This window comes from Cervus canadensis, chromosome 19 (genome assembly GCF_019320065.1).
Source record: "Cervus canadensis isolate Bull #8, Minnesota chromosome 19, ASM1932006v1, whole genome shotgun sequence".
In the NCBI taxonomy this organism is placed as follows: domain Eukaryota; kingdom Metazoa; phylum Chordata; class Mammalia; order Artiodactyla; family Cervidae; genus Cervus; species Cervus canadensis.
The window spans coordinates 22,458,948-22,734,302 of record NC_057404.1 but is presented as its reverse complement, the minus strand read 5'-3'; the positions used below and the strand labels follow the sequence as shown (position 1 = coordinate 22,734,302).

General features: G+C 40.0%; 1 protein-coding gene across 1 annotated transcript; it reads left to right on the top strand.

The window, feature by feature from the left end:
- Positions 1 to 49,477: 49,477 nt before the first annotated feature.
- On the top strand, positions 49,478 to 170,713 carry LOC122422197 (cytosolic beta-glucosidase). Its single transcript, XM_043438511.1, has 5 exons — positions 49,478 to 49,602; positions 95,441 to 95,668; positions 108,812 to 109,608; positions 110,556 to 110,679; positions 169,851 to 170,713. Exons 1-5 carry the CDS (start codon positions 49,509 to 49,511, stop codon positions 170,051 to 170,053), a joined length of 1,446 nt encoding a protein of 481 aa, XP_043294446.1. The 5' UTR covers positions 49,478 to 49,508; the 3' UTR covers positions 170,054 to 170,713.
- The last annotated feature ends 104,642 nt before the right edge of the window (positions 170,714 to 275,355 follow it).

Here is a 275,355-nt window from a genome sequence, read left to right as displayed (position 1 = left end):
GACATGTTTTCTCCATCCTTTTACTTTTAATCTAAATATATTTTAAATTACATGTGTCTTTATATTTGGGCTTCCACAGTGGTGCTAGTGGTAAAGAACCTGCCTGCCAATGCAGGAGACGTAAGGGACACAGGTTGGATCCCTGGATCAGGAAGATTCCCCTGGAGGAGGGCATGGCCACCCACTCCAGTATTCTTCCTGGCGAATCCCATGGACAGAAGAGCCTGGCAGGCTACAATCCACAGGGTGGCATAGAGCCAGACAAAACTGAAATGACTTAGCATGCATCCACACATCTTTACATTTAAGGTGGTCTTCTTGTAGAAAACAGAGTTGGGAAGTGTTTGTTACTTAGTTAAATTGTTACTTAGAATTTTTCCTACTCACTTTCTTAATTCCAACTGACTTTGAAGTTTAGACATAATTTCATTTTCTTTCCAAAATGTTTATTAAATCTGAGTTTTAACTAAATTGTTCATGGGCTTCTCTAGTTGTAGAGCACTGGCCCTAGTGTCAGAGCTCAGTAGTTGTAGGGTGCCCTGTTACATGTGGGGTCTTAGTTCCCTGACCAGGGATGGAACCCCCATCCCCTGCACTGGAAGGAGGATTCTTAACCACTGGACTACCAGGGAAGTCCCTTAATTGTTGATTGTTCAGGAGGCTTAGGGCAATCAATGCTTTTAATTTCTTCGAAACAAAATTGAGGAATCTGCAAAGAAAATTAAATCACATTACCTTATGTTCTCATGAATTCACAGTTTAGGAAAAATGCTACTGCTATTTGTAGATGTAGTAGTTTCTAGTAACATAAAACTACAAAGATCTTCCTTAAACAAAAACAGTTGTGCATATGATGAAAAATTATGTTTAAAGGAGAGGAACTTGGTTTCAAAACATGTTTAGTGAATAAATAAAAATCTGAACACATTATTTTGGAATGGAAAGAAAAGAGTGCTTCTTATGATTATAAATTTAAAAGCAAATGAATAGTAAAATTAAAAGGAATTATGGAAAAATGACAATAAATATTTTATTAAGGTAATGTATATTGTTAGCATTTTGCAGATGGGAGCAAGGTATAAGTTTTCAAGAGAAGGACATCTCTTGTGAGAGATGGTCAAAAAGTTATTTTTTAAAACCTGATTTTTAAATGGAATTATCATTTGCTAAGCACTCACTAAGTAACAAGCATTAGCTAAATATTTCATGTGAATTTTTTCACTGAGAACTGTCATCAATATGGAAAAAAGTATTTTCTTCATTTTATTTTTAACCTGAAACATGAGTTAAAGAAGGCACAGCACAGTAGAGAGAATTAGGATTTAACACAGTTAGTGACTGGGTCTCATCCATTTTGCAACAAAATGATCACAGTATTACCATATCACACTGTATTCTTCCTTTTGCATCAAAGAGTGAATCAGAATGCTATGTTTGATTCTTTTCAAGGAAGAATTTTCCTTGCCACTGACATAGTTCAAGACTTTTAATTCTTCATTTCTTAAAAAAGACATACTTTATCACTTAGAATTCCCTTCTTTATGTCATCAATAAAGAACAGGATAGATTAAAGCTTTTTTATCATGTGAAATTATAATAATTCAAATCATAATCAATCTCTCCATTCTATACTTAATGTAGCCTGGATAAATGAAGTTGAAAAGTATTTTGTGTATAAAATTGCTGTGAAGAATGCTGCCTTCTGGGAACACAAGTCCATACCTGGAGGGTGATATGGTCCAGGTGTAGTAGCTTCCATGATGGTAGTGGGCAGATGGGAAAGAGTCTGTATATTTTATTTTCTTCTTCTAATTCGTAAGTAAGGAAAAAAAAATTTAAAAAAGAAACTAACTCAAATACAAAAAGTAGCATTTCTTTTATGCAGTTGTGTTTAATATATTATCTCTCAATATCATTGTAATTTGAGGGGAAACCTTTCCCCCATAGAACCAGAAAAGTGTGTGTATACACACACACACACAGACATGAAAGTAAGTACACAAGAGAGCTAGAATATAATTATAGATGACCTTCACTTAAAACTCACATTTTATATTCACGTTGATGCAGGTGAGGTATAAAAACACAAAAAAGCCATTCAATTCAGAATTATGGTTTCCTCAGAAATTGCAGTATAATTCTAACTCACATTTATTCACATGTGGATAAAACATATGACCATTTCCAAAACCTCTGGGTACCATAACATATTTAAAAATACCAGCACAATTACCAGGCTGAAAAAAGACTACTAACCAGGCATTTTCCCCATAGAAAACTGTTTCGCACACCTACTCGGAATTATATATGTAGCCAAGGATTTAATATTGTAAATATGTAAAGGAATGAGTTATCCTTTCTTTGGGAGTCGTAACTTTGGGTTTTAGACTCCTATTTATTTATTATTTCCAACGTGGCATCTCATTTATGTAATGTTGGGGTGGGTACTGAACGTAAGTTTTGACCATAAACTGGCTCGCCTTCACCTCCTTGAAACCCACACAGAAGTGTGTACCTGTTTTAATGTGTGTTGTGTTTTCTGCATGCAAATGAAGCATTACTGAACAATTCCAACTTTGTTTTTAAAAAATCACCACAGTTCAATGTTTCTCTCATTCTCTGAGTCTGGAGAACATAAACAATCATTCTAATTCTCAGGTAGACACCGAGTTACATATTCTATCAAGACTAAGGAAATTCTATTTTTTAAAATTTGCATATTCCTTTTATATGAAGAACCTGAGCTATGAATTAACTCAAAATGGTATTTATAGTTTTGACTAAAATTAACTGTAGCACTTAAATCTTAATATTTTAAGGAAAAAGCTTTAGAGGCCATTTGAAAAAAGGGTTATATTGAAGAAGAGAAAAGCAGAGAGAAAGAAAAATAATTAATAGGATATTTGAGAGTTGAATAACTAAATGAAAATATACAGATCTGCCAGAACCCAATGCGGTCAGAATAATATTAATCAAATCTTACCGACTCTTAATTGGAATAATGAGAAAACATTCTTAGCCTGCTTGATCATGTTGGCATTTTAATTAAACTTTCTTGGATCCTAGAGAAAACAATAGTTTTTTTGTTGGAACTCTTTTAAACTGTTATCAAAAATACTTTTGAAGGCATTAACCAAGTAGTATAACTGGGGTCTTTATGTATAAAAACAAGGCAGAATGTGATGCCATTGATTCTTAACTTTTATTTTTTTTTAAGCTGTCTATAAATCTGTAGGGCTTCCCTGTGGCTCAGACAGTAAAGAATCTGCCTGTAATGCAGGAGATTTGGGTTTGATCCCTGGGTCAGAAAGATCCCCTGGAGAAGAAAACAGCAACCTACTCCAGTATTCTTGCCTGGAGAATTCCACAGACAGAGGAACCTGGTGGGCTACAGTCCATGGGGTCACAGAGTCGGACAAGACTGAATGACTAATACTTTCACTTTCCTCATAAATCTATAACTACAAGAAATCCAAACAATGAAATGTAGCCTTAATTAGAACAAACTTCTCCCATTTTCAGAGATAATGTTACGGTTATTCTTCTGTAGCTTGTACCTAATAGAACAGTCCTGGTCTAGTGGAATAAAGATTTTCAGTAAATAAATAGTTGACAATTTAATATACTTAGATAGCACACTTTGTGCCAAAGGTATCATTCTGAGTGCTTTGGAAATATTATCTCATTTAATCTTCATATCTACTTTATAATACAGGTACCATTTTTATTTCCATTTTAATGATGAGGACATGGAGATACAGAAAGGGAAAACATTTTGTCCTGAATTATACAGGTAAATAGCTGCAGAGCTAGGATTTAAATCAGGTAATCTGATTTCAGAGTCTGTGTGCTCACCCCCTACACCAAATCCCCAACACTTTTCTAGATGCCTTTTGTAGCCTTAGTCCCATGATTCAGTGTTACATGCATCTCATCTTATTTCATCCTCAGTGTAATTCTGCAAAGTATTATTAGCCTCATTTTACAGATGAGGAAAATGAGGCCCAAGGGTATTGAATAACTTGTTCGAGTTTAAATTGCTAAGAGGAAGGGTATAAACTCATTTCTATCTGAATCTGAAGTCTATGCTCCTCTGCAAAACTTTCTGATATACCGAAGAGGTATTTAGAGATTGAGGAATTTAATTCACCACCTTAACTTGAAGTTTTTTAATAAAATTGAGCACCAAACCTTTACTGAATTTTTATGAAGAACATATCTGAATTTTATGGGGTCAGAACCTTATATAATTTTGGATATCTTTTTCTTAAAATATAATTTTATTTATTTTTGGCTGTGCTGGGTCTTTATCACTGTGTGAGCTTTTCTCTAGCTGTCGCGAGTAGGGGCTACTCTCCAGTTGCAGTGTGAAGCCTTCTCATTGTAGTGGCTTCTCTTGTTGTGGATCACGAGCTCTAGGAAGCAAAGGCTTCAGTAGTTGTGACTTGTGGACTCAATAGTTGGAGCTCCTGGGCTCTAGAGCACAGGCTCAATAGTTGTAGTGCATGGGTTTTGTGGCTCCACATCATATGAGATCTTCCTGGACCAGGGATTGAACCCCTGTCTCCTGCATTGGCAGGCAAATTCTTTATCACTGAGCTATCCAGGATGCCCCGGGAGATCTTCTCAAGGATAAAGAATACAAAGAATACAAATTCATACATGTAAAATTAGGTATGTAAATAACTACTCATCATGAGTGAGAAAAAAACCATCACAAATGATAATAACATCATTCTTTCATGCAGTCTCTTACTCTGACCTTTGTATTGATGTGCTGGGTGAGTGTGCACAGGGAGTGAAAAGAGAATTTGTTCACTGGAAAGCTAGTAAGAGACTGATTGTAGATGGAGATGATTGCAAATCATGCAATTATATCCCACCAAATACAAACTAGAAGGAGCCCAAGTCAGATTTTCCCTAGCTAGATTTTTTTTTCTTTCTTTTTTTTTTTTAATTTTTATTTATTTATTTATTTGTCATACATTGATATGAATCTTTTTTTTTCTTTCTTAAAGCCCATAGTCATTTCAACATCACCCTGTGTTAACAAGAGTATGTGCAATGGGAGAAGTCAAATTGGAGGGGTGGGGCCTCCCTTTTGCAAATTTCAGAAAAGCACAGAACCATGAGAACATGTTGCTAGGGCTCCTTCCAGGGTTTCGTAGTGGATGTGTGCAAGTGAGGGCTTCTGAAGCAAGTTTCCTTAGCTTCACAGTAAATCCAACATCTTCTGGCACCCACTCAGTCATGCCTCTCAAGAGATGTTGAACTTGCCAGCTTAAAGTGTTACTATTAAGCCAGCAGCATAAATGTGTGGGCACAGTGGGGTAGGAATGTAGCTAACAAGAGAGAGAAAACTGTTCCTCATTCTTGGTCAGGTTATACAGTTGTAGAAATTCGGAGAAAATTCACAATGAGTTACACTTAAAATTGAGAAAATAAGTCTTTGTATTGTGCTTTTCCACCAGTTCATAAAGAACATTGGTAGGTAGAAAGCCTGCTCAAGAATTTGATCTACATTAAGATAGAAGATAACAATATTCCAAGCTTTTCTGAAAGCCTTCTAGAATTAAGAATGGTAAGTAAGGATAAAGCAGAAGTGACTGTAAAGGTCCCGATTTCTTATGAACAGGAAAAACCCCATGGAACTTTTCAGCAAAATCACTAATTACATTGTTGTAATCAAAGTTATACATAATTTATGTTCTCTTTAGACGGTGATGGTGATGGTTTAGACGGTGATGGTCTAAAGTAACTTTCTCTTACTAAACTAAATATTTAAGCCTTAAAAACTTTAATCATATAATGAACCAGCTACTTCTTTTGTTGGCTTCTGTGTGTACATGAAAAAATATTTTTCTGTTAATCTATCTTTTGTCTAATTTGCAGGCCTCATAGACAAAACATAAGATGGTAGAGGAAGAGTTTTTTCTCCTAGATATGTGTTTACTTTGTCAGTGCTGAGCACCAATTACTGAGTGGTAGACATACTCATCATCCTAAATGGAGTAAAATCTGGATTTTGATAATTTTTTCTTAGAGTTAATTTTTTTATATAAACTCATTCAATAATGCACAACTTGGTATAATAAAATGTAAGATTTAGGTATTAAGTTAGATGACTTTTGACAAATGTGTACTTTTATTTAACCACTATCTCACTCAAGATATTAAAAATTTCATCATCACAGGACACATTTTCTGTCTCTTTGTTTAGTTGATCCTTAGAAAACCAGAGGTAATCACCATTTCAATTTCTGTTTCTGTTGATTCATTTTATGTTTTAGTGCTTCATGTAAATGGTGTGTACTATTTCATGTCTTTTTTGTTGTTGTTGTTAGATGTAATAATGTTTTTGAGATTAAATCATTTTACTTTGTATAGTTTGTAGTTGTTTATATTGCTGAAAAACAATATATTAAAATATATTGATTGTAGTTATTTAACCTTTCTCTTCTTGCTGAATATTTGGTTGTTTCCAGTTTGGGGCTATTATGAATAAAGGTGCTGTAAGCATTCCCATGCAATTCATTGTATGGACATGTGTTTCCATTTTTCTATGGTAAATACCTAGGAGTGGAATTATTTGGTCATAGGGTTGGACCCATAGGTTTAACTTTATAAGAAACTTCCAAACAGTGTCCCAAAGTGATATTTTATATGAGAATCCAGTTGCTCCTCATCTTTGCCAACACTTGGAATTTCTATCTGCTTTATTTTGGCCATTCTTCTGGGTGTAAATTAGTATTATATTTTGGTTTTAATGTTCATTTCCTTGATGATAAATGACATTGAGCTCCTTATCATGTGCTAATTGGCACTATTTTCTTTTATGATGTGTTTTTTTCAGGTCTTTTTCCCACTTAAAAACAATTGAGCTAGTTATCTTTTATTCAATACTAATCTATAGAAATTCTTAAAATATTCTTGTATATAAGGCTTTGTCTGATATAAGTATTGTGCATATTTTCTCCCAGTCTCTGACTCGTCTTTTTGTTTTCATAACGACATCTTTTAATAAAGAGAACTTTTACATTCTGCTGACCTATGTGTTCTTTCAGACACTGTTGTGAGGATGAGTTTATGCTATAAGGGGCTCTTGAAAGTGGAGGGCCAGGTTAGCGATCTCTTTTGCCCACATCTAAGCCTGTCCTGGCTCCTTTATTTATTGACAGTTCTCAGAGGAGACTCATCATGCTGTTGGAGCATCTCTAAACTCTGTTCTTGCTGATAACATGCTTTTCATACTAATAAAAGGCTGTGTGTGTGTGTGTGTGTGTGTGTGTGTGTGTGTGTGTTAGTCACTCAATTGTGTCTGACTCTGTAGCCCTATGGACTGTAGCCTGCCAGGCTCCTCTGTCCATGGAATTCTCCAGACAAGAATACTGGAATGGGTAGCCATTCCTTCCTCCAGAGGATCTTCCCAACCCAGAGATTGAACCTGGGGCTCCTGCACTGCAGGCAGATTCTTTACCGTCTGAGTTACTAGGAAAGCCCAATAAAAAGCCACATATTAATGTTATTTGATTGGCCAGCATGAGACTGGGGAAGAAGGAAGAGTATTTCTTACTGTGATGGCTCCTTCTGGATATCCTGTGTATGGGGGCGGGGGAAGCAGTGGGCAGCCAAGGTATTTGAGCTCTTGTACCTGGAGTATCCTTTCTTTACAAAGACCTGCAGTATGTTTGGGGGCCCCATATCTGAATCCTTTTAGTAAACAATTTCTTAGTTTCCTCTGGAGCTGTTCTTCCAGAAGTCTCAGGCATGAGCAATTTGAGGGTGATCGGCTATCATTATTATCATTAATCTGGAGGCTAAGACCATTGGCAAAGAAGATAATGGTGACCTCCTTCAAAAGATCCCATGCATGTACTGCTACACTCAGCGCCCCCAGCCCTGCAGCAGGCCACCACCAACCCACGCCTCCGCTGGAGACTCCAGGACACTCACAGGTCTGGGTCAGTCTCTTGTGGGGTCACTGCTCCTTTCTCCTGGGTCCTGGTTCTGTTTGTGCCCTCCAAGAGTTTATTTCCCAGTGCTGGCAGCTCTATGGTGGGGTTAATGGCGACCTCCTCCAAGAGGGCTTATGCCATACCCAAGTCTGCTCACCCAGAGCCCCCGTCCCTTTGGCAGGCAACTGATGACCCATACCTCCACAGGAGACGCTCAAACACAGTTCTGTCTCAGTCTCTGTGGGGTCCATTCAGGTATGACCTAAATCAAATCCCTTACGATTATATAGTGGAAGTGAGAAATAGATTTAAGGGACTAGATCTGATAGAATGCCTGACGAACTATGGTTGGAGGTTTGTGACATTGTACAGGAGACAGGGACCAAGACCATCCCCAAGAAAAAGAAATGCAAAAAAGTGAAATGGCTGTCTAGAGGCCTTACAAATAGTCGTGAAAAGAAGATAAGCAAAAAGCAAAGGAGAAAAGGAAAGATATTCCCATTTGAATGCAGAGTTCCAAAGAATAGCAAGGAGACATAAGAAAGCCTTCCCCAGTGATCAGTGCAAAGAAATACAGGAAAACAATAGAAAGAAATAGAGGAAAACAATGGGAAAACTAGAGATCTCTTCAAGAAAATTAGAGATACCAAGGGAACATTTCATACAAAGATGGGCTCAATAAAGGACAGACATGGTATGGACCTAAGAGAAGCTGAAGATATTAAGAAGAGGTGGCAAGAATACACAGAAGAACTGTACAAAAAAGATCTTCATGACCCAGATAATCACGATGCTATGATCACTCTCCTAGAGCCAGACATCCTGGAATGTGAAGTCATGTGGGCCTTAGGAAGCATCACTGCGAACAAAGCTAGTGGAGGTGATGGAATTCCAGTTGAGCTGTTTCAAATCCTAAAAGATGATGCTGTGAAAGTGCTGTGCTCAATATGCCAGCAAATTTGGAAAACTCACCAATAGCCACAGGACTGGAAAAGATCAATTTTCATTCCAATCCCTAAGAAAAGCAATGCCAAAGAGTGCTCAAACTACCACACAATTGCACTCATCTCACATGCTAGTAAAGTATTGCTCAAAATTCTCCAAGTCAGGCTTCAACAATATGTGAATTGTGAACTTCCAGATGTTCAAGATAGTTTTAGAAAAGGCAGAGGAACCAGAGATCAAAATGCCAACATCCGTTGGATCATTGAAAAAGCAAGAGAGTTCCAGAAAAACATCTATTTCTGCTTTATTGACTATGCCAAAGCCTTTGACTGTGTGGATCACAATAAGCTGTGGAAAATTCTGAAAGAGACGGGAATACCAGACCACCTGACCCGCCTCTTGAGAAATCTGTATGCAGGTCAGGAGCAACAGTTAGAACTGGACATGGAACAACAGACTAGTTCCAAATAGGAAAAGGAGTACGTCAAGGCTGTATATTGTCACCATGCTTATTTCACTTATATGCAGAATACATCATGAGAAAGGCTGGGCTGGAGGAAGCACAAGCTGGAATCAAGATTGCCGGGAGAAATGTCAATAACCTCAGATGTGCAGATGACACAACCCTTATGGCAGAAAGTGAAGAAGAACTAAAGAACCGCTTGATGAAAGTGAAGGAGGACAGTGAAAAATTTGGCTTAAAGTTCAACATTCAGAAAACTAACATCATGGCATCTGGACCCATCACTTCATGGCAAATAGATGGGGAAACAGTGGCAACAGTGGCTGACTTTATTTTTGGGGGCTCCAAAATCACTGCAGATGGTGACTGCAGCCATGAAATTAAAAGATGCTTACTCCTTGGAAGGAAAGTTATGACCAACCTAGATAGCATATTAAAAAGCAGAGACATTACTTTGTCAACAAAGGTCCATCTAGTCAAGGTTATGGTTTTTCCAATAGTTATGTATGGATGTGAGAGTTGGACTATAAAGAAAGCTGAGTGCCGAAGAATTGATGCTTTTGAACTGTGGTGTTGGAGAAGACTTGAGAGTCCCTTGGACTGTAAGGATCCAACCAGTCCATCCTAAAGGAGATCAGTCCTGGGTTTTCATTGGAAGGCCTGATGTTGAAGCTGAAGCTCCAATACTTTGGTCACCTGATGCGAAGAGCTGACTCATTGGGAAAGCCCCTGGTGCTGGGAAAGATTGAGCGCAGGAGGAGAAGGGGATGACAGAGGATGAGATGCTTGGATGGCATCACTGACTCAATGGACATGAGTTTGGGTAAATCCCAAACGACAGGGAGGCCTGGCATGCTGCAGTCCATGGGGTTGCAAAGAGTTAGACACAACTGAGTGACTGAACTGAACTGAAGACCCTTGGAGGCATGAAATCTCTCGATTAGATGAGGGCAGGGCTGGAAAATGGAAGGATGAGTTGGCAAGGTAGGACTCTTTTGAATAACTTTCTATCCCAGAACACTGTCAGTGTGTGTGTGTGTGTGTGTGTGTGTGTGTGTGTTTTGGTGGGAGTTGAAGAGAGCAGCTGCACATGCCTCCCCTACCCTCCTTCTGACTTGGGTGCTGAGAAGTCCAGTGTATTAGACTGGGGCCTTGGAAACCTTGCTGAAATGCCTCCCTATTTTGCTAGGATACTGTGGTCTCTCCTGGGTGGACAAGAAGCAGTCTCCTTGCTTTTTGCTTCTCTTTACTGCATCTTAGCCCTGATCACAGACAGGGGTATACCTTCTTTGTATTCCCAACTTACAGTCATCAGAGCAGGAAAGGCAGTGTGGGCAGTGTGCAACACAAAGCAATATTACAAAACTTCGACAGGAGAAAAAAGGGGGAAAAATGTCTTGTATCACAAACCATAACAGGCAAAAGGAAAACTCACTGGGCAAAGCTAACGGCATGTCGTTGCTCATCTAAGCATCTCAGATATTTGGGAGAAATGAACACATGCATGCAAGCTCCAACGTGCATGAAAGGAGATTCCATTCCTCATTAGTGATGTTTTCTAGCTTTAATCTCTCATTTCACTTCAGATTCCTTTATTCTCATAGCTCCACTTTCCAGCAACCAACTAATATTTTTTTCCAATAAACGTTCCTTTTTAAGAGTAATTTGGTTTTGATGTTTAAGCTCAGCAGTCTTCTAACTTCTAAGAGAAAAGAAGCTGTGTAAGAGTAAGGAGCTGGGGAGAAAAATATGGCGTTTCCTGCCTGGATCCTGAAATGTCAGCACCAGCTAGTTGGATTTAAACTCTTCTAATTTTTTTTCTTTTATTTACGACAGTCCCTCACAAAGTTAGTCTGAATTTTAATGTACGCCCATATAGGGTAAAACAGAAAGGACATAATTTGGAATCCACGTTCATACGTGGTTTTGCCTAGAGAGTGAAGAATGTTTAGCTATGCTCACTGTTCTCCAGGAAAATTTAAATAGAAATATAAAAAGAGATGTGAGAGGACACAGAATAAATCTGTGTGTTGTGCTGATTAAAATTAGTGCATGTTGCAGGGCTATAATACATCTAGCATTTAAAATAACTTATGGTTTTGTTAATTTTTGGAGACAGAGCTTGGTCTCACCATACTTCAGCCTCGAATTCAGAAAAGAGTTGTGAAAATCATTCCCAAATGAATTGTGAGATTTTCTGTTCTTTTCTATTTAAAGGAGGATGCCACTGCTTTGTTTGATTTTCTCTGCAAAGCAGGCATTGTTAGCCACAGGACTAGCCTGTTTATTGAAGATGTTGGGTAAGATGAATAACTTTGTTCTGCTCTCATTATGAGAATTTTAGTGGGTTACATCATTAGAGATAATGGTAACTCTGCTTAATCCACTGTAGTACAGATTACAGACCAGGACTGCATTCATTATTTTGTTTAATGATATGCTGTAGGAGTTATATCACAACTACTTTGTAAAACCCTCTGCTCTTATCTGCTTTTTGTTAAAATGCTTCTAGAATTAATTTTGCAGTTTATATACAGTCTTGACTTAGAAAACTGTGGAGTTAGACACGTTTTCCAGGCTATGAGACAATCAGGATGTGTCCCAATGATCTTGATATAGATCTATTTAGATTTTCCAGGACACTTTATCATTTGCATCTCATCAGAGACTTCTGATATCTACTTTCAATTATTCTCAATGGACTCAAGAATAAAATCCTCCAATATTGGAGTACATAAGGTGAGTCCCCTCTATCATTTGGCCTCTGTGAGGTTCTTCACACATTTTAAAAATAAGATGCAAGTGTTTGTATATTTCAGAGCTAAGAAGGAAAAAAATTAGACCTTCTTATCTTCTCTTTCATTCCTTTGACTTTCTATTCTGTGGGCCCAAATTAAATTCTGTTTTTGTATCTTTAATGATACAAGCATTCAGGGCACAATGAAAAATAAAGGCCTTATTACTTCATAATATGTTTGGAATTCTGCATAATTACGTTTAGTTGATTAGTTGGTTACAGTAATTGCAGGACCATAGAGTGACTGAAATTAGAAATGAAAAAGACCCATTGGGTGTCATTATCCTTCTTCCTGTCAAGACAAGATTGTTTTCTGACATGCAGTATGTGTGTGTGTCTATGTGTGTGTGTGTATGTGTGCATGTGCATGCTTGAGAATTCTCTTGGCTACACAAATACACTATGTGATACACTTGTTTAGCAAAAATTTTTACAGGAACTGAGCACCAGACCAAATAAAATAGAATTGATAAAGTGCTGAGTTAAAGAATAGAAAATGACCATAATAGTTGTAGTAGTAGCAGGAAGGGGAGTAGTAAATATTTATATAACAACTATATACCATTGCTAATATAAATATCAATTATTCCAGTCAGATATTATCATTCCATTTTATACATAAAAAATGGCATACATAAGAATACATGATTTAAATCAGCACAGGGAATTCCTCGATGGCTGGGACTTAGCTCTCACTTTTGGGGCCTCAAGTTCCATCCCTGATTGGGGAACTAAAATCCTATAAGTTGTGAGGTGCAGCCAAAAAATTAAATAAAATAAACCAGGACAGATGATTTGCAAAAGATCCTAGAGCTGTTAGTAGCACAACCCATATTCAAACTCTGGTCAGCCAGCCTCCAAGCTCTGTGCTTCCCCCACCCCGCAATGGAAGTGAGGGGAAAGGAATGACTTTGGCACCAATAGCTCCTGGGTAGGTCCACTACCTAAGTCAGGACAGAGAGTGAGAAAGGAATCAGGTTGGATGACGTCACCAAGATGGCAGAGAAGGAGACCCCAGCCCCTGTCTCCGCACAAAGAACAACAATTAGGCAGCTACCCATGAATGAAAGTATCTCTGGGAGAAGTCTGGAGTCCACTTAAGAAACTTCAGTGTCACAATGGAGCAAAACACCCGGGAATAGCCACGCACATGGAGAAGGAAACGCCAACCCACTCCAGTATTCTCGCCTGGGGATTCCCATGGACAGAGGAGCCTGGTGGGGTACAGTCCATGGGGTTGCAAAGAGCTGGACATGACTGAGCGACCAAGCAACTACAACAACGGCCACACAAAAAAGGTAGAGAGAAAAGGTCCTCTTTGCCCGCACCATCCCATACCCAGACCGGCACGGTCCAGTGCCAAGAGGAAACTCCCTACACAGACAGGCGTCCCCTCACCAGGGTGAGCATTCAGCCTCCCCAGTTATTTGGGCACTGCCTTGGACCTGCTTTGGTTTTACCATCCTCAAAGACCGGCAGACCGAGACATCTAGAGATGGATAGGAACCAGGACGAAGGTCACCGTTCACCAGTGGGTGTGAGTGACTGCAGCTCGCGGGGGCCCGCTCTGCAGGGCACCCGGCAGCCTTCACCACGGAGCACTTCAGCAGCCCCTGTGGATGCTGAGGGCCCCTTGCAGATTTCACCCCTGAGGGCTCCATGGGTTTTTGCACTTGTAGACTTCAGCTGCCTGAGTCCCTTTCTGCCCTCACCTCCTGCTGGAGCCCCCTGTCAGCCAGTCCTGCCAGAGGGGCCCCTGGCTCTGGATCCTGGTATTCACTCTGCCGCAGCTAGCCAGCCACGCCTCGGCAGCAGTGTGTGTATGCACAGCGCGAGGCCAGGCTCCCTGCAGCCAACCCTCACCATAACACATGTGCCTGTGGCTAACCCCTACAGCCGCACAGGTGTACATCAAGAGCCAGGCCCCCAAGGCTGCTCATGAATCAGAAGCTGGCCCTGACTCCTGACGTAAGCCTTCCCTGCTGCGTGCCTGCAGCTAGCTCCTACAGCGAGAGACTTGCATGCTTTTGGCCCTGGCTACCATTTGATCCCATTTCTGGGTATACATCCAAAGGAAATAAAATCATGGAAAGATATCTGCCCTCCTATATTTATTGCCGCATTATTCATGGTACACAAGATATGGAAACAATGTTAGTGTCCACTGACAGATGAGTGCATAAATAATATATATGTTCAATTCAGTTTCTCAGTTGTGTCCGACTCTTTGCGACCCCATGAATTGCAGCACCCCAGGCCTCCCTGTCCATCACCAACTCCTGGAGTTTACCCAAACTCATGTCCATTGAGTTGGTGATGCCATCCAACCATCTCATCCTCTGTCATCCCCTTCTCCTCCTGCCTTCAATCTTTCCCAGCATCAGGGGCTTTCCCAATGAGTCAGCCCTTTGCATCAGGTGGCTAAAGTATTAGAGTTTCAGCTTCAACATCAGTCCTTCCAATGAACACCCAGGACTGATCTCCTTTAGGATGGACTGGTTGGATCTCCTTGCAGTCCAGGGGACTCTCAAGAGTCTTCTCCAACACCACAGTTCAAAAGCATCAATTCTTCGGCACTCAGCTTTCTTTATAGTCCTACTCTCACATCCATACATGACCACTGGAAAAACCATAGCCTTGACTAGATGGACTTTGTTGACAAAGTAATGTCTCTACTTTTTGTATGCTCTCTAGGTTGGTCATAACTTTCCTTCCAAGGAGTAAGCGTCTTTTAATTTCATGGCTGCAATCACCATCTGCAGTGATTTTGGAGCCCCAAAAAATAAAGTCAGCCACTGTTGCCACTGTTTCCCCATCTATTTGCCATGAAGTGATGGGACTGGATGCCATGATCTTAGTTTTCTGAATGTTGAACTTTAAGCCAACTTTTTCACTCTCCTCTTTCACTTTCATCAAGAGGCTCTTTAGTTCTTCTTCACTTTCTGCCATAAGGGTGGTGTCATCTGCATATCTGAGGTTATTGACATTTCTCCCTGTAGCTCAGATGGTAAAGAATCTGCCTGCAATCTGCAGGAGAACTGGGTTCAATCCCTGGGTCAGGAAGATCCAGTGGAGAAGGGAATGGCAATCTACTCCAATATTCTCGCCTTGAGAATCCCATGGATAGAGGAGCCTGATGGGCTACTGCTCGTGGGGTCGCAAAGAGTCAGACACGACTGAGTGACTAAGCCACCCACACATATATATGCAGTATTATTCAGTCTTTAAAACGTAGGAAATCTTGGCAATTGCATCAACGTGCATGAAACTGGAAGACATTATGTTAAATAAGAACAGAAAGACAAATGCTGCATGAATTTGCTTATATGTGGAATAAAAAAATGGTCAAACTCATAGTAACAGAGAGTAGACTGGGAGATGTTGATCAAAGGCTATAAACTTTCAGGTAGAAGTTAAATAAGTTCTGGAGACCTACAGTACGGTGACTATAGAGTTAGTAATAATACATTGTATCCTGAAATTTGCTAAGAGCAGGGATTTCCGATCTTCACCACACACACACAATAATAAGTATGGAATGATGGATATGTTGATTAGTTTGACTGTGGTAATCATTTCACAACATATACTAGTATCAAAATGTCACATCATGTGCCTTAAATATATATACTCTTCATCAAAATAAATACATAGAAATTAGAAGAAATAAAAAGGAGAGTGAGGAGTACTTAACGGAGACTCATTTTTAAACAAAGTTGAGTCAGGCCCTTTCAGTAATCCTGTTGACTTGGCTTTGTTCTGGGGATATGTCCTTATCCTGCTTAGTCTTGTTTTAGCAAGTTCTCCTAGGTTGGTTTAGCAAAAAATTCCCCACCTTTGATAACTGATCACATTTCTTATTCCCCACCCTCAATATCTTATTACCTTGGCTTACCTTCTCCAAGGGTCCTGTCAAGTTGGACTAGCCTTAATGTTTCCTCTCATAAGTATCCATCCACTGCCCTCCACTCCGCATGTTGGGCTGTCTCTGGCTGGTCCTAGGTTGGAAGCAGGGGAAACATTTGGGAAGACATCAGTTATTAATCAAGTCCTGGCCACTTGGGGCTGATTGTTACAGATGTTTTTGTTTAGCTTCTTGGATTGTCATTGGAGATAACCATTTGACTTTCTCCAAGTCTGACTTACAGCAGGCTGGCTTCCTGGGCTGTTTATTGTATTAATAGATAAGCGGATTGATCTCCTGGACTGATTGCTGAGGTGTGTGGGGTCAGAATTCTATTTTTATAGCTGGGCTAGCTGTTGTCCATTGGTATGTTCAGTCTCTCAGTAGTAGGTCTAAGGGGAAGGGAAGCAAGGGGTGGCTATTTGTGGGGGTGTAGATGGAGCTGGAATGTGTCGGCTATGGTGTCTACACACATTAGCATGAAATTTTCTTGGTCTGGGATGAAGCTAGAGGTGGAAAGAAAATGAGATCACATCACAGCTGGGAACTGGGGACCAGGGTTGGCAAACCTTACACCTTCACATACCAGAACAGAATTCTAAGATGTCTTAGACTCACCTTTCAGTTGTAATAAAGGAGTATTTTTTTTTTTCAAGGCTAGAGGGTAGAACATTTTTTATTTAAGAATTTGTTAACCTTTTCAACAACTTTTAATATTCAGCCATGTCATATATCGTCCTCCACTTCTCCTCTTGTCCTGTACTCTGCAAATATAGGGAGTGGAACTGTGCATAAGTCTCAGCCAGGGTCTTTGGTAAAAATCATGATATTGAGGCCCCTCCCATGTTGTCAGGAACTGATCTCTCTTGTCATACCTGAGCAACACTGTCCTAATCAGAATGGTACCTTCAGGTTAGGGCCAGGTCCATAATTTAGGGAGTCAAATGCAAAATGAAAATACAGTCTTTGTTGAAAAAGCTAGAAAAAATGTTAAAGGTGTTAAAATAGGAAGTTTTCCCCTCACTTCCAGAGACTTTCTCTTGAATCTTTATGATGCTTTTTATTTTCCATTTTATGTCATTTTAAGTAAGGGAAAATTGAAAATTTTAAAGTTCTTAGCATAGATTTTGCCATTCATATTGTGCAATACCATTTATATTGTACAATATCAATTTTAAAAGTAGCTATAAGAGCATTAATCTCATGTGTAGAACCACTAAAATGACATCACATTTTTATTGAAGTATAGTTGATTTCCAATATCGTGTTGGTTTCAGGTGTACAACAAAGTGATTCAGTTATACATGCATATATATATATTCAGATCCTTTCCCATTATAGGTTATCATAAGATATTGGATATAGTTCCCTGTGCTACACAGTAGACTCTTGTTATGTATCTATTTTATACACAGTAGTGTGTATCTGTTAATCCCATACTCCTAGTTTATCCCTCCTTCCCCGTTTACCCCTGTGGTAACAATAAGGTTGTTTTCTATGTCTGTGAGTCTATTTCTGTTTTGTAAATAAGTCCATCTGTATTATTTTTTTAGATTCCATATATAAGTGATATGGAAGCGGGCATGCTGCAGTCCATGGGGTCAGGAAGAGTTGGACATGACTGAGAGATTGGACAACAATGACAATAAGTGATATATATAATATTTGTCTTTCCTTCCTGACTGACTTCACTTAGTATGGTAATCTCTAGGCCCATCCATATTGCTGCAAATGGCTATATTTAATTCTTTTTATGGCTGAATAATATTCCATTTGTGTATATATATACCACATTTTCTTTATCCATTCATTTATTGACAGACTCAGGTTCATTCCATGTCTCATGATTTGCTTCATAGATCATACATGGATGTTAACAAAAGAAGCTAAACAACAAGAAGAACACTGTCTTCTCAATGATCCCATGAGATAATTCTGTTTGAGAGTTTAGTTTATGATGTCACTTGTATGGACTGTATGATGACAGACTTGTATGGACTTCTTGAATTAACTATGGAAGACTGCAGAAAGTAGGAAACCCCATAGGAAGTGATAGTTCCAAAATTAGAAACAGTGGGCCATCTCTTAGTATGATGTCCCTTTTACTCAATGGGATATGAAGACTAAGGAAATTTTGAATAAATATGAACAAAAAAGTCAGATAATAACCACTTCTTTATATTAATATTTCTTTCTAGATTCATTGCTAAAGATGTCATGCTAGACGTCACATTTCACTTTTGTTCACTTATTTAATATGCTTTTTGGTTTCTTTATGTTTTAACAGCCTTATTGAAGGATAATTTACATATCATAAAATTTACCCATTATAACTACAATTCATTGATTTTTTAATAAATTTATAGAGTTGGGCAACCATCACTACAATCTAGCTTTTGAACATTTTAATCACCCCAAATACTTCCCTTGTGTCCAATTGCACTGCTACAATCCAGTCCCAGGGAACCATTTATCTGCTTTCTGTCTCTATGAATTTGCTTCAAATATTATACAATATTTGAAGCCTTTTGTGTCTAGCATTTTTCACTAAGCACACTGTTCTTGCAGCTCATTCACATTGTAGTATGTAAAAATAATCCATTCTTTACCCACTCCAGTGTTCTTGCCTGGAGAATCCCAGGGATGGGGGAGCCTGGTGGGCTGCCATCTACGGGGTCGCACAGAGTCGGACACAACTGAAGCGACTTAGCAGCAGCAGTGTTTGATCATATGGATATACCACATCTTATTTGTCTATTTATAAGTGGATTTGTGTTTGAATTGTTTCCAGCTTTTTGGCTATTAAAAGTAATGCTGCTATGGTTATTTAAATCTTTGGGTGGATATAAGTTTTCACTTCTCTCAAGTAAATACCTAGGGATAGAAGCACATCACATTGGTTTCCAAAGTTTCCAGATTGTTTTTCCACCAACAAAGCATAGGAAATCCAGATTTTTTTTGTATCTTGGCTAATATTAAGTAGTATTTTTGATTATAGTCAATCTATTTGCTCTGTACTAGTAGCTCATGTATCAGTACATGATGATTACTAGTACATGATGATTTGCTTTTCCCTCATGATTACTGATGTTGAGCATCTTTTCATGTGCTTATCAATCATATATATATTTTTCTTTGTGTCCATTCAAATAGTTTGTCTAGTTTTTTGGTGGATTATTTGGCATCTTGTTGAGTTTCAAAAATCCTTTTCATAACCTGAATAAAAGTCCTTCATCATGTATGTGTTACAAATATTTTACCCCAGTCTGTGTGTTTCCTTTTCATTATTTGGCTGCATATTTTGAATACAAAAAGGTTTTAATTTTGGTGAAATTTATTTAAAAAAATACTCAATTTATCAGTTTTTTATTTTATAGATTCTACTTCTGGTGTCATATCTAACCCAAAGTCATAAAGATTACCTTCTATGCTTCCCTCTAGAGCCTTTGTAGTTTAAGTGCTAACATTTAGGTCTGTATTGCTTTCCTGGTGGCTCAGCAGTAAAGAATCTGCCTGTAAGGCAGGAGACACGAGCTTGATCCCTGGGTTGGGAAGATCCCCCAGTGTAGGAAACGACAATCCATTCCAGTATTCTTGCCTGGAAAATTCTGTGAACAGAGGATCCTAGCGGGCTATAGTCCATGGGATCACAGAGTCCAATATGACTGAGCATGCATACACATTTATGTCTGGGATCCATTCTGAGGTAGTTTTTATGTATGGTATGAATATGAATCAAAGCTTATATTTTTAGCATGTGACTATCCAATTGTCTTAATACTTTTCTTTCTCCATTGATTTGCCCTGATAGCTTTGCCAAAAAATTACTTGACCATAAATATGAGAGTCCAGCTCCTTCTATATTACATTTAGTCTCCTTTCTTCTGCATTAAGAATTCTAGTTCTCAAGGACACAGAAGATAGCTGAATATCCCACAGTACACTCATGCTTTATCCCATATTATACCAACAGTTTCATAATAACAATACTTTTAAATTGACGTATAGTTGATGTACAATAAATAAGGTACAGGTATACAATATAGTGATTCACAATTTTTAAAGGTTATACTTCACTTATAGTCATTATAAAACATTGGCTATATTCCCTGTGCTGCGCATATATCCTTTTAGCTATTTTATACCTAGTAATTCATACGTCTTACTCACCTGTCCCTATATCAACTCCTTTCCTTCCCTCTCCCCACTGGTAACCACTAGTTTGCTCTTTGTATCTTCAAGTCTATTTCCTTTTTGTTATATTCACTAGTTTGTTGTATTTTAGATTCCACATGTAAGTGATATTATACAGTATTTGTCTTTTTCTGTCTGACTTATTTCGCTTAGCATAGTACTTAGCACAAAAATAATAATAGTAATATTAATGTACCAACACCAATATGATTTTATGTTTATTTTTTAAAGTGATGCACTGAAATGCTGATGGGACAAGAGGGGAGCATCTTGATTATGGGCTTCACTTTGGTGTGATGTGGTTGCTGTGTTTCACTGAGAAACTCCCCAAATGCCCTGTCTAGTGATCTTTCTGCTTGAGTTTCAGTTGATTCATAAAGGATTCTCCCATCTCCAGCCAAGAGGAAAAAGGGGCTGTAGCATAAAAAACATGCCCACATAGCCCTCCTTTTGAGTGCTGGGCTTTCTTCCTATCTGAGCCTCAAGTCTCTGAGTCCTAGGTCTCTCTGGAATGTCTCCATAGAATAGCTGCCGAAAAAGAAGGCTAACACCTCTACTGCTTAATTGGTTGTTTTTTTCTTTTTTTTTTTTTGCTTAATTGGTTCTAACCAGAGGTGTGCTGGAGCCTGCTTGAATCATCTCTCTAGAGATGGTGGGTTCATCTCAACCAAGTCTGTGTTTGGTAACATTATAGTAGAAGCTTGAAATTACCTATGGTGGGAGTATTTATGACATGGGCTGGCTTCCATGTTCCTCTGTTTTGCGAAGTCTGTTACGACCTGTCCATTTGCTCTCCTCTTAAAATTCGTTGCTGCCATCACTTTCCCCATTCCTTTTGACATTGTGAGCTTATCCCCACATTGTCATTCCATAGGATATTGAAAAGAAGCATGCATTGAGCACAAAGTAAATAAGTATTCACTGCACCATATTTAAAGTCTCTTTTAATTTTAAAATGTACTGTTGGACTTTCTGCACACACGCAATTGCCTATGGGTACTGGGTCCTGTGTTTTTGCTCCCTTAGATCTACTCTGTAGTTATTAAAGGGAAGTTTAAAAAAAGTCATTTTATATTTTATGGAAGAACACTGTGGAGAAAGATGTGAGGAAAAGGGCCTCTTAGGTTTAAATGAACAAAACGTAACACGCTGAGGGATGGGCTGTATTTTGAGAGGTTAAATGTTAGCTACCTCCAGAAGTGGGATTGTTCTCTTCTTATTTCTATTTCTCTATTCTTTCTATTTCTCTATTCTTTCTAATATATCTACAATAATTCTTTTTTTTTCTAGAAATAAGAAAAAAGTAAAAGTTATTTTAAGTTAGATAGCATCACAGACTCAATGGACATGAATCTGAGCAAAATCCAGGAGACAGTGAAGGACAAGGAAGCCTGGCCTGCTGTAGTCCATGGGGTCACAAAGAGTCAGACACAACTGAGCGACTGAGCGACAGCAACAAAATTTTAAGTTCATAAACTCACACACACACATGGACACACACTCAGAAGAAACAGACAAATGTTAACTTAGAATTATTTGGGGGTTTATTGAGCTCAGAAAGGCAGATGTAACATTAGAACATAATGTGATTCTAGAAGGTTTAATTCCAAGGCATGTTCCTTATTTCTGGCCTGACCCTCATTCCTCACACATACATACTTCTGGGAGTTTCTAAAAGTAGAATATTATAACTCGGATTGTGGTGGTAAGTGACAAGTTACACACTGTTGTCGCTTTGAGTTTCACATCTCTCAGAGTAAATAGAAGACATTATTTCTCTTCCTTGCTGTTGTTTGGTTGCTAAGTTGTGTCCAGCTTTTTTGCAACCCTGTAGATTGTAGCTGGCCAGGCTCCTCTGTCCAAGGGGTTTCGCAGGCAAGAATATTGGAGTGAGTTGCCATTTCCTTCTCCAGGGGATCTTTCCAACCCAGGGGTCGAACCTGCATCTCCTGCATTGGCAGATGGTTTCTTTACCTGCTAAGCCACCTGAGATGCCCCATTTCTCTTCCTTATCAGGTTAAAATTCCATGAACATTGAACACACTTTTATACATAGCACAAAAACTTTCCATGTGTTATTATAAACCCTTAGGGTAGCAATATCATTATCTCTTTTTTTCTGTAGAAATGTGGGGTTTTGAAACTCAAGACTTCTTGTTCTGAGGAAAATTAGGAGGGAAAAAAAAGCTGAAAGGGACCATTTAGTTTTCTGCTAATTCCAACTTTCTAGTCCCCGTCCCTTCTAGGGATGCCTAGTGTTTTAATTGTAGTAGAATTTTCTAAGCATTTCCTATTGGTTATAGTCCTACTAATGACTAGGCTGACAGCTTTCTCCTTACTTGTTAGTGTTAAGAGCACTTTAAAGGACATTTGAACTGACCAAGAATGAGTAGCCAGAGTCTATTTTGAGTGACAGCTTTTAAATGCTGACAAAGATATAAAACAGACACAGAAGCATGTAGGATTTGTAGAAGTCAGGGAGCGTGGATCTATATGTCATTTGTCCCCAGAGGACCCATCCCTGACATCTCCCCGGAGGAACAGTCTTGGCATCCTTTCTAGACTATGCTCCTGAGACCAAAAGACAGACCATCAGCTCCTGGGCATCACTGGCCAGAAGCATATTGTGTTTAGAGGAATCTGGACAGTCAGCCAAGAATGCCACCAACTAGGAGCCTGACATAGAGTAGGTTAAGAATAATAATTCTCTTGTTTAAATGAAGTGGTTGGGGTGGCTACTTGTTCTTAGCAAATCTCCAAGGAGAGAAAAAATTAATTCACTGGGTTGAAGGAGTGGGACGAGGTGCTACTACTCCAAGTCCTGAGTGGGCCAACGAGAGGCAAGGTAAGCAGGGAGGCTGGGTGATTCCGCTGAGGACCTGCAGGCTCCTCAGAGGCTCCACGTTTATTAAAATCACAGCTAACATGGGCATGCTTGGCCTCGGGCAGGCTGACAACGCACACTGGTGTTGTGATTGCTATGATTAAAGGCATTGTCAGTATAAAGGTCTTGCGCTCTGTGCCAATGAGCAGCTGCTATCTGCTTTTCCAGTGTCTTTGGGTTCCCTTTAATGGCTCCCAATCTGAATCTTTTCTTTTTCCTCTGAGCTTTTAATTTTTCTTTAAAGTCAATCTTAATCTAACTTCTTAATCAGGCTAGCTTCTCTTCTTTGAAATTACTTCCCTTTGACAGTATCTTAATAGGAACTAAGGCATCCATGCAGAAAATTAGAAATTCATTGCCCACCCACTTCCCATATTCATCCCCCATGTAGTGGGTGGGCACTCTTGGCTGGAGCCTAAGGTTTTGAGAGAAGCATAGGGGATGCCTTCAAGAAAGAAGAAACTGTATCACAGTCACTGTATCACTTTTGGAGTCCATTTCCCCCTCTCCTCCCTCTGCTGTCTCCTGTTCATCTTCCTCTTCCTCTGCTCCTCCTCCTCCTTCTTCTTCTGAAGTTACTAAGCAGCTACTAGGCAAGGGCTTCTATGCTGGGTATTAGAAGGAGATACAGAAATCAGAACAATGTATTTGTTTCTGTTCTAAAGAAAGACTCAATCTGGTAAGAAAGCTGCTGACACATAGGAATGAAAGATTTATGATTTGGAGTCAGAGAAACCAAGTCCCGATCTTGCTCTTGTAGTTCCTGGCTATTGGTCCTTGGGAAAATTACATGCTGTAATAAACCTGTTTTTTCAGTTGTCAGATGGGGCACATTCTTATATGGTTGTTGTGTGAAGTTACATGATATAGAGTGGTGTCTTACACATATTAAGCACTTAAAAATGCTGGTTGTTTTTAGGGAGATAGGTTAAAGGTATAAATCATTTAAATAATATAAAATTAACATTATGTAAGTGAAAAATAATAACAATGAAAGAGTGATAATGTATCAGTTATTTAAGAAAAATTTCAGGAAGGCACACAGTAACATACATTTTTAAAAAACTGGTAATTTAGAGTTTAAAAATTCAAAACTAAATTAAGTGTCCTAAAAGCTCTCCTTGTAAGAGTCAATAATAATAATAATATGATTCTTCATTTTCTTTTTAACTCTAAAACTCACTGTTACTTTTAGTGTTGCCATATTTGAAGCACATGAACAGAGAAGTGTCCAAGACAATGTGGATGCAGGGAAAAAACATTAAAATCTACAAAAGTGAAATATGGCAGAAGGTGACACCCTCTGGTAGGCTCTGTCTTACTTATCTCATGTATGAGAAAGCCCATGGAAAACATCTTTCCTGTAAAACTTGGTGTTGAAATTGAATACTTGATATTGCAATACACAGTGTTCCAGAGAAGCGAAAGTTTCTGGTCATAATGAAAAACTGGCCCATAGTAAGTATATGAAATGTTTCCAGTCTTAAACTGAAAACCAGTGGACTAATTCTAATGAGCAACTCCTCTTTATTCCCTATTTAATTTAACAATATTAGCTCTGAGGATGTACTCTTTGAAGGAAGGGTACGGGCCTCATACTTCGTCATCTCTCCATGGAACCCAGTCAGGTGCTGGGCACCTTGAAATCCTAGAAGGACTCTTAGAGAAGAGTTGGTCAAAAGGTCTTGCTTTTCAAATGCCAGACTTGAGACTTTCAACAAATATCTTGGTTGATTGTAGCACTGAAAAGGGTACTTAGAAAAAAAAGAGTCTCCAGAAGAATATTAGATGCAACATTTTTTGTTCTGGCCCATAGGAAGATTGCTGATAGAAAATCTGATAGATTATCTCACTGCATATCAATACATTTTGACTATCGGTCCAGGTATATTTTCCAGCACATTTTGAAAAAAAGCTAGAATCTTTTTTATCTGCATCCTGGATCTTGTTCACAACGACTGGAGTAAATGATGGAATAAGACTTCCTACTCAAAGCTGAGAACGGGTTCTTTGAGCTGAAATAACCTCAGTAAATCAATAGAATAATTGTTAATATCTGCTTAGTACTTTATAGACTACTCATTTCTTCACTTTATTAAACTAAATGTTTATTTAGCATCTGCTATGTTCTATATTTTTTGTATATAGAAATTATATGTTCTGTATTTTTGAGTTTCCCTGGTAGCTCAGTAGGTAAAGAATCTGCCTGCAATGCAGGAGATTCGGGTTCGATCCCTGGGTCAGGAAGATCCCCTGGAGAAGGAAACAGCAACCCACTCCAGTATTCTTGCCTGGAGAATGCTATGGACTGAGGAGCCTGGTGGGCTACAGTCTATGGGGTCGCAAGAGTTGGACACGACTTAGTGACTGAACCACCATGTTCTATATTTGGGCTTCCTAGGTGGCTCAGTGGTAAAGAAACTGCCTGCTGATGCATTAGCCACAAGAGACTGGGGTTCAATTCCGGTTCAATTCCTGGTGAGGAAGATCCCCTGGAGAAAGAAATGGCAACTCACTCCAGTATTCTTGCTTGGAAAATCCCATGGACAGACGAGCCTGGCAGACTACAGTCCACGGGGTCTCAAAAGAGTCAGACATGACTTAGCGACTAAACAAGAACAACAATGTTCTATATTTAGCTACTATATACTATACTTATTTGTATCAGAGAAATAATAACTTCAGTGTGTTGAGAAGTCCCTATGTCCTATATTTTTTTCTGAGCGTCTTATTTCTACTCAGTGGATCCTTAAGACACCCCTCCCATATAGCTAATATTACCTGCATGTTATAGGTAGTAAAATTGAGGCATAATGAGATGAGGCATCTTGCTCAGTGACCACAGCTCATAAGTAATGGAGCTGATACTTAAACCCAGGTGTATATTTGTCAGGCTCTAAGACTCTTTTGCTCCATGATAGCTCCCTTCCAGGGGCTCATAATAGAGGGAAACATCAATCAAAAAAGCAATTCTGCTGTATTATGATAGGAGCTAACACAGAGTTATGTGAAAATATATATGATTTATTTATTCCTTAAATGTGCATGTGCTTTATTCACAATGCTGCAAATTCTCATGACTTTGTAAATTATTTTAGTAGTTGTTCCCCCAAATTAATATTCTCTTTTCAATCTCTTGCTATATTTTTTGGGGAGGGAAACAAGTTTAGAGCAGGTTTAATTGACAAAGTTATCAGAGTAATAAGTGAATGAGCTGGGATTCAAACACAGGGTTGTCAGTGTCAAAAACTATCTTCTACGGCTTTGTGAAGGGCTCAGGGTCTTAGGTGCTATGAGATGGTAGAAAGGGTTTACTCAGCCCTGTCTGGGGGAGTCCTGGCTGACAAAGTAGCTCTTGGATTAAGGTTCATAGGCTTAGAAACCCAGTTAGTGAATGAGCAGATGGAAGGAATCTCAGATTGTAGAGTCAGCATGCATAGACTCTCCCAGGAGAGAAAAGCAGAGTTGATTTGGGGAAAAGCATGTCATTTGCTACAGCTGTTGACATGCAGTGGCTTTGATTTCCCGCAACATCACACATAAAGAAACAGCATAGTTCAGAGAAGTAAGAAAGGAATGTTGACTCTAGGAGAATTATATAAGATCTCATAAGAGTGGCGTTTGAACTTGGAGGATGAGTAAGAATTGGACAGATGGAGATGGAGACGAAAAAGCGTGCCACATGTCAGGAATAACATTAGAGAGGAAATAAATAAATATTCGGTCTGTGAACTGAAATCCTGACTAACCACTCAATTTGACCAGACTTGGGGAAATAAGACTGAGAAGGATACTTTGCCAGGGAAAGCCTTGACTGTGGGAGCAGGAATTTTATTTACTTGTAGAAACCACTGGCAGAGAGACATGATCAAAACAGCTTTAAGATGTTGGAAGTTAAAAAAAAAAAGATGTTGGAAGTTGATATGTAATTAATTTATAACACCCTTTAATATAAAAACCATTGTCAGAATAATTTTGGTAAAAATTAACACTAAGACAAATAACAAAACTGTCTTTGTTTTCCGTTTTTTCCAGTTTCTGACCAGCTTCGACTAAGGATTCATTTGATCCGTAAGCAATTTTGGATGCAGGCAGATAGGGAATCTCGAAAAAAAAATTTAGGAGATGTTCCTAAGCTCACTGTGTTGTTACAGAGTGTATTTGGATCTTCTGACCCCAAGTTCACAATCTCCTGAGTATCGTCATGGTAGGGACTGGCATTTTACAATTCTTCACCTTCTTTAAATCATCTTGTTCTTCCCACAAAGAAATTGATACAAGTCAGCAACGTCTGTTTCAGCACAGATGATAAAAGCTAATATAGGCATTATTATGGCACAGTGAATTATGTTCTCTGTGAACGAGGTAAATTAATCTTAACAACTGCACAAAGTAGGTATTTTCCATTTTCAGATCAGTTTAGTTCAGTCGCTCAGTTGTGACTCTTTGCGACCCCATGAACTGCAGCACGCCAGGCCTCCCTGTCCATCACCAACTCCTGGAGTCTACCCAAACCCATGTCCATCGAATCGGTGATGCCATCCAGCCATCTCATCCTCTGTCTTCCCCTTCTCCTCCTGCCCCCAATTATTCCCAGCATTAGAGTCTTTTCCAATGAGTCAACTCTTCGCATGAGGTGGCCAAAGTATTGGAGTTTCAGCTTCAACATTAGTCCTTCCGATGAACACACAGGACTGATCTCTTTTAGGATGGACTGGATGGATCTTCTGGCAGTCCAAGGGACTCTCAAGAGTCTTCTCCAACACCACAGTTCAAAAGCATCAATTCTTCAGCACTCAGCTTTCTTTATAGTCCAACTCTCACATCCATACATGATCACTGGAAAAACCATAGCCTTGACTAGATGGACCTTTGTTGGCAAAGTAATGTCTCTGCTTTTAAATATGCTATCCAGGTTGGTCATAACTTTCCTTCCAAGGAGTAAGCGTCTTTTAATTTCATGGCTGCAATCACCATCTGCAGTGAATTTGGAGCCCCCAAAAATAAAGTCTGACACTGTTTCTGCTGTCTCCCCATCTATTTCCCATGAAGTGATGGGACCAGATGCCATGATCTTAGTTTTCCGAATGTTGAACTTTAAGTCAACTTTTTCACTGTCCTCCTTCAGTTTCATTAAGAGGCTTTTTAGTTCCTCTTCACTTTCTGCCATAAGGGTGGTGTCGTCTGCATATCTGACGTTATTGATATTTCTCCCAGCAATCTTGATTCCAGCTTGTGCTTCTTCCAGCCCAGCGTTTCTCATGATGTACTCTGCATATAAGCTAAATAAGCAGGGTGACAATATACAGCTTTGACGTACTCTTTTTCCTATTTGGAACCAGTCTGTTGTTCCATGTCCAGTTCTAACTGTTGCTTCCTGACCTGCATACAGATTTCTCAAGAGACAGGTCAGATGGTCTGGTATTCCCATCTTTTTAAGAATTTTCCACAGTTTATTGTGATCCATACAGTCAAAGGCTTTGGCATAGTCAATAAAGCAGAAATAGATATTTTTCTGGAACTCTCTTGCTTTTTTGATGATCCAGTGGATGTTTGGCAATTTGATCTCTGGTTCCTCTGCCTTTTCTAAAACTATCTTGAATATCTGGAAGTTCATGGTTCACTGCTGAAGCCTGGTTTGGAGAATTTTGAGCATTACTTTACTAGCATGTGAGATGAGTGCAATTGTACAGTAGTTTGAGTATTCTTTAGCATTGCCTTTCTTTGGGATTGGAATGAAAACTGAACTTTTCCAGTCCTGTGGCCACTGCAGTTTTCCAAATTTGCTGGCATATTGAGTGCAGCACTTTCACAGCATCATCTTTCAGGATTTGAAATAGCTCGACGGGAATTCCATTGGAGAAGGAAATGGCAACCCACTCCAGTATTCATCACCTCCACTAGCTTTGTTAGTAGTGATGCTTTCTAAGGCCCACTTCAGTTCACATTCCAGGATGTCTGGCTCTAGGTGAGTGATCACACCATTGTGATTATCTGGGTCATGAAGATCTTTTTTGTACAGTTCTTCTGTGTATTCTTGACACTTCTTCTTAATATCTTCTGCTTCTGTTAGGTCCATACCATTTCTGTCCTTTATCGAGCCCATTTTGCATGAAATGTTCCCTTGGTATCTCTGATTTTCTTGAAGAGATCTGTAGTCTTTCCCATTCTGTTGTTTTCCTCTATTTCTTTGCATTGATCGCTGAGGAAGGCTTTTTTATCTCTCTTTGCTATTCTTTGGAACTCTGCATTCAGATGGGAATATCTTTCCTTTTCTCCTTTGCTTTTCACTTCTCTTCTTTTCACAGTTATTTGTAAAGCTATTTTCCATTTTACAGACAGGGAAATTGAAGCACAGTTCCACGTACTTGCTGCTATTAAGTGTCAGAGCCTGGATTTGAACTCATGGTGCAGGGCTTGGGTGTGTAAATTTGTATCACCATGCCTATCTATTTTTCTAAGAGCAAGAGTTTTTTAGTGGGGGATGGTTAATATAAATGTAAGTGAAAAATAAACAACATTTTAAAGATAAGAGAATTATTTCTGGGCTTGACAGAACATATATAGCAATACTTTGCAATAACAATCATAATGTAAATCTACACAGTGATGTATTTGAAAGTAACAGTTTAGATTTACAGGTTTTCCATGGGCTGTTAAGATAATCTTTGTAGCATCCTGGTCCTTTTATGAGTACCTTCTAGCTAACCTTGAGTTGTTCATGGTAAGAGGAAATAGAAGGCAATGGTTATAGGATCTATTCCTACTGATCTTAGCAGTTGGTAGCAAGTGTCTTAAATGCCTTCTTTACAAAATAAGGAGAGCAGAAATAATTTCTATCTGATTGTAAATAAAAGCAAGCATAGTCTTTCTTTCTCTGATTTCTCTTTACATATTATATCAACAGGTACTCACTGCTATGATATTTGCCACAGGCATCAGATCCAGCTTGTGGGACTATTTTCCCAAAGTGACTGACATAATCATGAGCAGGTCACAAATCATGAGGTCTTAGGGTTTGGGCTTGTCCACTAACAGAAAATTTAATTTTGCTGATGGAGTACATTTGAGCCACATCTGAGTAATTGTCTGTCTAATTTACTGTTTTGGAAAGATAAAAGGAGGCATCAAGATGAGAAAGAGAACAACTAAGATGATTCATGGAAAATGAATTTGAAAACATGTGGCAGAGCTCAGAAAGCTGTGAAAAGCAGTAGCTTTTCTTTTCGCATTAGCCAAAGCTTGTCTCTTCCCTTCTAATCCTCTCTCCCCTCCTTGTCTACCTTTTTCAAGAGAATCATCAGAGTGTAAATTCGGGTTCTCTGTAGATGTCAAGATAGTTAATACAGGGCCCAAGTACTTAATGAGCTTAAAACCTACCTTTAGAAAGAGACTGCAAACCTCTGTTATTATATATAGGAAGGTAGAGCTTTTTTATAAAGGAAGGTGTTCATAGTCGAGGAAGTCAGAAGCTCCAAACAAAATGATCTCTGTAATAGCTTGTATCCAATAAAAAGGGAGGATGGAAAATGCCATTGGAATTCTGATAGGAATTACATTGAATCTGTAGATTGCTTTGGGTAGTATGGATATCTTAACAATATTAATTTCCCAATCCATGAGCAACAAATATCTTTTCATCTATCTATGTACTTCTTCAATTTCTTTTATCACCATTGGTGGGCATGTAAATTGTTGCAGTCACTATAGAAAACAGTATGGAGGTCCCTCAAAAAGTTAAAAATTAACCTACCATGTGATCCAGCAATTCCTCTTTGGGGTATCAATCTGAAGAAAATAAAAATACTAATTTGAAAAGATATTTGCACTCCTATGCTTATTGCAGCATTATTTACAGTAGTTAAAACATGGAAACAACAAATAAGTGCTCATTGATGGATGGGTGGATAAAGAAGATGTGGTATACATGAACAATAGAATACTACTCAGCCATTAAGAAACTGAAATTTTGCTATTTACAACATGGATGGAACTTGAAGGTATTAAGCTCAGTGAAATCAGTCAGACAGAGAAAAACAAATACCACATGATTTTACTTTAAATGTAGAATCTAAAAATCAAAACAAAAAAAATTAAAAAACCAGGATTCATAGATGCAGAAGACAGATCGGTGGTTGCCAGAGGGAAGGGAGGTGGGGGTGGGGTGAAATGGGTAAAGGGGGTAAGTACAAGCTTCCAGTTATAAAGGTAACGGGAATGTAAGTACAACATGAGGAATATAGTCAATAATGTTGTAATCACTTTGTGTGGTGACAGACAGTAAATAGACTTAATTCAGTGATCATTTCACAATGTCTACAAGTGTTGAGTCACTATGTTGTACATCTGAAACTAATAACACTATATGTTAATTTATAAAAGTATATGACATACTATATATATATAGGGCTTCCTAGTTGGTGCTAGTGGTAAAGATCCCACCTGCCAATGCAGGAGATATAGGAGACGTGCGTAAGATGTTTGATCCCTGGGTTTGGAAGATCCCCTGGAGTAGGAAATAGCAACCCACTCCAGTGTTCTTGCCTGGAAAACTCCATGGACAGAGGAGCCTGGTGGGCTACAGTCCATGGGGCTGCAAAGAGCTAGCCATGACTGAGTGTGCACACACACACACATTCACACACATACATATATACGGGAAAGTGACTTCCTTAGGTTTTTGGCTCAGTGATTCCTACAGTGGAAATCAGGTAGAGTCCCCCCACTGCACAGGGTTTTTTTTTCCCACCCATCAATGTGAATATACAATCCTACCCCAGGGGCTTAGCCTTCTCCTTCCCAGCCATCATTTGTTTAGAAGAGCCTGGATTTTTCCAAGACGAAAAATATTGATATTCTAAGAATTCAGATTCACAGAAAGAACAAGTATGGGCCCGAGGCTTGTCCTCCTGCCTAGGGGTGAAGAGTTAAAAATCACACACTCTTCACACATGGAAGATAAGCTTCAAGTGTCATGATTTGGGGCAAAGCCAACAGGTCTTGTTTTCAAAGAAATCCCTATGACACTCGTCTTCAACTTTGAATTGAGCAAGTTGCTAAACCTTGCTAGCCTTTAATTTCTAAGTCTTTAAAAAGGCAATAAGACTTGTTGGTCTTCAGGATTGTTGGGAAAAGGAACTAAGCCTCCTTGGCAAAGTGGGTAAGATGAAGCCTTGTCTACACTGGGTGGTTCTATTCACCTTTCCTCATAAATACCTCACTTCATCATGAAGAATGAGAAGAGCTTTAGAACAGAGTGAAGAGGTTAAAGTTGTTATAGGCCTGGTTGTTGTGAACCCATGTCCAATACACATTGCCAATGGTCATTGAAAGAATATCTCTATTTTTCCACACTCTTCTCCTTCCCCCAACTCTTCATGGTTTATGAACTTTTTGCACTTGTGTTAGGTGTTTGTGAAGAGAGAAAGAAAAAGGAAGCTAAATGGTCAATTCTTGATTTAGGAAACCTACTGTAGTCTTATCCAAAACTGACCTGGAGCTTCTAGAATCAGTCTGTGTTTTGGAACATGAGGTCCAAGTTGAAAGGGGAAACAAGTGCTAGAACCAATCTGATCTTACTCAGAGAACTACGACTCTTTCCTTTCTGTTGAAGCCCAGCTATCTGGCTATCTTCAAAAAGTATTATTCTAATCTACTTAAAGTGCTTCTCAGTCTCCCCCTAAACCCCTGTCCCATCCCATCCAGGCTGGCACATAACATTGAACAGAGTTCCATGTACTATACAGTAGGTTTTTGTTGGCTATACATCTTAAATATAGCTATATATATATATCACTGAGTCCCTTCACTGTTCACTTGAAACTATCACAACATTGTTAATTGGCTATACCCCAATACAAAATGTTTTTGGTGTTTAAAAAAAAAAAAGGTTTCCCAGGTGGCTTAGTGGTAAAGAACCCACATGCCCATGCAGGAGACTTGGGTTTGATCCCTGGATTGGGAAAATCTCCTGGAGGGGAAATGGCAACCCATTCCAGTATTCTTGCCTGGAAACTCCCATGGACAGAGGAGCCTGGTGGGCTACAGTCCATGGGGTTTGCAAAAAAGTTGGACATGACTGAGCGATTGAGCATGCACACACAATCTACTTAAATTTACCCAAGTATGGATTCCTTGTCTCTTTATAGAATCATTTAAATCATTGGAAATATTTTTTTTCATTTATTTATTTATTTATTTTTTCATTTATTTTTATTAGTTGGAGGCTAATTACTTTACAATATTGTAGTGGTTTTTGTCATACATTGACTTGAATTAGCCATGGATTTACATGTATTCCCCATCCCGATCCCCTCTCCCACCTCCCTCTCTACCCGCTCCCTCTGGGAAATATTTTAAGTGGTTTTTTTTTTAAGCATAGAGTTGATCCAACAAAATGGAGTGCCAGAACCATGGTTGTATATTGACCCTGGCAAGAGATATTTGCTCAAAATGTGCTGATGTTTGGAAATCTCCATTCTGGTTTGGAAACCCAGCTCCCCGTTTTTCAGTCAGGGTGCTACCAGTTCATTTCAAGTACGCTGCGATCTCAAGAGTTTCCTTTACTCCAGCGTGTGTAAACCAGTGCCAGACGTATATCAACACGTAAATTCAGATTTCTTTCTCTCTTTGCCATTTTTACTTTTGTACAATGGAGAGAGAGGGGAAAAGTAGGAGAGATGGTTTTAAAGAAAAGCCTTGAGGGGAAAGACTTTGGCCAGAAGTGGAATTTTCATGCTCCTTTGCATAAGCTTTAGGTATATGCCTATTGGAAAATCCAATGAAGATAAATGCCTGTAAAAGGCTTAAAAATTAGAGAAATTTTGGGAAAAGCTTTTCTATTACAGGGGCGCTGTGGTAGAAATGAGTTGTATCTTCTAGAGTAGTAATCAGCTGCATCTCCACATGGAATGGGAGTGCTGGAAAGGAACAGTACTTGGAGTGGAAACACCTGGACTGGAGTTCTGGCTTTGCTGACTTCTAGGGGTGCCTTTCCAGGCAAGTCTCTGGCTGCTTCTTTGTTTATAAATGATTGCATCTTCCTAAATGACCTTTAATATCATTTCTAGCTCAGAAGACTCTAGGACCCTAACTGAGGTTTTCTCCAAACTCCATGAATAGGGCCTTTTGAGTTCTCTGCTTTGTGATTCTGAATGGTCTCACTTCAGCTTGACCACTGTGTGGAAAGAGAAGAAAGCTCTGGAAAGGAACTCTGGGTAGTTAACTGTGATACCATCTGGCACAAAGAATAGTTGTACTACCAGCATTTCTGCTTCCTAAAAAAAATAAGACGTGTGGAAGTGGACAAAGGCAGAATAAGGGCGGGAGCCTCTGGAATGTTCACTTTATTTAGCTCCCCATGATTGGCAGCCAGCCCTGACATTAACACCCAGCGCATCTATGTTGCCATTCAAAACAGTTGTTGCAACTGCTCAACAGAGAACTGTGAGCCTGTGGAGCCCTGCCTTCTCTCTCTCCTAGCAGCTGGGGAGGATGTTCATACAACTTGCTTTGAGGAGTATTAGTGGTTAGAATCAAGGTCTGATGACAGTCGGTAGAATTTCTCTAACTCCTTATGTGGTCTCATTTTAAGAAAAATGCTTTCCTCCTTCTGATCTATATAGTCTCTACATGTTGCCCAACAGATCATAACCTCAACACCAAGATATGACCACATTTTGGAAATGGATCTTGTAAGAAACATACCACTAAGTAGCCAAAGAGGGGTGAGAGATAGGAAATACATACATCACATAGAGAAATAAACCTGGAGAAGCAAAGTAACCTTTGCGACTGGTCTAGATTGTTATGTTGCACTGCACCTCTTCTGGGGCTCAGCTAAATGTTTCAGAAGAGTGAAAGCATTGTTGACAATGAAAACCTACAGTAAGGAATCGGGATAAGGCAATTTTGTTCTCTAGTTCTCAGAGAAGAAAAGAATCCACTGCATACCAGGAAAATAATTTTGGAAACTCACTTAATTGTGAAGGTGATGCTGAGCCAGCTTGTGGCTAGAGACAAAGGAATTACTGTTCGCTTCCCATAAATGCTTTCCCATATGTATAGTCAGGCTGATCCTAGCAGGTGACTTCAGAGATGTGGAAATATTTAACCACCAATGAATAAATCTTGAAAATGCTTAAAAAAAATGCAAAGTGTAACCTTTAAAATAAAATTGTGGCTGTTACATTTTGAGACTGAAAGCTCAAAAAGTAGAGCTTGTTTATACCAACCACAAAGGCCAAGGACCTGTGGTTTTATTGGATTTCTCATCCCAAGAAAATATTTACACTTGGAGGAGATGATGTGTTTTTAACTATAAAAGCCATACATAGAATATTTGTGGAGAATGTTGCAAATAAAAATGTTTTTTTCCCCCTTAGCTTGGCAAAATTGACAGTTCTGCTTAAGGCATCAAAAAATGGGTAAAATAAAGAATCGTGCTCCTTTTAAATGGGTGAAGCTTTAAAATTCTTAGTGGGGACGTATGTGGGTGATTGCCCTGAAGGAAAAAAGATCTTTGGTGAGAGTCCTGCTTTTTACTACCACAAAATTCCAGTCACTAGAATTTTTGGAAGCTCAGATAACATGAGAGGGAGAGAAAAGAAAACAAGACAGAATAAGAAAAGAAGTGTAGGCATAGCTCAACAGACCACAGGCAAAATGGAATAAATGAACATCGTAGGGAAATTAAGGCAATTTTGGGGAATTTAACAATGTTTGCCATTCAATCATTGACAATCCAATTAAAAAGAAACTATTAAAACAATTATTAATTTAGGGATCAATTGGTTTGGGGAAAGAAAAATATCCCAGACTAAATGTTTGCCTTTTGCATTAGCAATTATGCCATAAAGTGAGGCATTTTAAACAGAAGCTTCCAGGCTTCTAAATAACAGAGGCAGACATAAAACAAAAGCTGTGAACTGGAGAAAGTGATCCAGAAATGATGTGGCAGCACATGCTGGTATTTTATCCTAACAAAAGTGATATCCAAACACATGAAAATAGAAGGGGCCTGGCCTCAGCCTTAATAGTCCCTGTTGCTTTTCTCACTTTTATAGTTTCTGAATGCCTCTCTAAAGAACATAAGGCCAACCCCATGAGAACTACATAAAGAACTTCTTAAACTGTATTATTGGATTGATATTTAATTGTAGAAAATGTAGCAAATATTGCTTGGAGCATAGGTGAGTGATCCAGAGAATTCAGTGGGTTTTTTTTTATTTTTTTGATTACCCTGATGTGAATTAAAAAAAATCACTGATTAAAAAACATCACTGATGTGATTGCACACACACACACCTGATCCAGTTCCTGGCACAGAGCTCCTAAAGCCCTTGTAATTTCCTGAGTTTCAAGAGCATCTTTTATTCTAAAGGAGTGACTCTTGGGGGGGCTTCTGGGTGGGGGTTGATCATAAGAAAGACCCAATCATGAGTAGCAGCTTGGAATTTTCAGCCCCACCTCCCACTCTCTGGAGAGGAAATGGCCTGAAAGTGGAGATAATAATTGATCATGCTGGTGAGATGAAGCTTCCATAGAATCCCAACAAGTTTGGGGGCTTCCCTGGTGGCTCAGAAAATAAAGAATCTGCCCGCAATGCGGGAGACCCAGGTTTAATCCCTGGGTTGGGAAGAGCCCCTGGAGAAGGGAATGGCAATCCACTCCAGTATTCTTGTTCGGAGAATTCTGTGGACAGAGATGCCTGGTGGGCTACGGTCCATGAGGTCACACAGAGTCAGACATGACTGAGCAACTAACAAGAAGTTTGGAGAGCTTCCAGGTTGGTGAGCACATCCAAGCTGGGGTGGCGACACGCCAAACTCCATGGGGACAAAAATTTCTGTACTCAGACCCTTCTGGACCTCACTCATCTGTTCATCTGGCTGCTCATCTCTACCCTTGATCAGACTCTTTATTATAGAGTACACTGACATAAAGAAAGTTTCTCTGAGTCTGTCACCTGCCCTAATAAACAATCAAGTGCAAGGAAGGGGGTGTGGGAACCCCAACTTAGGAGTATGGGTAACAACTTGGGGCTTGCAACTGGCCTCTGAAGTGGAGGTGGTCGGTGGGACTGAGCACTTGACTCATGGGGTCTGATGTTAACTGTAGGCAGATTGTCAGAACTGATTCATGTTGGCAGACACCCAGCTGGCATCAGAGAATTAGTCAATGAGGGAAAACCTCACTTCTGATGTCAGAAGTCTTGTAAGAATCAAGCAAAAGTGCATTTTTCCTAGACAAGTGAGACATTCATTTTCACAGTGTTTGCCGGACTACACAGGGAATTGATTGGAATAACAAGTGGCAAAGGCCACAAGTCCAGTGAGAGAGGGGCACTTAAGGTCCCATGCTAACTGGAGTTAGGAGAGGACATTTTTCCATATGCCCTCGTGACTTCTGTTCTGGCTCAATTCTTTGGTTGAATTTGTATAAACAAGAGCAGGTACTTGTAAAAGTGGGAGAATCTGTTTCAGAGAGGCCGTGACTAATGAGAGAAGCCATTCATTCACAAGTGTGAGCCGTGGAAACAAAATGCTCCTATGCATCTCATAATTGTGTATCTTCACACTTTCTTTAAGTCTGGAGGCTGGCCCCACCTCTCAGCCCCCTCCCACTGCCAAGTTAAATTGATAGAGGGAATTAGCTTCTTTAATATATTATATCTGAAAAAATCCCTGCCCAACCCAGCTTGTGGCTATCAGCTTGGCCTTCTGAATGTCAAACTGTTACCTTTTCTTTCTTTAACGTTTTATTTTGAAATAGTTGTTAAGATCCATAGGAAGTTGCTCAGAGATGGACAGGTCAGTCCTGTGCCCCCTTCACCAAGCATCCTCCAATGTTAATGTCTTACATCAGACATTATGGTACAATATTAAAACTAGGGAACTGACATTGTACAAATTCCATGTCACCAGGTAACAGACGTGCGCTTCCTGAGTATGCGTGTAACTCTGTGCAGTGAACACCACCGTAATTAGCTACTTTACCTTTACCCCAAGGATCCCATCTGCTATCCTGTTATAGCCAGCCTCCCATCCCTAATCCCAGGCAGCTCCTAGTCTGTACTGCATTTTATAATTGTTATTTCACAGATGTGAAATAAGAATGGAATCATATACTATTCAAATTGCTACCTTGAATACCTAGCAATGTGTTACCCATGATTGTTCTTGATGAAGCATCAGCTGTGGGCCTGGCAGTTTCCTTAGTGCTTCACATATGTTGTCTCACAAATGCTCTCCCCCCACAACAGGGTTAAACTAAGAACCATCACTAGTCTACAGATGAGGACAGTGTTATTCAGAGAGGTAAGTGCATCCAAGCCTACACACCTATGAAACAGCCACGCCATCCTCACATGGGTCCCTTTGGTTGACACCCAAACTCACATACCTCTGCTACTCACTGTTCTAGAAAAGAGGGGTCTGCTGTGGTTTGAAAATACTCAATAGTCCAATTTCCTTCCCAATAAAAACCACCAAAGGGAAAGCTAATAAGCATCTTCCTTATTGTCAGAGGTAAAATTATTGTTTGGGCCTGGGTTTAAAATGGATGAAAATAATGGCCTAAGACAGAGCTACACAAATTTCGGACCTTTGGATACCACTTTTAACACTATTTCATTGATTTGCTATAGCTTTGTGATTCTTGAGTTATCACTTAATTTATATGGACGCTTTTTTTTTTTTACTTAAAATTTTTATTAAGTTTAAAATTTATAAAGAAAACCTTATATCATGGTTGTATATAGAAAACTAGTGCCATGTGTTATAAGGAGCATCATGTAGAAGGCAGCTAGAAAAGTATGTATTGAAAACATGGTGATCTAAGTTTTAGCTCCCTCCTTTTTCAGATTTCCTCTCTTCCAGCCCCTCTTCTCCCTCAAGCTCTCTCCCATCAAGCTGCAAGGACAGAGAGGTTTTTTGCTTGTTTTCCGAGGAGGGTCCTCAGGGTAAACAACTTGAGGAATGAATAGCACTGTTTCACTTCTGTCTTTCACAGTTTGAATCCTCCCCAGTTCCCACCTGGAGAAGGAAATGGCAACCCACTCCAGTACTCTTGCCTGGAGAATCCCAGGGACGGCGGAGCCTGGTGGGCTGCCGTCTATGGGGTCACACAGAGTCGGACACGACTGAAGCGACTTAGCAGCAGTAGCAGCAGCAGCTTCCACCCACTTTTGCATCATCTTCAGTTTCCTTAAAAAGTTGTCTCTGGTATTGTGTTAAGACGTTGCAATTGGAATTTGCAAAAGGATAATTCTGACAAATGCTACTCTGGCATGATCAGAAGCTAGAATTTTTGTTTTATCACAATTAGAATTAGACTTTTGTGTTTTTGCTTGCTGGTTTGTGTGTATATTGTTTGTTTCTTCCATGAATCTCTAAGTACAGGAAATGAATGTTATAAAAAGGGGTCCCCAGAAAAAATTCTCATTTGTCACAAGCTCCTTCTCACTGACCTTAACTGTTTTGGCATGTTTTAACAGCCTCACCTTGATTTCAAGAGTATTATAAATATATTGCTCATAGTTTATGCATTTTGATTATATATGAAGGTTACAATGCAAGAAATCATTAGTCAGAATGAAACAACATAAAACACAGGAAATGAGAATAGAATAATAAGATTTTATAATAATTTAAAATGCACAGAGTACATTTTAGCCCTAAATGTTATAAACAGAAATGTAAGTTGAGGGCTGGTATTGCCCAAGGAAGGGGATCCCAAATAAAAGGAATGTGGATGCTGTATAATGTTGCCTTCTGGAAGGCAGTGAGGAGGGCTCCCTGACTTATTAGAGACTGAGATGCCCCATACTGTTAGTATACCACACTGGCTGGTGGATCTTTGTGCCAGCTACTCTAAGACCCTGAAGTTTCACAGACAACTTTTTGGATGGAGTTCTCTAAGGAGTAGCCTTACTGTCTGCTCCTTGAACCTAAATCCTAAACCCACTTCAGCCAATGGTACCAGAGGACCTCTTCCTTTCTCCCTTGGTGACCTCATAGGCAAACAAAGCAAAAGTGTCAGCTTATATTCTTTCCTCCTCCGTATCCATCTCCTTTCTCTATTCTGAATCTATAAGGCATGAGGGTGGGGTTTGGGGTGAGTGTGTGTGTGTAAGTCACTCAGTTGTGTCCGACTCTTTGTGATTTCATGAACTGTAGCCCGCCAGGCTCCTCTGTCCATGGGATTTTCCAGGCAAGAATACTGGAGCGGGTTGCCATTCCCTTCTCCAGAATAATACACCAAGGGAAACTACAAGTAACTCTCTACTTACTTTTTGATTCTTCTCTGAGTAACATGGGATCAAAATTGGATGCTGTTACAATAAAGTTGGGAGCTTTAATTACTAGATTGAAAGATGATTCAAACCCTGATGGCATATTTAGGAACTGATTTGGTTGGACTGGTTCACTGCTTTCCGCATAGGGTTTAGCATGGTTCATGGCTCACTGTAAATAATGACTCTACATTTGGTGAAGAGTCATTGAGTTTAGGGGAAAATTACACCAAATGAGCTTTGGTATATTAGCTTGTCTGGTTAAGGCAATTCCTGCTCTCAGAAAAGTTATAAATTGATGGAGAAGCCAGGCAGCTAAACACATTTTACAATGAAATAACCATGAGTGTTATGAGTAAGAGGTGCACAAAGTATAAGGAACACAGGGCAGGCAGACCTAGCTTGTTCTGGGGAATGTAAATTTCAACTTGCCAATTGAAGAGGAGCAAGAGGTGGTTTTCATATAAAGGGAGAAAAAGTTCCAGCAGAGAAAGCATTGTTTTCCAAGAATCACTGTGGAGAAAGAGCAAGAAGCATGGTAGATTTGGAAAGCTGAACAAAGTTAAAAGAGCTTATGTGTGGAACAGTGATGTAACTGAATGGGAAAGGGAGGTGGGGAGAGGTCATGTGGGCTTTGCATAGATCAACAAGTTTGTACTTCTGGGGCAGAGCACAATCTCTGAACAATTAATGTTTTAGAAAGATGGCTCAGGCCACAGTAGAATCTGTTGGTAGGGAGCCCATTTGGAGGTTTCCAGGCTAGAGAGGATTTCCACTGACTTTGCACAAAGAGACTGGAGGGATGAAGGGAATTTGACACATGTCAGACATGTCAAGGCATTAGAGTCAACAATGTTTGGATGTGAGCAGCATGTGACAGAAAGGAGGAGGACAAGAGGAAAGAATAGTGTCCAGGCTCTGCAGAGGTGCTTGGTTGAGGATCCAAGAGAGAGGTCTGGGCAGGTTCCTTTTGACCATCCTTCACATGCCACAGAGAAAGCTGTGCTTGCTCTCCAGCATAGCTTGTCTAAAATAACTTGATGATTACTGAAATTGTTGTTTCCACTCTGATTTTACATTTTATTTGGCTACATTCCACCCTTTGATGCCTCCTTTCCAGACTGTGGGCCTCCAATGCATCATTCTTTTCACTTTAGGAAGAAAATCCTTTTGAAGTTCCAAACCAATCCCTGAAGCAAGACAAACAATCAAAGATGCTCTCAAACGTGCAAACACTCATGGGATTTAGGTGGATTAGCTACAGTCTCATCCTGAGGCATACGGCACACCTGTGCATTGCCACAGACAGTTTAGAAATAAAGCCTGTTCGTGATCATGAGGCTTCCCAGGTGGCTCAGTGGTAAAGTTATCCATCTGCCAATGCAGGAAATGCAGGAGACACAGGTTCGCTTCCTTGGTCAGAAAGATCCTCTGGAGGAGGAAATGGTTACCCACTCCAGTATTCTTGCCTGGAGAATCCCATGGACAGAGGAGCCTGGTGGGTATAGTCCATGGGGTCAGAGTCGAACACGATTGAGCACACACTGCATGCACACACGCATGTGATCTTGAGCATGGCCTTACAACCCGAATGTTCTCTTTCTGGTACTTAACGCCAGGGCCAAGGCTGAGAGCGAGCACCTCCTTGAATTTTGCATCCTGGGCACTTCACTTGCTTCATGCTAATTTCAGCTTTAACACGTCTCCAAATAGTCCCTAAGAAGGTAAGTGGGGTTTAGATTATTTTGATGGAGGGGTGTTTTTAGGAAGATAATCTGACTGGCTAAATCCAAGCTGGTGGAATAACAATTCTGTTGAATTTAAATCATGTTGATGGAAAGACAGACTCCTTGGCAGCTGGGCTATGAATGATGTCCCGAGAAGCGCTGCTAATAGAATCTGACACCACAGCTGTGGGTGTGCGCTGGAAGGCTCCCAAAAGGCCTTCTAAGAGCTCTGCCTCTACTGACTGCCTTTTGTTCTTAGTGCTTCTAAGCTCAGTGGTTGAGCTCTGAGTGATATTGAGTGGTTCCTGTGATTACTTCTATGCCATTGCTAGCACCAGCCTGTCAACACCTTGACGGACAGACCATTTTTTTTTTATTTGTTTTGAAAATTACTCAATAGTAAATCCTTAATTATATAGCAGTATGGCTTTTTGAAATATTGAGTGATACACTGCTGTTGTTTTATATTGCTTTCATGCTAAAACTTATGGCGTGTATGGCCTTCAATAAATAAATGCAAATGATGTAACTGAATCCCATTTGAGCCTGCCATTAATTATCTCAGATCTCTTCACTGCAGCACTGGTGATACGGGCCAACATTAAAGACAGGTGGAAAAAAATATCCAGCAAAGTTCCTTTATTTGGAGGGGATTTATGATATATAAGAGGCACAAATGAATCATGTATATAATTAAGGACATTATATATATATCATGTCCCTGTATATAGGGACTTTCATGTCCCTATGTCTATATTAACTTATACACATCTATATAAATCCACATGTGTGGATAGACATAAACATGAAAATAAATATTATAGATATGGACACATATGCATATATAGATACAGATACATGTATACACAGTGCAAGTATATACACATACTGCACATGAATCTTTTGGTTGCAAGTAACAGGAAACTCAACCCAATAGCCTAAAGCATAAAGGGAATTTTTTAGTTCTCAAAGGTTCAGTTTCTTCCATCTTTCCTCCAGATCCCAAAGCTAGCCCTCTTTATGTTGTTGAAATGGTTGCCAAGGCCTTCCAAATTAGCAGGAAGAGCATGTCTTTTTAGATAGCTTCTATGAAAGAGTGAGAAGCGTCTTTCTCAGGAACCCTAACATACATTTTCTTATGTCTCAGTGTTTGATTGGATTTCAAGCCCAACTCAGATCTAATCCCTGTAACCAATGAGATGTGAAGATGGCCTTAAATTAATCCCTGGAAATGGTGGGTTGTTGGGTGGGGTGCAGCGTCAGTGTCTCCACAAGCAGATTGGCTGCATAGGGGAAAGGCAGATACCCACAGGAAAATCAGACTCAGTTACTGAGAGAACCCTGAGAACTGGCTGAGTTCTAGGTGGCCCAGATCAACAAACTGCCTCAACTGCAGGCACACACACACACACATCATAGTTGTCAGAATCTTCACAATTGAAGATTTCTTTTATAACTGATTTGCTTTCTGTACTTCATGTTTTGACAGATTCTATCTGTGAAGAAACTGAGAGCATTGTTATAACTAATTCATTTTTGCATTTTCATGCATGAGAAGCTGGTATTACCACAATGAGTTTATGCAATTCCAGCCTAAAGCAATAAAATGGATGTTTTAGATAGCCTGAGAGACTCGCTAGAAAGTAAATGTACAATTGCAATTAGACATACTGAAATATTAAAATAGCTTGCTGACTCTCAGGAGTCCAGGGCCCTGTTTAGGATGCACTTTTGTAAAATATGCACCCTTGGATCAAGATTTGAGGAGCTCTTTCTTGGCAAAGGCAGAAAATCAAGGCATAATCCACTGCACACACAACTGCACGTACGATTGCCCTGTGGTGTGTCTCATTCCACCCTGTCCCCCTTCACTTTCTGTCTCACCATCTTTTTCCTCCCTTGATAGGATATCACAACAGGATGCCCTGCTGGAAAAGAGTATTTTGAAGTCACCAAACTTTTTCCTTGGGCTTTTTTTGTTGTTGGTGTTGTTTAAAACATCGTCATTATTCAGTATTCAGAGATTGTATTTATCAGTTTGTGTCTGATCTCAGTGGTTTAGCAAACATTTATTTCTAATTCACACCATAGTGCAAAGTGGGTTGCTTGTGGGGTTGGTATTGGGACCTGCTTCACTTGGTGATACAGGGAACTAGGCGTCTTCTATCGAAGGAATACCTAGGACATTGAAGTTTTCCAGTGGAGCCTCTATATCCAGTGGCTGGATGAAGGATGATAATGACATATGGATAAACTTGGATGGTTGTTTGGGCAGATTTCTTCCACCTAGCTTGGAAGCGATGCATGTTCTTTCTGCCCACATTCCACTGGCCAGGACGTGGTCATATAGCCACGTTTAACTGCAACGGAGCTGACAAATGTGGTCTAATTGTGTGCCCAGATGAAAAAGGAACCAGGATTCAGCTAACCCATAGCAATCTCTGCTGCAGAGAGAAAAATGCTTATGTAGACCCTCACTTTTCTCCTGACAAAGCTATACAGGAACATGGTGAATGCCAGGGTTTTTGAATCTTGCTCTTTCAGTTTGGGAGGGTCAAAGTCTGACTGATGGTGCTGAATCTCTACTGAGTAACAGCTTGTCAGCAAAGAAGAGTTTCTGTTGAGATATACTTTTACCTCAGGGGGTACAGCATTTATAGTCTTTGAGCACTCCAGGATTTCTAGAAAGAGCCTGGCTGCAACTGTTTACAATAGCCCGGACATGGAAGCAACCTAGATGTAAAATGGCAGATGCATGGATAAGAAAGCTGTGGTATATATACACAATGGAATATTACTTAGCCATTAAAAAGAATACATTTGAGTCAGTTCTAATGAGGTGGATGAAACTGGAGCCTATTATACAGAGTGAAGTAAGTCAGAAAAAAAAACACCAATACAGTATACTAATGCATATATATGGAATTTAGAAAGATGGTAACAATGGCTCTATATGTGAGACAGCAAAAGAGATGATAGAATAGTCTTTTGGACTCTGTGGGAGAAGGCGAGGGTGGGATGATCTGAGAGAACAGCATTGAAACATGTATATTATCATATGTGAAACAGATCACCAGCCCAGGTTGGATGCATGAGACAGGGTGCTCAGGGCTGGTGCACTGGGATGACCCTGAGGGATGGGATGGAGAGGGAGGTGGGAGGGGGGGTTCAGGATGGGGAACACATGTACACCCATGGCTGATTCATGTCAATATATGACAAAATCACTACAATATTGTAAAGTAAGTAGCCTCCAATTAAAATAAATACATTAATTACAAAAAAAAAGAAAAGAAAAAGAAAGAACACGGCTGCAGCCAAACCCATAATGCAAGTCATATATTCAATTCCCTTCAGTTTTGAATGTGGACAGAGGTCAGTGGCCTGTCCTGAATGGCAGGATTTGGTGTGCTGTCCTGAAGCAGGACGCTGGGAAGGTGGTAGGATCTTAAAGGGATTATTGTGTGGTTTTGAAAGTGAGTTGAACCTGAGGGTTCAGATGTACACCCTTAAAGGGTTCCTATGTCTCAAAAGCTGAGAGTTAGTGGACTGCAGGGGGCAATGGCAGGTGTAGAGACTAGATAGTGGACGAATTAGCATGAACTAGTAGGGATTAAAATTGGGAAGTGGGAGGATGGGGACATCAAGCATTTAAAACATCGTCTTCAAAAGACCTGAATTTTCTTATTTGGCCCTAAAATGGAGTGGAGGGGACTCAATAACAAATTAAATTACCAGACAGTCTTGCTAGATGGGGCCATGAAATCAGAGTTCTTTTGTATAAAGAAAACTAAGAAATAACTTTTTTTCTTACTGAAGATGGGGGCTGCAAATTCACAGGTCTTCTAGCCAAGAGGGTTTTAGTGTGGGGAGTGTTAGTGGAATGAGCTCTCTCTAAGGCTAGAACAGAGAGACTGTGGGAAGCAAAGGGAGGTATTGGAGATGGTGCCGGTGGAGCAAAGGTACCCCTGGGGCCTGAAGACCCTTTGGGGGGCCCATACTTATCCTGAGACATGATTTGTCTTTTCCACTCTCATCTTTCTTTCCTCCATGAGTGTACAGAGGAGTTTTCCAGAGGCAACGGATCAAATGAAAGCAGATATAAACATCCAGCTGTCTTCTCTTAAGCCAGGAATAAAAGAGATTTGCAAAGATGCAAAACACTCTTCTCACTAAATATTCTTTGTTTATGATTATATGATTACTTTTCATAAAATATTTATGCTCACATGCTTTTTATTGCTATTTAGTTGAATTCATCAGTAAATATTTTAAAAATCTCAGTGTTAATTTCAAATAGAATAAATGTTGGTAAATACAAATCATATTTTAAAAAAGCTCTTTAGGGCTTCAGTTCTTTTTAAGGATGTAAAGAGGTCCTGACACCAAGATGCTTACGAATGCTAGATTGCAGAATGCCACCAGAGCTGAGAAAAATTAGATCCTGCCATTTGTGGTCTAATAATTTCAGAGAATGTGAAGCACTGAGAAGGTAGATTTTTCTTTCTGGAGAAAAATCATTGGAAGCTAGGGGTTATGGTGTAGATGTCCATTGGTGGGATAAGGAAATGTTAGTAACACTTCACACAGCAATTTGTAAACCTAAAAAATTACAATACTGCCATCTAGTGTTCCATAGTGAAAATATTTTAATATTTATTTATTTTTCATTCAGTTTATGATTGCTTCAGAACTGAAAGACTAGAGGGACTTTAATATCATGCCTTGTGTTTTTTATGTTATGTCACCAAACACATACCCTTTAAATGTCTTCCCTCATTTCCTTTGATAGTTAATCTCTTCTTTTTTCCTAGGATTAGGATTACTAGAGAGGGTAGGATTTCAACCTAGCTATACTTTGATCCAATCTTATGTTCCTGTCTTACACAGTGTAGGATGTATTATTGCTGTCTTAGAGGAACTGGGGGCTTCCCTGGTGATTCAGATGGTAAAGAATCTGCCTGCAATGCGGAGACCCAGGTTTGATCCCTGGTTTGGGAAGATCTGGAGAAGGGAATGGCTACCTACTCCAGTATTCTTGCCTGGAGAATCCCATGTATAGAGGAGCCTGGCGGCCTACAGTACTTGGGGTGGCAAAGAGTCAGACATAACTGTGCGACTAACACACTTGAACTGAAGAAATAACTTTCCTCATTTTGATTTTTCCTAACTCCTCTCTCCCCAGGCATTAAAAAAGTCAACTTAATTTTGGATCAGTTTTAGATGTATAGGAAAGGTGCATAGATAGTGGAGAATGTCCCTGTGTACCCTCCACCCGGCTTCCCCTATAGTCAGCATCCTCATGACTATGGTCCACACGCTGTGTCTGGCACAGTGGATGAGAAGGTCCACATGAGGCACGCGACTGAAATTTCAGAAAGAGAAGGTCGGGGAGCAATGAGAGTGAGCTGAGGCACGAAACGGGTGACATATGAAAGATGAGGCTTGGCTTGTCATCAGACTTCTCAATTGCCACACCAGAAGCTAGAAAGCCATAAACCAATGCTTTCAAAATTCTGAGTGAAAATTATCTGTGTCATAAAATTCCAGAGTAGCCAAACTACATATCAAGTGTGACATTAGAATAAAGATAATTGTAGAACTATGGGATTTCAAAAAATATGCCTCCTATGCCCTTTGTTGGAGAAGGAAATGGCAACCCACTCCAGTGTTCTTGCCTGGAGAATCCCAGGGACAGAGGAGCCTGGTGGGCTGCTGTCCATGGGGTCGCACAGAGTCGGACACAACTGAAGTGACTTAGCAGCAGCAGCATGCCCTTTGTATCAGAGAGTTATTCAAGGGCTTGCTTCTCTAAAAAGGGAAAAGAAACAAAGAGGGAGAAATCCTAGAGCTGATGCAGGAGGCTGCAGACCAGGTACATCTGTGGCTGCCTGAGAAATAAACAGTGCAGCGTGGAGCAGGAAAACAGAAATGTCTGAACATAGATTCATAGCCCAGGCAGACTGTGTGGGGATAAGTTAGTGACAAGCATACAGGAAATTAAATATTAAAACCAGACAGTTGATGAACCCTAGAGAAAATAAAAAGCTTCACATAAGTGTGGTATGCTACATGGTTTAGCTTTGAGCCATACTTGGTCAAATTCATGTAAATAGTGAATATTTATTTAAACAGAAATAGTAATCTAACCACATCGTGGGGAACGGAGGAAGGGGAGAGAAAGGGAGAACACACACATGCTGGGATCTTCCACCCTTCTATCCAGAAGTCAATAGTTACTATGGAAAATTGAAAAACAAATTAAGAAGCACCAGTATCAGCCTATTGCTTAGACATACATACCTATACCGAGCAGGCTTCAGTCGTGTCCAACTCTTTGGACCCTATGGGGTGTAGCCCTCCACGCTCTTCTGTCCATGGGATTCTCCAGGCTAGAATACTGGAGTGGGTTGCCATGCTTCCTTCAGGGGATCATTCACTCCCAGGGATCAGACCTGCCTTTTTTATGCCTCCTGCATTGGCAGGCAGCTTCTTTACCACTAGCGCCACCTGGGAAGCAACATGAAAATAAAAACCAGCAGAAACAGCTGAGGATAGTTACCTCTAGGGCATGGGGATAAGGAATTGGGAGGAATTGGTCAAGGGAAAGTTCTAGGAGGATTAAAGAAAGAAAGTGAAGTTACTCAGTCGTGTCCGACTCTTTGTGACCCCAAGGACTGTAGCCTACCAGGTTCCTCCGTCCATGGCATTCTCCAGGCAAGAGTACCAGAGTGGGTTGACATTTCCTTCTCCAGGGGATCTTCCAAACTCGGGGATCGAACCTGGGTCTCCTGCATTGCAGGCAGACGCTTTACTATCTGAGCCACCAGGGAAGCCCAAAGTGAAAGTGAAAGTCACTCAGTCCTGTCTGACTCTTTGTGACCCCATGGACTATACAGTCCATGGAATTCTCTAGGCCAGAATATTGGAGTGGGTAGCCTTTCCCTTCTCCAGGGGATCTTCCCAACCCAGGGATCAAACCCAGGTCTCTCACATTGCAGGCAGATTCTTTACCAGCTGAGCCACAAGGGTTTACGTGACTTTTAAAAGCAATGTCCATATATTTCATAAGATTAGAAGGACGGGTGCCCTGCAGGGACTAGGTCTGTGCCCAGGCTGGCCCAACTCTGTTAAGAATCAGGGTGTGTCCGGGGAAGAAACTATAGACACTCCCCCTGAACACAGTGACTTGGCTTCCTATCCAGGCTGTGGCCATTCAAGCAGAGTCGTTTAATCAGGCTCCCTTCTTATTTGCATATTCGCTCACGATCCGAGACTTCAGCCGGGGTGAGAGTTCACTTACTGTTTGCGCAACTGCGGGCCTCTGCCTGAAAGGTGCCGCTCCGATGCCCGAGTGTCCGGGTCCGCTGTCTCTGAAACACATGGCTTTCCCTGCAGGATTTGGATGGGGGGCAGCCACCTCAGCTTATCAAGTGGAAGGTAGGAGAAACTCCTTGCCCTCCTCTAGGGCTGGGCTGGATGCCTTGTCATGGATTCTGTATGTCTGCGGAAGAAGGTGGGGATGAGGAGGCAAAGGAAAAAAAAAAAAAACAAAGAAGGAAAAGCACTGTGCCTGCGTGCTAAGTCGCTCAGTCGTGTCCGACTCTGTGCGACCCCATGGACTGTAGCCCGCCAGCTCCTCTGTCCATGGGGATTCTCCAGGCCAGAATACTGGAGTGGGTTGCCATGCCCTCCTCCAGAGGATCTTCGACTCAGGGATCGAACCTGCCGTCTCATAGGCCTCGTGCATTGGCAGGTGGGTTCTTACCACTAGCGCCACCTGGGAAGTCCCAGAAAAGCACTGAAGAGCCCATAATTGTGTAAATGAAACTACCCCTTTTCTTATAGAAGAGGCTCGCTTCCCATGTCCCTTTCCTTAGACACAAGGGTGGTGGTGGTGACCGGCTGAAGACCCAGCAACAGCTGTTATTTTTGGTCGGTTTCAGCTTATCTGAGACATCAGTGTACATTGAGCAAGTTGCTTTCATCATTTGTTTCTTAAACACATTGGCCATGACCTCCCTAAAAATGAAAACAGTTGCTCCTGTTGGTTGGAAAATACTAAGTACCTTCAAAGATTTTAAGAGACATCATTAAGGGATGTTCTTCAGTTGGGAGAGGTGCCCTGTTCTATTTCTATTAAGCACCAGCGCCGCCCCCCCCCCCCCCAATTTCCTGGGTGGCTGAGAAGTAAAGGGGAGCAACTGAGAGAGGTCAGACGATCCAGATGAAGTTGGTCTCCGTTCACCTCCCTGGAACTGCCAGGTAGAAGCCATCTTCCACAGGGACTGCTGGCTCAGATGGTAAAGAATCAGCGTGCCTTGTGGGAGACCCGGCTTTGATCCCTGGGTGGGAAGATCCCCTGGAGGAGTGCATGGCAACTGACTCCACTGTTCTTGCCTGGAGAATCCCATGGACAGAGGAGCCTGGCGGGGCTGCAGTGCATGGGGTCGCAGAGTTGGACATGACTGAGCAGCCAATACTTTCATGCTCTGATACAAGGCATGCTCCAAAGGTCTGGGAATGTCCAGTTTAGCAAGATCCCACATCACTTTTCTCTCTCTCTGTAGTACCGTCTTCATCTTTCCCAGATAATCTCCACTTGGTCAGCGTGGGTGACTTGACAGAGATGACCCTCTAGGAGTAAAAATGAGAGATATTGCATTGGCTAGTTTCCTTCTCGGAAGAGAGTTCAGACAGAACTGAGAGGGGATTGCAGAGTGCTGGAATGGAGTGACCAGAATCAGGTTCTAGAAGGAACATAGCATGGAGACTAGGAAATTAGGCTGTGGAGTCAGACTCCCTGGACCTGGGGTCCGCCTCTACCTTTTCCTAGCTCTGTGTGACTTTGGGCAAGTTACTCGACTTCTCTGTGCCTTCTCATGTAAATGGGGATAATGATGGTATTATCAACCTTATATTGTTGCTGTGAGGTTTAAATAAGATGATATAAGTTAAACGCTGAAGGATTAGTAAGTGATTCCTGAATGGTACTTATGTTTAGATGGGGTCAGTCACAAAGGGTTTACTGAGAATGACTCACTTTAGAACTCTAGAGTAAACTTGGCTGAAATATGCAATCAGTTATCCAAGACAAGACAGTGGGTTTCAGTACCCAGCTCCAGATCCTGCTCACTCAGGTGCAGGGGGTAAGCATACGGCTCCCTTCTGGGCTTCTCTCTTCACAGGGCTTCCGCATGGCTAGCCCTTTTCTGTCTACACCCAGCTTGCTGCTGCCTTACTGTAAGCTCTTTATTTGTGATCCCTAGCCCACTATTGTGCTGTTCACTGTCTCATAACTGCTTTCAGAAGGGAAATTGATCTTCCTTTCTGTCAATGCACAGATGCCTTTTATATGTCCGCTTTCTTTTCTTTTCATACTGTTCATGGTGACCTGCCTCTTGAGAAACCTGTATGCAGATCAGGAAGCAACAGTTAGAACTGGACATGGAACAACAGACTGGTTCCAAATAGGAAAAGGAATATGTCAAGGCTGTATATTGTCACCCTGCTTATTTAACTTTTATGCAGAGTACATCATGAGAAACGCTGGGCTGGAAGAAGCACAAGCTGGAATCAAGATTGCCAGGAGAAATATCAATAACCTCAGATATAAAGATGACACCACCTTTATGGCAGAAAGTGAAGAAGAACTGAAGAGCCTCTTGATGAAAGTGAGAGAGGAGAGTGAAAAAGTTGGCTTAAAGCTCAACATTCAATATGGAATTTAGAAAGATGGTAACGATAACCCTATATGCAAAACAGAAAAAGAGACACAGATGTACAGAACAGACTTTTGGAATCTGTGGGAGAAGGCAAGGGTGGGATGTTTCGAGAGAACAGCATCGAAACATGTATATTATCTATAGTGAAACAGATCACCAGCCCAGGTTGGATGCATGAGACAAGTGCTCTGGCCTGGTGCACTGGAAAGACCCAGAGGGAGCGGGTAGAGAGGGAGGTAGGAGGGGGGATCGGGATGGGGAATACATGTAAATCCATGGCTGATTCATGTCAATGTATGACAAAAACCATTACAATATTGTAAAGTAATTAGCCTCCAACTAATAAAAATAAATGGAAAAAAAAAAAAGAAAGTTAAAAAAAAAAAAAGCTCAACATTCAGAAAACTTAGATCATGGCATCCGGTCCCATCACTTCATGGCAAATAGATGGGGAAACAGTGGCAACAGTGTCAGACTTTATTTTTTTGGGCTCTAAAATCACTGCAGATGGTGATTTCAGCCATGAAATTAAAAGACGCTTACTCCTTGGAAGGAAAGTTATGACCAGCCTAGACAGCATATTAAAAAGCAGAAACGTTACTTTGCCAACAAAGGTCCGTCTAGTCAAGGCTATGGTTTTTCCAGTGGTCATGTATGGATGTGAGAGTTGGACTATCAAGAAAGCTGAGCACTGAAGAGTTGATGCTTTTGAACTGTGGTGTTGGAGAAGACTCTTGAATGTCTCTTGGACAGCAAGGGGATCCAACCAGTCCATCCTAAAGGAAATCAGTCCTGAATATTCATTGGAAGGACTGATGTTGAAGCTGAAACTCCAATACTTTGGCCACCTGATGCAAAGAGCTGACTCATTTGAAAGACCCTGATGCTGGGAGGGATTGAGGGCAGGAGGAGAAGGGGATGACAGAGGATGAGATGATTGGATGGCATCACCGACTCAATGGACATGAGTTTGGGTGGACTCCAGGAGTTGGTGATGGACAGGGAGGCCTGGCGTGCTGTGGTTTAGGGGGTCACAAAGAGTTGGACATGACTGAGCGACTGAACCGACTGACTTTCTTTTCTTACCTATCCTTTTATGCTGGGTTTGAATCCTAGCTCGAGCACTTACTAGCTGAGTGACTTTGGACAAATAACTTGTTTAAGTCTCAGGTTCCTTATTTGTAAAATTAAGAAAATGGTCATACCCACACTGTAGCTTTGTTCTGAGAATTAAAGAGGTCTGCATATATAACTGAAGCACAAGAATGCTGGTGCATGTGAAAGTGAAGTTGCTCAGTCGTGTCCGACTCTTAGCGACCCCATGGACTGCAGCCTACCAGGCTCCTCCGTCCATGGGATTTTCCAGGCAGAGTACTGGAGTGGGTTGCCATTTCCTTCTCCAGGGGATCTTCCCGACTCAGGGATCGAAGCCAGGTCTCCCGCATTGTAGACAGACGCTTTACCGTCTGAGCCACCAATGCCTGGTGCATAGTATCCACTAAATAAAAATAACACTACTATACTACTAGTAATGATGATGAATGTTATTCTTTCTCCTGGTTTGATTCTGTCCCACTACGTCATCTGCTCCATTTACTGGGAATGGCCCTTTCTTCTTTGGACCCTAAATAAGAATATACTCTTCTTGCTCATTCTTGTCCAGTTACTCGGAGTTACTGTTTAACTACCCCTTCCACCATTGTAGGGATCACGCATGCAGGATGTCAACACATGGCTTTGTCAGATCAATGTGGCCTGGAATTTAAAAGCTGAAGTCACCTTGTCACTTTCTAATTTTGATAATTGAACTTTTGAGCTTCCCTGGCCTCTGAAAGTTCACAGAATCTTTATTTGGAAGTCATGGACACTTAGCAGAACTGAGGACTGAGCAGCAACTGTATTTATAAAAAAAAAAAAGATCTATCTTGGTCATTTATTCTAAAACATCATGATGTATCTTTTTATATTGATTTTCAAAACACATTGTCTGTGTAGGTATCTTTGTTTTCAGACACCCTCTCCTGAGTCTGGAGAGAGAGCTATCATACTCCATGGCCCCTGCCCTCCGCTACAGATCCATGCCCACCACCACCCAGAATCTGTGATATTTTGGCTCTGTTACTTGGAATGGAAGTCACTGTCAGGGTCTTTGCAAGCAGAGTGACCAGAAAGGGCAAAACAGGCCTTTCAGTCACTAGGCTTCCTAACGTACTATTTGCTTATGTATTTCACCAGACCTGTGGCTCTTTCTTCTTTCTGTCCTTGTCCATGTCTCATTCACCTTCATGCTGGCTACTTCCTTGGCTATGGTTTTTAAGAAGAGTTTAATGTTTATTATACCAGAGTTGGTTTCATGGTGCCTAGAGCTTTTCAGAGGAAAGCACCATATAAATCTAATAAATAAATAATAAGTGATATAAGCAGGAGGAAAATTATGTGTTTTAGGTGAGTTGTAAAGAACCCTGTAAAACCTGTAAAAATGTATTCGTTAGACAAAGAGGCAGGGAAGAAAATGAAGATAATCATCATTTGTACAGAAGTGAATCTCATGCAATATTTTAAAGCACGAAGAAAATCCCCATGATTTTTAACCCTTTATGAAACTCTTTGCCTGTGTCTCTGGCTGCAGGGAACATGAGGCACAAAACAGCAGATAGTTCAGGGCCATTGTTTACTTCCTTGGTAAGCCACGGCGGGCCTATGAAAATAACTTTTAGGACCTGATTGTACAACTCTTATGAGCTTGTAACTCCCAGTAATTTCAGGGAAGGCTCTAAAGGGGTGAATGTACTCTGCAAAAATCCTACGGGTCCTAAGTAAAGTCTAAAACTACTCCACTAAGGCCTCCTGGTAGAATCCAAGTTTGTGGTTTTTAAGGAGATAAAGCCCTCAGTTTTATGAATGTGATTACCAACCCTCCATGATGCACTGGATATCAGTGTAATGTTTGGAATATGATTTAACTTGGATTTTGACTTTATGTTGGCAGATATTGAGGCTGGCCTCAAAATTGGGCCTTCTATTTGCGTTGGTGTATCAAAGATGAACTCCTGTAGTTGAGAAACTTGGGGTTCTTTTGTGCTTACAAAAGTGGGAGAATGAACAAATTCTTTGCTTTTAGGTCCAATTTTAAGTGATTCGTGTTTTTTTTTTTTTTTAATTAATCAATTTTTGACTGCTCTGGGTCTTCATTGCTGCGAGCAGGCTTTCTCTAGTTACAGTGAGCTGAGCGGGGGCTGCTCTAGTTTGCAGTGCATGGGCTTTTCATTGCGGTGACTTCTCTTGTTGCAGAGCATGGCTCTGTGGTACAGGGGCTTCAGTAGTTGCAGCTCTCCGACTCTAGAGTGGGGGCTCAGTAGTTTCAATGCAACAGCTTAGTTGTTCCCAGGCCTGTGGGATCTTCCTGGAGCAGGAATCAAACCCATGTTTCCTGCAATGGCAGGTGGATTCTTAAACACTGGGCCACCAGGGAAGGCCTATAGTGATTCTATCCAGGTTGTTTCTTCTCTGTACCTTTTAAAAACTGAATTCAGTGATACAACCTGAGCTAGAGGCCCATTTTATCTACCTGCTGTAGGTGTCAGCACAGGCCCCATATTTCTTTAGACCGCTTCCTGTTTGCTTCCTCCACTCAACCAGTTTTGGCTGTGTATCTGGCTTCCTAATTTCTACTAAACTCCTTGGAGCAAACATTTCAGCTGGGGATTTATCTTTTGGCTATCCTTGGTAGTCTTCTGGTACAGTGTTCACCAAACTGATCTGCCCTTTGTATGAACCATCTAAGAAAGGAGTGGAAGCAGACTTAAAAGCATGGACATTTATAAAAAGGAGGAAGAGGGGTAAGAATTTATCCATGAAATTTCTCATACCTTGAAGTTGAGGTGAGAGAAACTACCCTTATTTCTTTCCCCCAGTTTCAAATTTGAGATCCACAAAAACTCAGTAGTTCCCCCCATTTTTGATTGTATGATGAAATTATGTAGGCATCATCAAACAAGTATGGGCTTTGGCCGGGATGGCATTCAGATATTCATCAGCTGATACACTGACCAATCAAATGTTAACTGTAAAAAAAATTGTCATAGACTGAACTCGCACCTACATTGACTAATGAGAGGAAATTCCAACCATCAGTCGCTGGTATGGGACAGACTACTGGCAGCATCTTCATTGACCATTAAGTGTAGAGGCCAGATGTCAACAACTGACTTGACTAGCCTGGCACTCACTTAACTAATCAGAGTGGGTACCAGCTGTAATCAACCACTGAGGCCACAATTTCATGTACGGATTGAATTTTTGCTTTAGGTTTATGAGTGGGACATATGAAGACTATATCAGACTGTTTGTGAACTAGTGGAGAGTTAAATCTCTTAATTTCTCCAAGCCTCAGATTTTTCACCTGCAAAATCCCTGATGCTCATCTCCCTTTTGCTCCTTTTTAATTAAATTTCATTGGGTAAGTATTGGAGAACTTTTTCTTACATTGTGTGCTTCTCTGGATCTGGGTTGATTTCCCCAACTTTTTCTTTCAGACTACTAATTTGGGCATTAGCTTTGTTCATTCTATCTTTCAACCTCTCTATGAAGTATTTAATTATGGCAATCATATTTTTAAGTTTTAGGAACACATTTTTATTCTTTGATTGTCTAATTTCCAGGAAGTCATGTTTTGTTTTTTGGATGTAGTCATTCTTTAAATCTTTTAAAAAATGCTAGTTTAAAAATTGTCTCCCCGCCCCCCCCCTTTTTTGTATCACTTTGAAATCTTTGGGTTATTTGTTTATTTGGGTCCTCATCTTTCATGCTATTTGTCTTTGTCAAGTGGTTAGTGATCCTGGAATACCCATTGATGATTTTGATTGAAAGAATACATTGATATGAGTAACTGAGTTAGGCTTCCCTTGAAGTTAAGTGGTTTTGTTCAACTGAAACAATCCTGATCCTGTAAGAAGCAGGGTTCTGTGTAATTGAGTGGGACCCATTGATGGTCAGTCTACTCATAAAGGACTATGTATGAAAGGGAAGGAAGCCAAGGTTTAGATCTCAATAATTGCCAGATAATGAGGACTTTAAAAAAGAATGTTTTTGTTTGCCTTTTAAAAGTGTTTTTATCAAGTCTTTCTTTTTTCATCAGTTTAACTGAGGTATAATTGTCATGTCTCACCCCCCATCTGTAGAGGATATGGATCTGATTATTTTTTCTCTATGAGTTGGTTTTTTTTCTGTTTCCTTAGATTCCACTGTGAGATCATACCATATTCATCTTTCTCTGTCTCATTGTTCACTTTTGACTTTTGTTTCCCATCTGTACTACCCTTCAAATTCATATTTAGTTCTAGAGTTTATTCTGCCTTTCTGGACTGTCTCAGTACCCTTGATAGCCATCTTTTCCTGTCACATATCTCACTTTTATTAAGCATATCTTGTAACTTCAAGGTAGGGGTGAAGGCAGCACCAACTGCTCTGTTTGAAGGGTGGGAGAGGAACCAGTCAGGCTGGCAGCGTGTTAAATAATCCTTTAGTTAATTACTCTGATGATCGCTCTGAGTCTGTTCTGCTCTCTGCAGTGGCTGACCCATAGATTCTCTAGGGCAACCCCTCTTAATCCTTACCAGCCATTGTGTGTGTGTGTGTGTGTGTGTGTGTGTCCGTGTGCATTGTAATCCTTTGCTTTAGTTTCTCAGACAATTCCATTCTAGTTACTTTCTGTTTGCCACAAATACTTTAGTCAATGTGGCATTCTTTAGGGGCTTTTTTGGTTTTCAGTTATGTCATGGATTTAAAAAAAAAAAAATTGATTGTCATTTCAGTGGGGTTGTGAGAGGGAGAGGAATTAAATATGTCCATTCCACTCCCCATCTTGAACTGGAAGTCCTTATTAACATGCATTTATAGAACAAAAGTGTCTTATAAACCATACAGTATTATTCAAAGTTTAGCAAATGAATTCCCCCATCTTCTTCTTACCCTTATCTTCCTTCTCTCTATCACTAACACATCCAAGCTCTGGGAATTTTCTAGTCTTACGCTTTTCAGAAAGAGGATGCGATAACATGGAATTGATGGCATTTCAGGCAATGAGAGAAAGTGAAATATTGAGAGAGTCTGAGAAAAGCCATGGTGGAGGATGGGTGCTATGATCAAGAAAAGTGCCTGCCTCTGGGGTCAGCTGCTCTAAGCCATTTGTACTTTTCATCCTTTCTTACATCCCTTTATTCTGGACACAGATTTGTCAGGAAGCATCTTACAGGAAGCTTCCTGTGTGCTGTTTTGGATCTGTCAGGAATCCTTTGGTCCTTATTAATTCCTGAATACTCAGGAATTAAGAGGAGAGGCACGCCTTTCCCTGGGCTGAGGAATCCAGGCATTTCCTTTGTTAGTTTCTCATTATGGTGATAAGTACCCTCTTCTCTCTTTAATAGGGATCGCCTTGTGTTTTGTAAGTCTGGAATTTTAATCTTTATCTTTGCTGAGAATAACTACCTTGTAAGACAGTATATATGCCCACACCATGTTGATTAAAACACCTTTGCTCCATCAGAGCTTTGGCCCCCATGTCTTTCTTTCTCTTCCTCTCTTTATCTTTCTATTTCTGGCTGATTCCCTGGAACGTGAAAGCTGGCTGCTTAACCCAGGGAATATTAGCCTCTTTCCTTCTTTCACTTTCTCATTGTTGACTCTGGACCACCAGGTTCCAGTCCAGTAAAGGACCAACACAGATTCTCCATGTACCAGGTTTCCTGATAACGAGTTGGCTTCCTGGGCAATGATGAAAGGTATCTGCTGCCATCACTGTTGGTACATGTTGGGTATTTGCCGATATCAGTCTGCCTGCTTACATATTCTTTGCTGTCAGCAAAGTTCTTGATACTGAATGAATGCTTATCACATATGTTTAGGAAAAAGCATTTTTACCTGTATGATGGAATTACTACAAAATAATTGTAGAGCATTTAAAATATACAAACAAGCAAACAAATAAAAAAATCAGCCAGAGAGGTGTCTTCAGATTTTGAGTCCATACTTCAGTCTCCTTGTATACATTCACAGATTTTCATGCACTCATCCACTTTTGTTTATACTAATAGGAATGTTCTATAGATGGTTTTGATTTCTGTAAGATACTTAAATATATCCTGATAGACTATAACACATTTGCCTCTTTTTCTCTCCTCTCTATCTTTCTATATACATGGATGTTGCATAGAAAGCAAATGTGATATGCATGTCTTTTTCAATTATGGTTTCCTCAGGGTATATGCCCAATAGTGGGATTGCTGGAACATATTGTAGTTTTATTCCTAATTTTTTCAGGAATCTCCATGTTGTTCTCCATAGTGGCTATATCAATTTGCATTCCTACCAACAGTGCAAGAGGGTTCCCTTTTCTCCACACCTTCCTCAGCATTTACTGTTTGTATACTTTTTGATGGTGGCCATTCTGACTGGTGTGAGACGATACCTCATTGTGGTTTTGATGTGCATTTCTCTAATAAGGAGCAATGGGGAGCATCTTTTCATGTGTTTATTACCCATCTGTATGTCTTATTTGGAGAAATGTCTGTTTAGGTCTTCTGCCCACTTTTTGATTGGGTTGTTTGTTTTTCTGCTGTTGAACTGCATGAGCTGCTTATATTGTAGAAACCATCACAATATTGTAATTATCCCCTAATTAAAAATAAAAAGAAGCAAAAAAGGAAAACAAAACAAATGTGAATCAATATGCATCTTTGAAGCTAAGAGAAAATTTGCTGCATCTCAGTAAATTTGCTACATCTCCTGTTTGGAGTAGAGTTCTATATCGTGTCCTACATATCTGTACATAAATTAATTTGTCACCACCAAATTCATCAGTTAAGCTGGGACATTTGTTTATTTGGATAAATGTGTGCCAGCATTGTACTGAAAAAAAGACTGTTCTTTCTTGGGCCTGCCCATCTGGCAGGGGTTGCTTTCCAGGTAAGTTCACTGGTGCAAAGCTTAAGTGATTCTTCAAGAATTATTGGGTCATCACATAGTGTCCCAGACAGAAATATGGGACTCATGCTAGACTGTTCCTCTTACCCTTCTTTATTTAATCAATTATTTTTTTGTTCTATCTCTTTTAAACCCCTTGGTTACACCCATCTTCCCCATTACTGCTTCCTTTTTTTTAGTTTCAAAACTCACCATCTTTTGTCTTAAATTCTCTTGCCTCCCCTCCACTTTCCTCTACTCTCTCTAACACCCTGCTTCTAGCTTGGTCTTTTAAAATTCTGACCACTTCATTCCATTTCTTTTTTTTAATGATTTTTTTTTTTTTTTTTTGTAAGAGAAGCTAAGTGGTCCTCAGTTTTTAGTTTTTACTTTTTGGCTGCCCCGTGCAGCATATAGGGTCTTAGTTCCCCAACCAGGGATCAAACCTGAGTCCTCTGCATCGGAAGTGTAGAGTCTTAACCACTGGACCTCCAGGGGAATCCTTCCATTTCTTGAGAGATAGCATGAGCTCTGAAATCAAACAGACCAAGTTTGAACTCTAACTTCACCTCTTACCAGTTGTGTGATCTTTGGAAACAACCAAGCTTTGTACCTCATTTCCTCATGTGTAAAATGGGAATAGTAGGGGTACCTGTCTTGGTTGTTATAAATATGTTTATGAACATCAGCTGTTTAGATTTGCACTGGGCAAACTACATGTGTTCAGTACAATTTAACAATTATTTAATTGTCTTCTTGCCTTCTACAGAACTATTTCTGAATCCGTGCATGGCATTAAAAAAAAAAAAACAAAAAACAACTCTTTGTAATTTTACCTCTGACTATATCCCCAGTTTCATCTCTTGTTTCCTTTTCATTTGTATCTTATTCTTTGACCAAAATGAAGCACAAGTAATTCTTTGAATGTGCCATGACCTTCATGTACTGTTGCACGCACTGTTCCCTCTGCTTGAATGCATACCTGACTTCTGGCATGCGCAGAGACGAACAGAGGACAAAGATCCAGGCTTCTTAACTTCCAGGCTGGGTCTCCTTCCCTACTGCAGCATACTGCCTCTTTTGCCTTCATCCTATATGCTACTCATCTGAGTATATTATGGGAGCTTGGTAGAGATAGTAAGGAGCTGGGAGTGGGATATGCAAAGGAAGCCACCCAAAGACATTTTTAATACCTATAACAGTCTATTGTATTAACTCTTTGGAACTATATGGATAATATGACTTTTTCCCTGAGAGCATTTGGGCATAACTCCATGCTTTTAATAATGATTAATATCATGAGAGGGGCTTCTCCAGTGGCTCAGGGGTAAAGAATTCACCTGCAATGCAGAAGCTGCAGGAGACGCGGGTTCCATCCCTGGGTAGGGAAGATCCCCTGGAGGGGGACATGGCAACCCACTCCAGTATTCTTGCCTGGAGGATCCCATGGACAGAGGAGCCTGGTGGGCAACAGTCCAAAGGGTCGCCAAGAGTCAGACATGACTGAAGCAACTTAGCATGCGTGCAATATCATGAGAAATATTGATATGGATTGATACGATATTAGCATGGCTATTACACTGAGGGCTGGTATTCCAGATGGCAAGGGAGCAGCTGCAGCCCTGTTATTTTCCTTCTCCTCTGCTGTGTGGGACACTGTCTTGAGCTGAGAAGATCTGTATTGGCTTAGGATCTTTCTCAAGGTGCCTGTTCTTCCTTTCATTAGTGTGGATAATCAGACTTTGATTGTAAAGTATGCCTAGGCCAAGTGCAAGGGCTTTTAAAATTGTCTGCTGTTTTAGATTATCCAGGCCACTGATCCTCCTTCCTTAGCATGGATAATTGAGAGTGGACTGGGCTGAAGAGTGCTAAGCAGAACCAATTGACAAAATAAATGAGATTTTAAAAATCCTTTACATTTTAATAATAGCAAAAAAAAAAACCAAGCTAGATTTTCATCTCCTTTTTTTAATCAAAAACAGACTATTTTATATTTTGAAACAGTAAATGTTGATATATTTGGCTTTAAGTTGATTCAAAATAGGAGACTATTTCCTGTGATGCACCAGTTTAAAATGTATGCTAATCATAATAGGTACTTAATGGAGTTAGGGGACAAATTGAAAATATAGGCAAGAGTTTGGATGGTTTCATATTCAATGTCAGATTCTCTTATAACCATGTTTATGTTTCAACTAGGTAGCAAGGAGTGGGTGGGAGTTACTTCAGATTCTGAAAAGCTCTCTCTTGAAAGTGGAGGCTATAATTCTTTGTCCCTAATGAGCAGTAACCATGTGGAGAAAGGCATTTCATGAATGTTTGTGTAAGATTAACAGGATTCTGTTTTCTGGAAGTATCTGATCTCATTTGCTTCTCATTTTCATCCTTTCATCTTTCCCCATGCATGTCCGCATGCAGAGAGAAATGTTTTTACATGTCACTTGACTGGGAATTTAGAGGACATGTTCGCAAAGGAATGGTGTTGTAAATAGGGATTGGTGTCACTGAATGCCCTTCAGGTGTGTAATGAGATAAATAGATTTTGGGGGTTGACCTGGGAATTTGGAAAGTAATGTAAGAGGCAATGGTGAGTTTCTGGGCAGGTGACTCATAAAGATGGTTTTTGAAACATGACCCATTTTTATGTTGGGAATTGCCCAGCTAAGGCTTAAAGACTCCCATAACACCCATGAATAATCATTTAAATGCAGGCTTTGAGACTTGGGGAAAGAAGTGCATTATTTACTCTAAAGACAATAATCTTCCTTTGGAGTTATTGTAGTCCATCATACAGATGCATACTGGGGGATCTTTGAAAGAGCAACATTTTCTCTTGATGGTCCATTCCTTCATATATCTTACAAATTATTATCCAGGTTTGGGTGGCAGGCTCTGATTAGGGATGCACGGCAGCCATTCTGCACCAGAGTGTAAGAGACTAAGGCTCTTTCACAGACTGAAATATTACAAAGGGCCTTTGGTCACTGTTTATTGTGTTTGTGTGAAGAGCAAGACATGGGGATGGAGGTGCTGTATCCTCTGGTTCTTTTTTTTTTTTTAAAAAACACAACATGATTATATTTTAATATACAAGCAAAATACAAAACACCATAGTAAATTACTGACAATAAAATACAGTATTTCATTTGCATTGCATGACAAACAGTTAACATCCTTAGCCATAAATGAGTTCTTAGAAATTAGTAACAAAGACAAAGACATTGCTATACCAAGGGAAATTGAAAAAAAAAAAAAAACACAACAGAAGACATGAAATAACAGAAGTGACTCATAAGGGTTAAGCATATTTAAAAATGACTGAGCTGAACAATAACAGAAGAAAAACAATTTCTGTGTAATATCATATTACCAAAAATTAAAAATCTAACATTTGTACAGTTTTAGGAAACATACCCACTTAAACACTAGGGAACAAGATTGATGAAGTCCCATCTATGTAATAGGGGAATATCTGGTTTGGACTCAAACTATAAATTTTGGATATTCTTAGTCCTGTCAGTTCCAATTCATTGGGATTATTTCAACAAAGTAGCTGGCTAAATTTACAATGTACATATAAACCAGGTTTACTGCATAGAAAATCTGTAACTAGTACATAGACCCTGCCCCCCCCCCCCCCCAACAAAATCCTCGGATTCTTTGTGGTGCCAAGAGCCTGTCGGACATAGGCACACAATACACTCTTGTGGCTCAACTGATAAGATGAAGGGAAAAGAGAAGAGTTCTCAGCATAGAAACTATACAGCTGGGCCAAACGTCCTCTAGGGGCATGCTAGTACATGCTCTGTGGCTCAAAGAAAGATCGGGTACAGCTCTACTAAGCCTACAATATGATTGACTTAGATGATGATTTCTTTCTTGGTTGTAGAGAAGTTATGCAAGAAGATTCTGAAGAGGTCTATCTCCAGGTTGCACTTGGATGGTTCCTGGGGATGAATTAGTAATTAAAGTAAATTGAATGAATGTTTATTTGAATTACTACTGCATAGTTCTTCCTAGATATTTATTTACTGTGGGTACTGGAGGTTTAAAAGGTCAGTAGAATGATCATTTGAATCCAAGATTCTAGTGAGGTAGAGGCAAACACATGACTATGATATCATGTGACAACTTAAAGTAGAAGAAACAAAACGCTAATACTTTAGAATGTACTAGCAACACCTGAAGTTCTTGTTTCAAGATTTGGGGGCCTATACTTGGTTATTTAATAGTGATATTTATAGATGGGGCCCAGGAATTTATATTTTTTAAAAATAAACGCTCTGTGTGATTGTGTTGTGGATGGCTGATGATTTGAGAAATTCTGCCATAGGTTATGTTTTCTGATGACAGGGTGAATGGCAGGACCTAAAGCCAGAGAGACAGGTAGGGCCTTGTCATGATGTACATAAGGTGCCAAGCTAAGGAGCTGGTGTCAGGATCTTGTGCTCTGGGTTCTTGGGACCCACAAAATATTAAGCACAGGAAGTGCTACAGTCAAGTCCATATATTAGAAGAGTTTTGTCATCAGAGTGGAGGAGGAACTGAAGGAAGAAGACATGGAAACAAAGGAACAGTTATTAGGCTATTGCAATAGATGAGGAAGATGGTGATAAAGGCCTGAGTTTGGGTAGAGGGGACAAAATGGAGAAAAAACCAGAAAGAGGCATCATTGAGAGAGAACCAAAAGGAAATATTCGTGAACATAATGGAGTGAAAGTCACTCAGTTGTGTCCAACTCTTTGTGACCCCATGGTCTATACAGTCCATGGAATTCTCCAGGCCAGAATACCGAAGTGGGTAGCCTTTCCCTTCTCCAGGGGATCTTCCCAAACCAGAGATTGAATCCAGGTCTCCCTCATTGCAGGTGACTTTTTACCAGCTGAGCCACAAGGGAAGCCCCAGAATACTGGAGTGGGTAGCCTATCCCTTCTCCAGCAGATCTTCCTGACCCAGGAATTGAATTGGGGTCTCTTGCATTGCAGGCAGATTCTTTACCGACTGAGCTATCAGAGAAGCCCATGAGTATAATGTAGGGTGTGAAGGAAATAGAAGGAAGACTAAGATGACTCTTGTGATAACAGTTTAGGGAACTTTCTGGCTGATGAGTCTATGAATAGAAATACAATACACTGGAGAAGGAGCGGTATTGGAATTTGCTTGGTAGATATATAATTTGGTAGATTCAATTTGGGGTTGAAATTTCCTTAAGGTATTTAAATGGAAATGCCTAGGAAGTGACTGGAAATTCATATCTCCATTTTTTGGATTGGATTTGCTGGCAGTTATCAGTGTTTAGCTGATAGTTCAAGTCATGAAAGAGGAGAATCCTTGAGATAGGGTTATAGAGGGAAACAGAAAAGAAGCAGGTTGCAAAGTCTGGATTAAGTGCTATAAAAGAAATCAAAAGATTCAGAATTGCCCACAAGGATGTGGCATTTTTCCAGAAGATGAGAATGATTAGAAAGAACTTGAGGCATCTTCTAGACCAGTGATTTTATAACAGTTTTTAATGCAGCAGAACTCAGTTTTCAAGGAAAATCTAACTTAGAACTTTAATAAAACAGATCCTGATAGAGCATCTCTGGTTGAAGAGAAGAGAGGGAGAATGTCTGCCTATCCACCCAGTGTTCCTTCCTTTACTGCTTCTTCCCCACTTGGCAACTCCTGACTCCTCTCCAGGGAAGGGGGCTTTTAAAACATCAATGTGCATTCCTTATTTTATAGAGGCTGGGTGATGGATTACGTGATTGTTGTCATGAAACTCATTGGAAACTCATTTGTGACTGGGGGAGAACATGATGTGATAAAGCCCACAAGAAACAAAGCAGCCAAAGGCAGCATGGAACTTGGAGCCAGCCCAGTGGTGAAGACAACGCAGGGTTTTAAGGAACAGATGAGGGAACATACTAAGTTGTAACATTCCAGGAAGGAGTTGCAAAGGTGGTAGATTTGTGAGTCCAAGAAGACATTCAGGTATTCCAGTTTCTTGCCCATTTAAGAGTCAGAGCGAAAGGTTTGTGCTGGGTTGGAGAAACAGAGAGTCTTTCCAGTTTCTACGAAATTGAGGCAGTTGTCATGGACATTGCATTGCAATTATAGCCCAGACTCCATTCAAATTCTGGTAGAAGTGGAACTTTAATGATAAGATAAGCTAGAGAGCCAGTGAAGGGCAGCAGTGGCTTTCCTTTCATGTAAGAGGGTCTTTGGGAGAGACAGTCTAGTTGGGCGGTGAAATCTTGATAATTTGTCAGAGTGAAATCTTGATGACTTGTCTTAAAATTCTATTTGCAAGACAAGTGTGCTTCCCTTATTAAAATGCATTTTTATTTAAGAAGACCCCTTTGGAAGGTTACTGATGAAACACCACTTTCTGCTGCCAACTGGCATATGGTAGAAACTATTTATAGCAACTACAATCATTCTTTCACATGGAAACTCCAGAATACTTGGTATGAAGGGAGTTATTTTGAGGTATCCGTGGAAATCTGCCAAGACTGAAGACTGACCCAGTGATTCCTGGGAGACCTTGAGGAAATTCAATTAGTTTATGAGTCAAAGGAACCTCAAATTATTCTAGGTGGCATCTACTGCCATTGGAAAGTTCTGTTCTGGAATTGGCAACCTGCAGCAAGTTCCACTCTGGTCTCCCTTCTTAGTAAGACACTTATGGGATATAAATCCTCTTAAGTACATTTTTTTGTACCAATTGTTTTGTTTAGAAAAAGCCTATTAGTTTGTTATTTAAAGTGGTCTATTTAATAGTGTCAATAAATTCTAAAGTTGGAGACTGGGTATTGTTATTTTGGATGTTCTAACAGTCTTGGTTGTCTAAGTCACTTGACCTTGGCTTGTTTGCTTGACCTTTGTTTTCATAATTTGGGGAAAATTCCTCCACTGCACAGAGTTGATACAGTGGTTCTACATATATGTGGTACAAATATGTATTTAATGATCAGATGGAAAATATGTGAATATGTTAACAGTATTTGAATATTTGGATCAGGTTTATGTAACCCAGTGAAATAGATAAACTGAAAATTTTAGGTGAATCAGAAAGTTCAAGTGGAAATTCAATTTCTTATAAAAAAAGACTTAACATTTTTTATTTTGAGTATAATTATAACTGTGTAATAACTATCTGGAAGAAGGGCCGGAAGATTGTACTGCAAAATTTTAATACAGAGAAGTAATATAATGTAGTAGTTACTGGCAACAGTGCTTCTATACTCCACTAGCTTAGGAAAAACAGAGTTCAAATTTAGTTTTCTTAAGAACTGTGGTGTTTGTTATTTAACCTTTTTAAGATTTACTTCCCCCAGGTGGGTAATATCTATGTTTTGGAGGTTATTGGGAGTAGTACATGAAATAATTTAGGCAATTTATTGGGCACAGGACCTGATATTTTTAAAATGGCTCACTAAATGTTGATAATTGTCATCATCACCTTCACTGCCATCATGACTACCACCACCATCATCACCGTTATCATCATCATCACCATCAGATGATGGGTTAGTCTGGGTCCTCCAAGAAGCAGGTGCCAGGATGGTACTGAACATGCAAGAAATTGACTAGGGGAAATGCCCATGAGAGAAACTGGAGTGGGAGCCTGGAGAGTCTGGGATGCAGGAGTGAAGGAGTAAGGGAAGAAAGAAAGGAAGATTGTGTGAATCACTTAAACGTAAGTGCAGTTTAAAGAAAGTTCACCAGGATCTTTGGGAGTCTTTGATCCAAAGTCGCCTGTCAGAAGATTCCCACATCTTCTGTGCAGGTGAGCTAAGTCACTTTAGTCGTGTCCAACTCTTTGTGACCCCTTGGACTGTAGCCTGCCAGGCTCCTCTGTCCACGGGGATTCTCCAGGTACAAATCCTGGAGTGGGTTGCCACGCCCTCCTCCAGGGGACCTTCCCAACCAGGGATGGAACTTGTGTCTCCTTGCATTGCAGGTGGATTCTTTACTGCTGAGCCACCAGGGAAGCCCTCCCACATCTTCCGAGTCCAGGATTTTCTTAACAGCCTTCGATGCTCATCACTGGCTGGGACCAACCTGGGCAAGAGTACCTCAGTGCCAATTCCAGCACAGATGATGGATTTCAGAGCTCAGTCCTCAGTCAATTATACTCCCTGAAGTTAGGGGTTTGTAAAATGTGTTCTTATGGCAGTCACAGTGGTGATTGATGAAAAAAATTTTCCCATTTTTTGGTATTTTATTTTTAATATTTAGCCTGCATTACTTAACATTTGGGAGAAGAAGTAGAAAAGATTTTAAATTATTTCCTTTTGCTTGGGTAACCTGAACTCTTTGAGATTTGCCCGGATCTCACAGTAACCCACCTTTTCACTTTGCTTGACTATTTTGGTACAGTTATGTTATTACTTCAACTGGATCTTTTCATGAAAAGTTTTATTTTTGTGCTCCAACTTTAATTTCTGTTTAGAAAACTGATTTGGTTAAAGAGTTAAAGTTTAAGTGTTTGTAACAGGATTCAATTAAAATAGGTCATTCTTGGGGCTCTGAAAATGGTAACTGGCCTTGGGCAAATTGGAAGAAAAGTTATAAAATTCACTTGGATGCATCACAACATTTAACATCTTTAAGGAGGATGTTTTTGCCTAATAGATTCAATTTTGAAATATTTAGTGTAGGTCATCAGCTTAAGCATCTAAAAAATGTGTTTGTTTGTTTTTTTTTTTCCTTTTAGTTATGGGTAGGAATAGGATACCTGGACTCTATAAAATAAACAATTTCTGGTGGGACCTTGAAGAAAGTCAATTAGTTTCTGTGACTTTACCAGTAGGTTAAAAGGAGATTGTAATATTGGTGAATAATGTGCTTAGAGATGTTTGCATAAAAGATGCTTTGTCATTGTAAAGTATTATTGAATATTTATGTTCTACCAGACTGAGCCAAATGGCCCAGAGGAAAAAACAGTCAGATTTATGTAAACCTTGTTCAGTGTCCCAGATACTTCAGGATGGGTGCTCTATATATGAATGAATAAGTAAATGGTATAAACATTATTTTAAATTTTGAAAGTACACCAATATTATCTGGGGTTTTAGCCAATGTGCCTGACCTTTGACATTGAAATGAAATGTCTGTCTCCAGGTAACTATTTCAATCTCATAAATATTTTTAAAGCCAGAGGAATTGACAGCAAGTAATGTTTTCTTAGAATTTTGTGTCTGCAAATAAAGGTAAATTATATCTTTACCTAAAACCTACAAGAAATGATTGTCTCTCACCCACAGAGTTGCTCTGAGAATTCCCAGACTGAAATTGCATATCTTATACTTCTTTTCTTTCCTTTCTTTTAAAAAGTGGTGTACTCACTGTCTGCACTGTAGATTTCTATCACTTTATTGTGATAAATTTGAGCCTCAAAGAAATAATAAAAAAAAAATTAGCCGTAAACACTGCCCAAGGACTTAATGGATCTTACTGAGCTACGCAATGCAGATGTATTGGGACATAAATAGGTAATAGGAGATAAGAGGCACAGAAGCAATTTGTTTGGATTGGGTCACTGCTTAATCCAAATGGGCTCAGCACAAGAATTCATGAAACGTGACAGTGGGCCAAAAGGAACTTGCTGTGACATTTCAGATTCTCCTACCGTTCCTAATTAACCATTTCAAGTATAACAAAACTTAGATCACATAAAGATTTAGTAAGACTCACCAGTACCAAGTATAGACCTGTCTGTGGGGGATGAATGGTTTTACTCATCTCAGGCAATGGACTATAACTCGATCATACCTCAAGCTGGGCTTTTAATTTCTATGATACATTGACTCTGAACAGCATTTTTCTAAAAGACAGAAACCACAGCAGAGTTACCTTATGACATAGTCTGTCATTAAATGCATCTGAATATATTGCATGGATCTAAATATACCTTTGCAAGTTTAATGAGATATTTGAAAACATAAAAATCCCTGTAGAAAAAGCTTCCTAGGATGGGAATGATAATAATAATAATAATAATAGATGCCTTTTTAAAATAACTGTTATTTGTCACCATGCCAGACATTTTGCATGTTTCCTATATAATCAATCGCTTTTTAAAGATGAGGACACAGATTCAAAGAAATTGAATTGTCCAGGGTGAATTATTATGTGGGAATTTGATAATTTTTTTAAAAAAATTGTAGACAAAAAATAATAAACCCACATTCCTATTTAGACAGATTGGCAAAAATTCTTGCTTCATGTGTTTGTGGGCTTGGCATTCTTTAGGTGGTACTATCTGGGTATGACCTACCTCTCTTTGGGTTAAGCTCTCCAAGACTATGTACCCCCAGCTCTTCTCTCTTCTTCTGGGAAATGGGAACTAGGATTGAAACCCCAGAGTCATGTCTCAGCATTTACAGCATTGTACGACTCATAAATATTTGTTAATATAGTGAAAGAAAGATGCGGCTGACTCCGAAGCTTGTGACTTTTTTTTCACTAGTTAAAAAAGGATACCCGTAGCCTATTTTCATGAATGCCAGGTTTACATAGGTATTCTTAAAACATATATCAAAATGGAATTCATTGAAATAATACATTTGAATTTAACTGACAAGCAGAATTGATTTACCTGCCCCAATTCATGAAATAGATTTAAGGAGCCCATTATTTTGATTAGTTATGTTGTACAATGAAACCCTTTAATTCATGGTTGATAAGAAAATAATGAAAATCAAATAAGTGTTTCTACAATCCTTGGGTTGATTTGCTTCTGGAATTTGGCCAGAATTCCCAGGAGTTGAGGCTTCTTGGGGTATTTTATGTCTCCCTTGATGTCATTAGGAAACCACGGATAAAGACACAGTGCTTTTCGTAATTTTCATGCATCAGAGGCAGGTAAGAGTTAAAGGGTTTATTTAAGTCTTGCAAAGGGTGTTTCTTCTGGGCAACAGTGGTTTGAATGTAGGGCACTTTTTGCATTTTAAGCACTGTCTGATCCCTTGTCCCATAGTTATGTAATAAGAGAACTTTATTACTTTTAAAGGGAAACAGAAAAAGGGCCACTGGAAAAAAAATGCTTGCCTCTAGGGGAACAGCTTTTATAGTGCCTTGTGTCCAGGAGCCATTCAGCTCTGTAGTTGTCAAGGTGGGCAGGAAGTCAAGGTGGGTTCCTAAAAGGACTAGTTACTCTGAGATCTTTTCTTAGGAGAGAGTGTAGCCTGGAGCCTTAGGTATGCTGCTGCTGCTGCTGCTGCTAAGTCGCTTCAGTCGTGTCCGACTCTGTGCGACCCCATAGACGGCAGCCCACCAGGCTCCTCCGTCCCTGGGATTCTCCAGGCAAGAACACTGGAGTGGGTTGCCATTTCCTTCTCCAGTGCATGGAAGTGAAAAGTGAAAGTGAAGTCGCTCATACTGCTTATCAATAGCAACAGGAAACACTGCCTCCCAACAAGTTTAAATGCCTCAACTCCCATAAGGCATCCAAGAAATTTTCTCAACAGCGTTGTCAAACAGGAAGACCCAGGTGTTATTATCATTCTTATTTTGATTTAAAAAACTGGGCGTAGAGGGGCAGAGAGGTTGAATGAATTGTCTAAGGTCACAAAGATAGCAAGGTTTTGTTGTTGTTTAGTTGCTTCAGTCATGTTCAGCTCTGTGTGCCCCTTGGACTGTAGCCCGCCAGGCTCCTCTGTCCATGGGATTCTCCAGGCAAAAATACTGGAGTGGGTTGCCCTTTCCTTCTCCAGGGGATCTTCCTGATCCATGGATCGAACCCGAAGCTCTTTCTTGGCAGGCAGATTCTTTACCACTGAGCCAACTGGGGTGAGGTGTAGAGATGAATTAATATATAGAAAATATGAATTGAAAAGCCATCGAGTGTAGCCAGAGCACAGTCTTGAATTGAGTTTATGCTGGCTTACAGTTTTAGTTTCACTCAGTCCCAGCTCTCTGACCATCTCCAAATCCTTAAACTCAAGGAAACCTCAGATTCTTCATGTCTAAAAGGGGTAGAATCAGAAGGTAGAGAGGATGTGATGGGGCTCAGGACACGTTCTCACTCTCCCAAAACATGGCAGCTTGGAAACGGAAGCAGTTTGAGAAATTGGCAGAAACAAGAAGGTTTCTCTGATCGTCTGCTCCTGAAACAGGTCATAAAAGCTTCATGTGAGAGGTGCTCTCCCCATACATGGAGGAAAGGAACACCCTTATCTCAGAAGACAGAGGGACACTGAGAAGAATCTGAATAAGCAGACCTTGCTAAGTTTCCCCCAACTTAGCTCATACCCATTGACTTATTTTATTCCTCCACAGCTGTCCACTCTTCATCGATCCAGCATAAAAATGCTCAGGTTTAACCATTTCATCTGGTCTTCATTTCGTTATGGTGGCTCCCATATAATGTCAGACTTAGATCAGATAAATTCGTATGCTTTTCTCCTGTTAATCTGTCTTTGTCAGTTTAATTTTCAGGCCCCGCCAGGGAACCTTAGAGGGTCGAGGAAGATCTTTTTCCTTCCTACACATGTCAAGTGCTTAGCAGAGTGCCTACCCCCTGTGAGGTCTTAATACATGATAGCTATTATTATCATCACGATGCTTTCTCCAGTACACCATTCCTGTCCTCCCAAATGGGGCTCAGATTAGCATAGTGACAATCAGAAGCTGAAGTCAGCCTAGATGAATGCAGTACTCTGATGGATGAAAAGAAGGGGAGAGGTTTTCTTTCAAAGACTGAGAAAAGTGTCTTTGACTAGATGGAAGAGTTCTGTGCATAAGTGGCTGAATGCAAAGAGACTTAATTGAAAGATAAAAGAGTAATTGCAGTAGAATAGCCGAGGCAAAGGCAGTTAAGACAAAAAACACATGTGTTAAACAGGACTACAGTGAATGAAGAGGGTGTCAGGAGTCTTTGCAGCTGAAGACATTGTGGTCATCAGAAAATGAGCAACACAAGCCCGGGGTTGGAGCCCAGAAGATCGAGTCCCAGAGCCAGGATTAAATTTCCTCTCACTCTTTGTTCCTAGTAGAATTTATCACTTTCCTGAATTAGTGAGTCAGAAATTAACTTATAATCATGTTCTGTTATACATTATATTTGTGTCGCCTGCAAGTACATCTCTCAGGGCACAGTCATAAAAGTGACTTCTTTTTTCCCCTCACTGTCCTTTACACTTACCATAGTGGGGGTGTTCTTTTCGCTTTAGAGGAAAGCACAGGTGGTCTCCATTTGTCTGGTGGTCTTGCTTTTTTTTTTTTTTTTTTTACCGTGCCACACAACACTTGGGATCCTAGCTCCCTGACCAAGAGCTTCCCCTGCAGTGGAAGCATAGAGTCTTAAGCCCTGGACCACCATGGACTTCCTTTAAATCTTATTGTGTACCAGAAATTTTCATTTTTTCAAAATTGAAGTATAGTTAGTTTACAATGTTGTATTAGTTTTTGGTGCATAGCAAAGTGATTAGGTTCCACATGTGCATACAGGCATTCCCTTTCATAGTCTTTTCCATTAGCATTTATTACAGGATCTTGAAGCCGTTGCTGTTTATCTCTTGTACTGGACATTTTCTAGGTGTCCATTGAGATCTACTCCTCACCTTTCCCTGCTCTTGGCTCTGGAACTAACCTATATGCAAGGCGTTGTCCTTTGGCTTCAGTTTGGACTTGATCAACAAGAAGCATTAGCAGGGGATGGTAGAGTCCGCAGGGGAGGAGGGAGAAGACAAAATATTTATTCTTCCTGTTCCCCCCTCTGCTGTGTTGCATTGAGTTGGCTGTACCAAAGGCCTCCTCTCTGGCCAGCGGCCCTCAGCAAATCACTACTCTCTGCAGGCTTTGGAGGCCCGCTCTGCCCCCAGGTCCTTCGGGGTGCTGACAATAGAGAGAGCCTGGAGGTGCTGCTCCCTCCCTGTCGCTTTCCCCAAACAACACTCACAGGGAACAGCCCTTGTAGGAAACTCTCCTCTCTTACCCAGTTTGAGAGCCATCTGGTTCTTGCTGGGACCTTGGCTGATTGCTGTGCCCACTTCATTTGCAATACATAGTCTCATTTTGGTATTTAGCGTAACTAATCTATGAAATAGGTAAAACTCCAAATGAGACTTTAAGGTTAAGTCTCTCCCTTAGCTCTGTTGGAAGAGAGGATGTGGTCACCTACTTTTTTTGCCTGCTTCTTTTCTCAATCAAACAATTGATTTCCAATTGTTTACCAAAGCTTCTGACCGGGTTGAGCCCGGTTGACCTGGTTGAAGGCAAAGCAATGAAAAGGAAAGTTCTTACGTTGGTTTCACAACATCTGATTTTGGCAGATATTTAGAACTGAGTCTTTTTCTCATGGATTCATCTGTGGCTTCCAGAGACCCCCTTGCCCAGCAGTATCTGAGCACCCCAGATGCATGTGAAGCTGTCTCCCCAGCCCATCACTCTCTATTCAGCCTCAGCTCCCATCTGTTGAGGAAAAGTCTGTTCGAAAGCACTTAGCTACATTAAAGATGTTTGTTTTCAGGTTTTTCCCTTTTCTTAAGATAATTTTAATAACACATTTTCCCTCAAAAATCATTCTGCTTTATTTTCTGTTTACTTCAAGATTTAGTTAGAATTTTAAATAAAGTCCAAGTGGATAGATTGGCTTATTCTTTGGTTGTTAAAAATCTTCCTCCCTTCCTTCCTCTCTTCCTCCCTCCCTTCCTCCCTTCCTTCCGTCCTTTCCTTTTTTTTTTTAATTGTTAGAGAATGTAGTCTTCATGAATTCTATTATTTGTGAGTACTTCAAGGGTATTTGAACATATTTTCTATTGTTGAGTATCAGTCTTTGCTTCTCTTGTTCACATGTGTGTGTATTATATGTATATATATATATAATATATGCCTATATGTGTAAGGTCATATATAGACATCTATCCATAAGAGAATAAGCTTATAAACTATGTTAACCAAATTCTAGCTTTGTCAATTTCTGAGGGAGTTTCTCACGCTCTTAATTAAGTTTTCAGCATATCCTTGCATTTGTAGTATATTTTTTCTTGTATATTTTTAAAAAATCTGCATTAGATGCACAGAGGTTTATAATTGCTATACAGTTTTGGTGGATTACATAAGTTTTATTAACTTGAGCTTATTATTCTTAGTCTTATTTGATTTTTTAATTTGTATTCATCTTTATTATGTTAATATTACTATATATGTTTTATTTTTATCAGTACTTACATGTAAATATGCTTTTCCTCTTAATCTTTACATTTGTTGAAACAGGACTATTTAATGGATGTATAATTTTTACAAAGCCCTGCTATTGAAAATCCTAAAAGATGATGCTGTTAAAGTGCCGCACTCAATATGTCAGCAAATTTGGAAAACTCAGCAGGGGCCATAGGACTGGAAAAGGTCAGTTTATCTTCCAGTCCCAAAGAAAGGCAAGATTTGTTGGGTCATGGAAAAAGCAAATGTGTTCCAGAAAAATATCTACTTCTGCTTCACTGACTATACTAAAGCCCTTGATTTTGTGGATCACAACAAACTGTGGAAAATTCTTGAAGAGATGGGACTACCAGACCCATCTTACCTGTCTCCTGAGAAACCTGTGTGTGGGTCAAGAAGCAACAGTTGGAACTGGACATGGAACAATGGACTGGTTCAAAATCGGGAAAGGAGTATGACAAGGCTGTGTATTGTCACCCTGATCTTTAGCTGATATGCAGAGTACATCATGTGAAATGCCAGACTGGATGAATCACAAGCTGGAATGAAGATTGCTGGGAGAAATATCAAGCACCTCAGATATGCAGATGATACCACTCTAAAGGTAGAATGTGAAGAGGAGCTAAAGAGACAGACTCTTGATGAAGGTGAAAGAAGAGAGTGAAAAAACTAGCTAGAAACTCAGCATTCAGAAAACTAACATCATGGGATCCAGTACCATTACTTCATGGCAAATAGAAGGGGAAAAGTTGGAAACAGTGACAGGTTTTCTTTTCGTGGCCACCAAAATCACTGTGGATAGTGACTGCAGCCATGAAACTAAAAGATACTTGCTTCTTGGAGGGAAACCCCTGACAAACCTAGACAGCATATTAAGAAGCAGAGACATCACTTTGCTGACCAAGGTCCATATAGTGAAAGCTATGGGAGGTTTTTCTAGTAGTCATGTATGGATGTGAGGATTGAACAATTGCCAATACATTTCAACTTTTTTCTGCCATTTTATTATTTTATATATTCTAATGTGATAGTTTCTTTTTGCTCTGTACTCCCTCTCTTCTGTCCTTCTTCCCTTCTCAGTGTGATTTTCTTCACTATTTTTCCCATTTGTGTGTGTGTGGGTGTGTGTGCACGCTCAATTGCTTAGGCTTCATGACTCTTTGCAGCCCTCATGAAGTGTAGCCTGCCAGGCTCCTCTGCCCATGGAATTTTCCAGGCAAGAATGCTAGAGTGAGGTGCCATTTCCAACTCCAGTGGATCTTCCTGACCCAGGGACTGAACCTGCATCTCTTGTGTCTCCTGTGTTAGCAGGCAGGTTCTTGATCACTAGTGCCATCTGGGAAGCCCCTTTCCCATCTACTGCAGTGTATCCCAGCGGAGGTGCTGTTGGCTGTTGATCTGGCCATTCCTTGGCATGTGTGGCTACTCTGTACTTGGCAGAACCTCTCACTGGTCTTGTCAGTAAATATTAGCAGCATCCTAGTCCCTGGGACAGTCAAAAACATGCGTGCATGTTTCTGCCTGTCTCCTTCTGTTGTACATCCTCTTACCTGCGAACCAGTGCTGACTAGTTTGGGACCTAGGTCTACTGTTCTCCTTCTCTTGTGGTTATCTTTATTTCTAACATAACTTTTAGATTTATCTTAGTAAAATATACGCATAGTACAAAAACAATACTGTGAGAGTTATAATGTGCTTGTGCTTAGACCCTCCATCATGTCTGACTCTTTGTGACCCCATGGACTGTAGCTTGCCAGGCTCCTCTGTCTATGGGATTCTCCAGGCAAGAATACTGGAGTGGGTTGCCATGCCCTCCTCCAGGGGATCTTCCTGACCCAGGGATGGAACCCACGTATCCTGCAACTCCTTCATTGGCAGACGGATTCTTTACCACTGAGCCACATGGAAAGCCTGAAGAGTTATAATACTCAACAACAAAAAAGGTGTTTTATATCACTTCTCTTTGCTTCTTGTTTCTTGTTGTTCAGACACTAAGTTGTATTTAATTCTTTGCAACCCCGTGAGTTGCATCATGCCAGGCTTCTCTGTCCTTCACTATCTCCCTGAATTTGCTCAAATGCATGTCCATTGAGTCAGTGATGCTATCCAACCATTAAATCCTCTGTTGCCCCCTTCTTTTGCTCTCAATCTTTTCCAACATCAGGGTCTTTTCCAACGAGTCAGCTCTTCACAGCAGGTGGCCAAAGTATTGGAACTTCAGCTTCAGCATCAGTCCTTCCAATGAATTTCAGGGTTGATTTCCTTTAGCATTGACTGGTTTGATCTCCTTGCTGTCCAAGGGACTCTCAAGAGTCTTCTCCGACAACACATTTTAAGAGCATCAATTCTTTGGTGTTCAGCCTTCTTTATGGTCCAACTCTAACATCCATACATGACTACTAGAAAAACTGTAGCTTTGACTAGACAGACCTTAGTTGGCAAAGTGATGTCTCTGCTTTTTAATATGTTATCTAGGTTTGTCATAGCTTTTCTTCCAAGGAGGAAATGTCTTATGCTGCAGTCACCGTCTGCATTGATTTTGGAGCCCAAGAAAATGAAATCTGACACTGTTTTCACATTTCCCCCATCTGTTTGCCATGAAGTGATAGGACCAGATGTCATGATCTTAGTTTTTTGAATCTTGAGTTTCTAAGTTGGCTTTTTCACTCTCCTCTTTCACCTTCATCAAGAGGTTCTTTAGTTCCTCTTCACTTTCAGCCATTAAAGTGGTATCATCTGCATATCTGAGGTTGTTGATATTTCTCCCAGCAATCTTGATTCTAGCTTGTGCTTCAACCAGCCCAGCATTTCACATGATCTACTCTGCATGTAAGTTCAATCAGCAGGGTGACAATAAACACCTTGACGTACTCATTTCCAAATTTTGAACCAGTCTGTTGTTCTGTGTCCACTTCTAACTGTTGCTTCTTGTCCTGCATATAGGTTTCTCAGGAGGCAGATAATGTGGTCTGTATTCCCATCTCTTTAAGAATATTCCACAGTTTGTTGTGATCCACACAGTCAAAGGCTTTAGTGTAGTCAATGAAGCAGAAGTAGATTTTTAAAAAAAATTCTCTTGCTTTTCCTATGATCCAATGTATGTTGGCAATTTGATCTCTGATTCCTCTGCCTTTTCTAAATCCAGCTTGTACATCTGAAAGTTCTTGGTTCACATATTCCTGAAGCCTAGCTTAAAGGATTTTGAGCACAATCTTGCTGACATGTGAAATGAATACAATTGTGTAGTAATTTGAACATTCCTTGGTATTACCTATCTTTGAGATTGGAATGAAAACTGACCTTTTCCAGTCCTATGACCACTGCTGAGTTTTCCAAATTTGATGGCATAATGAATGCAGCACTTTAACAGCATCATCTTTTAAGATTTTAAATAGCTCAGCTAGAATTCCACCACCTCCACTAGCTTTGTTTGTAGTGATGCTTCCTAAGGCCCACTTGACTTCTCACTCTAGGATGTCTGGCTCTAGGTGAATGATTACAGCATTGTGGTCATCTGGGTTATTAAGAACTTTTTTTGTACAGTTCTTCTATGTATTCTTGCCACCTTTGCTTAATCTTTTCTGTTTCTTTTAGGCCCTTGCCATTTTTGTTCTTTGTTGTGCCCATCTTTGCACAAAATGTTCCCTTGGTATCTCTAATTTTCTTGAAGACATCTCTATTCCTTCCCATTCTATTTTTTCTTCTGTTCCTTTGGATTGGTCTCTTAAGAAGGCTTTCTTATCACTCCTTGCTATTCTCTGTAACTCTGCATTCAATTGGGTATATCTTTCCCTTTCTCCTTTGCCTTTCGCTTCTCTTCTTTTCTCAGTTATTTGTAAGGCCTCTTCAAACAACCACTTTGCCTTCTTGCACTTCTTATTCTTGGGTATGGTTTAGGTCATCACCTCCTGTACAGTGTTATGAACCTCCATCCATAGTTCTTCAGGCACTGTGTCTACCAGATCTAATCCCTTGAATCTATTCATCACCCTTCTATTGTATAATCATAATGGGTTTGATTTAGGTCATACCTGAATGGCTTATTTAACTTATATGCAGAGTGCATCATGTGAAATGCCAGATTGGATGAAGCACAAGCTGGAATTAAGATTGCTGGGAGAAATATCAATAACCTCAGATATGCAGATGACACCACCCTTATGGCAGAAAGTGAAGAACTAAAGAGCCTCTTGATGAAAGTGAAAGAGGAGAGTGAAAAAGTTGGCTTAAAACTCAACATTCAGAAAACTAAGATCTGGCATCAGGTCCCATCACTTCATGACAAATAGATGGGGAAACAGTGGAAACAGTGGCCGACTTTATTTTTTGGGGCTCCAAAATCACTGCAGATGGTGATTGCAGCCACGAAATTAAAAGACGCTTGCTCCTTGGATGAAAAGCTATGACCCACTTAGACAGCATATTGAAAAGCAGAGACGTTTCTTTGCCAATGAAAGTCCATCTAGTCAAAGCTATGGTTTTTCCAGTAGTCATGTATGGATGTGAGAGTTGGACTATCAAGAAAGCTGAGAACCGAAGAATCGATGCTTTTGAACTGTGGTGTTGGAAAAGACTCTTGAGAGTTCCTTGAACTGCACGGAGATCCAACCAGTCCATCCTAAACGAAATCAGTCCTGAATATTCATTGGAAGGACTGATGCTGAAACTGAAACACCAATACTTGGGCCACCTGATGCAAAGAACTGACTCCTTGGAAAAGACCCTGATGCTGGGAATTATTGAAGGAGGGAGGAGAAGGGATCAACAGAGGATGAGATGGTTGGATGGCATCACTGACTCAGTGGACATGAGTTTGAGCAAGCTCTGGGAGTTGGTGATGGACAGGAAAGTCTGGCGTGCTGCAGTCCATGGGGTCGCAAAGAGTCAAACATGACTGAGTGACTGAACTGAACTGAACGGCCTACTGGATTTCTCTACTTTCTTCAATTTGAGCCTGAGTTTTGCAATAAGGAGCTGATGATCTGAGCCACAGTCAGCTCCAGGTCTTGTTTTTGTTGACTGTATAGAGCTTCTCCATCTTTGGCTGCAAAGAATATAATCAATCTGACTTCGGTACTGACCATCTGGTGATGTCCATGTATAGAAGAAGAGGGTGTTTGCTTTGACCAGTGTGTTCTACTGGAAAAACTCTGTTAGCCTTTGCCCTGCTTCATTTTGTACTCCAAGGCCAAACTTGCCTATTTTTCCAGGTATCTCTTGACTTCCTGCTTTTGCATTCCAGTCCCCTGTGATGGAAAGGACATCTTTTTTTGGCGTTAGTTCTAGATCTTGTTTATTTTACCCAAATCCAACACTTTTGAGACTTTTTACTCTTTCTAGGATTTACTTCTATATTTCTCAAGAGCATGTCCATATGGCTTTTATTTGATGTTCTAGTTGAAAAGATAACATATTGACATCCTGTTATGTTAGATTAGATTTTTTTTCCCAGTCTTCCTTATGGTATCTGCTCACAAAGCAAACTTTCTCTTCCCCATTTTCCAATGTGGGTATTTGGATATTTAATCAATTTTGTTTAAATTATCATTTAGTTTTTGCATCACAAAAAATATTTACACAGTTTTATGTAAATATTGTGCACAAGTGAGTCTAACATCTTATGATTGTCTTTTTTTACTTGGTTTTTATTTTTCTTGAGAGTTAATACTTGTCTTTGTTGTTGTTGGCTTCCTTTTTGTGATTCTTTCACTAATTCATCTTCACACTCTCTACTAAAAATGTAAATTATTTCTTGATGTGTTCAAGCACATCATATACTTCCTCCATTTCTTTTGCTTTTGTTTTCTTGAAGACATCCCTTCTGGATCGCTGCATCCTCCTGTGCTGTGATAGTGAAATGTGGTATGGTGGTTTTTCTTATCGTTTTTGGGGCCCTCATTCCTTCTGTATTAGCTTCTGGCACAGGGCACTGTTTCTAGATCAAGGAATCCTTGCTCTTCACAACCTCATTGTTTCACATAGAATAGTTACATCTAAGATGTTTAATGAATGTTAGCTATAAAAATAAATGTTTTCATTTGAAAACACATCAGATCATAATTTATAAATGGCAATTGCTTGAATTTTTTCCTCTTTCAAGTAAAGAATTTGCAGTCATTTACAAACATGGAGACAGCTTTTCTGTATTTCTGTGAAGCAATGACACAGCAGACATCAGGATTCCTATTTTATGTTACCCATGCTACACAGAATCATTTTACTCCATACATACTGTTTCCATATGCCATTCTTCCTACCCGAGAAGCACAGATAAGTGAGTGAAACCTGGACTCTGCCTTGACAGAGCTCAAAGTACAAAGGATGCAAAAGATTTTTATTTTTTTAATTTTTAAATTGGAGGATAATTTCTTTACAACATTGTGTTGGTTTCTGCCATACACTGATGTGAATCAAACATAAGTATACATATGCCCCCTCCCTCTTGAGCCTCCTTTCCCCCTCCCATCCCACCCCGTTAAGTCATTACTGGGTGCCAGGCTGGGCTTCCTGTGCTATATAGCTGCTTCCCACTAGCTATCTAGTTTATACATGGTAGTGTGTATATGTCTAGTGCTACTTTCTCAGTTCATCCTTCCCTCTCCTTCCCCCGCTGTGTCCACAAGTCCATTTTATATGTCTGAGTCTCCATTCCTTCCCTACAAAGGTTCAGCAGTACCATTTTTCTAGATTCCATATATATGCATATACTGGAAGCAACCTAGATGTCCATCAACATATGAATGGATAAAGATGTGGTTCATATATACAATGGAATATCAGTCAGAAAGAGAAAAGATACTTTTAATGACTCTATGCTATGTGTTATTTGTCCAGGGTGTATGCTGAGGAGGGTGTGGTCGTGGTGGAGAGTTACTGGAGAAGAGGTTGTAAAGTAACATCATTTGGGGGTTTTGAAGGAAAAGTATATATACACACACACATTCACACTCTTAGCGTTTACTTGACATGATTGCCTTTGTGCAGAAACTGAGGCCTATAGATCTGTGCCCTCACAAAGGGCATTGTTATGGTGAAAGTGAAAGTGACATGATACTGTTTATAATGATAAACAGCTTGGTCAGCTTCTAAACCAGGAAGCTGAAGACCCCATAGGCCCAAGCATGCAGGTCCAGACACTGAATCTTCATCACAGGCAAGTTTACAAATATTATGAGTTAGAGTGCTTCCTACATGTGCACTCTGGCATCAAGAGATGGTCACAGAAAGAAGAAAAGAAAGCAACTGGTCACTTTTTGTGTACATTTTTAGTTAGTATTTTTGGTTTCTCTGGTGGCCCAGTGGTAAAGAATCTGCCTGCAATGCAGGAGACCCAGGATTGATTCCTGGGTCAGGAAGAACCTCTGGAGAAGGGAGTAGTTACCTACTCTAGTATTCTTGCCTGGAAAATTCCATGGGCAGAGGAAACTGGAGGGCTACAGTCCATGAGGTTGCAAAGAGTTAGACTCTATCATTTTGTCAGACTAACACTTTCACTTTTTATTCCCCCACTATTGCATTGAGCCTAGAAGAGGAGAAAACTAACACTCACTGGATACATACTGTCTGCCACATGCCCTGCTAAACATGTTTGCTTTCGCTCAGTTGACTTTGTGAGAACCCTACAAAGTGGATATTATCCTTTAATTTTTACATACAGAGAAGTCAAGTAATAGGTAGAGATGGAACTGAAACTCTTTCATGCCAGCTTTAGAATCTGTGCTCTTTCCATAATCCTTTGCAGCCTTAGAAGTTTTTGATGTTTAGTTTTTGTAGGTAATATCAATATTTTACATTTTTATGGGATTCTCTTCTATGTCCTCATATGGTAAGAATTTCAGAAACATTGTTATTTTCTTCCAAATTACTAAAAAAAACACAGGAGTTTATAATTTCTTGCCAAAAACATTGCAGTAAACTGCTAACTGGTTTATGGGCTTCTGGTGCCTTCTGTCTTCAGTTCACCCTGGCAATTCCACAGAATTATGCATTTGCTTTTCCCTTGTCAGAGCCACTGTCATAACTTCTACTCATCTTTCAACACCTGCCTTAAAAATGTTTTCTCATGGGCAAGTCTATCTGCCTCCCAGTGGTGGAGTAACTCTTGAGTGCTTGCTTCTTGGTTCTCCTTTAGTGTTTTTCCATGATTTTAATGCAGTGCTTACCTTAACATAGTCTAAGACTTTACCTGTCTGATATCACTCAGACTGTGAGGTCCTCAAAGGAAAGTGGATATTGCAATTATTATTTGAGAAATTACAGAGGTGGAATGAAACATGAATTCATAAAAAAAGACTTCCTTTTGCACAGGACTCACATAAGTTGATTTTAATAAGGATAGGACTGGGGTATCATGTTTGATAGTCACAGTTATTAGTTAAATGATCTTGTAAAGTTATTCAATCTTTATACATTTATTCTTATTAGTAATCATAGTACACCTAAGGGTTATTGTGAGGGTTAGAATACATTGGTTGATGTAAGTTGCTGGTATAGGAGAGAGACAGAGAGCTAATGTTCAGTAAATGGCCTTTACTATGAAAAATAAAATGTATTACAAACTTTAAAAACAATAGATAAAACATTTATAATTTACATATAGAATAAAAATAAAAATAGCTCTATACTCACCATGTTTCTAGGACCCCTTCCCAGTACCGTCTCCTTATCTCTTTTCCCAAAGATACCTGCTAAGATGAATTTTGCATTTGTTCATTTCCTGCTTTTCTTTATGATTTTAGCACGTGGCACTATATAGCTAAACAGTTTCTTACTTAACTTTACATATTTTGGACATTATATAAATAGAAATAACATTGTGTGTATTTTCTTTTTTTACAATTCGCTTCTTCCTTCTCAGTGTTATATTTGGGAAATTTATGCATGAGGGTCCGTACAGAATTAGTTCATTTGTTTTTACTCCTGTGTAGTCTTTCATTGTATGACTATTCTGTGGTTTATTTTATTCCTTCATTGATTTATTATCCTGACAAAGGAAATTTAGGCTGTTTCCAGTGAGAGTTTTTATTTTTGCAATCATGATTATATATGTGTCCAGGTCTATGTTTGTAGAAACAGGGTATATTATGGTATGTGAATTATGGGGTTTTGATATATATACTTATTCAGCTTTGCTAGATATTTCCTTATTGTTCTCCTACCAGCAGTGTTTAAACATTCCTGCTTTGCAACAATTTTTCTGATGCTTGATATTATCCAGCTTTTAAATTTGTGCCAACTGTGTGGCTGTAGAATGGTATCTCATTGTGATTTTTATTTGCATTTCCCTATTTTTTTAAAATGATCTCCTATGTGTTTTTAAATGTTTACTAGCACTGTTTCTCCTTCTGTGAATGAACTATTCACGTATTTTGTCCATTTTTTGTAGTCTTGTTGGTCTTTTGTTAATAATTGAAATATCCAAAAACAAATGTGGATTTGTCTATGTTTTGCAATTTTTTGCCCACTTTTTTGCAGTCTATGCTCTATCAGTTTTTGCTACATGTATTTTGAATCTGTTATTATGTAAATAGATATTTACAGTTATAAATCCTCTGGATAGATTGGCCCCCTTTTATATAGGAAAATGTCTTTCCTTATACTTGCTAATGTTCTTGCTCTGAAATCTACAGAGTTATTCATATAGCTACTCTGGTTTTCTTTGATTAGTGTTAACATGGTACCTCTTTTCCATTATGTCACTTTTAAGCTTCTTTATCTTTATATTTAAAAAGGGTTTCTTTTAGGTACTATATAGCTGAGTCTGGTGTTTTTACCATTCTGATAATCTCTGCCGTTCAACTGGGTCATTTAGACTCATTTACATTTAATGATATTGATATAGTTAGGTTTAAATCTACCATTGTGCTATTTGTTTTCTCTTTGTTCCATCTGTCTTTATTCTCTTTCCCCTCTTTTTCTTTTTCAGATTAATTATTTTAAAAATAATTCTATTATATATTCTTTTGGCTTATTAGCTATAAGTCTTATATTAATTTATTAGCTGTAACTCTTACTTTTTCTTCATTAAGGCTTTTTCTCTAAATACCACTTAAGCTAGATATCAATGTTTTGATTTTTTTGTTACTTAGTTTTTAATATTTTCTGGTGACCACTATTATGCCTTCATTACTCCCAAACTATTCAGATGTTCCTTTTCAGATTTCTGAAAGAATGAACTAATATACTGTAGTTCAATCATTCTAACATGATTGATCAGGGATTTCCATCTGTATTTCTCCAATCCTTTGGAATTTATGGTCACTTTATTTATGAACCAATTTGTGCTCAACTTTCATAATGTTTCTGTCTGCATGAAAAGAATGTATATTTTTAAAATTGAAGCATTTATTATCATGCAATGTCAAATATATCAGTCAGATCAAGCTTGTTAATACCTGCTCTCCTTACTTTCTCTTGTTTCAATTGCTGAGAGAGGTTTTAGTGTCAAAGTTATTCTAGGCACATAAAATGAGTTGAGGAATTTTTTCTTATTTTTTTTGAATAATTCCTGTGTGTGGAGATTTTTGGTTTTATTTTTTAAATGTTTGATAAAACTTGGGTAATTAAAATCTTTCATTATGGAGGTGGATTTGTCAACTTTACATTTCAGTTGTATCAATTTTTGCTTCACATATTTTGAAACTAGATTCTTAGATGCATGCAACAGTGTTGTCACTATGTGGTGACCCATGTTATCTCAAGTAATGCTGTTTTTCCCTCCTTGAAATCCTCTGGTTTTGTTTTTTTAGGGGAAGGAGGAATCTCTCCCTCTATATTTTGACTTTCTATTTTTAACATGGTCTTAGGTGTATTGGTAAACAGTGCATCCCAGGATTTAAAAAAAAAAAAAAATACAGTCTGTCGGTCTTTGTCTTTTATCTGGGGAATTTAGTCCATTGACATATTGTTATAAGTGATCATTTATATCTTGTCATGCCACTTAACTTTATGCTTTTTTCCCTTATCACTTCTATGTATTTTAAAAAATTGTTTTCTTGCCCCCCCCCTTTTAAATTTATTTAGTTTTTCCTATTTAGCATGATGATTAAGAGCATGGGCTCTGGAATTCATCTCTCAGCTTTAGTACAAACTGAAATGGGCAAGTTAATTAACCTCTTCATTTCTCAGTTTCCTTTCCTGAAAATGAGGCTAATAATGGCAGTTACTTAATAATATTGTTGTGAAGAGTTAATATATATAAACTGATTAGAGTAGAGCCTGGCACAGACTTGCAATAGATGTGTTGGACTCATCTTTAAAACTATAAATTACATTTTTTCCTAAAGTGCTTAGCTTAGAAATTTTAATTTGAATACAAAATACAACAAAGTAAAATGTTAAGGTCCCCTTCTAAATAGTATAAAAACCTGAGAACACTTTAACTCTGATTTCTTACCTTGTTGCTTTCATATATATATATGTATATATATGTGTATATATGTAGATATATGTATATACATATATGTATATGTATATAGATATATGTATGGTGGTGGTTTAGTCGCTAAGTTGTGTCCGACTCTTGCAACCCCATGGACGGCCAGGCTCCTCTGTCCATGGGGTTTTCCAGGCAAGAATACTAGAGTGGGTTGCCATTTCCTTCTCCAATACATATCTACACATAGATATATTTATAGTTTTTGGTCCAGGATTTTAATTCTATCTAGTTAGTCTTTTTAATTCTCATAAAACAGACATTTTGTTATTGTTCTGCATGTTAACAGCTTGTTTAGATTATCCACATAATCTATATTTAATATATCCATATTTAATAGTATATTTGCAATGCCATTTTTCTTATGTTTAATAGTACTTAAATTCATTTTCAAGCTAATCAAAGTTAATAAAATAAAATAATTTAAAGAGTCAAAACAAAACTGTTTTAGAAACTATCGACTCCCTGTTCTCTTCCATGTACTTCTTTAGAGGAAACCTCTTTTAATTCTGTTGGTTAATCCTTTTGGCATTGACTTCTGTGTCTTAAATGGCATGCTTATATTCCTAGGTTTTGAGTTTTTTGCCTGTTGTAGGTGTAATCTATTGAATTCTCCCTGTGAAAGATGATTTACCCATTTGTCCACCTTCTCTCCCTCTCCCTTCTCAATTTCACCACCTCTCCTCCCCACCAGCCCCCACCACACACAATTCCAGTACTGTGGAGAATGGGAATCATTGCTGAGCTGGTACAAAGTTTCACTTCGGCACAATAAAGGGAGTTCTGGAGATGGATGTTAATGATTATACAACGATGTGCATGCACTCTGTGTCACTGAACTGTACTCCTTAAACATAGTTAGGGTGGCAAGCTTTATATTATGTGTATTTGACCCCAGTTAAAAATATTGTCAGAGAGTATATGGAAATGTTTACAGATTAAATGAAAAAGCATGGGTGGGATAGATATGAAACAAGATTTGCAAAAGGTGGGAAACTGTGAAGCCCCATGTACATGCGTGAGACTTTGATGTACAATTCTGCCTACTTTTGTGCATGTTGGCAATTCAGTAGGAAATATTTTAAAATTTGAGGAATATCAAAGTAAATATTCTAGTAGATTAATACTCTTAAAGAAGTATTTCCCGTAGCCTATGACATGCGCAAATTGTCCAGTTACTCCTGGAATTTGCTGCACAGCTACATCATTCTGGAGATTTATCCTGCTGAATTTTTCATTTCCTGGATCCTAGATCTTTCTCTTTCTTGGTTAACATCATTGTTTTGGAGAAATTTATCCTCCAGTAATATCCAATGAGAGAGAAAATTTTTCCAATATCCTGTGAGAGCTTATATGTCTGCTAAAATCTTTCTCCATTCTCACTCTTAATTAATGGAGAGATGAGTTGTGGTTACATATGTGCTCATGTGCAGTCACTCAACTGAGGAGTAATTTCTCTCCCACAGGCCAGTTGTTTTGTTGTCTCTTTCTTAGGCAGAACTTGTTTCTTGTTTATTCTGGCCAAGTGTGTGGAGTCTTTGCATCACCAGACTTGTGTGAACATCTTATCATCAGTTTCCCATCTTTGGTGAGCTTTAGAATTGTTTTACTCCCTTGTCCCACAGACCATTAAAATGGAAGCTCACAACATCTGGGCTTCTCAGATGCTCTGAAGACAAAATCCTGCATCACTACTCATTTATGCTTCAGAATTTCTCTTACTTTGATTTTGTGTTGCCTAACATCTTGCAAGATGGATGGCACATTTAACAATACAATGCCAAATTTTCCATATTCTATCAGGCACTTGTTGTTTGAAGGAGAGCTCAATATGTAATCTGCCTGCAAACAGTAGTCTTGTTCCTCATAAAGAATGGTCAGAACTTTTAAAGAGTAGGCATAATCACATCTTGAGAAAATGCCTGATGAAGAAATGAATTATTAATATCATTCATTCAGGAAAATTTACTTTCAAGTACTAGTGAGTGGGCTTCCCAGGTGGTTCAGTGGTAAAGAATCCACCTGCCAATGCAGGAGATATGACTTTGATCCTTGGGTCGGGAAGGTCCCCTGGAGTAGAAAATGGCAACCCACTCTAATATTCTTGCCTGGAAAATTCCATGGACACAGGAACCTAGTGAGCTATGGTCCATGGGGTAACAAAGAGTTGGACATGACTGAGTGACATATGAATACTGGCTACTATATATATATATATATTTTTTTTTTTCTTTTTAATTTATTTTTTAATTGAAGGATAATTGCTTTACAGAATTTTGTTGTTTTCTGTCAAACCTCAGCATGAATCAGCCATAGGTATACATATATCCCCTCCTGTTTGAATCTTCCTCCCATTTCCCTCCCCATCCCACCCCTCTAGATTGATACAGTGCCCCTGTTTGAGTTTCCTGAGCCATACAGCAAATTCCTGTTGGTGATCTATTTTACATATGGTAATGTAAGTTTCCATGTTACTCTTTCCATACATCTCACCCTCTCCTCTCCTCTCCCCATGTCCTTAAGTCTGTTCTCTATGTCTGTTTCTCCATTGCAGTCCTGTAAAGAAATTCTTCAGTACCATTTTTCTAGATTCAGTGTATATGCATTAGAATACAATGCTTATCTTTCTATTTCTAACTCCTTTCACTCTGTATAATAGGTTCTAGGTTCATCCACCTCATCAGAACTACTCAAATGCATTCCTTTTTATGGCTGAGTAATATTTCATTGTGTACATGTACCACAACTTCTTTATCGATTCATCTGTCTATGGACATCTAGGTTGCTTCCATGTTCTGGCTATTGTAAATAGTGCTGCAGTGAACAATTGGACACGTGTATCTTTTTTAGTTTTGGTTTCCCCGAGGGTATATGCCTAGGAGTGGGATTGTTGGGTCATATGGTGGTTTTATTCCTAGTTTTTTACGGAGTCTCCACACCATCTTCCAAGGGGCTGTATCAGTTTACATTCCCACCAACAGTGCAAGAGTGTTCCCTTTTCTCCACACCCTCTCCAGCATTTATTGTTTATAGACTTTTTGATGATGGCCATTCTGACTGGTGTGAGGTGATATCTCATTGTAGTTTTGATTTGCATTTCTTTAATAATGAGCGATGTTGAGCATCTTTTAATGTGTATTGTTAGCCATCTGTGTGTCTTTGTTGGAGAAATGTCCGTTTAGGTCTTTTTCCCAATTTTTGATTGAGTTGTTAGTTTTTCTGACATTGAGTTGTATGAGCTGCTTGTATATTTTGGAAATTAATCCTTTGTCAGTTGTTTCATTTGCTATTATTTTCTCCCATTTTGATGGTTGTCTTTTCCCCTTGCTTGTAGTTTCCTTTGCTGTGCAAAAGCTTTTAAGTTTAATCAGGCCCCATTTGTCTACTTCAGTTTTTATTTCCATTACTCTTTGGAGGTGGGTCATAGAGGATCTTGCTCTGATTTATGTCATTGAGTGTTCTGCATATGTTTTCCTCTAAGAGTTTTATAGTTTCTGGTCTTACATTTAGTAATCCATTTTGAGTTTATCTTTGTGTATGATGTTAGGAAGTGTTCTAATTTCATTCTTTTACATATAGTTGTCCAGTTTCCCCAGCACCATTTATTGAAGAGGCTGCCTTTCCCCCATTGTATATTTTGCCTCCTTTGTCAAAAATAAGGTACCCATAGGTGCATGGGTTTATTTCTGGGCTTTCTATCTTGTTCCATTGGTCTATAGTTCTGTTTTTGTGCCAGTACCATACTGTCTTGATGACTGTAGTATACTCTGAAGTCAGGAAGGTTGATTCCTCCAGCTCCTTTCTTCTTTCTCAAGACTGCTTTGGCTATTTTGGGTCTTTTGTGTTTCCATATGAATTGTGAATTTTTTTGTTCTAGTTCTGTGAAAAATGCCATTGGTAATCTGATAGGGATCACATTGAATCTGTAGATTGCATTTGGTAGTATAGTCATTTTCACAGTATTGATTCTTCCTACCCAGGAACATGGAATATCTCTTCATCTGTTTATGTTGTCTTTGATTTCTTTCATCAGTGTCTTATAATTTTCTGTGTACAGTTCTTTTGTCTCCTTAGGTAAGCTTATTCCTAGATATTTAATTCTTTTTGTTGCAATGATGAATGGAAAGTGAAAGAAAGTGAAGTCACTCAGTCATGTCTGACTCTTTGTGACTGCAAGGACTGTAGCCTACCAGGCTCCTCCGTCCATGGAATTTTCTAGGCAAGAGTACTGGAGTGGGTTGCCATTTTCTTCACCAGGGGATCTTCTGGATCCGGGGATTGAACCTGGGTCTCCCGCATTGCAGGCAGATGCATGGTGAATGGAATTGATTCCTTAATTTCTCTTTATGATTTTTCATTGTTAGTATACTATATATATTTTCAAAAGGCCACTATATATATTTTCTTTTATCAAAATTTCAACTATAATGGTTAATTTTTGATTCATGTGCTGGTTCTCATAGAAACAATGTTGCTTATACATGTTTCATCTAATATACACCTAGAATAAACTACTCCACATAAGTGAATTTTCTTGCTGACATTGGTGTATTGAAATTGTCAAACTTATTGTAAGCACTTAAGAAGGACTGTCTTCCAAAATGCATGTCAAGTTATTCATTTCTAATGCTTCATATATTGAGTAGCTGGGCATAAGTTGACTCATCAGTCAGGCTTTATTACTAAGAGCAGTGTGGTCCAGTGGAAGGACTTGAACTTCAGTATCAGACAAATCTGGAAACACATCTTGGGTTCTGTGCATGCCAAGTTGCTTCAGTCATGTCTGACTCTTTGCAACCCTGTGGCCTGTAGCCTGCCAGGCTCCTCTGTCTATGGGATTCTCCAGGCGAGAATACTGGAGTGGATTGTCATGCCCTCCTCTAGGAGATCTTCCCAACCTAGGGATCAAACCTGCATTTCCTGTGGCTACTGCGTTGCAGGTGGATTCTTTATTGCTGAGCCACCAGAGAAGTCCCCATATCTTGGTTCTACTACTTAATGAAAAGTGTTGTCTTAGGTAAGTACTTATTGGTGATATGTGAGGCCAGCTTGTACTGGCTCACCAGTGCCCACTGTTAAATTTTCATTAATTTTACAAGCTGATTCTTTTTAATTTAATTAATTAAATTAAATTAAATTAAATTTATTTGGCTGCATGAGGTCTTAGTTACAGCGCATAGGATTTTTGTTGCAGCATATGGGTTCTTTACTGCAGTGTTTGGGCTTTTCTGCGGTGGCTCTGGGCCTCTAGAATACACAGGCTAAGCAGTTGCAGTGCTCAGGTTTAGTTGCCCTGCGGCATGTGGAATCTTATTTCCCTGACCAAGGATTGAACCCATGTCCCTTACGTTGAAAGGTGGATTCTTAACCACTGGACAACCAGGAAAATCCCTTATGAGCTGATTCTTAAATATATAGCCAGTATTAAAGATTCAATTACATAAACATAAATAAATAATTTATATTAAAAACAAAGCTAATAAATATTCAAATCCTTATCTCCTAATTATTTTAACACATTTTATTATTAGCTATGCCCTTGAGGCTACTTGTACCTGTATAGAAGAAATACTGTCTAATGATATGTCATTGTTCATCTTGCAACTCTGCCTTCAGTGCTATCCTATGGGGGTGAAATTGGTCATGTGTAATTATTTACACCACAGAAATTGGCAAGTGCTACAAGTCAGCATTTGGTTTACTGTTTTGTTGGTTCCCTGGACTCAAGAAAGTGACAGATAAAATATAAATAATGCAGAGTAAATGAATGTGTCATATGCCTATAATGGTTACATTGTGAGTAGGACAAAAAAAATATTCTTCCAGTGTTTGAAAACTATTACCAGTTTAGCAAGAAAATTGCTCACGTCACTGATAAACAAGTGAAATTCTGATGTATTATTGTTTTCCTTTCACTGTACCCATTAATTTAAGCAGATACCAGTCAACAGTCACATGAGAACTACTCACATTTGTCAGGTTGTATATTGTAGATTGGCTCCCCATATAAGAGTCTGGCAAAAATCTAAACAAGTATTCTATGAGAATCAATTGACTATAAGGAATATACAGTAAAGAGCATTGCATATTGTTATTTGGAAATTGTGTATTATACGTCCTTTATCCCAATATACCTCTATACCAATATAATTTATAATAAATATGTATACATAATGGTATATACATTTTTTAATATACAACCAGTTGTTAATATTTACCAGCACACAACTGCCTAAACTCTCTGAGATTAAGCTTCTTCATTTATTGTAAATCAATTATTCAAACTATGAATACCATGCTTGACTGAAGTTGTATTTTAGTATTCATACCTATTTCATTCTAAAATTGAATATCAGTATTCTTTTTCTTTTTCCCTCTAAACCCCATGTATAGAAATAACTTGAGAGCCATTGGGATGTATAAAACTTTTTGCCTCTATATGATATGGCTCCAAAGTATAATAATTTGTTATATTCATAATTTCTTTGTATAGATCTTTAATACCCTGCCTTGATATCAACTGTCATTTTTGCTATTGTCAGAGCTCCTTCTTTTAGCAGTCTTCCTGTGTCCCCACGGTTCTCTCCTATAAATTATAGCTCATGTTGTCTTTTTGTTGGTCTGGAGACTATGTCTAATCCTATCAGAATTGTGCACAAAATATGAGAAAGTTAGTGCTAAATGTAGACCTAAAAAACTTTCCTATAATTGTTTTAGTCTCTTTACTCTAGCTGTGACTTCCTTTCTTGCGTGAAAGTCATTTTGAACTATTTTAGGTATATAAAAATGGTTGTGGATAATGTAATCAACAGCCTGTTAGATACCTGTTAGCCAGCTTAAGGAGTGAAACATAAGAGATGCCAAGGGCCCTCAGGCTCCTGCTTGTTTCCATTTCCCTCCCTTTTCTACCCAAAGGCAGCCACCAGCTTGAGCTGATCATCTCCAGGCATGCTGTTGTGTGTTTACCTCATATGTATATGTTCACGAAATCCATCTTTGGTTTTATATATTTTGTATAAAACATGATGCAGTACTGTATATAATCTTTTAAAAATTAATAACCTTTATGTTTTAGAGCAATTTTAGAGTGACAGAAAAATTGAGCACAAAGTACAGAATTCTCATGTATCCCATTCCCCCAATTTCCCCTACCTGGCATTAGTGTGGGTCGTTGGTTCCAAATGATGGGTGAATATTGATACATTATTATTCAATGAAGTTCACAGTGTGTGGGTTTTGACAAATGTATAATGTCATGTATTCACTATTATAGTGTCATACAGAATATAGTCCACCCTTGAACAACATGGGGTTAGGGGAACAGACCCACTGCCCAGAGGAAAAGGCAGGTACAATTTTCGTAGTTTCACTGCCATAAAAATCTCCTGTGCTGCATGTATTCATTCCTGTATATGTATTTCAAATCTTGATTTTTTTCTTTAGCTTAACATTATAGTTTTGAGGGTGTCTTAGCCCATTTGGACTGTTCTAACAAAAGACCGTGAACTAGGGGGTTTGTAAGCAACGAACGTTTATTCCTCACGGTTCTGGATGCTGTAAGTTGGGGTGAGGGTGCCAGCATGGCCAGGTGAAGACCCTCTTCCTCATCACAGGCTTCTTGTATCCTCACGGGGCAGAAGGAGGTAGGGAGCGCTGTGGGGCCTCCTTTTAGAAGCAGCAATCTCATTCATGAACGCTCCACTCTCCTGACTTAAGCTCCTCCCCAAATCATCACATTGGGTGTTAGGATTTCCACCTCTGAATTTGGGGGGACACAAACAGTCAGAGCAGAGCAGAGGGTTGCCTATGCTCTGATTCATTCACTGTAACAACTTATTTGTGTTTCCCCTCTGTGAATATACCTAAAGTTAATTATCTGTTCTGTTGGTAGGACATAGGTTGTTTCCAGGATTTTGCTGTGACAGAAAACCCTTCCTCAATAATCTCATATAATCTTTTTGTGAAAATATATGAGCATACTTTCAGGGTATGCCCTTAGAAGTGGAATTAAAGAGTCATGAGATTTTAAAAAATCAATCGTTTGTACCGTAAAATGGATTCTAACTTCCATTTTAGACAAAATTTCTGTGTGAAGAGATATTTCAAATCTAATGTAATTTTTGCTTTCTGTCCCTCTAATGTGTGATGTTCTCTCTTACCTCTGGGCTTATTCTGTTCTTAGCTCCTCTTTTTTTTCTATTTTCTCTCACCCCTACCTCCTAGCATTTCACTTTGATGAGTCAACATCTCCTCTAGATTTCAGTCTAGGAGTGTCTTCTCCAAGAATTTTCTGACTCTTGCCCACATCTGGATAAACACCTCTCCCTGACTTTCTTGCAGGAACCATTATGTTGGCTGTTTTATAATTTCATGTAATTGACAAGGACAAGAATTGCAGTGGAGTTCACCCTGGTATCCACTAAGCTTAGCTTGGAGCCTGATACAGAGCATGTGTTGAATTAAGGGAGGTGTGAATGAATGAATGTAGGATACTTTTATCATCTCAACAATGGCAGGAACTAACACCCTTCACACAATAGCTGACTGGACAATCTCAGGCTCCAGGGTTAGATGACAGGAAGATAGGATTCAGGTGTCAAGGGTCAAAGATAGAGTCCCAAGACTGCTTTATGCACAATGAGGACAAGGTGTGTCTGTCAGGGCCAGGAGAAATGTTCACAAGAAGGAGATGTTTTCAACTCAGACGCTCATAAACTGAGCCCTGCCTCTGTCTACCAGCTGGGAGATCTTCAGATAATGAACCGTGAAAGCCTGCTATGCTGCGGCATTATGCAATAATTTTTCATTTGCCACCAGTCAGCTTCAGGGATCAAGGACAGCTGAACACATAACCCACTCATGCATGTTATTTTAAAGGCATATTTTAAAGTTATCAATATGGTACATTGAGTTAATGAGGGATGTTCTTTTGGTGACAAATATTTACATTCCACATATGCCTCTTGATGTCAAGAGTGTAACGGTTTCATTTTCTTCTTTTTCTCAGGAGGCTGGGATGCAGATGGAAAAGGCCCTTGTGTCTGGGACACATTCACCCATCAGGGAGGAGAGAGAGTTTTCAAGAACCAGACTGGCGATGTAGCTTGTGGCAGCTACACTCTGTGGGAGGAAGATTTGAAATGTATCAAACAGCTTGGATTGACTCATTACCGCTTCTCTCTTTCCTGGTCACGTCTGTTACCTGATGGGACGACAGGTTTCATCAACCAGAAAGGCAAGTGTTTCTTAAAAATAGAAGGTTGCAGCTTTAATTCAAGGTTATTGCTGCAGTCTGGCATAATTAATCCAGGATGCTATTCTTCAGCGTAGCTTTGAGATTGCAAGTTTTTAGAGTGATTATAGGATAAATTTTTTGAAATGGGTTTCCATTAGCTTTTCCAGTGTTATTCTGGTTTCCCTCAACTGGAGATCTTTGTTCGGAGGGGTGGAAATAGATGGGCAGAAAGTGGGTTGGAATAAGTGTTTTACTTATGTAAAATGTTACTTGAGTATTGACCTGAAGGTGAATTTCTAAAGGTTGTGTATAATCTATTTTCAGTTGTGTTATGCTGTGATAAATCATGAAAAGCCCTGCAGAACTTGAGAAGATTCCGAGCATTTCAACTGGAGCTGAATTAGTGGAGTTAATTAGCTAGCACAGAGGTTAGCCCCAGAGGGCCTGGAGTCTGTTCACTTTAGATTAAGTGCCAGAGATTTCACTTACTATCTTTGTGAGCATCTCGTGGACCTCGCTTGGTGCCTCAGTTTCCCCATGAGGAGAAAGGGATACTGTAATAGCTCCTACTTCCAAGTGTTGTTGGAAGAGTAAATGAAACAGTCTTTTAAAGTGCTTTACACAGTAGTTGGTATAGCAGAAAAGCATTCAATAAGTGTTAGTTATTATTTGTCTTATGCCTTGTAATGAAAAAGATTATTGCCCTATTTGAAAGCCTATTATTTATGAAGCATTTTGCATACATTTTCTCTAAACCCCACAAATCAACGAGGAAGGTATAAGTACCACATTTTACAGAGTTGCATGTTCAAATCCAGATATTTTGTTAACTTTGTATTTTTGGGTGGGTCTGGAATTTAAGCCTAAGGTTTGGCTAACTCCTTCCACACAACGGGAGTTGGCAAACTATGACCTGAGACCCAAACTTGACCTGATCCCATTTATAAATAAAGTTTTATTTGTAGTACAACTGTGCCCCTTCATTATGTGTAGTCTGTGGTTGCTTTCCCACTACTATGGTAGCGTTGAATAGTTGGAGCAAAGACTGTATAGCCTGCAAAGCCGGAAATGTTTACCACATGGTCCTTTATAGAAAAAAAGTTTTGTAACCCCTGCATGACAATGAAATGACGTCTTCATAAAGAACTTGTATTTCTCCTTCGTTCTGGATAAGATTTCCCACGACTCCTAGGGTTGGGATGCGGTGAGGCAAGGAGGTGCTTAATGTGCAGGATTTGGGAGGAATGTTCTCTCAGCATCTCACAACCGCCAGGCTGCCTCACCACACTTGCACTTCAAAGAGACAGCACTGAAGCAGAGGTTCTTCTTGATTAGGTTATCTGCTTTCCTGGATACAACAGCAACAACAAATGTAGTGAGAACAGTCTGTGATAACAGCTTCTAGGTGGACCTGTGTACTTGCTTTCTGTGTAGTGGTGGGGGGAAACCTCTGCATTGTGAAATGGAAGCCCAGCTTACGGATGCACCACACCATGGCTTTCAAGTCACTTCCCCCAGATAAGGAACATACAAGTTTAGCAGGCCCATGACTGGATTCTAAAGACATTAGGCCCTGTTTTTAACTGCTCTTGGTTAAAGGTCTCCTTTCTTGGCATCAGCGGCCAGTTTTATTTTTTGACTTTGAACAGGAGGTAATTTGTTGCTCAGTTTAAAAATTAACTTGTAATCTCCCACCGTCTTAATCTATCATCTGTACCCCCTCTTTTGTTTGCCACCCTCATAACCTTCAAGGATTAAAAGCTAAGAGTAATCTTTGAGTCTTCTTTTTTCTTTTCTTCTTATATCTAACTAGTTGCCAAATCCGATCCATTCTTATGCCTCTTTAACTTCTTCCCCCTGCCCGCTCCAGTCATCTTCTCTCTCCCTGCCCTGGTTTAGATGTTTATCATCCTCATCAAGGGCTTTTTGATATGCCCTTGATGGATATACCTACTCTCACTCTCTTTCTTTGTCCTTTAATCCTTCGTGCAAAATGCCACCACAGCAATTTTCTGAAAGCTTGGCCCAAGACATGCTGGCTTGCATCATCTCCTGCTAAAACAAAGCAACATAAAAGTTTTTTAGTCATCTAAACTCCTTCATATATCATTTCAGGTTTTACCTGACTTAGTCTTGACTCACCTCTGAGGCATTCCAGTTTGAAATTCCCCCATGCATATGGTCTATGCAATTCCTCCACACAATGCCCTAAGCACATAACCCACTACTTATTAAACATTCTATGTAATTTTCCACTTTTGAAGAAAAACTTTTAAGTTCTTCCTCCTGCCTGGAATGGCTTTTTAAAAAAAAATTCCCAACTATATCTGTGAAATGTTTTGTATACGTTTAAGGTCTAGCACAGGTGGTTCAGATGATAAAGAATCTGCCTGCAGTATGGGAGACCTGGGTTCGATCCCTGAGTAGGGAAGATCCCCTGGAGGCAGGCATGACAGCCCACTCCAATATTCTTGCCTGGAGAATCCCCATGGACAGAGGAGTCTGGTGGGCTACAGTCCATGGAGTTACAAAGAGTCAGACATGACTAAAGGACTAGGCACAGCCCACAGTGCAAGGTCTAGCACAAACGTGTTCTCTTCTTTAGAGTCCCTATTTCAGGACAAAAAATATTTTTTTTTCTTTAAATTCTCATAGTGCTTTGAGAAACTCTTAGAATATTTCTTACACTCTTCACTCTTGGCATTATTAAATCCCCTGCTTGATTGTGAGCACTTTGTGTTTAATTCAACCTAGGAAATGTATAGTAAGTGTCTACTTTGTGTCAAGGACAGTGCTCCATACTCTTAACAGAAATATGAGAATCCCTGAAACTGTTTACAGGGTAATGGGCAGATATGTCTGCCTTGTTCACCCCTGTGACCTAGTATAGTGCCCTACAGGGAGGAATTCAGTAAACACTTAACTGAATTAGATCAATAACCATCATAGAGATCACTCTAAGGGTAGTTAGTTAGTTGCACAGTTGTGTCTGACTCTTTGTGATCCCATGGACTATAGCCAACCAGGCTCCTCTGTCCTTGGAATTCTCCAGGCAAGAGTACTGGAGAGGGTTGCCACTGTAGTGGTTGACTTTTATTGGGTGTTTAGTATGTGCCGCTCCCTGTGCCAAGCACTGAATCTGCTTTTGCTGAGTCAATGCTCCTAATAGCCCTGTGAGTGAGGAGGGCTTTCCCTAACAGAGGGAATCATGGTAATCTGGGGTGTAAGGCTGGGCATAAATTTGCCAAGACAGCACATTTAGTTAGAGCTGACTTCAACCTAGTTCTGTCTCATGTTAAAAACGTAAGGTTCCAGAGACATTTACAACATCATGAAACCACTTGTATGCTTGTGCTGGGCTTCCCTGGTGGCCGAGATGGTAAAGAATCTGCCTGCAATGCAGGAGACCTGGGTTCAGTCCCTGGGTCGGGACGGTCCCCTGGAGAAGGGAATGGCAACCCACTCTAGTATTCTTGCCTGGAGAATCCCATGGGCAGAGGAACGTGGAAGACTGCAGTCCATGGGGTCGCAAACAGCCGGATATGACTGAGTGCCTAACACCCACACACACACCCACACACACACATGCTTTATGCTAAATTCCCTGATAGTAACACGAGGTGGAGGCACTACATTACTAAAACTCATGCTGCTCTTCTAGCCTATGATTCTAGGAGTTTGGAGTTTTTACTGTTTCCATTTGGGGATAAACAACACCACCACTTTGTAATGTAGGTCCATGATTATTTCTCTGAAATTCTAAAATCCAAAAGTTTCTGAATATTGAATCCTTTTTTACTAAGTTTAATTCTAAAACAAAGTAGGCAACAAAAGCTGACCTGAGTTGATGGCAGAGTTTTAATATCATCTCAGTTCATTTTGCTTAGTGAGAATATTTATCTGTTTTACTGCAGAAATATTAAGGGATGCTGACCCACCCCCATTGGGGATGCTAAACTTAATATATAGTATTTACTGTGTTTCTTTTCTAAAAATCCTCAACTTCTGAAAACATGGCTGCCAGGATTAAAGGATTATGGACCTGTGGCAATACCTCAACATGTCTAGTTGCTTAACACCAACTCCAGATACACAGAAGTTCATGGAGCTCCCTGTAGATTAGACATCCAAGATCAGGGCAGCAGAGAAGGTAGAGAGTGTTGGTGGAAGGGGGTTGGAGTCACTGGGGCCACCCAGACAATGTGAGGGATTCACTGGTGCAGTTCTCACGTGGGGATCACATTGTCTCAGCCCTGAGCTTTTTATGTTTGGCACTAGCTTTTGTAAAGCCAAAGCTGATTAATATTACAGACTTTTCCATGAGCAAGAGGGCACTGGAGGTGCTTCCAGTAGGCAGAATTTCAATAAGTGGTTGCTCATTCTTGTGCAGTGATCTGTTGAAGCAGTTGGAACTGTTTTAACTCAGAAAGGCCATCATTTGTTTTTTCCTGTTTAAACATTTTCTCAAAGAGCATGTAAAGAATTAGAGAATCCTTGTCACTGTCCTTTCCAAGAAACTCAAGTTTTTGTATTTGACTTCCTATTTTAAAGCTTGATGAGGGGACATTTGGAAACTTGTAAATAAAATCCCATGTCCCCAAACTGGAAGAATATTTTACAAAGTGTTATTATTACATGGCTTTTCTCTTTCAAATGTCAAGTTTTTGAGGCTTAACAAGAAGAGATTGAGCTGGCAACTGAAATCACATATTTCTGTATTTCTCAACTGTTCAAGTGCGTTTTCATATCTGCCACAAATATAAGTTTCAAGTGATTAGCAAAAGACCCAATTATTGGAAATAGAAAGGAAAAAGGAAAAGGAATGGTTATGCAGAATTTCTTTCACGCTTTGATTTAAAATATTAGCACACTTAGAGGAATGGTAGTTAAGTAAACTAAAGGAGAATTTATTAATCTCCTACTCTGTATTGGGCAGCGTGGAAGACTGAATAATACCCCCTCAAAGATGTCCGTGTCTTCATTCTTAGAAACTGAATATATTATCTTACATGATAAAAGGGACTTTATAGATGTGCTTAAGTTAAGGATCTTTAGATGGGGAGATTATCCTGGTTTATCTGGATAGATGTCATCACACAGATCCTTAAAAAAGGTAAGTAAGAGGATCACAGTCAGAGAGAGAAGGTATAAGAACTGAGGCAGAGGTCAGACAGGAGACAAGGAGTTTCAGTGCTGGCTCTGATGATGGAGGAAGGGGTCATGAGCCTCTAGAAGCTGGAAGAGGCAAGGAAATGGTTTCTCTTTGGGAACTCTCAGAAGGAATGAAGCTCTGCTGACATCTTGATTTTAGCTCAGTGAGAACCATTTTGGACATCTGATGCCTAGAACTGTAAGATAATAACTCGGTGTTGGTTTAAGCCACTCAGTTTGTCGTAATTTGTTTCAGCAGCTATAGGAAACTAACACAGAGAGTATGCCAAGAGAAATTGGTGGTTGGGCCTAATGAGGAGTGAACCTCAAGAATTACATGTTTGACACAGGTAGGCACTAGGTCAAAGTTCATTCTTCGTTAAGGCATTTACAGTTTGACTAGAAGAATTCCAGTATAGTTATTTTATGAACTGAGCCATCATCTTTGAAAGTTTCAGCCACATGCTCTTTTAAGGGAATTTTCCCATTTCTTTGTTCTATATGACTCTGCTCCGCTCTTGGCCACAGCTGACTGAACGGGGGAAAAACTTATTTCCCCGTGACATATAAATTTTGTAACTTCATTAGAAAAGATAATCCTGTCCAACTGCCTCCCTGTCTCAGGGATGTTTGGGATTGAGGAGTTGAAGCCTGATTTGGTGGGTGGTTGGCTCTAGGGTTGTGAAGTAGTCTTATCAGATAGGATGCCCATTTTGAGACTATAACAGATTGGCTACATAAAGGAAACTGGTTTTTTGAGCAGGAGAGGGACAGCGTAGATGTGTTGAGGGAAGTTAGGGTAGGAGACATCAGTCTTTTCTGAGAGGTTAAGATTTTCTCAGCTTCCAGCTTTAAGTTCCAGTTGTGATTATTTCCTGTCATCTGGTATCTGATATCTCTCTGTCATTTCAAATAATGCTCACTGCATTCCCTATCAGTCAGCCTCCTACCTCTAATGCCACCTTTACATTTGAGTTAATCTGATTGGGCTTCTTTTCCCTATTTCCAAAAGACCTTTGACTTAAACATGCTTCATATTTTCAAAGATCAAATAAGAAGGAATGGGTTTAATTAAAACAAAGGTGATGATAGTAACTGTGATAGAAGGCTATGAAAGTTTTAATACTTACAATAATCCTGCCCTAAATATCAAGATGTAGAACAGAGTCCATATGACTTCCTGGGGTTTTAGGCTCCCTAGGTTGGTAACTGATGATCATTTAAAAATACGTATTTATGGGGACTTCCCTGGCAATCCAGTGGTTAAGACTTCTGCTCTCAATGCAGAGGGTTCAATTCCTGGTTTGGGAACTAAGAACCTATATGCCATGTGACCAAGAAATAAAAAAATAAAGAAACAAAAATACATATTTATGGATAGAATGAGTTACCCTGAATTGTATGAGTTTGGTAAAGCTAGAGAACTCTGACTATTTGTTCTTAATGCTTAAATACTCCTGAGGTGACACTATTACCATTCCTCTTTTAGAGATGAGGAAGTGTGGGTATAGAGAGGCAGTCCTGTGATTTGTCCATGATCCCTTGTCTGAATTGTCTGACTCTGGAGCTCTGCTCTTCAATGCCTCACTCCATTGCATCATGGAAAGGTTTCACTGGAGTACTAAATAAACTGAGAAAACTAGAAGTAAAGTTCTGGGATGATAAATATTAAGTATGCAATGCTTTGTGGCTCTGCCATGTTGATGAGTTAGAAAAAGTTTTACTTAAATTTTTTAAATCTTCAATTCAATTGCACATCATCATGTTGTTTGAATTATATTGATTGCCATCATTAATGATTGCATCATGTTAAATGATGCTTATAAATCATTGATTCCTCCAGAAATAAGAAAAACCATGATATTATGAATCAGATCCAAAGTAGGTGATTATTAAGGTTAGGAAAACAGTATCACTCTGGTTTTGGTTCTGAAACATTAGTGTAAGAAGGGGAATGTCACAGTGGGAACAGCTCAGTCTATCATGAGACAGACTGGCTTTAAATGTTGGCTTTGCTCTCTGAAAACATTGTCACTTGAAGTCTGGAGCTCACTTTCTGAATCTCAGTTTTTTCATAGGTTTATTGAGACTAAAAATGCCTACCTCTTGGACTTAGTGCAGGGATTAAACAAAATGTGTGACATCATGTACGTATAGTATGAATACAAAACACGAAAGCTGATACTACTTTTATATTCAAAGCCAGTGGAAGGCATTGACTATGAAAACCTTAACACAGTCCAATATCAAGATGATTCGATCATACAAATCTTTGGATATTCCATTTTACAAAGGAGGAGATATGGGCTTACAGAGGCCCAGAGATGGAATGGTGGAATGATCTTTTACAGAGAGAGGAAAGCTTTATAAACTTTGGTGAGTGTATTAGTATTCCATGACTGCTACAACAAATTATTACAAGCTTACTTGCTTAAAATCGCACAAATTTACTACCTTAGAATTATGTGGGTTAGAAGTCTGACACAGGTCTCTCCAGAATAAAAACCTCTGTGCTTACAGGGCTGCATTTCTTTTACAAAGATCTAAGGTAGACTCTGTTTCTTGGTTCATTCAGGTTGTTAGCAGAATTTAGTTTCTTGTGGTTGTAGGACTGGAGTCTCCTTTTCTTTGATGACTGTGAACTGAGAACCGTTCTCAGCCTCTATAGGCCACCTGCATTCTTCAGCTGCTGGTTCCCTTCTTCCATCTTCAAAACCAGCAATAGTTGGCTGAATCCCTCTCAGGCTGCCTCCTCTTGTGCCTCTTTTTTTCTGTTGTTGCATCTTTTTGACCCACTCTTCTGCCATCCTCTTTCACTTCTAAGGACTCACGTGGCAGAGTGGGTCCACCTGAACAATCTAGAAACATCTTCCCAACTCAGGATCCTTAATCAGAATGATATCTGCAAAGTCCCTTTGAAGTAACACAAGAAGTAAAGTAACATAGTCACATGACCTGTGGATTAAAACTTGGACATCTTCTGAGTGGTGTAACTTATTATGTCCACCCAGTGAGTAATGGCATGCAAAAGGGGCTTCCAAGTATGGAGTTGCTATGCATGATCCACATGATGTTCATGCTTGCAAAATAAGTGAGCTGTTGTTAAAAATTACCCATTCTTACAGACAGACAGATAACCCATGACCTTGCATAATTTGGCTTCTGCTTCTGCTGCTTACCTCTCACTATTCTTATTCCCCTTCTGCTGAGCTATACATTCTCCTTATTGTGAGCTTTCAGTTACCAGAAAGAGCCATATTGTTCTAAGAGAATAAATTTACAAATAATGGCCATGCCATATATGATGGTAAAACTCTGACCCTCATAAAAAATCCAGGCAGCCAAACCACAATTTCTGTAGCAGTTGACCCAGAAAAGTCAGAATATGGTCAACAACTGCCCCTTCTTTGTTTTTGCTCCTCTGTCCTCTTCTCTGAACTTAGGACCAATCAGAAAAAGGCAAATTTGCCTCCCAGCCCAATTACCCAAGAGGCCCTGGTTCCATTTAGCCCACGTCCAGCCTCCCTGTGCCAACAGCTTTCAATCAGAAGGTACCTGGATCCTCCCCTCGTTGTTTTTATTGTGAAACTTTCCTGCCTCCCTGATGGCCTTTGAGTATCTGCCAGATGCTAGTGATAATGGCTGGCTCCTTGCTGCAAACTTGGAATAAGCAGACTGTTCACATTTGGGAGGTCTTTGTTTATTTCCATTCTTCTTTTGGCCTTTTGCACATTTGTTTCCTTTTTTTCTCTTCCTGGATCTCTCCTCCTTGCCTTATGTGGGTCATTTGTATCCATCTTTAAAGGATCAGTTTAGATGTCACTCATCACAACAATAACAATAATAATCATTATTAGAATCATAGTTAACTGTGCCAAGAACTGTTTGAAGCATGTTCAATTTATCAGTTCATTAGGTTTCTATTATTGCCTACATTTTACAGACAAGAAAAGATAACCCGGAGAGATAAAGTAACTCTCCTGAGGTAACTGAACTAATAGGTGAAGGTTTTGGGATAGAACTTAGGTAACCTGTCACCATAGTTCACTTTTGAGACCATGCTGCTACTCTGCTTTCAGAGTAGATTTTCATATGCCCTCATTTTGGGATGGGGACTTACCTTTAATAATAATACTGTATGATAATTATTTATGAATTTATTTGTAGTCCCTACTAACATTTAAGGGGCTTCCCTGGTGGCTCAGTGAGTAAAGAATCTCCCTGCAATGCAGAAGGCACAGGAGATGCAGGTTTTATCCCTGGGTTGGGAAGATCCCTGGAGAAGCAAATGGCAACCCACTCCCGTATTCTTGCCTGGGAAATCCCACGGAGAAAAGGAGCCTTGGCAGGCTACAGTCCAAAGAGTCATAAAAGGTCGGGCACTACTGAGCAACTAAGCATGCCTGGTTACTATTATAATGAAAGTTGTCTTAGTACAAGGAGAGTGTTTATAATGTTTGTAATCAAGCATATAGTAGTGTCTCTCTAAATGCGTATTTGAGGAATGAACAAATTAATGATTGAATAAATGAAATGTACACAAATGTCTCAATTATTATGTAAAATTGGAAGATAATAACCTTAAAAAGAGATAAAGGGACCCTGCTTCTATGCAAACTTTGAATGCAACACGAGTCTGCATATGAATTTACAATTATTATTCAGGAAATCATCTCTCAAAGCAGGAATGCTTCTCTCCTCTTTGCTTTGTTTCTTTCCAAACTCTTATTTTTTTTAATTAAAAGTTTTTTTTTTTAATTGTTTTAAGTATTTACTGGAGTGCAAGTGTGAAAACATTAGTTGCTCAGTCGTGTGTGACTCTTTGTGACCCCATGGACTGTAGCCCAACAGGCTCCTCTGTCCATTGGTATTCTCCAGGCAAGTATGCGGGAGTAGGTAGCCTTCTCCAGGGGGTCTTCGCAACCCAGTCATTGAACCTGGATCTCCTGCGTTGCAGGCACAGTCATCAGGAAACAGTTGCCTTGCAATGCTTTCTTGGTTTGAACTGTGCAGGAAGGTGAATCAGCTATACGTATACATATATCTCCTCTTTTCCCCTCCATACTCTTCGACATAATCATGTGCTGTGCTGTGCTTAGTCACTCAGTCATGTCTGACTCTTTGTGACCCCGTGGACTGTAGCCCACCAGTCTCCTCTGTGCATGGAATTCTCCAGGCAAGAATACTGGAGTGGGTTGCCATTCTCTTCTCCAGGGGATCCTCCCAACCCAAGGATCGAACCTGGATGTCCTGCATTGCAGCCAGATTCCTTACCATCTGAGCCAACAGGGAAGCCCAGGTATTCCTATGAATTACGTCAGGAATTTGGAGCAAACTCTCCAGTGGAAAGTTCTTTAATGTGTCAAGCCCCTAGCTTTCTGTCTTTGTAACTCACACCCTGGGACTGATGTAGAGCCCTTGTCCATGCTCAGTGAGTCTCTTTTCTTAGACTGGTAAGACTGACCTGTCTGGAGAAGCACTAAGGCAGTCATTGTGTTCAACTTCTTGACTTTATGTTGAATATTGTTGAAATCTATTCATTCACTCAAGAGCTATTTATTGGGTCTCTACTAGGTTTCTGCTATTGTCCCAGGATTTGGGGGACCCAGAGGTAAATTAGACAAGGCTCATGACCTAACCAAAGCAGAATATATTAAGAAGAGGTGGCAAGAATACACAGGAGAACTATACAAAAAAGATTTTAACGACCCAGATAATGATGGGTCATATGATCACATAATAGTGTGACCACTCACCTAGAGCCAGACATCTTGGAGTGCTAAGTCAAGTGGGCCTTAGGAAGCATCACTACCAACAAAGCTAGTGGAGGAGATGGAATTCCAGCCAAGCTATTTCAAATCCTAAAAAATGATGCTGTTAAAGTGCTGTAGTCAATGGGCCAGCAAATTTGGAAAACATAGCAGTGGCCACAGGACTGGGAAAGGTGTTTTTATTCCAGCCCCAAAGAAAGGCAATGCCAAAGAATGTTCGAAATATCACACAATTGCACTCATTTCACATGGTAGCAAAGTAATGCTCAAAAATTTTCCAAGCTAGGCTTCAATAGTGTGTGAACTGAGAATTTGCAGATGTTCAAGCTGGATTTAGAAAAGGTAGAGGGACCAGATATCAAATTGCCAACATCTGTTGGATCATTGAAAAAGCAAGAGAGTTCCAGAAAAACATCTACTTTTGCTTCGTTGACTATGCTAAAGCCTTTGACTATGTGGATCACAACAACCTGTGGAAAATTCTTCAAGTGACGGGAATGCCAGACCACCTTACCTGTTTCCTGAGAAACCTGTATGCAGATCAAGAAACAACAGTTAGAACAGGACATGGAACAATGGCCTGGTTCAAAATTGGGAAAGGAGTATGTCAAGGCTGTTTATTGTAACCCTACTTATTTAACTTTAATGCAGAGTACATCATGTGAAATGCTGGGCTGTAAAGCATAAGCCAGAATCAAGATTGCTGGGAGAAGTATCAATAACCTTAGATATGCAGATGACACTGCTTTTATGGCAGAAAGCTAAGAGGAAATAAAGAGCCTCTTGATGAAAGTGAAAGAGAAGAGGAGAAAGCTAGTTTAAAACTCAACATTCAAAAAAATGAAGATCACAGCATCTGGTCCTATTGCTTCATGGCAAATAGATGGGGAAACAATGGAAACAGTGACAGACTTTATTTTTTTGGGCTCCAAAATAACTGCAGATGGTGACTGCAGTCATGAAATTAAAAGACGCTTGCTCCTTGGAAGAAAAACTATGACCAACCTAGACAGCGTATTAAAAAGCAGAGACATCACTTTGCCGACTAAGGCTCATGTAGTCAAAACTATGGCTTTTCCAGTAGTCATGTATGGATGTGAGAGTTGGACCATAAAGAAGGTTGAGTACCACTGAAGAATTGATGCTTTCAAACAGTGGTGTTGGAGAAGACTCTTGAGAGTCCCTTGTACTGCAAGGAGATCAAACCAGTCAATCCTAAAGGAAATCAATCCTGAATATTCATTTTAAGGAGTGAGACTGGAGCTGAAGCCCCAATACTTTGGCCACCTGATGCAAAGAGCTGACTCATTGGAATAGACTCTGATGCTGGGAAAGACTGAAGGTAGAAGGAGAAGGGGATGACGGAGGATGAGATGGTTGGATGGTATCACAGACTTGATGGACAAGAGTTTGAGCAAGCTCCAGGAGATGGTGAAGGACATGGAAGCCTGGCGTGCTGCAGTCCATGTGGTGGCAAAGAGTTGGACACGACTGAGCAACTGAACAACAACAATAACAACAATTCTAGTGGAATTGAGTGACAAGTCAAACATGCAAACAAGCAAAGAAAATAATTTTTTTAAAAATATGAACATGTAAATTTAAAATTTTAATTGAAGTATAATTGAGTTACAATGCAATGTTAGTTTCAGATGTATGGCAAAGTGATTCAGTTATATATACATATATATGTATATTATATATATGTGTTATGTATATTTATAAGAATATATATATGTGTGTTATATATATATATATATAAGAATATATATATTCTTTTTCATACTCTTTTTCCTTAGAGACTATTGTTCCCTGGACTATACAGTAGGTCCTTTTTGGTTATCTATTTTATATAGAGTAGTATGTATATGTTAATACCAAACTCCAAATTTATCCCCCTACCCAACAAATAAAATAATTAAAAAATAATAATTTCAGGAAGTGTCCCATTGGCACAAAGTGATAGCAACCTGTCCAAATGAATCCCTTTCAGAATGTAACAGCTTCCATAATTGTGTCACCCCATCACATTCTCTTGTCTCTGATCAGCCAGTCTTCCTTGGACTTCATGTTTCCTTCCAAATGGTAGGAAGTTATAAACCTTATTTTGGATTAAAGTTTTTTAGGAAATTATTATTCCCGATCCTCTCCCAATCCTTATTTATTGTCAGCATAATGAAGATGACTTTTCTTCTCATACTTTCTTTTATTTTTCTTCTAGGAATTGACTATTATAACAAGATCATTGATGATTTGTTAACAAATGGGGTTACACCCATCGTGACCCTCTACCACTTTGATTTGCCTCAGGCCTTGGAAGACCAAGGAGGTTGGCTCTCAGAGGTGATCATCGAATCCTTTGACAAATATGCTCGGTTTTGCTTCAGTACATTTGGGGATCGAGTCAAGCAGTGGATCACCATAAATGAGCCTAATATTTTTGCCGTGATGGCATATGAATTTGGTGTATTTCCTCCTGGTGTGCCTCACGTTGGAACTAAAGCTTATCAGGCAGCTCATAATTTGATTAAAGCGCATGCCAGATCCTGGCACAGCTATGACTCCTTATTCCGAAAAGAGCAGAAGGGCATGGTATCGCTATCAGTTTTTGCTGGCTGGGCGGAACCAGCAGACCCCTCCTCAGTGTCTGACCAGGAAGCAGTTAAAAGGGCCATGGCATTCCAGTTGGACTTCTTTGCTAAACCCATATTTATTGATGGCGATTATCCTGAAGTTGTCAAGTCTCAGGTTGCCCTCATGAGTAAAAAGCAGGGCTATTCATCGTCACGGCTTCCAGAATTTACAGAAGAAGAGAAGAGGATGATCAAAGGCACTGCTGATTTCTTTGCTGTGCAGTATTACACAACTCGCTTAGTCATGAACCAGGAGAACAAGAAAGGAGAGCTGGGCTTACTACAGGATGTGGAGGTTGAAGTTTTTCCAGACCCATCTTGGAGAAGTTTGAATTGGGTCTGTGTGGTGCCGTGGGGAATACGTAAGCTACTGAAATACATTAAGGTAAATGCAGTATTTGTTTGCATCCATGTGTACCCAAACCTGGAAAGATGGGAAGATGGGCATGTATCTATGTGTATAAAGACCTGAAAAATGAATGCTTTAGGCAACAGCATATACATTTGTTGGCCTGGGAAGAGGTGATTAGGGTTTAAGTCAATGAGGGATAATTAGCTGATAGTAGTGTTAGTTGCTCAGTTGTGTCCAACTCTGTGACCCCATGGACTGTAGCCTGCCGGGCTCCTCTGTCCATGGGATTCTCCAGGCAAGAATACTGGAGTGGGGTTGCCATTCCCTTCTCCAGGGATTCTTCCTGACCCAGGGATCAAACCTGGGTCTCTTGCATTACAGGCAGATTCTTTACCGTCTGAGCCACCAGGGATAAAGGGCTTCAAAGCCATGATTAAACTTAGGATTTGCTGTTAAATTCAGTTGTAGCTACAGTAGTACCTTGGACATGTTTTTCAGGCTGGGGTCACAATTGAGTTACTAAAAGGCATAATAGGGGTTTGAAATAGCTGGATCCTTTTTGGGTCTCTGTTACACTGGATGGCATCTAGGTAGCTGAAATGAAAGTTTTAAGTTATCAGTTTTTTAGGATTCCTGCTATTGGGAGGATAAAGAATATAGCTGCTGGGGAGAGGGGGACTAAGGGGTTAAGGAGCAATGACAATCAGCAGATGCTGATGGAAGAAAGATATTTCTGTCTTCTCATTATAACAAGAGTCATTTGACTGTCTTCATGGATATTTGCACAGTTTTTCTTTTCCATTGTTAGTTATAAAAGGTCAGTGCGCGGAAAATTAAGTTAATAGGGTCAGTGCAATTTGATGAAAACTAGTTTTGGGGTTGTAGCTTAGAGAAGATAGAGGGTAATGCACCTGATTTTATGAGATTTTTTTTTTTTTTACACATCTGTTTGGAATAAAACTTCTGCTTTCTCGTTCCAGGATACGTATAATAACCCTGTAATTTACATCACTGAGAATGGGTTTCCCCAGGGTGACCCCACGTCTTTTGATGACACTCAGCGCTGGGAGTATTTCAGACAGACATTTCAGGAGCTGTTCAAAGGTACCATTTGAAATGATGAAAGATCAATTGTGCAAACTTAATATGATTTTCCCATGTGCCTATTTGCATTCAGCAAAGACCAATGACGTTGAAAGCTGAAATTCATGTAAATCAGTGTAAAGCTATGTAATTAACAGAGGGGGAAGAAAAAAGTATTTAGGAAAGAGGAAGGTGAGAATTTTGGCCTAGCTTCAACCTGCTGAAATTTAATCAAGTAAAAAGCGACAGTCTTCAGCTTTTTGTGACTCCTGGGTGAAGGTGACATGGATAGAAGGAGTGGTGGGGAGAGAGCCTTAGTTATTACACATAGATCGGCGCTGACCAACTAGAGCATGCTTATTGGCATAGTTTAATATCCTAACTATCAAGAAATGAATTGGCAGAATTCTTAAAGGACCAAAATCAAGCATTTGTGTAATAAACTTTCAAGTGGTATGTGTCTTCAATCAATGCATATTTCATTTAAAGTGTAACCAAACAGCAGACATTTTTTTTTTTTTTTGCCATATAGAATCTGTGAATTTTATTTCAAGACAATATTGTTATTCTGGTAACTCCTTTTACCCAATGGAATTCTTTTCATATTTGAAAACAAATGTGAAGGAATAATCTTTAACTGGTAACACCCATTTCTGCCTTAGTTAATTTCTCCCTTTTAGCTTCCACTTGGAACACTGTTGCTTCATAAATTTAATTTCTCCTCCCTATAAAGAAATCATATCATAGCAACAAAATTCAATGAAAATGAGACTTTCAATTTCCTTTTTTTTTTAAACCATGATAGGCAGTTATTTCTCCTCACTCTGTTTGAGTGAGTCCTGGAATTATTCTTTCCAAACTAAATCAGTAATATACTGGAATCAGTGAGAAGGAATTCTGGAAAGTGACACAAAGTGGTTTCTTTCCAAAACCTCAAATATATTGACTCAATTCCTCACCCAGCCCTGGGGTTTATTGACAGAGGGCAATTGGATTTCTACAATTTTACACAAGCAAAATCATTCTTTTGTGTTACACACAAAAAAGATTCATCCTCTGTGTGGGAATTCACCTTCTGATAAGAAAAGGAAATCTCTAGTTTTCTGAGATTCTTCCCCACTTCTCCCTATAAATGACCCTGCTGCTGCTATTTAATCATTAAGTCATGTCTGACTCTTTGCGACCCCATGGACTATAGCACGCCAAGTTCCTCTGTTCATGGGATTTCCCAGGCAAGAATACTGGAGTGGGTTATAAATGACCCTGCTCATAGCTAATACACCAATGTTCCCAACTTCACCTCAAGAGACGAGTAGGCTAGTTATGATCATCAGATTTATGGATACCCTAGGGACGACAAAGGACTTGTTCAACACTGTTCTGTGTATTTTAGGGAAAAAAGAGAAAAAGTAGAAATTGTCTTTCTTCATTCCCATCTTGGTGCTCTGTTTAGTGCTAACACGTAAGGACATTTCTTTGTTCTCTGAAGTCATTTTTAGTTGTTTCTACAGTGCCTTAGATCTTTAACACTAAAAACTCACTGGTGGACCCTCAAACTAAGATAACTTAAAGACAGAACAGTAACTGAAGGCAAGAGAAGAAAATGTGAGAAGATTTGGGTTTGTGAGGGATAGGAGAGAAGATAAGGTTAGGAACAAAATCCTGCTTTCGAACTTATTGAATTCCTATTGTATTGTTGAATTAATGGAAAAAGTATGAACCTAAACTGTTAATTATTCACAGCATCTACATTCTCTTCTGATTCTTAACATTATGATTTCTATTATTTGCAAGTAACAAATAATATTGTATTTTTTGAAAATGTAGTTTTTAAAAATGTATAGAAATCTACACATTGACCAAAAACACTATATTAAGTGTATCTATTCTGGATTGGATATAGTGATAGCTATTTTTCATATGTTGTTGTAGTGAACACCAGTTCTCTCTTCTGCAGTGAAACTCTTTTCCAATAACTAGTCCCTTTTCTTTCTGGGAAATACCCACCTTGCCCCTGTTCTTAGACTTACCACAGGGATAGCTATGTAAGCAGAATAAATGACTGCTCTTTGTCAACAGATGATTGATTGATCTAGATGTAGGCACATGGCGTGAGGTGGATCAATCCCAGTTCTTCCCTGGGATTTAGAAATTTGGACCAATCAGTTTGCTTGTCTCATAGCATGGATTGACAAGGTGATGGAACTTTGTGGGCTATTGGTGGCTATGCTTTTCCATGTAAAGCTTAGGGGTAGTGAGAAGGTGGGTGGGGAACAGCTACCAGCGCACCCAGGGAAATGGAGACAAGAAGCCAGGGAGAGATCAGGGGGACAGTTGTGCTTCTGATTCCAGTTTTTCTCAGACTCAGCTGCAAACATGTGTTTGAGAGACATTACTTTTACTTATAATTAAGTGCTCTTTCTGGTTCACCTGATTCTGATTGGATTTCTATCACTTGGAACAAAAAGGGTCTTAATTGATGCCATCACATTATTTTATTTTCAAGACATTGAGATGAGGTCATTGCTCCTATCTTACAGATGAGAAAACTGAGTTTCAAAGAGGCTAAGTCATTTGCTTGAGATCAAAAAGTTATAAGTAATATTTGCTGGAACAAGGCAGAATGTGTAAAGTATTGTTATTACTGCCACTACTTTGGTGTTTGATAGGATTTGAGTCCAGGGCTTTCTGACTGAGAGCACTTGGTTGTCCCACCACACTTCTAGAAACTTTGCCTCACCATTGGGTGCCCTGGGCTTGCGTAAATTCTTTGAAAGCGTTTCAAGCTGCCTTGGCAGGAGCCTATGACCTTGGACAGAGCTCAGATGCCCCATATCCTGCCTCTCATCAGAGGAAGGGAGCTGAAGCAACTGATCAATTTCCTGAGACTCCTCCAAGGTAATGCCAATGATCTTGACTGGTGAGCACTTTACTGGGAAGAACCACCCTGTGAGCGATTAAAAGCAATAACAAGCCGAGGAAGGTATTTGTGGGAAGCACGGCAGGTGAGAGGCCGCCAGAACCCAGGGAGTCAGATGGATGATGGTTTTGTGATTCTCAGGAACAAAGCCTTCCCTCCCACATCATGCATATGGACAGGCACATAATGACACTGTAGTTGGATCAATGGCGTCTGCCTGAAGGCCTTACTAATCTCCTCAGGTAAAATCCCACAGCAATTAATTGAGCTGTAAAAAGAAAGCTAATGTTTCTATTTCCTTATGAGAAAAGGAGAAAAAAAAAAAAGAGGAAAATGTCATTTCAGGAAAAAAAAGGGAGAAATCAGCGAATGCCTTTTTAATCACTGCATTATTTAAATGCCTTTAAACAGGTTTTGTTTTAATTAATGTAGCTATGGATAGGAGAAAAGCAACACAGTGGAGACACAAGAACTTGAAATAATATATAACTGGGCTTGTATTCCAGCTCCAGTTATTCAACTAGGGACACATGATTCACCCTCCCAAACTCACAGTTTGTTCCTCTATAAAAATGGGGTAACGCTTTCCCTGGCAGAGTTGTAAAAATTTGATTTAATAAGCTATTGTGCTAAACACCCCAAGCAATTGCCTGGCACATAGTAAGCCCTCAACCAATGGTAATAACTGTTATCATTGCCAAATGTGCACTTTTAAGAATATATCTATCACCTCAAGTTATTTTTCTTATTATTTAAAAAATAGAATCCCAGGACATTAAAAAAAAAATTTCTATCCCTCTTCATGTCTCTAAGTTATGACAGAACGTCCCCTGCCATGTCTGCAATTTTTCCATCATTTTTTTCTGGGAAACTTCCTAATGAATGCTGGTAGCATTGGCCCTCTGGCTATTTACGATTGAATCCTATGGAGGACCTAGCAGCCAGGACTTCCCTCCATTCATTACTTCATTTGGAGAGGTTGCCATATTAAGTGAAATATCAAATAATTGGCAGCAGAAACAACTATCAAATAACTGGGTAGCTGGAATTGTTCGGTCACAGGGATTTTTGTAAATACTCAAGAAGCAGTGATCTTCAAAGCGTTAGGCTTTTCTCACATGATTTGAATCTTTATTATATTCATAAAATTTACACCAGTCTTGGCTGCTCTGGTGCCAGCAGGCAAGTTTAAGTCTATATATTGTGGTTGTTCAGTTACTCAGTTGTGTCTTTGTGACTCTTTGTGACCCCATGGACTGCAGCACGCCAGCCTTCCATGTCCTTCACTATCTCCCAGAGTTTGCTCAGACTCAATGTCCATTGAGTCAGTGATGCCATCCAACTATCTCATCCTCTGTTGTACCCTTCTCTTCCTGCCTTCAATCTTTCCCATCAGGGTCTTTTCCAATGAGTTGGCTGTTTGCATCAGGTGGCCAAAGTATTAGAGCTTCAGCTTCAGCACCAATCCTTCCAGTGAATATTCAGGGTTAATTTCCTTTAGGATTGACTAGTTTGATCTCCTTGCTGTCCAACGGACTCTCAAGAGTCTTCTCCAACACCATAGTTCGAAAGCATCAATTCTTCTGCGGCACTCAGTTTTCTTTATGGTCCAACTGTCACATTTATACCTGACTACTGGAAAAATCATAGCTTTGACTATATGGACCTTTATTGGCAAAGTGATATCTCTGATTTTTAATACATTGTCTAGGTTTGTCATAGCTTTTTTCCTAAGGAGCAAGTGTCTTTTAATTTCTTATATATAAAGTCTACATATAAGCACATGTAAATGAAAGTGAAAGTCCCTCAGTCGTGTCCGACTCTTTGTGACCCCATGGACCATACAGTCCATGGAATTCTCCAGGCCAGGATACTGGAGTGGGTAGCATTTGCCTTCTCCAGGGGATTTTCCTAACCCAGGGACTGAACCCAGGTCTCCTGCCTTGCAGGCAGATTCTTTACCAACTCAGCCACAAGGGAAGCCCAAGAACACATAAAGGGATACCTTAATAATCTAGATGTTGAGGAGGTAAGAAAGTGTGAGAAACCAGGCAAGTTATTCTCAGTGGGTGATACTTGACCCATGACGTAAACTCTCGTAAAAGCAGATTTCAGTTGGGTTCAACCTGTTCCTCACACCTACTGAACACGTGTCTCCCCGTGGTGTGGCTCTCAGTCTTTCCTCAACTGAAATGTCATGGTCTTCACCTTCTTCCTGACCCAATCCTGTTGTTTGGAGAAGAAGAGCTAGCTTGAAGTCAGGCAAGATACAGGTTTGAAACTTGGTTCTTCCACTTCATGTTCAGTGATTTTGGGGGGAATTCTTAAACAAACAACACTTCAGTCATTTAATCTTTAAATGGGGATAATAAAAATATCTGTTTTCTAAAGCATGGTGAAAAATGAACACGATAATGCTTATAAAGCCTAAATACAGAGTCTGGCATGTTATGAAAGATTCCATAAATGACAGTTAATTTTGGGAGGGGGATATCTCTGAACCCTTTGAGAGTTGGAGCTGTGTCTTTTTTATAATTATATCTTCAGCCCCGAGCACTGTTTCTGTCATGAAGTAGCTTTCTACACATGTTTGTCAAATTTGGTTGTGTCTTTCAGAGAAGAGATAGTCAATGGATAATGAGAAATAAATGATGAAATGAAATGATTGGGAACTGTATTTCCTTTTCTTAAAGAAATATACCCCACATGGGAAAAAAAAAAAAACGCAGCCTTCTGGAAAGTTTCTGAGCCAGCCCAACTTTCCAGTGAGATCCATGCCTGAGTTAGCACAGCGGTAGATGATTGCAGAGAAGGTTTGTTAATGACCAGCTTTAGGCTTTTAATGACAAAACCCCTCAGCAAGATGTCATCGAAGTTATTGAAGACTTCACTGAAAGTGTTGAAGCTGATGCATTGTAACAAGAAGGTTATAAATCTTGCAGCTTGGCTATACCACTAAGATAGGATGCTGAGCTCAGAATCACCCTGCTGTTGTCTGTCAGCATTCTCCCTCCCTTCCAGTGGAGATCCGGGAAGGGAGAAATACATCCATTTCCTAAAGTGGTGCAGACCTGGCAGCCACCTGCCTATGTCAATTTCAGATTGCAGAGGCCCATTTAACTGGACAAAATGTGTTAAGCACCTGTGTTTTTCTAAATGTGTGTTAGAAAATATCCTAAGAATTAAGGAAAAGGCTCAAAGTTTGACACATTGACCTTTTGGAAAAACGAACCAATTAAAAATCCATTGCAAGCTCAGAATAGAGACTCAATTACCTGAATGTAGAGTCCCACTCCATGTTTATTGTTTTGTTGCTTCTCAAGATAAACCTTTGTCAACTCAGCCCCATGGAGCAGTTCATCTCATAGCTCATGGAGAACTCACAGCTTTGGGTACGTGGAGGCTGGGATGTCAGATGCACCTGATACTGTTGCTCCCTGCAGGACTGAATGGAGCCTGTGAAGAGGAGTCAAGGTCAGAATAGAGAAGGAAGAACGAGATTCAAAGGCTGTTCAAGCATGCTAGTGCATAGACTTGTGGAATTTGAAAAGTCATGAAGAAAACAATTTCCAATGTATTTGTATCCCACCAACCTACAAGGCTACAGGGCTTCCCTGGTGGGGCTCAGCGGTAAAGAATCTGCCTGCAATGCAGAAGATGCAGGTTTGCTACTTGGACTGGGAAGATCCCCTGGAGAAGGAAATGACAACCCACTCCAGTGTTCTTGCCTGGAAAATCCCATGGACAAAGGAGCCTGGAGGGCTGCAGTCCATGGGATTTCAAGAGTTGGATATGACTTAACGACTAAACCACCACAAACCTACATACTCAGACCACACATCAACTCAGACAACCAGAGATTATAGAGTAAACTTTGAAGAGAAACATGGCAGATGATTGTCCTATTGCTTCTCCCCTACTTCTGCTCAGTAGCATGCTTGTCGTCCCTCTCCCACATGAAGGGTAGAAAAGTAGGAAGTCTGCAGAGTCTGAAGAGAGAAGGCTAAGTCTTGTGTTCTAGGGGTGTGCCTTTGGGGAAGTCCTCATTAGGACTCTCTGAATGTCAGCCTCCTCATCTGTTCAATGAGACTGATGCTAACTGCCATTCTGCCTAACCCAAAGTCAGTTGTAAAAATAAATTTATGTATTCGTATGCCCAGAACACCTGAAAATGTTAGATATTAGTTTCATATTTGATATAGTTACTTTATACCTTTAAGGATATCAACCACTCTGGCCAAAATACACAATCTGGACCTTAGTGCTCTCCACTGCAAAGGGGAGGTTTGGTGCTCATTATCCGGATCCTGTCTCAGAATTTATGGTTTTTATTTTCTTTCATGTTTCTGAAGGGCTATGATAGTGGGATCAGTTTAGGGGTTTGAGAGAATGTGTTCTATGACCAAGTGACTGGTGTGGTGCTTGGCAGAGTTCAAAATCACTCACACACACACACACACACACACACACACACACACTGCCGTTGTTGAGCTACTTCATCAGACTTAACCCAAGTGAGGCCACAATGATATGATGAGGTACATACATGACTTAGCAGGCACACCCTCTTTGAGACATAGAGCCTGGCGCATCTGCTTCCTGGGAGCAGGTTTCAAGGAGTTTCCCTGTGAGCAGCAGCTCAGTCACACATCAGAGAATCTGCCCCTTGTGCTTCCTGATTAGAAACCATTCTTTATCTTCTATTTCCATAGCATTCTCTGCCCCTACAGAGAAGTCCCTTGGACTTCTTTTTAATTCAGTTCCAACTGCTTCAAGGGGATGATTACTTAAGGTCCTCCACTGCCATACCCTGTGAAATTTATACTACTATACAGTCTTTAAAAATTTTTATTTAGATGATTCTAAACTCACCCTCCATTGTCAGGGCAGTCTGTCCAGTAGTTTTTGTATTGAGGTAGCAGCAAACAAGTGCAGTTACATTTTTATAACTGTAAAAGATCTGTAAAATATAATTTGTCTGAAGAAGACTTATATTTCCAATATAAGGAATAGAGTCAACAGAATCTCAAAACGGGGGTAAAAGGAAGGATTTGGTAATACTTTTAAAATGAAAACCCAGTGGCTCAAGCAGTAAAGAATCTGCTGGCAATGCAGGAGACACAGGAGATGTGGATTCTATCCCTGAGTTGGGAAGATCCTCTGGAGTGGGATATGGCAAGCCGCTCTAGTGTTCTTGCCTGGAGAATCCTGTGGACAGAGGAGTCTGGCGGGCTACTACGGTCTATAGGGTCTCAGAGTCAGACATGACTGATCACACACTTGCTTTAAATGAAACATAATTGAGATATAACATTGTTTAAGGTGTCTACCACGTTGATTTGATATTTATATATTATAGTATCATTACAATCTTAGTGTTAGCTAACACCTCTATTATGTTACAGAATTATCATTTTCTTTTTTTTGGTAGTAGAAACGATTAAGATCTAGTCTCTTAACTTTAAGGTTTATAATACTGTATTGTTGACTATGGCCATTATACTGTGCATTAGTTCCTCAGAACTTATTTATCTTTTAGTTCGCAGTTTGTACCCTTAAACAACATCTCTCTTAACTCCCAAACTCTGGTAACCACCAGTCTACTCTTTGTTTTTACAAGTTTGGCTTTTTAGATTCCATAAAAAAGTGATTTTATACAATATTTGTATTTTTCTAACTTTTCACTTAGCATAATGCCCTCAAATTCCATCCATGTTGTTACAAATGGCAGGATTTCTTTTCTTTCTTCTCATAGTTCATTGTGTATGTGTGTGCATGTGTGTGTGTGTATACCACAACTTCACTGTTATTCATTCATCTGTTGATCAATTTTTGATGGACATTTAGGTTGTTTCCATATCTTGGTTATTGTGAATAATGCTGCAACAAATGAATAAACATAGGAGTTCGTATATCTCTTGGCTGTTGTCAAGAAAACAAGAGATAAGTATTGGGGAGGATGTGGGGATAAGAGAACTCTTGTACACTGTTGGTAGGAATGTAAATTGATTCAGCCACCATGGAAAACAGTCGGGAGGTTCCTGAAAAAGTTAAAAATAGAACTTCCATATGATCCAGCAAAATCCACTTCAGAGTATATATCCAAAGGGAACAGAAATGAGTTTGAAGAGATGATGATTATTTTCATCTGTTCAGGGAGAGAGCAATGCTGAAATATCCAGGTGCTCAGCAGGGTCTTGGAAGTGGGAGAAGGTGCAAGTCTTAGGTTTTTCCCGGGGGCCCAGGTGATGTGGGGCTCCATGTGTCTGCCTGCATTAGCTCTTGTTTCCTGATCTGCAAAATAACCTGATTACCACCTGGCTTCTTAGTTATCTAAAAACTTACTTTGGAACATGGTAAGTAATTTCTTGGTGTGACTGGCAGGGGCTGTCTTGGTAACTCTGTTAAGACGCATTCCGTTGGACAGCTGTGGGCTCTTGGAAAGGAGAGAGAGAAGGGCATGGCCAGGTGTTAGCCATTCCTACTCAGGGAACTTTTGGAGTTTTCCAAATCTTGGAAGAGGATATTCCTCACTATGAATTATTATTCTGACATTTTGTCTTGTAAATCAAAGTCTTGTGAGTTCAGCAGTGGATATTAACTCTGGGTACACTGAGAAAATGAGTCTCTGGATTTGTAGCACTGCTAATTAGACCTTAAGCAGTGTTAATCTCACCTATGGTCTGGTCTTATCTGTTTATAACTTCAACATATGCTGGACTGTTGCTCGATATTTATTATATAACTTTGAGATTGCTTATGCTGGACATTTGCTCTATAGTGACATAAATATGGTTTCTGACAGCTTTCCCAGGCTTGTTATTGGATAAACTATTGGTTAACTGCATCATACATATATATATATATATATATTCCAATAGAGAGCTTGACACTGTAAGAAAATCAACAATATTATGAAAGAAGCATTAAACATTGATACTGTAACCGATTCATAGGATCCTTGCACAACCGTAGCCCTGTAACAATTAAATATTTGTTAAATAAGATGATTGAATAGATAGAACTTGAGAAACACTTTGATTCTTGAAGACAGTGCCTACTATAATTCTTCAAAAGAAGGAAGAAAGCCATTTTTAGAAGGAAATGGAAGTTTTTAAAAGGTATAAACACTCAGAGGCAGGAATAGTATGTAGTAAACTTTTAATCACCATTTTTTTTACAGACAAATTTCTGACCAGAATACAGTTTTGGAGTTTTGAGCTCCATACTTAGCATTCTGTAAATGCTCAGTAAACATTTAATGAGTGACTAGGAGATTGAGTCTAGATTAGTAGGAGAAATAAATGAATTACTCCTGGGAATTGCAATGAAGTATTAGATTTATTCTACTATTTTGCTTTTTAAGAAAATTTTAAAGAAATGATAGATTGTTTTTACTGTTATTAAGACAGTTTTCATGCATTGGTATTATGCATGGGTGCTAATTATACCCCTTTGATATTAAACTTGAGTTTGTTCTGACAGTAATTGAAATCTATGCTAAAATTTTTGACCTTTCTTTTCTGTAAGTACACTTCACCTCACTGTGCCTCAGTTTCTTCATTTGAAGAACAAAAGGGGTGAACTAGCTATTCATTTGAGATCCTTTCAGTTTAAGAATTATGTGACCCTCCAAATATTCTTTCTAGGCGTGTATGTCAAGGATCATATTTTATAAGAACTCTCGGTAATTTCTTAGGCTATAAAATTAAGTCTAAGGAATTATAATTAATAGTCTTTTAAAAAGAACTTTCTTCATTCTTCTTATCCAGCTACTTAATTTGAAATGTGAACACCTTTTTTATCTGGACATAAAATTAGCCCTTGCTCTTCAATGAACTGTTTCTATTGATATTGATTCAGTTCCAGGTAACATTTTCTTGACCTTCAGTCTGGGTGTTTCCTCTTTTATTCATTCATATTGAAAATGAACCTTACTTTTCTTCCCCTGAGAAAGTTATCCCTTGGAGTTCAGAATCAGAAGGGTCACCTCAGATTCAAGTTTAACAAAGTTACTGTGGAGGGTATAAAATCTCAGAGAGGAAATTGAATGAACAAATCAGTTCAAAGCATTAGAGTAAAATTCCCAACTGAACAGCTCCTCGGCAGTTACAATCACGAGCAGTGAAATCACCTTTCAAAACACGATCATGGCAAGCACCACCTAATCTATCAAGTTTTAAGACAGTTAAGTATGATTTTCAAGCTTCACTATAAATGCATAATTTAATTCAGTTAGGCAGTGCAGTAATTTTAACTTTCTTTAAATTTTACTTGAGCATGAAACTTTTGTCTCTGGGCAAGATCCTGAATTAGAAGGAAGGATCAAATTTCAGAATTACCTTCCCACCATAATTCTGTGTAGCGACTTCATATATGTGAAGTCTGTTTTTCTGTTCTGAATTTTTGAGCAAAGGGGTAACTCCAGTCAGGGATCCTCTGACCCCAAGTTACTGTTTAGGTAGGATTTTCTTCAACATGATGGAAATATCAGTGTGGTGCTAGAGATGAAAATAGTTTCTTTTGGAATAGAAAGTAATTTTTAAGGCTTATCTGGAAATGCTATGTGCAGAGGAGGAAAGGCCAGCCTCTTTGATGAGGGTCATCTCAGAACTGCCAAGTCTTCTGGGTGTGAATGGGATTAGCTAATGAAACAGTATCATGGCCAGAGATGATTCCCCACCTTCCAAAGTTCAGCCACTTCCCCCCTTGTTTGTGAAATTCCATTATGGGAATTACTGCCTGTTTTAGAGATAAGTGAAACCATTATAGGTGAAGGAACAGAAGGCATTTGAACCCAGAAGAATTTTAATTGGTACTTGTGAATACAGGTGAACAAGAAGCCATAAATGTCTCAGGTGAAACTGTGAATGTTTGGGACGCAAAAGTAGATGATGGGAGAAGGGATGTATCACATCTGTTGATGAAATAACTCTCTTCTTCCATCACAAATTGAATTCATTTCCTTTATAGATATAAATTCAGCCTAAAGTCTATAATTTTAAATGTTCTTTTATGAAAGTGAAAGTTACTCAGTCGTGTCTGACTCTGTGTGACCCCATGGACTGTAGCCTGCCAGGCTCCTCTGTCCATGGAATTCTCCAGGCAAGAATACTGGAGTGGGTAGCCATACCCTTCTGCAGGGAATCTTCCCAACCCAGGGATCGAACCCAGGTCTCTCACATTGCAGGTGGATTATTTACCATCTGAGTCAAGTCAAATATGTTGCACAGTTAAATATGAGTGGATTAATACAGAAATTAGATCATTGCATAAAATGTGAGTAAATGAATGTATATTAAGTATATACATTTATTGGTAAATCATTTTGTTTTGTGGCTGAGGCTTTGCTAATTTAGTCCAAAGATCGAGCTATATTCTTGAGCCTTTGAATGAGCAGTTGGCCTTTTATTTAAAAAAAAAAATCTATAAAAATATCTCATGCCCAAAGTTTCTGCCACTATGAATACATGGTAGCAATCTCAAGAATGGTTCAGAAAAATTCTTTAGCATGTCTGGAAAAATGAACAATCCGACCCACTGACTATGCTTAAGTTTATGCATACAAGCAATAAATTTTATGAACACTTTTACACAATACCTTGTTTGAAATAGTGAAAGAGCATATTCCTTAAAGACACAGTTCTGCCCTCAAAACCTGGCTCTGACAACTCTTTCCTGTTGTGTACCCTTGGACAAGTTATTCTAACTCTTATGAATTTCAGTTCATCATCGGAGAAATTTTATCTTTGGTGAGGATTAATGACATACTTCATACCCTAGAAAAATGCTTGGCACATAACTCCCCCAAATGATAACGAATGCAGTGAGTTCTTTTCACCCAGCATCTATTAACCAGGATTTTAGAAAAAATGTGACTTCCTGCACAGTCATCAAGCACTGATAATTTATGCTTTTCTTGATGACCCTGAAATGCATTCTGAATAATTAGAGAAAGATTAAATTATAATCAGTTTAGTTTCAGTGTTAAGTGTATTTTAATTTATTCTTATTCTTTAAAAATTTGTAATCCTTCTGCATGTGGTAACAATTAACGGAAAATATTTGATTAGCTGGAGCACTCTATTTCCTGACTATCTAACTAATAAAGAATTTATTGTATGTTGCTGGAACCCAAACTATTTATGGATCAACTGGGCATTTGCTGTGTGTGTTCACTTTGCACAGGCCTTATATCCATTCTCAAAGTCAATGTGTTGACGTTACTCCCTGGTAGAAATTCTAGAACTAACCTTTAAATGTTCTCAAACAATAGTCTGAGTCTACACAAGGCCCTTTGTGTGTTTTTGATCACAAGCTCATAATACTGGTCATCCAATCTGATTTTGTGCAGATGAGTAACTAAATCTTCTCACCTGGAGGACTGTCCATTCTTTTTCTATGGATTTCTAGAGATGGGCACCTCAACTGACAGTATTCAACCTGTCTTGGTGTTTCATCAGCCTTTACTTTTATCCAATTATGTTTTAGACTTATCTTCACCTGACTTTTTTAGGCTACATAACCTTCCTGATGCAAACTTTACTATGCATTTAATCATTTTTTGTGGTTCTTTGAATTTTTCACATTTCTTCCATTTATCTCTTCCCCCATGTAATGTCATGTGCTGCTTTAAAAGATGGCCTAATAACTGTCTTGTGTTAGAAATAAAGTCTTTAAGAATTTATCAGTGTATTGTTTCTTTGTGATCTTGGTAAGGTAGATTTTCAGGCAAGCAGATTGATTTTAGAGGTTTAGTTGATCTCCATAGAACACAATCTTCATTTGTCGTCCTCTGTCTGGCCTCATACTGCCTTCCTTTAAATATCTGCCTTGCCCTGAAATTCCCCCTTCCAGTTGACAGTCTTTTTTTTCCCCACAGTATCCTCCACATCCCAGCTGACCATCCCAGGGCTAGGTGAATACAATAGTGGCTGCAGAAAGAGGTAGATTGTTTCCTTTAAATGAGGAACAAGGACAGGGTAGCTGGTGAAGAGAGAATTTTGTTTGCCAAGATCAGGCAACTCTTGGCCCTGGTGGAAAGCCAGGATTGGTGAGGGTGCTCCTGTCAAAGTATGGGGTCTTCCTTGATGATGTCTGGGTACATGCTCGGGGAAGACAGGGAGCCTAGGTGCATAACCAGGAAGCAGCAGTTAGCTCTCTGACGCTGCGCTGTCTCTGAGACTGCTCTCACTAGGTGACATTTTTTCCTTGTTATATAGGCATGTGTTAAAAGCAGGCCATTTGAGGGGGGATTGTTTCCCTAGCCATAGCAGTTTTATCTGTTTGACTATTGCAAACATGTTTCATGTTTGACCAACCATACTTACATGATTGGGCTATGTGGAATCTTCTGGGAGTGATAATTTTGTACTTTGGTATATTAGAATGGTCAACCACAATGTTTTGTTGAGGAGACTTCTTTCAGAAAATGTGACATCTTCAGAAGAACAGTATCAGATCTCCTTGTCAGAACAAATAAATGTATCTTAATATAAAAAGTTAAAGCCAAAGAAATATCTTCACTAGCTTTTTTGTATCCATAAATGTAGTATTAAGTATCTGTATATTGGTCAGTAGTTGAGGGAAATTTATATTTATATGTTTCTTATTCTTTAATTTTTAAAATTATTCTGTTGTAGTATAATTGACATATAACATAATATAATATAACATTAGTCCCAGGTATACAATATAATGATTCAATATTTGTATATATTGTGAAAATGAGTCTATTATTTTTTAACCTTTGATATTCCTAATGCTGGATTCTCTTATAAATGTGGGTAATTGTATTCAATCTGAGTCATTTATTGCTTTCATTTTATTTAAGGGAGATTTGCTTCTTTAAAAAATCATCTTCTTTTTGTATTTCTATTTTAAAAAGTATTTTTGAATAACATAAACACTGCTAAATCTTGGTTATTCAGAGAATAACAGTAGGGAGGACAGTTAGATGTCAGTTTAACTTGTTGAGAGGTATTAATTTTTGTCAATTATTGAAGATAGGCCATTTTATTACATTCAGTGGGATTGCTGGGATTTCATTCTTGATGAAAAGAAATGCCAGCTAGCAAGTCAGAAACAGGAGGGAAAGGGAGACTACAAATGTTCTGAACACAGATGTTTACTAGAAAGCTTGAAAACTGGCCCATAGCTTTCTCACGTCAGGGTTAAAGGGGATTCACCATTCATTATAAAAATAGTGTTCAGATTGTGTGCTCTGGAGCCTTGGGTTCTGTGGAGATATCTTTGGGGACTCTGTTAGGTCACATTGAGAGAAGGTGAGAAATTAGGGCTCTGGGGCACCTCAGCTTTCATTGGGTATATATATTAGAAATCCATAAAAATTTTCATTTGAAAGGAAGACTGTTGCTAAAAAAAGAAAAAGTGGAAAGCCACTGCTGACTAATAGGGATCTCATTATCAGAGGGGAAGAAGCATAGTAGCTCCTTTGGGGAAATGAAGCTTCACTTCTTTTCTCTTTCACTTAAAAAAAAAAGGTATTTCAAGCATACAGAAAAAAATACAAGTATCCATACAACTATGACCTAGATTTAACAAATATTAATATTTTGCCACATATATTTTCTGTGAAAAAAATATCATTGACCCAGGTGAGGCCCTTCTCTGCCCTTCCTAAATTGCCTTTCTTCCATCCCTCACCTGGGATAACCCTGATCCTGAAAATGATAGACATCAAATTGCACATTAGATAAACATTTTGCTACAAAATGCATGGACCCATTACCTATTTGTACATTGATTGTGCAGCTTAGTATTTATATAAATGGTGTCAGAATAACTGCTTTCAACATTACATTCTATAAGGTTTATCCATGTTGATACTTTTAGCTTGAATTCATCTTTTAAATGGCACTATGATATTCTGATATGTGATCAGACCATATTTAATATCCATTTGCTTGCTGATAGATCTTTGGGGTCAAAATGATGGATTTTTTTCTCACTTTTATAAACAGTGCTGCACTGAATGTCATTGAGTGGCTCATATTTTTTTGAAATTAATTTATTTTTGGAGTAGCTCATATGTTTGAAAGGCATTTCCTACATGAGGGTTTATGAAGCAGTCCCACATTTAGCCCATGTGGTATCTTTGTACCATATAGAATGAGGCTCCCTTCCCTCAAAATATTTTTTGGAAAACTTTGATCACAAAGACTAAACAAATCTAGAGTGGCTTTCTGTCCAGGGTGTTTCCTAGAGCTGTGCAGAGTACAACCTGCATCATCCTAAGCAGCAGTCTTGAATGTTGGGGATGCTCTAGGTTTGAATATCTGTAGGGTATACAGAGTTTGGGTGAATTCATGTGTTTGACAGGTTAGCAACTGGAATCTAAATAGATTCATGCTTAATATTTACTCAAGGTAATTCTAACTAAAGGTAGGGGCTGGGGGAATTGTACTTTCTTTGGAGATTTTTGTTGTTCTTGTTCAGTCACCAAGTCGTGTCTGACTCTTCATGACCATGGAGTGCTGCACGCCAGGCTTCCCAGTCCCTCACCATCTCCTGGAGTTTGCCCAAGTTCATGACCATTGAATTGGTGATGCCATCCAACCATCTCATCCTCTATCACCCTCTTCTCCTTGGAGACAATGTGTTGCAAATGGAGAACACCAGGAAGATGTGCAAGGCTTTTGCTTTCTCCAGCTCACAGAGGAATGGTGATTTGGCCAAGCGGTAATATGAGGAGTCATTATCCATATTTCCCCCTTTCCAGAATAATGCCCTCAGGCCCCTTCTGTGTAAACACATTATACATACAGTGCAGGCTTCATCTGCCAAGTCAACTGTATGCCACTAAGGAAGGCAAGTTGTGCAGGGAAGGTGTATCTGTGGTTGCTCCTGGAAAGGAAGTTTGACTTGTATTGGGCTGAAGTACCAAGCTGTGAACCTCCCACTGGGGCTGGTGCTACAAGTATCAATACATTGCAATGCGTTCATCTAAAGTCCCTTTTGTTCTCACTAGGTAGCTTTGCCTGGAGAGGAAAACAGCCCCACAACAGGCAGTGTGATGTCCCCTCTGTTATTGATGGGAGTTTAGTAGGGGAGGAATTCTACCCAGCTTTGGAAACCTTGCAAGTGTATTATTTGCTTTGCAAAGTCCTTGTAATTATTCTTTTTTAAAAAAGTGTAATTAGAGGCTAATTAACAATATTGTGATGGTTTTTGCCATACATCAACATGAATCAGCCATAGGTATACATGTATCTTCTCCCTCTTGAAGCCCCCTCCCACCTCCCTCCCATCCCAGCCCTCTGCGTTGTCACAGAGCACTGGCTTTGGGTCCCCTATGTCTGACATCAGATTCCCACTGGCTATCCATTTTACATATGGTTATGTATATGTTTCAGCTCTATTCTCTCAAATCATCCCACCCTCTCCTTCCCCTACTGTGTCCAAAAGCTTCTATGTCTGTGTCTCCTTTTCTGCCCTGCAAATAGGTTCATCAGTACTGTCTTTCTAGATTCCATATATTTGCATTAATATATGATATTTATCTTTCTCTTGCTGACTTACTTCACTCTGTAGAGAAAAGGGAACCCTCCTACACTGTTGATGGGAATGCAAACTGATGCAGCCACTAGGGAGAACAGATTCCTTAAAAAACAAGGAATAAAACTACCATATAAGCCAGCAATCCCACTACTGGGCATATACCATGAGGAAACCATAAATGAAAAAGACACAAATACCCCAGTGCTCATTGCAGCACTATTTACGATAGCTAGGCATGGAAGCAACCTAGGATGTTCATCGACAGATGAATGGATATGGAAGTTGTGGGACATAGACAGAAGGGAATATTACTCGCTAAAAAAGCTAATGTATTTGAGTCAGTTCTAATGAGGTGGTTGAACCTAGAGCCTATTATATAAAGTCTTTATAATTAGATGTTGCTACAAGAAGGTCTAGCAGGAAGTTTCTAGGTGCCTAAAGTTTGTCTGCTTGTGACCCTGCCCTAGGTAACATTTTAACCAATGATCTGGGTAAAAAGCTGAGTGAGTTCATTTCAAATGTCATCAAAAAGGTGACAAAAATCTCCTTAGGAGAGAACAAAAACATGCTGCTCCTTTTGTGATGGTTTGTTTCTTTTTATCAAGTAGGTCTTAGCTTAAATTTCACCTTCTCACAGAGGTTTTCCCTGTGCATCTAATATATGGCCTCCCATTTCCAATCAATTTTTACCTGTTTTCTTCATCTGAAATTGTATTTCTTAGTTGTTTACTGGTTTCTTGACTCATCGTCCTAGACTTTGAGCTGAATGGCAGAAGGAGAGGGCTTCTCTGTTCATTTCTGGCACCCCAGGACAGAGGACATAGGATGGTTCCTGGTACATAACAGAATTGGAGAAGGAAATGGCAACCCACTTTAGTATTCTTGCCTGGAAAATTCCATGGACAGAGGAGCCTGATGGACTGTAGTCCATGGGGTCTCAAAGAGTTGGGCATGAGTGAATGACTGAGCACATATACACATAATAGAAGCTTAATAAGTTTCTGTTGATTGAAAGAAAGTTGTGGGAACCATTAAAGAATATTAGGCAATACAATGACATGATCAGATTTCTGACTTAGAAATGAAACTTGGAACAAGTCAAGCTAGAAGCTTGATAGAAATTGTTGAATATACTCCATGGAAGCAAACATATATATTTTAGTCATTTAAAACTTTGCTTTGCTTACATCCATAGTGTCAGATTGCCTGATTATAAAATATAAGAGCATCACACTCAGTTTATATCTGGAATATTGTCTTTTATCCAGGTCACCATTAAGCATTAACATTAATAATCTAAATCATACCCAGAAAAGAACACCCAAGATAATCTCATATAGGGAGAGGCCTGTAATTTTTGTTAAAGTTGTTGAAGAGTTATCATGCAAAAGACTAAAAAGACTCATTTTGTGTTGTTGGGGAGGGCAGAGCTCAGGCCAATGGGGACCCATTACAAGAAAGCAAGTTTCAATTCAAAATAAACCAGAGTTTTCTAATAATTAGTGGGGCTGAGGAAGGGAATGGATGGCCTCAGAAGGTCATTAGATACCTGTCAATAGATGGCATGGAAGCAGACGCCAGATGCTCATCTGTCAAAGACACGGTTCAGAGGATGTCTGCCCATGTGGGATGGTCATTCCACAAGTGTGTGCAATCACCTAATATTTATTGAGTACCCACCGTGTGCCTGTTTCTGTGGGGGATTCAGAAATATATAAGGCACAGCTGCTGTCTGGACGTGATCACCTTCCAGTCCTGAATTCCATGAGTCTCAGGGAGTTTTAGCCAAAGCTCTAATGTATTTCTCACAAATTCCACATTAGAGCAGTCTGAAGTTATGAGGTCTCAAAACACTGCCAACCTACCAGTGACACTTAACTTTATGCCCAGCAGGGAAGAACATGGTTCATAAAACCACTTCATAGCCAATTCCTACTTTTGTACCCCAGGTGAAGGAAATTGAAATCTATGTGACATATAACATTGTGTAAATTTAATGTGTACAACATGTTGATTTGATACATTTATATATTGCATTATGGTTGCCATGGTAGTGGTAATTAGCACCTCTATCATCTCACATAACTATTTCTTTTTAGTGTTTGGAAAAATTAAGATCTAGTAGCTTTGCTTTCATGACATGAAAGATTATCACATATAAAAAAAGAGTTTCTTTTCTTTGGTTCACATCTCTTCTGGTCTTTAAAGTTAATATGAATTCCGAGTTCAGGATGATGTGTGTTGGCTTTATTTAATCAAACTCTGTCGAGATAAATATTTTTGCATTAGAATTGGATCTTAGGAATTCTCATTGATGGTAAAAACATGAATTATAAAGTAGAGACTTTGCAGAATTATAAGTAAGCACACTTAATTCTTTGAAGTAAAGTCTGCCCCAATCAATCACAATGTGTTTGACTTGGAAACCTCCTTCACTTCACTAGAGAACATTAATAAGTAAATGTCTGGATGGAATAGTGTGGTGGGTTAGATTTGTATATCACATTATGAATCTAACATTTTGGTCTGAATGCTCTGGACTGTGCCAAAGACATGACCTTGGCCATTGTGTGGATCCAGCCTTTCGGTCCTTCATACACTTCCAAAAGGAGTGTTAGAATATCATTAACATATTTCCTGTAGTCACTGGTCCTCATGGTATCACAGTGACCTAAGAGATGAACATACTTCCTCAGGGTACTTATAACATTGGATGCCACTTTGACCCTAAGTAGATTACAGGCCCAGATTTTTAATGTTTGCTTTCATTTCTGCATTAGTAAATACGCAAGATACTTGGGCACTCTTTAAAAATATTCCTTTGCCATATAGTTTGGGGACCTCGTTAATTCCTCTGCTGGCCCATGTCCTTTTCTATGTGTCTCCTTTCCACTTGTTGACCTTGAAATTAATCCAATTTTAAGATATGTTTTCCAAATGTAGTTTAGATTAATGTGCTGTGAATAAGGGCTATAGTTCTGAGGGACTGAGTGATGGAGACAACTTTCCCAAGTGTTTGTTTTGGAGCCACTGAGAATGTTCAGTCAACAGGGCCTAAAGTTTCCATTTATGCTGACATGCCAGTATTTTGAAAGGATCTTAGATGGAAAAGCAAAAGAGTCTGGGAAATTGAAAATATTAATATGGAAGTTTGTGTATTCTGACATTGAGTGAAGTGAAGTGAAGTCGCTCAGTCGTGTCTGACTCTTTGCAACCCCATGGACTATGGCCTAATAGTCTCCTCCATCCATTGGATTTTCCAGGCAAGAATACTGGAGTGGGTTGCCATTTCCTTACTCTTCCTTCAATACTCTAATTTTTGTTGTATACAGAGCAAGCATTTGGAGTACTACTTCTCAATCTTGGCTGCATGTTGAAATAGCCTGGCAGGTTTGAAAAATACTTTGTTCTATCTGGGCTCTCCCCTGTCCTCCCCTAGTGATTACAATTTATTTTTTCCATGTTTTTTGAGATATAATTGGCATATAATGTTGTGTAATTTTAAGGTGTACAAGGTGATGTTTATATGTATGTATATATTCAGTAAAATGATTACCACAAGAGTTAATTAACACTTCCATCACCTCATATAATTGTCTTTTTTGTCTGTTTGTGGTGAGAACATTTAAGATATACTGTTGTAGCAATGTTCAAATATGCAATATAGTGTTATTAACTATAGTCACCTTGCTATACGTTAAATCCCCAGAACTTATTCATCTTATAACAGGAAGTTTGTGCCCTTTGACCAAACTTCCTTTCCCCATCCTGCCCCACCCTCTTCTTGGCCTCTGGCAACTAACATTGTATTCTATTTCTATGAGTTAGGCTTTTTTTAGATTGCACAGGTAACTGAGAGCTTGACAGTAATTATCTTTCTTTGTTTTTCTTGTTCCACTTAGCATAATGGCCTCAAGGTCCATTCATGTTGTTGCAAATGGCAGGATTTTCTTCTTTCTCATGGTTGAATATTATATTGTATGTATATATAAATAATAGTGTGTGTATATATGTATACTGTCTATATATACATGCTCAGTAGCTCAGTCATGTCCGACTCTTTGCAACTGAACAAACCGTGGCAAGCCAGGCTCCTCTGTCCCTGGTGTCCTCCAGGTAAGAACACTGGAGTGGGTTGCCGTGCCTTCCTCCAGGGGATCTTCCCAACCCAGGGGTCAAACCCATGTCTGTTAGTCTCCTGCATTGGTGGGAATGCACTAGCACCACGTGGGAGGCATATATATTAGTATGTGTATGTCAGGCGAGTGTATGCTCCTCGGTTCTGTCTCGTCACAACAAAGATTTGGAGTGACGGACATTAAAGCCCTCGGCGTGTCACAGCTCTTGGGTCTTGGACAGACCGTGGTATAGCTCTCAGGTCTTGAATGGACCATGTTATAGCTCTTAGACAAATCAGTGTCACAGCTCCGTGTTACAGCTCTATTTTACTTAGATAATAGCAGGAAAATCCATCCTCGAGGCGTGAGGGCATGTCGACCGAAAGACACGAAGAGAATGCCCCAGCATGTGGGGGGGGGGTGGGGGTGGGGGGGTGGGGGGGTGGGGGGGGTGGGGGGGGTGGAGAGAGCACTTGGGTCTTCCTTTTATATGTTTTTTTCCTCCCCCTGGGCCTGCCCTATGTAAATTGGGTTAGCCAGGAGTGCTGTTTGTTCTGCCTGAGGTCCTCAGTCCGGTCCTCAGACCTTTCTTTGACCTTCCTTTGTTCTATTTTCGCAGGCTTTTCCCTTCCTTGTCTTTTAATCACCGCCGTTTTGGACTTCTGTTTTCTATTCTAACTACCTAACATGTATACATGTATACTCAATATGTGCGCAAGTTCAGTCGCTCAGTTGTATCCTACTCTTTGTGACCCGATGGACTGTAGTCAGGCCTCTGTTCATGGGGTTTCCCAGGCAAGAATACTGGAGTGGGTTGCCGTTTTCTCCTCCAGGGGATCTTCCTGACCCAGGGATTGAACTTGTGTCTCCTGAGTATCCTACTTTGGCAGGAGGCTTCCTTACCACTGAGCCACCTGGGAAGCCCCACACTCTATATATACTGTGCACATACATACACATATGCACGTATGTTATCTGTAGCTTTATCACATATTCTTAATCTACTCAATTTTGTAGACAGGTTGTTTCCATTTCTAGGCTACTGTGAATAGTGCTGCAATAAACTCGAGAGGGCAGAAACAGATTCTAATTTAAATGCAGGGGGTGTGACCTGGGCATTAGGGATTTTGCAAGTTCCCCAGGAGACTCTAATGTGCAGATAATGCTGAGAATCACTGATTTAGGGCTTTGATCTCCTAATATTAAAGAGAAATCTAAAAATTTCCATGTTATTATTTGTGGAGCATCGTTTGCATAGAACATAGACTCTCTGCGGATCTGAGAATGTAAAAAGACCTAGTTTCTAAGAGACACTTTAGACCAGTGTTCTCATTTATGCTGAGCTATTGTGAAATGGTAGGATTTTGTGAAAAATACTCAGGAAGAGGTTTATACAGGTGTAATGTTTTCAGAGCCTTCCTGACAGGTACTGTTTGAAAGTGCATTTCTGTTGCCCTTGCACGTAAGTAGCAATGTGAATGCCTCTAAAACTCTCCTATTCCTACTCATCCTCCTCTTCTTTTCCTTTAAATTATAATTAAAAAAAAATTTTGCTTATGTATTTTTGGCTGTGCTGGGTCTTCATTGCTACACGGGCTTTTCTGTAGTTGCAGTGAAGAGGGGCTACCCACCAGGTGCGGTGTGAGTGCTTCTCCTTGCCGTGGTTTCTCTTGTTGAAAAGCACAGGCTCTAGGGCTCTTGGGCTTCAGTATACTGTGCTCTTGGGCCCATGGGCTCTGTAGTCGTGGTTCCTGGGCTCCAGAGCACAGGCTCAGTAGCTGTGGCGCACGAGCTTAGATCCTCCATGGCAGGTGGGATCTTCCTGGATCAGGGATCAAACCTGTGTCTCCTGCATTGGCAAGCAGATTCTTTACCACTGAGCCACCAGAGAAGACCCTTTTTTTGAAATTAAGAGTTTGGTCTGTATTCTTCTGGATGTTACTGTTGTGGAAGTGAAGTCTCTGTTTCTTTGTAGGTGATCAAGCACCCACAAGAATGCTTATGAGAATAGCTGTTTATCTTGAGTTATGTAATCCATGCTTCCTGTCTTTTCTTTATTTAGCCTGCCAAGAAGCTATTTGCAACAACTGTTTCATTTTTTCTTAAGCTCACAAAAACTTTATGCTGTTATATCTTTGAGAGTTAGGTGTGTCTCATCTGTATTGTAGCCTCTGAGTATTCTAATTTTTACAGAATCTGTTCTCCATATCTTTAATTTTTCTCTTATAGTTAAATCTTCTTGCCCTTCTGTGAGATTTGAACAGATTTCCGATCATGTCTTCCACTGTACTAATTTGATTTGTGATTATGCTTGGTTACGTGATTTCTACCACCATGGTGATTTTTGGTTTAGTAATTTCTTGTATTCTTTCCTGATCTCATGACTACTTACTTTAGTTTCACAGATACAATAAACCCTCATATAATTTTGAGACAAAAGGGCAGAGACGTTTTAATCATGCCTACTTTTCTTAAAATAAGCCTCTTTTAGATAAGACATTTTCTCTAGTTTTTAGGAGTGTTTCTTATGAGAGGCAGTAGCTTTTCAAGGATCTAATTGTTTTCCTCCTCATTTGGGTGGAATCCAGTCTGTGGTCTTCATGCTGGGTGTCCGTCTTCCACAGGGGTGTTCTGTATTTACTTCTCATCTACCCCTGTCTACCTTCTGTTCTTCCTTCAGTCTGGTGCCATCTGCCCCCTCTCTACAGCAGACAAACTAGAAACCTTACATTTTTTGGCAAATCCTTTATGGTTTCCAGAATTAATGCAGGTTTTATATATTGTATATTTTGAAATGTTTATAGGAATACGGAAATTGAGAGAATTGGATACTTGGGCTTACATTGACCCCTTACCTAAAATCACGATAAATCATTGGGAAATAATTTTTTGATTCAGCCTCTGTTTATGTCCTTAAAATATAATTCTAGATGGAAAATTGAGTTAAAAAATATCCACTTTTAAAAGTGTTTAAATATATATTTTCAAATTGACTTCTAGAAATTAAATTATTTCTTGATACTTATTAGGATTCCCATTTTGCCACATGTTCACCAATAGTAGATATTGTGTTTAAAGTGCACACATACCCACAACATACAGCTTGCTAAGTTGATATGATGTTTACATTTGCATGTATCGTTCTCTTGTTTTCACATACATTCATTTAATTTTAGAGAAGATAATGTTTTATGTACTTATCTGAATTTCTTCTGTAAGGCATCTGTTCAAGTCTTCTAAAAGTTCTATTGTGGTTTTCACATTTAACATATGTTTTAAGAAAATACTAGCCATTATAATAGCTGATTGTCATTTCCAGTAACAATCCCCAGAAAGTACATAGAGAAGGAAGATTTTAAAATATGGGATAGTGTTCAATTTTCTTTATTTTAAACATTCATTATATTCCATTCATTCCATTCCATCCATTCCTTATATTCTTAGATGCAATGTTACATGCTTTTTAAAGCTTAAAATGAGATTTTAAAATGTAATTATATTAGTGACATCCTATGAAAGTGTCCAAAAGAGGGTAAAGTGAGGGAGAGAGAGAAGGAGAAGGAGAGGTTTACCCATGGGCTATGATACCATAGTTCCACGAAGCATATGTTACAAAGCAGAGTTTAGAACTTTTCCTTTTCTGTTTATGCTAATCGGACACGTCGGTATCATTTTACTGTAACTTCTTTTGCCTTCAGTGTTAGCAAATCAAGTGATATAACCCTTTAGCCTCCTTGTGCTGCAAAGATTCCTACATTATGGATGCCCATCGTAAACTTGGTGATGATGATGAAGAAAAACATGCTGCTTGTTACATTCCAGTTAAACCCAAAGTTAATTTTATGATTCCTTAAATCTAGGCAAAATTTTAGTTTAATCTCACAGACATATCTCATATTGAAGGCAAACTTAAATATATTGCATTATCTTTTTCTGGCTGTTTATGATTTATGTCCCTTCTGAGTAAAAATATGCTTATATGATTTTGCTATTGTGATAAATTGAAGATGTGATACTACAGACTAGGATTTGGCACAACAAACACTCTGAAAATTAAAGTTTCTGTTAGCACTCAAGATACTTCTTTAGTTGTCACTGAACTTTTTAGTCAACAATCAAGATGTCTCACTATAAAAGATGTAAAAGTCCTTCAGTTTTCTGGAAAACAATAATTTTCCAGGCCTCATTTTTATTTCTCTTGCTTATTTTATGACAAGGCCTTTATTTCCGTGATGTGCCTTGTCCTTTTCCTCATTTACCCTTCTGTGTTCACTGCTATTCTTCCACCCTTAATGGTCTTTCTATTTCAAAATAGGCAAGCTGTAAGGCTTGAGGCTCAGTTCAGCCCAGCTTGGAATAGCTTTGTATAAATAAGAGAATTATGTTATATGCTGTTCAATCTTAAGGAATAAAAATGACTTTCACTTGACTGAAAAGAAGCATCACCATGTTTTAAAATTACAGGCTTTTAGAGCTGAGAGGAACCATGGAAATCGTTGAGTCCAACCTTCTTGTTTTATGGATTAAAAGCAATTGTGCAATCATTCTGTCATAGGTAAACTGCTACCTCTACTCGTGGACTTGCTTCATATAGCCAGCCTATCTTATTTTCTCAGATTAGGTGGAGTCAGAATTAGGCTCAGGTATATAAGAGGTACATAAGAGGCTCCCCAGGTGGAGCTTGTTGTAAAGAACCCGCCTGTCATCGCAGGAGACATAAGAGATGCAGGTTTGATCCCTGGGTCAGGAAGATCCCCTGGAGGAGGGCATGGCAGCCCAGTCCAATATACTTGTCTGGAGAATCCCATGGACAGAGGAGCCTGGTGGGCTACAGTCCATCGGGTCACAAAGATTCAGACATGACTGAAGTGACTTAGCACACATGCGTAGTACATAAGTTTGAGGTTAAGCAGATGTGGTTTTAAACCAATTCTTCACCTTTCAGCTCTGAACTCATTGCACTCTGCTGAGTTTCAGTTTTCTCATCTATAAAATAAGGCAATTACATCAACCACATGAAGTCATTACAAGGACTGAATTTTGTCATATTTATAGAATGTTTACTTCAGTGCCCAGTACAAAGTAAGTTATAAGAGATGGGATTACTTTTATTGACATCTTTTTTTTTTTTTTGCCCATCTCCTCATTTAGACTGTGGATTCTCAATACCACTGTGTCTTGTTCATCTCTACATCCCCAGTGCCTTGGCACAGCATTTCATTCAGTGGCAACTCCTAGCTTCCCATGACTTAAGCCCCAAATCATGCAGCCATTTTTGTCTCCTCTCCTTTTTCTGTGCCCTCTCAGCCAATAAATCTCCTGACATCTAGTTTTAAGCCACTGTCTCTCTGCCTGAACTAATGCACCAGACTCTTACCTGGTTTCCCATTTCTCCATCTTACAGAAGCCAGAGTTATCCTTTTAAAGTATAAGTCCAGTCATATAAATAATCTGCTTAGAGCTCTTCAGTGGCTTTCCACACCACACAGAATAACGGTGAAAACACTTATCTGATTGACAGTCTCCTACACGGCCACCTTATTCAGACTGTTGGATCTCATCTCCCGTTACTCTCTCTGCTTCATTCTACTCCAGCCACACTTGCCTTCTTCCTATTTTTCAACACTCCAGACTCATGACTGCCCAAGTTAGGTTCTGCATCATATTTTTAAAGAAAGAGGGTTGCTAACATATCCACATATAGTGTGTGCTTTACCAGTTAGCTCCTGTGGGGCTTCCCCAGTGGTTCAGCGATGAAGAACCTGCCTGCAATGCAGGAGAGGCAGGAGACAAGGCTTGGATCCTTGGGTCAGGAGGGTCCCCTGAAGGAGGGTGTGGCAACCCACTCCAGTATTCTTGCTCGGAGAATCCCATGGACAGAGGAGCCTAGCGGGTTACAGTCCATAGGGTTGCAAACAGATATGACTGAAGTGACTGAGTGTCACACACACACACACACACACACACACACACACACACACACACACACACACACACACACACACACACACACACACACACACACACACACACAGTTAGTTTCTGTAACCATCAGAGGTATTTTAAATGGGTAATTTACTTTGGCTCCTTGCTTTCATACAGGAATGGATAGAATTTAAAACAAAATTAACATATACAATTAGATTAGTAACGAAAGTGTAAAACTAAAGGAAGCTAACTCTTGAGAAATCTAAGCTGGGCTGGGAAACCAATCAACATAACCACAAGGAAGATGGCAGCATGCTTGTGATGAGGTCATGAGAGTTGTGCTCTGACTAGGTTGTTTCTTCTCTGGATGTAGCCGCACTTTCATTACGGCTTTGGTCAGCCTTGTTCTGTACCAGGGTTGGGGAGAGACCTAATGGGAGGAAATAAGATAGGCAGGCGCTATGAAGTGGGTCCTTGAGTCCATGACAGGATGATTGCACGGTCGCTTTTAGTCCATAAAACAAGAACATTTCCGCAGCTGTCTTTGCTCACCCGTGTTTACCCGGTGGTGCTTTTCTAGCTCACCGAGCACTGGGCATGCTTTCTGTTCCCCCTGTGTTCTGCCCACCTCATGCTGTGTGGTTCTCCCTTCAGTCTATTTTGGCAGTAACAAGAGGAATTCTCTCCAGGATCTGCATTCCCACGGCATGAGATGTCTCTAGGCCTAAATGCGAGGGGAGGGGCAGGAAAATTAGATGGAAGGGGGTGGTGGGAAGGATGAGGGGAGGAGTGGAGACTGCCACTCAAAGCCAGATAATTTGGCTTCGCTTCGTCCTTGCTGGGCTCCAGCCCTGCAGTTCGAACGCTTGGTACTTGTTCACACTCACAGTCATAAGGAACTCTCTTTTTGCAGACCTTGAATATTTTCCCCCCTCAGGGAGAACTGGATTCTCAAGAGTAAAATGAATTATCTACTTGGCTAATTAGCTGGGACATAACAGAATTCTCGGGAGGATTATCCCAACTGAGAATTTCTGTAACGTATGCTTGTTTTTGCAGAGTCAATTTCTTCTCCTTTGGTAGCCTGCCTGTCCAATAGTTCATGCCTCACAGAGAGGGAAAAAATTGTCAAGTAGGCAAAACTTCATTTTCTTTCCTGCACCTATCTGCCTTCCTGTTCTTGCTCTGCCTTGTAGCTTCTGGTGCTCACTGCTAACCTAAGGCACTCCATGCTCTCAGCAAGACTTGGGTCTTGCATTTGCTTGCTCTGCCACTTTCCTGCTGCAGGAGATGAAATGCATTGTACCCCCCACCTCAGCCCTTAACTCCCACACAGGCTGACACCCCCTGCACACTCTTCTTTCCATGTACCAGGCGAGGTGCCACAATTGACAATCAGTGAATACACCAATATTCTGATTAACAGCTTAAAATGGTTTTATAGCTTACTCTTTCCTAGTGGGGGTTTCCCAGGCAGCTCAGTGGTAAGAATCAATCTGCCAATGGAGGAGATGTGGGTTCAATTTCTGCCTCGGGAAGATCCCCTGGAGTAGGAAATGAACCCAGTCCAGCATTCTTGCCTGGGAAATGCCATGGGCAGAGGAGCCTGGTGGGCTATAGTCCATGGGGTCGCAAAAGAGTCAGATGTGACTGAGCAACTGAGCACGCATACACACACTTTCTTAGTGGACATAGGCTACATCTTCTGATATTGTCCCACATTTTCTCTGAGCAATTCATTTGGTTCCCATTACAACTCTCTAGTTTCGGGAAGAATGGTTCCACCCTAGCTTCAGTTAAGAGCAAGAGCTCTAATTAGTTAAATTCTCTATAAGAGAATCCCATTCCTGAGACACTCTGATTGGACCATGGAAAAGGATGTTACCCAAACAGAGATAAAGGAATGCAGGAAGATATTGATTGGTGTTTCTAAAAGATGGTTTCAGTCCCTTCCATTGGAGTAGTTAAAGGAGCAGCTTCATCTTTCTCTTGTGGTGTGAGAAGAGGAGGCCTGGAGTTCCAGCTGTTGTATTACATTCACAAGGGTAGAGCCTGGAGCTCTGGGGCCACTGCGGGAATCCTGAATTTGAAACAGGTATCATGGATGTCAGAACAGACAGATAGAGAGAACCCAGATCCTTGGAGCATAGAATAGTACAGATAAAGATTTTGAAGAGTAGACTGGAATTCTCTCATTTTCTGTGCTACCCAATGTCTCCTAAAAAGTCTTTCCCACAGTTCAATGAATGGGACCATGCTGACTTCACAGAACTGTTTGGCAATTAAATGAAATAATGTGCCAAAGGTGTGCACTGGGCTGTGGGCTGTGCCTGTTGCATGGCCCACTCAGAAAGCAGGGTTTCCTGTGGTCATCATATCGTAATATGTAGATATATCATTACACTGTACATCTTAAAGTTATGCAATGGTCTATATCAACTATATCTCAATAAAGCTCAGAAAACATGGCATTTCTTTCCCTCCTCCAAAACAGCTAGAGACAGTCTAATTGGGTGATTAAGGGTTTAGAATTAGGGAAGACTGCTTGGCTTCAAATTCTGTGGTCTCTCCACTTTGAGGATTCATGGGAAGGGCAAAGTAATGAAACCAACTCTATCTCAGTTTCTTCACCTGTAAAATGGGGGTAATAAAAGCATGTACTTCATGGGGTTCCTGAGAGAATCAATGAGGTAAAGCAGGGGCAGGGGGACCAGATATACTGGGACTAGAAGTTGGGGTGTTTTGTGTGTTAATTTCGCTTCCGTTGTGTTCGACTTTTTGTGACCCAGTGGACAGTAGTCCACAGGATTCTCCAGGCAAGAATACTGGAGTGAGTTGCCATGTCCTCCTCCAGGGGATCTTCCCAACCCAGGAATCGAACCTGCACCTCTCATGGCTCCTACATTGGCAGACGGGTTCTTTACCACTAGTGCTACCTGGGAAGCTACCTGCGAAGAGGGTGGGGGGTGGAGGTCAAAGGCTGGTTGCAGTCTGTGCCTCATTGAGGAAGAGTCTTGTGAGGGCTGGCTTGGAGGAGATGAGCGTAGAAACAGCTGCCAGGCAGCAGGGAGATCCAGCATAGAATCTCTGAGCTGGGATCTGGCCTGCCATAGCCCAGGGGCAGAAAGGGGGGTGCCAAAGGGGTTGGAACGACATGACTGAGGGGAAAGAAGTCACTGAGGGAGAGAGGAAACCTCCATGAACAGGTTAAGTCTTTAGTGGCGTTGGCTTCTTTGATGGAAATTGGAGTCCTGTAAGGTTTTGCACAGAACATGGACAGAATTTGATGTCTGTTCTCTTTGGGTCCCTGACTCCTCCAAGTCCCAACCTGAATTGCATGGCTTCAGAACAACTTCCATAGCTGTCTGACTTTGTGCACGTATTGGCAGCCCTACTACCTGTTCTAGAACACCTCAGAAAAACAGATGCAGTAGGATGTGTGTGTGTTGGAAGGAAGGGAGGATGTAGAGAGACAGATTTATCGTGAGGAGGACCTGGTTTACATGACTGTGGGGACTTGAACCCAACCAAAATCCAGATTGGGGCTTGAACCAATGATCGGTTAACTGAGATCACACACCTGGTCTTAGGACCTCATGAAGCTCAGATTGTTGATGTCTTATCACAGAAAGAATTCAGTGAGAGACAAAATGATAGGTGAGAAGTAGATTTATTCAGAGAGAAACCTTCCACAGACAGAGTGTGGGCCATCTCAGAAGGTGAGTGCGGCCCCAGGGTTTGCAGCTGTCAGTTTTTCTGCTGCTGCTGCTGCTGCTAAGTCGCTTCAGTCGTGTCCGACTCTATGTGACCCCATAGACGGCAGCCCACCAGGTTCCCCCGTCCCTGGGATTCTCCACGCAAGAACACTGGAGTGGGTTGCCATTTCCTTCTCCAATGCATGAAAGTGAAAAGTGAAAGTGAAGTAGCTCAGTCATGGCCGACTCTTTGCGACCCCATGGACTGCAGCCTACCAGGCTCCTCTGTCCATGGAATTCTCCAGGCAAGAGTACTGGAGTGGGGTGCCATTCAGTTTTTCTAGGGATGGGTAATTTCAAAGGCTAATGAGTGGGAGGAGTATTCCAGCTATTTGGGGGAAGGGGTGGGGATTTCTAGGAATTGGGCGCCACCCACTTTTTGACCTTAAAGGTTGGCCTGGTGGATGTGTCATTTAGCTTGCTGACATGTTACAGTGAGTGTATATCCAGGCTGAATGTCTAGTGGAAATCACCTCATCAGCCATCTTGGATCCGTTTGGTTCTCACAGTTTGTTATGACCTGTGGCCATGTCACTCTTTAGAAAACTATACCCTGCCCCTTCCCTCCTGTTTCAGTTCATCTAGACCAGGGTCAAGTTAGATATCTTACAAGACTATACTGAGTTAATACGTATGATTTCTTATGTAAGATAATATATCTAGATTTGGATTAATTATTATAATATGTAATATAAATATGATATTGCAATATGCATATCACATTATAGTCTGGGATATTTACATCTGCTATGGAAAATATTTTATAATGTTCGTACTATATCACACAAAAGAACTAGGATTCCCAACATGAGAAAAACAGTGGTGCATTTTATCACGGATGGCATGTACAGGCTTAAAGATATTTTGTTTTGAAACTTGTCCCATCTGGGAGGTTTTCAAGTAGACTATGCTTATAGCTGAGCACTATATAGTGAGCTCATAGTAGGTGCTCAATACATATCACATAATATTATGCATAAATGTGAGATCAAATGCTGGTTAGAAATGAATCTCAGGGTTACTGAGAGCTATTGATGATGTCTCCTTGGCCCATTGCATGTGGTCTCTTCAGGATAGGTAGGGGGTCTGGTCTATTTTATTGTTTTTGGGTCCCCACGTCACACCATTGAACCACTCTCTAATCCCTGTATTCATAGCAAGTTTATTCTTCAAGTAACTGTTTCAAATCCTCATAGCTTAATTGTTTTCAGGTAGGAGAGACAGTCCCAGCTCAATTATTCTTACCAGTGAGAACTTGGACAAGTAGTTTCCCCTCTTCTAAGACTGGATTTTCTTTTTTGAAGTAGGGCTGATATAGAGATAGATGAAGATTGGTGAATGCCAGGGGCTGGGAGGAAGAGGTGAAGGGGAGAAACTGCTTAATGAATGTGGAGTTTCCCTTTGGAGTGATGAAAATATTTTGAGACTAAAGAGAGGTGGTGGTTGTTCAACATTGTAAATGTACTAAATGCTTCTTCACTTTAAAATGGTTAATTTTGCATTATGTGAAACTCACTTCAGTAGAAGACACTGGAGATGAAAGTAATGTGCCCCTCATGGGGTTATAATGAGACTATAGATACTTAGTACAATAGCTGGTAGTCAGCACGTGGTAACCAACCGCAGAATGTCAGCCTCTTCCTCCTCTTCCTTTTCGTGTTCTTTTCCATCATCATTGTTGTTCTCATCATCATAGCCCTTCTAGAACCAATTCCTTCTCAGACAAAAATGCTCATTTGTGTCCAAGTCACTCAAAGGGGAATACTGAGAGATAAGCCTAGAAGATTAGGATGTCTAATCTTGGTGCCCACCTGCGATATCCAGAATGTATTTCACAGGCATCTGGGAGCCATTGAAGATCCTCGAGCTGGAGGGTGAAATGAATCAGACTGTGCTTTGAGTCCATCAGCCTGGGAGCCACATCTATAATGATTTGGAAGGATGAGGCTTAAAGAGTGGGACACAGTTAGCAGGTTACTCTCAACAGGGTCCTTAGACTTCACATCCTTATTTCCTCCTCAATCACGTTGGATTTGGCTGGCTACATAGCAAACACTTAATAAATACTTGTAGATTAGTTATTTTACACTTGTTTAATGCCTTCCTTTGAAGTACTTCCAGTGGAGATTACTTCTACAAATCACATAATGCAAGATAAAATACCCCATATATCTGTCAGTTTTCTCTAAGACTGTTTTCTAAGTATTATATGTGCACAGTTCATGGACTGGGTGTTCAGTTGCTGGAAAAATAGAAATCACCCCATTAGTCATGCCTCTGCAAATTTCACATTTTATATTCCAGGTTTTGTGGTGAGTGATATTTAAAGCCTTATTTTTTGCTGGCTATTGTATCACTAGAACTGTATATAGCTTGTGGACATTTTGTGATCTGAGATCTAAGGGAAATGATGATGTTCCATTTGTTATCACTTTGAGGGAAGCACAAAAAGACCTTAAAGTGAGAAACACAGCTTAATTAGCACGTTGGTGATTTATATTACCCAGTGTGAAATCTCCATTGGCACCAAAAGAAAGATCAAAACAAAAGGCATCTTTTTGGATTTAAACAATTTTTTGGTCTTACTCAGGATCCACAACCTTATTTCCATGTGTCTAATCAGCAAAACCCACAATGTAACATCATTGTCTCAAAGTTTTCACATGTCACATTAACAGGAAAGGTGCTTATTGATTAATCTCTGAGGACTAATGTCCTGTATCATTTTATGAACATTTATACTTTGGCTTATGTAATGCAAAGACTTCTAAATATTATAGGGTTTTAGAACCCAAAAGGACTGTTGAAGTTTTCTGATGGTAGCTTTACTATGTATTAATTGAGAAAGTGGTAATAAAACATGTAGAAAGTGATTCTTATGCTGATTTATATTTTGTTTGGTTCATAATCTATATATATTATAAAATATTTGTATACTACTAAATTAGAATGGATAAATAATTCAACTTATAGACTATGTACATCAGATATGTCTCTTTCAGTTACAGAGAGATATTGGTTTCAGTTACAAAAAAACTTAATAGAAATAAGGGGATTTACTTGCTCAAGTGACTGAAAGGTCCAAGGATAGTTTTTCAAATTAATTGGACTTAGAGGCTTAAAGAAATCTGTTTCTTCTCCACCTCTTGGCTCTTCAACTCCCAGGCTCTCTCCATGTGGTGGTTGCTAGCAGACTCAGGCTTGCATCCTATAGGTTCAAGATCAAAGGGAGGAGAAGGACATCTTCCTGCTTCTCTAGCCAATGCTTAGCTTATCTCTGATCACAGAACTGGAGTCAGGAGTTCATCTGTGGGCCAGAATCACTATGACTTCAGTTTGAGAAAATGTTGACTGGCCAGAAATAGATCTTGTGTTCCGACCTGGATCTAGGAGATAGGACCAGTCCCATCTGAAGCATGTGCACTGAATATCAACAGTATTTCTCCAGAAAAAGTGAGGTTTTCTTACCAGTGGCTGGTGGGTGATAGATGAAAGGTAGTCTTGGTGAAACTAACAGGTACTGTGAGAAGTTCATGGTGGATTCCTGGCTACCTTTGCAGTAAGAACAGGATGGGAAGTAAGAGATATCAGGAGGAACCATCCCCAAAGGGCTGAAAATGTACACAATCGGAACACTTTCTATATACCAACTCTTTAAAGAGGATGTCATCTCTGCAAAAGGAAGTGACTTGTCCATAGAATCACAGTTTAAAAGGTAGAGTCAGCCTATCAGACCAGGCTGCTTCTTAATCATACACATGATTTAAAAAGTCAGGTTTTGAAAATGATTTTTTTACTTAATTTCAAAAATTTGCAAAACTCAAGAGCTAGTGAATACCACTTTCAGTTCAGTTCAGTTCAGTCGCTCAGTGGTGTCCGACTCTTTGTGACCCCATGAATTGCAGTACGCCAGACCTCCCTGTCCATCACCAACTCCCAGAATTTACTCAAATTCATGTCCATCGAGTCCATGATGCCATCTAGCCATCTCATCCACTGTTGTCCCCTTCTCCTCCTGCCCCCAATCCCTCCCAGCATCAGGGTCTTTTCCAATGAGTCAACTCATCACATGAGGTGGCCAAAGTATTGGAGTTTCAGCTTCAGCATCAGTTCTTCCAGTGAACACCCAGGACTGATCACCACTTCACTTTAGGAGAGAACTATTAAACTTTTCTGTGTTGAATTGTTTTGAATTTAATTCTGTAAAAGGAGACTATATGTATAAGCTCTATTTAACCAGTCCCTTGTGATGGAATTTTTTTAATATGGAAAATTTTCACTGGAATGTTTCCAAAATTTAAACTATATGCATTTGCCAATTCCTCAATGAGTTATCTCCGGAATTACATTATTATCACACAAAAAGCAACAGTTTGAGGGCAAGGGGCTTTTCAGGCTTCCTTAGAGTCCTTTAGTCCGCTTTCCTTTATCAACTGGCTTTCACTCTCCTGTGTGACAGTTTCCCCAAGAGTTACCTCGTTTGGGTGTTCATGGGAGACCCCTTGTCATACTTGTCATACTCTCCACAGTCACCTGGCCCAGGAGACCTTTTTTAATTTTGATGTCTTCCTGCCAGGTTTAGTCCAGACCATGGGCAGGCCACTCACCCCATTAACTCTTGCACAGGGTGCCCTAATTTAATAAGTGGCCCTTTCAGAAGTGCTTAAGTTCCTCTATCTGCTGGCATCTGGTCTACCCATAGGAGTTTTCTATGTTTAGCTTTGGTGAACTGTGGTGATGCAGGCTGCTCCCCAACCAGCAGCCTTGTCTTTCTTACCTCTGCCATCCTGCTCTTGCCTTTGCCTTTAGTCCTGAGCAAAGAAACGGTCACCAGTTCCTGACTTACCAGGGATGAGGGAGGACGTTTGGATCCCATCAGTATCATACAAAGGGATGATAGAGAGGTATAAGAAGAGAGGATGCTTGCTTCTCTATGAACTGTAATAAGATGACATCTTTCCCTTTTGGTTCTACTCGTATCTACTGGGTTTGGTGGAGTGATGGTAGTGATTGTGGTCATGGGTGATGAACTGAAGTCCTGAATGAAGCCAGCTCCGTGGGGAAGGGGCTGATATGCTTACAGGCATTCTTTAAACTGCTCTATCCTTGCTTTCTAGTAGTCTGTGTTTCAGATAACAGCCAGGTCATATAATGTCACTTCTTTCCTCAAAGCACTGATGACTTTCCATCTCACTTAGGAGCAGACCCAGTGTCCTTGTTGTGGCCTCTAAAGACCCCACCTGACAGTCTTCACTTCTCTCCCTCCTGCTCCACTCTTCCTCTGCACATTCCAGTCTAGCCTGGTCTTCTTGTTCCTTATGTGTTGATGCCTTCACCTGAGAACCTTGTACTTGCTGTTTCACTAGTCTGGAATGCTCTTATTACATGCTGTCAGATTTGTTCCTTTCTTTTGTAAATCTTGTCTCAAATAGCACCTTATTAGTAAGGTTTTCCTTGACCATTCTATATCCTGATATCATTTTCCTTATATCACCTATCTCCAGTTGATGTATACATGCCTGTACTAGTTTATTGGCAGTTCTTTCCCAGGGACTTTCTCTGCTCGGTTCGTTGTTCCACCCCTGCAGCCAGGGCAGTGATACTTGGGAGCTCTCAGTAAATATTTGTTGACTTAGTAAGTGAATGCCTAATGAATTAATTAGGATGTATAAGATAAGATTGAGGCAAAATAAAGAAACGTACTTTGATGTTTCAGCTGACTGGTTTTAACTAAATGCAAATTTCAAATCCCTAGCTGAAAAGCCAACTCCTCTCTTAATTTTGACACGATAGTTTTGACTGTTTCCATTTTCGTGAAGGATAACTAGGTACCTGTACAAATGTGGAGAAGCCCTATGGGCATTTGGCACTTTATGTTCATTTCTTCTTTGTCAGTGGGGAAAATTTTTGCATTCCACATTTTCACTCCCACACTCTCATGTGATAGAAGTTATAAGACCAGACTAGGTAATGGGGAAGGCCTCTTTCTGCTCTAAAATATACACCTTTTGCCTTTCTTTTCCTTCTTTTCCATTCTGCATACACTTTAGAGTGGCTGCTATTCCTCCACTCATAGCTTCCAAGTGAGGCTGTTCTGGTCCATGATTTGGAAGATGAGTCCTGACTCTGTCTTTCAAATGTGAGCTCATCAGTGGCTGTGAAGGATGCTAATTTAGGAATATTATTCAGATAATGTGGATATGCAGTTATTGTTCGGAGTAGGGCTCTGCTTGAGGCTATCCATTTCCATCTGTAGCACTATGTAGAGTGTAGCATTTTAAAGGCCATTAAAAATGGCTTCTCTCTCATTAGTCAGGTAGATTGGCTAGTGTGATTTTATACTTAGTTTCTGAAGCTGTTGACGAGAAACATTTCTTTTTCTATAAAGATTTCTCACCAGAATTTTCAAACTCATTCTTGGCGTAGGATTTGAGTCCCACTTTTGCCTGAAATCAATACAGTTAAAATTTTCTGGTTCTAGTAGGATTATATGTTTGTGTGTGTGTGTGTGTGTGTGTGTGTGTGTGTGTGTGTTTTCTCCATTTAATTCATGCAGGTGGGAGAGAAAGGATTTTGTGGCGAGATTGACAGAATGTGTTGTGTACATTCCCAGCAAAGAAAAGAATGTAAAACAAAAGCCCAACTTGGAAGGAGAAAGTTTGTTTAGAACTGGAATTAACCTGTCTTGAACATGATGAATGCCATACTTTACAACAGTTTGTTATAGAATTGATTTCTTTCCATATGTTTCTGGTGGTTTAATTTGATTGGCATAGCAAAATATTGCTATTTGACATGAGAGAAGTTATTTTTAATGCATAAGACTGTAGGTGTAAATTTTATTTGTGTTAATAATGTTGAATAAACTGCATTTATGTGTTGGGTTTATTTCTGGCTACCGTGCTACTACATAATTTGATTGTCCAATGTTCAGACATGGATTTAAAGCTTTAAACAGCTGGGAATTAGTTGGTCACATTGTATTTGCTTCTGCTTGTGGGATCAGGAAAATGACCATACTAAAGAAAAGAAGCTATTTCAGGGTTTTCTTCTCTTTTTTAGAGTACAAAGTTATTTCCATAGAAACTTGATAATTAAGAGCAATTTAACTCTTTACCTAAGTCTGAATGACAAATTTGCAGGTAAATAGTTCTTACTTTTCCACTCAGGAGCTACTTATATTTATCAGAAGATGTGACATACTTTTTCTTATTTTTCCTTTAAACAAATCGGCATAGTATTTTTATGCTTTTAAAAGAGATTAAATTAAAAACATAAAAGACACTGAATACCAATAATTGGCTTTTATCACATTATGAAGTTATTATTTTTAATGCTTACCTTGACAACTGTAATTTTCAATAAGTAATAATCAAGTATTCAAGCCATAAAATGGTTACTGGGTTAATGTTCAATAGTACCAAGCATATTGTTTTCATGTATACTAAAATGGACTTCAGATTTTGCCGACAATAAAATTATTTGATCAGCTTTACACAGCTTCAGTGACAATTACAGTTAATTCATGCAGAACTTCAATTTACTTTTTAGTTTTCTAATTCTTAGGCTAACAGTTGTCCAGCTCCAGTGGCATTAAGATCATGAAGACTTTTTCATTCATCTACTTGAACTTTAATATGAAGTCTTCATAAAATAAACTACCTATGACTCAGAAATATGAGTTCTTGCCCTGGCTTATTTTATTACCATTTTATTCTTTGGGTCTTATTATATGCATGTCTAATTTGACACCAAAACATGGTGGTTTGGTTAAATAGAATAGAGGTCAAATTGATTGGAATCTTTCAATCTTAAAGAATTAAATATTCATGGTAATAAAGCAAACATACCAGTGTTCGATTTTTTATAAGGAATGACAGAAATTTACTCAAGAACATAAATCAGCAAGCAAATATCTATTGAATATTTGAATGATACCAGCAGATATGAAAGTATATGGAACCCGTCTTCAAGGAGCATAAAATCAAATTGATGAGATAATTAATACTTAGGTAGAAGAAAAGTCACTTAGCAACACAGTGATACAGACTAATAATCAAGTATGTTTTACTGCCAAATGAGGGCTGTAGCAAACACCACACTTTGCCTTGGTATTTTACTTACTGAAACCTGAGTAATCAAACTGAAATGAATTTATCCTTTCTCCTATCACTTTTTAGTATTGCATCCTTTGTAATAAAGTGGGCTTTTCCCACATAAATAAACGAGTACAATAAATAATATCAGCTGACATTGATTGAAATGGTTTTTATGTGTTGAGCACAAGTGCATCATCACATTTGAGAGCTCCAGATCCACTGAAATGGGTCCTAAGATCCTCATTTTACAAATGGGGAAACTGAGACCAGAATACCTTGCTGGACGGCACAGCTGGGCCAGACCTGGGATTTGACTCTGGGCAGCCCAGGCTGAGCTGCTTCCCCAAGAGCTCAGCAGTAAAGAACCTGCCTGCAATGCAGGCAACACAGGAGATGAGGGTTCCATCCCTGGGTTGGAAAGATTCCCCTGGAGTGGAGGCAGCCCACTCCAGTACTCTTGCCTGGAGAATCCTATGGACAGAGGAGCCTGGTCGGGCTACAGTCCATGGGGTTGCAAAGAGCTGGACATGACTGAGCGCACAACACAGCCCAGGCTGAGAGTGTGTGGCTGCAGCACTACACCATCTGCTCTCTAGGACCCCCGAATCTGGGGTGCACCGAGAGCGATCTCGCTACAGAGAGCTAGCTTCTCATTGCAGGTTCGCTTTCACGGCGCTCCGGTTAGTCCACAGAAAGCTCATTTACTAAACTGGCTCTGAGTAATTGGCTAATGGGTTTTTGGTGAGCAGGGTCCTCCAGAGGACTGTTTCCACAGCCTGACGCATGGGGCAGTCAAGCTGGGGTTGTTAATCCCGCTCCAGGACAGCATAGCCCAGTGCACTAAAGCTGCTGGAAAATTGTTCCCTGCTGAAGATGCCAACTGCATCAATAGAGCCTGGCCCTGGCTTCTGAAAGGCAATGCTGGCAGCCTGGCAAGGAAGACCTGGATATTTGTGCTGGTCGACTCAAGAAATTGGTGGCAGAGGGAGTGGGGCGATGGCTGTGAACTTTCATGTGTGGATTGAAACAATGAGGACCTGTGTCTGGATTTTCTCCTAGTTCACAGGCTTTGAGAAAACCATGGCTTCTGCTGAGGAACACGAAGATGGTCACTGACTTACTGCTGTCTAGTTCTGTTCGCTGTGGCGTGAGACCCGTCCATAGGGGAGATGGCAACAGGCAGATTTTGGTCCCAATTGATACCACTTATTGCTGACACTTCTTCGTGCCTCATTTGCTTCAGCTATAAAATGGAGCTAGCACATGGACTCTGCTCAGTGTTATGTGGCAGTCTGGATGGGTGGGAAGTTTAGGGAGAATGCATATATGTGACTAAGTCCCTTCACTGTTGATCTGAAACTATCATAACATTGTGAATTGGCTATATACCAATACAAACTAAAAATTGAAAAAAATAAAAATAAAATGGAGCTAACAGTAATACCTACTGGGTGGAATTGTCATGGGAATTAAATGAGTTATGAAGTTAAAAAATTTAAAAATTAAATATGAAATTCTCAGAAGAGGGCCTGGGCATTCAACATACATTCCCTATCGTCATTATTATTTTACTACTATTACTGCATGAATCAGACTTTGTAGTGGAGAGAAAATGAGATTTAGAAAGGGTTCAACTTCTAGTTCTTCCCTCTGCTATTTGTGGGAACTTGAGCAAGTCACTTGATCTCTCTGTTCAGAGCTCTCATCTGAGATGAGGATGGATAAGACCAACCTCATAGGGTTGTTTAAAGAAATGATAAAACACTATCGTCAGTTTTATTTTATACTGTAGAGCCTCAGGTGCATTATAATGTTTAATTCTCCAAACCTGATTCTTCTCTTAAATTCTTTCTTTTTAAAAAAATTGAGTTATAATTCATATACCATACAATTCACTTGCTTTACTTGCAAGGTTCAGTGCATATGGAATCTTAGTTCCCCAACCAGGGATTGAATCCATCCCCCCTGCATTGGAAGCAAGGAGTCTTAACAGCTGGACCACCAGGGAAGTCCCAAATTCTCTTTCTTTCTTAAATCCAATTGACACAGCTATAGAACTGGAAGTCATACTAAACCCTTCATCTTAATGAATTGACTGAAAGATTTGATTCTTTCTTAATATCTCTAGTATTGTGCCCCTCCCTCTGAGCCATTGCAATTTCCTCAAATAGAAGGCTTTAGCAGCCGCCTCCCAGACTCCAGTCTTTGGTCTACTACCAGAATGATTGTCCTAAAGTGCAATTCATTCTTCCCATTCTCCTACTTTAAAATCCCTGGTGGTTTCTCATTGCCTTCAGCATAAAATTCCAATTTGTTAGCATGGCGAGCAAGGGCTCTCAAAACACGGCTTTTTACATACTTTTTACATACTCCCCCGGGTCACTCTTGCCCTTTTGTCTTTATTGATGCCTTGTGCCACATCGAATTAGATATAGTTCTCCAGAATGTGTCCTTGTCTTTTTCTTGTGCTTTCTGGCCTTTTCCTCCCCATTACATTCTAACTGCCCTTCAAGGTTATTCATTCTAGCATCAGCTAGTCTAAAGAAACCTTATCTGACATCGTGTTGCTGATGCCTTGAGTTAATAGTTCCTCTTTTGTGCCCCCACCATGCCCAGTGTTTGCCCTGATTGCGTCTATCCCAATTACTCCTTTACGTATTTCTCTTCCTTCAAAGAAAGAGAAACACTTGAGAATTAGTATCTCATCGTATTTGTTTCTGTATTCCATTGGCTTGAGAAAAAAAACAACAACAATAAATTGAAAGAATTTGAATGAAAGAATAAATATTATGCCCAATGAAAATAAGATGATGTAGTTGTCCTTCAAGAATCATCTTCAAGTTGCTATCCTCTTCACTCTGCCAGAGATTTACAAAGGTCATCCTTGACGTGTATTATCAGATGCATGACCTTGGGGCAAATGACACAGCATCCTTACATCATTTTTCTCATTTTGTAAAGTGGGAATAACGAGTGTCCACCTTATATAATGGTATTGTTGGGAAGAGTAAATTAAATATGCATATAAAACTTTAAAAGTGTGCTCAGTATTCAGTAAACGGGAATTCAGTTCAGTTCAGTCACTCAGTCGTGTCCGACTCTTTGCGACCCCATGAATGGCAGCACGCCAGGCCTCCCTGTCCATCACCAACTCCCGGAGTTTACTCAAACTCATGCCCATCGAGTCGGTGATGCCATCCAGCCATCTCATCCTCTGTCGTCCCCTTCTCCTCCTGCCCCCAATCCCTCCCAGCATCAGGGTCTTTTCCAATGAGTCAACTCTTCGCATGAGGTGGCCAAAGTATTGGAGTTTCAGCTTCAGCAAGAATTACTACTGTCTTATTAGCTCCAAATGCAAGTGAATTCACCCCATCCTTCATTCAAGAAAATTTCTCTTAGAGGTAGTCAATGAAAGTTTAGGTGGAAGAGATGGTCTATAGGTTTTCTTGATCTCAGTGAAGTAGCTAATATAAGAGTGGACTTATTATCATCTAAACAAAAACATCATCAAGAGAAAAAATGGAGTTAAAATACTTGTAGAATTCTGGCATAAGCATGAGAAAAACAAAAATCTGTTGACCCCATCTCTCTTGGTTTGATGATTTTCTTTGCCATGCAGTTCACAGTAAAATTAAAGGTTTTCCATTCCCAATGCACATGCTCTACTCTCTCTGTTTCTGCTGATGTTTCTTAGGACTATTTTTTTTTAAATACTCAGAACCAGAGAAGTTTAACTGATACTCGAGAGACAGCAAGGTCAAATGAAGAGATACTGGTTAGACTGGTCCTTGCCAGTCACATGCTTGGTATCAGGCACCTGTCCAGAATTCCTTTGACACTTCATCTGTTATGGCCACCTACATGGCTTTGATCAGCAGTCTTTCAAAGCATAGGTAAAATGGAGAAAAAATGGATACCTTCCTAAGCAGGGATGTGAATGTTCATTAAGATGAATCAGGAAGAAGGCAGGACAGGATATTGGGAAGAACATGAATTTTGGAGGCAGATAGCTGGGTTTTAATCCTTTCTCTGTTACCCATTGTCTTAATCACCTTGAACATGTTTACTTTCTTTGAGATTCATTTTCTGTGTCCATATAATGGACAGAATAGCATCAGTCTTTAAGAATTGTTGTGAACAGGACAGTTTTTAGCAATAAATCATAGCTGTTCCTTTTCGTGTGTGTCTAGACAGTATCAGGTGTCATCTTTGGTAATCCTTTGCTCTTCTCCTTGATTCTGAAAAGGCTTGAAAGCTAATGTCCTGGCTACATATTTGTGAATCATTCTTGAGAGTCTGGAGATAAAAGCAGTTTAGAGATGCTATTGATTGTAGAAAGTAAATGTTTATTACTGCCCTCCTGACTCCTTCCCTCTTTCCCTCCCTTCCTCTTGTCTCTTCCTTTTCTCTTTGCCTCCTTTATCCTTTATTCTCATCCTCCCTCCCTTCCTTCTTTTGTGTATTTCTCTCACCAGGAGCTCCTGCATTGCAGGCAGATTCTTTACCAATTGAGCTATGAGGGAAGTTCATGAAGTAACAACCCCTGGTCCAAGAAGCTCATGTACTGATGGCATCATCACACCTCTAGGAAGACACAATTACTTTTTTTCATATGTCTCCAGGTCTACCGCATAATCTTATAGTGAAGTATTTGTATCATATACCACTATTGGTCCTACATTCTTCACACTGATGTTTGTATGATATAATACTTCTATGATGTAAATCCAGTGATATAATTCCCCATGGGTTCAAGGGGAATAAGATACGATCTTAGAAAGATGCAGCCATGCTAACACTCTGCAAAATGATTAGGCTAAGCCATCTTACATGAAATCCATTTCTAAAATCCTAAAATGTCTCAAGTGTACTATTTTAGGGTAGAGGAATAAAAAAGTTCTGAATTTCATGTGGATTTTTGGTTTATCCTACCAGTGTTTCTTCGTGTTCTCTAGCCAGTTCTTTTTGGATCTGTCTTCCCAATGATACCACATTTCTTTTTTTTTTTTAATTTATGTATTTATTTCTGGCTGTGCTGGGTCTTCACTGCTGAGCGTGGGCTTCCTCCAGTTGTGGTGAGCAGGGGCTACTGTCTTGTGGTGCCCGGGCTTCTCATTGCAGTGGCTTCTCTTGTTGCAGAGCTAAGGCTCTGGAGTACAGGCTCAGTAGTTAGGGCACATGGGCTTAGTCTCTCGATGGCATGTGGAATCTTCCCAGACCAGGGATCGAACCTGTGTCCCATGCATTGGCAGGCAGATTCTTAATCATTGGACCACCAGGGAAGCCCCATTATTTCTTGAGGGCAGAAACTATGTACTGTTGATCTTTGAATCTCTATACCTGACCTGGATTCTGACATAAGAGCTGCTCAGTCGATATTTGTTGAGTGAATAATGAACAAGCTGGACTTCTCAAATGTTTGGATCCAATGTGGACTCACAGGGCTCATTTTGTGAAGAGAAACTGATCATGTCTCCTCTGCCCTGGCCATTGCTGGTGAAGGAAGCCCCACCTCAATTCATGTCATATGCTCTCCTGTGCATGATTAAACTGCTGCTTTTCTTTTCAGGCAGACTAGAGGGTTCTATGGACAGTAATGTTGCAGTCCCCAAAATTTAAAGAGAGATATTTCAAGGCTCTCACTCCGAGGTCTATAAGAAGTTTTATTTTCTGAATAAGTATTGATCGCAGCTTATAAAATACTGCAAACCTATATAATTAAAAAGAATGAGACCAGTCACTGGTGGGCAGTACATGGCTAGGTGTAAGAGAAGACAAATTCTTCAGGTTCCTGGGTTTTATAATTGTACTTGCTAGGGAAGCTTATTAAAGCCTTGCAGGTGCAATGTTTCATCACAGAGTAGTGAACCTTTGAAAGATATGCATAATAAACAGAGTTTGAAATATGTTTTTATTCCAGGCCATATGGTCCTGTCTGGAGCTTTCCTGGATCTTTGGGTCAGTTCATTGTTGAAAGATGGGCTCGCAAGCACCCACCTCTCAGAGCAGCTGTCAGAGCCCTATCAGAACGAATCTGCTTTTGCATGATTATTTATTTTATGTGGCTCTCTGAAATGAACCCAGCCCTGCTCAGGAGCTGAAATGTGCTGACCAAAGTCTCTTCCCTGAACAGCTTGTGGCCACATCACCAAGCAGTGTCCTTCCTTGTCCTTAAAAAGCAGACTAGCGAGACTTGTGCAATAGGCCACGACAGGCAGTCTGGGTGAGGTGTACCCACCTGAGCTTGAACTTGATGCCAATATGAAAACGTACATGGTAGTATTTTAAAGGCATGTCACTGTTCTGTCTTCCCAACTCTCTGTTGCTCACTTTCCTGTATCTCTCAACTCTGTGCAATTACAGGGGTCATTAAATGCAAGCACTTGAAATGTTTTTGTAGTATTATTGTGGTGAGGAGATGGCTAATGCTTACTTTCTTTTCCTTTGTCATTAACAAAAGGAGATATTAACTCCTCTGAGAATGGCAATTTAAGGGGTTGTTGTTTAGTTTCTAAGTTGTATTTGACTCTTTAGCGACCCCATGGACTATAACATGCTAGACTCCTCTGTCCTTGGAGTTCTTCAGGCAAGAATACTGGAGTGACTTGCCATTTCCTCCTCCAGAGGATGTTCCTGACCCAGGGATCAAAATCGCATCTCCTGCATTGGCAGGTGGATTCTTTACAACTGAGCCCCAGGGAAGCCCTTTTAAGGGGTACTTAGTATAATTTGACTTCCCTGGTGGCTCAGACGGTAAAGCATCTGCCTACAATGTGGGAGACCCGGGTTTGACCCCTGGGTTGGGAAGATCCCCTGGAGAAGGAAATGACAGCCCACTCCAGTACTCTTGCCTGGAAAACCCATGGATGGAGGATCCTTGTAGGCTACTGTCCATGGGGTCACAAAGAGTCAGACACAACTGAGCGACTTCACTTAAGTATAATTTATTCAACGTGTATTGTATAGGTATAGGAATACCAGTAACTGACGAGAGACATGTTCCTGAAGTCAAGTGATCATAGAAAAATATTTCAGCATATAAAATGCCCAATGAGTTGATCAGATTGTAAGGAGATATGTCTTCCTCTTTATTTGGACAAGTTGAATTTGGAGTTGAAATTTGTCATCTTGGTCAAGAAGATACTCTTGCCCTCTTGAGAATGACCTTTTGTCTACTCTTACCTTGCAAACATTTTGTTCAGTGTTCTATATCTATTTGTAGTCATTCACTCATTTAAGTGATACTCACTAGAAGATGATCCTTCGCCAGCCACTGTGCTAGGTTTTGGGAATATAAAATCTATGTGCTGCCTGCCCTCATGGAGCTCTGAGTCTGGAGTAGAAGACAGCACTGAACAAATAGTTATATCCGTGTCTTATTCCTGTTATAACAGGGAAATGAATGGTGTTGAGTGAATGCACATAGCAGAGAGATTAATGGGGTCTTTGCTCTTCTACTTCACCTCCAGGGCGAAGGTCTGCATTAGATTCCTCCTCCCAACCCCCAGTGAGAATCACTCTGCCTAAAATAGTAACTGGTATAGAGTAGATGCTCTATGGTATATTTTGTGGATTTAAGAAAGGATTGACAAATTATAATTCTAAAGCCCTGAATCCGTTTTAGAGCAAAACGATACATTTTTTCTTTTGCTGTCACAGTCAGTTTTATCATTTTTTATTTACCTATTTTTCTACCTCTAGAGCCACAGGTTTGCCTTGGAAATGAATAGAGATCATTCTGTCATTTTTGAGATTGCATCCAAGTACTGCATTTCGGACTCTTTTGTTGACTATAATGGCTACTCCATTTCTTCTAAGGGATTCCTGCCCACAGTAGTAGATAAAATGGTCATCTGAGTTAAATTCACCCATTCCAGTCCATTTTAGTTCGCTGATTCCTATAATGTCCATGTTCACTCTTGCCATCTCCTGTTTGACCTCTTCCAATTTGCCTTGATTCATGGACCTGACATTCCAGGTTCCTACGCAATATTGCCCTTTACAGCATAGGACTTTGCTTCTATCACCAGTCACACCCACAACTGGGTGTTATTTTTGCTTTGGCTCCATCCTTTCATTCTTTCTGGAGTTATTTCTCCACTGATCTCCAGTAGTATATTGGGCACCTACTGACCTGGGGAGTTCATCTTTCAGTGTCCTATCTTTTCGCCTTTTCATACTGTTCATGGGGTTCTCAAGGCAAGAATACTGAAGTGGTTTGCCAGTCCCTTCTCCAGTGGACCACATTCTGTCAGACCTCTGCCCCATGACCCATCCGTCCTGGGTGGCCCCACATGGCATGGCTTAGTTTCATTGAGTTAGACAAGACTGTGGTCCTGTGATCAGATTGGCTAGTTTTCTGTCTGCCCTCTGATGCCCTCTCTCAGGGCCTACCATCTTCCTTGGGTTTCTCGTACCTTGGATGTGGGATATCTCTTCACAGCTGCTCCAGGAAAACGAAGCTGCTGCTTTTACCTTGGATGTGGGGTATGTCCTCTTGGCCGCCGCTCCTGAGCCGCTCAACTGCCACTTCACCTCTTTCTTGCTTTGTCAGTCAAGGTCAGCTTCTATTACTTACAAGTAAGAAAGAACCTGGCTGGGAGCATTTGATAAGTCTGGCTAGTCTTTGAGCTCTCAGCTCTAGTTCATTCCAAGAAACTGTTTCCATTTCCCTCTGTCCTGTTCTCCCACCCTTCCTGACTAAGATCTTTCCACTATAGCATATTGTCAAGACTTAGGATAGTAGTTCTATGTTTAGTTTTCTGAGAAACCTCCATACTGTTTTCCACAGTGGCTGCACCATGATACATTCCCACAAACAGTGAAAGAGTGTTCCCTTCTATCCACATTCTTGCTGCCATATGACCCAGCAATTCCACTCCTGGGTATATATCACAAAAACCCCAAATCACTCATTTGAAAAGATACACGCACCCCAATGGTCATAGCAACATTATTTACAATTGCCAAAGATTTACCAAAGGATGGAATCAATCTAGTGTCCATTAATTGATGAATGGATAGAGAGGAATGGATAGAGAAGATGTGGTAGATAATACACACACACACACATATACACAATGGAATACTACTTAGCCATAAGAAAGAATGAAATTTTGCCATTTACAGCAATGTGGATGGACTTGGAGGGCATTATACTAAGTGAAATAATTCAGACAGAGACAAATACTATATACTACTATTTATGTGTAGAATCTAATACTGCAACAAGCCAATGAATATAACAAAAAAGAAACAAGACTCACAGATATATAGGGAACAAATTAGTGGTGAGCCGTGGTGAGGGAGGGGCAGTGTAAGAGTGGGGGAGTGGGAGGTACAAACTATTGGGTGTGAGATAGGCTCCAGGAGGTATTGTACAACATGGGGAATAGAGCCAGTATTTTGTAACATCTGTAAATGGAAAGTAACCTTTAAACTGTATATACAAATTTAAAATTTTTAAAAAAAGAAACTTGGGATTTTAAACAAAACAAGCAAAGACTCAGTACAGTGTCATGGCTCCATCAGTAGACCTGCCTGAGCTCCAGTCTTAACTCCCCTAGTTACTTGATGTTTGAATTTTGCAAAGGTTACCAAACGTCTCTGTGCATGACTTCCCTTCTCTGTAAAATGAAGACAATGGTGATATCCATCTAACTCACAGGTTTACTGTAAAGATTAAGTGAATTAACGCAGACCCGAAACCCTTACAGTGGTACCCAAGTGCTCAATAAATGTTAGCTAATATGCTGTTCTTTCCCATAGTTCCCACGTCTTTCCTTTCATAATGCTTTTCACAGATTGTAATTAAAGGCTCACAGGGTGGTAATTTGATTAAGATATGTCTTCCATATAGGCTGTTAAGCTCTTTAAAAAGAGAGGCTGATTATTTTGTTCACACTTATGGTCCCAATTCCTAACACAATATATATTTATTGAATAAATGTGGGATGGATGTGTTGTTGCTGTTTAATCACTAAGTTGGGTTTGACTCTTAGAACCACACAGACTGCAGCCCGCTAGGCTCCTCTGTCCATGGGATTGTCCAGGCAAGAATACTGGAGTGGGTTGCCATTTCCTACTCCACGGGATCTTCCCAACCCAGAATCGAACCCGCATCTCCTGTGGCTCCTGCATTGGCAGGTGGGTTCTTTACCACTGAGCCACTGAGGAAGCCCCAAGGATGGATGTGGATCCCTGAAACCTGAAGTGATGCTGTTCCCACCTCCAAGTGTACTGATGCAGGGAGGCTTCAGCAACATCCGGTATTTCTGGAAGCTTCACCCTAAGGCCGCTGTCTTCAGTGATTTATTTTTCTTGACCCACAACTGACCCTTTCCACCAGGCACAAACCCTGCCCCAGATGCCGCACTTCCCTTGATGCCCTGCTTTCTCTGGTTCTCAGCATTGAACAGTTTTGTGCTGACTCTACATGCTCTGAAAGCTGTTTGGAGACAGATGGGAGGAAGAGAAAAAACAGATTTCATTCATTGCCTTTTCAGACTCTGAGAGAAATAACAAGAATAACAGTACCAACAAGTAGTGTATATTGAGTATTTACTATAAACTAGGCATTATACATAGAGCTTTATATTGATTTAATACCCACCACAATCCTTGGAAGAACATGCTATAAATAAACCTCATTTTACAGAAAGGGAAAGTAAGTCCCAGAAGGAAAGAAAAGAAGGAAGGAAGAGAGAAAGGGAGGGAGTCGGACATGGAAGGCAGCTTTTCTGATCGAAGACAATTTTATGTGTTGAGAACTTTGGTTCTTATAAGAATTTACGTAGTGTAGCGGAGGTAACTGTAAAAGTAATATTGATGGAGAAACTACAGAAGGTGACTCCAAATGTGTACCTATCCGCCCATCAACTTTATAATTAAATAAAAATACAGCTTTATATGATATCTTTCATCTGCTTGCTATTTATTTCCACCCCCCACCCTAATCTAATCTAAGTAATAGGAGCAATGTAGATAATTAAGAAATCTTTAAGCTCATTTCTGGTTAACTGTCATCTTCCTATAAAATATTTATAAATTAGCCTTTGCTTTTCAAAGACTGTTTTTTCAGAGAGTCATAGTTTTTGCTTTGAAGAGTTCCCATGTGTAGGTGGGGCCTCCAGCTTCAGGATTATTTGGGCATTTTCACAGATGCTGTCCGGCCACTGGTACTCACCTGGAGTTGTCAGGGGTGGGAGGGGAGGGCTTATTATGCATTTTCTATGTTTAGATCTTCCTGATGTTGTTTTATTTTATTTTTTTAAAGAAAGGGGAAACGGCTGGCGTGCCAGTTCTCTCAGGAACTGTTTAACAGCTAAAGCTGTCCGCCAGTTGTAGAGCTGTGGTGCATATCCACCAGACTCTGAGAGACACATTTTCAAAGTTCGTGTATGGGACAAATGCCAGAAAATCTGCTTTGAATTGTGTCCCGGGAAGGCTTACTCTCTCCAGTTTTGTGGGCCTTGAGAGGGATTCTCACAAGCACTCAGCAGAATCAGGTGGGTGGTTTGGGACTTGAAACCCAGTTGGCATCTACCCCAGAGAGTCTGGTGTGTCTGTTTGCTGTGGCTGCTGAAACAAATTACTACAAACTTGGTGGCTTAAACAGCGTAAATGTCTTCTCTCAGAGGTCTGGAGGCCAGAAGTCTGAAGCGAAGGCTTATCAGTAAGATCAGCAACTTCTGGAGGTTCTGAGGGAGAATCCGTACCATACTTCTGCATTGGCAGGCAGATTCGTTACTACCAGTGCCACCTGGGAAAGCCCTGGGTACAAGCCGCTCTACCAGCTTCTCTACTGGTGGCTGCCTTGGCGTTCCTTGGCTTGCAGGAGATCCCTCCAGTCTCTGCCTCTCTTCACCTTGCCTTTTTCCTTGTATAACTCCTCTCTTTCTCTTTTAAGGGCACTTGTCACTGTATTTAGGACTCACCATTATGCATGATAGAGGCTTCCCAGGTGGCTCAGTGGAAGGAATCCACCTGCAAATACAGGAGACTCAGGAGACATGGGTTCAAACCCTGAGTTGGCAAGATCTCCTGGAATAGGAAGTGGCAACCCACGTCAGTATTCTTGCCTGGAAAATTCCATGGACAGAGGCGCCTGGTGGGGCGCAATCCATGGGGTTGCAGAGTCAGACATGACTGAGCATGCACAGACACATTATGCATGATGATCTCATCTTGAGCTCCTTCATTTGCATTTGCAAAGACCCTTTTTTCCAAATAAAGACACACTCATGGGCTTTGGATGCACACATCTTTTGTATGAGCATCCAATCAGCCCATTCCACGTGGTGAATTGAGATGGTTTCCCATGATCTGCTGGGATAAGGCTCAGTATGGACTAAGCAGTGGGATGAAAAGGCATCTGATGCTCCTAAGCATGCTGCATCTTCCCCTCAGTCTCACAGTGGTCCTCCATGTCTGAAAGCTATGGCCCTCACATGGTTGTGTCTCTGTATAGAGCTCCTGCAGCTATGACTGTTGAGGAGAGGGGCTGATGGAGATTGTCCAACACTTTTATGCCTCTAGAGAATGGCTCTGGGGTTGGGAGCTGGGTTTCAAAATTTGTAGTTGCGCATCAGAGCTTATCCTAGGTTTATGAGCCTCAAACTTGATTAAATATAAAAATCACTCAGGGAATTTATTAAGAACAGAAATTCTCCATCCTCAACCTATATTAGTTTGCTAAGGGATGCTGTAACAAAATGCTACAGACTGGGTGCCTTAAACAACAGAAATTTTTTTCCCCACAGTTCTGGAAGCTGGAAGTCCAAAATTCAGATATCAGCAGGTTTGACTTCTCCTGAGTTCTTTGTTTGGCTTTTGGATAAGTGCTTTCTCACTGTGTCCTCTCTGGTTTTTCCTTTGTGGTCATGCACCCCGGTGACTCTCTCTTCTTATAAGGACGTCAGTCATATTGCTTGACATTTTCTGAACCACCAGGTGACTTGTGATTTTCCAGTGATCAGTTTCCTTCTGGCTCACCCTTACCCTGAAGTTTTAGTCTTTTGGGATCTTTGCTTTCTGTGTGTGAGTTCTCAAACTACAATTCTTTGACACCTATTCTCACTCCAGAAAAGAGAAAAAGTTTCTGATTTTCTAAGATTGGAAAATTTCATCATGGAAAAGTAGCTGCCATGCCCACCAATCTCAGTTCTCACTTCCTGCTTTGTCCTGCTAAGTCCCTATGAAACTGTCAGCTTTCCACTGTTTGGAAGATTTGTTTAAAAAAATTTATCCAGCATGTTTAGTTATTTTCACTACTTTATTGGGTAGCGTAGTCTTCTGTTACTTGACACATGAAAATTTAGAAGCCTATAATTTTTTCTTCTCATCCATTTTTGGGCTTTATCTCTCTTCTTTTTCCCTGTGAAGTTGCTGTCTTTTGCACTGTTGTGGACCTGTCCACTGATTCTTTTCCTGGCAGCTTGGGTCTGTGGATTAGTTTGTTTTGTAGCTTAATAGCTGTGTCACATTCATGGATGTCTTATAGAAGTCTTCGGCAATCTTGAAAACAAAGATTATCTCTTTATAAACTGTGGGGAACTAAATTGCATTGATTCTGAGTGCCTGCTTTCTAGCCCTTTGTAACATGAGATACACAAGCACGGGCTTCCCAGGTGGCCCAGCAGGTAGAAGAGCCTGCCTTGCCAACGCAGGAGACCCAGGTTCTATCCCTGCGTTGGGAAGATCCTCTGCAGAAGGAAATGGCAACCCAATCCAGTATTCTTGCTGGGAAATCCCCTGGACAGAGGAACCTGGCGAGCTCCAGTCCTTGGGGTCGCAAAGAGTTGGACACGATTTAGCGACTAAACGGCAACAGCAGCAGTTCAGTTCAGTTCAGTCGCTCAGTCGTGTCTGACTCTTTGTGACCCCATGAATCGCAACACGCCAGGCCTCCCTATCCATCACCAACTCCCAGAGTTTACTCAAACTCATGTCCATTGAGTTGGTGATGCCATCCAACCATCTCATCCTCTTTCGTCCCCTTCTCCTCTTGCCTTCAATCTTTCCCAGCATCAGGGTCTTTTCCAGTGAGTTAGTTCTTCCCATCAGGTGGCCAAAGTATTGGAGTTTCAGCTTCAGCAACAGTCCTTCCGATGAATATTCAGGACTGATTTCTTTTAGGAAGGACTGGTTGGATCTCCTTGCAGTCCAAGGTACTCTCAAGAGTCTTCTCCAACACCACAGTTCAAAAGCATCAATTCTTTGGTGCTCAGCTTTCTTTATAGCCCAACTCTCACATCCATACATAACTATTGGAAAAACCATAGCTTTGTCTAGATGGACCTTTGTTGGCAAAATAATGTCTCTGCTTTCTAATATGCTGTCTAGGTCAGTCATAACTTTTCTTCCAAGGAGCAAGTGTCTTTTAATTTCATGGCTGCAGTCATCATCTGCAGTGATTTTGGAGTCCCCCAAAATAAAGTCTGTCACTGTTTCCCCATCTATTTGCCATGAAGTGATGGGACCAGATGCCATGATCTTAGTTTTTTGAATGTTGAGTTTTAAGCCAACTTTTTCACTCTCCTCTTTCACTTTCATCAAGAGGCTCTTTAGTTCTTCTTCACTTTCTGCCATAAAAGTGATATCATCTGCACATCTGAGGTTATTGATATTTCTCCCGGCAATCTTGATTCCAGATTGTGCTTCATCCAGCCCAGCGTTTCTCATGATGTACTCTGCATATAAGTTAAATTAGCAGGATGACAGCATACATCCTTGATGTACTCCTTTCCTGATTTGGAACTGGTCTGTTGTTCCATGTCCAGTTCTAACTGTTGCTTCCTGACCTGCAAACAGGTTTATCAAGAGGCAGGTCAGGTGGTCTGGTATTTCCATCTCTTTCAGAATTTTCCACAGTTTGCTGTGATCCACACAGTCAAAGGCTTTGGCGTAGTCAATAAAGCAGAAATAGATGTTTTTCTGAAACTCTTTTGCTTTCTCAATGATCCAGCAGATGTTGGCAATTTGATCCCTGGTTTCTCTGCCTTTTCTAAATTCAACTTGCACATCTGGAAGGTCACAGTTCATGTACTGTTGAACCCTGGCTTGGAGAATTTTGAGCATTACTTTACTAGCATGTGAGATGAGTACAATTGTGTGGTAGTTTGAGCATTCTTTGGCATTGCCTTTCTTTGGGATTGGAAAGAAAACTGACCTTTTCCAGTCCTGTGGCCATTGCTGTGTTTTCCAAATTTGCTGGCATATTGAGTGCAGCACTTTACCAGCATCATCATTTAGGATTTGAAATAGCTCAACTGGACTTCCATCACCTCCACTAGCTTTATTGATAGGATGCTTCCTAAGGCCCATTTGACTTCACAGTCCAGGATATCTGGCTCTAGCTTGGTGACCACACCATTGTGATTATCTGGGTCATGAAGATCTTTTTTGTATAGTTCTTCTGTGTATTCTTGCCACCTCTTTTTAATATATTCTGCTTCTGTTAGGTCCCTACCATTTCTGTCCTTTATTGTGCCCATTTTTGCATGAAACGTTCCCTTGGTATCTCTAATTTTCTTGAAGAGATCTCCAGACTTTCCCATTCTATTGTTTTCCTCTATTTCTTTGCATTGATCGCTGAGGAAGGCTTTCTTATCTCTCCTTTCTATTCTCCCTGCTCTGTACAGCAGCAGCACATAGGCATAATCACGACACCACTTAGGTCAGTAAATTGAGAAGAATCTGCACAATACCATGAAATGGTCAGCTTCTAAAATAGGTGTGTGTGCGTAGTAAAGAATTTGATTTTGGCCAAAGAGTAGATTGCCCTTTGTCCTCAGCTTCTGGGTGAAAAATCTATTGCTATATGACAGAATGTCTTTGTTTAGGGTGAGGGCTAGTCACACTAGAAGACCGACTCTGGGCCTGAGTGGGGGGCTTTGGGTCACACAGTGTCACTTGACCTGGGAATTGAGTTCATTCGCATGAACAATCAGTCGATCATGCCAATATGTTGATAACACTGTTACAATGAAACCTCTGGACACTGAAGCGCAGATGAGCCTCTGGTTGGCAATGCTGTGTGTGTGGTCACATGTGAGCACCAAGAGGGCGAGTTGTCCTGACTCCTAGGGAAAAAGACAATGAAAACTTTCTGTTTGAAGCCCATCCGTTTCTGATCTGTGTGCCTCTTCCTTTGGCTTATTTTATATGGATCCTTTGCTGAACAAACCATAACCTTGACTATAAGAGGTTTCTGTGAGTTCTAGAGAGTTCTTGTAGCAAATTACTGAAACTGAGCAGGGTTTTGGGAACACTTTGAACTTGAAGTTGTGTCAGCAGAGAGAGCAGTCTGGTGAAGGACTGCCTCCTCAACCTTTTCATTTTGGCCAACACTGGGCAGTGAGTGTATGTGTGCATGTGTGTGCATGCGTGTGTGTGTATGCATATTATAACACTGGAGTTGTAATGAGAACAGCCAGAGGCTATAATATATTAATCAACCTTAGATATTTTTCTTCCTTGCACCTTTTTTTAATTGGGGTATAGTTATTTTACAATATTGTGTTGGTTTCTGCTGTACAATGAAGTGAATCAGCTACATGTATACGTATATCCCTTACGTCTTGAGCCTCCCCCACATCGCGCCCATCTAGCTCATCGCAGAGCATCGAGCGGAGCTCCCTGTGCTATGCAGCAGGTTCCCACTAGCTGTCTGTTTAATACATGGCAGTGCATATACGTCAACCCCAATCTCCCAACTCATCCCCCCACCACCGGTGTCCACCCATCATTCTCTGCATCTGTGTCTCTATTCCTGCTCTGCAAATAGGTCCACCTGTACCATTTTTCTAGCTTCTATATATGTGTGTTAATATACGATATTTGTTTTTCTTTTTCTGACTTCCTTCGCTCTGTATGACACATTCCCCGTCCATCCACATCTCTGTAAACGACTCAACAGCATTCCAATGCTATGAGATTAGAAATCCTTTCATCTTTATATTCAACCTGCTGACCGTGACACCTTTCCTACTGGTCTTTTAGTTCAAAACCAAACTCTGGTTATTCCCGGGTGGGTGTCCTGTTCACACCCCCATGTGCGTGGTACTCATTTGCAGTTCTTGTCAGTCTATGTTTACTTGGCCTGAAACTCTGCTTAAAGAAAGAGAGTGGATTCACAGCAGTGTTATTTTTCCTGCATAGATTTGGGACTTCATAAATCACAGTGACAAGAAATGTGAGGATGGTTTCTTTCTGTTGTTGAGAAGATTGGAACAGGAGAGGCATGCAGGTTCCCGTACGGTTTTGTAATTTTTCCCAGTGGTAGCACCACGAGAAGGATTCCAGCAGGGTGGCTTCTCAGCCCTAAGTAGGTAATTCTCTAGCTGGGCGTTCCTGCAATGAAAACGCAGCGATATCCCCCAGTGTCACTTGGGCCGTTTAGTGCCTGCTGCGGAAATCCTGGCAGATAATGATGAAATTGTCAAGATTTCCTTTTTGTTCCCGTCCAAGCAGGCAGGGCATCGTTTTTATCCCCCAGTTTACTACATGAATCAATCCTTTTGTACGTGATTGGTGGGACTGTGCATGCTTTCAGAAACTGTCTGGCTTTATACCTGGCAGACTGGCTTGTTGAGCAGTAGTTCTACAAGTGAGAAAGAAAAAGTGATGATTTTCACATGTCCCCACATTGAATTATAAAGCAGTCAAAAAAGATTGCTATATTCTTGCCTGGTGTTTGGTTTTGGTCATTTTCATTCTTAGATATATGCCATCCAGAAATTAAATATAAGAAGAATATTTAAAAATTTGTTATTTGCAGATTGTGGCTGATAGGGGAGGAGACACATGTGGCAAGGTGGACAGGTAGAAGGAAAAGGAATACCTAGTAAATGTTTTAATTCCTGTAAAGCTTGATGTGCTTGAATGGTATATATTTCATTTTCCTACAATACTTCATTGCAAAAGAATCTGTCCAGTTTGGTTTAATTCCTGCCTTGAGGCCATTCACAGGGCACTCTCTAGGTAAAGCCCCATGCATGCCTCCATGCATAAAGGACAAGGGGTTATGCATCAATTAACCTGTCAGAAAATTTTTGTCAAAGGAATATCTATAGTAAAAACAATTCCATTTGTCTATGGAATATCCACAGTGAAAAAAAATTCTAAGATTTGGAGATCAACACATGTTCATGGGTATAGTACTTTCGAGAGACCAGAAAAATACAGAAATACGACAGGAAAAATTAAAGGTAGATCTTACTTTGCTGAAGTTAGAGGAGTCATTTGCGTTGAAAGCAATCCCTGGTAAAATTAAAATTTGATTTACTGTATAAATGCTCATTTTCATCTAACATATTTAGGAAGAAATTGTGTTAGTAGTTCAAATCGTCTCCAACTTGTTGCAACCCCATGGACTGTCGCCTGCCAGGATCCTCTGTCTGTGGGATTCTCCAGGCAAGAACACTGGGAGTGGGTTGCCATTTCCTTCTCCAGACTTATTTAGGAATATGTCTATCTTATAAAGAAAACCTGCCCTTTAATTTCTGCACCATAAAACAAATATTAGTGAATCCCACAGATAAGGTTTATTTGTTATTGTGTTAAGAAAAGGAAATGCTCAATGCAAAGATTCATATAACCTAAGAGGATGCCAATTAAAAATGAGCTTAATTCTCTGACTAAAAGATAGAAATTAGTGTACTTAGAACATTCTCCACGCTTTGGTATCTTACTATGGAGTCCATGGATGGGCTCTGGTGCATCCACAGATGAAATTATATAGGATATTGTGCTTGGACATATGTGCATTTGGAGCGGAGGTGGTCTACTTCTTTGGCACCACTCTGAGTTTAGACATGGGGCAGAGAGAATGCCCTAACATTTCTGTACCTTCTTAGTCTGGGATAAAAGCACGGCCAGAACCCTGTGCTGGTCCTTTTCATTTTGGAGGTTCTACTTCCAGAATTTTAAAATATACGTTAATTTGGTCATAAGGACACAAAGTAAGACCTGGGGCCTCCTCAGCTATGTTATCACTTTTTTCCAGTTTATCAGTGAGCTTTCTAGATTATCTTGGAGTTGAATTTAGAAGCTAGTAGTGTTTTTACTGAGTGCAGTTCTAGGGTACTAAGGAGAAACTCTGTATATGTGTGTTTCATATCTGAAAAATAGTAGGTATTGAAAAGACATGTACTGAGTAAATGGATGAATGAACAAAATGCATTTCAAAATGAATGAATCACCAAATATTTATTTTTATTTTTTAAAGTTACTATATATTTTTTTACATTATTTAATTTTATTTATTTATTTATTTATTTATTGCTACACTGGGTCTTCGTTGCTTTATCCAGGCCCTGTCCAGCTGCAGCAAGCAGGCTCGAAGGCAGGCTCAGTAGTTGTGGCACACAGGCTTATTAATCGTTGCTTCCCAGCATGCGGAATCCTCCTGTGCCAGGGATGGAACCTGCGCCCGCGACATTGGCAGGTGGTCTCTTATCCACTGTGCTACCAGGGAAGTCCCCAAATGTTTAGAATTATGTAATTTAACTTTTTTTAGTGTCATAATTTCTTTACTCATTTATTTACACTTTTAATAAAAATTGGATCTTTTATATACTTGGACTTGGCTGAAATTCAGAGATTAAAGAGGTCCCCCATATGATGAAGGGGAGCTGACAAATAACAAGGCATTGTAATCTAACTTCTTAAATGAAGCCCATGCTTGTTTAAAACAGGGAATTGGAAAAGAGGATTGAAACAAGGCTTCTTCTGTTTCCACTGTGATCTTCAGCAGGAGAAGGCTACCCACCTATACTGGTCATCAATGATTTTGTCTATGTTTCCATAAAATCTTTGAGTAATTGGTACATTTTTGTTTGTGTAATTTTAGCTATCCAACTTGACAAAGTCAATCTTCAAGTATACTGTGCCTGGTCTCTCCTGGATAACTTTGAGTGGAACCAGGGATATAGCAGCCGGTTTGGTCTCTTCCACGTTGATTTTGAAGATCCAGCAAGACCCCGAGTCCCTTACACATCAGCCAAGGAGTATGCTAAGATCATCCGAAACAATGGCCTGGAGGGACCTCCGTAGAAAGCACAGCTGGGTAATTTCACCTGGAGAAGGACTCTCTGCCTCAGAAACGGAGTCTGCGTTGGTGATCCTGCAGACACTCTCAGGTTGCTTTGGTAACCAGCCTGTCCTACCAGCTAATCTGTGATCATGAAGTCTGAATATGTAGTGCCTGGAAATTATTTAATGATGGCTTTTATTCTATTTGTATTTGATCAATGAGGCTTTTGAAAAAGTAGAAAACCACTGCAATGGATTTTTGTATTAAGAAATCAGATGGACTTGGTAGCTTCAATTTAAATCCTTAGATTTTTTTTTCTGGAAAAAGTAATGCAAAATTTATAAACAGGGTGTGCTCATGATTTGCAGTTCTAAGAACAGATCGCTTAATTTAAGAAGGCTTATTTATGAATCTATTTTTTTTGTTTACATGAACTGTTATTTGCCTTAGCAGGTCCACTGTCCATAACTTTCTACTGTTTAATCTAGTATAGATATAAAAATTAAAAGTTAGTCACATTATCAGAGAACTTCAGGAGAGAGTTCTGCAGAGCTGAAAAGAAAAAGAACTGGCAGAGTATCTGAAATTGTATTTGAACATTTGGAAAACTTATGAATAGACTTGAGAGAACTGATGAAGCATTTAAAAAAATTAATAAAGGGCACATTAAAAAAGTCACATTATATCTTTATACATTCTATTCACCAAAGGAGTTAATTAATAACCTACTTAATAAAATTGATTGGTTCGTATGTTTGGCACATAGCTATGCATGAGCAAGTACATGTCTCTCTTGCCTGATAAACTTTTGGAAAATAATAAATTAATAACACAAACCAGAATGCAAATAGCAAAAGAAGTATTTGAGCATTGTCATTTAACAGCAGTTGGATTTCTACACTATTAGTTAGTTAGTTCAGTCATCCAGTTGTGTCCGACTCTGCGACGCCATGGACTGCAGCACGCTAGGCTTCCCTGTCCATCACCAACTCCCCGAGCTTGCTCAAACTCATGTCCAGCAAGTCGGTGATGCCATCCAACATCTCATCCTCTGTTGTCCTCTTCCCCTCCTGCCTTCAATCTTTCTCAGGAATATTCCAATGAATATTCAGGACTGATTTCCTTTAGGATGGACTGGTTTAATCTCTTTTCAGTCCAAAGTACTCACAAGAGTCTTCTCCAACACCATAGTTCAAAAGCATCAATTCTTCGGCACTCAGCTTTCTTTATAGTCCAACTCTCACATCCATACATGACTACTGGAAAAACCATAGCTTTGACTAGATGGACCTTTTTTGGTAAAGTAATGTCTCTGCTTTTTAATATGCTGTCTATATTGGTCATAGCTTTTCTTCCAAGGAGCAAGCGTCTTTTAATTTCATGGCTGCAGTCACTATCTGCAGTGATTTTGGAACCCCAAAAATAAAGTCTGTCACAGTTTCCATTGTTCCCCATATGTTTGCCATGAAGTGATGGGACTGGATGCCATGATCTTAGTTTTCTGAATGTTGAGCTTTAAGCCAACTTTTTCACTCTCCTCTTTTACTTTCATCAAGAGGCTCTTTAGTTTCTCTTAGCTTTCTACCATAAGGGTGGTGTCATCTATATATGAGGTTATTGATATTTCTCCCAGCAATCTTGATTCCAACTTGTGCTTCATCCAGCCTGGCATTTTGCATGATGTACTCTGAATATAGGTTAAATAAGAAGGGTGACAATGTACAGGCTTGACGTACTCCTTTCCCAATTTGGAACCAGTCTGTTGTTCCATGTCCGGTTTTAACTGTTGCTTTTTGACCTACATACAGATTTCTCAGGAGGCAGGTAAGGTGATCTGGTATTCCTGTCTCTTTCAGAATTTTCCACAGTTTGTTGTGACCTACACCGTCAAAGGCTTTGGCATAATAGTGACACCACATTAAAAACAAAAGAATGAGCAGGGTATAGTCTCTACTTTGGGGTATTTTTAAAAATTAAGGATCCATTAGAACATTGATGACAACCAGGAAATAAACGTGAGTTAACTGACTGACATGAGCAGAAGCAAAGGAGGGTATAGTTTGTACCTTGGTGTTTGAAATGTCTAAGATTTATGTGAGGGTGGTTGGACTTGGATATTTTACTGAGCTTCCTCAGTAAAGCCTGAAGGAGATGTAGGGCCCCCTCTGGACTTCATGGCTTCACTCCAGTGAGTCTTTTACATATGTACAGTTTGTGCCTTCACATACATATTCAAGTAATACTTACTAAACATTCATGTATCAGGCTTGAAGTGGTGAGATAAGTATTATCACCCCATTTTGCAGACTGAGAAACTGAGGCCACACCAATGGTCTTCTTCCTTAAGCCCCTTCAATATTTACTGGCCATGGCTCTTCCCTAGCATCAGCCCTGTTTCTGTCTAGCACAGTCTAGATCGGTTCAGTTCAGTTCGGTCACTCAGTCATGTCCAACTCTTTATGACCCCATGGACTAGAGCATGCCAGGCCTCCCTGTCCATCACCAACTTGCGGAGTTTACTCAAACTCATGTCCATTGAGCCGGTGATGCCATCCAACCATCTCATCCTCTGTGGTCCCCTTCTCCTCCCGCCTTCAATCTTTCCCAACATCAGGGTCTTTTCACATGAATCAGTTCTTCGCATAAGGTGGCCATCAGTCTAGATCAGGGTGTCATGGAAGTCGTCTCTGCATTTTTTTTTTTTAAAGTAAAAAAGAAACAAATGTATGGAGTTACTTTATGCAGGAGGAAATGGGGAAGTTGGTTTTCTGTACTCTCCTTCTGCTTTCTTGAGGAAATGGCAGATATTTTGTGATTCTCCTAAGGCTTCAGGCCTGAGCAGATGTCCTGTCATTTTTAAAAAACACTATGGTCACTGCTATATTTAAAATGTATAACCAACAAGGACCTACTACTGTATACCACATGGAACTCTGCTCTCCCTTATGTGGTAGCCTGGATGCAAGGGAGGGTTTGGGGGAGAATGGATGCATGTATATGTATGGTTGAGTCCCTTTGCTATTCATCTGAAACTACCACAACATTGTTAAGTGGCTATACTCCAATACAAAATAAAAAGTTAATAACAACAAAACACTGTGGTCAATTTCTGGACTGTTTTCATGTTCATAATCAGGAAATTATTTGTATCAAAGTACATTCTCTCAGCAACTTTTGTCAGAATGAGAAAGAAATGGTCGTAGTGGTTCAATAAATGTGGATGCACTAGGGAAAATTATATTAAGATTAAAATGGTGTACATAGGAAATTCTATTACATCTTTGCCACTGGTTTGTTATTTTTATTGTTCAATGAGACATAATCTCACAATTTGTGTTCATTTAGACAGCAGGTTTCCAAATCTTATTTTATTCCTCTCCTATCTAGCCTGTCTTTTTCATTTTTACCATGTATCTTATTTACAATGTATGTGCCTTTCCTTATATTATCTTGCAAGATAACTGAGCTTTCCTTTTAATTAGGACATTGCTTTGAATATTACTTATCCTACAGGACATATTTATAAGTTTTACAACAATACAAATGAGCATTGTATTTTTGTTACCAAAACCAGAAAATTGTTACTTGCACTGTGATAAAATGATCTGTCACTTTTGGTCTGCCAGGTGAAACAGACAATCTAGCTACAGTGGCCATGCAGCGTGGCAGTGTGGTGGCCTCCACAGACTTCTGCTGTGTTTGAAAGGCCAGCTCTTTGTCCCAGAGATGGATCAACCAAAGTGTTTCCCTCGTTAGCCCTGTAAATAAAAATTAAAATAGGTTAAAGAGAGAGGGGGGAAAAATCCACCAGCACAAACCCTAACAGCCTTGGTAGGATTTTAATTAATGTTATTTTTAAATTGCTTGTATTGGCATTTGGGAACAAAATTGATTGGCTTTTGCCTGTCAGAGAAACAGAACTTGGATTCTTTAGACGGAAAAACAGGAGTTGTTAATTATACTTAAAAATCCATAGATACTGGACTTCAGATGTCTTGAAGGTCATCTGAGGCTTGTAAAGCACATGTTTTATGTCTGTTTTATCTAAGGAGAAACTTGAATATCACAGTGATGGATTGGATCCACTTGTATTTCTCTTTACCCTCCTACTTTGATTTTTTTTTTTTTAAAAGAGATGTGAACACATTATTAGCATCCTGGGGATCACTTTTAGAGTTTGTTTTTTTTATAGTTTTAATTTTAGGGTAATTCATTTCTGAGTTCCTAAAAAGATGCCGAAAGTAATAGTATTCCCTTTTCATTTTGTTATGTGGGGCTGGTTTTAAAATTCCTGTGAACACCAGGAAATGTCCGCTTAACTCCTTTATTGAATGAATAGTACAAGTTCTCATTAAGAAACCCATAAACTAAGACATTTGCAACCTTGGTATTTGGCAGCAGAGTGCCAGTCAGGCTTTTGTGGTCTGGGAATTTGTGTCTGGCCTGTAGGTTTTAATTATTTTTGTGAATGAGAGAATAATGAATACATTTGTAATATATTGAAAAAATTCCCCAGCACTGGCTGACCAAAAAGTAGATTTATATGGTAATCCTTAAACACCAACTCTATTGCTCCGTGCTAGGCAGAAAGAAAACAGAAGATTGAGCTTCATTATTGAGAGAGCAGAATAAATCAAAGCTGATGGAATTAATAGTTTAATTACTAGCAGTGTTCCCTACCTGGAGAGCACATACTCATCACTGATCACGATATTTTAGGCCCTGGTTGTCCTGGGAGGGATACAGTACACAGCACAAAGCATGATGAGCCTCAAAGAATGAAATGAGAAGACGTTTTGATATAGAGGCACTCATGGTGGCCTTATAGTGATGGGTTGTGGCAGCAGGAAGAGAGAAGAACCCTCATAGATGGTGGCGGTAGGTGAGAGCATTACTTTACTAGCGTGTGAGATGAGTGCAATTGTAGTCATGTACGGATGCGAGAGTTGGGACTATAAAGAAAGCTGAGCGACGAAGAATTGATGCTTTTGAACAAACTACTGCACAATTGCACTCATCTCACATGCTAGTAAAGTAATGCTCAAAATTCTCCAAGCCAGGCTTTAACAGTACGTGAACTGTGAATTTCCAGATGTTCAAGCTGGATTTAAGGCAAAGGAACCAGAGATCAAATTGCCAACATCCGCTGGCTCATTGAAAAAGCAAGAGAGTTCTAGAAAAACATCTACTTTTGCTTTATTGACTATGCCAAAGCCTTTGACTGTGTGGATTACTACAAACTGTGGAAAATTCTGAAAGAGATGAGACTACCAGACCACCTGACCTGCCTCCTGAGAAACCTGTATGCAGGTCAGGAAGCAACAGTTAAAACTGTACATGAAACAACAGGCTGGTTCCAAATAGGGAAAGGAGTACGTTAAGGCTGTATATTGTCACCCTGCTTATTTAACTTATATGCAGAGTACATCATGAGAAATGCTGGGCTGGAAGAAGCACATGCTGGAATCAAGATTACCGGGAGAAATATCAATAACCTCAGATATGCACCACCCTTATGGTAGAAAGCCAAGAGGAACTAAAGAGCCTCTTGATGAAAGTGAAAGGAGTGAAAAAGTTGGCTTAAAAGTCAACATTAAAAAAACTAAGGTCATGGCATCCAGTCCCATCACTTCATGGCAAATAGATAGAGAAACAATGGAAACAGTGACAGACTTTATTTTTTGGGGCTCCATAATCACTGCAGATGGTGACTGCAGCCATGAAATTAAAAGACGCTTGCTCCTTAGAAGAAAAGCTATGACCAACCTAGACAGCATATTAAAAAGCAGAGACATTACTTTGCCAAAAAAGGTCCATCTGGTCAAAGTTATGATTTTTCCAGTATTCATGTATGGATGCGAGAGTTGGGACTATAAAGAAAGCTGAGCGACGAAGAATTGATGCTTTTGAACTGTGGTGTTGGTGAAGGACTGCAAGGAGATCCAACCAGTCAGTCCTAAAGGAAGTCAGTCCTGAATATTCATTGGAAGGACTGATGCTGAAGCTGAAACTCCAATACTTTGGCCACCTGATGCAAAGAACCGATTCATTGGAAAAGAACCTGATGCTGGGAAAGATTGAAGGCAGAAGGAGAAGGGGATGATAGAGGATGAGATGGTTGGATGGCATCATTGACATGATGTACATGAGTTTGTGTAGGCTCTGGTAGTTGGTGATAGACAGGGAAGCGTGGCATGCTGCAGACCATGGGATCTCAAAAAGTAGGACATGACTGAGTGATTGAACTGAACTGAACTGAGTAGGTGAGATGGGAGATGGCAGAAGCTCTGGGTTAGATTCCCAATTGTGAGAGTTAATGCCTCTTGTGGAGAGTAAATGGAGCCCAGTTTTCCAGGATTTCCCAAGGTCTCTAAGTATCACCTGACCCATAACTGGTTTATGTGACCTTGCTTGAGTGGTGGCATTGGTCCCTGATACCAGGCCCATAAGGGCTTATCTGGTGGCTCCGTGGTAAAGAACTCAGCTGCCAATGCAAGAGATGTGAGTTTGATCCCTAGATTGGGAAGATACCCTGCAGTAGGAAGTCGCAACCTGCTCCAGTATCCTTGCCTAGAAAATTCCATGGACAGAGGAGCCTGGCAGCCTACTGTCCATGCGGTCACAAAAAGTTAAACATGACTCAGAGACTGAACACACACAGAAACACCAGGTCAATAGAGTGTAATCATTAAGAATCTTTAAGAACCAATTCCCCTGCATTTAAATCATATCTCTGACATGGGAGACCTCAGTTTGATCCCTAGGTAGGGAAGATCCCCTGAAGAAGGGGATGACAACCTACTCTAGTATTCCTGTCTGAAAAATTCTACAGACAAAGGAGCCTGGTGGGCTACAGTCCATATTGTTGCAAAGAGTTGGACACGACTGAGTGACTAGCACTTTCACTTTCTGATATGTGACATGAAGTACCTTACTGAGTGTCCCTGAGCCTCAGTTTCCCTATCTGTAAAATGGGCTCCTCATAAGGCCATTGTGAAGGTTAAACAAGCTGATAGATGTCACATGTTCAGAGATGTTGGACATGATAAGTGTAAGCCATTATGTTTACTTCCTCTGGTTCCTGCAAAGGTTTTTGCTCTGGAAACTTGTGATTCACTGTCTCTCCAATTTTTGTGACAGCATTTTTCTCCTGTGACCTCAATTCTCTGAAAGATCTATGAAGAATTGTTCGTTTTCAGTTTGTTTGGCTTTCTTCTTGTCCTTAGGACAGGAGCAATGACTTACAAGCTCCTTACACATTGGACTGGCAACTGAAAGTTGCCATTACTTTTATAGTAATTTGAAGTGGTTTCCAGCAGCCTAATCAGTACATATTTATCAAACTAAACTGTGCAATGCATTGTAGAGATGCAAGACTCAGACAACTCATGGTCTGGTTTGGGAACTAGAAGAGAGACACGAAATGATGATAAATGATGCTGGGTGAATTTTCCAGATTCTAAGAGGGGGAGGAAATCAACCCTGAGTATTCGTTGGAAGGACTGATGCTTAAGCTGAAGCTCCAATACTTTAGCCACCTGATGCAAACAGCTGACTCATTGGAAAAGACCCTGATGCTAGGCATGATTGAGGGCAGGAGGAGAAGGGGGTGACAGAGGATGAGATGATTGGATGGCATCATCGACTCAATGGACATGAGTTTGAACAAACTCTGGGAGATAGTGAAGGGCAGGGAAGCCTGGCATGCTGCAGTCCATGGGGTCACAAAGAGTTGGACATGACTGAGCGACTGAACACTACCATCACAGAGGGGAGAGAGTTCTCTGCTAGGTAGGGTGGTCAGATATGACTCCATAGGCAAGGAAAAATAATGTAATATAAAAATAATATATTAAAAATATGAAAGTGGAAAGCATACATTTTGCTGGGGTAGGAGGCAGGGTCTAGGCCAGTTCTCCTTAGAAGAGCAGATGGGCAGATTGGGACCAATTTATTATCTCTGTCACAATAATGTTTTTTGTTTGCCCTTCTTGATGGCAATCAGCTTTGAGGTCTTAATATTTCTAGTCTGTAGTGTGATATCTGATGTAACTAAGCAACTTATAACCGTGTATTAAATATTTGACCTCTGATTTTTCTTTCCCTCATCCGTATTTAAGAATTAAAATAAAACTACCTATTGGGAATTCCCTGGCAGTCCAGTGGTTAGGACTCCAAGAGTCTACTGCAGGGGTCACTCTTTCTATGTCTGGTAGAGGAACCAAGATCCCGAGCACAAAAAAACCACCATAAAACAACACAAAAAAATCCTACTTTATAGGACTATAGTGAGAATTTATTTATTTATTTATTTTGCCACCCTGCATGGTATGGGGATTTTAATTCACTGACCAGGGATTGAACTTGTATCCCTCGTATTGCAAGTGCTCAGTCTTAACCACTGGGCTGCCAGGGAAATCCTCATAGTGAAAATTTAGATGAGATGGTACAGTTAACATAACTTAGAACACTCTCCCCTTAGTGATAATTACAGTGTCCTTTAAAGGGTAGCTAGTACTGTTTTTTTCTATTAATATTAGTGAAAAGACTCAAAAATTAGGGAATTCATTTCAGGCAGTCACCTCTTGCTACATGCTATGCTCACTTTGCTTCCTTATCCCTTTCATTGGTACTAAAGCAGTGATTTGGTGAAGGGCATTCATTAGCAGTTCTAAGAAAGCAGCAGCTCATCCTTTTGGCCATGGAGGGTTATTCTTCTCTGGACTGGAGTTCCAATTCAGTGCTTCATTCCTCCATTACTTTTCTAGATCCACCCTGCCCAGGGGATGGAGGGCTGCCTTCCAGAGAGTGACTTGCCTTTCTAAAGCTGCTGCCTGCTGAGTAAAGATTTGGGAACCATCCTGCTTCCCAGAATCACTGCAGATTGTGATTGCAACAATGAAATTAAAAGACACTTACTCCTTAGAAGGAAAGTTATGACCAATCTAGACAGCATTTTAAAAAGCAGAGGCATTACTTTGCCAACAAAGGTCCCTCTAATCAAGGCTATGGTTTTTCCAGTGGTCATGTATGGATGTGAGAGTTGGACTATAAAGAAAGCTGAGCGCAGAAGAATTGATGCTTTTGAACTGTGGTGTTGGAGAAGACTCTTGAGAGTCCCTTGGACTGCAAGGAGATCCAACCAGTCCATCCTAAAGGAGATCAGGGAGGAAATCAACCCTGAGTATTCGTTGGAAGGACTGATGTTGAAGCTGAAACTCCAGTACTTTGGCCACCTGATGCGAAGAGCTGACTCATTTGAAAAGACCCTGATGCTGGGAAAGATTGAGGGCAGGAGGAGAAGGGGAATGACAGAGGATGAGATGGTTGGATGGCATCATAGACTCGATGGAATGCATTTGGGTGGACTCCGGGAGTTGGTGATGGACAGGGAGGCCTGAAGTGCTGCGGTTCATGGGGTCGCAAAGAGTTGGACACGACTGAGTGACTGAACTGAACTGAACTGCTTCCCAGGTGGCTCAGCTGATAAAGAATCCACCTGCAATATGGGAGACCTGGGTTCGGTCCCTGGGTCCTGGAGAAGGGAACAGCTACCCACTCCAATAGCCTGACCTGGAGAATTCCATAGATGGAAGAGCCTGGTGGGCTACAATCCATGGGGTCACAAAGAGTCAGACACAACTGAGCAATTAACACTTTCACTGCTTCAAATATGATTCTTTGTTGGGCTCCATGACCCTTTTGTGGGTTCAGTTCACACGTCAGGCAGAACTGAAAACATTTTATTTGCATAGCCACAGAGAAGACTGGTGTAGAAATCACACTTGTTTTCTACTGTCTCTCTCTTTTTCCTCCCCATAAATGACAATACATGGCTCTTAGCACTTTAATAGACTGCGAATTGATTCGTGTGCAAGATGGAATTAGTGAAAGGGTTTGGCTGAGAATAATTTTTTTTTTCTCTTTTCTGTGTTCCATTTTACAGTAGAATGGGCTCTGAACACCTTCCAGATTCTCTTCCTTCTGATCACACTGTCTATTATAATTCCGCCCGATGGCAAACTTCTCCTTATTGACTCTAAATTACATTTAATCCTGTTAGGATCACTTTTTATTGAAAGGCATGCATTGTGATGGCCTTGACGGGAGTCCAGAAGCCAAGATGCCCAGCTAGAGGAAAATAAACTCTTGGAGTTTCCTAATGCTTGTCATTTTCATGCTGGGCCCAGCTGTGTAGCCTCTTGAAGGATGTAGAGGATTGGGGTGTTCAGTGCCGATAATGGTGGGCTCCTGGGTGGTGTGGAAAACTCTCCACCACAAGGAAGTAATCTTTTGAGCCCAGTGGACTAAGAACCAAAGGCCATTTTGTGCGAAGATAGTGTAATTCTATTAGTGAAAGGCCCTTGCAGGGGGAAATCGCCTGTGCTAAAATCTGTGCACAAATTAAAATAACTGGGCTAAGGGGGGAAATATCTCTATAAAAGGCTTTATAACTCTATTGGATAATAATATCCTTGTCACATTCAGAGTTGGGGACCTAAAGATACAGGAGCTGTTTTTAAACAACATATGGGCCTTCTCTACTAAACTTTAGATTGGACAATACATCCATTCTTGGGTACTTATTTGACAAATTTGAATGCTATGCCAAAGCATACTTTTGTTTTTATCAAGAAAAAGGGAGAACAGAAATCTCTGAATATTATTGCTGTGTGTTGACACCTTATAAGATTTATGTAATCTAAAAGCCCTATTTTGGCTAAATGTTTTGTGTCTGTAAGTTCCCTGTAATTTGCATGGGATTTTTTTTTTTTTTTTGGCAAGGAGTATTGTTAATATTTCTGTTTGATATGGCTTGTAAAATTTGTTTAAACGCACACCTCTGTTTGGAATCGCTTCATTAGGAAGGGGTGAATTGGGAAAAAGAAAAAGCTGTCAGCACAAATGCTGCTCCTCTTCCAGGGTGACAGAAGTCGAAAATCCAAAGGCCTGTAGCAGCTGAATAGCTGACTCCATGTATCACAGGGCTGACTGCATGGCAGCCCCTCTTCACTGATTGGATGACAGCTGCGGATTTAAAGTTGACGCTACATTTCTCTAATTCTATGACAAAGACAACCTGAGCAACAGACTGGCCCATATTTCAAAATTATGTCATGGAAGTAAATACACAGTTTATAATTCTATAAAAGAAGGAAGGCAACATTTATTCTGGAATTAACCTATAACAAAACAGATAATTCTTTGAGCTCTCACAATGGACTAGAGTATCTAGTCCTGGTACATCTTTCTTCTAAATTATAGCAAAATTAAAATAATAACCAACTGGTTTTACTTCCTCCTGCCCTTCTGTCTCCTTTCCTTCTCTTCCTCCTCCCGACCTCCCTGTTTTCCTTCCCTCCTTTTCTCCCTTTCATTTTTTTTTCCTATCTCATTCTCTTCCTAACTCTCCATCTACTCACTTATTTGTTCACCCACTTGTTCCCTTAGTCCTGCTCTTATCCTTTCATGAGACATGTATTAAGAACCTATTTTAGCTCAGGCATGGTATGACTACATTTCGATCAAGACACACACAGCTTTGGTCCTCATGAAGCTTACAATTTGTGTAGAAATGGTGCCGGATTCCCCAAAGAAAGACCTACCTGCTCAGGCACCCGCCAGAGATGTGCCCTCCCCTTCCTATTTAAAAATTAAGCTTGGTATATGATACTTGGAGTAAAGCGTTGGAGCAGTCATCATGGGAAATAAAATCTTGCTGGACATCTTAAACTTAGTTAAAAGTTTTGATTTTCTTCTTAATTTCAAAATCCATATGGTGTTAGAAGAGACACCATTATCCTGTCAGAGCTTAGGGCCTCTAAAAGTCTTAATTGAGAACATGTGGGGAACAAGTAATTAGATAGTGACATTGAACAAGTAATTAGAAGTGTGATGAGGACGGTAGAGGAGAAGCAGAGTGCTAAGGAGCATGTGACGGGGGGCCTAACCTCCCTTCTTTTTTCTTGATGAAATCCAAGGCATGCACATTTCAAACTACAACGGCATCAAGCCCTTGAAAGGGTTTATGTTTACAATTAGCCTGCAGTGCGTAAGGGGTGGAGAGAAGTGATCACTCTTACGGACTGCCTATGAATTGGATAAAAGCACAGTTCTGGGCAGACTAAGAAGGAATTGAGGACCCTTGAGAAAGGATTTGCAGGGCTAGAATAAAGATTTTTTTACCCTGATAAAATTGAATGGTTGAACGATCTTGACTTCAAAAAGTAAAAATCATTTTCTTCATCTCCAAATGGCAAGGGAAAAGGTGAAGTGAAGGTACATGTAACGGACACATCACTGGCGCTGCATAGATACACTTTAAACATTCTGCTCCTCGTGGCTTTGAGGTCTTCTGGAGGCATAATAGAAAATCTGTTGGCATAAAGACTAGTTCCTGGGGTGGCTTTGCCATAAACCGGAAGTAGGAATGTATTACACGGTCCTTACGATGTCTGATGGAAAATTGTATGGGAATCATAGGAAGAAGGCAGTGCATGCAGTCTGTTGATAGGCTACAAATCAGACATTACAGAATAATTGGGTGACAGCAATTCTGTGGTGTTTCTGGAAGTTCCTGTTTCCATGGCTTTTGGCAATCTGTCATTTTTGGGGGGGAATCAGAGCTGCCGGTTTTCTCAGTTCCAGTTCTGGCTGGCTGGATGAAATCTTTTGGTCAGGAGTGGCTGTACCTCCTTCAAGAGTCTCAGGGAAAAATGCTATAGTTTAAGTATTTAATGCTGTAAAAAACAAAAGAGAAACAGGAAACGAGATATCTTCCTATGAAGCAACCCATTCCTGTTAGGGAATCCCACTCATCATTTTTATTTTCTGGCATATTTCCCCACTGTACAGTTCTTATTATTCAAATTTATTAAGGCTTAACAAATTTAGACCTTAAACAAAAAAACCTTTCTGTCCCCGTAAGCTTAAAACCGAGGACGCGTATTACATTGATTGTTCACTTCCTAAGATGCTTCATCTTTTAGTCTCATCTGAGCGCCACCAGTGTGAGCTGTTCTAAGAGAAATAGACTATGCTGAGCCCTGGTGGAAATTTGAACGTCGATGTGTCCTCGAAACACACCTATGAGATATACTGAGAGCACAGCAAAATTGAGAATCCCCACTGTGGGTTATCCAGAAATCCTTCATTTGGCCGCTAAACTGTTCATAGAGCTTATCACTTTCAAGTGGTGACAGAAAATCATTGAGAAAGGTCCTTCCTGTCCAGCAATGACAAAGAAAACATCCCTGAGCATCAGTTGTCCTGGTGGTGGTTGTTCTGAGCTCTGCGCACATGCAAAGTAGCTTGCCAGGCAGCCCTGGAGGTTTTACTTGAAAATATGATTTTCCCTAAAGTTTTGGGGGTATGGGTTTACTTGTGTTTTAATAATTATTATTGGGAGATTTCCCTTATGAGGCTGAATTGTCCTTCTATAATGCTTCTAAGGGAGAATAATAGATAAGGGGAGGAAGCATACTAAAAAAGAGGCCACGACTGAAGGACTAGCAGATCACTGAGGGCATTCCTTAGCTCTCAGAAGAGGGAAGCAGCAGCAGCTGAAAGATGCAAATCTTAGTTAATAGCCTGACTTCCAGAGCCAGACAGACAGAGCTGAATTCCTTGCTCCACACTTTCTGGTTAGCTTGGCTGGGCAAATTAACTTTTCAGAACCTCAGTTTCCTCATTTACAAAATTAGCTGAAAAATATTTCCTTCCTTACAGATAATATGACCATTAGTTAGAATGTCTGTTAATCCCAATTAGATTGTATGTTTCTTTAGGTAAAAGAATAAGAGCTAGTTTACAGAGCTAGTTTAAAAATAGTATGAGCAACTACTACTATATGCTGGTCCTGTCTTTCTCCAGTGTGTTACCCCATCTCATTGTGGTCAGTTTCATGTTCACGATGCAGTTAACACTTAAATATACTTTCTGAATTTATTGAATAAAAGTGACCTATTTAGTGTGAGTCAACCTTTCTTCACCTCTCACACCCTCCTTAAAATACATGGGAATTTTAATTTGGACAACCTATTATTAAAAAGATGGAATGATAAAATGTCTTTGCAGTCCCCCATGTCATAGTTTTTCCTAGGGACATGCTTGATTAAAATTTGACACAAGAGAGGTTTTTTTTTTTTTTTATACAGGATGAAATATATGCAAAAGACCATGACTATGTTACTATCATAGTTTGTATTCTTGAAGTTTGGATCTAATTTTTGATTTAGGCGTTTTGCCCCCAATGAAATATTATATGTTATAATGTAGCAGCTAATAAGATCTGATACAGTGACTTTAAATTGAATTTCATTAAAAAAATAAGAGCATAAAATGTCTTCCTAATAGTCTTAATTAGGGAAAATGGAAGATCATAGTATTTCTATATTAATGCACCAACTTAGATAATTGGGATAATATGAAATGTGCAGTGAGAAAAATAGGAAGTTTGGAAGCCAAGGGAAAAATAACCCCCTACTTTCCAGTTTCTAGGGTTTTTTGTTTTGGACCAAGGAAGCTCACCAGATGTCAAACACAGTGTCTGAAAGTAATTATTCTTTTTCATGCGTACGAGTCAGTATCGTACTACCGCAGCCCTTGTTTCGTAGTGACTTCTTTCCTGGGAAAGGCATTGTTCCCAGCTCACTGCTTCACAACTGCCTCTCGTCTCTTGATTAGGACATTGTATGAAAACAGTGCATTCGTTGCAGGGTTCTCACTAATCTCTCTCCTTTCATCCAGAGCCTTCCCATTTTTCAGAGAGCTCTGCCTTTGCATTTTTAATTGAATGCTCCTAAAAGTTGATATTCATGAATTCTGCTTTCCTGAAATCTTTGTTCACACCTCACTATGAAGGTCTTATCTGTCTCTTTTATATTTCAGTCTGGTTGGAGAGTAAAATTAGTTGTGATTTCCTAATTGGAAGCTACATGGGGCATCCACATGATGATAACTGTACTGAGAACTCAATCTACCCAAGCACTCTGAAACAGAAGGTCGCCATTTTGTAAAACCATAGAAAATGCTACCAGGCATTTTACAGAATTGTCAATCAGGATAGAATGGACACTAATTGCTTCTTCCACAGCTGTTAACATTCCTCTTCAGTGGCCAAGCAACCCTTAAGACAGGAACAAACTCTTTTAGATGTCTGAAAATTTCCTACAAACTGAAGTACAGGTTTCCAAGGTGACTTCTGTGCCCAGCTGTCCATTGATTAACATGAATGAAGAGCTAACATTTCTGAACAAATAAAGTATTTTAGAGAGAATGGTCTGATTCTCCTGAAAGGATGTAGTGATCAGACAAATAAATTTCTAGTTTATAATTTTGGGGAGTGTTTGTGTTATTATGGTATTATATTTTACTTTTAACAGTGTTCTCCAAAGTAGATATAAAAAGTGAGCATATCAAAGGATGGATAAATCAATCCAATAGGGTCCATACTCATAACGAGTTATTAAGACTTTCTTCTATATTTTTACCTAAAAATTAAAAAAATGTAAGCTCTGCTAGTATTTAAAGTAAAAATTTGCAGTAGGACATGTTTATAGTTCATAAATAGATATACATATATTGTGATTGAATGCTCTGAAAATTTTTACTAATGAGAGTGTATGTTAGTTATCTGTATTGGTGTATAACAATTATTCCAGAATATAACATCTTAAAACAGCAAGCATTTACAATCTCACAGTTTTTATGGGTCAGGAATCTGGGTGTAATTTAGCTGGCTGCCTGTAGCTCAAGGTCTCTTATGAATTTGAAATAAAGCTGTTGACTAGGGCTGTGGTCATGTTTTAGGCTGAACTAGAGGAGATTCTGTTTTAGGTTAACTCACCTATTTTATTGGTAAAATTCAGTCCCTGTCAGACTGTTTGAAGGCTTAAGTCCTTCACTGGCTGTTAGCTGGAGGCCCTTCTCCTTCCCTTGCCTTTTTATAGGGTAGCTCACAATATGGCAGCTGACTTTCCTTAGAGAAGATGAATGAGAGTGGTAGGGAACGTATCCAAGTCAGAAGCCAAACTTCTACAACTTAATCTGAGAAGCATTCCATCCATTTTTACATGTTCTATTTAGTGAAATTCCAAGTTCTATTCAGTGTTCTGTGCTTAGTCTACTACTCAGTCATGTCTGACTCTTTGTGACTCTTTCGACTGTAACCCACCAGGCTCCTCTGTTCATGGGATTCTCCAGGCAAGAAAACTGGAGTGGGTTGCCATGCCCTCCTGCAGGGGATCTTCCCAACCCTGGGATTGCACCCACGTCTCCTGTATCTCCTGCACTGGCAAGTAGGTTCTTTACCACTGTTCAGTAGGATAGAATAGGATAGAATCAAGTCAAACAGAAATGAGTTGCTGAATCTAGCCACTCAACAGGAGCAGGTTATTTGCTTGCTTTACTTCAGTTGTATCTGACTCTTTGCAAGCCCATGGACTGTAGCCCGCCAGGCTCCTCTCTCCATGGGATTTCCCAGGCAAGAACACTGGAGTGGGTTGCTATATAAGGATTTAAATACCAGGCGGTAGAGATTTGGCAGAACTGCCTTAGAGACTACTTACCACAGAGCCCATGATCAAAAATGCTGGAGACTTTTATTTAGAATACAGGTCTGTAGACTCTTGTAAAAATTCAGATTGCAAATAGTTTAGGTGGCATCGGCCAAATATGATCAGCCCTGTATATTCATCTTCTTTTTACTATTTAAAAATATAAAATTTTTCTTAGCTTGAGGGTCATACAAAAGCAGACCATGGGGCAGATTATTCCTTCTGACTATTGTTTGCTAGGATGTACTCTAGTAGACTTTGAGGTAGATTTTGGCTCAAAACTCAAGATTTCTAATGATTAAAGCTATCCAATGATAGATGGACAGGAAAGCCTGGCATGCTGCAGTCCATGGGGTCGCAAAGAGTCGGACGTGACCAAGTGACTGAACTGAACCGAACTGAACTATGATAGAACGGGTTTGCTCAAAAAATTGGATGAATCACTTACTCACTGAATTCTTTAGACAGAGTTAAACAGTTGTGTCTCACTGGGTTAAGAGAGGTTGGGATTGGGAGGGAAAGCAAGGAAAATGGATCAGTTCAGCCCTTACCAAAGTCAGAACATTAGTTTAATAATAAAAGAGCCCCTGAATGAATAAAGTTGGAAATGGTATGTGTTCTTTGCAATTTTAAGAGAAATACAAAATTTTAGCACATCAAAGACTCTGGGAAGTAAAGTGACTTGTTTTTTTCTGTTTCCTTTGAAATTATTTGACCCAAGAATCTCCTATCCCCTTTAATTTTAATAATATTTGTTACTTTTATTCCATAGAACAAACCTAGGAAACATAAGATTAAATTACTTATACTATGTCTTCCAACTTTTCAGTTTTATTTTTTTATTTTCATTTATCTTTATTTTTATTGAAGTATAGTTGATGTACAATATTGTATATATTACAATATACCTGTATATATTATATACCTGTATATACCTGTATATATTACAGGTATACTATATAGTGATTCACAATTTTTACAGGTTTTATTACATTTATAGTTATTATAAAATATTGGATATTATAAATAAACATTGTATAATATAGTCTTATAGCTTATTTTATACCTAATAGTTATTATTTTATACCTAATGATTTTGTACCTCTTAATCCCCTACCCTCACATTGCTCCTCTTCTCTTCCTTCTCCCCACTGGTAAGCACTACTTTATTCCATATCTGTGAATCTGCTTCTTTACTGTTATATTCATTAGTTACATTCACCAGTTTTATTATATTCACTATATTTGCTTGTTTTGTATGTCTTAGACTTTGCATGTAAGTGATATTATACAGTGTTAGTCTTTATCTGTCTTATTTCTGTCTTACTTATTTGACTTATTTCACTCAGCGTAATGTTTTCCAAGTCCAATGGAAAACATTGTCCATGTTGCTGCAAATGACAAAGTTTCCTTCTTTTTATAGTTTAGTAGTATTCCATTGTGTGTGTGTGTGTATCTGTATTGATATCTACCTATCTATGTACCACATCTTCTTTATCCATTCACCTGTTGATGCTCACTTAGGTTGCTTTCATATCTTCCTCCAACTTTTTTAGTTCATGATTATATACATTGTTAAGATATTATTCACTTTTTTTAGCTTATAGTTTTATGTATATCTGACTTCCTAAAAGGTTTAGGTCATTTTAACATTTATCAACTACTTATAGCAGGCCTGGTCCTCTTGTTAGGCTTGGAAAGGTAAAAATAGCATACCGCTTACACTCAAAAAACATTAATTTCTTCTAAGCTCTGAACTTTAGCACAGTGCTTTTCACACAGAAGCTACTTCCGAAAGGTTTGCTGAATGGATGAAGATGGAACAAAACAGTGCCTTTTGAGCCATCTGGAATTATGGACATAGAAAAACTCAATAAATGTATACAAAATAAATCAATGAATTCTGGTCGAAAAGTAACAGTGCGTTCAGTTATCCTGATGTTGCCATACATCTGCCATATATGTTCCTGAGCAATCAAACTGTGTTTATCACCATTATAAATTAAGATGCTTAAAGGAAACTTGGACTCCAGAAATTTGGATTCATATTAGAAACTGCCACTTTAAAAATAACTCTTGTAGATTCAGTTGACGTCTTTTCTCCTAGATGGTTTGATAAGACTATGGCTTTCATCTTTGTATAATAGAGTATTATCTGGTTACAACACATAATTCAATTAACATTATCCTTTAAATTTCTCTGTCCTTTGTCGATATGCTTAAATTTATTCCTCTTTATCCTTGCCTCTCCCATTTCAACCTTAGAAACTACTGTCATTAATCTGTATCTTTTGAGGTTATCATTTCACTTTAGCTAGGAACCATTTCATTCTTATCATCCACAGTGCATCATCTGGGCTGTTCTTCTCTATCCTGCGTATTGCCATCAATATTCCACCCTTATATATTTTTAATCTCAGCCAAGAATATTGTATCATCTTCAATTCTGGTCAGATAAAATAAATGTTCCATTGGATATGTAAATGATCCTCTAAGCCAGATAAATTAGGAGGTTTTGCTTTCAGTGTTGAAAAAAGATCTTTATCCTTAAATCAGACATTAGGGAAACAAACGGAATGTTACATGCTGGCATATTTTAAATGCTAATTTTTTTACTTCCCCATGAAGAAAAAAAAATGGCATTTGCAACTCAGGATTTGCTCTGGAAAATAAAATTTTTTCATTTATTTACCAAGAAATGAAAAAAGGAAGATCAGGAGCATTTAGGGAAACTTATTCTTTGCCTATCTCTCCAGCTGTCAGTTATAACAGCATTGGCCTCTGTTGTTGGGCTGGAAGCAAATGGATGCCCCTCAAATCAGCCTGGGAAATCAAATTCCATAATGTTTTAACTGGAAGTAATCTAAAATTATACCTGATCCAACTCTGTTTTTATAGTTGAGGAAGCTGGGAGGACATATAGTTGAGGAAGCTAAAGGAAATTACTTGTGCTATTAAAGGTCACATAATTCTCAAGACTAGACGGGAGGCCAAGTTTTGTGGCTCCCAACTCAGTGCTCTTTCTCCACTCTGCACGCTGACTAAGACAAAGCAGAATGATGAGTTTGTTGCAAACCTTTCCATCAGCAAGTCAGAAAACTTAAGATGAAGGGAGCAATGTCTTCCAAGTTGCTCACAGACTGGGGGATTTTTATGGGGTAAATGCAGAAGTCATTTTTTTTTTTTTTTCAGTTTATTGGCTGCCTAGGGGTCTTATTCCCTGTTGGATCAAGGACTCTGAGTCAGGGGAACAGGGAAGTCCCCCGAGATGCCATGGACATACCTAGCGTGTGGGGAGTGGCTGATATCCTCTGCTGATTTTGAGAAGAGCTGTAAGTTCCTGCGCCTGTGTCCTCAGTTGAGACCGCATGAACTGTACCTCCCCAGGCTTCTCTGTGTCTGGCATTTTCCAGGCAAGAATACTGGAGTGAGTTGCCATTTCCTACTCTAGGGCATCTTCCCTACCCAGGGATTGAACCCAGGTCTCCTGTGTCTCCTGCATTTGGCTGGCGGATATTTTACCACTGAGCCACCTGGGAAGCCCATTTGACAGTAAAGAATCTTCCTGCAATGTGGGAGACCTGGGTTCTATCCCTGGGTTGGGAAGATCCCCTGGAGGAGGGCATGGCAGCCCACTCCTCTTCTTGCCCGGAGAATCCCCAAGGACAGAGGAGCCTGGTGGGCTACAGTTCATGGGGTCGCATAGAGTTGGACCCAACTGGGTGACTAAGAACAACTCACAGGGTTAGTTTAAACTTCCATTATACACCTGCACTGACCATCTCCATAATTGACTTCGTTAGCTTGGCTTTGTATACTTCATCACATCATACTTCATCAACTTTGATGAATATTTAAGTGAAGACTTCATGGGCAAACCCGAGCCCTGAACAATAGAAAATATTTTTATAGTCTGGTCCCTGCATTTCTCACTAGCCTTCCCTCTGGTCCTTCTCATAGAATGCACAAAAGATTTTCTTTGTTTAGGGATTTTTGCAGTCCTCCCCACAGCCCCGCTTTTATAACTCTGTGTCTCTGTGTGAAATGCCCTTCTGCTTTTTTTCCTGTCTGGCTAATTATTTCTACGTTCAGCTTGGGATATAGAGGAAAAAGTCATATATATCTCACTGGATTTTCCAGTTTTCAACAGTTCCTGAAGAAAATGGTATGCAGTACCATGTACCTACAGAATTACCTTCCAATACAGCAATTGGTTCCATTAAAATAGCCCCTCTTAGCCCTAAGAGGAGACTGTATAAATATTTCAAAGACAGGGTCTGTAGTTGGTAGGCAATACAGTGCAAGCCAGCTCTTCTTTTTAAACGTTATGCCCAGAAGAGATCTTTGAAATTTATAAACAGATGGATTCTTTTTGCTTGATTCACTAATGTTTTACAATTAACTAATTAACAGGTTTATTGCCAAAATTAGCAATAAAAAGTGTTCGGGAGCTTCGACCAAAGCAGTCTTTTGCAATTACATAGATACCAAAACAATCTGCATGATAGTTTGAGGCTAAACGTTGCTCAAATCAGAATTTCACCTGCTGTTTTCAAATAAAAGTTGACAAATACAAAAATGAACCCTGCAGATTTCCACACTCCTTTCATATACACCAGGCTCTGCCTTAATTAATAATAATTACAGGTAACACAAACTATAGTTGGAAGGTCTAAATGGACCCAGATTGCTTTCAAGTGTGCAAAATTGCTTAAGCAACACAGTGCTGCAGGACTATTAGGAAGCATTTTTATGCGAAGTCCATCTGCTCTCCTCTAGCTGGCAGGACCTTCTTTGACCGATTCATCTTCATCTCCTACTGGTCCTCACCACCAGCCAGGTCAGTGTCCTGTGCTGTGAGTCATCATTGCATGGCTCCCCAGATCCCGCCCCTCATCACTCTCCAGCACGTCCCAAGCTTTGACTATATTGAAATCCTTGTATTTCCTTGAACATGCCATGCTCTGTCTTTTGCTTGGGTGTGAGCTATTTTTCTGCCTTGGATACCTTCTGGGCTCTTTGTGATCTAGTTTGGGCATCACCTCTTTGGGGAGGTATACCCTATCAACCCCTTATTCCTGACTTTGAAAGATGGAATTAGAGTTAGGAGGGGAAGGAGGGCAGGCTATCTTCTCTTTTATTGATGTCCTTTCACTGAACTGTAAGCAATTTACAGCAAAGAAATACTGGAAATTTTTAAAATTTGATTTTTAAAATAATTCTAGATTAGATAAATATCTATTGGAAGAAGGAAAGAAAGAAAGGAGAAAAGAGTGAGGGGGGAATAAAGGGTGGGAGGAAAGGAAGTGGGGAAGGAAAGAAAGAAGAAAAGGAACGAAGGAAGAAAGGAAAACGAGAAAGCTATGTTTTTGTTTATTCCCAGGCATTGTGTTTAGAATACTCCCTGTCTGGAATTTCTCAGTTCATCTCTTAGAACCCCCATGAAAGCTTCAGCTTGTACCATACCACTTCTTCCTACATGTTTGTAAGCTTTGTTTTAGACTGTTATTTTTTCTGGCATGAAAAAAATCTGCTTCATCAATTAGGTTATAAACTTCATGGTGGCAGAAATGGAACCTCAGTATTCAAAGGGACTTTGTGAAATGTGACCTATTCTAAGGTCACATTCTAAATGTGATCAAGTCTTTCCCATTGCAAGAATCCCATTGGTCACAGTTCTGGTACTTCTGAAAATTCTCCTGAAGCTTTTTTAGTGCATAACTCTTGATAAACACTCTCTGTGCATGATTAATCAATGAAACATTCTTTGTGCTTAATAAGATTAAATAGTGCCCTTATTATTTTATTGATTTATTACATTAATTTCTTTTATATTTATACCCTGCCATGTTCCCCCAAATACACACGATGGGATAATAATCAGTTATAGTGTCTTAATCTTATGGTACGCTGAGCAGTGAGTTAAAGTACAGCTTATGTGCCTTTATATTCTGATTTTCTAGCCTCAGCTCAGCTGACACTTCCTCCTGGAAGCCTTCCCTGACTTCACCATGAGATAGGTAGTCCTGGATAATCCAAAGCTCCACTGTGGATAAATTCATCATAGCGCTTAGCCTTTGAATAGCAATTATCTTGTCCCCTGATTTTACCTCCCTTGTCCACTAGGCATCCACCACCTGGTAGGCAATGACAGCATCTTCTTTTTTTTTTTTTCCATTTATTTTTATTAGTTGGAGGCTAATTACTTTATAATATTGTAGTGGTTTTTGCCATACATCGACATGAATCAGCCATGGATTTACATGTGTTCCCCATCCCGATCCCCCCCTCCCACCTCCCTCCCCATCCCATCCCTCTGGGTCTTCCCAGTGCACCAGCCCTGAGCACCTGTCTCATGCATCCAACCTGGGCTGGTGATCTGTTTCACCCTTGACAGTATACATGTTTTGATGCTGTTCTCTCAGATCATCCCACCCTTACCTTCTCCCACAGAGTCCAAAAGTCTGTTCTATACATCTGTGTCTCGTTTTCTGTCTTGCATATAGGGTTATCGTTACCATCTTTCTAAATTCCACATATATGCGTTAGTATACTGTATTGGTCTTTATCTTTCTGGCTTACTTCACTCTGTATAATGGGCTCCAGTTTCATCCATCTCATTAGAACTGATTCAAATGAATTCTTTTTAATGGCTGAGTAATATTCCATAGTGTGTATGTACCACAGCTTCCTTATCCATTCGTCTGCTGATGGGCATCTAGGTTGCTTCCATGTCCTGGCTGTTGTAAACAGTGCTGTGATGAACTTTGGGGTACACGTGACAGCATCTTCTTTATCTTCGTGTGGTCACTAGCACAGGGCCTAGGACATGGCATTCCTCTCCTAACCCATCCTCTGTCATGCATTAGGAGATCTCTTTACTGGGACAAGCCTGCATGTACACTCCCCTGCAGAAAAGCCTCTGAAGTCTCCTTTTTTGTAGGAGAAAGTACAAGTTTTTTAAATGTCAATTTTTTATATGGCTCAGTCTACCTCCCTATCTCATCTATACCTTCATACTTCTGTTCCAGGATTCCTCTGAATCTTTCAGGGCTTACATGTCCATTTATGCCTGCATTACTTACATTTTGAATGGAAAAAGCAATCTTTCTTTCCATTGAGCTCTTCCATCTGGATATTTCTCTTCTTAGAAATGCCCTGTCCTTTCTTAAAGATTCAGCTCCAACATCACCTACTCTTTGGTATTCTGAAAGCAGTTTGACCCAATGTACTACATAGCCATGATTCAAATAATATTTCAATAGGCACCTACTAGGAGATGGAGAACGGGGAGCCAGAGACTTACCACGCCAGCATGGAATCTCTCGACTTGTTCGCTTCATTCAGCCCCTTAGGCAGGAATCCTGATTGTTTTGGTTTTGTATTTCTAACAAAGCACAGTCTCTGGCCAGTGATGACAGTTTGGATGAATTCATTTTCAGGCATTTCTTGGTCGTTGATTCTTTATCAATCTAAAGTCAATATTACATTTTACATATCATTTATGAAAATGTAAATGACTGTAGGTAGAACTTCCAGGAGTAATTTTTTTCAGAGTGCTACATTAGAAAACTTTATGTCTTCATTCTAGAAGCTGAGACATCTTAATGCTACCATCTCGTTAATCTGTTCATTTAGAATTCTGTTCTTTCGCTTTTGTGCTTTCCTGTAGTTAATTTTTGCATTAATGTCTTTGACATTGTGTTAGATATAATGCTTTAATTTTTTGGTATAATGTATGGAGAATTAGGTATACAACTTCTCTACTGATAATGGTAATACTGATAACGACAGTTTTAATGTTCAAACTCCTTGCATATTTTATTAAAATGCATTTTATTGTTTCATCCCAGTTTCTTCAGGAAGCTGAGCAGGCATTATTTAAGCAACTTTATAAGAAATACAAACCTTATTAACTGTCATCTTTTTGTTGTTGTTGAACAGTAACCTATTGCTGTGCTTTTCATGGAGGAAAAATACGCCGTGTAGAAAGATAAAGCCCATTAAGAAGTGAAATTCAGTCTGTACATGATAAAATGCAGTTAACACATATAGAGTCTTACCAAAGCAAGCATCGCAGTCAGTTAAATCCACATCCAAGATCCAGAACAATTTCCAAGAAATCAAACCAGGAACAATGAATTCTGCTAGATTTTCTCTCCTCTTCTCTTGTCCCCTGGGAGCGCACATCCAAACAGCTGTATTTACCCAGAGTGGAATCACTCTCATCTGATCTCTACTTAATCACATTGCTGGATGAGTGCTTTTCCGGATTGATTTATTGCTTTAATTGGCACTCCCCATTCCTTCTCTAAAACGTATGTGCTGGCAGCTCGTCCTGACTAAAAGCTCATGGCACTTTGAATACTCAGAGTCAGTACTCCACATTTTCTAACGTATTTAATTTTTGATGAGCTATACATGTAGAAGACTATTTGAAACACTTACAACTCTTTTGGAAAAGGATAATAAGATAAATACCTGGGTACCCATCCTCTAGTTTAAAAAACCAAAATGCATGTGCCCCTCGCTCACAGCCTCCCTCTACTCCTCTTCTTCCCTTGCACTCTCTAAACTGTAGTCAACCTTTGAATTTTCTCTAAGTGACTAAATTTCCTCTGTGATTTTATATGTACCCCTGAAAATATATTGTTTTATTTTTATCTATATGTAAGTAAAATAATATGATTCTATATTGATATATCTTCTTCTGTGACATACTTATTTGGCTAAATATTTTTTCTTTTCTCTTGTTTTATTTTCTTTTCCTTTTGCATGTTTGGATGCTATGTGCTCAATGTATTTTTTGTTTTGTTACCCAAACACTTTTTAACACATTTATTTAACCACCCCCACCACTTTATTGTCCTACAAGATATTCAAGGGCCTTAAATATTTTAAATTTAATCACCTCTCTTTCCAATTTAAATCTTAATATTATTCTGTATTTTAATTCTCTCCTATTTCCCCCCAACATTTAACATGTCTTATACTGTTCTGGACGGTCAGTGTTGATTTAAATTTACCCACATTTACCATCTTTTTTTAATCTTTGTGTCTCAGATACTCTATCTGTGATTGTTTTTCTTCTCTTTAAACTATATACCATAGATTTTACTCCAAGGAGAAGCTAGGTTGAGCTTCTCATATATTATTTGTCTGAGAATGTCATTACCTTCTTTCTTGAACAATAGTTCAGTTTTTTTTTTCCATAACATTGAAGATATTCCAATAATATCTGGCTTTCATTGTTGTTGTTGATAAATCATAAATTGGTCTAATATCCATTTCTTTGTAGGTAATTTATATTTTAAGATGTTCTCTTTTCATTTTTTTTCTTTTCATTTTTTGTGTTCTTCAGGATTATTATTATGATTGAGGTACCTATTTCCTCTTACTTATTCCCCTTGGGATTTATTGTAGTTCCTAGTCCGGAATGTTGATATCTTTAAATAGTTCTGGAAAATTCTCACCAATTTTTGAACATTATCTTTTCTTTATTTTCTATTGTCTCCATGGCAAGAGACAAAGCTTTGAACATTCCAGACATAGAATACTCTTAGCTTGTCTAGCTGTCTTTAAATATGGTAAAGACTATATGGTGGAGATGTGGACAGTGGAATGTGGGTGGAAGGGATGCTGGTTCCTCTCAAGTTTGGCAGGTATATAAGTGGTACACCTGGTTATCAACGTGTGTGGCCAGAGGAGTGACCTCCTCGGGATAAAATATGTATATGGATTCATGGGAAGATGTGAATATTCTAAACAGGTGATCAGACTTCTGGAAGGAAAAAGATTAGAAGACTAGTGATGAGGTGATCCGGCATAGAGACACATAGGTTAATACATGGGAATAGATGCTAAGTGTAAAGATCTTTATAAGACATTAATGTAATGTCTTACATTACTATTGATACGTACAATAGGTAATAGACTATCCTCCATGAAAGAGGTACTGACTTAGATGGTTGTCCTTGGGCACCTAGCTTATATCTAATGACTGATTAAAACAGATATATGAACATCCAATCATTTTAGCCCAGCATGTGAAAAGTTTCCTGGGCCATCTTAATTCCAGAGTTCCATGTGGGATAGACTGAGGCTTTCATGGGACTCCATCATAGCTCATTTTTTCCTCTGTTTAACTCTCCTGTCTTTCCTTTTCTTTCACAATTGCCGACTCAAAGAACATTCCTCAATAATCATCTTGTATATTAAACTCCCATTGAAATCCCTTTCTAGAGAACCCAGCCTGTGACAATGTTATAAAAATGGGATGTGTTCAAGAGAGGTTGGGTGAGTTTATAAGCACAATAGAAGAGAATACCAAGAATCTAGAAATTCAAAAACTTGCAGAATTGGGAAAGCCAAAATATCTAAAAGTGGCAACTAGCAAAACCTATCAACAGATAAAATGACCCAGGATAAATACACATTATAGCTTTTTCCCCTTTAACTCCTTATTACAAAAGCCTTAAAATACCTGCCATTAAACTGAAAGAGAAAAAGAAGTATATGGGACATATGGGACAAGAAAACAAAGAGATAAATCATATCTGAAAAAATGTCTCTAAGGGTACTTCTGATACCATTACTGGCATGTGTAACTGACTGAAAGGTATATCAGAAATGTAATAATTTTTTAGGAAACCTACATAGACAGAGAAACTATTAGCTTGATTTTTTAGAAAGCATATGACCTTTCCAATTTAAAGCAACCTTTGGGTTCCAACTTTCCATGAACAGAAAATGGGTTGTGAAATCTGTATAGACCACAAGAGTTATTGACCCCCAAAGCCCACTTTAGATGTGGCAAAGGATAGTAAGTAAAAAGGAATAACTTTATAGAGTAATACCAGCGGGGCATAAAACCCATGGAAAAGGAGTCTTCCAAAAGAAAAAATCAGGGCTTAACTGAGGAAAATCTCTCTTGAGTAAGGAGCATGCATGTGGTCTGCCCACTAGACTTCAGTGAATATTATATTATGTTATATTACATTATATGTCTTCCCTTCATTTCCTTTCAGAATGGGAATGTTTATTGCAATTATTTTTTCCTCTTTCACCATTATTGATTTTTTTTGGGTGAGACATAATGCTGACTTTTTAGTTCACAGATCTCATGAAAAGAGAGGCCAGGTTTAGAGACATTAATATGATTATCAAAATCCAAGGATTTTGAGGTAAAGATAGTAACTAGGTGGGACTTCGGGTTGAGGCTGAGTGTATTCTCTGTGTGGGCAGAAGAATGGAATGGTTTGATGACTAAAGGGCAAACAGAGGCGGAGATAATGCTGTGCATTTACCTTATAGTTGTTGATTATTTTGTGCCCTTCTAGTTTTCTCTTTTCCTTTGGCAGAAACTGTGGAGACCACTCATGGAGATGGAAGATCCACAGGACCCCTGGGTCTCTGCAGGGGAGAATGTTTCCCTGAACAGTTGCCTGAATCACACTGGACTTTATGTGAATGAGACATACACTTGTTTGTTAAGCCACTAAAAGGTGGCTATGTCATAGACTAGCCTATTTTGACAAATGCATCCTCTTTCTGGACCACTAATTAGGTTTATACTGGACATTTTCCCTCTATTCTCTATGACTCTTAGCCCTTTTTAAGTTTCCAATCATTTTTTCCTCTGGACGTACTCTAGATAGCTTATTTGGATGTGTCTTTCAGCTCATTAACACTCATGTCAGTTGTCTCCAATTTGCTGTTGAATTTACCCATTGTATTTTTTATTTTAATTAATTTATTTTCATGTCTAGGAGTGTAATTTAGGTCTTTCCAAATTGATTTAGTTGCTCTTTATAACCTCTTTTCTGTTTTACTTTCAAGCTTTTCTTTTGTTTCTTTAAACATACTGAATTTGTGTATTTTATATTCGGCATCTGATATTAGAATTACTGAAGACTTCCATTTCTAATTTGCCATCTCTTTGTTCCTGCTGGCTGTCACTTTTGCATTTTGTGATTTTTGTCTATGGTCTGCTCGTTTCCCTTGGCACTTTATCTGTGAGAATTTCTTGAGGCCTAAGTTATAGTTGGATTCCTCCAAACTACATTTTTGTTTGTTTAGGCTATTCAGTAGCATTACTGACACGGGATGACTTTACTGTTTTGGGAATTTATTATTATTTAGTGGGAGCATGGATTTGGATTGTAAACTTCTATGATGATGGCCTATTGGCAACAAATTCTTGAATGAGATTTATTTTTTTCTTTCTTGACTCAGCATAGAATCAATAAATGCAATGAATCAATAAATGAAATTTTCCTTGTGTCCCTTTTTATCTTGAGTAGGCAGTCCTTGGAAGCTAAACCTAGTGAAGTTTGTCTTCACAGTTTCCATCCTTGGGTAAATCCTAGGTTTTAACTCCAGTCCCCTGTACCTTTTATAGCATAAAAGTGGAGCTCAGGAACTCCAGAGTTTACCAGAAACCTCTACATGTAATCTGATTTTGTTATCTTTTATCTTTCAAGGTTCCTGTTTCCACTTTTACTTTGACCTCTGTGAGTTACTTCCTTTATGCCAACTCGGCAGTTCATTGTAAAAGACTGAATATATATATACCTTATCCAACACTTTAGCTATTTTAGTCAGGAAGGTTGTTCAGAAAGATCTAGTCTACTATACTGCTAAAATAGAAACCATTATAGGCTATCCTCTAGAACTACACTCATGCACAGGCACTTGTCAGGTGGTATGCTTATGCTTAGTAATATTAGAGATGTCTGTTAACAAACTGGTTTACTACAGACATTTTTTAGTATAACTAATTAATTTATAGAAATATTATCCTAACTGATTAAAAAATTAAGTAAAAGCTTTTGTCCATTATGAAATAATAATGACAAGTCTCAATAAAGATGAGCTATTTAAAAACAGTTAAATTAAACCTGGGAAAAATAACAGTAAAAGATTTGGAAAAAAATTGGAAGACTCCAGAAAGATTCTGTACTCAGATTATTTCACAAGTGTCTTTAAGTTCTTGTTCCACTTTCACAAAATAAAAATGGAAATTAATGCTGTATTATAGGTATGATTTATGCAAGAAAGATGGCTGGGAAGCCAGCTGAGAGAATTTTACTTGAACAGAAGGTATTAGATTCACACGCAAAAATTAGTGGATAAAAATATTTTAGGTATATATGTAACATCTTTTGTAATTCCCGTATCTAATATACTTTTTCCATAAACAGGTCCTGAGTGTGGGAGAAAGGAGAGCTGCTAGCAATCTTAAATCCTCATATGCATATTAATTAACACACTTTGGTACTAGACTATGTGTGTAGCAAAATTTTTTGGAGGTATATTTTTTTATTCCCCAACTTTGCCTGTTTAGTTTTCAGTCGTGTCCGACTCTTTGCAACTGCATGAACTGTATGTAACTTGCCAGGCTCCTCTGTCCATGGGATTCTCCAGGCAAGAATACTGGAGTGGAATACCTAAAGCAATTGTTAGATAAAATAATTTAACAGATCTTATTGCCAAAATTCAAAGATTGATGACATCCAATTTTAGTGAGTAGAAAAGTCACTTTTCCCCCCACTTCATTGAAGTATAATTGATTATAAACATTATATATATTTAAGATGAATAATATAATGATCTGATGCACATATACATTGTGCAATGATTGCCACAGTCAATTTAATTAACACATCCATCATCTCAATAGTTCCTTTTTTTGTGTATGAGTGTTGAGAACACAGAAGACTCTCAGCAAATTTCATTACACTCTTAGCAAATTTCAAGTATTATGAACTGTAGCCACCAGACAACAAACGATTTTTAATTGGTTGTTTCCTATCCTTCATTGTTAAAAAAGTTGTTGAGACAGTTTCTGTTTATTTCTCAGCACTTGTTTTTTGGTTACTACTTTTTACTTTCCTCATAGTTTCTATCTTCTAGAGCCTTTCCGTCATTTTTATTCTCTTGTTTTAGGTCTATCTTTTCACAGTTAAATGTGACATTGATGTATTTTACATGACAAAATATACTTCTTATCCTCAGAGGAATTTTGTCTTTGACTTTAAAGAAACATTAACTTTTTTTGCTTTATGATTTTTATTAGTTTTCTGCTTTGTACCATTGAGTTTGTTAGAGTATTCCATACCCTGTTTAATTTAAAGTCAGATAACAACTGTTTTCTTATAATATCATATTATTATTTATTTTAGTTGGTATCACTTGAGCTTAATCCAGTTATGTCTAGTTCTAAACCACTGACTTTATTTATTTTCTTTCATAGTCAAACAAAATGCAGTCTAAACAACGTACTTTTCTTAATCTAAAATGTGACAATTTGGAACTAGTTTTTCTCTTTCCAGTCAAGCCATTGTCTAGGATGACTTTAGTTCAGTGATTCAGTTTCCCCTTTAGCATGGTCACTAGAGTATTAGCTCCAAGATGACATTTTCTATCTTTTTCATCTTTGTATCTTCAATATTTTCTAATGTGCCAGCATGTAGTAGGCACCATATTTGTTTAATTGAAATGTTCCTTTTTCTTCTTCTTCCAACTCAAAACTTCTCATAGATCTCCTCTCCAACCTCATTAACCTAATGGTCATCTCCTAGGGTGATCTGGCTTGTGGTGTAGGGTATATCTAACAGAATTTCATAAAATTCCAAACAGTCTTGTTCTTCCATAAGACACAATTTCCAAAAGATGAAATACTACAAATAAAAGAAATGCAAATTAAAATAAAATATGTTCTACTTCCCAAATTACCAGAAATACAAGTGAAGATAATATTCAGTGCTGGCAAGGTTGCCATGAAAGAACAAGTTCATAAGACTGTAATTTTCAGACAGAAACTGGCCAATATGGTCTAAAACTTAAAAAAAAAAAAAAGATTCTTATCTTTGAATCACCAATTCCATTTCTTAAATGAAGATAAAGCTTTACATGTGAAAACTGACATAGTTTTATTTGTAAGATTAAAAGGGACAAACTACCTCAAAGTCCAATAATATTAAAATTATTATATATCTGTAGTAATTCATGTTAGTAGAATATTATACAGCCATTAAAATAGTTTTAAATAATTTATAATAATGTATAAAAGTTATGTTTTTCTTAGGCTGACTTCCCATGATGCAGAATCTGAGATGAAGGCTTTTTGAATCTTTAGGATGGGTTTCCCTGGGGGTGGCTTGCAGAACAAAAGAGAAGGAAGAAGGGAGAACCAGAACAAGAATGTGTTTTCATATTGTCCTTGGCTGATGAACTCAAACCCATCTGGACCTTCAGAGGAGTTTGTGAAAGACATCTCAGAATCATCTTCTTCAGGGATAAGAAGCGGATTTATCCACTGGCTCCTGACTGTCATTGATCAAGGGTGGCCTCATGGGCACACCTCCAGCTGTGCATAGGGTACCCATGAGTGTCTCTAGGGAATGAGAAACACCTTCAGGCTGGAAGCAAAAGTCTGTGGGAGGCATTCACCAGCTGCATTAGGGCATACAGGTATCTGCCTCTTTGGTAGTACTTGGATAAATAGATTGGAGGGATTGTGTCATAATGTACAAGATGTGCTTATTACTCTCTTGTAGTGTTGGGAGAGAAATATAAGACCTAAAGTTACATGTTCAGTAGGATCTCAATGAATTGGTACATTCACTAATCAGTTGGGTGTATTCACTAATCAGTTGGGTGCATTCACTAATCTGTTGGGTGCATTCACTAATCTATTGGGCCTGAGAGATCCTGGGTTCTGTGAAAGCAAAGAACAGGACAAAATTCTTTTCCTTTCAGAAGCATACTTTTCAGGGCAGAAGGAACATTTCAGGGTTGGGGGGTGACAGACAATAAACAAACTTTGGAATTAGGTCAAGGTTAGAAATGAAGAGGTATAAAACAAATAGACAATGCAATATAAAAAAAATGCTTATAAAGATTCAGTTAAAAATGTACCAAAATCATATTAGTGGCAGTCCCCGAGAGGTAGAACTTATTCCATAGCATTTCTGTATTTTCCAAATTTCCTATAGTGGGCATAGATTTCTCTCGATTACTGCAAAAAAACACAGTAAAGTACTATTCATCATGCAAAATGCTGGATGAATCACAAGCTGGAATCAAGATTGCCAGGAGAAATATCAATGACCTCAGATATGCAGATGACACCACCCTTATGGCAGAAAGTAAAGAAGAACTAAAGAGTCTCTTGATAAAGGTAAAAGAAGAGAGTAAAAGCTGGCTTAAAACTCAACATTCAAAAAACAAAGATCAAGGCATCCAGTTCCAACACTTCATGCAAATAGATGGGGAAATAATGGAAACAGTGACAGACTTAATTTTCTTGAGCTCCAAAATCACTGCAGATAGTGATTGCAGTCACGAAGTTAAAAGACGCTTGCTCCTTGGAAGAAAAACTATGACCAACCTAGACAGCATATTAAAAAGCAGAGACATTACTTTACCAAAAAAGGTCCATCTAGTCAAAGCTATGTTTTTTCCAGTAGTCATGTATGGATGTGAGAGTTGGACTATAAAGAAAGCTGAACGCCGAAGAATTGATGCTTTTGAACTGTGGTATTGGAGAAGACTCTTGAGAGTCCCTTGGACTGCAAGGAGATCAAACCAGTCAATCCTAAAGGAAATCAGTCCTGAATATTCATTGGAAGGATTGATGCTGAAGCTGAAACTCCAATACTTTAGCCACCTGATGCGAAAAACCGACATATTGGAAAAGACCCTTATGCTGGGAAAGGTTGAAGGCAGGAGGAGAAGGGGACGACAGAGGATGAGATGGCTGGATGGCGTCACTGACTCAATGGATATGAGTTTGAGCAATCTCTGGGAGATGGAGAAGGACAGGGAAGCCTGGCGTGCTGCAGTTCATGCAAAGAGTCAGACATGACTGAGAGACTGAACAACAATAACAAAAATACTATTAAAAATTATTAACAAAATAAAATCATCCCCCATCACCTAGGTGGTTCCTGGAAGTCCCCCCATAGCCCATTGTGTAGTTGGTCTTCCTTCTGATAGCTTTGGGCTTTGGATGCCCTTTCCGCTTATTTTTCACAGCCTTTCTGAAATTCCACATGGGGAAACAGATGTATGGGTCTGTGTGGGTGGGTATGTGTGTAAATGAAAAGAAAATTGCTGAAAACAAGGACATTTCCAAAATTGCCATGCCCTTAACGAGAATTCGGTGAGCCAGTACCCCTGAAATATAACTTAGCCACTCGCTACTTGTTAACAAGGCCAGCCATCCATGAAGTTGATTTCTTTTTTGGGGTTTGGGTGTCTGAGCATTTTAATGGATGGATTGGGAGTAAAGTCTAATACTGTAGGCAACATAGCCAGCAATTGTTTAAGTTCGGAATAAACTATGGCAGACATAGGTTTTCAATTTTCAAGGTGCCTACTTAACATTGTGATGGGCAACTCAATGTTGCTTTCCTGTTCCCCATTACACGATATCGCCAGAAACACAAATCTATAAGGGGCTGTGCCGCTGACCATCTGCTTGGTACTCAGGTCTCCAAATGGCCCCAAAAGGTGGTGACTGTTTGCAAAGCTCAGGCGTTTGAATTGCATTAAGTATCCATCTGAATTTTGTTTGGCTGACCTCTAAAGAATGGCAGAGGAGACCAATGCAGACGTCAAGTGCCCGGCAAAGGTACCTTCTGGGACAGTCTTGCTCCCGTCCCGGATGCCAGTGTGACCAATTCAGCAGTTGTGCCTTTCCCCAGGATAAAATGAATATTATGTCAGTGAAGCCAGAATCAGAGAGTGATGATCTGAGAATCAGTGAGAAGGAAGACACTGACCTTGGAGAGGTTTAAGAATGCCTTACGAATAGCTATCCGGAACATAATTAAAGGCATTTTAACATCATAAGCCTTGAAGAATGCGAACCATCACCACTGCACACTGGGGAGTAAAAGATATTGCTTTTATAGCTGCAGAGCTTATGGTCAGAAGTGATATGAAATATTAGAAATGTGACAGTTTTATAATAATTTTATTCTTGCTCATTGTGATAATTTTCATTTGCAGCTTTTTACCTTTGAATATCTTGAATTGCATTAAGCCTTTCTCACTCCATCCTTGTCCTGTAATATTAGAAGCCGAGGTTTTCATCTGAGGAATTACAGTAAATGCTACAGGCACAAGCAAACAGATAATGGTGTTTATGATGCCTGTTATTTGAAGAATTAAAAGTTCTGAGTGAATCTGTCTCACAGTTAATAAAAGCAATAGAGCCCTGAGTGAAATATTGCCTCTTCGTTCTTTTTATAGTGTCACTATCTCTTCTTGTATCCTCTTCCTTCTCTCAGCTGCTTTTATTTTGGGTGTGAGAAGGGGAGGCAGGATGCTTTCTGTCAAATAATTTACTCTGCTTGCTTGCTTTTTTCTTTGTCTATATTTTTCTTTCCATTACCTTGTGCATTTTCTTTTCTGAAAAGAAGAATATGAATAATGTGAATATGAATCACTCAGGTTAGAATTAGCACTAGAGAGCATTTGGTTTAAATACTTAAATATTTCCGTTTCTCAGACAAGGAAATAGAATCAAAGGGTGCAATCGAAGCAGAGCTAGGAGTACCCTCTCTTGACACCGCAAAAACAATAGCTAGTATTCACTGAGCATTGGCTAGAGGGCAGGAAAGCTCTAAGCATTCATGTGCATTAACTCTTGTGTGTGTTCCAATAAAACTTTATTTATAAAAAAAAGGCAGTAAGCCAGTTCCAGCTATGGGTGGGTTTCTGTGTGCTGAGCTAAATTGCTTCAGTCGTGTCTGACTCTTGTGACCCTATGGACTATAGTCCGCCAGGACCCTCTGTCCATGGGGTTCTCCAGACAGGAATACTGGAGTGGGTTGCTATGCCCTCCTCCCGGGGATCTCCCCGACCCAGGGATCAAACCCCATCTCTTACATCTCCTTCACTGGCAGGCATGTTCTTTACCACTAGGGCCACCTGGAAAGCTCCATGGGTGTTAGTTTGCCAACCTCTAATTCTTCTGAGCTTCAGACTGATTGTGTAAGATCGGGCCTGCTATTCTTGTCACCCCCATTTTACAGATGAGTAAACTGAGGGACAGAATGACTAGGCAATGTACCCAAAGGTGAATACTCAATGAGTGCTTCCATGTGAAGAAAGTTGTTTGACCTGGACCTACATCCTCTGCTGCACACAAGTATCTGAAAATCTCCACATTCTTTCCTTTCCTTTCCTTCCCTGGGATATTTTCTTGGAGGAAAAATATCCATGTTAGTGTGTAGAATCTTACACACAAGGATGTACTGTGGACTTATTTTGGATGGTGAGTTTTAAAGTTTGTTTTCTTTCTATGGTTGGCAGTGCTGTTTAGCGCTGTTTGGTCTTTTGTGGTGAATGCAAAAGAAGCAGCTGATATGGTGCTTGCCTTTGAAAAGGTTAAAAATTTAGTTGTGAAGCTGAAGAAATTAAAATCAGATAAAAATTTACTGAATAATTACTACATGCCAGTCCAAAATCTTCTTTAACTTATGATCAAGTCAAGATTCAAAAGGCTGTTCATTAGCTTATTTGTTCAGAAGTCCCAGGATACCCGACAAGCAATCTCTGTCAGCATATTTATGTCAAGTTTTGTAAAAGAACTGTGATTATTTGACAGTTACAATTTTTAAAAACTTCTTAAACATTTTTCCCCAATATGCTTGCATTTTTATTTTTTTAAATAAAAAATAAGTTGATAGCACAATACTGCTTCAGACATGCCATTAATTAATGAAAGACTCGATCCCCACATCTCAAGGGACCATGCCCAACCATCTGTTGATGGCCAGCAGATTGCTTCCTTTTCACCCGAGTGGAAATCTTTGTTACAATGCAAGTTCGTAAATTGACTGTTCTTAAGTGAGGAGACTTCTAGATTATACATTACAGGTGATACAAAAGATTACAAAAATATTTGAAACAAAAATTCTATGTTTCAGGAATAGAGAATCTAGTTACAGAGAGGAGACATGATCACATTTCTGAGACTCCTCCCAATTATTCTATGAATTCATACAAGGGTTAGCTTACTTTCTTATAAGTGAAGTCATTCACAATCTGTCCATAAGTGAGATGATATGGATGTGCGCCATTTGATTGCAGAGAAAGAGTTACCTGCTTGGGTGTCAGGCAGAAGAATGTATTTGAGCTGAACCCTAAAAGCTGAGTAAGATTTAGAAAGGTAGGTAGGACTGAGGAAACAAATTGGCTCATCCATTTCAAGGTCAAAACCAATTATGGAGTCAATCATAGCTGGAGCGAACTCGGACTTTCCTTCCACTGCCCCTGCCCCATCCCTCTGTATTTGCTGTGAGGTGGTGGCTGTTCAGTTGCTCAGTCATGTCTGATTCTTTGCAGCCCCATGGACTGCAGCACGCCAGGCTTCCCTGTCTTTCACCATCTCCCGGAGTGTGCTTAAACTCATACTCACTGAGTCGATGATGCCATCCAACAATCTCATCCTCTGTTGCCCCCTTCTCCTCCTGCGCTCAATCTGTCCCAGCATCAGGGTCTTTTTTTGATGAGTTGGCTCTTCACATCAAAGGGCCCAAGTATTGGAGCTTCAGCTGCAGCATCAGTCCTTCCAGTGAATATTCAGGGTTGATTTCCTTTAGGATGGACTGGTTTGATCTCCTTGCTGTCCAAGGGACTCTCAAGAGTCTTCTCCAGGACCCGTGGGAAAGGAGCAGTGACCCCACAAGAGTCTGAGCCAGAGTTGCTGATATGATTGGTCGGATAAAAGCAGACTTTGGAGCCACACCACTGTCACAGGCAGGCTTACAGTCCTTACACGTGGGAGTGGCTTCTTTCCTTTGTCCTTTGGCTGTCTCTTCCTTTGATAAGCCGATTTCGGCAGGGCCTGCCATTCTAGTGACTCCTGGTTTCCTGGTTAATTATTTTTCAGTCTCTCAGTGTGTTATAAGGTAGGCGACTCAGGCCCAGGCCCACCCTCTGGATTTCCTCCTCATTCCTGGTCTTATTCTCTCTTCTCCGTATCCTGCCACCTCTCTTCCATCCCTCTCCACATAAATTTGACAGCATATAATTGACCCAGAATTTAGACTTACAGGAAGAGAGCAGGAGTCTTAGACCCTGCCTATGTCTTGAGACAAAAGCAAACTTGCTCCAGTTCTGCCATGTAACAGAGTAAAATAGTAGGAGGATCTGTGCTTTATTAATTTAGTGGTTCTTTTATTCTAAACATCCTACTTCTGTATTTTGCATAAATGTCTCTTGGGAACCTAATGGGGAAATAAGGATATTTGTTAGACTGAGATTTAATGTGTCTTAATTCCTTGACTATCAAATCTTTACTGTTACTCCCTAAAATTAGTAACTGTTTATCCTGGAAGAGGACACCTCAAGTTGAACCTTGTGCCAATAGATTTAAAACTATTAGATAACTTAATTATAGCAGTTTGTGGTAGTCTTAAAATAATTATGTTCTTTACATTCTATTTCTGATAAATTTGATAGTTTATTTCCTAAGTGATGGAGATTAGATGTTTTAATAGCTCTAATTCTGTTAGTCACTGGACTATCCATGTGTGTACGTACATACAAATCTCACCCAGTGAACGTGGTAATGCCATGTTGATTTTTATGATGTCTGGTCATCACACAACTTGACCTATGTGATTTCAGTTTTAAAGGGATCCTACTTTAGGTCAAATTCATAAAGACTAAATTGTATAACTCAAAGTTGGCATAGTAGATGCTAACCAAACAGCAGCTAGACCATGTTTCTCAAATTATGATCTGTGATCTGGTCTGCCAGTGTATCAGAGCCACCTAGAACTCATGTCAAATAAGCAGATTCACCTACTTTAGCCCAGAGCCACTCACACAGTTTGGGATAAGATATAAGAATCTATGGGCTTCCCCAGTGTTTCAGCAGTAAAGAAGTCTGCCTGCTATGCGGGAGATGGGGGTTCGGTCCCTGGGTCAGGAAGATCCCCTGGAGGTCCTCCTCCAGGGGAGGTCAACAATAGAGATCAATAATGGCAACCAGTGCCAGTATTCTTGCCTGGAGAAGCCCATGGACAGAGGAGCCTGGCGGGCTATAGTCCATAGGGTTGCAAAAAGTTGGACACGACTCAGGTGACTTAGCACATAGAATCTATATTTTAATACACTCCTTAATGTGATTATTATGACCACACAAATTTGAGAACCAATTTTTCTAGGCTCTGTATGTGTCGATGCTGCACATATAGAAGTCTAGATGTTGTCCAGATGTGAGATTCTGCACAGCTCACTAAGCCGCAGTCCTGACTCCACCCTCGAGCTGTGCTCTCTGATGAGGAATCTGTCTAGTCTAGTCTCACTGGACAATTCTTTCTACAAGTTTCTTCACTGCATCTACCGTATCTGCAATCTGACCATTTGTGTGAAGGTGATGGGATGTGAGAGTGGCAGTTTTAATAAAGTCTCCAAGCATTAATTTCTTAAATTCAGCAGATTTAAAGGCAAGTCCATAGTCTACATGAGATTGTGTAGCAATTTATGCATTGCAAATAACTAGCAGAGTGCACAACTGCGGCAAGTATTTAAGCAAATTAGAAGAACTTTGAGACTTTTTGATAAGTCCTGGAATAACCCTGGTGAGTCAATCTAAATTCTTGACCAATGTCTCATTTCCCAGGGAGTGGTTGGTTTATTTGACAGGAAAATGCCAGATATGTTTTAGTTTTTCACTGTGTTTTCTGTCACCATTATCAGAATCGATTTGAAACCATAGCTAAAAGCTAAGCCAACACTTTATGTAGTTTGGCCAAGATAATAAGATGTCTGCTTTCTGCAATGTTGATTCTTGAGCATATTGAAAATTGATTCACAGTACCTTCTATCATCCAGCTTTATTTTATTCATACAAAAATGCAGTGCTTTGGAAGGTAACAAGCAGATGACCAGCAATTTTCAGAAACCATACTTTATTAAATGATATAATGTGTTTCAAGTATTCAACACAAAGCCTGATGCATGGCATAATTGAATTATATAATAGTACAGAAAAAAATTTAGATTAGTTAACCCTACTTTATTTTCTCCATAATATAAGGTGGCAACTCAATAAGACAATAAGGTATAAATAAACACTTTTGGCGAAGAATTTCAGCACTAAGCTATCCACATGAAAGTTACAAAAAGCAAAGAATGGTTCCTAAAAAGACTGATGCCTAACAATACTATTAGCCTGCTTCTTCCTTTCCTGAGGAGTCCACTTTCCAAAGCCTCTAAAAAGATTGATGCCTAATAATACTCTGAGCCTACTTCTTCCTTTCCTGAGAAGCCCGCCTTCCAAAGCCTGTAAAAGCTAAGAATGTCAGTTCCTTGCTGGCCTGGCCTCCCTAGCTGTTATGGCATTGGACTGTGTTCCAATACTAACCAGTGGAACCTGAGACCAAAACTGATAAGGACATTTGTTAAAGACTTTCCATTCTGATGGAAGAGAAGGACAAACAGGGACCATTTTTTTTTTGTTTTACATATTTTTGTGTGTGAGGATGTGATGTTTGGTGCTATGGCAGCTATCTTTACACCATGAGGATAGGTCCAAGAGCAATACAGAGAAGCTGACCCAGAATCCTGTTATTGGTGAGCTACTGAGAGCACCCCAGAGCCACTCGAATTCCTTTTTCTGTGAGACAAACAAACCTTTATTTCAAAACCTCCTAGGTTCTGACTATTCCATTACTTGAAATCAAACATATACTCTCGGTTATATGTTTATAACAGCTACACTTTCCTTTTAGAATGAAAGCTCCATGAAGACAGGGATCAAGTCTCCTTCACTCCAGATTACAGTGACTTTAACACAATGGAAGCTTATTTCTCTGTTACACAAAGTCTGAGCTACTATGATGGTTGTATGATGTTATCATGTGAACATGCTCCTTTTATGTTGTTGCTCTGCCTTCCCTAAGGTGCTGCCTTCATCCCAAAAGTCAAGAGGGCTCCTTGGGATGTCTACATTCCAGCCAGCAGTAAGGCAGGAAGGAAAGAGGAGAGTGCCCTATTCTTTTAAAGACAGAACTCAGAAGTTCCACCATGACTTGGCTCATCATCCTATTGGTCAGAACTTAACCTATGAGGCACAGATACAGAGATAGCTGAGAAAGAGGTTGTTACTCTGTGTAGCCAGGTGCCCAGATAAAAATTCCACTATTATGCTGAAATAAAAAGTGAGTATTGGGACACAAAGAGCAGTTTCTTTCATAACATCACAAAAGAGAATAGCAAGTATGAATAGATTTGAAATATGTTAAAAAAAAGCTACACAAAACAATGAGATTTTGGTTTATGCCATTCACTCTATAAAGCCCTTTTACAAAATTATCTCAACCACCGTTCATAGTAACATTACAACATAGCTAGTGTTATTATCCTTACTTTGCAGATGTAGACAAAGAAACTCAGAGTTTGAGCAAGTTGCCCAGGGTCCTACATTGAATAACTGATGTAACTTGTATTTAAATCAGAGTTCATGCTCTGATGTTAAGATCTGTCTGGCTCACTGCCTCCAGTCCTTGCCTAACAGCCTTGCCCTAACCTTACATTCTGTGTTATGTTTACTCCCTCTTTATATTTTTCTTGTGAACTACAAAGCCTTACATTTTCTACTGATTACTTTTGTTCCAGTTTTTTGCTTCTCTCGTCTTACTCTCTACCCTTTGTCTTTATAGCACCAACCCCTAAATGGTACATATCTCTTTCTCTCCTTATTTATTCCCTAAGGCCAGTTATTAAGGAATTGTCTTCCCACTCCAAACTGACCCTTCTCTTGTCCCTTGTGTGACGCAGGCAGTGGCACCCTACAACCACCTATCCGCTTTGCCCACTGCTCTCTGTTAAGTCTTGCCGAAAGGAAACACTAGAGGGACACTGTGAGCAAGATGGGAGGGGAGAAGGTACCTGTTCCTGTTTTTTCCTTCTTACTTTATTCAATCTCCAGTTCCTGTCCTTATTACTTAGGGGGTGCTTCTTCACCCCAGCAGCTGAAAGCACGTTGAAGTTTTTCAAAGTCTTGTAGGACCAGTCCCATCACATCCCCTGAGAAACACAAGCTTCAGCCATGCAGCACTCCCTCCTCGGAAGTCCGAGTTGAGTTTCAGCCTTTTGGGGGTCTTTGTTCTGTTTTAATGGTGCTCATCTGTCGCCTTAGTTTTCTCAGCCCTATGGGTGGTAGCTACGTGGTGCAATGGCTATCTTCCTAACACGTCACAGTTGTCAAGTTATGCTAAGTCAGTTTTGGTTTAACTTTTTTCCTTCTCGGTCATTTATTGGCTTAGTTTAATTTTTCTGATTAGACCTATGTTTCCATTTTTAGGAAAAAGAAGCAGCTTCACAGACAGTCCTTGATTGAGGGCAGGATCCCATCCGTATGTCTCCATGCAGAGGTGGGGCCACTCTCGGGAACAGAGTGGGAAGTGGAACATGGGGGGGTGAATCATGTCCTTTTTGAACATTCCTCAGAGACCGGAGTGGGGCTTCCCAGGTGGTACAGTGGTAAAGAACCCGCCTGCCAATGCAGGAGGCATGGGTTCAATCCCTGCATTGGGAAGATCCCCTGGAGGAGGAAATGGTGACCCACTCCAGTATTCTTGCCTGGAAAATTCCATGGCCAGCGGACCCTGGAAGGCTACAGTCCATGGGGTTGCAAAGAGTCGGACATGGCTGAGCACACAGGCACATAGAAGCAAGCCCGGTTTTTTCTGACTGAGTTGCTCTCACACTTACGCTCCGGTGAACTCAGAAGCACTTCAAACCTGAAAGCACCTTTGTTTTCAAGTATTTCTCTGAGGAAGAAAAATCTGACTGACTCGACTCACTCAATGGAAAGGAAAACCGAGGTGGAGCAAGGAAGCTGGGCAAGCTTTCCAATTAGACTGAAGCCAGGACAAGAATCCTCTGATATTTGGACAGTTTTCTTCTAACTCCTCCTAGGTAGGAGGGGGTGGTGGTGGCAGGAAAATTGACCACTGAGAGCAAGGTTGTTCCTCTTCTTTGACCTTTCTCACTGGCAAGTACAGCCCTTCATTTTCCTGGCCTGCTCGTCTGGTACTTTCCACAGGCAAAAAAAAAAAAATTCAGAGAAAGAAAATAAAGGGAGATCAAAGGCTTGTATAATTTCACTTCTCAGGGAGGAGAGAGAACCTCGCCTAGCAGCCTGCTTCTCAGGAGTTATCCAAACCGCCCCCGTCTCTGTGGTCCTCAGTGGTTTGGAAGCAGCAGCGTGGTGTCGGCTCTTCTTTCCACAGTCGCGAATGACACCAGCGGAGGCTTAGGCAGACAAGATAAACACCCACTTGGAGGATCCAGGCGGCGAGAGTAAGCCCTGGGACTCCCACCAAGACCACGGGGACTGCACATCTAGGTTCTTTGATGTTGTGGAGGATCGGAGCCCCGTGTTCATTTGGTGCAAAGGACTGATTTGGATATTGGTGGCCCAATGGCTGTATTTGAGCGTGTCAGCAGGTGATGTTTCTTTGACGATGTCCAGCACTGTGGCCTCCATGGCTCAATAACTGACTGATTGCGTCTCTAAGCAACTACGTTTTCTTTTTCTTTTCTCTTTTGATAAGAGCTGATCTTGCACGAAAGAGGCTGGATGATATGATAAGTTGCTTTGAAGATGGAGTGATATTTAATATTTTGAGTGACTGCTTCTTGTTGAAGCAATTGGGTTCTTCAAGGACATGCTATACATGTTTAAAATGAGATGACTGGGGCTGCCACTGGATAATCGACTGTGAAATAAGCCTGTAGGAAAGGACAATTACTCCTGGGGCCTCAAATGCAAGAAAGCCCTCCTGAGGCAGGAAAGGGAGGGTCCTGTCGGGTTCTAGTCAGGAGTGAAAATGACAGTTGCTTCACTGCTCAGCATGGGCTGGAGTCTGCACTGTAAACCCAGTCCCTGGGGTTACAGAGAGGTAGGTACAGCCCAGTCAACCACCAGTTGTTCACGGTATGAGTGACCTTTGTGAACAACCCACTTGTCCATCCTAACATTAACTAATTATCCAGAAACCAGTTGTCAAGAACCTACTATGTACCAGGTATATACATAGGTACTAGAAACAAGGGAACACACAGTATTACGCTCTTTAAGCACAGTTAGGCATCAAAGGAGAGAAAGAGAATGCACTGATATTTATTAAAGCTATAACTATACTTATATAGTATATAAACTATGTCTGCATGCATGCTAATTTCCTTCAGTTGTGTGACCCTATGGTTACATAGGTCTCTTTGTGACCCTACGGACCATAGCTTGCCAGGCTCCTCTGTCCATGGGGATTCTCCAGGCGAGAATACTGAAATGAATGGCCATGCCCTTCTCCAGGAGATCTTCCCAATCCAGGGATCGAACCCACGTCTCTCATGTCTCCCGCATTGGCAGGTGGGTTCTTTACCCACTAGCACCACCTGGGAAGCCCAAACTATGTATTATAGGCCAGAAATTACTATCTTTTTAATCTCCTCAACCATTTTATAAAATAAGTGTCATGTCCATTTTACAGAAGATAAACCTGAGACTTGGAGCGGTGAAATAACTAGCTGGCAGAGCGCAATGTTGAGATTCAGCCCAGGCTGCCTACACGTGTCCCCACTGCCCCGTGATGCAGTGGAGAGCAGCTTGGAAGGTAGCTGTGACCGGGACTTTGTTCTCTCACAGCCACAAATCTCGAAAGCCTCATGACTAATGTGGCCGTTTTTATTTCTTTCTTTTAATGGAGAAACTTTTTTTTTTTTTCTTCTCCTAAACTAATCAAGGATTCTAAAAGCTGCTCAGGAGGTTTTAGTGAGAGGTACATACTGAAGTCACATCAAATTAAATGCACAATTACAATGACAGTTCGCCAATACCCAAACCCGAGGCACCATATTGAACAAACCCCATAGAAATTTAAGCCAACGCTTGACCTAAAACTGCAGCTGATATTTGAAATGCCAAATGAATTCAAGAAATCCCGTGGATGGCTCCAGGATTCAGCAGGCTACAGTGTAAGATGACAACAGTAGGCAGTCCTTCTGAGCTGAGGGACGCTTTTTCCTTATCAGTATTTCATTGTTCCCTACTGATAAATGCCCTTATCAGTCATAAAACAGTTTCCTTAAAACACACACACACTCACGCATGCATGCACGTCAACACACACACACACATACTCTAAAGCAGGAAAGATATTTTCTTTAAAAAGATTTTTGCCATCAATAAAATCTCTGAGTAATATTTAGGACATGTTATAAAATAAATTTTTCATTTGTTTCTGTTAGTTTCTCTGTGTTCAGACTCTGTTTAATTCATCCTGGAAAAATTTCTCAAACCATCACTTGTTATCATTAGCACTTTAATCCTATAACAGGTTTTCTGAATGCTGTGGTTTGGATCACTCAAACCACCAACTTCCTTCTAGTTGAAGAAGTTAAAAAGGTGAAAACTACATTAAAACTACATTTCCTAGAATTCTTTATGGATGTTGTTGTTGTTCATTTGCTATGTTGTGTCTGAATCTTTGCAACCCCATGGATTGCAGCATGCCAGGCTTCCCTGTCCTTCACTATCTCTCAGAGTTTGCTCAAACTCATGTCTACTGAGTCAGTAATGCCATCCAATCATTTCATCCTCTCTCACCCCTTCTCCTCCTACCCTCAATCTTTCCCAGCATTGGGGTCTTTTCCAATGAGTGGTGGCTCAGATGGTAAAGAATTTGCCTGCAATGCAGGAGACCTGGGTTCCATCCCTGGGTTGGGAAGATTCCCTGGAGAAGGGAATGACTACCCACTCCAGCATTCTTGCTTGGAGAATTCCATGGACAGAGGAAACTGGGAGGCTAACAGTCTATGAGGTCACAAAGAGTCGGACACGACTGAGCAACTAACACATCCTTATGGATAGGGCTTTGGGTTTGAATTAGGGGCTACCAATGAGTGATTTCAGAGAAGGCAATGGCACCCCACTCCAGTACTCTTGCCTGGAAAATCCCATGGACGGAGGAGCCTGGTAGGCTGCAGTACATGGGGTCGTAAAGAGTCAGACATGACTGACTTTACTTTCACTTTTCACTTTCATACATGGGAGAAGGAAATGGCAACCCACTCCAGTGTTCTTGCCTGGAGAATCCCAGGGACGGCGGATCCTGGTGGGCTGCCGTCTATGGGGTTGCACAGAGTCGGACGTGACTGAAGTGACTTAGCAGCAGCAGCAGCAATGAGTGATTTTGTGTGGTATTTGGAAGGTGCTGTCTTCCTGACCTTCTTGGACAAGATCCTGGATTGGTGGGTATTTCTGCAGAAGCTTTCCATTGGCCACCACCAGCTTCTGGGGGCATTTGGAGGCAATCATGGTGGAGCATGAGAGGCAGTTCCAGCTTCCTGATTCTGGCATAGCTCCAGGGGTCTCAGATACACTAGTTCTCCTGATGGCTCATTCTGTGTAGATTGGGAGATGTTCCCGGAGGTACAGTCTAGCAGCTCCAAGAATCCTATAGACTCCCAATTCTCTATGTTAAACCACTTCCTGACTAGGACACCTAGGGTGGTTTGTGTTTCTGTGTTGAACCCCAGCTGATACTGAAGTCTGGAAAGATAGTCTGGGATCACTTGCATGTGGCCACTGTATGTCTCCAGCTAATTTTTTGGTCTTAACTTCAAATTTACCATCTACCAATTGTCACATCGTGATTTCCTCCTTCCGTGCCTTTGTTCATCTCATTTTCTCTGCTTGGAATGTCCTTTTATTCTTTCTTCAAACCTCAGTTCAAAGGTCATGTTCCCCAGGAGCTTTCTCTCCTAGAATTAGGGCTAAGTGAGATATTTGTATGTTAGGTAAATTCGTTCTTTGAGTTTTGATTAAACACTGGTCTAGGCATTTGGAAATGAAAGACATCCCTGGCTTTTAGGGGACTTTCAGTCTAGAGTGGGAGATAAATGGGTAAATATATAACATAGAGACATACAACTACACTAGCATATTGAATCTCTCTCAGAGGTTGGTACAGTGTTGGTGCTTCTAAATGTCTGCTAATGTGGTTTGATATGACATATGTGGGTGAATTATATATAGTGAAATTCACATGACAGTACTTGATGCTGTGGAAGAAACACCGTCGGTTCCACTTTATGGATTCAAAGTGCACATTTCATCTCACGAGCACTAGTATAATGATTTGCCTGCAGCTTTGATCCCCGAAAGCCACTATGATTTCTTGTGAAAAGAGAATATTCCAGTTCTTTCCTTTCTACACAAAATTTGACATTCCTTGAATTAATTTCTTTCAGAAGACATCCCATGGAGCTCCATTTGAATATTTCTTAATGTACCCAGTTAATTCCAGAATTAAAGCCTCTCCCCCAGCTGAGAAAGGAAAAATATTAATGAGTTGAGATTATTGCTTACTTTCTCTGTTTACTGGAATTAAGCATATATTCATGAACAGTTTAAAATTAAATATTAAGACAAAAATCAAAAAGGAAACTGGTAAGGAACAATTTTTAAAAATTCTGTCTTGTCTGCCTAGGAACATGGCTACCTGCCAGACTGAGCCACCGTCTAAGACATATACAGTTCAGAGTGACTTACAGTCACATTTCTTTAGGGCTTCCACCTGTGCTCAATTAATGACCTGCAGAACTTGAAACCTACTTTCTTCGAATCATTCTCTTTGTTTCTTATTGGGTAACACTCTTTGCCTGAAGAAATGGAATGCTTTGGCCAGGTCCCTTGTGTCTGGCAACTGTCTCCTCCACCCCGGTTGTACCAGTTTAACTCTTTCTTTTCCCATAACAATGCTGGCTTATTCTCTAGTCCGTCTTTTCCTTAGTTCTTCCACCTTGACAACCCTCCTTAGGGCCACCAGATGGCTCCAGCTTAATTTTTAAACATAACATCAAGCATCCCATTTTATCCCGTCTGCTCATGGTCCTATATCCTGGATTCCTAATTTTGCCTTTTTGCAAAGCTATGTCCTGCAACTCTAAACTGGACATTACTCTCTTGTTTAGCAAGATACCATGATGGTTCAAATCTGCACATTTTCTTTTTTGTGTTCCTTGGAGTGATACATTAAAGTCCCAATCTCTGCAACCTGGTCCCTTTGTTTAAAAATAGGGTATTTGCAGACATAACCAAGTTAAAGATGCAGTGATATTTGATTAAAGTGGGCCCTAATCTAATATGACTATGTCCTTAGAAGAAGAGAAAACAGCAACATGGGGAGGACGCCTTGTGAAGACAGAGATACGCAGACATGTAGGAGAGAGGCCATGTGAAGATGGAGGCAGAGATTGGAGTAAAGGTGCTACAAGCCATAGAACACCTGGGGCTACCCGAAGTTTAAAGAGGCAAGGAAGGGCACTTCCCTAGAGTCTTTCGAGAGAGCATGGCCGTGCCAGCACCTTGCTTTTGGATTTCTAGTTTCTGGAACTGTGAGAGAATACATTTGTCTTATCTTAAGCCACCCAGTTTGTGTTAATTTGTTACTGCAGGCGTAGGAAACTAATATAGAAACTCAAACAAGATGCGGCCCAGTTGGCCCTGTGGTTGGGCAGTGAACATCAAGAAAAGCAGAAACCATCTGTTCCAGCTCTCTGTTTGGAAATACTTTCTTACATTTTAATACCACATTAAAGTTCACGGAACAGTTTCTACATATATTATCCTCACCAGTCCACGAGTTTGGAATTCCCCCTCATTTTGCAGATGAGGCAACAGCTGAGGCTGGATGTTGACTATCTTGATCAAAGTAACACATCTGGTAGGTGGTAGAGTCCAGCTCATTCTTGGCTTTTTTGACAAAACCCCACGGCACTTTCTACTACCCCATCCTGCCTACTTGGTGTAGTGAAAAAGTCCCTTGAATACACCTTCTTCCAACCCTCTTCACTGTCTATGTGACTGCTGCTGGACAGGTGATCTCAGGACTGAAATTCAGAAACTCAGATTCATCAGATCAGTGAAAGTAAGCAAGTGTCAGGCTGATGGAAGTGGCTGTACTGGAATATAGCTCAAATACCATCCACCTCTCTCCATCTTGCTCCTTCCACCAATGAGGTCACAGCACCAGTCTGCTATCGGCCTGCTCCTGCTTAAGCTCATGACAGTGTTCCCCAGGCAGCCAGAGTGAGCATTTAAACGTGAAAAATTACATGACTCTAGTTACTTACAGAACCTTTCACAGTGTACAAAAGAATACTTACCTTGAACTACAGGGTCCTGCCAGGTCCTCTGATTTCATCTCACATCTCTCTCATCCCTTGTTCACTGTGTTTCAGCCTCACTGGTCTTTTTCCTCTTGAACATGTCAGGGTCATTCCCACTACTGACCTTCGCCCTAGCTCTTTTCTATGCCTATGCTTTCAAGTTGTGATTCAGATATTTCCTCTTTAGGGAAGTGAAAGGGAAAGGGAAAGTGTTAGTCACTCAGTCGTGTCCAACTCTTTGTGACCCCATGGACTGAATGAAGCCCGTCAGGCTCTTCTGTCCATGGGATTTCCCAGGCGAGAATACTGGAGTGGGTTGCCATTTCCTCCTCCAGGGGCATCTTTCTGACCCAGGGATTGAACCCAGGTCTCCTGCATTGCAGGCAGATTCTTTACTGTCTGAGCCATCAAGGAAGCTCCCCTGTTTAGGGAGGCTTTTCCTAAATTCTATCCGAGCTTATAGTCCCCTCTCTTAGTCTTTCTCTACTTCTCTTGTTTTCTTTTCTTTTTTTTGAAGTACAGTTGATTTACAGCCTCATGTTAGTTTCAGTTATACAGCATAGTGATTCAGTTATATATGCTCTTTTTTGAATTTTTTTCCTTTATAGGTTATTACAAAATATTCAGTATAGTTTCCTGTGGCTTCCCTTCTGGCTCAGCTGGTAAAGAATCTGCCTGCAATGCGGGAGACCTGGGTTTGATCCCTGGGTTGGGAAGATCCCCTGGAGAAGGGAAAGGCTACTCACTTCCAGTCTTCTTGCCTGGATAATTCCACGGACAGAGGATCCTGGTGAGCTACAGTCCATGGGGTCGCAAAAAGTTGGACACAACTGAGTGACTAAGCACAGCACAGCACCATGTCTTCTTTATTCATTCATCTGTCAATGGACATTTAGGTTGCTTTATTGTCATCATAGAAATTGTTACTATTTCAAACAGTCTCATTTACTAATTTATTTCCTTGCTTTATAGCCTGCTTCCCTTACAAGTCTCTAAGATTCATGACGGCCAAACATTGTTTTTTTCTATGTTGTATATCCAGAACATAAAAGAGTGCCTGATTGATAGTGAATACTCTGTACAGGTTTGTTGAATGAACACCAAATGTAATAAGTAGTCATAACCAAGTGTTTCAGAGCTTACTATGCTTCAGACACTGATGTAGTGCTTACATGAACCATCTCATTCACAGCAACCCAATGAGTTAGAAATGATTCTTCATCCCCATATTAGAGATGAGACCCCGAGGCTGAGATGAAAGGACGTACACAAGGTCATTCAGCTTGTGAATATTAAGACTCAAATCCAGGTGTGCGAATGACTAGTTTATTCTCTCATACTCCCTGCTTGGATTATGTACAGACTTGCGAGGCTTATTTCATGGTGTCAAGGACTATTTCAGAAAGCAAATGTTAGGTATTAAGGCAATGGTTTTTTCTTTTTTTATGGAAGTCGTCCGGCTCAGTACTCATATCCAGAACCACAGTTCCGTACGTGGAGTCAGGTAAATAGCCCTATTCCTGGCAGTACCATTGTTTTTAGGGCTCCATCCTGATGTCATTTACTTTGTGCTTTATGGATTGGGGGGGCACAATTTCCAGACAAATCAATGGCTCCCTTGACAGCAAAGAATTCCTAGAAACAAAGAGGTCATGGTAGAATATTGTTCAATGCTTCCCCTCCTCTTCATATGGCTCCCATTAATTTCTCCTCCTGCGTTAGCAAAGCTGGCTGGGACACAGGCTCCATTTAGCAAAACGATGAAACACAAACGTTTATTGAGCCTGTGCTTCGAATCAACAGGGTTTTCCTCAGATTGAGTTGCCGCCAATTATCCTCCATGCAATTATGGCGATCCCAGAAGCAAGCAGATGGGGAAGAGTTTTGTTTTCAAATGGAGGAGAAACCAATATGTAGGAAGAAAAGGCAGCTTGTTCATTTGAACAGACTCCAGGTGGCTGGTCGCCAAAAGGCAGAGAGCTGGGGAGCCAGGTCTGGCCCTGGATCAGTCCGGCTGCCCACAGACCAGAGGAACCAGCGAGGTGACAGGCTCTGCCCCCCACATCACACTTGTCTGCCGGCGGCCAGCTTGGCTGGGAGAGTGGAGGCCGAGGGAGAGGCAGCCCACAGAGGTCCTCACAGGTCAGACATCCGACCTTGATGCCACTGGAACATCAAGTCCTGCTATTTTGTTGTCGTTCAACAGTAACATGTTGATGTGTTTTATTAGAGAAGAAAATTCAAGAAAAGACATGCAAAAGCTCAAGCCATATGGCAAACCTCCTGGGACAGCTTTGATCATTTGGAGTTTCACAAAACCTAGAAGATATTTCCCCTTTCTGAAAGATCACATTGTCCTAAACTTCTTGCTGGACTCTGCCTCTTGAGGGTACCATTCACAAGAGAACCAAGGACACTGTTGAGTGATTGCTGTAATTATTTCCATCTGGGTTTTTATTTACAATTACATAGGGTGCCTAGGGCTACATTAAAAAGAGTCAACATTGTCAGTTCCATGATCATCAATGCTTAGAGGGGATTTGTTCCCCCTTTGAGGCGAAGGGACTACATTCACACTGAAACAAATCCAAGTCACATGACATGAAGTGTAGGAATGATTTACTCAGTACATTAATTAAGGTGAAAAAAAGTATAATTAAATGAGGGGAAAATCCCTACAAACATCAGCCCAACCTATCAGCCATATAAAGGTAGTTTGAATTTTAGTTATCATCCACATAGCAAATAAGGACTTGTGATCCTGTTTCAAAAGAATCTGCTTCCCAGGTGGCACAGTAGTAAAGAATCTGCCTGCCAATGCAGGAGACTCAGGTTCGATCCCTGGATCGGGAAGATACCCTGGAGGAGGAAATGGCAACAAACTCCAATATTCTTGCCTGGAGAATTCCAGGGACAGAAGAGTTTGGCAGGTACAGTCCATGAGGCTGCAGAGAGTTAGAGATGAGTGAGCACACAAGAAAAATAATAAGATCCTGTTTCAAAGAATAGCTTATTTTTCTAGATTAAATAGGTAAGAAAACATTTTATATGACCTCAGTTTTAATCCCTGTTCAGCCACATATAGCTGCGTAGCTTTGGTCAAGTCATTTATATTGTCTGGGACTCAGTTTCTCCCTCTAGATGAAGTTAGCACTGTCAAATTCTGGGGTGAGTTTCACTCATGGATCCTGACATGTGCATTTTTGACTAGAGGAAAAAAAATAGCCTGATAAACTTTGAGCTTTTTAAAAGGGGGATTCAGTCTGTAAGCACCTAAATAATAATATCGGAGAGCATGCTGATGGTTTCACAAATGATCACAACAATTGCACGTCTTTCACCTGACTGAATATCATGGCGAAATGCAGGGGTATGCGAAACCGATTCTGCCCATACAACATGTACGAGATGGATGGTGTCTATTTTGAGGGTAAGGGGAAAAAAGCCCAGGAAACCTCTTAGAGGCAGGAAGCAATTTTGGAAATGCTGCAAAAGACAGTGATATTGTTCTTGGTTTAATAGGTGATCTGCCCCATGAAATAAAGCTGCAGGGCCACGTTTGTCTTGGTTAATAATGTCAGCGGAATGAGGAGGTTTAGCTGTAATAACAGTAATAACTGTGTCGATGTAACTGCTGGGGCTGAATTTCCATCTGCAGCCTCATAATATATGACCTTTGTTATGCCTCTACCTGTTGATTTTTTAAAGCAAAATTGGCTTGTCTGTTCTGCTCAGGGAATGGAGGCTGAAATAGTCCATTTTCCCTAGATAAATCAAGGTCTTGTGGGTGGTGATTTAATCTCACAAGTGTCTTTTCGGGCTTGATTAAAATTGCAGAGAAAAGAAGTAGGACATTAACAAATACATTGTTACTCTGATAGTGAATCAGGTGGGTTTAAAGCTAGACTGGACATTTTTATTTACTTCTTGTCTTTCCGTTCATTACCTTCCATTTTTTGTTCCCATAAAACAAATATTGATACCTGTATTTTCTTCTATGATGTCTTCCCTGCCCTCCCCTGATAGAGTTAACCGTTCCCCACTCTTGGGACATGTTTTATTACACTTGTCGTGTGTGTGCTCAGTCGTTTAGTTGTGTCCTACTCTTTGCGGTCCCATGAACTGTAGCCCGCCAGGCTCCTTGGCCCATGGAGTTTTCAAGGCAAGGATACTGGAGTGGGTTGCCATTTCCTTCTCCAGGGGATCCTCTCCACCCAGGGATCGAACCCATGTCTCTGGTGTCTTCTGCATTGGCAGGTGAGTTCTTTGCCACTAGTGCCATCTGGGAAGCCCTATGCTTATCATGAAAGTGCAAGTCACTCAGTCATGCCCGACTCTTTTTGACCCCATGGACTGTAGCCTGACAGGCTTCTCTGTGCATGGAATTCTCCAGGCCAGAATACTGGAGTGGGTAGCCATTCCCTTCTCCAGTGGATCTTCCCAACCCAGCGGTCGAACCCAGGTCCTGCATTGCAGGTGGATTCTTACTATCTGAGCCACCAGAGAAGCCCAAAAGAAAGGCAGCTACCAGGTGTAACTCTAACGCCATCCTCAAATTGTAAGTGCAGTCTTAACCACCGCACCACCAGGGAAGTCCCAACACTTACCATACTATTTTGTAATTCATTTGTTAATCCATCTCATCTCCATCCCTGCCCTGGGGGTTCTTTGAAGGTGAGGTGAGGTCTTGCTCATCTCTGGATCTCTAACATTCATCATGAAGCCTTCTACAACATTTTCTGGAAGTGCAATGTAATATTCTGCCACATACCTTTTCCCCCCCAAGTGTTTTCACACAATGTGAAGTTACTTAGTTCTTCCAGTCATCTCATGCAGTGGTCAGGGGAGGTAATGGAGTAGAAGCAGCTGAGATTAAGTGAAGTGTGTTGATTGGAAACTGGCTGAATGGTTCAAGATTTTCCAACTAATTAGTAGTGAACACAGGGTCAGAGCTCTTGTTTTCTAATGACTAGCCTTGAGCTTGGGCTAGCCCGTGCAAGATGGGTAACCCATGGGATATACATGGTAACAGACACCTTTCTCATTGTTTTCTAACATACCCAGGCTAATACACCACTTGTATTTATTTTTCTTTCTAACCCATCTTCCTTTCCCACTACTAACTTTATTATTGTTATTTTTCAAAATCTTTTTCCATTTTTTTCCTCTTACTACCATTTTCTTTTATACTCTTATATCTCTTTTCCCTCACTGGAGGCCTTCAAGCTGTGACACAGGCTGAAGACTATTGATTGTTGTTCAGTTGCTAAGTCATGTCCCGCTCTTTGTGATCCCATGGACTGCAGCATGCCAGGCTTCCCTGTCCTTCACTATCTCCTGGAGTTTGTTCAAACTCATACTGTCCATTGAGTCAGTGATGTTATCTAACCATCTCATCCTCTGCCACCCCCTTCTCCTCCTGCCCTCAATCTTTCCTAGCCTCAGGGTGCTTTCCAATGAGTCAGCTCTTCAAATCAGGTGGCCAAAGTACTGGAGCTTTAGCTTCAGCAACAGTCCTTCCAATGAATATTCAGAGTTGACTTCCTTTAAGATTGGCTGGTTTGATTTCTGTGCCATCCAAGGGACTCTGAAGAGTCTTCTCCAGCAGCACAAGTCAAAAGCATCAGTTCTTTGGTGCTCAACCTTCTTTATGGTCCAACTCTCACATCCATACATGACTACTGGAAAACTGTTGCTTAGCTTAGACAATGTTAAGACTTCCTCTGACAGGTCTAATCATGTAGATCTGTCCTTCCCAAACTTAAGTTCTTGAGATTGGGAGTTCTAGAAGCCCCAGTGTGAGCACATTGTAATAAATATGAATGACAATATACCTGATACCCTAAGGAGGATATGATTACTGAAGGGGTTGGATGGTAAATGCCATGACTTCAGAGGACACTTAGCTCATAACAGGGCGCATGGAGAGATGGGTACAGAAGAAGGCTCTTTGGATGGTTCTTGAAGGATCCAACTGAGCCCTGGAGTCAACCAGCTTGGGTTTCAATCTTGCCTCCAGCACTGATTGGTTGAATGCACTTGGGCAAAGTATTCTTTCCAAGGCTTAGTTTTTCCATCTGTAAAAGGGGGATTATGGCAATATAATCATACTGTTGAATATTAAAAAAAAGATAATGAAAGTAAAGGGCATAGATCACTGCCTGACTCATGATCAGTGTTCATATAGATTAATGACTATTCTTAAAATGTTTATTTATGTTAATTTTTGTTGCACATATAGGTGCAGGTCCATTATAGAGTGGAACACAAAATTTGCCCAAGTCTGAATTTCTGTGATAAAACACAGACCCTCAGAGAAGCTTTGAACCTTGATGATAGGCAGCTTCAGGCAATCTCCAGACCTGGACGTTCCTCTGATTTGATGGGCACTGGCTCCAAGGGATGGTTTAGAAGCAGAGACCAGGATGGGCAAATGACAGCTAAAGATGCTGAAAAGGAGACTGTGGAGTTCCTGAGCCCTAACTGGAGAGTTAACTAAGTTTTCAGGAAGAAGGCAGTCACGCTGAATAATTCCTATTGGCTGTAACAGACGCTTTCCACAAAGCTACGTACAGAGGTTCTTCTTTTCAAGACAAAATAGTGAGCAGCAGAAGCTTGAGCTCAATGGTCCCCTCCTTGGTTTCTTTTAGAGTCTCTCATATTGGGACTCTCAAACACCCAATTCTCTCTAGCTACTCTAACTGATGCCATCTTCCTCACTATTGTGCTAATCCACCTGTGCTTGTCCTAGTTCTAAATCCTCTCTGTCCTTCCTATCCTACACCTCTGTCCCTGCCTCCAACTTTACTTCTCATTCCCAAGAGGGGTGAGCAAATCCAATAAATGAATTTGTGATATGTAACCAATGAGCGATACTGCAAGCCACAGGCTGTGTTTTCAAGGAAATAGACTTGATTCCTGTTATTTGTGGTAGTTACGTTCCATAAAGTTGCTGTGAACATTGAGTTAGAGGATATTGAACCATTACTCCCAGGGGAAAAACAGAGTTAGGTCCTTGTGAGTCTCAGGTCACAATTTTGTCAACCGTTCAGTACATAAACTTGTTTTATGTGTGTTTCTGTCTAAAGACCCCCTTATTTAGTATCTATTGTTGATTCATTAACATTGAACTCAAGGCCAACAGCACCATAACTCATGCATGAGTGAAGCTGGTCTAACATGTTCTTTCCCACATCATAGCTTTCTTGTGCTTCAGAACACTGGACAGAACTTTAGTACTACACTCTGGGGCCATTTCAGTGGCAAAATCACCAACTAAAAGCACAAAAAATGTGAAAAGGATGGCACTAAATAGATTCTGAGAAGGACTCATTTATAGGATGAGAGCTAAAGCAGAAAGCAAAGCATTGCCTTGTTGGACCTCAGCTGGGAGCATGTATGTCCAGTAGCTCAAAAATTTTTTGTCACTCTGTCCATGTCTGCAAATGACCACAAAAGCTCTGCAAGTATTGATTTTGTTCAACAAACTTTAGCAAGTAGGTAAATTCACAAATATGGAGTCTGCAAGTACTCAAGGTTGGTTCTATTTGCATTTTCACAGAGCTCAGACTACAAAAGAGCATCCTTTCTAGAATTTCAAGGCTAAACATCCCCCAAGGGTTCAAGGACATCTTACTGTCAAGTGAATAATGGTCTTCAGTTTCCAAACTGTGTGCACATCTACTTTACAGTGTGGTTAAGAGTACAGGGTTTGGTGTCAGTCATACTGGCCTCCCCATGATTAACTATGCAGTTTCAGGCAACTCAAAATTTTGGAATCCTGGTTCATCTGTGAGATAGATGGAAACTTACTAGAAACTTATACTAATATTTACTTTAATCCCTCAGAAAGTTTTTGGAAAGTCTTTATTTTTTTGGGCTCCAAAATCACTGCAGATGGTGATTGCAGCCATGAAATTAAAAGACGCTTACTGCTTGGAAGGAAAGTTATGACCAACCTAGATAGCATATTAAAAAGCAGAGACATTACTTTGCCAACAAAGGTCCATCTAGTCAAAGCTATGGTTTTTCCAGTGGTCATGTATGGATGTGAGAGTTGGACTGTGACGAAAGCTGAGTGCCAAAAAATTGATGCTTTTGAACTGTGGTGTTGGAGAAGACTCTTGAGAGTCCCTTGGACTGCAAGGAGATCCAACCAGTCCATCCTAAAGGGGATCAGTCCTGGGTGTTCATTGGAAGGACTGATGCTGAAGTTGAAACTCCAATACTTTGGCCACCTGATGTGAAGAGTTGACTCATTGGAAAAGACCCTGATGCTGGGAGGGATTGGGGGCAGGAGGAGAAGGGGACGACAGGGGATGAGATGGCTGGATGGCATCACCAACTCGATGGACATGAGTTTGAGTAAACTCCAGGAGTTGGTGATGGACAGGGAGGCCTGGCGTGCTGCAACTCATGGGGTCACAAAGAGTCGGACACGACTGAGCGACTGAACTGAACTAAACTGAAGAGTACAACTAAAGGGCTACCAGACCATCATATCTGGATGTGTTATAAGAATTGGATTAATTTGCCAATTATATTTTTCTCCTACCTTTGGATATCTTTCCTTCAATAGTTATCTAAATCTGATCTATACTTCAAAACTCAACTAAAGTTTCTTCTCAATAATTTTACTCCAGAATCCTTCTGGCAAGTCCCATATCCTCTGAAATTATAGCATTGACTATTCATACCCCTGGCTCTCATATGCCTAATACCTTGTGGAATTATATTATCATTTATGTTATTGTGTATTTTTACCTTATTTTCTCTGTGAGGTATACATAAAACACATTTGAATATCCACAATGTGCAATGCTCCATGCAGTGGTTTCTGGGGTCTTCAAAGACCTCCCAACCTAGAAATCTTTCTGATTGGTTTCATATTTGCTTAGGGCTTTCTCATGGCTTTCTTACGCATCTTTGTCTCATTTCTTTTTCTATATTTATTTCTCTTTACAAGGTGGGCAGGGCCATGTTCAATGTTTCCATTTTATAGATGGACAGGCTGATCTCAGAGAAGTGAAATAAGTCCTCAGTCACACGGCAACCCAAGTGAAGTGTTGTTGTTGATGATGGTGATTACACATTACTTCCAGGGTGATTTTTGTTGATACCCTGATGTTCTTGTGAATTCCTTTGATCAGTGAACTTCAATTTCCCTGAGAAAGAGTTTGAAACATTCTTCTCTGTTCCAGGTTAGCCACCAGCTGATATGTTGGTTCTAGTTTATCACCACCCCCTGATATGACAGTGATCACTCCAGAAGGAGGATCTGCCAAAGATGCCAGCCAAAACCTGATGGTAACTGTTTGAAATTCCAATTCTGATGCTGATTTTAGCCGTAAAACAACTTCAACAGCATTGACCATTGCACATAAAGAAAGAAGGAGGCTAGAGAAAGAGAGCAGAGAGCAGGAGACACAGCAGGAAACAGTTATGATGTAAAATACTTGTATCTGATGCTTCTGGTCATCCCTTTTGGAGTTCACATTGACAGGGCTTTCTCTGTCTCAGTGTTCAGAGTTTTGTACTCTTCTAATATCAGACATTTAAACCTTTGTTCCAATTTAGGTCAGAATCACTCAAGCAGAGCCCTGAGTTAATGTGTAAATTTCTCCCTAGGGTAGCCTTCATTTTGGAATAAAAGGCTTAGTCCCATCTTTAAAGAATTTCAGGTTTTAGTGAGCAGGTTTGGGGGTATGAGTTAGCAAGGAGAATTTTCCAAATATTATTCCAAGAAAATATCATGAATATCCATAGACTATGCTCTGGTTTGTCCTTTTTGCTTCTCAATGTTTGTGATATTCTGTATTATTATTCAACCAGCTGTCTCTTAGTCTGCTGTTTGTAAAGGATGTGAGTGGGGAAAAGACCGTTCTCCTGGGTCTCTTTTAGTCCTGACATTCTAGGATTCCGGGCTCCTCTTTCCTGCTCATTATTCTTTTCAAACTCTTAACACCTTTGTGTTTATATTATTATTAATTTTAAGTCATTATACAGACGGGTTGAATAAAAAAAGACAATTCTCTCTCCTTGCCCCTTCAATCCTTCCCCCACGTCTACTCCTTGTATCCATTGTTGATCAATGTCTTGAACTATCAATCTGGAGCAATATCTCTTGATGTCCCCTTCCCAGCACCTTTGGAAAGGTGAGACATTAGTTCATTATCCACTCCCTCTGCATTTCTCTTCCCAGTTTTAAATTTGTAAGATATTAAATCTCCAGTTTGCCTATCGGTTACCTTTGTAAATTTACGTGTGTGCGTGCTAAGTCACTTCAGTCCTGTCTGGCTCTTTGAGACCCTAGAACTGTAGCCTGCCAGGCTCCTCTGTCCATGGGATTCTCCAGGCAAGAATACCAGAGTGGGTTGACATGCCCTTCTCCAGGGGATCTTCCTGACCCAGGGATTGAACCTGTGTCTCCTGAGGGTCCTGACCTGCAGGATTCTTTACTGCTGAGCCACCAGGGAAGCCCAGATTTACATAATGTGCTTAATTTTTTACTTCTTGGTCCATCCACTCTAGTGAGATAGAGATCTTATTTTTTTTAAGATGCCACTGGAAGAGACTTGTCCCTACTGGGGTCTTCTTGGTAAAAGATTAAGCCTCGTTTTTGCACCTTAAGAGCAGCACGTCCAGAAAAACTACCTGCCACCAGGTTGCAGATAAAAACTTTGGGACCAAGACACATTGGAATCCAATATCATAGAAGGTTTAGTAAAGTTAAAACTGATAAACTCAGTGTAAAAAAAATCAACATGATAAACAGTAATTGGGAAAATCGCTCACTTAAAAAAGAAACACTATCCAACAATTAGCCGAATTAGCACCTCTATTGATTCTTGGAAGTATTTTCTCCCATTTAACCTACTCAGATCAATTAGCTTGGCATCTGCCTCCAACTTCATATATCAATATAACTGTTTTCTCCCCAGCCTAACTGCTACTTAGGAGATAATGGGAGGGATGGACCATTTTACAAGACAATAACACAGTTCCTGGAGAAATAAATCGAGAGGCTGAAGAAATGAGATTTATTTCCAAAGAAAGTGGTACATCCCTCCCATGGTGCCTAATACACCGGTGGTTAAACAATTAAGTTTATTTTTGGATACAAAGTTAATTACTTTGAAAAGTCAGTGAGACTACCATTGACAAATACTACCTGTAAAACCCTCAGAAATAACAAGGCAGTCACTCAGAACCGCTAAAATGGCAGCATTTGACATTTGTTATTGCAGGAATTATGGTCTTCCTGTGAAGTTACCTGATCGTTCTCATCTTAATTGAACCTCAGCAGGGCAGGCTTTCGAAGTTACCTGGAGGTGGAGACTGAGAACCCCTCTATTTTCCTTGTTAGACCCAGTGAGTATTCCCCAAATGCCTCCATTAGCTGTCAAGCACCATTCTCTCAATTCTTAAATCCTTTGATTTTAAATTCTATTTAGGATTGAGGCTGGCCCTAAATGTCAAAGAACACCATCATGATGGCCAAAGAGTGAATTGAAACTTGGTTTGCTTTCTGCAAAATATAGCTCAGAATGTAGTTAGAAGCCAAGGATCACAAACAATAGGGAAGTAGTTGAACACATGTTCTATACAGTGTAAGGCTTATATGGGCTTTAAAAAAAAAACTCTGTGAATAATATTTAATACTAATGGAACTGCTGCAAAATATAATTAAGTGTAAAAAGGCAGAAAATGAAACTGTCCTATTTCTTTAAAACATTTGCATAAAGTTATTTTTTAAAAATAGCTCCCCTTAGTTCCTCTGGTGAGGTGGAGGCAGAGAAGACTTAGGTCACATTTATCTCAGGAAAGTGGATTTATGAATGGCTTTAATTTTTTCCTTATATTTTTATTTGATATCCATATCTTTTAGACTATTTTATCTACTAGACTATTTTAAAATAATTAAATAAACACTGAGGTTTAGAAATTCAAGGGCACCAGACTCTTGCCCCCACTTGTTTCTACCTACTATCTCATGACCTACCACAGGCAAGGAGCTGGCTACCTCCATATTCCTCTTCTCTTTGCAGTTACAAAGGCTGACATGTACTTTTCTTTGCCATAGAGGGACACAATGAAGATGATAAAATGATGTCTCTTGAAATGTTCACCACTTTAGAGAACAGAAGTTTACATACTATTTTTTCACTTAAAAATTGAAGTGTAAGTTGACTTAAAATATATTCAGTTTTATATATATATATATATATATATATATTGTTTTTCAGATTCCTTTCCCTTTGGGGTTATTATAAAATATTGAGTATAGTTCCCTGTGCTGTGCAGTAAGTCCTGTTGTTCATCTATCTTATACATTGTAATGTGTGTCTGTTAATCCCAAACTTCTAAGTTATTCCCCCCTCCCACCTTTCCACTTTGGTAACCATACATTTGTTTTCTACATCAGTGAGTCTGCTTTTCTTTTGTAAATAAGTTCATTTGTATCATTCTTTTTTAGATTCCACACATAAGTGATATAATATGACATTCGTTTTTCTCTGACTTTCTTCACTTAGGATGGTAATCTCTAGGTCCATCCATGTTGCTGCAACTTCATTATTTCATTCTTTTTTTACGGCCAAGTAATATTCCATTGCGTATATGTACCACATCCTCTTTATCCACTCATCTGTCAAAGGACATCTAAGTTGCTTTCATGTCTTGCCTATTGTAAACAGTGCTGGAATGAACATTGTATATACTCTTTTCCCATTGTGTTTTCTAAGTGATGTTGGGGCAGTTAGAGGCCCAGCAGGAGACAGAGGGTAGACATGATCGTCCACAGGGGATCATGATGACAGTGCCATGAGCAAGCTCTTTACAAAAATGGTGAAAGACTTAAGGGAAACCAACAGGGATGGTGGAACTAGGGAAAATGCCAGTTGTAGGAGGGCCTGTGGAGAAGGCAGTGGCACCCCACTCCAGTACTCTTGCCTGGAAAATCCCATGGATGGAGGAGCCTGGTGGGCTACAGTCCATGGGGTCGCTAGGAGTCGGACACGACTGAGTGACTTCACTTTTCACTTTCATTCATTGGAGAAGGAAATGGCAACCGACTCCAGTGTTCTTGCCTGGAGAATCCCAGGGACGGGGGAGCCTGGTGGGCTGCCGTCTATGGGGTCGCACAGAGTCGGACACGACTGAAGCGACTTAGCAGCAGCAGCAGGAGAGCCTTTAAAAAAGTAGCCACTGTCTGTCTTTGTCCATGGGATTTTCTAGGAAAGAATACTGGAGTGGGTTGTGGTGCCCTCTTCCAGGGGATCTTCCCAACCCAGGGATCAAACCCAGGTCTCCCACATTGCAGAAGGATTCTTCACTGTCTGAGCCACGAGGGCAGCCTATGTTCTAGGTGCAGGGAAGGACTATGTTCCAGGGACTGCTGTGGAAGTACTACGTTCCTGTGATAGGCCTGCCGTAGAATATTACAGTGCAGTAGTCTGTGGTGAGCTATGGATAAACTCAACAGCAGAGATGAACCTCAAAATAGTTAAATCGAACAAAAGAATTCATACCCTGTGATTCCATTTGTATTAAATTCTAGTCAAGGTAAAACTACTGTATACTGACGAAGTCAGATCTGTGGTGGCCTGGGGCTGGGAAGGCAAGGGTGGACTGCAAGTGTGTGCATGAGTGCTAAGTCACCTCAGTCATGTCTGACTCTGTGCGACCCTATGGACTGGAGCCCACCGGGCGCCTCTGTCACATAACCTTCTGCGGTGATGGAATGCTTTCTGAACTCTTGATTGTGAAACTGGTTACACAAATGTATACATTTTAAAAAATGCATTGAACAGTAATAGTAAAAGTGGTTTTAGGACAGGCAAATAAAGTTGATAAAAAGAAGGAGAGAGACAGGGAAAGATCAAAGAAAAAGGAAAAAGAGAGGAAGAGAGAGTGAAGAAGGAAGGAAGGAAGCCACATCTAACAATTGGTCCAGCAGAAAGGAAACTAGGGGAGTAAAATGCAATTTTCTCCCTTCCTACTGTCTCTCATAGATACGGTAGCTACCCGGAAGCCAGAGAACCAGGGGCTCTGTCAGGCAGGCCTTAGAGGTCAGCCTTTTGGGGCCCAGAGCAGAATGGGGAGAGACAGATCGTAGGAGCAACTGGAGAATATAGAGCACAGAACATTGTCACTCCATGTGAGGTCCTCAAAGAACCACAGGGGAGAAAAATGTTAGGTAGGAAAATAGCTCTTGGTTAAATGACTTGCAAATGGGACAATTGACAACACAGGGCAAATTGATGGAGGGACCCTGTCGATACTGAAAGTACAGTGTGATGTTGTAAAAGAGTCATCACTGCCCAGAGAATGAAAAGTCCAGGCACTGCAGTTGGAACCTTCTTTCTCAAACGGTTATATGCTCACCGGCTGAACCCTCTGTCTGATAGTCCCAGGTGACATGGGCACATGGATGTGCCCCTCTTTCTGGATGTCAGAATCAAAGATTAAGGGCTACTTTACATAGCCCAGTGTTCCTCGGTGATTCATTAAGTGTCTGAGATCCTTCTCTGCGCATTTGTTTAGTATTTTATTTACCTGCTGTCACAAAGTTAGGGGGATTTATACTTGAATTCAATGGATGACTGAAATGTGACATCGTATATAATTTTTAATGCCACATAGCAATAAAAATTTATGAAGTTATGGCACACTTTCATGGTTAGAGAGAGAGAATGTAAAGTATAATTTTTTGCATCTTTGGAAAGATTTGGTTTAATCAGAATACTTACATATGTCTATAAAATAAGAATGGACTGATGCTACTGCATTATATAAGACTTCCTTCCTCTTCATTAAATGGCCTCAGGGTGTTCTTATTATTGTTTTTCAGGTTTTGTCTAATGTTTTGTTATGTATCTTCTTTCTGTCAAGCTAGTGCTTGTTCAGTGATATAACTGAGCCTAATCTAGAGGAAGTAGGAAAATTAAATTTCCATACTTGTTAGAATTGTGTGTAAACAAAAGGTAAATAGACATTAAGAGACTAAAAGACACACATTTTGATGAATAAACATTGTAACAGTGATTTTGCCTTTCCCTGGACTTTTCTTCTCTTTTTAAAAAAGATTTTCAGATAAGGTCTGGGTTTTTAAATCCCCTTTCAGTTCTATATTTCTGTGTTTCCATTTCATCTCGTACTATATCTCAGGTTTACTAGTTTCTTATGCTTGTTACCTACTTTACGCAGTCATTTTTAAAGTTTATTTTCCTCAATAAGTGATTCCTGCTTCCATGTGGGCTTTGAGGATGTAGAGAAGAAGCCTGAGATCTAAGCGTGCCCCCGCTGGTCTTACAGGTTTAGTTATAATTATGTTCCAACAGGATTTCTGCTGCTTGACTTTCACTCTTCCAACGTGAGCACTTGCTTTTCTGTGGAATCTTCAGAGTTGATTCTTTCTACATTTCTCCTGTTTGATAATCCTGTTTTTATTTATGGCAAATGAAATCATACATTTTTTTAAAAAGTTTTTTTGGATTAAAAGTTCTGAACCTGGTGTTTGGACAATATACATCCTTAACAAGGTAGATATCATGATATCTGTTTTAGTATGAAAGAAACTGAGGTCTTGGAGAGATTTGTTCACTTCCTCCAGATATATTTGCTAGTCAGTGGAGACTATATAGAAGACTTATATACAGTGGTTTTTCCTTTTATTTGTTCACATAGTTTTATCCAAATAAAAATGTTTCTGGATCTGTTTTAAGGCCTTGGAGATACAGAGATGACCAAGGTAGAAGAGGGCCCTGATATCTAACAGTTTACATTCTAGTGGGAAGAGCAGTGGGATAGCGGCAGACAATTAACCAGAATAAACCAGAGAAACATCAGGTGGGGATAAGTCACTTACCTGTCTTTCCCCATTGGAAGGAAAACTTGAGAACAAAGACTGTCATTCCACCACTGTATTCCGTAATACCTGGAAGAGTTCTCAACACAGCGTAGGGGTTCAATCAATATTTTCAATTAAAGAAATATGTTACCAAGTAATAGAATGCGCCTAGTAGAAAACAAACTGAAGATGTGATCAAGAGGAGCTAAGGGATTCTTTCAGATTGGCTAGTCAGGGAGTGCTTCATGGAAGAGTTCAACATTAGAGCTGAGGTCTGACTGAGAAGAGGAAGCCAGTCATGTAAATATCTGGATGAAGAACGTTCTATACAGAAATGAACAGCTGGTGCAAAGGCCCTGAGGTGGGACTAGGCTTGGTGAATTTTAGTAACAGAAAAAGGTGAGTGTGTTGAAGCATAAGAAAAAGGTGGGTAAGAGAAGAGGCCAGAGCAATGAGCAAGGCAAGGTCACGTGAGGGCCAGGAGGCCCTTGGGTGGAGTTTGGGTTTTACTTGAAATGTAATGGAAGTCATTGGAAGGCTTTAGCTTCCCTGGTGGCTCAGATGGTAAAAAAAAAAAAAAAAAAAAAAATCTGCCTGCAATGCTGGAGACCTGGGTTCAATCTCTGGGTCGTGTTGGGAAGATTGCTTGGAGAAGTGAATGGCTACCTACTACAGTTTTCTTGCCTGGAGAATTCCACAGACAGAGGAGCCTGGTGGGCTACTGTCTATTGGGTTGCAAAGAGACAGACACGACTGAGTGACTAACACTAACAAAGAAGGAACCAGGAGAATAACACAATCTTTGGCAACTGTCCAGGCAATGAAGTGGTGCAAGTGTAGATCAGAGGATAGTGGTGAAAACAGAGGGAGGAGCCAGTGTTACACATTGACAGACTGCTTGATGATGGTTGGAATATGGGAGGGTGGTGGATATTGAAGAAAATGGACAAATCAAGTATGACTCAACTTTGTGACCCTGGTTTTTTGGAAAATAGGGGTGATGTTTCTTCAGATATGGAAGACTGAGACCAAAAGCTGTATGAGTTTGCTAGGGCTGCCTTAACAAAGCACTGCACACCAAGAGCCTTAGAGAGCAGAAGCTTGTTGTCTGGAGACTAGAAGTGCTAGGTCAAGGTCAGAAATGATGGGTCCTTCTGAGGGCTGCAAGGGAGAATTGGCTCTGTGCCTCTCTCTTGACTTCTGGTGGTTTGCTGGCAATCCTTGGCTTGTAGGTGCATCATCCCCATCTCTATGTGTGTGTCCACATGGTGAGCAGGCTAGGGGCAGGGGAGAGATCTCACAGTTTCTCTTTGGACTATGTTAACTAAGGTTTGACTATTCAGTTCCAATAGTGATGTCAGTTACTATAGGAGAGCAGAGAAAGGACGGGCAGATAACAACCGGTAGGGTTTCATGGAGAAGTGTCTGGAGGACAGGTAGAGTTTTGGCAACATTAAATCCCAGATTCTCTGGGACTCCCTTGCCATTGGGTAAGTAAGCAGATAAGCAAATATACTATAACCACAGAGAAGCATCTATACTTTTTCCTTTCACAGAGGGCAAGATTGCTGAGGAATCATGACACTTGTTATTCCAATAGTGCTTCAGCCATTTCCAGATGGAGCTGACATCCCCCCAGGAGGAAGTGCTGACTTACAAATATCCCTTACTTACCAGTGAGAGCATCCGTCCTACAGCCTCGTTAAGAGAGAAAGTCTCTTCTGCTATTGGTTTAGTCAAGCCCATGTCCAGGAATATGAAATGAGGATAATGGGGAAAACAAAGTCCTTCCCCCTGTATTGGGAAGGACTCCCAGCTCCAGCATGGGGTAGATATGATTTAAGGGACTGGCTAAAAATTCTAGTCTGATCATGCCATTTCCTTGACTCAAGACATTTAAGTGCTGCCTGTTGCTATTAGACAACAGCACCGCCACCCCCACCGTGCCCCCCCGCCCCGGCCCAGTCCTAAACTTTGCCTAGAAAAGCTTGCATGTGCTGGCCTTGCTCATTCTTTCTCTTCTGTGAATTCTAGCCTCACTGGTTTTTCTTTTATTTCCCCCACCTTCCCCACACAGCTTACTCCCTTTTGCATCAGGGACTTCCAATGCACCTCTTCCCAGGTTGCTCAGTGATAAAGGATCTGCTTGCCAATGCAGAAGACACGGAAGACTCAGGTTCAATCCCTGGGCTGGAAGGATCCCCTGAAGAAGGAAATGGCAATCCATTTCAGTGTTCTTGCCTGGAAAATCCCATGGACAGAGAAGCCTGGTGGGCTACAGTTGATGGGGTCACAAAGAGTTGGACATGACTGAGCACGCCCGCACACACTTTGAATGCACTACCCTGGTCTTCCCTGTAAAGCTGAGTTTTCTTACTCTCCCTTTAGGCTTCCCAGTTGGCTCTTGTGGTAAAGAATTCACCTGCCAGTGTGGGAGACGCAAGAAACGCGGGTTGATTCCTGGAGTAGGAACTGGCACCCCGCTCCAGTATTCTTGCCTGGAAAATTCTTGCCAGGGCCGAGAAGCCTGGCGGGCCACAGTCCATGGGATTGCAAAGAGTCAGACGCGACTGGATACACACACAGTAGCCTCCCTCTACTCCAACTTATTAATGCCACTTAGCCTCCAGATGACTGAAGTGCCTGAATTTTCAGGGCACCCGAGAAACCTGTTTCATCCTCTTTTGACAGGCTACACTCGTCTACGGCTTCTTTTTGTAATATCTTTCAAAGAAGTAGGTAGGTTTTTAACAAAACGTTCTTCATTTGTAAGGCAAGCAAATTGAGGATATTCCCTGCATCACCACTAGGGGGAGGGCTGCACTGCCCAAGTTTACTTCCCAACTTCGGTTACAGGTGATTTGATGGAATCAAGTACAAAAGAGAAAGTTCAGGGCATATGCCCAGCTGCACTGCGGAAGTGGGGAAAGAAGGCAGTGCTTGTGCTAGAGGAGAACAAAACAGGACAACACCAGACAAAACTCCAAGAGAAATGGTTGACGATTACTGGTGTTGGAGAGATGCGACATTGGGTGCTACGGACTTAATACTGACTGCACTTGAGAGGAGAAAATGGCTTTGTAGAGGGCACTGCTAGGGAATTTGGTGCTTGGGGGCTCTTTGCTTACCATCCCTCGTTGCCCCCACTATGCAAGACCTGGAGATAATCAAGTAGAAGCCTCAAATGGGAATTTTACAAGACTCTTGCTAGATAATCAGCAGATCTGAATTTTATTGCATACAAGTCAAAAGTGGGAGTTAAAAGCTTGAGTTGTGGTATCTCTGACTCCCAATCCCGGGTCTGTCACCTACTTGTTGGGTTATCCTGGACAAGTGACATTACTTCTCTGGGCCTTGGTTTCCTCATCTGCAGGTTGACAATTATTATTATTATTGTTATTCCTAGGAGGGTTACTGTGAGAATTATTATCAATTCAAACAATAGTGTGCTTGTTATGTGTCTGCTGTTAGTCTAAGTCCTTTATGTATGAATCCTCTGGTACTCAGGGAAACTTATGACATAGGTACTATTGTTATTATGATTAGTGTGATCCTTATTTCAGAGCTAAAGAATCTGAGACATAGAGGAGTTAGAAATATGCCTAAGGTCACACAGCCAGAGTCAGGATTAAACCCACCAGCTGCTTAAAACAATTCCTGGTTACATTAAATGCTCAGAAAGGGTGAGTTGTTATTCTACGTCTTGGGAAGCCCCTGCCTGGCTGTAGTTGTGTGGGAACTAGACATCTATTTTTCATAATCTGATTTTGCGTGAGGGGAGCTGGGGAGGGAGAGAAGGGTGGCAGGGGAAACGCTCAGTGCCCGGTAGGTTCGACTTTGTGGACTATTTGTTATGGATTTGTGAGAGTACTCTGGATGTCAGGGCTCGCAGCAGCACTTGGGTGGACCTGGTTGGCTGATGGCTTCTCTTCATTTCTGTGTCAAACATGGCATGGTGTCTCTCCCCATGTGAGGCCTGAGAGGGGGGCAGTGCCGTTCCGGGACCCCTCAGCCCCTCGGCTCACTACGTGGGGAGGATGGACATTCTGATTCAGACCCCTACGTGGACATCTTTGATCTTACTGAGGACCCTGGAGGAAGCCAAAATGGGAGAAGCTTCTAGAATAGGCTTTCAACTCCTGGGCTGGAGCAAAGCAAGAAAACACTTCAGAGGGCATGTCACACTGCCAGGAGACCTCAAGAAATAATCGAGAGAGACTTTAGAGGAGGGGATGTGAGATACCTTTAACATGCAGGTCAGGTCATCAGGCTTCCAAGAATGATTACTCTCAAAGGGAGCACAGTCACACTTGGTCTGTTATGTCCAGGGTTAAGGGAGAAATAGGGACCTATTTCCTTTCAGTTAAACGATTCTCTCTACATTATAAAAAGGATATGTCTGATGTGTTGTATAGTATTTATTCCCTGGGACATCCACCCCACATCTCTCAGAAATCTGCATCTTTGTACCACAGTTTGATTGATGTGAGAGGAAGAGGCTGTAGACAGGCATTGAGTTATAATTCAAGTTCAATTTATGGCTCCGTCTTGAAGCAAAATGGTAGTCAACACAAGTTTTAAAAATACACTGTCTTAGGAAACTTAGTTCCATTCTACAGGATTTGCTTCAGAAGTAGAGACCACAGTAATACGTGCTGTTGAAACCCAGTATTTGTATGTTACATAACTGAGCGCTGTGTCCACCACATAGAAGCAGAAATGCATGCTTGATGCCTCTGTGTAGCCACAGAATGGATATATATTGAAGCTCCTGGAGGGCAGGGCAGCCTCTACTTCTCTGGTTTTATATGCTACCTAGACCTCTGCTGGGGGTAGAAGGATACTCCATTGATGCTATTTGAAGATACTGGTGCTGGTGATTTCTCTCTGCTCACTTACCAGAATGCACAATTGGAAAATATATCTAACTCTCCTAAGAACTAATGACCGCATGAGATGGGAAGGATTTAGATTCCTCTGCTAGAGATATGGATCAGAAGGACTGGTAACCAGCCTCAGAGATTAGAGAGATGTCAACGTGTACAGTGGTTGCTACAAATTAACATTATTTCCATCAAATTTATTACTGTCTGGTCAAGGTTAATAAATTTGTAGTTCATCTCTCATCAGCGAATTAAAGATGTAGAACAATAAACGATCATTTCTGCCACCTTCTTTAGAAGATATAATCACAATAATTGATTTTGGAAGGTGACAAGAAATAGAGATGGTGAGGAAATTGTATGAAACGTGGTGGGAGTAAGCTGCCACAAAGATGAGTTTGTAAATATTCTTTCAGATTGAGGTGACTCTACTGGGGAAGGTATTTTAAGATGCATGGAGGAGTGGGAGGGAGGGGAATATATATATATATATACATATAGCTGATTCACTTTGCTGTACAGCAGAAATTAATGCATCATGGTAACACAGTTATAGTCCGATTTTAAAAAAGGAAAAAAAAATCACTTCTCTCCCATTGTTGAACAGTGGCTCACTGTTACTGAGAGTGGATAAATAGGAAGCGATGCTCCCAAGTTTGAAAAGCTTTATTAGAGAAATACAAATGGTTGGTAAAGTTTGATCCAAAATGCTTAGAGGGTTTCACTCAGCTTCACATGTTTTCCCAGAGTGGTTTTTAAAACAGTAAAGCTTCAGTCCTAAGTACGATGATAATACCTAACGTGGACCAAGGGCTTAGATTTGTGAAAGGAGACAGGCGTGATTGAGAAATTAGCCAGACTTGATAACTTTGCTGTTTTGATTTGAATAACACTAGGCAGGTGGATTTGCAGCTCTGAAATGAAGTGACCAATTTTCCATCGGATGCTGAAAGGTCAAGCCTTGGGGAAAGGCAGTTTGCTCTTTTCTGCTCTAAAGTTTGGAGCAAAGGAAGGCTTGGCTGTGGGACAAGGGTACAGTTTAAAATAGCGTCAGGAGATATACATAAAAAGTAACATAGATAATTAGATAGTAATATAGATATAGTAATATAGCAATGTAGGTAAAAAAGTAATAATGGGTTTCAGCCACAAAAATTTTAATATTACTTTGCTTTCCCTGAATTTTCTTTTCTTGAATGGAACTTTCTATTTAAAAATAGGATTTTAGCTATTTATTAAAGATAAGTAAGTTTGGAGTATAGACTAGTATAATATAAAGAACATAGGATTAACTGTAGACCTTAATGGCCAAATAGCTCTATGAAAGTGAAAATCAAGTCAGAGTCTTTCTGGGGCAGAATTATTTTATTTATAAAATGTAGAAATGATGATGGTGGTGGTGGTGTAAAACATAGAAACTAGATGATGTCCAATATGCTCTTTAGTACTGGATTCTATGTCTTATACTGTAAGATCGCATATATTATTGCCAGTTTGGAACCCCGCTTCAGTGCTCTGTGACTGTTTGGCCTGGACATCGGACAGTCAGTGACTGCAACTCCAGAGGCACCTTCATGGAGGCACGAATCCCCTGTAATATGTTAGAGAAACAGTCACACACCAGATCTTAATTTACGATTAAAAGCACAAACACAACATCACAGCAAAGATGGTTTTAATAGAGATGCTTAAGAAAAGTTAAACAGTTATTTGATCCACTAAACTAGACATTGCTGGGAGAAAAAAAAAAAGTATTCACGTCTGAAGAGGCACCTTGAAAGTGATTGGAGAGAAGAGAGAATAAAAGAAAAGGAGACATAGAGAAAGGAAGAATAGGATGGGAAGGAGGAAGAAAAAGACAGGAAAGGAAAAAGGGCAGGAAGGAGCAAAGCCATGAAGGGAGAGAGGACGCTCGAGTGATCGAGAGAACAATTCAAAACTAACACATTTGACTCTCAGCTCTGTCTCCTGCTTTGGGACTTTGGGACGTTGGGAGATGACTTAGCCTCTCTGAGTCTCAATGTTCTCATCCGTAAAGGGTGTCTAACAATGCTTTTTGTCTCCATTTTCCTTACCAGCGAGGCTGTAAGGTGACCCAGTGAGGGGCTTTGCTCAGTGGCTGGCCAGGTCTCTACAAGCTGCAGCTGTTACCATCGTTGCGGTCACGGTGGCGAGGATTAAACTGTACCTACCATGTATCAGAAACTCTTTAAAACCATCCCTGGCACCTGCTAAGCAGCAGACTGTAGAAAGCAAAAGGAGTATAACCGTGTTTATGGAGACCGTCAATAACGACCTCTATTCGTTGCGCCCTGTGCGTCACCATGATGACCCGGCAAGGCTGCGTCATCACTTTCTTTTGTGGGTGAAAAACATGGGTGCTGGGAGGTTACCACAACCATGAGACCGGGAAAAGGCACGTATTCCAAGGTGTTATTCTGTCCAGTGAGATAAATTCAAACTCTTTCTTCTACAGCATTGCCAGGCATTACCTTTGACCCTTTGAGAGCTTATTTATTTATTGTTTACACTTACTCTGAGAAGTGAGTATTCTGATTTTCACTGATAGAAAATCCCAGGAAGAGGGTCTAAATCCTTGATTCTCAGATTCCAAGGTCTACTGTCTTCCTGTACTAAGAACATACAGAGGTGGAGTTTGTAAAATATTGAGTGTATAGATCTCTGCATACCACTATTGTCCAATAGAAATAGGATGGGAACCCTCAAAATAAGAGACAGGTGTGATTTAATATTATCTAGTAGTCACTTTAAAACAAGTTTAAAAAAAAAAATAGAAGTGAGGATTTCCCTGCTGATCTAGTGGTAAAGAATCCGCCTGCCAATGCAAAGAAAATCTCATACACCTCGGGGCAACCATGCCCTTGCACCACAACTCCCGAGCTCTGCAGAATGAGAGGGCGCCGCGGTGAGAATCTCCCACACAACCAGAGAGAGCTCCCGCTTGCCACAACTAGAGAAGCCGGCACAGCAGTGAAGACCCAGCACGGCCAAAAATAAATAAGCAAAGAATAAAATTGTTTTTCTTTAAATGTTGGTGTTTTTTCAAAAAGGAGGTGAAATTAACTTTAATTTATTTTGTCAAACTTGATAGATCTAAAATATTTTTACTCAACCATGTATGGGAGATGACTAATGAGGAGTTTATATTCTTTTTTTTCCTCTTCTGTTTGGCCTTTGAAATCCATTATGCATTTTATACTTACAGCACATCTTAGTGGGGGCCGGTGGTGGCCGTTGAGTCGCTAAGTCATGTCTGAATCTTTGCGACCCCGTAGACTGTAGCCCGCCAGGCTCCTCTGTCCACAGGATTTCTCAGGCAAGAATACTGGAGTGGGTTGCCATTTCCTACTCCAGGGGATCTTCTCTGGCTCAGGGATTGAACCTGGGTCTCCTGCATTGCAAGTGGTCTTTTACAGACTGAGCTACCAGGGAAGCCCGGAAAGGGAGCTAGCTACATTTCAAATAGTGGTTGAAATCCACAAGAGGCTAGCAGCTACCACATTGGATCAGGGAGCTTTAGACAACAGCTCTGTCAATTTGGATAATTCTCCAAGCTAAGGAAAGCATTGAAGTTGCTAGCCACAGCAATATTGCCTCAGTATAACGAACAAAAAGGAAAATGTGATCAAAGATTTTATGAATCAATCCTGTCAGTGAAATTCTGGACTACATTGGCTAAATCTACAAAGAAAAGAAGGGTCTATATTATTTTGCTTTTAAGAAAAAAAACTAATTTGTTCACTCAAAATAGGAACTCGGTTGCTTTTACCTTTTTCAAAGCAAACTTTTAATAGGTAGTGAGGATTTTATGGGGAACAGGAGGAAATATTTAGATTTCATTTACTACATATTTAGGGAATATGAAACTGAGAGATGGGAGAGTGAAAAGTGTGAGGATGCCATCAAAGTGTTTTATCAGCAAAGCTGTCACTTTATAGAGACGTAATCCGACAGGCACTACCCTGAGTTTGCTTGGGTTGAAAGCTTCCACTTGTAGGGTAATTTTATGAACTCGACTCAGAGATTCACAGGAAAAGGCAAGAGGCAGTATCACATGCTTCTGCCTCTTTTATTTACTTAAGTCACGCAAGCCAGATGTCAGAGCTCTTAAATTTGGAGATTTTAAAGTCCCATGATGAACTAGATAATAGTCAAAGGTGACAGTCAGGGCCAAGGAGTTTCAAGGAAATGCTAAATCTCTGACTTTCAGAAGCCACAGTTACATAATACTTCACTGGGGTGCCAGAGAGTTACTAGTTCCAGAGAGTTACAATGGTGTTCTCAGAGCTTTCTCTCCAAACCTAGACCGTAATTGGCATCATCTTTTCGTTTGTAGTTCACCCAACCAAAATACCTGTTTGTGTCTGCTGTGAATATAATAATTTTAAGTGTGTCCACATTTAAATGTTTTTTCATTTCCTATCCCTTGCTTGATTTTCCTCATTGACACCATTGCTTTATCTGCAGAAGGAAATGGCAACCCACTCCAGTATTCTTGCCTGGAGAATTCCATGGACAGAGGAGCCTGGTGGCTACAGTCTATGGGGTCGCAAAGAGATGGGCACGACTGAACAACTAGCACTATTGTTTTATCAAACTCTCTTATTTTTATTATAATTCTAAAACAATTAGAAATACTAGTAATTAAATTGCTGAAATCTGCATTGGTAGAGTAAGAACATTTCAATTCTATCAGTATGAGTGTTAATTATTTTAGGCAAGCTGTCATTTAGGCCTTCTAAAGTGGATTTTGTTCTTGCAGTCAAGAACATTGCTTAGTGCAGAATTAATTAATCATTATAAATATAAAACCTGCAGTATCAGCTCCTGTGTTCAGAAAGGTTTCAAGAGGCAAGGTTGAAAGAGTCAATAGGCTGCTGAAGGGAATCTTATCAGGCACATCCACCCCCAATCTGATAAAAGGACAATTAAACTATGTACTTCATTTTTATATGGGTTTTTACTTCAAGACTCATTCCAGAAACTGGAAATGTCTACTTTTTCTAACACAAAGTTTTTTATTCTCCTAAGTATCTTCTTTTAAAGAGATTTTTAAGAGCAAGATTGACAAGGTGATGTCTGAAAATTGAAATTTCCTTTGGTTGAAGGAAGATTTCTCCCACTCCCTCACAAAAATCATTTTGGTAGCACTATGCTGGGTGGAAGATACATCTTCTATGGGCTCTGAATTTTTTCAGATACCCCGTGGCTACTTAAATGTTCTATATGATGATCATAATAATTGTATTCTTCACATTAAGGCTCACAGTCATCTGCTACAAGAGAAAAAGTTCGTGTTTCCATTGCCTTTTCCACTGGGTTTTAATATAATGATTCTGCAATATTGTGTCATTTCCCTCCTTTAAAATGAAAGCAAAATTCAACCAAGTTATATTGGAATACATCGACCAAAATAGGGAGATCATGCCTATATGGGTAAAGAAACCAATTGGCAAAAGAGTCCAGATAATGATGTTATTAAGTAACATTTAATAAGCTCAATGATAGGCACTCTAAATGCTTTAAATGTAATTGCCTTGTATAAGCACATTATACGTAATTGTCTCATTTAATTCTTACCACTCAGAAGCAAAGGATGCCTTTAATATAGAAAAAAATGGGCTCAATTTTTTAATGTAATTTTGCTAATACATCGGACTTGAAGAAGAATTTATTTAAAATTGTACGTTGAGAATGAGTTCTTTCCAAGGCACTCCGCTAAGGACAAGGCAAAGTGTACTACTGCTTCTCGAACTTGAACGTCGAGACAAACCACATGAGCATCTTGTCCCACTGCTGATCTGATTCAGTAGGTCTGAGTGGGGCCTGAGACGGTGCATTTCTGGCAAGCTCCCAGGTGATGCTGCTGCTGGTGGTGTGTGACCACCCTTTGAGAACAAGGACCCAGTCTTTGTTAAAGAGAATTTTGGAGTGATAAAAGCTGAAGAGCTGTATCATCCTTGTTCTAAAGAGCCAGCTGGCAACTGCAGCTGAGGAAAGCGGCTTAGCTTTGTTGAGAGAACAAGATGTGAGCTGGATCTTGAAGAATGGGTAAAAGTAAGGAGCAGAGGGTGTTGCTTAGTATCTTCTTACTGGTTAATTAGTTGATAGAAAAGATGTAGAATGTGTCCAAAGCTGTGATGAAATATCTACAAGGTTTTTGATTTTCTTACAAGTGAACCAGTGGGGATCTATACATTTCATTGGTGCCCACATCTGCGGCTGACACACTTCTCCAATTTTTCCCTCTTCAGTAATGGAAACGTCTACCCGCATCTGGGCAGGTGGTGACTGAAAAGTCTGATGCTGTCTATGTGTATCAAGCCTTAATTACACCAGAACCCCCCGGATTTTAGTTTATTTTAAAAGATATCATTTTATGATTTGTATCACTACAATTATGTTCCTAATGGGATTTTAATTGATTTGGAATCCAATTAAAGAAAATCTATTTTTAAAGCACATCTCAGCTGCTGCCACTCGGAAGTCACGCCAGGCTGGCAGAGTGTAAGTCATCGAAGCATAACTTGAACACATTTGGTGTGATCAGTCAGGGGGATTTGTGAATGACCTATATTTAATACTCTTAAAAAAAAAAGTCTTGATGTGTCTTGTACTTCTCAAGACTACGTGTATGCCTAATGATATAAATAACAGCTTTTACTTGAGAGAGTTCTATGGTCTTTTGGGTAAAATTTATTAGTTCAGGTTTTGGAAAGGGATATTTTCTAGAATGCAGTACTCCTTTGTCCATATATTGTTTCTGTAAATTATGATTTTTTCCCCCCAAAGTCACATCTATTCTGAGTTCCTATGGAGGACTGTTTCAGTTTTTTCCCCCAGACTTGGTTCAGTTACATTGCTCACAAACCTAAACATTTTAATGGTTCCTCCTAGTTTATTGAATAAACTATAATCATGGCTCTCCATGGTATAATTTAAACCTAAACTGTATATTTTTGAGATTAATCCTTTGTCTGTTTCTTCATTTGCTATTATTTTCTCCCAATCTGAGGGCTGTCTTTTCACCTTACTTATAGTTTCCTTTGTAGTGCAAAAGCTTTTAAGTTTCGTTAGGTCCCATTTGTTTATTTTTGCTTTTATTTCCAATATTCTGGGAGGTGGGTCATAGAGGATCTTGCTGTGATTTATGTCGGAGAGTGTTTTGCCTATGTTCTCCTCTAGGAGTTTTATAGTTTCTGGTCTTACATTTAGATCTTTAATCCATTTTGAGTTTATTTTTGTGTATGGTGTTAGAAAGTGTTCTAGTTTCATTCTTTTACAAGTGGTTGACCAGTTATCCCAGCACCACAAAAATAGAGTTACCATATGATCCAGCAATCCCAATCCTGAGCATATATCCAGAAAAGACCAAAACGCTAATTCAGAAAGATACTTGCACACCAGTGTTCATAGCAGCACTATGGAAAATAGCCGAGACGTGGAAGCAAGCTAAATGTTCATTGACAGATGATTGGATAAAGAAGATGTGGTACATGTATACAGTGGAATATTACCCAGCTGTAAAAAGAATGAAATAACGCCATTTGCAGCCATATGGTTGGACCTAGAGATTATCCTAGTAAGTGAGGTAAAGCCAGGCAGAGAAGGACCAATATCAAATGATATCTCTTAAATGTGAAGTCTAAAAAGAATGATACAAATGAACTTATTGCCAAAACAGGACCAGACTCACAGACATAGAAAACAAACTTAAGGTTCCCAAAGGGGAGAAGGGGTGAGAGAGAGAAACTAGGAGCTTGGGATAGACAGAGGCACAGCACCGTACGTAAAGGAGATGAACAGTGAGGTCCTAGTATGAATAGGACTGGGAACTATATTCATTATCTTGTAATAATCTATAATGGAAAAGAACCTGAAAAATATATGTATAAATGTATAACTGAATCACTTTGCTGAGTACCAGAGACTAACACAACATTGTAAATCAACTATATGTCAATAAATAAAATGATATGAATAGTGTACACAGAAAAAAAAAAAAAAGAAATTAAAAAAAAAAAAATAAACCTAAACTGAAGTCAAACTCTAGTTCTTACTCTCCCTTCATCCCACCCACAGACAATAAATGCTGAAGAGGGTGTGGAGAAAAGGGAATCTTCCTACACTGCAGGCGGGAATGTACAGCTACTATGGGAAAAAATATGGAGGTTCCTTAAAAAACTAAAAATAGAGCTACCATATGACCTAGTAACCCCACTCCTAGGCCTATACCCAGAAAAAAACCATAATTTGAAAAGATCCATGCATCCCAATGTTCACTGCAGCACTACTTACAATAGCCAAGATATGGAAGCGACCTAAATGTCCATCAACAGGTGAACGGATAAAGAAGATGTGGTACATTTATACAGTGGAATATTACTCAGCCACTAAAAAGGTTGGAATAATGCCATTTGCAGCAACATGGATGGACCTGGAGATTATCAAATTGAATCCATTGCTGCCCAAAACGTAGGAATTGGGGCTTTTGAGCAAAATAAGTTGAATTATAGAGAAATAGTTACTTGAGTCAAAGAGTATAAACTTCAATCCACCCTGCCCTATTTCAAATGTCCTTTTCTCCCTGATATCTTGTCCACTCCTCCAGTCGAATGATTTCTGTTACTCATAGAGAAATTTCCAAGATAACCTCATTGTTATTGTCTTGGTTCACAGAAATTGATAACCTTAGATTCATAGATTCTCAGAACCAAAAAGGGCCATCATTTAGAACTATTCTCCTTCCCCCAAGATAATTCTTGAGGGAAGAAAAAGCCTTCCTTTGTTCTTTAGCTCAAAGTACCAGTGCAGATTTTTGCTCATCCTCAGTAAAATCAGTGTGGTTCAGCCTGTGATGCAAAGGCATGTGGTTTTCTCACCTGTAAAACCACAAGAGACAATGTCATGATGTAAGTGGACAATGCTGACTATTCCTTCAACCTATATTTATTTCTTTGGAAGGAATTGAACCATCCCACCCCCTCACACCTCTTTGTGTTTGTGTGTGTGAGAGTAAGGACCAGAGAGAAGAGCAAGCAACGTTTTAAAATTGTGTATCTTTGTTTTTGTTTTTGTTGTTGAAACTCACCTGGGCCGTGCTGAGCCTAGTCACCTGGGGACTGAATGAACTGACTTTTAAAACTGGCTTTGACCTTTCAGGCTTAACTGAGAAAATGATTAGATTATAAGGGAAAGGCTATTTTTATTTCTCCTTAAAACTCACTTCAAGTGAGCAGATCTGCAGCATGCTGACTTTTTCTCTATCAGTATTTGTCACAATATCTTTATTGTTGTTGCTTTTATTGTGTTCTCACCTAGAACTTCAGAACAGGACTTGAAAATGCAAAGGGCAGCTAAGTTCTACTGGAACAAGCAAAAAACTGATTTTTAGTTGAGCCTGTAAAGGATAATAAATTAGCCATCTCTATTCTGTTTCTTTTCTCTCTCACTCTCTTTTCTGTGAACTACCTATAAAGAGGGTTGATTATGGGACTCTGAAAGACACACATCTTGGTTTTGTGTGGATTTTTCACAGAGTCCTAGAGTCATTAATTCTCCCCACTTTTCCATCACATTACTTCACTTTGGCTCTAGACTCGTCAATTATGAAAGTTCTGATAATGGTTTTTATTCTAGATGCCTGGACACTTGCTTCAATCCTGGAAGAGTAATGTGTTTTATTGATAAACAGATCGAGATTAGTGGTGTTCTTGATCCATGGGAAAAGTTTCTGTGAACAAAGGAGGAGAAAAAGTTGCCATCACAAACCTAAAGGCCACAAATTTACCAAAGATGGATTTAATCCAGAATGTCTTCTCTCAGGAGGCAGGTGAACATGGGAAGAGTGCAAAACCTGAACGAGCAAATTAACCAAATTGCAGATATTTTAGATGAACTTGGAACCAGAACTCAGGCAAAGTGTGTAGCTCTGGAAACAGAGAAACTGAGGTAGATCCAAAAACTGAAAATAAATTAGAGGGAACTGCTGAGACTTAACTCCATGATCACAGGGTGCAGGAGAAAAGGGATGCCCTGGGGTCGAATGCTCTTTAAAAGATGATTAGAATAAGAACATAGAAAAAGTCTGAGAATTCTAAATTCTAATTTGACTTCCAGGTTATATTTTTGTATAGGTAGGAGGATAGAACATATTGCATTTCATAGCTTGTTAGCTTGATCTATAACTTTTGAACATTTAAACAACAGTATGAAGGCCTCCACTTATATGTCTTCTTGCTCCAGGTCCCATAGTTATAAGTAGTGGACCTGCTGGGAAGCATCAGACATAGAAGTAATCATCTTACCACTCACTCTCCTCCTTCACTTGGATGTCTTCACTTATTAGGATTTTTGCTTCTTTATTAGGATTGTGCCCATGCTGAGTTGGGAGAATTAACCTTGCTTTTGGTACTGGGGTTTGTCTTGTTCTCTAAATTATGTGGACTTGGTGGTATTGTAATTATCTGTGTGACCTACAAACTCTCCAGACTTTTGAGAAAGGAAAACACAAAAGAAACTGTATTGAACTAATTCTTTGTTGTGAACAATTCAATGGAGGAATCACCTTCATTCCAGGTTGTGCTGGAGGACTCCTGGAGGAACACGACATAGATGTGCTGGTGGAAATGCAGCAGAATGAGATAAATTTGGGACCCTAATTTCAGGAGTTTTGCACTGTCATATCATTGAACAGTCATGTTGAAGGCAAGAACACTTGATTTTGAGGCCTTAATTTTTCTCTAGGAATGTAAATGTTTGCTCACATCTGGAGCCCTTGGATGGGTTGCTGATGTTGTCTTGTCTTAGCACCTTTAGGTATTCGTGTGATGACTTTGTATTATAGGCTGAATTGTGTCCCTCCAAAATATGTGTTAAAGTTATAACTCTCATTACTCAGAACACAAAACATTTGGAAATACGGTCAGTGCAGATATGGCCGGTTAAGTTAAGAAGAGGTATAATACAGTGAAAGAAACTAAAAGTGAAAGAAAGCGTTAGTCACTCAGTCACGTCTGACTCTTTGCAACCCACCATGCTCTGCAGCCCGCCAGGCTCCTCTGTCCATGGGATTCTCCAGGCAAGGATACTGAAATGGGTTGCCATTTCCTTCTCCAGAGGATCTTCCAGACCCAGGGATTGAATCCAGGTCTCATGCATTTCAGGCAAATTCATTACCATCTGAGCTACCAGGGAAGCCCCACATAATGCAGTAAGGTAGGCACTTAATTTAATGTTACTATGTCCTTATAACAAGAAGGAAAGACTATAGGAGAGATCACCGTGTGAAGACACAAACCTACAAGTGGAGAAGACAGCTATGTAGTGATGGGGAGAGTGATTGGAGTTGAGTATCTGTAAGCCAAGGAACGTAGAGGATTGCCAGCAAACACCAGAAGCTAGGAGAAGCCAAGAAGGATTCCCTGCATAGGTTTCAGATGGAGCTTGGCTCTGATTGACTTTAGACTCCCATCATTAAAACTTTGAGGAAAAAAAAATATTTTTTTAAATCACCCAGTCTGTCTGTGGTTACTTGTTTTGGCAGCCTGAGGAAACTAATATACTTTGTATAGTTCTGGGCAGCCATGTAGAATAATTTACGGGGCAAAATTTTGGATGATAAATAGACTGAGAAATGAATTTGCAACCATGGGCGGCGTTGACCTTGGTGCTTAGCTAATCAATTTTTAAAAAAATATGTGATTTCAGAGCCTTCTCTAAAGAAAAGCTTAGCTGTCCTCCTGCTCTTCCAAAGAGGCAGTGGTAAGGGGAACCACCTCATAAAAGTGGGAGTAAGACCGTCCCAGATGAAATGCTGCTCTTCCACTGCTCCGTTATCTGCATGCAGCAAGGTAGCTACATTCTGATTGACATGGTTGAACGATATTAGAAAGGGCCTCAATTCTCACTCCTTACATTTCTGTAACTAGCAAGGTGAGGAGTGCTGTGGAGTGGGGCTCCACCACTCTTACCCGAGGGAACATTTCAAAAGGTATGCTTCTGATCTTTGTGACCCACTCACTCCTCTCCTGTGGAGAAGTATGACTGACTGCTGAGATTGGAAAGAGGGTGGATATTCAGAACTGAATCCATTTCTGGTTTCTCCCTTTGGCTCTGCCTGCCAACAGCATGACTGTTTCTGCTTTGCTCTTCCATTTGGCTAGCACATGTGAATCAGAGGCTAAGCCTGGTTTCTGAAGGATGGGTTAGAGTTCTGAATCTTCCTACTAATAAGGCAGAAGGCATGTGGTCCAAAAGTTCTGAGTAACCGTGTCTGATCTGCTTGTCTACATTATCCCATGTCCAGATTTGGGGTCAGAATTGGGAAACCCTAACATGGATGCCCACTTCAGCTGGTTTCTCTCTTCCACTTTTACTTATAATAAGGGGATACTTGTTTTCCATCTAACTTTTTTTTCTCTTTTCTTAAGAGATGGGCATGGAAAATAGGTGTGATTTTTTTTATAACCCCTAATCCAGCTTCCCTGGTGGCTAAACAGTAAAAAGAAAGAATCCGCCTGCAATGCTGAAGACCCAGAAGACACAAGTTCTATCCCTGGGGCGGGAAGATCCCCTTGAGGAGGGCATGGCAACCCACTCCAGTATTCTTGCCTGGAGAATCCCACGAACAGAGGAGCCTGGCAGGCTATAGCCCATGGGGCCACAGAGTCAGACACGACTGAAGTGACTGAGCATGCATGAATGTGCAACCCAAACATATATTAAAGAGTTTATCAAGGGTACAGTGCAATGGAATGCAAGGAAAACATTTATGTAGCGAAAAGAGCATCAACCTCAGAGTCAGCCCTGAGTTCAAATCTTGCCTTTTCAACTAACCAGTGGTGGTTGTTCAGTTGCTAAGTTGTGTTTGACTCCGTGATTATCATCCCAATAATCCAACCTATCTAAGCCTCATCTGGGAAATATCACAAGCAAAACCTCTCTCATGGGACTATAAAGATTACACAAGTAAAATGCATAACTTATTTCATTCTCTCTCAATATCATCAAGGTTGTCATATAGTAGAACTCTACTGTGAATTATTTTCCTCATTTCTCTTTTCTTGAACAACATTTATTTATTTTCTACACCCTCACACACACATCCTCCACACATTCATAAGCCTATTTCACTTTATCACAATCACTTGACCTCTTGTTGAAGGAGGGCATTTTTGTTGGGAATGCAAACCAATCCAGGGCAGCATCTATGACATACACGTTCGATGAAAATTATACTATTTTTCTTTCTTTCTTACCAACACAGTCCCTTTGAAACTCTAGGTTTTCCTCTTATGCTACACCTGCATTTTAGAGTGTGATAAGAAATTAGTCTTATTTACAAAATTATGAATTTTTATCATACAGGTGGAAAGCAAGCGTTCTGCTACAAAAGTATATAGTTATATAAAATGTCACAGTGTTATTACCCTTGAAACTATTTTGTTTGTTGTGCTTGCTCTATGTAATTTCCCTAATAATTAGCTGAGGCTTGTGTTTATAGTGCTTTTATATTTTTCTTTCATTCCACAGAAGGATAGAGAAAAATAGAATTATTTTCCTTTATCAGCAAAACCACAAAAATATGACCTTAGTGGGTTATTATAAAACCATACAGAGGCACAGAAAAGCCTATTTAAATGTCTTTGCCATGGGTTTGGCCTACGTTGATTAATTACTTCATTCAGAGTATATTTACTGAGCTCTAGTCTGCCAAGTCCCATGGGTACTGGGCCATCAAGATGAATGAGACTTGCTCCCTGCCCTTCAAAGTCTCCTGATCAAAAAAGGCAAAATAAAGTGTAGGGTGGCAGTCATAGAAGACACATTACCTTGGTATCAATCAAAGCTTAGTCAGAGAGGCAGAGCTGGTAGGAGATACATGCTAAAAGATTTATTGCAAAGAACTGGCTTATGCAATTGTGGGGACTGTCTAGGCAAGTCTCAAGTCCCTAAGATGGGCCATCAGGAAGGCCCTGCTGGAATCCGTGGGCTCAAGTGGAAGTGCACTTCATCAGGGAGGCCCTCAGCTGCAATTAAGATCTTTCAATGGATTAAGTCAGGTCCACCCAGATTATCTAAGACAAAGTCTCTTACTTAAAGTCAACTGATTATGGATGTCTAGCTCATCTACAAAATACTTTCAGAGCAACACCTAGATTAGTGTTTGATTGAATAACCTGGGGCTGGAGCCAGTCAAATTGACAGACAAAATTGATTATCGCAATCATCATTTGCAAAATTCTCATGAGTCAGAGATCTAATGTAAAGCTCTTCCAAAATCACAATGTCTGCTGAGCAAATATTACAAGAATCTGTTACCTAACATTCTAACAACTTTATATTGAAATTATAATCACCAGTTTTACCTTGTCTTCAGAATTTCAGGACTCTTGCTGTTATATCTTTAAGGAGGAATTAGATAAAGAAATGAGTTTTATATTACTCCCTTGAATCTATGTATGTGTATACAGGGGGAAAATATAAGCATATAGTATTAAAAAAGGAATATAAATGACCACTTGTAATAAAACAGCCTTTTTTGTTATTAAAGTCAATAAATGTTTTTGGGTCCACTTTTCCTAAAGTTGGCTTCACAGAAACTAGTTTCTTGAGATGAAATGTCTATTTACAATATTGCTGTCTATATATCTATCTGCATTTATGCCTATACTTACATACAAAACATGCATTTTATACTGTATGTAAATATACATACATATTTACATGCAAACAAACACTTTATAAATTTATTCATTTTTTATTTGTATATATATATATAATTTTATATAATCAAATACGTGAGAAAAATATTAGAACACATTTAAAAAGTCTTCTTTACTGCTGGATTTTCCAGTCTTTAATATATTGACATCATTGTCATCTTCAAGAGGGAGATTTGTAATTTAGCTTTAGTCAAACTCATTTGACCACGGGGTACCTTTATTCATTGGTTAATGCTTTGGATTATTATTCATTGCATCTTTAAAAGCTAGGTAATAAAGTATTGTTTATGGGAGGTCTGGGATGGGTTAGTAATTAAACAGCTATTCAAATCCAACTGAAAACTCTATCATAACATGTTGGGGGAGCGGAAGAGAGCTTAAAGGTTGTCAAGTCCAACCACTCATCCAATAGATAATACTTTTATTTTCCTCAATCACACAGCTGGTCAATACCCCATATATAAAAGAAACTGTAGAGTCTGACACATGATCCATCACACTGTCTCCATCATTATTTTGATAATGCTATTTGTCACTGTCAGAAGTCTCCAACAAAAGTGTTTCTAAAAAGAAAACCAAGGGAGTAAGAGTAAAAGCAATGCCATGTAGTGTGGTCCGTTAAGCATTTATTGATGATTTATTACATGGAAGGCATGGAGCAGCTCACCACACTATCTGGGGAGATGGATGCACCCCAAACTAATTAATACAATGCATCACAAGTCATGTCCAGCTATAACAATTTTGTATATAATTTTGTATATATACAATTTGTATATAACAATTGTGTATATAATTGGTACAAAAATACTGGTGGGAGAGGCCATTTCTTCCAACTGTAGAAATGTGTGCATTGAGGGAAGATAAGGATAGAGGTCATAACTTTTGAGATTGGCTTTTATTGGTGAGTAAGATTTCATCATATTGAATAAGACATGAAGGATGTTCCATATGCAGAAAAGAAAAGAGTCAAGAGACCCCTGGTGGTATCAAAGAGTATAGGATGATATGGGGACCTGAATGTTACATGGGATCATAGCATGGGATGAAAAAATATTGGATGGGAGATGGGAGGTGTTATGGGTTGAACTGTGTTTTCCCCCAAATTTTATGTAGAAGTTGTGACCCCAGTAGTTTAGAAAGTGACTTAGAGTGAGAGTGCTTACAGAAGTAACAAAGTTATAACGAGCTCATTAGGGTGGATCCTAGTCCAGTAGGACTGGTGTCCTTCCAAGAAGAGATTTGGACACAGACACACATAGAGAGGAAGTGGTGTAAAGAAACTCGGGGAGGAGACAGCCAGCTATATGTCAAGGAAAGAGGTTGGAACAGATCCTTCTCCCACAGCCCTCAAAAGGAACCAACTCTTCCACAAACTTGTGGTACAATAAAATTTGTCGTTAAAACCACCCTGTCGGTGGTACGTTGTTAGTGATGTCCTAGGAGACTAATATAGGAGGTGAAGCAAGAAATGCAAATTGGGGCTAGATTGTGAGAGTCTGTCCATTGTAGGTCCAGCAGTCTGAGCAGTTGGGAGCTTCTGAAGTTGTCTGAGGTTCGAGTGGCCTGGTCAGAGGTACCTTAATGAGCTAACTTTGCAGCAGACTGGAAAAGCTTTAGTCTGAAGGACTAAAGTAACAGCAGGACTCCAGACCTCAGAGTTTCTTTAACAGGCCAGGTGAAAAATGGTGAAGGCCTCAATTAGGCCAAGAGCTTTGGGTGGGATTCGAAAAACATTGCATAGGGAAACTCAATCAGCCATAGGACAGAGCCAACAAAAAAGGAGAAATCAAAACAGCCACCAGATTGTTGTAGCTTTCTCCTCAGATTGCTCATAAGTGGGTAATGTAAAAATTAAGACACAGAAATCTTATTTATTTTTGTGGATACAATTTTTAAAATTGAAGTACAGATAATTTATAATATTGTATTAGCTTTAGGTATATAGCATAATGATTCAATATTTTTATAGATTATACTCCACTTAAAGTTATTTATTATGAAATATTGGCTGTATTCCCTGGGTTATACAATATATCCCTGTAGCTAATTTATTTTATCCATAGTATTTTGTACCTCTTAATCCTCCACCTCCCCTTTCTCTCTCCTCACTGGTAACCACTAGTTTGTTCTCTATGAGTCATTTTGATTTTGTTATGTTCATTCTTTTACTTTTTAGATTCCACATACAAGTGATAACATACAATATTTGTCTTTCTCTATCTGACTTACTGCCCTAAGAAAAATACTCTTGATCCATGTTGTTGCAAATAGCAAAATGTCATTCCTTTTTATGGCTGAGTAGTACTCCATTGCATTTCTACATGGCACATCTTCTCTATCTGTTGGACACTTAGATTATGTCCATATGTTGGCTATTATAAATAATGCTGCTATGAAAATTGGGATACATGTATCTTTTCCGATTAGTGTTTTTTGTTTCATAGAAACCTTATTTAAAATGGAGGTAGGAGGCCAGAAGAGGGAGCCATCATTCCCTACAACTCCACCTCAGTAGCAGACCCAACAGGAAGAGATATATTTTGCATCTCCAACAGAAAGAAGGTTACTATCTTACTACTCAGCAGGAAGAAGAAAGAATTTTCCTTGCCTGGCAACACCCCAGGCCACAAGTCTGTCACAAGTCTGTCGAAAAGTCACTGCGAACTCCCAATTTCCTCCAATGGACTCCTTATAACAGCCCTTCGCAACTCCCTTTTCTCCTCTGTAAAGAATGGCCCTTTCCTTTGTTCTCCAGACTTGCCTGTTCAGTTCAGTTCAGTTGCTCAGTCGTGTCCGACTCTGTGACCCCATGAATCGCAGCACGCCTCTGGTTCACCATAAATTGCATATCCTGAGTTGCAGGTCTTTGCTGTTGCTGAGTAAACTCATTTTGCTGGTGAAAATAACGAGCTGTTTTATTGTTTTAGGTCACTAGTAAGAATCCTGGGTCCAAAGGTACTGGATTGATTTTGAATACAACCTTCTCACTACCCACAGAGCTTTGAAAATGCACTCTTACATTCATTCTTTCCTTTATATAACCCGACCACTGACTTACTTTGTGATCTGTGAACAAGCCAAGTGCTTTCCCAGCCAGAGCCTTCACATTTCCAAATCTCACTGCCTGGAAGAGTATTTCCTCACCCCATTATCACCTCAGTGGCTCATTCCCATTCTTCTGGTGTTCGAGTCTATACTACCTCATTTAGGGGGGTTGCCCCGTTTCCTGAACACTCTATCCCTATGTCCTTTGAGTCTCCACTCTTTTTATTTTTGTTTCAAAGCACTTCTCATGCTCTGTAATTGAATTGATTGATTGTTTATACTTCTTGTCAGTCTTTCCCATTTCAACTCCCTGCCCTGCAATTTTAATAAAACTCTTTAAGAGTATAGAGATCCTGTCTATTTTGTTCTATTGCTTCTCCCTGGAGTCTATAATAGTCTGTAGCACTGAGTAGTTGTTCATTAAATAAATGAAAGTGAATAATGCATAAATGAATGAATTATTATGTTTGAAACTGAAGTAGAGCATTGCAGTTTCCTGAGAGTTAAAATCACTTCAATATTTTATATTACTTCACTTTTGCTTGAAAGGAATGATGTTTTTGGTTAACATATTTATAATTGGAGAGATTATTCCTAATAATGATAATTTTAGAAAATATTTAAATTTCAGAACTATGACATTGTGGTGAGCTTTGAAAAAAGGTGAGCTTTTAATTTCACATTTTTCATAGAAAAGGTATTGCATTATTAGTATTTTGAAAATTTGCATGAAAATATGGACAAGACAAAGGAGAAGGAGAAGGAGCTTCATGATGATATCTCTTGTTTACTCTCCCTCCCGTGGCTCTAGGAGTCTGTAATTTGCATTAGGTTTTGCAACAGCAGATAAAGGCATCCTCTGACCTTTGGTTCACTAAAGCATTTAGACACCTGATGGCAATCTTTCATTAAATTTGGTATAGCAACAATCATTCTGGCAGGTAGAAGAGAACACAATTTGTTGTTCTTCGGCAATCTTCATACCAAATTTCTGAAAATGTTTCCCAGTGACAGACAAAACTGAAAGCTTAATGTTTTTTTGTAGATGAGTATGGTGACTTTCATGGAGAGACAATGATGTGGGTGGATGAGCTCAATAAAAAGTAAAGAGGAAGGGAAAATGAAGTTTATGCATGGTTCAGATACATTTAGGGAGTTGGGCAGCCTACTCAGACAGAGAACAGGATGGGATGCTAATAGGCAGGAAGTATGCTGTTTTAAAACGCAGTATAATCTGGTGAGCCACCGTTCCCTCCCTCCTTCCTTCTTCCTTGGTTTCTCTGCCCTGCTTTCCACTTTCCTTAGGTTGGGAATAAAAGATACAGCTTTCGTAAAAGAATGGATATTTCTCCCCAGCAAGAATGAAAAGGGCAGAATTGTATAGTGAGTCTTCTGGACTTCCCAAGTGGCAAGTCTTCTGGACTTCCCAGGAAGCTCAGTGGTAAATAATATGCCTGTCAATGCAAGAGACACAGGTTTGATCCCTGTGTTGGGACAGTCTTGAAGAAGGAAATGGTAATCTGCTCCAGTATGCTTGCATGAGAAATCCCATGGACAGAGGAGCCTGATGGGCTACAATCCATGGGGTCACAAAGATTTGGACACAACAAAGCAACTAAACCACCACCACCATCAAGTCTTCCTTCCCACTCATTGGGTCAACATTTTCTGTGACCTTGATGATGTAATAATATTACTTAAGTGCTACCTTTTATCAAGCACCATCTTCATGGTCATCTTCACATTAATGACTCCTGATTGAATTCTCCAGTCTCTGTCTGTCTTTTGAACAAGACCTATACACTCGGATGCCTTAAACCATCTCCTATCAGGTATCTCACAGGCCCTACAAACTTACTCAGGACCAAATTCTGCCTCACTTCACTTAAGTCCTCTCATTTTAAGAAATAATGCCTAATGCTGTGTGCCTTCAGTCTTTATGCCAAATCCTTAGGAGTCATCCTTGACACTCCCACCCCCAATACTCACATGCAAACAGTCACAGGGTCCTGTCCCTTTTGCCTCTAAGATATATTTACCAATCTGACCCAGTATCTTAGTCCCACCTTCTTGGACCAAGCCACTGACACCTGGACCAAGACAGCGTGTGTTAGTCAGTCAGTCATGTTCAACTCTTTGCGACCCCCATGGACTATAGCCTACCAGACCTCCTCTGGCCATGGAATTCTCCAGCAAGAATACTGGAGTGGGTAGCCATTCCCTTCTCTCAGGGATCTTCCCCACCCAGGGGTCAAACCCTGGTCTCCTGCATTGGAGTCAGAATCCCTACCAATTGAGCCACCAGGGAAGCCTGGACCAAGACAAGAGCCTGTTTTAAATCTTTGCTTTTATTGTGAAATGTAGCATACACACATTCTAATTTATGTAACAGAAGAGTTTAGAGGACCTAAATGTATTGTTTAAAAGATAATAATGAAATAACATCCTTGTATCCACTGACCAGTTTAAGGTTCAGAAATCACCAACATCTTTAAAGCATGTGCCCCTGCCGCCCAAGAAAATCTCTATCCTGCATTTTGTTAACAGTCCTCTTTTTTCCTCTATAGTTCTGCCACATATATATGTATCTTTACAATATATTATACAGTCATCCCTCTGTATTGGTTCCATAACCCACAATGGTTACCAAAATCCTTGGAGGGTCAAAACACATAGTCTGCCCTTCCTATCCAGGGATTTTGCATCCAGGGATTCAGCCAACTATAGACATAGTCTGTCTAGTCAAGGCTATGGCTTTTCCAGTGGTCATGTATGGATGTGAGAGTTGCACTGTGAAGAAAGCTGAGCGCTGAAGAATTGATGCTTTTAAACTGTGGTGTTGGAGAAGACTCTTGAGAGTCCCTTGTACTGCAAGGAAATCCAACCAGTCCATCCTAAAGAAGATCAGTTCTGGGTGTTCATTGGAAGGATTGTTGCTGAAGCTGAAACTCCAATAATTTGGCCACCTCATGTGAAGAGATGACTCATTGGAAAAGACCCTGATGCTGGGAGGGATTGGGGGCAGGAGGAGATGGGGACGACAGAAGATGAGATGGCTGGATGGCGTCACCGACTCGATGGACATGAGTTTGAGTGAACTCCGGGAGTTGGTGATGGACAGGGAGGCCTGGTGTGCTGTGATTCATGGGGTCATAAAGAGTCGGACACGGCTGAGCGACTGAACTGAACTGAACTGAGACAGGGTAGTATATGTTTTGAAAAAAAATTCACTTGTAAGTGAACTCACACCATTCAAACCCTTGTTTTTCAAAGGTAACTGTATTATAAAGTTGGCTGTCCCTATCATCTGTTCTATTAATACATCCATGGATTGAACCAACTGTAAATTGTAAAAAGTGCTATACTTACAATCTCTTCCAGGTTGGTTGAACCCTTGATTGTGGAATCAACAGATATGGAGAGAGAGGAGGACAGACTGTGGGGCTTGTGTATCTCTGGATTTAAGTATAACACAGCAAGTCTTTGAAACAATCCTCAGTGGATACCAAGGATTGGCTCTGTTATAGTTTACTTCGTTTTGAAATGTGAACAAATGTAGAACAATAAAACAAAGAACAAGTTTTATTGCCACTTATTCTTTTCATCAAGAGTTGTGACAGTCTCTCATTTGCTGGGCTATTGCCAGGTGAGAAGAAATTCTTCCTTCTGCTGAGTAGTAAAGTTGTAACCTTTCTGTTGCAAGTGCAGGGTATCTCTTCCTGATGAATCTGAGATCGAGGTGGAGTGGTAGGGCATGACAGCTCCTCTTGACTCCATTTTAAATAAGGTTTCGGTGAAACAGAAATACTAATTGGAAGAGTTCACCCAATGTTCATAGCATTACTGACAATTGCCAAGATATGGAAGCAACCTAAGTGTCCATCAATAGATGATTGGATAAAGATGTTTTATATATACACATATATACATATATATATATAGTTATATATATACACAAAGATGTTTATATACATAAAGTTGCTTCAGTCATATCCCACTCTTTGTGACATTATGGACTGCAGCCTGCCAGGCTCCTCTGTCCATAGGATTCTCCAGGAAAGAGTACTGAGTGGGTTGGCATTGCCTCCTCCAGAGGATCTTCAACCCAGAGATTGAAACCACATCTCATGTCTTCTGCATTGGCAGGCAGGTTCTTTACCAACTGCACCATATATATATGGTATTATTCAGCCATAAAAAGAATGGAATTTTGCCGTTTGCATCAACATGGATAGATCTGAGGTTATTCTGATTAGTGAAATAAGAAAGAGAAAGACAGATACTGTATATTATGACTTACATGTGGATTCTAAAAAAAGAGAAGAACATATATAATAGAAACACACTCATTGATATAAAAAACAAACTAGATCAGAATAGCTGAGAATGATTCTTAATTCCCTCTTTCTCAATCCCCACATTCAGACTGTCATCTAGTTCTATTGATTTCACCTCAATCTCACACACAGTTAAAGAGAAACAACTCTAGGAACTGAAATCTGCTGATTCCTGGACAATGCTCAATTTCCATCTCACTGTAACATGATTTCCCCTCCCCCATGTTGTGCTGTCCAGGACATCAAAAAGTCATTGTTCTGTGCTAAACAGGGCCAGTTCCTCTGCAGATCAACAAAATAGCTCTGTATCCTTAAAGTTACAAGACAGGGAGGAAAATATGAGGAAAGGGTAAATGTTTTCTGCAGGGTAAAGATTTTCCTCATGGCTCTGATCACACTGTTTAGCTGTGTAACAGCGACCATCCTAAGGGGGCAGCAGATAAATAACAATACTTTTTAGGTAATACTTACTGAAGTCTTTCAATGCTTCAAGCATAATTGTTTGGATTTTCTGTAGCTTATTCAGTTCTTCTAACAACTTCATGATGTAGGTGCTATTATCATCCCCATTTTACAGGGGAGGCAAATGAGGCATACAGAGTTTAAGAAAATTGCCCAAAGTCTCAAAGGAAGTGAAGGAACTCAGACATTAACGCGGGAAGTTTGTCTTTAAAGCCAACGGTTTTAATCATGACACCCTAGAGCTCTCAACTGGAATAAGATACTATCCCTTTTTATAGGGGTTTTATGGTTGGTGTGGAAGAGAGATCCATAAATATAAGACAGTGTGATAAGTGTTATGATTCATTCAAAATACCTTTCGGGTGACTGCCATGTAGTGAATATTTTGTAATGTGCTTTCATTTACATAGTATAGAGTAAAGAATATGAACTCAGAAGTTAGAGGGTTTGGTGAGAGTTATTTAACACCACAGAACAGTTTCCTCATAAATAAAACATGGATACCAGTATCTATTTCAAAGTTTTGCCATTAGTGTTAAATATGTTAACATATATCAAATAGTCAGTGTACAATAGGCCAACATGAAAACTTTTATGAGTTGTAGGAGTACTAATAAATAGGAAAGAGCTATGTATAATGTGTCAGATGAGCATTAAGGAAGAAACTATTAGCTTAGCCTGGGGCATAGGGGGTTTCCTCAGAGTTGATAAGCGGGGACTTGAAAGATATACTTAATTTATTTCTCTGTTTCTCCTTTTAGCATCCAGATTTTTCTCTGGGGAGCCACCCTTTGCTCAAGATGTGTATCTTCCATCCCATGTAGACCTGATTGCTGCTCATATTCATCCTGTTACCCCAAGGTGAATTTTCCTGGCACTGAAATAGGTACTGTAAACAGGCAGAGGAAAGGGATGGTAATTGGTGAACCCTTAATAATGCTGCTGACCCACTGGTTCAACCAACTTTGAATCCTGTCAACCTCTTGACTTTCCGATCTGTGAGCTGATACATACACTTCATTATTGAAGCCTGTTTGAGCTGAGTTTTCTGTTACTTGCAACTAATCTATCCCAAGCTGCAGGGAATTCTAGATAGGAGGGCTGCATGTGCAAAGACTCACAGAGAAGAGGCCATGATGGGTTTGGAAATGTTACACTGAGAAATGAGGCCAGAAGGTGGGTCAGTGCCAGCTTTTCAAGGCACTGACTTCCATTTTAATGAGTTTGGACTCTAGCCTGTAGGCAGTGGGGAGCAACATTTTGAGCAGAGAAGTGACATGATCAGATTTGCATTTTAGAAATATAACTCTGGCTGTGAAGTTGAGTGTGGAGAAGAATAGGAAGGCTGAAAGGAGAGAAGAGACTTAGGCCTAACTGCAGTGAAATGAACTCAAGACAATGGTAGTGGGGTGAGAGAGAAGAGAACTGGGTATTCGTTTCTTTCCACATCCACCTTACTGTTACATACTTACTTTTATGGATTCTCTTTGGCTTTTATTTATGAGTTCGCAGATACCTCACCAGTTACCTCTGCATCCTGGCAGAGAGGGGTCTCTGCTTTCCAGGGGCTCTGAAGATCCTTCAAAATCTAAGACATGAGGCATAAGAGCTTTCTAACTTTTAATACCTCTGTGCTTTCCTTATTCCTACTCTTCAACTGGTGATGCTCTTCAACTGGACATTAACAGAACATACCCAAAGTCTGTGATCATCAAAGATCACAGTTCAGGAAGTCAGTTTAAGTGTCTTCCTGAATGCATATTTAAGTTCTTCAGTTTCTTCTCTTTCAGGAAGGAGATGCCCCAGCAGCAAGTACTAAAATATTTTCATAAAATTCGTGTTTATTGCATCTTTTTCCTGTATCAGAAAACCTCCAACCAGTTACAGAGTTAATTTTGGTTCCCACTCTCTGATATCTTTTCAACAGAGGGATGTTGGAATTGTATGGGGGCAGAGACGCATAAACAGTTGGGAGTTTGGTTTTAAGTGTATACATTTAAAAAAAAGCAGGCCTTCATATTTCGTGTCTCTAGCACTATGCTTTCATTTGCTTCATGCAGTTTGGTGCAAGTGTGAACGGTCAATTAAACATCTGTTACTAGGACCTGGGAAGAGTTATAACTCCATGGTTCCATGAGTAATACCATCTATGCTATGTTAGTCTTCTGCTGAGCTACAAAGTCATAGCAAGAATCACGTTGGGGGACCTCTAGGGATTTAGACCAGGAAAATCCTTCTCCAGTCCTTACTGCTGTCACCTCCGTAACTTTAACCCATTCCTATTCCTCCCCATGGGTGGATGGAAGAGTGATATCATTTAAAAAATTTTAATTATGGGTATGGGAAAGAATATTAGAAATTACCTACTCTAGAATTATTAGTAAATGAGTTCAGTTGTTTTGGTAAGACTAGACATACTAGGCTAGACTATTTCATGCAGGACTTGCCACAGAGAAGATGACTTCAGTTCCTCATCCGTAAGATAGAAATGATTATAATATCTACCTCTAATGACTATAGAGGATTAAATCAATTAATATACTTAAAGTACTTCAAAGGCTGCTGGCATATATTAAGTACCAAATTGTTAGTTATTATGACATGGTTATTTGGAGACTCAAGTTTGCTATTAATTTCCAGCAAGAATGGGCTGGCCGGCTGAATGATCAGTTTGGTAAAACAAAGACAAGCTTGCTGCATTAGGCAGCAGGCACTTTTGAGTTTGTAAGGGTAAAAGAGGAATGAATATTTTGTATGAATTCATGTGCCTGTACACAATAAACATGTGCAAGGAGGGGCCTTAAGTCTCATCCAAAAGAGGGGAGCAGGTCTAAGCAGAGAGGAACTGGAGATGCTGCTAGACTCCTAGGATCTGGGGAAAGGAGTAAGAATCAGTAGAAACATGTTCACCTTGTTCTATGGAACTGCAGGTGAGGCAAGTGAGAGTCTCAGTGATGGAAGGATACTAACGCTTCATAAGAGAGTCAGTTGTCAACATCTGACAACTACAGAAAGAGTCAGGGACAAGTCAACGTGACAATGTCAGCTGAAAAGAGATGTCCTCCCATTACTTTCTTCTCTTACTTCCCTCAGTGTTGGGTCTGGGTGGGGAGCCATCAGAAAGCCTGTATAGCAAATTAGGGAAAGGGGAAAAGAAGAGAAAAGATGATGAGGAAAAGGATAAGACTGAGCCAGAGGGAGGGAGAAGCTTTCATTTTAATTGAAGATATATTGTTACATGGAACTACACATTTTAATTACTGAACTGAGGTGGTGTTTGGTTACTTAAAGTAACAGAAAACTAGTTGTAAGCTGAAGGGTGACCAAAGAAACATCATGAACCCTGCAGAGCTTCCTGGCAGGACTAGAAAGCATGAGAGTGGACTTAAAAGGACGATGGGAGACACAGTCAGGTTGCTGGTGATTGAACACATGAATTGTGCCTGTTTAACATAACGGCTACACAATTAGCAAATATTTATTGATCACTACTCTATGCCAGGCATTGCTCTGGTGCTCAGGATATAGCAATGAACAAAGACAAATCTCTGCTATCTTGGGAATATGATCTTACAGGGGGAAATGGATGGCAAAGCAATAAAGAAATGGTGACATAAATAATCATTCTGTAATAATCAGGTGTGGGGTGGGACAACATGGAAGTAAGAGAAAAGGAGTGAGGAGGGGGTGAATGTGATACTCGGGGCAGAGGAAGTTCTCTTCTGATTGCTTCCGTTTTCTCAGTGCACTTGGAAGTGACGTCATTGTGGGGAGTCAGGTAGAGACAGGAGGTGTTGAAATTTTAAAGGGAAGATATAAAATTGTCATCTAGAATCATGAGAGAGAAAATTGAATTGGGAACTCTCAGGTAACTTTCAGGACTCTCTTAAGAGCCGTGGTAATGGTTGTAAGTGACATGAGTGAGAATTTGTATACGTTTTTCTCTAGCTAAGTTGAATTACCCTGGTGTCAGCATAGAGAAAGTGGGGAATCACATTTATTCAAGGTTGGGACTTGACCAGGGAATCATGATGGAGGAAGAGAGGGGAAGGGACTTGAGCCTGTTTGCAAAGGGTCATGGAATCTAAGTTGTGGACAGTGGGGAAATGAGGACAAATGTAGAGTGGTGCTGGGATGAATGGTCTACTGGTTCCTGTGGGGTTTCTTAATTATTTAAGCTGTGCAAAAAGAGTGAATAAGCTGCATAGAGAGGGTGTGTGTTATGAAAAGAGCATACTTGAAATGGAGGTGATGGTGATGACAAAGTTCAGGATATAGCCCAAGGACTGGGTGGCTGAAGTTGAGTAGACAACAGCATGAGGAAGGGAGATCAAGAAACATCTAACCAAGAGGCTAGAGTAACAAAGACTAAGTGGATATGGGAGTCATCAAGAATCATAACAGGAGGAATACTGCAAACTAATAATCAGCCCAGTACTAAAATTGTTAAAAGATGAGTAACTAAGGGCTAGTGATGATGAAGAAGGGTGGCAATGGTGGTATTGTCTGACTGAGTTAAGTTCAAAGCTGGGAATTACAGCAAGAGGAAGAGACAATGATCTAGAAATGGCTAAGAGGTGCAAAGACAGCACCCTTCCCTGAGGTTCAATGGTATAAGAGGTATGGGAGAGAAGGAAAAAGTACTCAAGAATGCTATGGTGGAGCCAGGGTTTTCAGCAGTATTTCAGTTAAAATAAATAAGAGAAGTGGAAGGAAAATGGACCATGAATTCTAGAAGAATCATGGGGAGGAGTGGGAGATGGGGTCAGATTAGAAGATATGTATAATTATCAGATGGTGAAGGATGACCTGTTGGATGAGGCTTCTGGTGTGAACCGACATACTTATGGAAATAGGGTAAGATCAGTTCATCTGGATGTCCTGGTTTCAACTGACTATGATGGTGAGGCTGCTGGGCAGGAAGGAACGGAGGTCTTGCTTGAGGAGCTCACTGCTCTGGGTAGTGCCAAGGTAAAAAAAGTGATGATTTAGTCATGTTGGGCTGGGCTGGCTGCAGTAGCCCCTACACACTGAGGCAAGTGTTTCATCATTTGTATATATATATTTCATTATTTATATATATAAATATATAAGTATATATATTTATATGCTGACATGCTCAGTCATGGCCTACTCTTTGTTACCTCATGGACTGTAACCCACCAGGCTTCTCTGTTCATGGGATTCTCCAGGCAAGAATACTGGAGTGGGTTGCCATGCCCTCCTCCAGGGGATCTTTCCAACCCAGGGACTGAATTCATATCTCTCTGTCTCCTGCGATGGCAGGTGGATTCTTTACCACTAGCACCACCTGGGAAGCCCCATCTATATCCAGCTCTAATCAATTAGAATAGCTGCCTGGAGCTTCAGTGTGAGAAAAGGCTGAGGATGGATTAATGAGCTCAGCCATGGACACCTAAGGGAGAAGTGGTTTATAAGTTGTAAGTGGGCGACCTTTTCATTTTTACATTAAAAAAAAAAAAAAAAACAGAGATACAGAAAGGCAGGCAGTTTGCTGCAAATCACAGCTATTTAATGAGAGAATCAGAGTCATTCCACCAGGAATACGTGAAAACCCTACTGAGTTAGCTCTCATCATCAAATACATCTTATTTATTTATTTTTTTTACTTTTGTTCAGTTGTTGAAGATTAGTACTATATTTAGATACAGCGTCTTGGCTTTGCCACCAGCTATCTGAACTATGGACAGGTTACTTGCTCTGTCAGTTTGGGTTCTCTAAGAAGCAGACACTTGAGATGGGATTAAATGTGCCAAAGATTTGTTGTGGGAAAACGTCTTTGATGGGTAAGTGATGAGGAGCGGGAGGAGGTGGAGGAGCGAAGTGCACATCAGATATGTTAAAGATGAGAGGAAGTGGAAGTGAGTGGAAGGAACCTCAGCTTGCAGCTCAGTTGTAAGCAAAGCTCCCCTGAGAGAGTGCCTGCATCGGGCAGCCCGGGGGCATCTCCAGTACCCCTGCTGTGCTCCATCGTGGACCAGGAACAACCCACAGAGAGGATGGCGTTGGGGCATAAGTTCTGAGGCAGCTGGAGGCTGTCAGCCAACGACCTCCTGTGCGGCGAGAGCTGAGTGGAGTACCTCCATGGCCACCGCAGACGCTAAGTCTCATTTAAAAACTTCTGCTATTTTTAAAGTGGAGGTGATTGCCAGCCATCTGTGTGTCCTCCTTGGAGAAATGTCTGTTTAGTTCTTTGACCCATTTTTTGATCGGAGCATTTATTTTTCTGGAATTGAGCTGCAGGAGTTGCTTGTTTATTTTTGAGATTAATTCTTTGTCAGTTGCTTCGTTTGCTACCATTTTCTCCCATTCTGAAGGCTTTCTTTTCACCTTACTTATAGTTTCCTTCGTTGTGCAAAAGCTTTTACGTTTAATTAGGTCCCATTTGTTTATTTTTGCTTTTATTTCCATTACTCTGGAAGGTGGGTCACAGAGGATCCTGCTGTGATCTATATTGGAGAGTGTTGTCCCTATGTTTTCCTCTAGGAGTTTTATAGTTTCCAGAATGGCTGCTATCTGAAAGTTTACAAACAGTGGATGCTGGAGAGGGTGTGGAGAAAAGGGAACCCTCTTACACTGTTGGTGGGAATGCAAACTAGTACAGCCACTATGGAGAACAGTGTGGAGATTCCTTAAAAAATTGGAAATAGAACTGCCATATGGCCCAGCAATCCCACTTCTGGGCATATACACCGGGGAAACCAGAATTGAAAGAGACACGTATACCCCAGTGTTCATCACAACACTGTTTACAATAGCCAGGACATGGAAGCAACCTAGATGTCCTTCAGCAGATGAATGGCTAAGAAAGCTGTGGTACATATACACCATGGAATATTACTCAGCCATTAAAAAGAATACATTTGAATCAGTTCTAATGAGGTGGATGAAACTGGAGCCTATTGTACAGAGTGACATAAGCCAGAAAGAAAAACACCAATACAGTATACTAATGCATATTTAGAAATATGGAATTTAGAAAAATGGTAACGATAACCCTACATGACAGCAAAAGAGACACAGATGTATAGAACAGTCTTTTGGACTCTGTGGGAGAGGGCGAGGGTGGGATGATTTGAGAGAATAGCATTGAAACATGTATATTATCATATGTGAAACAGATCGCCAGACGAGGGTTCGATGCTTGAGACAGGGTGCTCAGGGCTGGTGCACTGGGATGACCCAGAGGGATGGGATGGGGAGGGAGGTGGGAAGGGGATTCAGGATGGGGAATACATAAGAATACCCATGGCTGATTCATGTCAATGTATGACAAAACCACTACAATATTAGCCTCCAATGAAAATAAATAAATTAAAAAAAAGAAAAATTACATTCCCAGAAATTTCAGAGCGTGCCTGGATCATGAAGCATGCACATAATTGCTACTTCATAAAAGTTTGATAAAGTGGAGGTGAAATTCAAATAACATGACATTAACCATTTAAAAGTATATAATTTAGTGACATTTTAGTACATTCCAAACACATGTACAACCATCAGCTGTAGCTAGTCTCAAAACATTTTCTTCATCCACAAATGAAATCCTGTATCTAGGAAGCAGATACTCCCTGTTTCCCCCTCTCCCAGCCCCTGGCAACCACAAGTGTACTTTCTGTCTTTATGGATTTACTTATAATAGACATTTCATATAAATGGTATAATATAACATGCGGTGTTTTGTAACTGGTTTCTTTCACTTGGCACAATGTTTTTGATATTCACTCTTATTGTATTCATTTGTTATCAGTCCTTTGTTCCTTTTTCTGGTTGAATAACATTCTGTTATATGCTTACATCACACTTTGTTTATCCATTCATCCACTGATGACCACTTGGGTTGTTCCACCTTTTAGCTACTGTGAAAAGTGCCATGATAAACATTTGTGTAGTTATATTTGTTTGAGTACCCATTTTTAATTCATTTGGGTATACACCTATGAGTGGAATTGCTGGGTCAAACAGCGACTTTATGTTTAACATTTTTAGGAACCACTACACTGTTTTCCATAGTTCATAAGCCTCATTATTCTTATCTGTAACATGGGGTACACAAAAGACCCCACCTCCTAAGGTTGTGGAGAGACCAAATGAGAAAACACTGCTCACAGAACACAGAACATGCAGGGTAGATGCCTTATAAATGGTGACTATTATTTGTAATGGATACAACACATTTACCCAAGAGATTGACTTATTTACAGAAAAAAAAAAAGATGTAATAGCTTCATTTTGATTTCTTTCCCAAAGAGTGAAGGTATGAAGCTAAGAATATTCTTTACTCTTAAAAGAGAGATGAACCATACTTCAACTTGTCTCACTGGGGTTTGTGAAAGTGAAGAGCCCTCAGGATTAAAAGCGTGATCACATCCTGTGACTAAGGGGTTCTATGAAGGATGCGTTTGTGGGCCTTTCTCTCACTAGAGACCACACTCCCTGCAGACGATTCCCTCCTGACAGAGCCGTCCTTGAAATACCATTCTGGTTCGTCATGCTGGTCACTGCCTCTCACAACTTAGCAAATTTGGGCAAGCCCTTACCGACTCTCATTTTGACACCTGTTTTTTAAGGGGGAAGAGGAAAGGAGATGTTAGGAGATTTAAAAAAAAATCAGTCACCACTCAGGGAGGGAAAGAAAAGGAACAAAATGAATTGTTCTACAAGCAGTTTGGGAAGAGCAGGGGGAGAGAGTCTCTGGTGGTGAGACTTCTCAGTGACCAGGGGGCTTACTGAGGAATGTGGTCTAATTTTTTGTCTGCAAGTATTTGAAATACTAAAAGCAATACTGAAAGCATCTCCCTCGTTCCCCTCATAAAACATTTGCCTTTGCCAGTGATTACTGATACTGTAACAGTGTAAGTGATGACCACTCTGATGGACAGGTTTCCTTTCTCACTTTCTATTTTTGTTGGTTTGTTTTCTGATGGAGTTGTTTGTATCCCAACCAGTGTTGGCATTCAGAAGGAGTTTCATGAACAGTGTTTGGATAAACTTTCCATGGCTGTCATGGCTGTCATGTCTGGTTACTTGAGCCTGTTTAGGAATCCATGGTCTCTAGTATTGGACTAAGTGTGTTTGAATCCTGGGACTACCACCTAGGAGTTCTATGATTTGGGGGCACTTTACTTATGGTACAAATGAAGATAATATTAATCACTATCCCAAGAGATTGGTTTTAGGAATAAATGAGATACTTCATGTGATATGCTTGAAAAATGTCTGGCGCATACAAGTTAGATTAGTAGATGATAGCGAGCATTATTGTCTGTAGATGTTAGCTAGCGTTATTGTATGTTGGCTCTTATGGCTTTGTTTTTATTCATTCAAGTCTTATCTCTCCCAGTAAAAATCTTGATTCTTGAAAATAGACTGTGGTTTAGAGGTATTCATTACCTATTGATACATAACAATACACACACATACTTGCAAATCCTATTTGATCAATGGATCTAATGCTGAAACTGTGCCATGGAAAGTGGTGAAACCCAGATTTTTCATAAGACAAAAAGTCAACAAAAAGATATAGGCAAGCAAAATCAATGCTTCTGTAGAAAGTATTCTGCATAAGGGTAGGGTCATGTCCTCCACAGTAAGAATGGTGCCTGGTCCAGAGGAAGCATTTCTTAAATTCTGAATAAATAGATGAATAGCATGATTGCACAAATAAATTCCAGAACTTCTTCTCATGTTCAAGTCTCACAAGAGTTTATTGTTGTTCAGTTGCTGAGTTGTGTCTGACTCTTGAGTGCAGCACGACCCCATGGACTGTAGCACGCCAGGCCTCCCTGTCCTTCACCATCTCCCAGAGTTTCCTCAAACTCATGTGCATTGAGTTGGTGATGCCATCAATCATCTCATCCTCTGTCATCCCTTCTCCTGCCTTCAGTCTTTCACAAGACTTTAAGGTATAAGTATCCCTGTATTTGTTAAGAATTGAGTTTGGCTGCAAGTTGGTGAGACCTACCTGACTATAATGATGTCAACAACAAAGGCTTAATGTCATCAGGAGTCCAACTGTCACTGGCTATAGTTTATGAACTCATAGTTCAGGACCAAGATTTCTGCAGTCCTTTGTGCTTTTCTTTGTGGTCCTGAGATGGTTGCTGTAGTCCAGCATCAGGCCCTTGTTATAAATGAAAAGGATAAACAACACGAATAGTTTTCCCACCTGAGGAATGTCCTTGAAAACTTGATCTTCAAGGACTTCTCCTTACCCACCATTGGCCACCACCATCTGCAAGCAAATGGGAAGATAGAGGGCTCCTCCTTCTCCTTTTCTTCTCATTCTTCTTCCCCTTTTTCTCTTCTTTTTTTTCTGCTTTCATCCTATTCCTGTTCTTGTTCTTGGACTTCCCTCCATTTTCTCCTCCCTACCTGTGCTCATTGTTGCTGCCAATAACTATGGTTCTTTTGCTAAGAAGCAAGGTGACGCCGGTTGTGGGGGCAGGTATTAAACATCTCTGCCATGGTCCCCACTTTGTAGGTGTAGGTAGGAAACAGAGACTCCACCCTGTAGAGCTCCTTGTTATTCTTCCTGTAATTCTAAGGAGTTTTTTTTTTTCAATCACATCACATAATGATCTCTTTGGAAACTCCAGAACAAACCCCTATTGCTTGTGGTTCTCTGAGCCATCAGTGGCTTACAAGAGCTATAGATTGTGCAAGTGACTGTGTGTCCCTCTTTACTTATACTCACTGCTAAAAAGGTCTAGGAAGTGTGGAGATCTGTCTAAAATAACTGTTAGGGAATATTCTACTCTTGCTTCATTTTCCTTTCCTCAAAGCACCTTGCTGTGCTACATGTATTTCTTTAAGACAGCTGGAGCTACTTTGAGGATGAAAGGGTACAAGTGAATAATAACATACATATACTTAGATATATTAGTGCATAAAACGGAGGATCTGAGAGTTTGTGTATAAGCTTATGTTAGAGATGAGCCAAGAGTCCACTCTATTTCCCTGACTCCAAAATCTTTCCTATTTTAAATATTTTGGCCCTATTTATTTATTTATTTTTAACTTACTTTTTGGCCACTCAGCGTGTGAGATCTTAGTTCCCTGACCAGGGATCTAACCCGTGCCGCCTGCAGGGGAAGCATGGAGTCTTAACCACTGGATCACCAGGAAAGTCCCTCCAGCAGCGGTTCTCAAGCCTGGCTGCACATTGGAATCTTCAGGGAGCTTTAAAAAACCTCAGTACTTAGGTCACACCCCAGACAAGTTAAAAAATCAGAATCTCTGGAGCTTAAACCTAGACATCAGTGTTTTTAAAAATCTCCCCAGATGATTTTAATGCAGATCTAAGGTTGAGGATCACTACTCTTCAACTTCACTTAAGCAAAATAAATGAAGTGTAGGGTTCTCTAAAGAGAGTACTCTTAGAAAAATTATTTTAACTTATCCCAGTGGTTTTCTCATCTGCTTCATTTTCTCCTAGTGGAGTCACCAATATGTAAAATAGATGAAAACAGAGCTTCCTTTACCAAAGAAGAAGGTGCTGGTGGGGGAGCCAGACTCCCATATATCACCCCTTCCTTAGGCCACCCATTCCTTGCAGATGGCCCTTATGCCCACCCACAAGACAATGACCAACCTATCTCAGTACATCCCATGGAGTAGCTTTTTAAACTACCCAATAGACAATCTGACCATTACAATAATATGCATGATTGGGAAAAGTCTCAGCTCTATGGGTGATGGTAGGGCCATCTTTTCTTCCTGTGCTGCTAAGCTTCAATTTCCACCACTTTACCTATGGCTGTTAAGAGGACAATTTGCTAAAAGGAGCACCAGGATGGATGGTAGAAACATATAAGTGTTGTGAAGTTTATGCTTTCTCTCCGCTCATGTTGCCTTCTGTGTGTGTGTGTGTGTGTTTATGTATGTGTATCTTCTTCATCCCTGTACCTCCATAGGTATAACTAACCATGTGGACTCATAAAGCAGATTGCACAAACTCAAATGCCTACAGAGACCAGGCAGAAAACAGTTTCCATATTTAGGTAGATCCCGTGGAAAAGTGTAGTACATATGTCCTTTTTGAAGGCATTTATATATTAAAAAAAAAAAAAAATTCTAAACATTGCATTGGCAAACAGATACATACACATATTTTCTGGGCATAATTAATTTTGCTAGTGTTCCTGGCAAGGTGAAATTTATTTTATTTTACTTAACTTTAGATAGTAGCTATAAGGGCTATGAATTGCTTTGTTAGGTGAACCCAATCAGTGAGTTTAGAGGATCATTGTATTTTCAGAAGACTTAGTTTTGCAACTGTGAGATGAGTGTGGACACGCTGAATATTTTGAGTCCTGATCAAGGTTACCCTCTCTTAATGCAGTTTTGATCAGACAAGTGTAGGGCAGCAAGTTTGCATAGGGGCCAACGTATCTCCTAGAAAAATAGATTGCAACCAGAATCTCTTTGACGGATTGAGATGGAACCAACTGATTGGCAGAAAAGAACCCCATGGCCCTCAAAGGGACAACCTTTTCCACAAGTAAAGAGGATGGATGAGTGAAGGGAATCATCTGATGCCTAGATGTTCCCTTGTGACTGGCAAGATCTTGCATTTCTCGCTCTGCCACTTGGAAGCAGAAGCTACCTACCCCACAGATGAGTGCATCCCTCTAAACTGAAGAGGCTGGTAGAGAGCCTCCAGAGGAGATCCCCCCAGACTCACTGCTGGTATAGGCAAAGGGATATTTGAATAGTTGATTGGATCTGTGAAGATATTTATTCCTTGAAATTGGGAAAACAGGACACAGGGGTATTGTCTCTGACTCATTGCAAACCTATGTATTGTAGCCTGCCAGGCTCCTCTGTCCATGTGATTCTCCAGGCAAGAATTCTGGAGTGGGTAGCCATGTGCTCTTACTGAAGATCTTCCCCACCCAGGGATTGAACCCAGGTCTCCCGGATTGCTGGTAGATTCTTTACCATCTGAGCCATCAAGGAAGTTTGCCAGAATAAAGAGTCTTAATGAAATGAGCAGTACATTCCAAATACACTTCCTTTCAACAATCCATTGGCCTAGGAACTGCTAAGTTAATCTGAGTTCCCATTACCTCTGAACTTGAAGCTCAGTTGTGTGAAGAAGGGGATGAGGTTGGAGCTGATAACATGGTGGTGTGTGGGTAGAGTTTACCAGGGCAGATAAAATCAATTCTTAAAAAAATTGCATCTCAAGGTAGAATGGAAACTGCCG

What these genes read in the sequence shown, in the direction of transcription:
- LOC122422197 (XM_043438511.1), top strand. Translation starts at nt 49,509, where the DNA reads ATGCCCGAGTGTCCGGGTCCGCTGTCTCTGAAACACATGGCTTTCCCT. An exon ending in AGGTTTCATCAACCAGAAAG is followed by an intron (nt 95,669 to 108,811) that starts GCAAGTGTTTCT and finishes TTTTTCTTCTAG; the next exon opens with GAATTGACTATTATAACAAG. An exon ending in ATTTCAGGAGCTGTTCAAAG is followed by an intron (nt 110,680 to 169,850) that starts GTACCATTTGAA and finishes GTGTAATTTTAG; the next exon opens with CTATCCAACTTGACAAAGTC.